Source organism: Physella acuta, unplaced genomic scaffold (assembly GCF_028476545.2).
Source record: "Physella acuta isolate Inbredline_101_S28 unplaced genomic scaffold, ASM2847654v3 ptg000117l, whole genome shotgun sequence".
NCBI classification, from domain to species: domain Eukaryota; kingdom Metazoa; phylum Mollusca; class Gastropoda; family Physidae; genus Physella; species Physella acuta.
In genome coordinates, this window is record NW_026731637.1 from 674,459 (window position 1) to 951,650 (window position 277,192).

Here is a 277,192-nt window from a genome sequence, read left to right on the forward strand (position 1 = left end):
TAATGCATGAGAGGTGAGTCTGGTAATAGGTGAGGTAAATACTCGATTCTTCATCCCCGCTATCAGTGCTTTTTTTTCAGGCATCTTTTCAAATGGAGATTGTGTGTGAGTGAGGGGCGGGGGTGGTATGGAGAGATGCATGAAAGAAACTCTAGAGCAGGCAATATCCACATAAGAGAGATCTTCGAGAGAGAGAGAGAGTAAGAGATCGAGAGTGAGAGAGTAGTTGAGCTAACTTTCCTTTTTCTGCAGCAAAAACATACTCTCGCTTCGGCTGATTTCTTTTCCACGACCCTAACCTCGATCTGAGCACCTGTTGGTTGACGTCATCACTTCTACTCCAGCCCCGTTTCTTTTCGACGCATGTCTGTCATAAAACTCGGGCTCGTGAGCCGGCAATTAGTAACGACCTTGTTTAGATTGGGCTCAATCGACCTTGTACAGCCATAAAACACAGGAGACTACGCACATCACCCAGTTTCTTAGTCCAGGTAGTGACCCCCCCACAGGAGACTACGCACATCACCCAGTTTCTTAGTCCAGGTAGTGACCCCCCCCCCACAGGAGACTACGCACATCACCCAGTTTCTTAGTCCAGGTAGTGAACCCCCCCCCCCCCCACAGGAGACTACGCACATCACCCAGTTTCTTAGTCCAGGTAGTGACCCCCCCACAGGAGACTACGCACATCACCCAGTTTCTTAGTCCAGGTAGTGACCCCCCCCCACAGGAGACTACGCACATCACCCAGTTTCTTAGTCCAGGTAGTGAACCCCCCCCCCCCCCACAGGAGACTACGCACATCACCCAGTTTCTTAGTCCAGGTAGTGAACCCCCCCCCCCACAGGAGACTACGCACATCACCCAGTTTCTTAGTCCAGGTAGTGACCCCCCCCCCCACAGGAGACTACGCACATCACCCAGTTTCTTAGTCCAGGTAGTGACCCCCCCCCCCACAGGAGACTACGCACATCACCCAGTTTCTTAGTCCAGGTAGTGAACCCCCCCCCCCCCACAGGAGACTACGCACATCACCCAGTTTCTTAGTCCAGGTAGTGAACCCCCCCCCCCACAGGAGACTACGCACATCACCCAGTTTCTTAGTCCAGATAGTGAACCCCCCCCCCACAGGAGACTACGCACATCACCCAGTTTCTTAGTCCAGGTAGTGAACCCCCCCCCCCCCCCACAGGAGACTACGCACATCACCCTGTTTCTTAGTCCAGGTAGTGAACCCCCCCCCCCCCCCACAGGAGACTACGCACATCACCTAGTTTCTTAGTCCAGGTAGTGAACCCCCACAGGAGACTACGCCCATCACCCAGTTTCTTAGTCCAGGTAGTGACCCCCCCCCACAGGAGACTACGCACATTACCCAGTTTCTTAGTCCAGGTAGTGAACCCCCCCCCCCCCCCACAGGAGACTACGCACATCACCCAGTTTCTTAGTCCAGGTAGTGACCCCCCCCCCCCACAGGAGACTACGCACATCACCCAGTTTCTTAGTCCAGGTAGTGAACCCCCCCCCCCCCACAGGAGACTACGCACATCGCCCAGTTTCTTAGTCCAGGATATGAAACCCCCCCCCCCCCACAGGAGACTACGCACATCACCCAGTTTCTTAGTCCAGGTAGTGATCCCCCCCCCCCCCCCACAGGAGACTACGCACATCACCCAGTTTCTTAGTCCAGGTAGTGAACCCCCCCCCCCCCACAGGAGACTACGCACATCACCCAGTTTCTTAGTCCAGGTAGTGAACCCCCCCCCCCCACAGGAGACTACGCACATCACCCAGTTTCTTAGTCCAGGTAGTGATCCCCCCACAGGAGACTACGCACATCACCCAGTTTCTTAGTCCAGGTAGTGAACCCCTCACAGGAGACTACGCACATCACACAGTTTCTTAGTCCAGGTAGTTACCCCCTCTCAGGAGACTACGCACATTACCCAGTTTCTTAGTCCAGGTAGTGACCCCCTCACAGGAGACTACGCACATCACCCAGTTTCTTAGTCCAGGTAGTGACCCCCTCACAGGAGACTACGCACATCACCCAGTTTCTTAGTCCAGGTAGTGAACCCCCCCCCCCCCACAGGAGACTACGCACATCACCTAGTTTCTTAGTCCAGGTAGTGACCCCCCCCCCCCCACAGGAGACTACGCACATCACCCAGTTTCTTAGTCCAGGTAGTGACCCCCCCCCACAGGAGACTACGCACATCACCTAGTTTCTTAGCCCAGGAAGTGATCACCCCCCCCTACCCACCCACCATCCGAGCACGTCCACCTACCCCTCCCCCTCCCAGAGAAATTTTAAAAAGTTTATATAGATAATAATACTTTAACAATTGCTCCCCCCCCCTCTCCCGAGGTTTCAAGTGCCACCTGGAAGTTTTAATTGCCCCCTACTCTCCCGAATACAAATGTCTGAAAGAAACCCTTGTCCAGAGGGGATGCTGAAAGTTTTGATATGGCCTCTACAGCTCAGGCCTAACATATACATATTCGGTTTACGATTGGAGGTAAGTACATAAACATAAAAGACAATAAAACCATATTTTCTCTACTATGCCATACAAGTAGGTTAAGAGGTGTGGTTAGGAAAGCTGATAAACATTTAGAAACGTGATGCGAAACAATCAGATGGGCTCCTTTTATTACAACATCCTTCTTGGTGTGGGCAAATATAAGCCCGGGTCTATGGTCAACCTAGACTAGAACATTCAACAGCACGGCAGTCACCATGAACGTTCTGCTAGTTTTTATTGGACTCGTGGGTAAGAAAAAATTCCGGTAAAAAAATCTGCTCAATGTTTCCTCTAAGGGGAAAAAGCTAGTGTGCAACGTATGTTTTGTGTGCGCGGTGCTTTAAATGTTTATACAGGCTATATGTATTTTATAAAATTACTGCGCGGACGCGCAACCGCGCAGCTTAAAAGGAACATTGATTCTGTTTCCATCCGGTGAGCGCGCAGGTATCTGGGTCATCTGATGGCGGAAATATAACTTTGAGAAACAGAGTTCAACAATACACAACATGTTATTTGTTGTTTAAGTTTAAAACAATGGCAATCACGATTAATATAGAACACTGTTTTTTTTTTTAAAAGTTCCCTTTTCGAACCTAACGGTTCAAGTGGGAGGCGCAGTAGAGTTCTCGTGTTTCTGTGACCTCGGTATATGAAGGAATAGTATTGTCAGCACTGTGCCCAGTCGCTTTTACTTTCCCTAACATGAGTTAGGTACCCATCAGAACTGGATGGACTTCAGGACGTATTATTTATTTTAACCTGGATTCGAACTCGAGACTTTCGGGATAGCAGCCTAACGTTCTACCCCGTGGCCAGTAGTTTAGAACTGTCCCATTCTCTGTAAGTTAATTTACAATTTAGTTTATTGCAATTAAATGGCTTTCTAAGCGGAAACTAAGAATAGTTTAAAAAAACAATAAGCTAAGAACCAAAAGTGCGAGAAAAATTAAAGTAGGCTAATACTTTTTTGTTTTGAAGTCCCAACCCTTGCGGCCCCGGAGAAGCGAATCGTGAACGGACAAGCAGCCAGCCTGTTCGAACATCCCCACCAAGTTTCACTGCAGGCTTATTCGGCCCCCTACGGCTGGTATCACACATGTGGAGGTGTACTCATTGCAGTCGACAAAGTAGGTTTTCTCCAGACTGTAAAATTACCTAAAAAAAAAAAACACGACAGTTAAATTTTTTTTTTGCGAACTTTATACAGTACTTTAATGGATTTTTTTCTACCTCCTATTCATTGTTTTGTTGACTAACCACGTGACCAGGTGCTGACCGCTGCCCACTGTGTGGACAAGTCCCAGGCCAGGAATCTCCGTGTCATCGTCGGCGCCCTGAACCTGAACAGCCCCAATGAGTACACCCAGACACTGGGCGTGGCCTCCTACGTCATGCACGAGCTCTACAACGCCAACGGCAACGGCTACCCCAATGACATCGCCGTCATCTACCTGCAGACTCCAGCAACACTGAACAGAAACGTTCAGGTAAGTAAATAAAACAAACGTAAGCACAACTTACAAAGCTTTTAAATGCACTGAAAATTTAAACAATACACATATGTTATCTTTAATAAAAGCATTGGTTGCTCAAGAAATCTCTTAAAACATTTTAGTAACTATCAAAAAACGCTGTATAATGGTAACACTATTTCTACCCAATCCTCTGTGAATGCATAAAAAGTAAAGTTTCCCTTTCAAACTTGACGGTCTATGGGACAAGTGAAGTAGAGTTCACTTGTTTCTTTGACCTCGGCATATGCAGAGATAATGTGGTCAGTACTATGCCCAGCCGCCTTTACTTTCCCTAACGTGAGTTAGGTACCCATTAGAGTTGGGTGGACTCAGGGAGGTCTACTGACTTGAACCCGGATTCGTACTTCGAGACTTACGGGTTAGTAGCCCAGCTCTCTACCGCTAGACCACTCCGTCCCTGTGAATGAATTACTCTTGACTTATTCCTTTGTGGTCCCTGTGGTGCAAAGAGCTGCAATCACACGTCTCCACCGGGGTCATTTTTGAGCAGCCTCTGGGAAGAGACAACATTATTTCTACCAAATCCTCTGTGAATAGATAACATTATTTCTACCAAATCCTCTGTGAATAGATAACATTATTTCTACCCAAGCCTCGGTGAATAGATAACATTATTTCTACCCAAGCCTCGGTGAATAGATAACATTATTTCTACCCAAGCCTCGGTGAATAGACAACATTATTTCTACCCAAGCCTCCATGAATAGATAACATTATTTCTACCCAAGCCTCTATAAATAGATAACATTATTTCTACCAAATCCTCTGTGAATAGATAACATTATTTCTACCCAAGCCTTGGTGAATAGATAACATTATTTCTACCCAAGCCTCGGTGAATAGATAACATTATTTCTACCAAATCCTCGGTGAATAGATAACATTATTTCTACCCAAGCCTCTATAAATAGATAACATTATTTTTACCCAAGCCTCCATGAATAGATAACATTATTTCTACCCAAGCCTCCATGAATAGATAACATTATTTCTACCCAAGCCTCTATAAATAGATAACATTATTTCTACTCAAGCCTCGGTGAATAGAAAACATTATTTCTACCCACCCTTCCTGTGCCCCCCAGCTCGCCTCATTGGCACCCAAGGGCTCATCGTTTGCTGACACGACTTGCGTCATCACTGGCTGGGGCAGAACTTCCGGTACCGGCAGTACCTCCACCATCCTGCTTGAGGCCCACATCACCAAGATCACCAGAGAGGCTTGTCACGCCATCTGGAGTCAGTACGGAGTCAGCATCACCGCCAAGCACATTTGTGTGTACGAGGAGTCAGGTAGGGGGAACTACCCGCTAAATTCATTCTGTCTTGTTCTGACTTGCTACACCAAGACGCTTTATTTCAGTGGAATGGTTTTTGGTTTTCGTTTATCTGAAGTGCTTCCTTTTATGGAACGTCCTTCAATTTATTAGACCCCCCCCCCCGCCCACCCGTCTCTATATTGACACTATAGATTTTAATCAAATTATTGTTAAATTGTTCAACAACAATTTAAAAAAAAAAAGAATTCGACATTTTTATTTACCCCCCCTCCCAGGGGCGTAGCGAGGGGGGGGGGGGTGCGGACCGCACCGGGTGACACCATTTAGGGGGGTGACACCAAGGCAAAAAATAGCAAAATATAGAGAGAAAAACTTGAGGGGGGGGGGTGCAAATCGAAAACTTGAGGGGGGGGGGTGCAAATCAAAAGTTTGAGGGGTGGGGGGGGGGGGGGGGTGCAAATCGAAAATTTGAAAGTTTGTCCCCGGGAAGGGTCGCAACGCCTCTGGGGGGGGGGGGGTGACACCATTAAGTGCCGCACCGGGTGACACCCGACCTTGCTACGCCACTGCCCCCTCCTAACTTTCAAAGCTTTTGGACCTTTTGTGTGCAAGACGTCATTTAAACCTTTGCACAGCCTGATATAATTATAATGGAAATAATATATATTTGTTTCGTTAAATCGCATTTGTTCCGTTCATTTCAACTAATCATTTTTAAAATGTTCTGTTCCAGGTTCCAGCGGGTCCCGCCCCAGTTCCTGTATGGGTGACAGCGGCGGCCCTATGATGTGTGGCAGGAACTACGAGTACCGCCTTGTGACGTCATGGGGAGCCAGCTCGTGCAGTGGTGAGTTGACCTGTTGTAGGCTCCGTGATTCATGTTTTTATATGTGATTCTGTGTTTTTATATGTGATTCATGTTTTTATATGTGATTCATGTTTTTATATGTGAATTCATGTTTTTTATATGTGATTCATGTTTTTATATGTGATTCATGTTTTTATATGTGATTCATGTTTTTATATGTGATTCATGTTTTTATATGTGATTCATGTATTTATATGTGATTCATGTTTTTAATATGTGATTCATGTTTTTATATGTGATTCATGTTTTTTATATATTGATTCATGTTTTTATATGTGATTCATGTTTTTAATATGTCAGTTTTATCAGGCCGGCATTATACACAGTTCATCAACCTAGACATAAACATAGTTTTGACCACTCCATATTATGTTATACCGTCTCTGTTTGTACTATATATTGTTATAAATTATATTATAAGAACGTATACAATCCCACCTCACCTGACCGATCAATGGACACGAGCGAGAAAAGTCTCAAAGGTATTTGAGAGGTGCATAAATTAATTTAAAATCTTGCACGGCGTAGTTACAATTAATATGGTTATAAAATCCTGTCTTTCTGGTTATTTTTGGACTTTACTAAAGATTGGACGTATTTGATGTTTTTAATATTTTCGGTAACTAAATAAAATTTAAAAAAAAAGCAAAAACAATTTGGTTTTCACGTGTAATGGCGACATAAACAATGGCATCCTGCAATGGATAGGCCGCCATTGATTTTATTGTACACATTGTAAGCTAAAAATAGAAAACTAGGTCATGGGGTTTTAAATTTGCATTGTAATTTAAAAACTGATCTGCAAAGTTTTGTAAACAAATAGTTATCGATCACTAAGTTACTGTACAGCCAATCAATATTTGTCTTACGAAAGGTGAAACATCCGGTTATAACTTAGGCTTGATAAAAATAAATAGAAATGTAGCCTTAAACTCAACAAATTATTTTCAAGTTCTCTGGATTTGCAACTTTTTATAGGCATTTATTCTAAAAATATAAAATTTCTAAATTAATTTTAGGCTTAAGTTTTTATTTTTTATTTTTTTTACGGTCTAAATCTAAAAAGCACGTTTTTACTCCATGTCAACAACATTATAGAAGGAATCTCGTTCAACTCGCTCGCCTCCATTGAACGCTACAACCTAGTTACCCACGTTCTTTACTAAATATAATAATCTAAAATAATTTATAATGCACAATTCATAATCACTTTAGGTTAATGATTTTTTCTATGATATTGTCAACGTAGATGCACTTATCTGCAAGGTTTGAAAGAAATCGTTCTATTAGAAATTGGTTAAAAATAGAGTTACAGGCTTTTTTTTCCCAAAACTCAGATATTTTGAAATAAGTAAAAACTTGTAATAAAATTACGTTTAGCATTATTTTTTTTATATTAATGTAACATAAAGACATATGGTCCAGAGGAAGTAAAGTTCATTTCAATAACCTCGGTATACAGGGGGTATTAAGTAGTCAGCACTATGGCAAGCTGTCTTTGTTTCCCTAACTTGAAGTCAGGCCACTCATCAGAACTAGATGTACTCAGGGGACGTTCTGCAACTTGAGCCGGGATACGAACTCGAGACTTTTCTGGTTAGCAGACTAGCGCTCAATCTCTCACCACGCCCCACCCTCTTCTATTATAAGATATAGGTCTATTATTGGATGAATTGTCTCCAGAGTTTCTTCCAGGCATCTCTTCGGGGGGGGGGGGGGGGGGGGGGGGGGCGAAGCCCCCCCCCCCCCCACCCGAACGAAATGAAATTATATAATTTATTTAGAAAATATATACTTTTAACAGTGTCCGACCCCCCCCCCCCCGAAGAGAAAGTTTACCGCCCCCCCCCCCTCCGAAAATTTCAAGTGCCCCCCACCCCCCCACCCGAGAAAAAAGTCTGGAAGAAACACTGATTGTCTCTTATTGTGTAGCTGTACCCACCATATTCTATTAGTGCAGTCGTCACGTTTACACTTATGGTCGGGTTAGGGCTAGTGTTTTAGCTTTAGAGTTAGGGCTAGTATTTTAAGCTTTAGAGTTAGGGCTAGTGTTTTAGCTTTAGAGTTAGGGGCTAGTATTTTAGCTTTAGAGTTAGGGCTAGTGTTTTAGCTTTAGAGTTAGGGCTAGTGTTTTAGCTTTAGAGTTAGGGCTAGTCATTTTAGCTTAGAGTTAGGGCTAGTGTTTTAGCTTTAGGAGTAGGGCTAAGTATTTTAGCTTTAGAGTTAGGGCTAGTTTTTTAGCTTTAGAGTTAGGGCTAGTGTTTTAGCTATAGAGTTAGGGCTAGTATTTTAGCTTTAGAGTTAGGGCTAGTGTTTTAGCTTTAGAGTTAGGGCCTAGTATTTTAGCTTTAGAGTTAGGGCTAGTATTTTAGCTTTAGAGTTAGGGCTAGTATTTTAGCTTTAGAGTTAGGGGCTAGTGTTTTAGCTTTAGAGTTAGGGCTAGTGTTTTAGCTTTAGAGTTAGGGCTAGTGTTTTAGCTTTAGAGTTAGGGCTAGTGTTTTAGCTTTAGAGTTATGGGCTAGTGTTTTAGCTTTAGAGTTAGGGCTAGTGGTTTTAGCTTTAGAGTTAGGGCTATGGCTGAACTTCATTATTAATGATATGATCAATGATATGATCTAGGCGATCATGCAAATTGAGTAGATCGTTCCGCAGAGTGTCAGCGTGACGCCATCTGCTTCCATTATCGCCCGAACGTTTATCTGTAACTTATCTAATTTTATTTCCAGGAGATTTCCCCAGTGTGTACACCAGAGTGTCTGAGTACGTGGACTGGGTCAACGCTCACCTATAAACACACTACACACGTCACTGGCGTCTATAAACACCAGTGTGTTAGACACTGTGTCTCTAGTATGACAACGTTCAATAAAAACTACCAATTGATATCAACAAACATGTTGTTTTTTATTTAGCGTAAACAAAATTTATGATGATGTAAGTAGTCCCCGTAATTGCGTAGGGATATATTTAGTTGCAAAAAGGTCCAGGAAGCCATACTACGATGATGAGACCACACTACGGGAGATAAGCTTACTCGTGTTCTAAATACGATAATACATTAATTAGCATTGTTTTAAGTATAATTCAATTGGCATTGAAAAAAAACCCATCAAGGTTTTATTTATTGGAAACAAAAAGCTAGCCGGTATTTTAAAGACTTCGAATTGAAGACCATAGGACAAGCATGTGACATCATGGAAAAGAATCTCTCTATCTAACCTTGCAGCCCGCACGGGACAGAAGCAGTAGAGTTTACATATACATATGGTCATAGGAGCCTTTCATCATAAGCAACTCTGTCGAATCACATTTGAAACAACTGTACCTTATTATATCCTCTGCTACAACAAAACAAATAGGTTGGAGCAATGTGGTCTGGGGGTAGAGCGCACGACTACTAGACCTAAATTCACAAGGTCGTAGTCCCGGGCTCGAGACCAACTAGGTTCATGTGCTAAGGTCACAAAAATAGGTGTACTCTACTTCACCTGTCCTATTGACCACCAAGTTCGTAAACAAATAAACACGAATGTTAAAAACTACCCAAAGAAAACAAAGAAACAAGTTCAGTAATGTATTCATTTATTGCTGTTCAAAAGTTAGACCAAAAAATCAATCAACTTGCATAGAGAAAACATATATCACTCGACATAACAAATTATCTATTTTTAGCAGCTTTTCGCGAACATTTCGCGATCAGCTGAGATGACAAAGACAGCGTGAGATGATGAAATTATACGAAAAATCAACATTGCATTCATTATAAATAATCAAAGTATATTTATAATTATATACAAAGAAAAAAATCCGATTTGAACCACTGTCTACTTGAGTCGTGATTTATTTGTCACGGATATCACGTGACGTTATACACATTGCTTTTCTGGAAACTTCTCGTGAAGTTGTGCGCATTTTTCGTTAGACATCTCGCATTTTTCAACAATGGGTAGACTTATAGACGTTTTTTGCCATAGGCCATTCAAATAATGCTATCAGACGTTGCTAACTCTAATCTATTCGCTATATATAAAAAAAGTTTTTCTGATAAAAATGGTACCTGTAGTGTTATAGAGACGTAGTCGCCATCTTGTTGCCTACACTCCCTCGTGGCCTTACCCCTGAGACAACCAATCATTTCAGCGAACGTACTTGCTATCCAACAGAACAATGGCTAACATTATCAGCCAATCAAATTATAGTTTAGTGAATCAGCAGGCCACAACTGAACTCCACCCCCAACCGAAGCAGACGATAGTTTTGTTCGGCCAAGGGTCAAATAATTTATATCACGTGGGTTGGTCAGTTTGTGTGGACACGGGTCAACGGGTCAACCCGTGTATACTACTGAGTTCAATACAATTAACTGGGTTCACTAACAAATGTAAGTTTTTAAAATATAAAGACAATAACAAAATGTAATCGATAACAATCATGTAACATTACCGTCTGAAAGAATGTAAACTTCAGCGTTAAGTACAATAGCTACACGTGAACAGAGTTTTATTTACATTACAAAACACACTTATTCATCGTAAACTGATGCTGTAAAATGTGTAGTCATACATACATGAGTCACCGTAGCATCTTTTAGGCTCCATGGCTCTGATATGCTAACCAACCGATGGTAAGAATACAAACTTCAACGGTTGATATAATAAGATATTATGTAGATACATGGTTTTGTCGAGTGGGACGGCGTGGCCAAGCGGTAGAGCGCTGTACTGCTAGCCCAAAAGTCTCGAGTTCGAAGCCGAGTTACAAGAAACGTCTCTGAGACCCACAGTTCTAATGGGTACCTAACTAACGTGAGGTGTATTAACGGGGGCTTGGTAAGTGCTGACCACGTTATCCCGTCAAATGCCCTAGGGCAAGAAATATATGAGTTCTACTACATCTTCCCAAATGGATCGTTATGTCTAAAGAGGAATCTTTACTTTTTACTTTATGTTTGCGTTGACGATTTAAAAAAAAAAAGACTTTAAAAACGTGAAATAGTGGCTAAAATTTAATTTCTAACATTACTTCTTAAAATTGATAAGTGTGTCGTCACAGTTTTTACCCCCTCCACCACGTCACACATCGCCCCCCGACCCCTTACAGATAATTTGTTTAACTCTTGGCCTGTTGTCATCAGTATACCAACAACCATCCATTTTTGTCGAAACCAGATACAACAACAGAGGCGTAGCGAGGGGGGGGGGGCGGGGGGGGGGGACATATGTCCCCGGGCGCCGACCTTAGGGGGGGGGGGGGCGCCAAATTGAAAGTTTGAGGGGGGGGGGGGTGCAAATGAAAAGTTCGAGGGGGGGGGTGTGCAAATCGAAAGTTTGAGGGGGGGGGGGGTGCAAATGAAAAGTTCGAGGGGGGGGGGGGTGGGTGCAAATCGAAAATTTGCTCCCGAGGGGGGCGCCAAATTGAAAGTATGTCCCCGGGCGCCGGGAAGGGTCGCTACGCCTCTGTACAACAATGCATCGTGTCGTGATACGAAGCAGTTGTTGTATGTCAAGCAATTTGTTTCAGATTTTTTTATATGGTAGGACCGTCACCCACTGGTCCCGTGGGGGTAGTGCTGCACTGGTAACTTTTTTTTCTGATCATTAAGTTCAAATATCTCTTTCCAAGTTAAAGTCTCTTTATGAGTTAATCTCTTTTTTAGTTAAAGTATCTAAAAAAAAATTAAAATTATTGTGAGAAAAATAAACTAAATAGTTTAAATGTTAAAAACTCGACGGTCGAAATGGCAGCCTCGTTCTAATCTACGGCAATGTCTAATTATGAGTTGGCTATTTCTGCGTTTTACTTCAAATCAGTCTTAATCATCTTGCAGTATACTGTACAGAGTACATGTCAAGTAGATAATCTATGTGTTATAAATGTAGCGAGTAGGCCTATACCCCACCTGTCTGTAACCTTAGCTTTAGTAGACTACTGTCCTAACCCCTTACCATAACCACACAGACCAAAAGTATCTTACCAAGTGACCATACACTCTGATCCTAACTAACTATGGACGGTCTTCAACACTGTAAACAATACTGCCATGCTAGGAATAAAAAAGAAAAAGTGCCGCGTATGGATACATTGTCCACCCAGGTCATAGATCACTCACAACAAACAAAACCATAACAACAAAGTAAATATACATATCTATTCTTTAGGTACAAAAGAGTAAAAAAAAATCTGCTTTAAACAAGAGTTATACAAGTAATGATAAAACATGATAGTATGATGTGCGTGTTAAATAATTTAATTTAGGGATAAACATAAAACCACACAACGGAGCTCAAATTGAATTAGTCTTTTGTAGAGGGAAAGAACCATTAGTAATAATTAGTTATTGGGCAATTTTACGACATACTTCAGTTTTATTGTCTATGTTTCTGCTATTTAATCCCATTCTTGTTTTTTTTAAACTGTTGGTGATTACATACATTCATCCCAGTATATCCGCGTTACTTGTGTGCAACTACGGGTAGATAACCCATACTTGTAGGCGTTTAAATGGACGGAATTGAGTTGTGGGACTTTGATACATGCTAAAGAGGTTTCGTATGTTCCGTAACAAAATACATAATTTTGTGTCGTGGCAGAAGAGTATTTTCCCGACGATCAAACGATGAAGTAGATGTAGACATGGTTGATGTTTTGTGGCATAGCAGATCACATAACGACATAATTGGTGGCAATTAGGCTTTGGTGCTGATCGCGTCATAAGGGATCACATAATGACATAGACATAATGGTGTCCAGGGTGGTATGGTGAGTATCTTGATGATTGAAGGGGTGTCTCATTTGGTGATAAGGGTGTTTTATTGGTGATAAGGGTGTCTCGATGTATTTATCCAGGCGGGTATATCCAGACACCGGACAGTAAAATGGTGTTGATGGTGTCATGACAAATTTATCCTGGCAGTTGTACGCTGGTGTGGATGGTACCGTGACGCCATATCCCAAAAAGATCATATCCCGAAGATCACAAGATCATGACGTCAGACCTCCTCTGGTTCACCCCCCATGCTCTGTCGGGTCAGGAAATCGATGGCCAAACTCAGGCGTCTGTTTTTTGCCATGACCTGTAACACAGTGGTTGTATTGTGTATACAGAGAGACACGTCGACATACACACTATTAGACATGAATATGGCGATTGTAGTTACTACACTACTTTATATTTGATCAATACAAACATGTTAGAAAAGTGAGTAAAAAATTTGAATAGAAATCTAAATATTGAGAAAAACAGCAGTGTATCAAAATGAAGGCCACCAATCATTTGAAGAGTCTACCTACATAAAACATTTCAAGTTTTAAATTATACATTTAAATTAAAAAAAGACATATGCCGATTTTAAGTTGTGACATTACGTCTTCTTTTAATTTTTTTTTAGAAAAGTTTTTAGTTAATACGTCGATTTGGTATGCCATCAACTCTACCTTTAAAGACTCGGCAAAATAAGAGACGGGGGTGGGGGGGGGGGGGGTGGGGGGGGGTGGGAAGGTAAAGGCGCGTTGTATTAATTAAGTAAAGAGCATCATGAATGAGTGGGGCCAGTCAAGATGACTGGGTGCCAGAGGCGTAGCGAGGGGGGGAGGGCGGGGGGTGCGGACCGCACCGGGTGACACCATTTAGGGGGGTGACACCAAGGCAAAAAAATAGCAAAATATATAGAGAAAAACTTGAGGGGGGGTGCAAATCGAAAGTTTGAGGGGGGGGGGGGTGCAAATAGAAAATTTGAAAGTTTGTCCCCGGGAAGGGTCGCTACGCCACTAAGTGCCGCACCGTGTGACACCCGACCTCGCTACGCCACTGCTGGGTGCTCACCTCCATCAGTCGACTCTCAAGGTCAATCTCAGACTTCCTCCAGAGGGTGAGTACGTCCTCTTTAGACAGCGCCTCCAGCGTGCACTCGTCGATAAAATCTGCCGGCAGGTGGCTCTGGTAGCCGGACATGGCGTGGCGGCGTAGGGTGGACTTGACACGGTTGTCCTGGAAGTAATTATCTCTTTAAGTTTAAGAAGACAACAGACCACACAATAGACCAAATGTTATAGGCTACAGACCAAAGACCCCAGACCAAAGTCCACAGGCCACATACACAGACCACATACCACAGACCATATGCTATAGGCCACAGACCACAAACCACATACTACAGGCTACAGACCACAGACCATAAGCCACATACCAGTAAACTCACACCATAAACCACAGACCATAGGCAAAGGTCGTTAGAAAATAAACCCCAACGATAATGAGATCTTAACTTAGAAATATTATTATGTATATATATATATATATATATATATATATATATATATATATATATATATATATATATATATATATATATATATATATATATATATATTCTACTTAATTTTGTACTAAATTGTTATGATTTAAATTAAAACTAATAACAAAATAATTTCTACCTAAAAGAATGTTACTCGGCAGAATGAATCCCCAAAATATTAGCCGTAGATAATAGACTGTACAATGCCCACCTTAAGCAGGCCATGAGATTTCTACTGCCGTGCTACTTAACACCCCCTCCCCCCCCCCCCCTCAATGTGTTATCAAACAAACCATTATAAAAACAGTAAGAGCAATGGACGGGCATGTTGCCAGCCATTCGCTTAAACACCCGTCAAGTAGAAATAGCTTGTCTAGACTTGTTTTTTTTATAGCTAACTTTTACCGTAATTACAGTAACAGTGAGTAACATCACATAGCCAAAACACCACATTAAAGTGGGGTGGTCTTTTTCTTCAAATCACACACTGAACTCTCGTTATATGTGCGTGGCAGTTTGTGATACGACGTAAACACATTATGTAAATGTCATGAGAAAAGATTTTTACTAATAAAACACTGATCACATTAATCTCAGCCTGAGTTTAAAAGCATGTAAAATATAATTAAGAAAACTTGAAGAAACAGTCATCAGATGGCGTGATACACGCTTGGTGATACTATTTTCGGCATTTGTTACTTGTTTTTTTCGGTTTATCGAATTGAAAGTTCGAATGACGAGTTAAAAAAAAAAAGATCGATTATTGGTCGAATTCCATCTGCACATCTTATATATGAGTTGCCGCACCGTAAAGTTTACCAGAGGCCATGACCTTGACCTTCAAAGTGCAACCGTTATTATTTATTTTGAAGGCAATCATCACCTGTCTCTTGAAGCAGAGGTCATTTCAAAGGGATGACTTCAATCGGAGACAATTTCCATCGGTCATTTGGAAGCGACTTAATTAACTAGGACTTCGTTAAGATCGGATGGCAAGTCAAGAAGCCGCGACTTACCTTCAGCTTGAGGTTTCGTTGGAAATAATCACTCTTGGGTTTATCAAAACTCGCGCGCTGTTTCGTGTTGTTGGGCAGGTCACGTGACACGCCATCAGCCATGTTGTCGTGAACTTTGCCCTGGTGCTTGTCGCCTGGCGCCCCATTGTGGCCTCGTCTGGCGCCCTCGTGGGGGCGGTAGCAGATGTCCGCGTCGGTGTAGCTGCCACCCTGGGGCCGGGGGGTGGGGGAATGTGCTTGGCGAGGCACGGAGTCAGACGAGGCTGAGCGGGGAATTTTCGTCCTTTGTTGGTTTTTCGTTTTAGGAATGAGTTTCGTCCCCAGCTCGCCCGAGGGGGGTCTGGTATCTCCAGGATCACCCGTAAGGCAGTTGACACAGTGAGGAGGGTCGGGCTCACCCGGGGGGTGCGTGTCGTCGCTGTGGACATGGACGGACACCCGCGGGACCAAGTTTTTGCTGCCGACGAGGGAGGGCGTGGAGGAGCTACACACGGAGTCAGTGCATTCTGGGAAATCTTCCGTGCTGGGGGAGGTGGGGGACGGAAGGGGGGAGAACTCCCGCTTCTCCTCGATGGGGGACTGGAGGGAAGAGGAGGTGGGGGAGTTGTAGTAGACGCTCCCCTTGCTGGGTGGGGGGATGACAAACGTTTCAGGCGTGTCTCCTGTGTCCCCCGGCCCGCGTTGGATTCGATCCTCTTCAGCACAAGACACAACCTGGCAGTTCATGTCGCTCTCTTTGAGTTGCGATTTGTTTGAAATATGCGAAACGCCGCTCAACATCCCACTATCTACGTAGTGTCTATGCCGACGAGGGTAGTACAGAAAAAACGAATCGGAAATTTTCCTGGAGCGGGCTTCAGGACTATGTGGAGGGTTGCATAGCGACCGCGACGACAACTTCCGTCCTGCGTTGCCGCTGGGTTCAACGTGTAAGGAGTTGCCGAGCCTCGTTTTGGAGAACACGTCCTCGTCCTCGTCACTCGAGCTGGCCGTCTGCCGGGGGTAGAGTTGACCCAGCGTCACCCCGGAGTTGTCGCCAGTGTAGGCGGCGTTGTTGACGCCCAAGGTATCGAAGTCGTATTCGTCCTTTATTTCGTTGCAGGTTTCGCGTAAGTTCTCGAAATCGATTTCTGCTTCTGAATTTTCCGCCGTTTCAGAGGCCGACTGCAGTTGTCTGTGGTAACTGGAAATAAAAATGGCGATTAAAACTGACAAACATACTCGAATATACATACCCATACAAATAAGACATTGACAAAATATCATTGTTACATACGATACTATAACAAAATATTATTGGTACACACTATATAATGACAATATGATAACAAAATATTATTGTTCCCACGTTACCTTAACATGTAAACCAGTAAAGTCTCTTAATTATCGGTTCTCAAAACATTTTTTAAAAAATAAATAAGTAGGTAGGCTAAAAATAGTTTAGTTTTTTTCACAGCTTCTAAAATGTTTACAAATTATTACACACACTTTTTTTCATCACCGCTCCCTCTTTTAAGATCTATTTTTAGCCAGTCGTCCATCCAATATGCCCCCCCCCCCTCCCCCACCATGTCATCCATCACGTGACCCATGTACGTTAAATCTATTAAAACGTTCTTGACCACGGGTAAGCCGTCAACGGTGAGAGGATAACCTTCTTACTAAACTAAACCCTGATTAATGCCCGTCTCCCCCCGTCACAATACACTTCCCCCGGGGGCCCCCCGAGGGGAGCTCCCTCTAATCTTCATAAATGGTGAGCCGGCAACACAGTCCGGACCAAGATGGCGGCCGGTGAGAAATGATTGGCTGGGTAAACAGTGAGGGATCTGACGGTACATGTAAGCCGGTAGGGGGATCGATGTCCATGTTGATGTGGGGAACTTGAGGCCAAGTGGGGAACTTGAGGCCATGTGGGGAACTTGAGGCCATGTGGGGAACTTGAGGCCAAGGGGGAACTTGAGGCCATGGGGGGAACTTGAGGCCAAGGGGGGAACTTGAGGTCATGTGGGGAACTTGAGGCCAAGGGGGGAAATTGAGGCCATGTGGGGAACTTGAGGCCAAGGGGGGAACTTGAGGCCATGGGGGAACTTGAGGCCAAGGGGGGAACTTGAGGCCATGGGGGGAACTTGAGGCTATGTGGGGAACTTGAGGCTATGTTGGCGTGGGGAACTTGATGCCAAGGGGGGAACTTGAGGCCATGGGGGGAACTTGAGGCCAAGGGGGGAACTTGAGGCCAAGGGGGGAACTTGAGGCCATGGGGGGAACTTGAGGCTATGTGGGGAACTTGAGGCTATGTTGGCGTGGGGAACTTGATGCCAAGGGGGGAACTTGAGGCCATGGGGGGAACTTGAGGCCAAGGGGGGAACTTGAGGCCATGGGGGGAACTTGAGGCTATGTGGGGAACTTGAGGCTATGTTGGCGTGGGGAACTTGATGCCAAGGGGGGAACTTGAGGCCATGGGGGGAACTTGAGGTCCTGGGGGGAACTTGAGGCAAAGGGGGAACTTGAGGTCAAGGGGGAAACTTGAGGCCATGGGGGGATTTTGAGGCCATGGGGGGAACTTGAGGTAATGTGGGGAACTTGAGGCCATGTGGGGACCTTGAGGTCATGGGGGGGGGGGGAACTTGAGGTCAAGGGGGGGAACCTGAGGCCAAGGGGGGAACTTGAGGCCATGTGGGGAACTTAAAGCCATGTTGCGTGGGGAACTTGAGGCCAAGGGGGGAACTTGAGGCCAAGGTGGGAACTTGAGGCCAAGGGGGGAACTTGAGGCCAAGGGGGGAACTTGAGGCCAAGGGGGGAACTTGAGGTCATGGGGGGGGGGGGGGAATTTGAGGCAAAGGGGGGAACTTGAGGCCATGTGGGGAACTTAAAGCCATGTTGCGTGGGGAACTTGAGGCCAAGGGGGGAACTTGAGGCCAAGGTGGGAACTTGAGGCCAAGGGGGGAACTTGAGGCCAGGGGGGGAACTTGAGGCCAAGGTGGGAACTTGAGGCCAAGGGGGGAACTTGAGGCCAAGGTGGGAACTTGAGGCCAGGGGGGGGGGAACTTGAGGCCATGTGGGGAACTTGAACCCATGTGGGGAACTTGAGGCCATGTGGGGAACTTGAACCCATGTGGGGAACTTGAACCCATGTGGGGAACTTGAGGCCATGGGGGGAACTTGAACCCATGTGGGGAACTTGAGGCCATGTGGGGAACTTGAACCCATGTGGGGAACTTGAGGCCATGAGGGGAACTTGAGGCCATTGGGGAACTTGAGGCCATGGGGGGAACTTGAGGCCATGGGAGAACTTGAGGTCATGTGGGGAACTTGAGGCCAAGGGGGGAAATTGAGGCCATGTGGGGAACTTGAGGCCAAGGGGGGAACTTGAGGCCATGGGGGAACTTGAGGCCAAGGGGGGAACTTGAGGCCATGGGGGGAACTTGAGGCTATGTGGGGAACTTGAGGCTATGTTGGCGTGGGGAACTTGATGCCAAGGGGGGAACTTGAGGCCATGGGGGGAACTTGAGGCCAAGGGGGGAACTTGAGGCCAAGGGGGGAACTTGAGGCCATGGGGGGAACTTGAGGCTATGTGGGGAACTTGAGGCTATGTTGGCGTGGGGAACTTGATGCCAAGGGGGGAACTTGAGGCCATGGGGGGAACTTGAGGCCAAGGGGGGAACTTGAGGCCATGGGGGGAACTTGAGGCTATGTGGGGAACTTGAGGCTATGTTGGCGTGGGGAACTTGATGCCAAGGGGGGAACTTGAGGCCATGGGGGGAACTTGAGGTCCTGGGGGGAACTTGAGGCAAAGGGGGAACTTGAGGTCAAGGGGGAAACTTGAGGCCATGGGGGGATTTTGAGGCCATGGGGGGAACTTGAGGTAATGTGGGGAACTTGAGGCCATGTGGGGACCTTGAGGTCATGGGGGGGGGAACTTGAGGTCAAGGGGGGGAACCTGAGGCCAAGGGGGGAACTTGAGGCCATGTGGGGAACTTAAAGCCATGTTGCGTGGGGAACTTGAGGCCAAGGGGGGAACTTGAGGCCAAGGGGGGAACTTGAGGCCAAGGTGGGAACTTGAGGCCAAGGGGGGAACTTGAGGCCAAGGGGGGAACTTGAGGCCAAGGGGGGAACTTGAGGCCAAGGTGGGAACTTGAGGCCAAGGGGGGAACTTGAGGCCAAGGGGGGAACTTGAGGCCAAGGGGGGAACTTGAGGTCATGGGGGGGGGGGGAATTTGAGGCAAAGGGGGGAACTTGAGGCCATGTGGGGAACTTAAAGCCATGTTGCGTGGGGAACTTGAGGCCAAGGGGGGAACTTGAGGCCAAGGTGGGAACTTGAGGCCAAGGGGGGAACTTGAGGCCAAGGGGGGAACTTGAGGCCAAGGGGGGAACTTGAGGTCATGGGGGGGGGGGAATTTGAGGCAAAGGGGGGAACTTGAGGTCAAGGGGGGGAACCTGAGGCCAAGGGGGGAACTTGAGGCCAAGGGGGGAACTTGAGGCCAAGGGGGGAACTTGAGGTCATGGGGGGGGGGGGGAACTTGAGGCCATGTGGGGAACTTAAAGCCATGTTGCGTGGGGAACTTGAGGCCAAGGGGGGAACTTGAGGCCAGGGTGGGAACTTGAGGCCAGGGGGGGGGGGGGAACTTGAGGCCATGTGGGGAACTTGAACCCATGTGGGGAACTTGAGGCCATGTGGGGAACTTGAACCCATGTGGGGAACTTGAACCCATGTGGGGAACTTGAGGCCATGGGGGGAACTTGAACCCATGTGGGGAACTTGAGGCCATGTGGGGAACTTGAACCCATGTGGGGAACTTGAACCCATGTGGGGAACTTGAGGCCATGTGGGGAACTTGAACCCATGTGGGGAACTTGAACCCATGTGGGGAACTTGAGGCCATGTGGGGAACTTGAACCCATGTGGGGAACTTGAACCCATGTGGGGAACTTGAGGCCATGTGGGGAACTTGAACCCATGTGGGGAACTTGAACCCATGTGGGGAACTTGAGGCCATGGGGGGAACTTGAACCCATGTGGGGAACTTGAGGCCATGTGGGGAACTTGAACCCATGTGGGGAACTTGAGGCCATGAGGGGAACTTGAGGCCATTGGGGAACTTGAGGCCATGGGGGGAACTTGAACCCATGTGGGGAACTTGAGGCCATGTTGTCGGGAGAGAATAGCCACGGAGACGAGTTAGGGGACGCAAATCAACACAGGGTTGTAATGTCAATAGTCGTTCTTGAAATTGGCTTACACACTGTTTGGGTTTTAATATTTTCATGATTTTCTTTCTTTTTAAGAATGAATTTCAGGTTTCTAATGTTAGCCTAAAATAACAATAATATTAAATCTTTTTTTATAATATGATGAAAACGGAAATAAGTAGAATTGTTTAAGCCATGCATGTTTTAAATGGGACTACTTTCATAGAACTCGCCGGCAGTGAACAGTCTAAAGAAGCGTGTTTAAATGGGGCCGTCATAATTTCGTATGGGTTGTCATATTCGGGCATTTTTCAAATAATTATTGACTTCTTGTTAAAAAAAAAAGGTATTGACTTTTTGTTTTACATTGCAATGAAACTTTACCATGACAAGTTAACTTTACCTGACAAAGAAACTTTACCTGACAATATTGGCCGTGATTTCTTGAAAGACTTCCGCTTTTGTTTTGATACGTTTCTGAGTGTTGGCGCGCTGAAGAAGAAAACGTGTAATCAACTTAATTAAGCATGGCTGATTAGGTACATCCAATCTACCTTCTTTACAACCCAACACACATTTTTCATCAACATTTCAGAAGTTATCAGCGAGTAAAAAAAATCTTGAGGTGGTTGTGTTACATGTTACACTGGAGCAAAGCTAATCAACATAGCAGCCATCCCAGGCAGTTGCAACTTTGGAATGAAATTCTGTACTTAATGGTGGGTAATGTCAATCATCAAAATTTATTCTGTCATTCAAAATCTCATCATTCTGTTCGCTTAACCATCAGACCACATGTTTTTTGTATTGTGTTCCGGGAAATTAGCCAAATACACAATAAAGAAATTTTTCGAAAAAAAAAATGGAAATTGGATACGGGCGCCGGAATCAGACGCTACTCTTTTGAGCCCCTCCTCCCAACACATTCCTCCCAACACATTCCTCCCAACACATTCCTCCCCAAAAAAAAAAAAACAAGAAAAAGAAACCAAAAAAACAACCAAAATAAAAACCAAACGCAGACATTTATTGATGAGATCTACAGCGACTATACCGTCGCAAACCAATGGACATCGAAAGTAAAACAAGCAAACAAACAAACAAACAAACAAACAAACACACACACAAACACACAAACAAACAAACAAACAAAGCAACAAAACCCACCCGTTTCTGTAGCTCGTTCTTCTGTATGAGCCTGGTGAAGTCCCTCTGTTTGACGATCTTGATCATCTCCTGGGCCGCTTGCTTCTGGCTGTACAACATCTCGCTCCGGACAACCCTAAACACTCGCTGGAGAAAAAAAACAGACTGCGTATAGCCAACATTCAGCTAAACAATATCAATAACAAACTGTATAGCCAACATACAGCTGTACAACAACAAACTGTCTATAGCCAACATTCAGCTAAACAACATCAACAACAAACTGTATAGCCAACATGTAGCTAGCTAGACAACAAAAAACTGTGAATAATATTTTACTGGACAAGAGAAACAGACTATTCCACGAACCAAGTGCTTATATTTAGTCTCAGCATATATGTGTGAATACTCGCGACACGATTAACTTCATTAGGTGTTACGTGATATTTAATACTTTAATGACCTCACATTTATTATACGAGATAGTGATCTCACTAATTGGTTCTAATTATTGAGCTCTTTGTTGAGAATAACAAAGTAACCTCCCCCACAATAGTAAGCCGGGGGTGGGGAGGGAGAGGGGTGGGTGCTATGGACATCAAGTTGGTTCGATTACTTAAGCACACACCAATATCACAAAACGAACTGTTTACAAATGCGTGGTATTTTATAAGATGGAAAGTGGGACAGTTACCTGACTGATGAAGTGGGCTGACTGATGAAGTGGGACAGTTACCTGACTGATGAAGTGGGCTGACTGATGAAGTGGGACAGTTACCTGAGTGATGAATTGGGACAGTTACCTGACTGATGAAGGCAAGGTTCTCTGTTTTCCAGAAAGATTCAGGCGGCTGTTTCCTGAGCCAGGGCACGAGGAAGTGGTAGGCCAGGTGCTCCAGCACCAGAAACAGCACAGACAGGAAGACAGCCGACAGCATTATGATGAACAGCCCACCTGGGGACAGGACATAGCACACCTGGGTTAAGTCATTACACGACAGCATTATGTCAGTCATTACACGACAGTCTTATGTCAGTCATTACACGACAGTCTTATGTCAGTCATTACACGACATCCTGATGTCAGTCATTACACGACAGTCTTATGTCAGTCATTACACGACAGTCTTATGTCAGTCATTACACGACAGTCTTATGTCAGTCATTACACGACAGACTTATGTCAATCATTACACGACAGTCTTATGTCAGTCATTACACGACAGCCTTATGTCAGTCATTACACGACAGTCTTATGTCAGTCATTACACGACAGTCTTATGTCAGTCATTACACGACAGCCTGATGTCAGTCATTACACGACAGCCTGATGTCAGTCATTACACGACAGCCTTATGTCAGTCATTACACGACAGCCTTATGTCAGTCATTACACGACAGTCTTATGTCAGTCATTACACGACAGCCTGATGTCAGTCATTACACGACAGCCTGATGTCAGTCATTACACGACAGTCTTATGTCAGTCATTACACGACAGTCTTATGTCAGTCATTACACGACAGTCTTATGTCAGTCATTACACGACAGTCTTATGTCAGTCATTACACGACAGCCTGATGTCAGTCATTACACGACAGCCTGATGTCAGTCATTACACGACAGTCTTATGTCAGTCATTACACGACAGTCTTATGTCAGTCATTACACGACAGTCTTATGTCAGTCATTACACGACAGCCTGATGTCAGTCATTACACGACAGCCTGATGTCAGTCATTACACGACAGCCTTATGTCAGTCATTACACGACAGTCTTATGTCAGTCATTACACGACAGTCTTATGTCAGTCATTACACGACAGCCTTATGTCAGTCATTACACGACAGCCTTATGTCAGTCATTACACGACAGACTTATGTCAGTCATTACACGACAGCCTGATGTCAGTCATTACACGACAGCCTTATGTCAGTCATTACACGACAGCCTTATGTCAGTCATTACACGACAGACTTATGTCAGTCATTACACGACAGCCTTATGTCAGTCATTACGTCATATCGTGAGAAAAGACAGGTTGCCGTCTGTCATTATCTCCCCCCCCCCCATATTACTCCTTAAGGATAGGCACCACGGATAAAAAAATTTTTTTTATTTAACACATGTCTGGTTTTTTAATAAGTTTATATAATTATAGTTGTTAAACTATCGACAAAAATAATATATAGCCGTCAATAGCAGTACTGGTTGCCATGGAAACCGCGAAAAGGTGTGAAAACTAACACCTTTTCAAATCGCTAAGGCTTTGTTCCCATAAGAGATTTTAAAAAGCGGATGAAAGATTTAGATTTCTCAAACCAAACTATACATTTCTACGTTTACTCATTGCGATAGCTTGTACTCAATTTTTAATACAAATTTTTACGTAAATTTATGTACAAAAATTAGGGGGTGGTGTTACATAAATATCAATATTTCCTAAAGTATTGTAGTAAACTTAATGTACAAACGTAGTTTTGTAGATGGTATCATGCTGAATGCACGTGGAATGTTTTATTCTTGTATGACAAAGGGTTCCAAAGCCTTAGCGATTTGAATGTTGAATTTTGAGTAAAAATGCAAAGTTGAGAAAACGTGAAAAGAAGAGCGGGAAAAGGCACTGTGCGTTTTCTCTTATAGAAAACAGAAAAAAACGTCTTGTTATATGTGGAAGAACCATTTGTCTAATAACATACGCTTTGATTTATGTTGTAAGTTTTAGACAGATTTTTTCTATGTAAGCAGAAAATATGTATACAGCAGGTAATGAATGTATGACTTTTAAGTATTACACATCCTATCAATCGAGCGGTATTCTCAGAACAGCTATCTTCAAACCAAATCAAGTTTTGTTTGTTAGCCGGTCTTCTCACTTCAAAATATTGTCTTTCTCTACTCAAATTGTAGCTTACACAAGTTTATTGCCTTATGATAATAGCCTACAACACAACACTGGGTACAACGCTTGAGGCTAGACACGCCCCCTCCACCCCACCCCACCGCTGGATAGTGCGTGAAGAACCGATGAGCCATAGATTACCAATGTTCATTCAACCGCGAATAACACATCTGTGTAGATAGGGTCAAGTACAGGGCCTAAGTGAATGCTTCTCAGCTATCCTATCTACTACTATCTAGTATTTACATTCGTTGCTAGCAAACCCTATACGGAGAGATGGGCATACACATTAACACATATGTGTCGTATACAGTCCGGTGTAAAGCCTGATGAACGCGTTCAAGCCTATCACAGCATGCCGTAACAAGATTATAAACCGGCCGTTGGTTGAATGGGGAGAAGGGAATGAAGGGGGTAAAGGGGATGGACAGTACATTCTTCAAACTGATAGTCATGTCCATGACGCATTGTTTCAGCTTAGTATAAAGCGTACGAAACAGTGTTTGATATTGTTCCAGTGATAATCAACAGTACATTTCTAGGCAAAGTTTCAATTATTAAACTTAATGTTGTTGTATAACTTTAAAACAACAAATAGAAGAGTATACGCAAATGAGGTAAACAAACAAGACAGGCGATTGTTTTGTTTATCTAGAAACAAGATGGCTGCCTAGCACACGTGGTTAGTTGCAGCCTATCTTGAACTATTTTGATTTACTGTACTATAATATGATTGGTCAAGCGTATCAATAAATCTCTTCCCATTCATAATTTTTACGCGCATGCCCTTATATGGAGTTTGATATAAAATTTTACTTTGTAGAAAACAACTTCTATCTCACTTATTTTTAGAACAAAAGAAAAGGTCACTACACCAGCGGGTACACGAGTGCTTGGCCCTTAGATTGCTGTAAAGTTTATGGTGCCTCGCGGGCCATAAATACATGTAATACCCGTTCGAAGATAGCCGCTGTCCGCGTAGTAGTGTTAAAACTTGCCGGGGGGTACCATGTTTCACATCGCAATAAACGGATAACCGTAAGCTGTAGAAGTCCGAAATGTTCGGGTTAGATAGATAAAAGGTACTAGTATCGAATTAAGAAATAAAAATTTTGGGGAGCAAAATTACAATTTTATCGAAAACATGGGTATCTTGTTCCCTTAACATTTACCCTGCAGTTACTTTTTACTACTACCCTTACAAACTGGGAGCGTGGCCTAAGAGGTAGAGCGCTAGACTACCCCGGGTTGGGGTGAGGGTCGAGGAACGGGGTCACTGACTGGTGTGTTACAGTCCATAGGAGTTTTGCTGTCAATGATCTGGGGTGTGGTGAGTGTGAGGTCGGGGTGGGGGGGGGGACTAACCTGTGTGTTCCAGGCCGTATGGGTTGGCTGGCGGGGGGGGGGGGGGCTAACCTGTGTGTTCCAGGCTATATGGGTTGGCTGTCGGGGGGTGGGGGGGACTAACCTGTGTGTTCCAGCCCGTATGGGTTGGCTGGCGGGGGTGGGTGGGGGTGGGGGGGGACTAATCTGTGTGTTCCAGGTCGTATGGGTTGGCTGTCGGGGGGGGGGTGAGGGGACTAACCTGTGTGTTCCAGGTCGTATGGGTTGGCTGTCGGGGGGGGGGGGGGGCTAACCTGTGTGTTCCAGGCCGTATGGGTTGGCTGGCGGGGGATGGGGACTAACCTGTGTGTTCCAGCCCATATGGGTTGGCTGGCGGGGGAGGTGGGGGGTGGGGTGGGGGGACTAACCTGTGTGTTCCAGGTCGTATGGGTTGGCTGTCGTGGGGGGGGGGGGCTAACCTGTGTGTTCCAGGCCGTATGGGTTGGCTGGCGGGGGATGGGGACTAACCTGTGTGTTCCAGCCCATATGGGTTGGCTGGCGGGGGAGGTGGGGGGTGGGGTGGGGGGACTAACCTGTGTGTTCCAGGTCGTATGGGTTGGCTGTCGGGGGTGGGTGGGGGTGGGGTGGGGGGACTAACCTGTGTGTTCCAGGTCGTATGGGTTGGCTGTCGTGGGGGGGGGGGGGGACTAACCTGTGTGTTCCAGGCCGTATGGGTTGGCTGGCGGGGGGTGGGGGGACTAACCTGTGTGTTCCAGGCCGTATGGGTTGGCTGGCGGGGGGTGGGGGGACTAACCTGTGTGTTCCAGGCCGTATGGGTTGGCCGAGGCGCTGAGGAAGTGCTCACACTGGGGTCGGGTCAGATATTTCTTGCCCAGCTCCTGGATAAAACCGCTCTCTGTATACCGGATAATCTGGTTGGACATGGGGATCTGGGGGAGAGGGGATGATTAATGGTAGAGAGTGATGGGAGAGGGGGAGGATTAATGGTAGAGAGTGTTGAGGGAGAGGATGAGTTTTAGAATGAGAGAAGATGAAGAGAGTGCTTGAATAAGTATAGGAGAGTTAGCGATGGGAGGAATAATGGGAATAAATGATAGGAAAATCGTTAAGGAGTGCGTGAGTGATTGAGTGAGTAAGTGAATGTAATCCAATAAGTGAGTGATCGAGCGAGTGAGTGATCGAGTGATCGTGTGAATGATCGAGTGTGTGGATGAGTGATCAAGTGAATGAGTAATCGAGTGAATGAATGAACGAGTGAATGAGTGGTCGAGTAAGTTAGTGAGTGAGTGATCGATCGAGTGATCGAGTAAGTGATCGAATAATGGAGTGAGTGATCGAGTGAGTGATTGAGTGATTGATCACCTCACCTTCAGCCACGAGTGACGTGGCAGACCAAACGCGTACCGCTCGGTGCTCGAACCTTTCCCCGCCAGCTTGATCTTGCAGTCCTTGTCGTACCTGACCAGGGCGAACTCCAGCAGGGGGGCGTCGTCCAGGTACACGTCGATGCTGCGGTCCCTGGTGCCAGAGAAATAGGGGGAAGTCCGGATATGACGTCACGTAATTTTAGTCTTCCATAAAAAAAATCCTGACCCTCCCCTCTTACATTCTCGGCCAAAATTATTGCACCAAGTTCCAATCCCCGCCACACACAAAAAAAAAACATTTTTTAAAATAAAAAACTACAAAGTTTTAAACATTATTATATATATATATAAATACTACCCCAACTTAGAACATCGTCACAGAATCCAGAGTCCCCTCCCCCCCTCCGCCCCCAACTGCTTTCTATGTGCATAGCGTCATCTATAGACGACCGGTTCTTTTAAAACACGGTAACCATGGAAACCATGGAAAACATGCCGTACACTGTGTTGGCCCCTATCTCTATTTGATGGCGTCTTACACTCTTCCTGCAAGCCATCTAGTTCCACCATGCCGCCCGACCCTCATGTTTTAGATCCTCCGATATCCCCCCCCCCCCCCCACCCCCACACACCCTCCGTACTTCCTTATGCTCTTATCCTAGACTTCGGAGCATTCAATCTAATGGCCATTAGGAAGATAACAGATGACTTCACTGTAAGAGTACCAGGCTATATTGCACAAGACTACAATGGTGGTACCAGGCTATATTGTAGTGCAAGACTACAATAAAGGCACCGGGGTATATTGTAATACAAGCCTACAGTGGAAGTACCAGGCTATATTGTAGTACAAGACTACAATGCAGGTACAAGGCTATATTGTAGTACAGGCCTACAATGGAGGAACCGTGCTACATTTTTACAAGCCTACAATAGAGGTACCAGGCTATATTGTAGTACAAGACTACAATTCAAGTACCAGGCTATATTGAAGTACAAGACTACAATACCAGACTATAGATGCCAAACTTCAAGCGGCCAAACACATTACTTAGAGAAGTAAGAAAGAAAATGTAGTTTTTCTTTATCCATTATGATTAGAAATATTTCTTTCTTATTTTTCTATTAATTATCAACAGAACTTCTTTAAAGAATAAAAGAAACGTAAAAAATAAGACATCTAAAAGGCATTAAACGAATCAAAGATTGCCATTTGGGAGTAATTGGCCAATAATTGTTTTATTTACCAGAAATTTATTCACTTATGCCAGACAATCTAGTTACAGCATCGAAACTGTATGCTGTTCATTCCTCTGTGGTCTACTCAAACTGCTTACATTTTAACATACAGATGACCACATAACTTACATTCTAGCATACAAATGACCACATAACTTACATTTTAAGATAAAATTGATCACATAACTTACATTTTAAGATAAAAAGGACCACATAACTTACATTCTAACATACAAATGACCACATAACTTACATTCTAACATACAAATGACCACATAACTTACATTATAACATACAAATGACCACATAACTTACATTCTAGCATACAAATGACCACATAACTTACATTCTAACATACAAATGACCACATAGCTTGTATTAAAAACAACAGATATCCACAAAGTACACTAGTACACCTACACACACACACATACATACGTGCACAATCACATTATGCAAATGAGTGGATGGGATTTCCCGCCCACTGCCCCACCCCGCCACGAATACATTACATCACTTCCGCCTTGCTGCATAGCGCTAGAGCAGTGGTCCCCAGGCTAGTTTGGACCGCCCCCCTCCAAGACGAATTTAGCGTCACAGACTAACACTATTAGCCTCGTTTGGCTACTTGAGAGAGAGAGAGAGAGCGAGAGTGAGAGAGAGAGGGGGGAGAGGGAGAGAGAGATAGAGAGAGGGGGAGAGAGATAGAGAAAGAGCCAGAGAGAGAGAGAGAGAGAGTGGGAAAGAGGGAGAAAGAAAGAAAGATAGGTGTCGAAATATTTTATTTGAACACAATTACAAAAAACCCCGGAAGAAATCATTGATTATCTCTCTCCCTGCTCGAATATATATATATATATATATATATATATATATATATATATATATATATATATATATATATATATATATATATATATATATATATATATATATATATATATATATATATATATATATATATATATATATATATATATATATATATAACACATAGTTTGACAAACATAGACTCCAGACACATATGACACAAAGAGGCAATAAACATATTTGAGATAAATAAAACTGCTTTTGCAAGGATCAATAATATCTTCATTTAAAAAGCTGCTTCATATTCTAAACGATCTTTCATACATGATTCAATACAATTCCAGAAAATGGCGAAAAAAAATTCAATTTTTGTTGTTGAATTTCTAGGAAAATGAATACTAAAGTCTAAAAATACTTGAAATAATTAATAATGAGTTACTGACCCTTCCTCCCTCCCCCCTCCGGTACATTAGCTAAGCGTTGTTGTTTCATTCAAGGCGACTTGAGATGTACGCTGTATGTTGTTGTTTGATGTCGCAGGAGTTTACCAGAAACAGTCCAACGATACAGTCGTATGGTCCAGAACCCCACATACACACCGCATATTACGTTTCGACATTACGTCTTCGTCAGACAAAATACAATAATATACCTCGTACAGTGCTAGAGACGGACTGAAGAAAAATTTACCTCCAAATTCAAAGAGTTCTATGAAGAAGTCATGTTTGGTAGTAGGAACTTCATTTATACACGCCTATCTATTCATTTAACTCGTTTTCTTAAATATAGACTCTTAGACATTTAACTTATAGAAACCAAATTTGAAGTCATAGACACAAATGTAAACCATATCTAAAACCGGAGTGAGAAATGTAAAGAAGATTGAGGAAAAAAAATACAATCCTTGCCCCTCATCTATTTTCCGAAAGCTAATAATAGACCACGGGGCAGTCGCGAGAATAGGTCAACATGGCGGATCACACGTGGTTATTGGGCGAGAACCAGACGGCAAATCAACACTCGGGTAGGTTGACTTAGAGAAGAGAATGAAAACAGAAAAAGTATTACCGGAAGTGACGCCAGCACTCTGGATGATGGGGGGAACAGCGACGGTAATGTTTCAAGATGTTTGCGCTACTCCTTGAGATGTTGGACATCCCGCTAAGGCTGAGTTGGCTGTGGGTAGGTTTGTTGGTAGTGTACACACTGTACCCGTGTGTTCAACTCACACACGAATGTTCTCGAACACACGGAGATCTGGCTACAGACCAGACTAGCAGAACTACAAATATCTACAGACCAGACTAGCAGAACTACAAATATCTACAGACCAGACTAGCAGAACTACAAATATCTACAGACCAGACTAGCAGAACTACAAATATCTACAGACCAGACTAGCAGAACTACAAATATCTACAGACCAGACTAGCAGAACTACAAATATCTACAGATCAGACTAGCAGAACTACAAATATCTACAGACCAGACTAGCAGAACTACAAATATCTACAGATCAGGCTAGCAGAACTACAAATATCTACAGACCAGACTAGCAGAACTACATATATCTACAGACCAGACTAGCAGAACTACAAATATCTACAGACCAGACTAGCAGAACTACAAATATCTGCAGACCAGACTAGCAGAACTACAAGTATCTACAGACCAGACTAGCAGAACTACAAATATCTACAGACCAGACTAGCAGAACTACAAATATCTACAGACCAGACTAGCAGAACTACAAATATCTACAGACCAGACTAGCAGAACTACAAATATCTACAGACCAGACTAGCAGAACTACAAATATCTACAGACCAGACTAGCAGAACTACAAATATCTACAGACCAGACTAGCAGAACTACAAATATCTACAGACCAGACTAGCAGAACTACAAATATCTACAGACCAGACTAGCAGAACTACAAATATCTACAGACCAGACTAGCAGAACTACAAATATCTACAGACCAGACTAGCAGAACTACAAATATCTACAGACCAGACTAGCAGAACTACAAATATCTACAGACCAGACTAGCAGAACTACAAATATCTACAGACCAGACTAGCAGAACTACAAATATCTGCAGACCAGACTAGCAGAACTACAAATATCTACAGACCAGACTAGCAGAACTACAAATATCTACAGACCAGACTAGCAGAACTACAAATATCTACAGACCAGACTAGCAGAACTACAAATATCAACAGACCAGACTAGCAGAACTACAAATATCTACAGACCAGACTAGCAGAACTACAAATATCTATAGATCAGACTAGCAGAACTACAAATATCTACAGATCAGACTAGCAGAACTACAAATATCTGCTGTACAATGTGGTCTAGGTGCCGTGTTAGATTTAGGGCTGAAGCTGACATCTAATGAAAAACTTGAGGCAAGCTCGATTGTAAAATTTAGGGCTAAGGTTGATATCTAGTGTAGAAGTTAGGCCTGGGTGCGTTATATTTGATGATGTAAAGAACAAAATATAGAGAACTGCACAGGGACGCACATCACAGCTATAAACGTCCTTTAAGTATATTGTATCTCTATCACAAACCACTTGATCTTGACCAATGTCAGGATCCATCGATGTTGACCAATGTCGAATCAATCCACCGATGTTGACCAATGTCCCCTCGATCCACCGATGTTGACCAATGTCCAATCAATCCACCGATGTTGACCAATGTCACATAGATCCACCGATGTTGACCAATGTCCAATCAATCCACCGATGTTGACCAATGTCACATAGATCCACCGATGTTGACCAATGTCCAATCAATCCACCGATGTTGACCAATGTCACATAGATTCACCGATGTTGACCAATGTCCAATCAATCCACCGATGTTGACCAATGTCACATAGATCCACCGATGTTGACCAATGTCGAATCAATCCACCGATGTTGACCAATGTCACATAGATCCACCGATGTTGACCAATGTCCAATCAATCCACCGATGTTGACCAATGTCACATAGATCCACCGATGTTGACCAATGTCGAATCAATCCACCGATGTTGACCAATGTCACATAGATCCACCGATGTTGACCAATGTCCAATCAATCCACCGATGTTGACCAATGTCGAATCAATCCACCGATGTTGACCAATGTCCCCTAGATCCACCGATGTTGACCAATGTCGAATCAATCCACCGATGTTGACCAATGTCCCCTGAATCCACCGATGTTGACCAATGTCCCCTGAATCCACCGATGTTGACCAATGACGATCCACCGATGGTGATCAATATACCTTGAATCTACCAGAAAAAAAATATCATTGACCGGATTATGATGGAATGTTCTTGTACATTCACCACGCCGCCATGACGTTCACGCATGCGCAGAGCCTATTACCGGTGACGTAGCAAAGATTAGCTGGAGTTGTCATCGATCTCCAAATGTAAACTCTGGTGTCTGCTGCCGGTCGTCTTTGTTGGCCGTGACGTCTATTTCAACCGGCAGATTCGTCTTTATTAGCCGGTTTATTTCAACCGGCAGATTCGTCTTTATTAGTCGTGTCGTCTATTTCAACCGGCAGATTCGTCTCTATTAGCCGTGTCATCTATTTCAACCGGCAGATTCGTCTCTATTAGCCGTGTCGTCTATTTCAACCGGCAGATTCGTCTTTATTAGCCGGTTTATTTTAAGCAGCAGATTCGTCTTTATTAGCCGTGTCGTCTATTTAAACCGACAGATTCGTCTTTATTAGCCGGTTTATTTCAACCGGCAGATTAGTCTTTATTAGCCGGTCTATTTTAAGCAGCAGATTCGCCTTTATTAGCCGGGTCGTCTACTTTAGCCGGCAGATTCGTCTTTTTTAGCCGTGTAACGTCTGATGTCTGTTTCACGTCTGCTAGAAATTGGGTTGATGGGACGTGTGATGGATGGCTGGTATCTCTAACACTGATGGGAAGGGGGGGGGGGCTGCCATCTTTGTCATGGATAGGGTCCCTTCTTTCTTTAGATAGGTTACCTACCATCTTTGTCATGGATGGCTGGTTTCTCTAACACTGATGGGGTGCCAACCATCTTTGTCATGGATAGTGTCCCTCCTTTCTTTAGATGGGTTACCTACCATCTTTAACATCGAAGGAGTGCCTAACGTGTTTAATGTGGATGTGTTACCTGCGAGTTTAGACGTGGATAGCATACCTACCATCTTAGAGTGAACGGAATACCCATCCTCTATAATGTAGATATGGTAACTACCATCATGATGGTGGTTTCCCCATTCTATAGACCCCACCAGCTCATACATATTCTCTAGGCATGTTACATTAAAACTTTTCTGATGCAAAAACCAAATCCTAATCCAAATAGACATGGGCAAGCCCATCCATCCCGAGAATGTATCTATGGGCACCCCTGGTGGTTGTATTGATTGCTAGACCCGGGGTGTGGGGGTGGGGGTGGGGGGGGGAGAGACAGCCCTGACATCCATCTTATCTCCCCCCGCGTCTCATTTCTGCCTTGTCATCAAAATGGCGTCAATCGCTCGAGTCACGTGATCAGGGCGAACTTTTTTCTCTTCTCTCTGTGAAACTTGTAGAAATTAGGGGGGTTAACTCCAATCAAGTTTTCTGCATGTGGGTCTTAGCCTCAATCCCAAGCTTCGGTAAGTGGGTCAGCGTCACGTGCTAGTTTTTTTTTGTTCTGCTTTAGCGCGAGCTTCATTAACATGCATGAAGCCTTTTTGTCATTTTTATCTGACGCGGAGAAATACAGAGTTCCTGTTGTTGTGGCGCTGAAGTCTTAACTCGCTCGTGTGATATTTGAACTTGGTGTGAATGTTGAGACACACTTTTACTCCATTTAAATTAGACACATCGAACCGGCCAGGTCGAGAAAGGGGTCATGGCGCATAGGCTACTCACATTCTTTTTTCTTTTGGCGTCCAGGTACACGCCCGGGAGAGGAAAAAATACAATCTTAACCCCCGCGCTCAAAGTTACATTGTCTCACGAGGCTAAAAGAGCCACACAGACCCAGACACACAGACATAAAGAGATACACAAACAGACAGACAGACAGACAGACAGACAGACAGACAGACAGACAGACAGACAGACAGACAGACAGACAGACAGACAGACAGACAGACAGACAGACAGACAGACAGACAGACAGACAGACAGACAGACAGACAGACAGACAGACAGACAGACAGACAGACAGACAGACAGACAGACAGACAGACAGACAGACAGACAGACAGACAGACAGACAGACAGACAGACAGAAATATATATATATATATATATATATATATATATATATATATATATATATATATATATAAATATATACCGTGTGTTTCTTTATTTTTTCATGCATAGACACATTTCACAGTAACACTTTTACACGCTAGCTAACAAGAAAACAAGCCCCCCCCCCTTTACAGTCGTTCACCCCACTTTCACCCTCATTTGACTTTTGGGGGTAGAAATACATAAACATCCGGGGTTAAAAATTGTGTTTTTTTTTAAAACACAAGACAAGAATAACACGTTTATTAAAACATGCATTGACCATGAGGAAGGTAAAAAAACTCCATGGCTATTTCATAATAATCTCACTGTAACAAACACTACACCAGCACCACCAGCACCACCACCACAATCAACAACAACAAAACGCACCAACCCGTCCCTCGTCAAAACTCCCGCGACACAACTTAAACCAACGACAACAACAGAGAGGTCAGCTGCCGGCAGTTCAGTCCTACTAATCATCACCTTACCTCATCACGATGTTAACCTAACGAGTTCAACGTCATGATGTTAACATCATAGCGTTTAACTAACGATGTTAAACTAACGACGTTAATCTGAACAATTCTAAAATCTTCAATTGATGGTCATTTACGAACGCTATCGACTGTAATTTTAAAAAAGAAAAACAGCAAATAAACTGAAAAACAAATTAGGGTTTTCGATCTTCAAATTGCAAATTTAATAATAAATAATGTAACCACACCAACTAAACAATCATTAAACTAAAACAAGAAAAAAACCACAACTACCACAGTTAAGTGAAAACTGTTGTGTGAAACATAAATCTCCTAATTATAAATAGACAGACTTTCTGTTTAGTTTTGCTTTTAAATATATGTTTCCCATGAAACTCGTAGAAGAAAGAATTGAGCACCACATTAACAGCAGTGTGTGTATACTAGTGCGGAAGATTAGTACTATCTAAAAAAAAAACTTAATTACTTTCCAATGAGTTAATTCGTCATCTAATTAAGTAGCATTTTAGGTCACGATACAATGTCTTCGATTCTTGACCTAACGGAAAATTTTAAAATAACTCGTTCAGGTAGAAGTGTACGATATTTTATTCGAAAGTTTTCCGACCGTGACGGACGATACATGGAAGAATAAAAAATAAATTCATCGGAAATAGCGTAAAGTACTACTTCCGTTTTCCGGAAATTACTCAAAATTTGACAGAAAACATAGCATTAGATACTTATGTGTGAAATTTCGTCTAACAGAAACTGTACTCAAATTAAAGGCTTTTAAAAAACCAAAAGTAGAATAAGTTATATTTGCCAGAGATGACACGTTTTTTTTCCGGGCATCCATGGGCATTGGTCTGTAACCTCACCAAGTGTGTGTGAGTGGGGATGGAGTTGGGGCGGGTGTCGTGGAGCAATTTTTTTTCGATATTTATAAGGCGCCGGTCAGTCGCTGTAACTTTGTAGCCCTCGGCGAGGACCTAGAGTCTGACTGATTTCCCCCCCCCCCCCCCCGTGTTCTATTCGCCGGAGGACAGCGCCTGACAATTTTAAATCGCCTGCGGCATCCGAACAATTTACTTTATAGATATATATATATAACAGGTAATAACAACTCACGGTCTTTTAACTTTGTATTTCGAAGAACATAATAATATTGATCTGAGCTTCTGGATAGCTGAAATGGTCTAGTAGTCTAGTTTAAACACTAACCTTAACTTGTGGATAGCTGAAATGGTCTAGTCTAAACACTAACCTTAACTTGTGTATAGCTGTAATAGTCTAGTCTAAACTAACCTTAGCTTGTGTATAGCTGAAATGGTCTAGTCTAAACACTAACCTTAACTTGTGTATTTCTGTAATGGTCTAGTCTAAACACTAACCTTAACTTGTGTATTTCTGTAATGGTCTAGTCTAAACACTAACCTTAACTTGTGTATTGCTAAAATGGTCTAGTCTAAATACTCACCTTAGATTGTGTATTGCTGAAATGGTCTAGTCTAAACACTAACCTTAACTTGTGTATAACTGAAATGGTCTAGTCTAAACACTAACCTTAACTTGTGTATTGCTAAAATGGTCTAGTCTAAATACTCACCTTAGATTGTGTATTGCTGAAATGGTCTAGTCTAAACACTAACCTTAACTTGTGTATTGCTAAAATGGTCTAGTCTAAATACTCACCTTAGATTGTGTATTGCTGAAATGGTCTAGTCTAAACACTAACCTTAACTTGTGTATAACTGAAATGGTCTAGTCTAAACACTAACCTTAGCTTGTGTATTGCTGAAATGGTCTAGTCTAAACACTAACCTTAGCTTGTGTATTGCTGAAATGGTCTAGTCTAAACACTAACCTTAACTTGTGTATTGCTGAAATGGTCTAGTCTAAACACTAACCTTAACTTGTGTATAACTGAAATGGTCTAGTCTAAACACTAACCTTAACTTGTGTATAACTGAAATGGTCTAGTCTAAACACTAACCTTAGCTTGTGTATTGCTGAAATGGTCTAGTCTAAACACTAACCTTAACTTGTGGATAACTGAAATGGTCTAGTCTAAACACTAACCTTAGCTTGTGTATTGCTGAAATGGTCTAGTCTAAACACTAACCTTAACTTGTGTATTGCTGAAATGGTCTAGTCTAAACACTAACCTTAGCTTGTGTATTGCTGAAATGGTCTAGTCTAAACACTAACCTTAGCTTGTGGATAACTAAAATGATCTAGTCTAAACACTAACCTTAGCTTGTGTATAGCTGAAATGGTCTAGTCTAAACACTAACCTTAACTTGTGTATTTCTGTAATGGTCTAGTCTAAACACTAACCTTAACTTGTGTATTGCTAAAATGGTCTAGTCTAAATACTCACCTTAGATTGTGTATTGCTGAAATGGTCTAGTCTAAACACTAACCTTAACTTGTGTATAGCTGAAATGGTCTAGTCTAAACACTAACCTTAGCTTGTGGATAACTAAAATGATCTAGTCTAAACACTAACCTTAGCTTGTGTATAGCTGAAATGGTTGAATCCACGTAGTAGAGCTTGGCCCTCATGCCTAGCTTTGGGTTAATCCTGCTCAGATACATCTCCACCGAGCTGGATTTCATGACAGCCACTCTCTTGGTCAACAACTGTAGACAAGATGGAGCCCGTAATTACATCAGCCGTCATTAGTAGTCCCACCCGTCTACCCCACCCCCGGGATATAAGCCTGTTAGTGTTTATTACCACCCTAATTCGGTACCCCGCTAATGGAATTGTTGTTATTATAGACATTATTTTGTGTATTGAGTAATTTTTTTTAAAAGAAGAGAATGATGGATATCAGAGAAGATTTGTGATGGCTGCGGCTATTCGTAGTTCACTACAAATAGCACTCGGAAGGCTATTCGTACTCTGACTAATCAGAACGAGGCAGTTCTTAAATTCCAATATATATGCAAAATGTAATATGATTTAGAACTAATGTTTTTAGATCCAACCTTATCACCAACCTTAAACCCTAACCTCTAATCAGTAGCGTACGCAGGGGGGGAGCAGGGGGAGCGGCGGCTCCCCCTCTGGCCATTTTTAGCAAAGTGGCGCCTTTTTGGAAACTTTTTAAACTCAAAGTTTTAAACATTGATATTTGTTAAAAACTTATCTTTGTTCGGCACATCTATGCAAATCGCAAGATTTATTTCATGCAGCAATTAATTATAACAGTAATAGACTAGTAGAGTCAACGTTTACAACACGTATTAGCAGCTGTATCAGTTTGTCATTCTAAAAATAACCATTACGATGCATTGCAATGTTTTAAAAAACCTCTACGGGTAGTACCACTTGGCAAGAGGGGTATTAAGTTTAAGGCAACTGTATAATATATTTGCTTACGAACAATTGAATTAGAAAATGTTACATATACAACTTCAAACCTAATTAGTTTATATATACAGTTTAAATCGTGTAATTTTTTTTCTCAATTACATTTCAGACACAAATACTAATGTGGCACCTCTATTTAAATTTTCTAATGGCGAACTTCGTAGCGGTGGGGAAATTTTGACAAGGTCAAAAACGTCATCACGATGAAATAGTAGTATTCTGACAGTTTTGGCGATACTGATTACGATTACAAATTATATGAAACAGTATCAACTTTCCATTAATCATTATTTTAGTTTACTGGGTCTAGATCTATATTATATTTGAATAATGCTATATTTTGTATTAAAAAACAAAAGAAGAACTCAATTTAAACTAACACTGATCGCACAGTTAATTATCCGCTACTTATTTAAATCTATTTTTGAATCAGTATACATGCGTAATTGAATATGTATGGGGGTCGTCCATAAATGACGTCACACTCGGAGGTGGGTCCGTAGTTTTGTGACGGTGTGTGATGAGGGGGAGGAGGGGTTCAGATGGTGTGACGTCACACTTTTGCATTATAAAAAAGCAATGTTAGAAAACGAAGTTTAGACGTTATTTTGCATTTTAGAAAACTGTTTTAATAAATTGTTCAGACAAGATTTTGGAAAATATAGCTGTTTAAAAAAATTCAATTTTAATTTTGAGGGGTGGGGGGGGGGGGGTTGTAGGATGAGGTGTTACGTCATTTTACAGGGGGGTCTGGCTTTTTGTGACGACGTGTGACAGAGAGGAGGGGGGGAGGTAAAAATCGTCAAAAAAAGCGTGACGTCATTTATGGATGACCCCTATGTTTAGAACAGTCATCTAAAACTGACGCTATGTTCATTCTGAGTTGGTTATCCCCCCCCCCCCCACCCCCACCTCACCACCACAATTGTGTAGAGCGACATTAATGTCACACCTAGGTATACGCTGGGTTGCATAATTGACCTAAAGTGACCGGACAGTGGTGAATGAAGTTGAACCCCCCCCCCCCCCCCAAACCCACCTAGAACTCATCTGTTAAGTAAATTTGGGAAAACGCGTAATGATGTACCAAAGTACCATGCCGAAACAGATTATGCTGCGTTCATTGTTTTTGGTTGAAGTATATATATATATATATATATATATATATATATATATATATATATATATATATATATATATATATATATATATATATATATATATATATATATATATAAGATATTACAAATTCGGCGCCTTTTTTTTGCTATTTTCGCTCCCCCTAATCCGAAAACCTGGACACGCCTCTGCCTCTAATCTTAATCATTTATCCCTACCCTAAACCCAACCTTAATGCCCAACCTTAAACCCTAAAGTAAAATTTGCACATGCGCAGGACAATAAATTTAGAAATAAATCAATTGGTCGGCTAAAAATAGCGGACTACGACTAGCCTTCTGAGAGCTATTTGACTATGAATAGACATTCTCTTTGTGATAGGGGAGTAGATGACAATTGTAAAAGTTGGATTGGAAAAGGTAAATGAATGTGAAGAAATAAAAATTAGTTAAAATTAAGATTTTGATGTGAAGAAAGAATTAAATGTAGAGATAGGCTTTCAGGTGAAGTAAGAATCGTCTGTAAAGCAAATAAATATTTCAGTGTAAAGAAAAATTTGCGCGTGTTGTAAGAATCGTCTGTAAAGCAAATAAATACTTCAGTGTAAAGAAAAATTTGCAAGTAATGCAAATTTTTCTTTACACTGAAGAATCGGCTAAAAATAGAGAATAAGCTGTAAATAAATTCACGAAAATAAAGAAAAAAAATGATGTGAAAATGGATGCAAAAATATGAAAAGAAAAAAAAAACCTAATCGAATGTAAACAAAGAAGCGCTCTCGAGGTGAGGAAGTGATCAGATTAGAAGAATCAATTTTTGTCACAAGATAAACAGATCGATGGGATACAGCGAAACCTGATGTTGGGATAGATATTTGATCTAAGCACCCTGAGATCTGTTTGAGAACCTCTCTCTGATCGCTGGTCGCGTTAGCTCGCAGCAAGAAATGAAGGTCAGTACATCGTGTTGGGAGAACTCATGTGTGTTGGGAGGACAGGACACATTGTGTTGGGAGGACACATTGTGTTGGGAGGACAGGACACATTGTGTTGGGAGGACACATTGTGTTGGGAGGACAGGACACATTGTGTTGGGAGGACACATTGTGTTGGGAGGACAGGACACATTGTGTTGGGAGGACACATTGTGTTGGGAGGACACATGTGTGTTGGGAGGACAGGACACATGTGTGTTGGGAGGACACATTGTGTTGGGAGGACACATGTGTGTTGGGAGGACAGGACACATGTGTTGGGAGGACAGGACACATGTGTGTTGGGAGGACAGGACACATGTGTGTTGGGAGGACAGGACACATTGTGTTGGGAGGACACATTGTGTTGGGAGGACACATGTGTGTTGGGAGGACAGGACACATGTGTGTTGGGAGGACAGGACACATTGTGTTGGGAGGACACATTGTGTTGGGAGGACAGGACACATGTGTGTTGGGAGGACAGGACACATTGTGTTGGGAGGACACATTGTGTTGGGAGGACACATTGTGTTGGGAGGACAGGACACATTGTGTTGGGAGGACACATTGTGTTGGGAGGACACATGTGTGTTGAGAGGACAGGACACATGTGTGTTGGGAGGACAGGACACATTGTGTTGGGAGGACACATTGTGTTGGGAGGACACATGTGTGTTGGGAGGACAGGACACATGTGTGTTGGGAGGACAGGACACATTGTGTTGGGAGGACACATTGTGTTGGGAGGACAGGACACATGTGTGTTGGGAGGACAGGACACATTGTGTTGGGAGGACACATTGTGTTGGGAGGACACATTGTGTTGGGAGGACAGGACACATTGTGTTGGGAGGACACATTGTGTTGGGAGGACACATTGTGTTGGGAGGACAGGACACATCTGTGTTGGGAGGACAGGACACATTGTGTTGGGAGGACACATGTGTGTTGGGAGGACAGGACACATTGTGTTGGGAGGACACATTGTGTTGGGAGGACAGGACACATGTGTGTTGGGAGGACAGGACACATTGTGTTGGGAGGACACATTGTGTTGGGAGGACAGGACACATGTGTGTTGGGAGGACAGGACACATTGTGTTGGGAGGACACATTGTGTTGGGAGGACAGGACACATGTGTGTTGGGAGGACAGGACACATTGTGTTGGGAGGACACATTGTGTTGGGAGGACAGGACACATTGTGTTGGGAGGATAGGAAACAATCTTGTAGCCCCACAATCAAAAGTCCAAAGATGGATGGAAGCCTCATCTAGCTCAGACAAATTTACATTTAGAACCAGTCACTGCCGGTCATTTTTCGTTTTTAACCGGAAGTCAGCCGTCCCCGAACGGCTATTACTGGCGGCTTAAAGTACTCACATCCGGGTCGTTGAAGCTTTTCACGGCGCTGACCGCTGATTGGCCAGCGAGATAAGCTGCCAGGTTGGCCGTGTAGCTGGTCATGATGAAGATGGCCAAACCGGCCCACACGTTTTGGATGACCTTCCCTGGCCAACTTTTCGGCGCCTTTGGAAGGAGAAAATAAATTACATTTATAAATTACATTTATAACACCTATATACACACAAACGAAATAAAAGTGTAAACTTCGCTGTAACATTATACATACAGGAAAAGACCATACGAAAAGTGTTAAAATACATTACTATACATTCAGGATAAAAATGTAAACCTACATTTATTAATAGGCAATGCAGAAAAGAACAGTATTAAAATACAATCATGACTGTAGGCCTACATTCAGAATAGTTTTTAAAAAATACACATAACAATACCTACACCAAGGAAAGAACCGTTATACAGTACATAGCTATACATACAGGCAAGAACTGTGTAAAACACATTACTTTGTAGGCCTAAGTACAGGAAAGAGTAGTCTAAACTATAGACTAATCTGTGTAAAACACATTACTATGTACATACAGGAAAGGATAGTCTAAAATACATTACAGAGCACACAGAAGATATATAAATGTAAAAATATGTCCAGATGTCGTCTATTCTGACCTTGATGTTAATGGTGTGGCCGGTCAAGAGCACCATGACCATCAGCAGCCCCGACCCCAGGCCGTAGTTCTTGGTCCGCTTCCTACCCTTGGGGTTGAGGCCGAAGGGACTGTGCCACTCCAGGAAGGCGGTGGCTATGCCGGCCACGATAGAGCTCAGGAAGATGCACAGCCAGACCTGAAATACGAGGCTTGGATGTGAGAGACGCTGCGTCATAGACTCCACTGTAGAGGAGTCAGCTGTTTATAACCAATGCATTAAGTAATGCCTGGGAATTATTTGTCATTGGTGTCAATGTTATACAAATCAGAATACTCTTATAGAACTCGCTACGTAAAATATACAAATATTTGCCAAATATACGTTGAGGTACGTAAAAAAATCAGTAATGAACAAATAATGAGTAGACAATGTAAAAAACAACAATTTTTTCCTTGTAAAATGCACAACTTTAACTGACCTGACCACATAAACTGAAATGACCCCCCCCCATTATCTATCATGATCCCATTTAATGACCTGATCCAATTGACTGACCTGACCCCATTGACTGACCTGACCCCATTGACTGACCTGACCCCATTGACCGACCTGACCCCATTGACTGACCTGACCCCATTGTCCGACCTGACCCCATTGACCGACCTGACCCCATTGACCGACCTGACCCCATTGACCGACCTGACCCCATTGACCGACCTGACCCCATTGACCGACCTGACCCCATTGACTGACCTGACCCCATTGACCCTTGACCCCAATTGACCGACCTGACCCTATTGACCGACCTGACCCCATTGACCGACCTGACCCCATTGACCGACCTGACCCCATTGACTGACCTCATTGTCCGACCTGACCCCATTGACCTACCTGACCCAATTGACCGACCTGACCCCATTGACCGACCTGACCCCATTGACCGACCTGACCCCATTGACCGACCTGACCCCATTGACCGACCTGACCCCATTGACCGACCTGACCCCATTGACCGACCTGACCCCATTGACCCTTGACCCCAATTGACCGACCTGACCCTATTGACTGACCTGAACCCATTGACTGACCTGAACCCATTGACTGACCTTACCACACCCCACTGACCGACCTGACCCCATTGACCGACCTGACCCCATTGACCCTTGACCCCATTGACCGACCTGACCCTATTGACTGACCTGAACCCATTGACTGACCTTACCACACCCCACTGACCGACCTGACCCCATTGACCAACCTGACCCCATTGACCGACCTGACCCCATTGACCAACCTGACCCCATTGACTGACCTGACCCCATTGACCGACCTGACCCCATTGACTGACCTGACCAGAGAAAGGACTCATGAAGGCCCAGATGGACACGTAGTGGCCCTCCTCTGCTGTGACCATCAGGAACTGGTTCTGGAAGAACGGCTCCGTGAAGTCGATGACGGACGAGCGCTCGGACGTGGCGCTGAAGGCTCCGGCAATGATATCTGCCGTGCCGTGCATGACGTCACCCACCATGCCCGTCCAGTTGACGTTATTCTTGCTCACGTTGGTGCCGTAGTCCGTGTCGTTGACAAAGTAAATGATGTACCTGTTGGTCAATACAAAGTAAATGTTGTACCTGTCGGTCAAATAAATGAAGTATCTGTCAGTGTCAGTCAATACAAAGTAAATGATGTACCTGCCAGTCAAGTAAATGATGAAAAATATATTTTGCAAGCAACAACCAACCAGCCCTTGAAGTTGATCAACCAACACTACTTTCAATGTAACAGCCAAACATCAACTTTGACACACCCAACCCTCTTCTGATATTCACCTACACCACCCCATAACGTACCAACAAACTTTCTGGCGTAAACCATCCAACCCTACTTGACAACCAGTAGCCAACCCCGCCTAAAGCTGACCCACCTTAAGTTCACACCCTGCCTACCTAAAGTTCACATCCGGCCTACCTAAAGTTCACATCCGGCCTACCTAAAGTTCACATCCGGCCTACCTAAAGTTCACATGCGGCCTACCTGAAGTTCACATCCGGCCTACCTAAAGTTCACATCCTGCCTACCTGAAGTTCAAGTCCCGCGCCAGGGCAGTCAGTATGTCCAGGGTCAGCCCCTTGCAGCAGTGGATGGTGTACTGGTCGTTGACCAGACGCATCTCGTTTGTCTGGAAGTCATCCACGGCGTAGGTCAGCATGACCTGGGACATGTTCTTTAGCTGTGGATGTCAGCGTGGATACAATGAGACGCAATATGTGAGAACAAGATAAAGCATCCACTAAATAGTGAGATTTGGTATTTCTGTTGTAACAGTGTCAAGTTCCAAAAAAAAAACAACAACAAAAAACAACCCGGGTGAGCTTATGTGTGTTTGTGTGTGTGTGTGTGTGTGTGTGTGTGTGTGTGTGTGTGTGTGTGTGTGTGTGTGACTGTGTATATGCTTGTGTATGAATTTGTGTATGTGTGTGTATGTGAGTGTGTTTGTGTGTGTACATGAGTAGGTGAGTGTACATGTCGTAAATATGTACGTGCCATTTGTATAACTGAGTGTGTGTGAGCGTGCATGCGTGTATTTATGTACATGTATGAGTGTATGCGTGTGTAAATATGTAAGCACACAATACAAATACACCATCACGGCACCTGTAGACACGGAACATCCACGAAACAATCCTCTTTCCTTGCAACACGGTTTGAGATGCTGACAAACGGCTCGGCCTGTCTCGTGACTACACGGTATGTCTTGACCGTGTTGGATGATGGACCATAAATATTGTGACCTAAAGATGGTAGAATATGGACCATAAATATTGTGACCTAAAGATGGTAGAATATGGACCATAAATATTGTGACCTTAAGATGGTAGAATATGGACCATAAATATTGTGACCTAAAGATGGTAGAATATGGACCATAAATATTGTGACCTAAAGATGGTAAAATATGGACCATAAATATTGTGACCTAAAGATGGTAGAATATGGACCATAAATATTGTGACCTTAAGATGGTAGAATATGGACCATAAATATTGTGACCTAAAGATGGTAGAATATGGACCATAAATATTGTGACCTAAAGATGGTAGAATAGGGACCATAAATATTGTGACCTTAAGATGGTAGAATATGGACCATAAATATTGTGGCCTAAAGATGGTAGAATATGGACCATAAATATTGTGACCTAAAGATGGTAGAATATGGACCATAAATATTGTGACCTTAAGGTGGTAGAATATGGACCATAAATATTGTGACCTAAAGATGGCAGAATATGGACCATAAATATTGTGACCCAAAGTGGTATAACATGGACCATAAATATTGTGACCTAAAGATGGTAGGAACATAGACCATAAATATTGTGACCTAAATATGGTAGAGATGGACCATAAATATTGTGACCTAAAGATGGTAGAATAGGGACCATAAATATTGTGACCTAAAGATGGTAGAGATGGACCATAAATATTGTGACCTAAAGATGGTAGAACATAGACCATAAATATTGTGACCTAAAGATGGTAGAGATGGACCATAAATATTGTGACCTAAAGGTGATAGAACAGGGACCGTAAATATTGTGACCTAAAGATGGTAGAATATGGACCAAAAATATTGTGACCTAAAATGGTATAACATAGACCATAAATATTCTGACCTAAATATTGTAGAATATGGACCATAAATATTGTGACCTAAAGATGGTAGAGATGGACCATAAATATTGTGACATAAACATGGCAGAGATGGACCACAAATATCCTAACCTAAAGATAACAAATTTGGACGATAAAAACTGGGACCTTATGATATTAGAGATGGACGATGGATATTGTGACATAGAAATGATAGAATATGGATCATTCTTCCTTAGAATGAGGTGTATTTACTTCAATACCGAAAAATATTCTGGTTGCAACAACTTTTCTACAGTGTTACCTGGCAATATAATCGACCACCGAGTTCTATAAAACTGTCGAACTAACTGGCAATACAATTGGACACCATTATAAACCATAAGATACAAAACACCGTGGACACTTACCTGGCCAGAGTACGGTCCTTAAGTCCCGCCGACCGCTGACCGTGATGTAACCAACCTTGGCCCATATCCTGGTCCTACCGCCATTGTTGACGGTGTTGAGCAGGTAGAAGGCGGGGCCCTGGAAGTAGTCTGCCCCTTCTACAGATTGCTCGTGTGTGTCTCCCTTGAAATAATCGCTGTCCAGAGCAGAGTTATCGGACATGCTGTTCACATCATCCCCATCGAGTGTATCGTCTACTGAAGTATTGTCGCTGTCAACGATGTAGTTTCTGAGGCATCTAGTACAAAAATATAATAGATTTTAGAATGTCGGTTTTGGTGATAAGCTTTCTGAGAAATTTTGAACAAAATATTGTGAATTTAAAAAAAGTATAATCAAGAATATTATTGTACACATAATTGCTAAACAGTTCTAGAAATGAAAATTCTGATATTGGACAAAACTGTAAATCAAATGTTTAGCTGAAACTTTTGTGTGTATGTGTAATAAAATGTAACACATTCGTTGTTTTCTTCTAAAAACACTACAAAACAATTAGTGATTAAACACAATTAATTCAGCTTAAATCACAGTAAAAGCATTTTCAATTTTGAAATACAGTGTGTTTATTGTGTCTGTTGTTAAAATGCGACGCACTGAAAGACGTAATTGAATTCAGTTATACGTCTAAAAACTGGTACATTATTCTGATCTATAATAAGAAACACTACAAAATCTGCATCTTTTTAATACTACATCAAACTGTTTTCACTGAAGCTCCAACTATAGAAAAGCCTGCAGTTTGGGGTAAACTATTTTAAATCAGTCACTTTTTTGTTTTTTAATTAAATCACTCTTTTATCTTAAATGAACCTTTTACCTTGAATCAGCCACCTACCTTAAAATCGACCACCTACCATAAAATCGACCACCTACCTTAAAATCGACCACCTACCTTTTAAACCCTGCAGGAAAGTCCGACACGTTCCTGAACTCTGTATAGAAAACTTTAGAGTTATTTCCCTTGACCAGGGTCTTCAGATCGTAAGGCACGGAGAAGTTGCTGCCCCTGTCGTCGTCACGGAGATAACAGGAAGTGGCCGTGATGACGTAGTCGAGCGCCTTGACCATCAGCTTGGGGATGCCGCCCAGCCAGAAGCTGTCGATAGCCAGGAGACCCTCGGGCAGTTGTTGGATGATGTCTTGGTCACGGCTGAAAGAGTGGGCGTGACGCGTGTCAGTCAAGTCACGTGGTTGGTGTGTGAACTGTGACGTCACGTGGTTGGTGTGTGAACTGTGATGTCACGTGGTTGGTGTGTGAATAGTGACGTCACGTGGTTGGTGTGTGAATAGTGACGTCACGTGGTTGGTGTGTGAACTGTGACGTCACGTGGTTGGTGTGTGAACTGTCAATATGTGACGTCACATGGTTGGTGTGTGAATAGTGACGTCACATGGTTGGTGTGTGAACTGTGACGTCACGTGGTTGGTGTGTGAACTGTCAATATGTGACGTCACATGGTTGGTGTGTGAATAGTGACGTCACGTGGTTGGTGTGTGAACTGTCAATATGTGACGTCACGTAGGAGATGTAACTGTCAGTTTTGTGGGGGTCACCGGGTGTGTGTGTAAAATATCAACAATGTGTCGTTCCGTCACATTTTTCTGACTTAACAAAACCTATACATGTAGAGCGAAAAATTATGTGCGATTGTACGTGTATGAGGGGGAGGGGTGAATGCGATAAACATTATTTTGTAATCGATCATTAATATGCACATGTATCAGTTATGAAATATGGATGTGACGTTCAATCCTGACAACACACATATTTGATTGACCAAGATGGCCAATATGTTCTATCATAACATGGCCAATATGTTCTATCATAACATGGCCAATATGTTCTATCATAACATGGCCAATATGTTCTATCATAACATGGCCAATATGTTCTATCATGAGATGGCCAATATGTTTTATCACCAATCCCTCAAAAAGACAACATCAAACCTTTAAATGACTACCAAGAAATAGGACTACTAGTTGTCATCTGTGTATATCACTTTCTCACTTTTGCTACCGAAACTATTTTCAAATCCTCCCCCCCCCCCACAGTTTTCCTGACACCTTACTCCTTCCCTCACCCCCAACCCACGTTCTGTGAAGCCTTTCTTCCCTTACCTTACCTTTCCTGCCCACATCCCTGCCACCACCTCTGCCCCCATCACTGCCCCCCCCCCCCCCGCCACATCACATCTAATTATACACTTAGAGCTGAAAATCACAGAAAGCTGTGGCGATGCCATTTCTCGAATGTAGATCTCGGACAAAAAAATAACACCAGACATCACTGAGATGAGCCGTCAATATGGGCCGCATATAATGGAGCCTTCAATGTGGGCAACATTTTTTTCTAAGCCGCATATGAGGACCACATATCGGCCACATTGAAAGAACGTAAAGAACGTTTTAGAGCTGCGTGATAGGAATATCAATTGTATGCAGGTATTGAGAAGGAATCAAGTAGCAAGCACTTACCAACACACCAAACGACCGAACAACCAACCTACCCACCCACCCACCCACCAACCACTGAACCACCCACCCATCCACCCACCAGTTAACTTACCCAACCACTCACCAACCACCCACCTACCTGAAAGCCAGCTCACTAAGAAACCAGGCATGCCCTGTATTGTACAGGTGTGTGGACAACCCACCCAATAACCAACCCACCGACTCACCCTGCCAATCATCCTCCAACCCACAACCCACCAACCTACCCACCCACCCACCCACCCACCCACCCACCCACCCACCCACCCACCCACCCACCCACCCACCAGCCAACCCACCCACCTGAAAGCCAGCTCACTAAGAAACCAGGCATGCCCCGTGTTGTACAGGTGTGTAGACAAGGCCGCGGTGACCACACGAACCATCAGACGGGGCGTGCAGTGAAGGGCGATAATCTTCCAGCCAGTGTCGGACAAGTTGGTCAGTTTCTGCAGGAGTAGCTCTCTCCTGAAACATAATTACTGGAGTAATCAGCTTAATAGGTGCTAACATCAGTCAAGGCAATTTATCTCATCTTTATAAAAATTATTGCCATAACTTTATTTATTTTGACAAGTAAATACACTTCAATACATGTTAAACGTGAGTGAAATAAATTAAAAAAATGGTTGCGGAGGCCAAAAAATTGTTCTGGCAATGAACGTCCTAGACTTGAAGGCAAGCGCAGGCTAAAAATAGTTTTGTGAGCATAACCCACAGCAAGACAGATATCTTAACTCCATGACGAGCTTCCCTCATCAACCACCACCTCCCTCCCCTGTCCCTCTCATTCCCACCCCCCAGGTAAGAAAACCCTAGTGAAGCCTCCAACACCCCAGACGTCACGTGGTATATTACATCAGATCGTCTGCTCCACATTCAGTTGCAGTAAAGTATTTCAGAGTTTTCCCGCCTTTCAGCGTTGGTCGTATTAAATTCACGCCCCAAATGACCTCCCTCTCCACCCCCTTAAACTTCGCCCGCCCCCTAAACAATTCTCCAAATGTAAATGAGTAATACCCCACTTCCCTCAACACTTCTAAATCATCCTAACCCTAACGAAACCACGTGGTTAACTCCGTCCGTTTTCAAGCACGGCCTAAACCTAACCAAGCAAGGTCGTGCTGGGGAATCCACAAACTCCTTTAAACCTCATCCCATTGGCTGACTCGCTCAATGGTTTCATTTCCGATGTAAGGACTGACTTGATTGGATGAAAGTATTCATGCCGGCCTCATCGATTGATAAAAGGTTTTGTAGGAGATGTTTGAGGAGGTCGCTTTAAAAAGTGCACTGCTGGGGGTTAATTCAATCAACCCGTATCACGTGACTGTCTCAGGCTTCACGGGTGTACGTCGAGCAGGGGTGAGTAATGCACGTTTCCGCTACCGTAGCAGGTGGAGTAGAGTTATTCATGTTTTAGAGCTAATTGGTCACGCACCTTTCGGCAAACAATGTAGGTAGAGTAGAGTAGAGCCAGTGTGTTGGTTTTTCTTTTTAACTCGGTTTAAATGGCATTTGTGACCATATGAAAGCCAATTCCAGTTTTGTGTATTTGGTCAAGTGCATTAAAAACTTTGAAGGAACACGGTATCTTAAACAAGTTAATCATCCCCATCCCTCAATTGATATTTTCCCTCTTTCCTACCGTATGCCACCGTATTATAAAGATTCCACTTTAGGCCTAGCGACCCATTTATTTGGAAAATAAAGTGGAGTTCATATATATTTTTTTAGCTCGGCAACACTATGCCCAGCCATTTTAAGTTTGCTTTAAGTATGTCAGGTAGCCTACCCATCAGAGCTGGTTGGACTAATGAATGTCTACAGTCTCAAGTCCGAAACGAGATTCGAACTCGAGACCTCCGGGCTAGCAGCCAAAAGCTCTACCATCCTACCACCCCGTCCCTATGCTACCGTGTTGTAACGTATGCTGTCATGTAACGATCTATGTAAACAACGCTAATCAGGTGAGCTAAATACATTGAATTATATTTTCATTGGTTTTGTGGGATGGCGTGGTCGAGCAGTAGAGCATTTGATTGCTAACCCGAAGGTGTTAGGTTCCCGAGCTCGAGAACCCTTCGTGTCTCTGAGTCCACCCAGCTCTAGCGGGTACCTGACTGGAATCGGGGAAAGACAGCTGGGCATTGTGTTGACCTCTCAACCATGTTTGGAAAGTCTGAACCAAAGGAACCGTTGATGCCTACTTCACTTACTCTATGTATTTCGAGATCTGGTAGCAAATTCTAAATTTATTTTAATATTAGAGGGTGAAGTATAATTTAAAAAAAAATTAAGTGTCGCTTGTATTTTTTTTTTTAAATAATTAGAATACGTTAATTACAATTTGACGTCATGTGCCTAGTGGCACTCAGATTTTGGACTCAAGGGACCTAATCCAGCATTAGGGGTCGGTAAAGCTCATGGTTGCTAAACCGAAAAGTCTCGAGTTCGAACCCTCGGGCAGATGAGGTTCGTTAGCTGGGGACAGCCACTCTTCTAGGAGAGACAACTCAAAAATCAAACAACTGCTGCCTTGTAGTTTGTTCTTGGTTGGACAAAGGCTATGGAGGCAAATCCAAAAAGAAAAGTCGGCTGAAATCGGATTCAGTGGCCTTAATGGCGCATAACCAGTTGACACGTATCCTTGTGATGGGGGCGTGGTCGAGTGGTCGCCAAAAAGCTCATGGTTGATAACTTCGAAAAAGTCTCGAGTTCAAACTCTCTGGCAGATAAGGCTCTATCCCTTCCAACACTAAAATTAAGAACGAAGAAGAAGAAAAACCCAGCATTGTTGTAACTAGAGCTGCCAATATTTACAGGAGAAAATATTTATTAAACAATAGAAAAACGAAATCTTGAACCCACACGTAAACAATTTGTGAGGTGAAAAAGAGGGGAAAATAAAGAGAAAACTAGCCCTTGAAATCCAGCAAAGTCTAGAGTTTTAAAATTGCGAGAATCAACCCAAAAAAAACAGAAAAGAAAAACTGAAATATTTTCACCTTTGTGTTGACTTAATCAAGCAGTTGAAATGATTATTTTTCAGCCAGTGTAATCAGCCGTTAGCGCCAGTTTTTAAATAGCAGACGACACGACAGACGACTTGGAAAAAAAAGCGTGGGGCCGGCTGTCTTTGAAACAAAAATACTTGGATCGGATGGGAAATTGTTTATTTTTTTTGTTTCGATGTTCTTGGCATGAAGACGGAATAACAGATCGTTGCCTGGGGATCTCGTTAAAAATAATTTACATGGAATTTTTTTTTACATCGAAACATGCATGTGTGACGTCACCGATCGTTGTGTAGGGATCGATTTGTTTACGATCACGGCTGGGATGAAGAGTAAATAACAGTTTTATCGTGTTTACAAATCTATAGGAGGATTTTTAAAAGGCTGGGGCTGTTGCGATTTGAAACAAAGCGGGTGTTTGTTGCATTGCGACAGAGCTAGGCCTAAGCATTTACCTCATAAAACATGTTGCAGTAAGACAAGCTTCGAGCTAAAACTGTTTGGAGATCAGCGCTAAGCACCTAACCTTTGTTATACTAAAGCTAACTCCGAGCTTAAAGTTCATGGAGCTAAGAGCTAAAGACCTACAATATAGTGTCTAGCCCCGAGTCTTGCTCCGAACTGAATTGTTCATAGAGCTAAGAGCTAAAGACCCCTATATTAGAGTTAATTGCCAGCTCATAGCATATGTCTTGTGTCATTAAATTAGTGTCTGGTTCTAAGAACTAAAGGACTACCCTTTATTAGAGTAAGTTTAGCTCCGAGCTAAAACTGCCATGGAGATAGCGCTAAAACCTAACCTTTGTTACTGTATATCTAGTTAGTCTAGCTCCGAGCTAAAAGTCCCTGGAGCTAAGAGCTAAAGACCCATCCTCTATTAGAATCCAGTTGATGTCTAGAGCTAAGAGCTAAGGACTTACCCCATGTTAAAGAGTCTAGCTCCGACCTAAAAGTCCCTAGAGCTAAGAGCTAAAGACCTATTCTATGTTAGAGTTCAGGTGATGTCTAGATCTAAGAGCTAAAGACCTACCCTATGTTAGAGTCCAGTTGATGTCTAGAGCTAAGAGCTAAAGACCTATCCCATGTTAGTCTAACTCCGAGCTAAAAGTCCATGGAGCTAAGAGCTAAAGACCTACCCTATATTAGAGTCCAGTTGATGTCTAGAGCTAAGAGCTAAAGACCTACCCTATGTTAGAGTCTAGTGCCAGCACGTAGAAGATGTCCTGTGTCCTGAAGTTGATGTCTAGAGCTAAGAGCTAAAGACCTACCCCATGTTAGTCTAGCTCCGAGCTAAAAGTCCATGGAGCTAAGAGCTAAAGACCCACCCTATGTTAGAGTCTAGTGCCAGCACGTAGAAGATGTCCTGTGTCCTGAAGTTGATGTCTAGAGCTAAGAGCTAAAGACCTACCCCATGTTAGTCTAGCTCCGAACTAAAAGTCCATAAGAGTTAAGTTGATGTCTAGAGCTAAAGACCTACCCTATGTTAGAGTCCAGTTGATGTCTAGAGCTAAGAGCTAAAGACCTACCCTATGTTAGAGTCCAGTTGATGTCTACATCTAAGAGCTAAAGACCTACCCCATGTTAGTCTAGCTCCGAACTAAAAGTCCATAAGAGTTAAGTTGATGTCTAGAGTTAAAGACCTACCCTATGTTAGAGTCCATTTGATGACTAGAGCTAAGAGCTAAAGACCTACCCTATGTTAGAGTCTAGTGCCAGCACGTAGAAGATGTCCTGTGTCCTGAAGTTGATGGCGTTCCTCACGCCGTGTAGGAAGCCGTCTGCCATCCGATTGTTCTCTACGATCATCACCGTCTGCTTGATGTTGAACTGTCCAATGATCTTGGTCAGCGCCTTCCCCTGAGCCTCAGGGGTGGGGTTCAGCTGGACGAACGTCCCGCCCTGGACAATCTGAAATAAATAAAAGGGTTGATGTTTTTTTTTTATAACGGGGTAGGGGAGATTTTTTTTATGTTTTGTTTATAGAAAAAGGTCATGATAAAGGTTTGATGTTCTTTCACAAAGTGGTGCTCTATTGCCTATGTATTATTAATATTTATTTTATTATATTAACACATTTTATTATTATAACACAATATTTGTCACTCTAACATAAAGAATACTCTATAGACCTAGCTATCCATTGGGCAGATGAAGTAGAGTTCATATATTTCTTGACCTAGGCATTTTAAGAGAAGGTGTGGTCATCACTTTGCCCAGCCGCCTTTACTTTCACTAACGTGAGTTAAGTACCCATCAGAGCTGAGTGGACAGGGACGCTTACTGACTTGGACCATGATTCAAACTCGAGACTTTCGTGCTCGAAGCCTAGCGCTCTAAACAGTTAGACAACGCTGTCCCACATTAACCTTACATGAACATATTACAATTTTTTTTTTAAATGTTGTGTCTAATGTTAATTTCTATAACGTGAACTAAAGCAAAAGTGATGTGGTGAAAGTACAAATTTAGATCATTTAAAAATTGTGTTTTATAGTTGGGTGAGGTTTGAGTAGATTGTGACAGGAGAAAAGACATAACTGGATGCTGGTAATGGAACAAGAATCCCCAAACAGTAGTAGCCAGAGATATTTTAGTCTGAGGAACTCAGTCAAGCCGTACGAGACAGAGGCGTAGCGACCCATTCCGGCACCCGGGGAAGACTATCAATTTTGTGCCCCCCTCCCATTTATATTATAGTAATTCATGTTGATAAATTGCCCCCTTCCCTCCCCTATTCGAAAAGGTTGGTGTCGCTTTTTAATAGTCACTACCCTAAAACAGCTTTTATTTTGGTACCATTTATTTGATGTAGACAACAGTGCAATCAGCGTGTTAAGTCTTGGAGAGGTTTATTTTCTGAGCGTTGACCGTGTCTATTTGAATACTTCAGCTTTTAGTTGTTTTTTTTACACCTTTTGGCGGCCGCCACACCCACCCCTCCCCCTAGGTATGCCACTGATAAGAGTTACTACCTTCCCTAATCTATTCAAAGCACTGATTACAGAAAAGTCACGTGCCTTACAGCGTATACGTAGCATAGACTGAAAAAAATCAAATAGAACAGAAACAGATGCAGTACAGGTGGAGTAGAGTTCACGTGATTGATTATTTACTCCAGGATTTTGTTGGTAGTTTATCCTGCGAAAGATTGGGTACAGGGATTTGGATTAAAAGATTAGATTATACCAACATTCCTTTCAATGGAGCTTGACTCTATTTCCAGGACATTTTTATTTTTCAGTTTATTTTTATTCACAGACCAGCCCTTACAGTGTAATCACAGACTGTAGGATTAGACCAGCCCTTACAGTGTAATCGTGTAATCACAGACAGTAGGATTAGACCAGCCCTCACAGACTGTAGGATTAGACCAGCCCTTACAGACTGTAGGATTAGACCAGCCCTTACAGACTGTAGGATTAGACCAGCCCTTACAGTGTAATCACAGACTGTAGGATTAGACCAGCCCTTACAGTGTAATCACAGACTGTAGGATTAGACCAACCCTTACAGTGTAATCACAGACTGTAGGATTAGACCAGCCCTTACAGTGTAATCACAGACTGTAGGATTACACCAGCCCTTACAGTGTAATCACATACTGTAGGATTAGACCGGCCCTTGACTCCTTACATCTGTAGGATTAGACCAACCCTTGACTCCTTACATCTGTGTTTGTCTGCCGGCGCCTGTGTCTCAGCAGACGTGATGTGGGATTAAACACGTGACGACCGGAAAGGCCGGAAACTCACGGCAAATTGACTGTCACTAGCCGGTATGGACTGCGTGGACAGTCAAGCGAGCTCTAGTGGATTATACCCTGTTGTTGTCGTGGGGGACGGGGGGGGGGGATGGGGACGAGACGGGACGGAGGGGGGGCGGGCATATGGAGGTGGATGTGTGAACAACAAATTTGTTTGAATAACGTTGGACTTTAAGAAATAGATCGGCTATCGGTGGTAAACATCTACAATGTGATCGTAGGCCTCCACAGTAACAACAAGTCAGAACAAATTAAACACAAAAAAAAAACCCCTCTAGAATTATAAGCTGTTAATTGCATAGAAAATATGAAAATAAAACTAATTTCCTTTCTTGAATAAAAACACTGGTCGCTTGTGAAATCTCCTACACATTTTGGCGACTAGTGCTTTTATTAAAGAAAGCAAATTATATATATATATATATATATATATATATATATATATATATATATATATATATATATATATATATATATATATATATATATATATAATATCGTATATCGACCAAATTATTCCTTAATTAATGTGTGTTAGAGTCTTGATTTTAAAAAAAAAATGTCAGTGCTATCAAAAATTAAAAATATAAAATCAAACGTGTTGCACTAAACAGATTTTATACACGATGGACGCGTACACAACTTCTAATGACGTCCTCGAACTTGGGGTTTTTGCGTGCAACGTTTTGATTGGCTGGAAGTCTAAGTGACGACATTTTTCCCGTCATTCAACACGACCACGGCGAAATTTAAAAAGTCAACGAAGCGTGAATTGATGGTTGAGCTTTAATCGGCACTAAACTGGGGGGGGGGGGGGGGGGGGGTGTTCGTGGGTGGGTGGGGGAGGGGAAGTATTCGATCGATATGGGAGAAATTAGTTCATACTTCCTAGTTGCCAGATACAGGCTTTTTATGAAGTTGCCAAGAAGGAATTTAAAAAAATGGACATTTTGTTTAAAATTATTGCCTTGTTTAAAAAGTAGACTCTTTGACTAAACTTTAAGCAACTTTATTTTTTCACGTACTTACCCCCCTCCCCCTCCACATATTTCATATCAATTAAAGCCAGTTTCGTAGCACATTAGCATCAATATGTTATAATGTATATTGTGGTGAAGACGTATTATCATAGATCATAATGAACAATTCTGTTAGGGCACTCAATGGAGCTGGGTCGGCTCAGGTATTAGCGATAGAGAACTGTGGTCTGAGCGGGATTTGAACCCGACAGTCATGAGTTATTGTATGTTGTATACAGCTCTTTATTGGGGCGTCGACAAAACTGTACAATAGACCAGTCTATAGATATTTGTTGGACACGTTAAACTGGTTAGCTAAAATAAACTGAAGTACTGTTAGATTAGTGATATATATTAGATAAAAAAATAGTACATTGATATATATTAGTTAAATAAACAGGTCATGTGATAGGAAATAGTTAAACAAACAGGTCTAGTATCAGACATTTGTACGTGTGAGCACCAAGTGGCCAAGAAAGTCATGGTGAGTAAACACAGCAAACGAAACCGCAAATAAACTTCCCTGACCTTGAGACTGCCCCAACGTCATATTTACTCAACGTCGTTGTCGCCATTTTTTTTTGCTCATCCACACATACCAAACCAGTGAATTACAAATCTGTCCATTCATTAGATGAAACACAGATACTTTAACTTCTCAAATAAACCCAGACAACAATATAATGAAATCAACCATCTCTTTCAGGCATATCTTCGGTGAGGGAGGGGGGACTCAGCCCCACACCGAAAAACGTCTACCTCCCCTCACAACGAAATAGAGTTTACCAGTGTCCGCCCCCCCCCCCCCACCCTGGAAATTTTAGTTCGCCCCTTCCCCGAAAATTTCAAGTCGTCCCCGTCCCCCCTCCCAGGAGAAAAAAGTCTGGAAGAAGTATTTTTCAAATCCCGTGTAAACTCGGAATAAACCAACAAAACGAATTAATTTATGCCCTAATTTGCAAGGCTAATTAATGACGAGATTAATTCTGTTTTGTCTAAATCAGCACAAGCATAAACCAACGAACCCGGCCCCACCCAACCCACTGAAATCATACATAAAGACACAACCCATCCTAATATACCGAACCAGGTTTGCGAGTGGGCTGATCAACCACAATGTTCATTAAGCTGCGAGTGGGCTGATCAACCACAATGTTCATTAAGCTGCGAGTGGGCTGATCAACCACAATGTTCATTAAGCTGCGAGTGGGCTGATCAGCCACAATGTTCATTAAGCTGAGAGATAGGCTAATCATGGACACAGACATTTTTTGTGACATCAAAAGAACAAACATTAATGCTTTCTTTTATACCGATAGATAAAAGAACATAAATATGTTTTTTTTGTAAACGTATATAGATCAAACACAAACACAAAGCAATTTTGTGTTTGAATTTTTTTTAAATGTGGATCTGACATATAATCAGATATGAATAAAAATGTTAATAAATGTGGTTGTGCTATACATTACAGTTGTGAATAAAATGTAAAAATGTGATTCTCCTTCACAAAGCACAGAAAGTAAAAGCTACCGTTTTTTCAGCTTCACAAACCATATGTGAATAAATGGCTAGGTCGTCAGTCTTCTGAAGGATAAAAAAACCCTCTATAATGTCGATGTAGCTATGGTTTTTTCCTAAAAGCCTGCACTAAAAGCCTTTATCATTCATCAAAGTTGCCCACTTACCCACCCCCGTCCACAGAAATAAACGCACAACTAACGGAACGTTGAAGCAATTATTTAAAGAGTTGAAAAAAATAATACTCACAGATGAACTCTACTTTATCTACATTATTGATCGGCAGGTCCGAAATAGTAACGTGCAGATGCGTAGCGAGGGGGGGGGGGGGCGGAGAGTGCGGAACGCACCGGGTGACACCATTTAGGGGGGTGACACCAAGGCAAAAAATAGTAAAATATACAGAGAAATATTTGAGGGGAGGGGTGCAAATCGAAAGTTCGAGAGGGGGGTGCAAATCGAAAATTGAGTCGCTACGCCTCTGGGGGGGGGGGGGGGGGTGACGCCATTAAGTGTCGCACCGGGTGACACCCGACCACGTTACGCCACTGGTAACGTGTGGATATAAGAGTTCAGTAAAAAAAAAACGGCTTTTTGTTGTTGTGAAACATTCTCTAAAATAAAAGTAAATTACGACAAAAGAAAAATGCCTGTCTCAAAACCAGGAACGGCTTTTAAAAATTGGCCAAAGATTTAATAAAATTAAAAGAAAAGAAATCACTTTTGCTGATGTCAATAAGTGTTGCATAAATTACGCTTGTTTTACGCGAGTTTTATCGAAGGTTTTTTTTTTTAAATAGAAAGCTGAAATTACAACCCGAAAAAAAAAATTAGTGCTAAAAATTGGATTGGCTTACGTATAAAATCTGGCAAGGGATTGTATAGCTTGTGGGACAAAGAAGGCTATCTTCAGCGTCCCTATTGCCAGGAAAGCTTACGAACGAGGAGCGTGTGGGAATTGGTCGATTATCTGGCCAGAAGACTGTTGACTATTTAGGGCTTATTTCTACAAAAAAGAAATGTTGTTCGAACTAGCAGGGGAGATAACCACGAAGCTAAGTTTATCTCGCTCAGAGTTATCTACGATAAAATAAAATAGTTTTTTTTCCATTATACAATCCCCCCCCCCCCCTTCTCACATTATTACTATTTTGGTCTGAAAAAAAATGATAGTAGGCACTTTTGTATACAATGGCTGAGGTCTATGAACACACATACAAGACACATAACTCTCAGTCGATGGCTTGTTTGTTTTCCCATGGGGGCTGAAGCGTGTTTAGAAAAAATACAACTAGACTACCTCCCTTGGTAAGATTTTGATTTTCAGCAGGTAACATCAACAAGACTAGTGTAAATATCCTTTAACTATCTGGCCACATTGCGCGAACAGCATAGCCATATTGGCTTGGTTACACGGAAACAATCGTATACAATCTGGCAACATTCACTAAAATACAGTGATAGACAACCTGGCAACATTCACTAAAATAAAGTGATAAACAATCTGGCAACATTCTCTAACATACAATGCAACATCCTCCAACAACCTGGCAACGTCCGATAGACAACATGGCAACATGCCTTAAACAACATGGTTGGACTATTTTAAAAAGTTCATCAATGACCAGATTTCATTAGTAAATTTACATCAAGTCGCTGAAACTTAATCGGGCTTAGAAAGCAGTTTACAAATCTCGTAAAATAAATAAACAAAAAGTCCCGTGCGACTAAAACAAAATGCTAAATTCAAAAAGTACTGCACAAGTTAAACATTCTTTGTCTTATGGCATTAAAAAACGTGAAGTTAAGGCAAACATTCCGTAGATTTAATAGGATTTTGTGATTTCTTCTGGAGGGGAGGTGGGAGACCTTTCTTTGGATAATTTCCCAGGGGGATCAAAAAGTCTTGACATTTGATGGCTAACTGGCCTCCCGTTAGGAAAAGTTTTGGTGTAATATGACCAAGTCTCCATATAATCTCAAATCTAATAATTTAAAAACAAGTTTTGGTGTATTTTGACCAAGTCTCCAGATAATCTTAAATCTAATAATTTAAAAACAAGTTTTGGTGTATTGACTAGGTCTCCAGATAATCTCAAATCAAATAATTTAAAAAACAAGTTTTGGTGTATTATAACCAAGTCTACAGATAATCTTAAATCTAATAATTTAAAAAAAAGTTTTGGTGTATTATGGCAAAGTCTCCAGATAATCTCAAATCTAATAATTTAAAAAAAAGTTTTGGTGTATTTTGACCAAGTCTACAGATAATCTTAAATCTAATAATTTTAAAAACAAGTTTTGGTGTAGTATGACCAAATCTCCAGATAATCTTAAATCTAATAATTTAAAAACAAGTTTTGGTGTATTATGACTAGGTCTCCAGATAATCTCAAATCTAATAATTTAAAAAACAAGTTTTGGTGTATTTTGACCAAGTCTCCAGATAATCTCAAATCTAATATTTTTAAAACTTTTCAAAAGTTTTTGAGATCGTAAGTACACACTACATGGTCTAAACAGTAATGTTTGATTGTGGGAGGGAATTATATATGGTTATTGAATGTCATTGACCTTTGAGGTGGTTGGTAACAAAAACCTTAGCGTCATTGAACTTTAAGATTGTTGGTACACAAAAAACCCACAATTTAAACCGGTGTTTTTTGCATATAAGTACATAGATAGACTGCTAACCCAAAGGTCAAGAGTTCGGATCTCGGTCCAGATGACTGCATGATGTCTCCCAACTCTAACAGGTACCTGACTCACGTTGAGGAAGTAAAGGCGGCTTGGCATCTTGCTGGTTACACCATTTCTTCATATGCCTTGGATTTGCCAAGAAACATATAAACTCTTCTTTATCTGCCTCATAGATCGTTAGGCCTGAAAGCGGCTTCTTACTATTTCTTTTACCAGGATGGGTAGGTAAAATCTCTGTAATAACGCCGGCCACAATTTTTGCAGCTATAACAAACATATCTTTAACCTTATTGCACACAGCCTAAACGTGTCCATAGGTTAAGCCAAACCTAAATCCTGAAAATCTTGACACCTGTCCTCTGACCATAACCCAAATTTTAACCCTGACCACTAGCCTATCTTACCTTATCCTTGACCCTAAACGTGACCCTGGAAACATCCTTGACCCTATTCCGGACAATAACCTTAAATCAACCTTACCTCAGACATAGATACTGACTTTTAAATCTCGATACAAAGCTGTGTTTTCTTTCCGTGGTTTTATAAATAAACAAAATTAATTTCCGATACATTGTTAACTTGTTATCAATACCCATATACATTGATCGATCTTATACAAATATTGATCTGTTACCTATTGCCAATCAATGACCGTGATTAAAAATATGGCCGAGATTAAAAGGGTTAGATAATTAAGGCGTGGTCCACCCCTCCCCCTCACACACAAAATCACCACATGAAATGTGAAATGTTTTCATGGTGCATGACTTAAATAAATATTTGTAAAGATTCAACACAAGATCTATAGACCAAACAATCGACGGCAAAGGTTTTAGTTTGTCGAATCAACGTTATTAATACAAATACAAATTCTTGCATTTATAACATTTGTTATAAAGCTTAAAATCTCACGACATTCACGTGTAAATTTTGTACCAGTCCGTAAAAAATAAGTTTTCCTACAACAAGACTGTCTCAACATTAGCAAAACAGATGGCGCCGCGAATAATCTCGTTGCCAGGCAACGGGGTTTAAACAAATTGCTTTCATCCTACACGGGTCATTGTTTTGCTATCATACAAATTGGTTTTAGGATCAGTAGAAGAAAGTTACTTTCACATTCAGATTAAGTTTCAAGGTGCTAAGGGAGTTATATAAATCTATATAATTATATATAGCCAATAGGCCTATATATATATATATATATATATATATATATATATATATATATATATATATATATATATATATATATATATATATATATATATAATTCTCTTCTTGGAGACGTTAGAAAACAAGCTGTAAGCGCGCCTTGAAGTCCCCTCTCTTCCTCTCCAGGAAATATGGTGAGCTGTGGTTCACGCTAAATGTTTACAATCGTATAGCCGGGTTTAGTGACGGCTATTAGGGGCTGATAATTTAGTTTGAAACGATTTTAAACTTAGGGGAGGTAGCTAAGATGTGGCTGCTTTCACGGGGGGGGGGGGGGGGGGGGGGAGGGGGGGGGAGGGTTAGGGGAAAGGAAAGGGGGGGGGGTTATCGTACTTAACGACTTACTGATAGTGTTTTAAAGCAAATATTTTCAGTGACAGCAGTGGTACTGTCGAATTCACAAATTATGAATTACTGAAAAGTAGAAAATAAAACAACTAAATAGCGGCGTATGATATGCCGCGGGTCGGCTCGTATATATATATTCTGTGTACGGAGTTCGGTCTATTCTAATTTCTCTTGTTTAAAAAGCGAGACATCCGTACAACAACCGACATAAACTGTCTTGTCTGTACACCAACAGACATAAATATGTCTCGCCTGTCTCGACTGTAGCGGGAACACCCGCATCACCAACTTCCACAGGGACGACGGTCAAGAACGGGTGCCAGCAGGAACCCGTTTGTCCATCACAGACCACCGGCACCGTGGTCCCCGGGGTACGGGGCGCCCCATTACGGGGGCACTCACCTTTACTCCCGGGTGTAGGCCGGGTAAGCCCGGGGGTGGGGAGAAGCGTGTCGGTGCTAGGGGCATGGTGTCGTACGTTGTATTCTCACGAGATTATCTTTGTGGTGTGTCTGGTTTCAAGTCTACTTTCATCTTGTAGGCGCGTGTGTTGAGGTCAAATATCCGTACCAGAAGTTGTAGTTTTGAGTTACTTTTGTGTCAATCCTAACAATGTCTGACCGGAGTCTAAACTTAACAAAGACAAACTGACCAGCATTATCTTATACGGATTAAATGACCCAAAAGAAAAGCAGGCTGCAATCGGAATCAACGTACTGTAGGGCGCAGAACAATCTGACAAGTAATAATTGATTGTGTTGGAGGGAATCTATTCCAACACAAAAATTAAGAAAGAAGAAGAAGAAGAGAAACAAATATTAATACAGTTAAAAGGAGGTAAAGTTTTTGTCACATTGTTGAGTTGTAATTTTTTAGCGTCGAGTCATAGAAATAACGCTACGAGTTCGAATGTCGAGTCATAGAAATGACGCTACGAGTTCGATTGTCGAGTCAAAGAAAAGGTGCGTCGTGTTGTATTGACAAAAGGTGATCGGCTCTTGGGGCGCTCGCATAAATACACCCCTGAATTTGGGGCGCTCGCATAAATACACCCCTGAATTTGGGGTGTTCTCAGTGTTTTCCCCCAGTCATTTCAAAGGGGGGGGGGGATGGGGCACTTTAACCAGTGTCCTCCCACCCCCGACGGAGTGGTCTAGCGGTAGAGAGCTGGAGTGCTAACCCGTAAGCCTCGAGTTCGAATCCGGGTTCAAGTCAGTATACCGTCCCTGAGTCCACCCAACTCTGATGGGTACCTAACTCACGTTAGGGAAAGTAAAGGCGGCTGGGCATAGTGCTGACCACACTATCTCTTCATATGCCGAGGTCACAGAAACAAGTGAACTCTACTTCACTTGCCCCATAGACCGCCAGGTTTGAAAGGGAAACTTTACTTTTTCCCACCCCCGAAAGATTCAAGTGAACCACCCCTCCCCCCCTCTAGGATAAAAATGTATGAAAGAAACTTTATATGCACCTGAACCTGCGCACATTTATTAAGTTGGCATGTGTAGTCTTATCCCTCTAACCCCCCCCCCCCCCCCTTCCTCCTTATCATAAAGTCAAAATACAAGATTTGAAAAAAAAATAGAAAAAGTTGATAAAGTCAAGATAAACACATGTTTCAGTTTTTCGATAAATTGAACAATTGTTTTTTTTTTAAAATTATCATTGCATCAACATGAACCAATTCCTTAAAGACAATTAGAATCCTTCATACGGTGAAATCTGCCACAGAAAGATTTCATCGAACTGTTTTTATTTCCTTTCGCCTGTGTTACGTAGAATTCTTTTTGGACTTGAGTTAATCATTTTCTTAAAATCATTTTTCAATCTGATGGTGAGAAAATCTTAAAACTTTATTTTAAAAAAAATTCTATTTCACTTTGATAACGATCTGCTGATGAAAGTGCCAAGTATGTGTCTAAAAAAGTCAAGCTCCTGTGATGCCGGTGAAACGTTTTTTAATGTGCATTCTACCTGAGAAACTCAGACTTCAAAAAAATGCATCAAAGTTTTATCTTCCATGAGCGTTAACCCTTGCCAACCTGTGAGTTTGCTGGTGAAACACGAGACGTAAGTTGTTAACGAGATTAACCCCTGCCAACCTTCAATCATTTTGTTTGCTTTTTATCTTTTCTTCTTCTAAATCAAATATCCCAAACGCACCACATGTGATGAAGTAGGCAATTTGCATGAAATGTGGGTGTACATTCGAACAGACACGCTGTGCCAATTAATCACGCACATGTACCTTTGGGTACCTACGACCAGGGGCGTAGCGAGGGAGGGGGGTGCGGACCGCACCGGGTGACACCATTTAGGGGGGTGACACCAAGGCAAAAAATAGCAAAATATATAGAGAAAAACTTGAGGGGGGGGGGGTGTGTGCAAATCGAAAGTTTGAGGGGGGGGGGGGATGCAAATCGAAAACTTGAGGGGGGGGGGGTGCAAATCTAAAACTTGAAAGTTTGTCCCCGGGAAGGGTCGCTACGCCTCTGGGGGGTGACACCATTAAGTGCCGCACCGGGTGACACCCGACCTCGCTACGCCACTGCCTACGACATTAAAGAGTGAATATAAACTAAAGAAAAATAACCTTTAAAAGGTTAGCGGACTGGTTAAAGTAGATATTTTTAGATGCCTGAAAGAAACTTATAGTACGGGAGTGCGTGGATGGGGTGAATGTTCGATGAGTGTGATTAGAACGTGGTGTGTGTATGTGTATTTGTGTGTGAGTGTGTGTGTGTTTGTGAACATGACGGGGGTTAGGGGTCAGAGAGGTAGTGGGGTTTTTCGTGTGAGCTTCCTGTGGACATAATGTTATCCATTGAATGATATGGCTTGTGGTGGATATAATGTTATCCAGTTTATGATACGACATCCGGTGGATATAATGTTATCCAGTTAATGATATGGCCTATGGTGGACATAATGTTATCCAGTGGATGAAACGGCTTCCTGTGGACAGAAGGTTATCCAGTGTAAGATGAAATCGTCAAAAAACGTTTTTATCCACGTGTCGTAATACTATTCTAGCATTTCAGCCTCTAAAATATCTCGCAACTTTTTGAATTTTTCACCAATCATCCGCAAGATTACATGATTCATCCAATCAAATTCATCGTTACAAGCACACACTGAATCTAAGCTAGCGTTAAACTGCCAGTGTAGAATTAAATCTGTCGATTAATTTTTTTTATCCACGAAGCAACGTTACACGACGCTGGTCTATGTTGTGAAAGAATGTTCTGGGGCTGATTTACCCCCATCCCCCAACCCTAACCCCCATCCAACCGCAACTCCTGGCCAATATTCAATCTCCCCCCCCCCACACAAGCACCATCTCCCCTAACCCATCCATACCCAGGCCGTAATCGAACTGTCCGGTCGATCAATCAATACCCGAAGGAAAGCGTTCGGGAAAAATCTATACGTCGTTTAGATTATCTGAAGCGAGAGGCCAGACGAGACGCCATATTTGCCGGCCATGGTGGTGAACACGTTACCTGAATACCAGATTAGCTGACCAGCAATATCCCAGACAGATTAGCTGACCAGCAATATCCTGGACAGATTAACTGACCAGCAATATCCTGGACAGATTAGCTGACCAGCAATATCCTGGACAGATTAGCTGACCAGCAATATCCTGGACAGATTAACTGATCAGCAATATCCTGGACAGATTAGCTGACCAGTAATATCCTGGACAGATTAGCTGACCAGCAATATCCTGGACAGATTAGCTGACCAGCAATATCCTGGACAGATTAGCTGACCAGCAATATCCTGGACAGATTAACTGATCAGCAATATCTTGGACAGATTAGCTGACCAGCAATATCCTGGACAGATTAGCTGACCAGCAATATCCTGGACGGATTAACTGGTCAGTATTATCCTTAGCAGATAACTGACCAGTAATATCCCAGACAGATGAACTGATCAATAATATCCCAGACAGATGAACTGATCAATAATATCCCAGACAGATGAACTGACCAGCATTAACCTAGAAAGATTAACTCATGCTCATTCTTGCTAAATCGAAAAGTCTGGAGTTCGAAACCCCGGGTAGATGAGGCTCGATAGCTGAGGACAGCAACTCATCTAAGAGAGACAATTCTCAAAATCAAACAAACTGATGCCTTGTAGTTTGTATTTGGTTGGACAAAGGCTATGGAAGCAACTCCAAAAAGAAAAGCAGGCTGAAATCAACATTCTATATGTTGACACGTAATACTTAACTGTATTTAAGGCAGTCCCGGCCATTATAATTAAGGACGAAGAAGAAGAAAAGAACTGACCAGCAATATCTTAGACAGATTAACTGACCAGCATTGTCACAGATGGATTAATTCACCAGTACTATCCTAGACAATTCAGTTATGTTATTGTCTTCTTGTATTATGAAAGGATAATCAGAAAATGAAAGCTGGCGATTAAAAAAAATAAAACGTTTTGTTGTTTCGATTGCGAACTTATAATACAGTGTTGGCGACTTTCAAATAAGTCTCTAGATGGCGAATCTTTTATACAAGATTGCCTCCTCCTTTACGGTTTTTTAAATCACCATGTTAGATTATGTTGACGTATTGTTCCATGACACATTCGATGTTTTGATGTCGAGTTTTTATGTCATCCCCCCGCGGTTATCCCGTGTGACGTCAGGTTATTCGGCGTTGAGCAGTATTAGCACGCGCGGCCACGATGGCGGAATTACCGACCGCTGTGATTGGCCACGATCGTGGCTTAATTTATACACCGCGTGCGTATGGTTAAATCATGGCCATAAGCCTAGCCAATCAGGGGCACCGATCTTGAATTCTATTTAGTCACATGACAGTCATGCGAGTCACATGATCCAAACAAACAAGCAAAAAAAAATATTAAAAAATAAAAAATAAATGAAAATAAAATAAAATAATTTTTTTAGAAAAAAAAAGAGAAAACAATAGAAAAATAATAAAAACACTGGTTAAAAAAGGTTTTGATCGTAAAAATAAATCATTATGGTTATTTCAATTAATTAGTTTCCCATCGTGACAGCTAAATGTTGTTCATTTATTTACTCTTAGTGTGGCAATTAAAAGTGATTCATTAGTATAGGTTGTTAGTGTCTTATCGTGCTAAATCATCCTTTCTTTTGTCCTCACAAGTCTTCGTGTCTCCGTGTGTCTAATTGTGTCTCCGTGTGTCTCTTTGTGTCTCCGTGTGTCTCTTTGTGTCTCTGTGTGTCTCTTTGTGTCTCCGTATGTCTCCGTGTGTCTCTTCGTGTCTTCGTGTGTCTCTCTGTTATGTGTTTGTTTACCCACTTCTGTCTTCTGTGGTGTGCCTGGATCTTTGTGTGTTTGTTTTCGTATGTCTTCGCCAGTCTCTTCCTGCCATATAGACGTACGTCTTCACGCTGTATAGACGTCCGTCTTCCTGCTGTATAGACGTACGTCTACCTGCCGTATAGACGTCCGTCTTCCTGCCGTATAGACGTACGTCTACACGCTGTATAGACGTCCGTCTTCCTGCCGTATAGACGTACGTCTTCCTGACGTATAGACCTCCGTCTTCACGCTGTATAGACGTACGTCTTCACGGTGTATAGACGTACGTCTTCCTGCCGTATAGACGTCCGTCTTCCTGACGTATAGACGTCCGTTTTCCTGAAGTATAGACGTACGTCTTCCTGCCGTATAGACGTACTCTACCTGCCGTATAGACGTATGTCTTCTTGAAGTATAGACGTACGTCTTCCTGCCGTATAGACGTCCGTCTTCCAGCCGTATAGACGTCCGTCTTCCTGAAGTATAGACTTCCGTCTTCCTGAAGTATAGACTTCCGTCTTCCTGAAGTATAGACGTCCGTCTTCCTGAAGTATAGACTTCCGTCTTCCTGAAGTATAGACGTATGTCTTCCTGTCCACTACTTATTCTTCTTATCGTACAGACGTCTTTTTACTGTGAATGTGTGTATGCGAGAAGTGAGGGTGAGTGTGTGTGTGCGGGGATGGGAAGTGGTGTAGAGAAGGATAGTTAGTCCTGGAACATTTGTTCCCATGACCGAACGTTTTGCTACCAACCAAAAAAAAAAAACACAACAAAAACAAACAGCAATAAACAAGAAAACAAATCCAAATAACAATAGATATTATGCATATCCTATTACCTAACGATGCGAATGTTTTTGAAAACTTTCAAAAACTCATTTATCTCCTAACAGAACTTGCCAGTTGAAAGTATCCTGCTATCTTAACGATGGCCATTAATCCTTTGATCTCTTAACAAATGCGAAACATTTTACACGCGGCCAATCTAAAATGCAATAAATTGAAACGCTGTTAATCTAAGGAGCAATGAATATCGCTGTTACATAAGCAGGCTGTTGGTTGTTGCTGTCGCTTGCAGATATGTACGAGTCTGTGATCAAGTGTCGGATGTTGATACAGCAGTTTGTGGAGTTTGGTATATTGGGGAGGGGGAGGGGGAGGGGGGAGGGGGGTAGGAGGCATATGAGGTAGATGAGGTAGATAAGAAAGGATGGGAGGGGATTGTGGGGAGATCGGAGGCAACGTGGAGAGACGGGAGGTGCATGTGGAGGAGTGTGAGGGGAATGGGGGGGGGGGGAGGGCATTACAGGTAGATGTAAAGGAAAGGGAGGTTGATGGATATTGCCGGTCAATTGCATGTGTCTTGTTACATGGGTGTTCTTTGGTACATTGATATGCATTAATACATAGTTCTGTCATCTCTAACAGTCGTCTCTAGCTAATTATTTGTTAATTGATATGCATTGATACATAGTTATGTCATCTCTCTAATTATTTGTTAATTGATATGCATTGATACATAGTTATGTCATCTCTCTAATTATTTGTTAATTGATATGCATTGATACATAGTTATGTCATCTCTCTAATTATTTGTTAATTGATATGCAATGATACATAGTTATGTCATCTCACTAATTATTTGTTAATTGATATGCATTGATACATAGTTATGTCATCTCTCTAATTATTTGTTAATTGATATGCATTGATACATAGTTATGTCATCTCTCTAATTATTTGTTAATTGATATGCATTGATACATAGTTATGTCATCTCTCTAATTATTTGTTAATTGATATGCATTGATACATAGTTATGCCATCTCTCTAATTATTTGTTAATTGATATGCAATGATACATAGTTATGTCATCTCACTAATTATTTGTTAATTGATATGCATTGATACATAGTTATGTCATCTCTCTAATTATTTGTTAATTGATATGCATTGATACATAGTTATGTCATCTCTCTAATTATTTGTTAATTGATATGCATTGATACATAGTTATGTCATCTCTCTAATTATTTGTTAATTGATATGCAATGATACATAGTTATGTCATCTCACTAATTATTTGTTAATTGATATGCATTGATACATAGTTATGTCATCTCTCTAATTATTTGTTAATTGATATGCATTGATACATAGTTATGTCATCTCTCTAATTATTTGTTAATTGATATGCATTGATACATAGTTATGTCATCTCTCTAATTATTTGTTAATTGATATGCAATGATACATAGTTATGTCATCTCACTAATTATTTGTTAATTGATATGCATTGATACATAGTTATGTCATCTCTCTAATTATTTGTTAATTGATATGCAATGATACATAGTTATGTCATCTCTCTAATTATTTGTTAATTGATATGCATTGATACATAGTTATGTCATCTCACTAATTATTTGTTAATTGATATGCATTGATACATAGTTATGTCATCTCACTAATTATTTGTTAATTGATATGCATTGATACATAGTTATGTCATCTCACTAATTATTTGTTAATTGATATGCATTGATACATAGTTATGTCATCTCTCTAATTATTTGTTAATTGATATGCAATGATACATAGTTATGTCATCTCTCTAATTATTTGTTAATTGATATGCATTGATACATAGTTATGTCATATCACTAATTATTTGTTAATTGATATGCATTGATACATAGTTATGTCATCTCACTAATTATTTGTTAATTGATATGCATTGATACATAGTTATGTCATCTCTCTAATTATTTGTTAATTGATATGCAATGATACATAGTTATGTCATCTCTCTAATTATTTGTTAATTGATATGCATTGATACATAGTTATGTCATCTCTCTAATTATTTGTTAATTGATATGCATTGATACATAGTTATGTCATCTCTCTAATTATTTGTTAATTGATATGCATTGATACATAGTTATGTCATCTCTCTAATTATTTGTTAATTGATATGCATTGATACATAGTTATGTCATCTCTCTAATTCTTTGTTAATTGATATGCATTGATACATAGTTATGTCATCTCTCTAATTATTTGTTAATTGATATGCATTGATACATAGTTATGTCATCTCTCTAATTATTTGTTAATTGATATGCATTGATACATAGTTATGTCATCTCTCTAATTATTTGTTAATTGATATGCATTGATACATAGTTATGTCATCTCTCTAATTATTTGTTAATTGATATGCATTGATACATAGTTATGTCATCTCTCTAATTATTTGTTAATTGATATGCATTGATACATAGTTATGTCATCTCTCTAATTATTTGTTAATTGATATGCATTGATACATAGTTATGTCATCTCTCTAATTCTTTGTTAATTGATATGCATTGATACATAGTTATGTCATCTCACTAATTATTTGTTAATTGATATGCAATGATACATAGTTATGTCATCTCTCTAATTATTTGTTAATTGATATGCATTGATACATAGTTATGTCATCTCTCTAATTATTTGTTAATTGATATGCATTGATACATAGTTATGTCATCTCTCTAATTATTTGTTAATTGATATGCATTGATACATAGTTATGTCATCTCTCTAATTATTTGTTAATTGATATGCATTGATACATAGTTATGTCATCTCTCTAATTCTTTGTTAATTGATATGCATTGATACATAGTTATGTCATCTCACTAATTATTTGTTAATTGATATGCAATGATACATAGTTATGTCATCTCTCTAATTATTTGTTAATTGATATGCATTGATACATAGTTATGTCATCTCTCTAATTCTTTGTTAATTGATATGCATTGATACATAGTTATGTCATCTCTCTAATTCTTTGTTAATTGATATGCATTGATACATAGTTATGTCATCTCTCTAATTATTTGTTAATTGATATGCATTGATACATAGTTATGTCATCTCACTAATTATTTGTTAATTGATATGCATTGATACATAGTTATGTCATCTCTCTAATTATTTGTTAATTGATATGCATTGATACATAGTTATGTCATCTCACTAATTATTTGTTAATTGATATGCATTGATACATAGTTATGTCATCTCACTAATTATTTGTTAATTGATATGCATTGATACATAGTTATGTCATCTCACTAATTATTTGTTAATTGATATGCATTGATACATAGTTATGTCATCTCTCTAATTATTTGTTAATTGATATGCATTGATACATAGTTATGTCATCTCTCTAATTCTTTGTTAATTGATATGCATTGATACATAGTTATGTCATCTCACTAATTATTTGTTAATTGATATGCATTGATACATAGTTATGTCATCTCACTAATTATTTGTTAATTGATATGCAATGATACATAGTTATGTCATCTCTCTAATTATTTGTTAATTGATATGCATTGATACATAGTTATGTCATCTCTCTAATTATTTGTTAATTGATATGCATTGATACATAGTTATGTCATCTCTCTAATTATTTGTTAATTGATATGCAATGATACATAGTTATGTCATCTCTCTAATTATTTGTTAATTGATATGCATTGATACATAGTTATGTCATCTCTCTAATTATTTGTTAATTGATATGCATTGATACATAGTTATGTCATCTCTCTAATTATTTGTTAATTGATATGCATTGATACATAGTTATGTCATCTCTCTAATTATTTGTTAATTGATATGCATTGATACATAGTTATGTCATCTCTAACAGTTGTCTCTCACTAATTATTTGTTAAATTAGAAGAAACTAGATCACGTGTCACGTGTCACATGATCTTGTTAAAAACATATTCCATAAAAAAAAAACCCATCAGAATAATTTCACATAATTGCTACAATTATGTTGCTCTTAAAGACACAGTTTAATAAAGAATATCTAAAAATAGTAATACAAAAGTTAAAAAACTCCCAATTCTCCATCCCCATAAAAGTTAGACAAAAGTAATCGATAAAAACAAAACCACCTACGACATCCTTACATATTTTTAAACAAAGGCTTTAATTTAATTACTGAACTCTTTTGTTAAATTCAAATTTCAACTTCTCTCATAAGTCGGCTAAAGTACAAAAAAAAAAAGCAATTTTCTCTCAATATTTAATTTGAACTTGATTTGATGTCCACACCTTGTCAAGTCTGAAAAGTCTTACAGTAACCTCCCTTTAAACCAAACTCTCCCTGAAAGAGTTAAGGAAGCCTCAAAAAGTAATTTATATTAAGATAAAAAGGTAATATGGTCTAGACATATTGGCCTGCGTCTGTCCTCATTAATTCTCCCACTCTCATGTTCCCCTACGAGAATTTAAAAAAAAAGTTTAAAAAATAAAATAAGAAAACAAGATGGAGAAAAATCTGGACACAAAAGTAATCACGATCGTCAATGTTGCCGAATAGGACGTTTAAATAAGGTACAATAAATGAATAAAGAAATAATTTTGAATGGTTAGGTAAAATAATCTTCTAACATTTAGTTTGCTTTAAAGTGATCTTAATTCTGTTAGATTTTAAAACCTTAAAAGCAGTCTAGATTTAAAAAAAAAATGAGAGTGAAATTGTATCAATTTAATAACGTAGATTTAAAAAAAAATCTTACAAACTGGTTAGGTTTAAAAAATTCTCGCTCAACGTTCAGTGCGGGGAAAAAAAATCCAAATTAAAAAGTAAAGAGTATCCGGCCAAAGCCGGAAGTAGACCGAACGCGACATCATACGCATGCGTGACCCGCGAGATTTCTAAATGTGGACGAGTTAACAAATATGGCGGCGGCGGTGACGTGTTAAAAAATAACCCTCCCAAATCTTGCACTATCGGAAGACTTCTTGCATCTATCGTGGTTTACAGGAATCGGAAATTCGAGTTGAAAACTCAAATCTCAAATAAAAACTCAATCTCAAAGTTGTCACGAACGTAATTACTGTCGTATGAACTTATCCCCTTGTGAACATTTCCTACGACATTCCAGTTATAGATGCATTCCGGCCGGAAAATATAGGGCAAATAAAGGGCAAATAACCGCCCAATGCAGGGAAATAACCCAGTAGGTGTTTTCAATGCACGGGTTATTTTTTAGCGTGAGACTAGTTGCCGAGACTCACGTGCCTTAAGGTGCGCGTGTGTCACGTTGATTAGCCAGGTCAGGGCTGGCAATCACTGCTCACACGGGGAGGGGGGGGGGGGGGGTGGTTTACACAGACATGCCGAGTTGGCCGTTTGGGAAGCCAAATAAAAATATTTTTTGGCCGCCTTTGTCTGGTGGATGCCTCGTGTCGATGATATCTTAACAAAATTTAATTAGCTCGAGTTGCAGAGCTGAACCTGGTAATGTGGGGCAGGGCAGAAGTTTTGTCGTATCTGACTTTTTTGTCTTGTTTGTCTTTGTCTTGTTTGTCTGTGTCTTAATTGTCTGTGTCTTAGATCAGGTCCTGTATATCTTAGATCAAGTCTCAAGCCTGGGATCCGACCTCGTGACATTCGTGTTAGCAGTCGTAAGCTCTACCACCCAACCCCGCAGCTCCCGGTATACCACATGAACAAGAACATGGTAGGCAATTCAGTTGGAACAAGACAATTTTAGGCAATTCAGTTGGAACAAGACAATTTTAGGCAATTCAGTTGGAACAAGACAATTTTAGGCAATTCAGTTGGAACAAGACAATTTTAGGCAATTCAGTTGGAACAAGACAATTTTAGGCAATTCAGTTGGAACAAGACAATTTTAGGCAATTCAGTTGGAACAAGACAATTTTAGGCAATTCAGTTGGAACAAGACAATTTTAGGCAATTTAGTTGGAACAAGACAATTTTAGGCAATTCAGTTGGAACAAGACAATTTTAGGCAATTCAGTTGGAACAAGACAATTTTAGGCAATTCAGTTGGAACAAGACAATTTTAGGCAATTCAGTTGGAACAAGAACATGGTAGGCAATTCAGTTTGGAACAAGACAATTTTAGGCAATTCAGTTGGAACAAGAACATGGTAGGCAATTCAGTTGGATCAAGAAATTTGTAGACACATCAATTTGAACAAGACAACGGTAGGCAGCTTATTTCTAACTACAAAATTGTAGGCAAATAATTCTTAGCAACAGAGTTTCTTCCAGGCATCTCTGTGGGGGAAGTCTACCGCCCCCCCCCCCCCGAACGAAATGGAATTTATATAGAAAATATATTCTTATAACAGTGTCCGCCCCCACAGAACATTTTAGTCCGACCCCCCCTCCCCGAAAATGTCAAGTGCAACCCCCCCCCCCCCCCCCGGAAAAAAAGTCTGGAAGAAACACTGCTTAGCAAGAAAATCGTAGGCAACTGAACCTAAACATGAACATTTGTGTTACCACCTAATCTGAACAAGAAAAAAAAAGTTGACCTCTTTAAGTGAACAAAACAAAGGGAAGCAACTCAACTTGGCCAAGAGAAAGGGAGATAACTCACTCAAAAAAAAAGTAGACAACCCAACGAAGGATAAAAGATTGGTCACCAGCACTACAAGTGCAGTAGAACGAGACGTGTCGGCCATGTTGGAGTGCAGGCGCCGCGCCAGAACGAGGCCAGGCAAGTTCTGCCTCCACTCCAGGAAACCACGCAGGGGCCGGTACTCCGGCGACGAGACCTTAGGAAGACAAAAGTTGTTTCCCTTCTCTGAAGCCTCAGACAGTATCAGTACGGCTCAATGGATGAAGGGAAAAAAATCTTTTCGACGTCACTGGCTAATACTGTTACTCATGAAAAGGTTGAAACATGTCAATTTGAAGATTTAGTTAGCTGTTTTTTTCCTGGCTGATTTTCGTGTTTTAAAAAAAATGGACAATTTTTGTTTTGTTTTGTTATTTATGTAACATTTAACAAGTAAACATTTAAACTGAATTTCGTCTGTTGTACGTAAACATTTTGTTCAGAGATAAATAAACCGGGAGTGATCTCCCCTAAACTTTCTCGAATATTCTTATATAAAATAACAGGGGATGGGAACTCGGGCTATAGACATGATTTTTAATCCATTTTAAATACTTAAAGTTTTAAAAATAGAATAAAATCTCGTAGACAAATTAATTGCACACCAAGTGAACGCGAAATAAAAAAGCGCATAATAGTGCGCAATATTATTATTACTTTAAAAATTTACATTAGTTTTTTGAGAAATCGGAAGTAGCGTAAATTACTACTTCCGGTCAACGGAAATTACTCAAAATTTAACAGAAGGTAGAGAATTAGATCTTTTACTTACATGTGAAATTTCATTTATCTATCTGAAATAGTACTCAAGTTATAGGCTTTTGAAAAATTCAAAGTAGAAAAAGTACCACTTCCGGTTGTCAGAAATCGCTCAAAAGTTGATACGGATCTACGATTTTGATAAAATACTTATATATGAAATTTCATCAACCTAGCTGTAACGGTACTCAAGTTATCGTGTTTACACACGGACACACACACACACAGACACACACACAGACACACAGACATACGGACAAGATTGCAAAATTATGTTTTTCCGTATCAGTGAGATGCAAAACGTCGAGATTTGCAAAAATCTCGATTTTTTTTTTTTGCACGATTACAAGACTTTCTCTATACTTCGTATATACGAGAAAGTAAAAAGGCTCGTAGGTTAAAGCGAAGGCAAATAAACAATTTGTTTAGAGATTAATGGAAAGAGTTTAATTATATTAAACGAGCCGGCCCGCGACGTAACATACGCCGCTATTTAGTTGTTGTTTTTTCTACTTTTCAGTAATTCATAATTTGTGAATTCGACAGTACCAACGCTGACACTGAAAATATTTCTTTAAAACACTATAAGTAGCTTGTTAAGGACCATAACCCACCCCCCTTCCTCCCCCCCCCCCACGTTTAAAATCGTTTCAAACTAAATTATCTGCCCCTAATAGCCGTCACTAAACCCGACTCCACGAAGGTAAACATAGCGTGAACCACAGCTCACTAAGACCATGTTGGGGTGGGGATGGTAGGGAGCGCGTTTACAGAAGAGAATTATATATATGGATAGATGCTTAAGATATTGAACTCTTTGTTCTTTTAACAGGGGGCATTGATTAGAATATCAGTCGGATTTTAAAACCTAGGACTATGTAGAGATTGTGTAGCCAGTAAAATATTCAACTGCCTCTGCTTTCCTCTATCCGAGTCAAATGTTCAGCAGAGCTGGGTGGACTCAGGGACAATTTTAAAAACTTGGGTCAGGAATTAAAGGGGAGACTATTACTCAACCTGTCAAGGAACTTTTTCTTCCTCGTGATTTTAAGAGTGCAACTGTACTTCTGGTACACACTGACACACAAACAACCACAATCAGATATAACCAGAGACAGACAACCATAACTAGACACAACCACGGACAACCACAGTCAACCACACCCAGAGACAGGGATAACCACAGATAAACACAACAGATACAGGTACAACCCCAGACAACCACAACAGAGACAGGGACAATCATGGACAACCAGAGACAGACAACCACAGCTAGAGACAACAGTGGACAACCACAGTCAACCACACCCAGAGACAGGGACAGCCATGGACAACCAGAGATAGACAACCACAGCTAGAGACAACCACGGACAACCCCAGTCAACCACAGCCAGAGACAGGGACAACCCCTTACTTACCTCGTTGAACCACAAAACCCATCCAGGTTACATTGTGTTCAAGCAAGAGATACAAACAATGCCCCCCCCCCCCCCCCCCCGTACAGATTCAGGTAAACATATATCAGGCGGCAACAGATGGGCAGGAAGAGAGGATAGCGCATGCGCCAACACAAAAAAACCCAAACTACCCATAGCCTAGAATGACCGGTACACAGAGAAGTCTAACTATAGAGAATACACACATAGTGAATACTCACGAGAGCTGAGAGTGTATGTATATGGGAGGGGGAGGGCTGGGAAAACCTTACAACTAGTGATAGAAGTGTTCAGGGGAGAATTTGTAATCTTGAATTGATGAACATAGATCTAGATCTATAGAACTCTGGGGAAAACCCCAATGCCTGAAGCGATGCTGTAATCACCAAATTACTGCAGATGTTGCACCATTCATCGATAGGCCAGTAACAACGACGTACGGTTGTTTGTTCCCTTTACCTTTGTTACCTCTACATATGTTTCTTAATCCATGTTCTCTCTATTCATGTTCCCTTTATTCATGTTATCTTTATTCATATCTCCCCCACATTCGTTCCTTCTATCCCTTTTCCCTCTAGCCTTGTTCCCCTACCCCTATTAACCCCTGTTCCCTGCCCCCTACCCCTATTAACCCCTGTTCTCTGTCTCCCTACCCCTATTAACCCCTGTTCCGTGTCTCCCTATCCCTATTAACCCCTGTTCCATGTCTCCCTACCCCTGTTTACTTTACCACTTTTCCCCAACCCCTGTTCCCCTACTTATGTTCCCTTTACCAATACCCCTCAACCCTTGTTCCCTATACCAATGTTCCCTCTACTCTTATAACCTACACACATGTTCCCTTCAGTTGAATGAACGCCGACAGGATTTTCCCATTAGGGAACTGCAGACATCTCGCTGATACTTTACGTCTAACAAGATACCACTATACGTAAACACGGCTCTGTTTTGTTTAGTTAAGGGTGGGGGGGGGGGGGGGGAAGGGGTGTCCTTGACATTTGGCCCAGGTAAGACAGGTTCAATGATTGGACGTTAAAACAGCCAATAGATGAAGAGATAACAATACAGCCTGGCGCTGCTAATGGCCTAGATAAGAAAGTAATCCCACATTTTCAGGGCTGAGGCTGGGTCTACAATTTGGCTGAGTCGTGGCTCAGACTCCAGATGGGTAAAAGGGATAGAAATCTCCTGGGGTTTAGGAGGTAAGGCCTTGTCTTAACACGCTAAAAGCTGTTGATAAATGGATGTAGATTAGCTGCCTATGGTGTTTTGTAAAGGGTTATGTTGGGATGATTTTATGGCTACATAGCTGAAAGAGATTGATCAATAATTAGGGTGTTAATGTGTTGGGTGTGATGGTGTTAGAGGTGATTGTTTTTAGGTGTGATGGTGTGATGATGTTGGGTGTGATGATGTGATGATGTTGGGTGTGATGATGTTGGGTGTGATGATGTGATGATGTTGGGTGTGATGATGTTGGGTGTGATGATGTGATGATGTTGGGTGTGATGATGTGATGATGTTGGGTGTGATGATGTGATGATGTTGGGTGTGATGATGTTGGGTGTGATGATGTGATGATGTTGGGTGTGATGATGTTGGGTGTGATGATGTGATGATGTTGGGTGTGATGATGTGATGATGTTGGGTGTGATGATGTGATGATGTTGGGTGTGATGATGTGATGATGTTGGGTGTGATGATGTGATGATGTTGGGTGTGATGATGTGATGATGTTGGGTGTGATGATGTTGGGTGTGATGGTGTTGGGTGTTATGGTGTTGGGTGTGATGGTGTGATGGTGGTGGGTGGGATGGTGGTGGGTGTGATGATGTTGGGTGGGATTGTGTTAGGTGTGATGGTGGTGGGTGTGATGGTGTTGATTGTGATGACGTTGGTGTGATAGTTTTGGGCGTGTTGGTGTTAGGTGTTATGGTGTTGGATGTTATGGTGTTGGGTGTGATGGTGTTACGTATGATGGGTGTTAGGTATAATGGTGTGATGGTATTAGGTGTGATGGTGGTGGGTGTTACGTATGATGGGTGTTGGGTGTGATGGTGTTAGCTGTGATAATGTTAGCTCAGATGGTGTAAGGTGTAATGGTATCAGGTGTGTCGGTGCTAGACGTGATGGTGTTAGGTGTAAGGGTGTAAGTGTAAGGTCTCATGTTGTCGCGTATATTAAAACATTGGTGAATCAGTGATGAGTTTATAAAATCACTTCATGGACGTATAGCAAATTTTGTGGCACAATAATTAACCCCAATCAATTAGCTACCGATTTCTCTGAACTCTTTGAACCTCCACATTGGAATAATCAGAAAAAAACCCACCTAGTTTGGTATTCGAGGTCGATACCATCCTGATTAACAAAATAAATTCCTACGAGCATTGTATCAATTTGATGAAGTTATTACAAAAAACAAACACATCGCACCAGAACACACACGATGCTAATGTTTAGGAACTCTCCAAGTTTTGAAGATAAAATGTTTACCTAGTCAATATTCTACACGAGCTAAGGCCATTTTCCCCCACATCGAGATATCGTTTTGTGAGGGGAAATGCATCAAAAACATCGCCCCCAAAAAGTGGCACCGGGCAAATAGAACGGCCGTTAAGACACAATTAGGTCGAATGGTTTTTCAAGAAGCCATGGACGGCCGTTGTCCCCGCGACATCCCTATTCCCACAGCCGCTTGCCCGCCCGGGGGGTGCTCGTTAAGTGAGATTTATCGCAGGCGATAGGCCGTGTTTTCTAATAGGAGTCAGCTCCTCGACGCCAAGTTAGTGGCTTGTCAATGCGAGATGCTGGACACTGGCCGTCTAGTTAGAGGTGAGTTTTGGCCGTCTAGTTAGAGGCTGGTTTGGTTCTTTTAGCTAGAGGCGAATTTTGGCCGTCTATCTAGAAGTAAGTTTTTTTGTGCCAACTAGCTAAAGCAGTTATTTGGCAGTCAAGCTGAGGCGGCTAGGTCTTTTACTTTCTATTAATAATTATTGTCGACCTTTAAAGGCTACCACCATCAAGATGCTACTGGCCGTCAAGAGACTACTGGCCGTCTAAAGACTACTGGCCATCTAAATGCTACTGGCCGTCAAGAGACTACTGGCCGTCAAGAGACTACTGGCCGTCTAAAGACTACTGGCCATCTAAATGCTACTGGCCGTCAAGAGACTACTGGCCGTCTAAAGACTACTGGCCGTCTAAAGGCTATTGGCCGTCAAGAGACTACTGGCCGTCAAGAGACTACTGGCCGTCTAAAGACTACTGGCCGTCTAAAGGCTATTGGCCGTCAAGAGACTACTGGCCGTCAAGAGACTACTGGCCGTCTAAAGACTACTGGCCGTCTAAAGGCTACTGGCCGTCAAAAGGTTACTGACCATCAAGAGGCTTATGGCCGTCAAGAGACTAGTGGCCGTCTAAAGGCTACTGGCCGTCTAAAGGCTACTGACCATCAAGAAACTACTGGCCGTCAAGAGACTACTGGCCGTCTAAAGGCTATTGGCGGTCAAGAGGCTACTAACTGTCTAGAGACTACTGGCCGTCTAGAGGCTACTGGCCGTCAATTATGGACACTTTATAGCCCTAAACATCACAGAGGTGACGAGGCTAGAGATGTTCCTTGGCCGTCCAGTTTCCCCCAAACGGTCAAGCTACAGCCATGTAGACGGCCAAAATTACTCGCGTTTTCAAGCCGTCACCCCTAGATCAGGGGCTTTCAAACTCATTGAATTGTTGGCGTGTCAAAGCAGGGGTTCTCTCGGAGATGAGTTATCTACCCACATCTCTAGAGTGCTTTCCCCTTTGCCCAGCCAATCACTGCATCGAGCGAGCCTCCCGCTTTTATCGATACATTTTTCTCACATTAAGTCATGAATATTCAGAGTTTACTCGATGTAAAAAGTGTAAAAAAAAATTTTTTTTAGGTTTTTCTTTTGAATGATAATGTGCGTGGAGGCTTTGTCATGCGCAAACATGTGAGTCACGTGATAGGGTCGACCAATGGGTGGTTTATGTTCATTTCATCTGGGTGAATTGGCATGACCTTGACATTGGGGGGGGGGGGGGGGGGTAAATCTGCAGTTTGTTTTGCTCATGAAATGTTGTTGTTTGTTGGTTGGAGCTAACGAGGATGTGCTGCGTATTTGGGTAGTGTTGTTGTACTAGGTCGTGTTGTTGTACTGGGTCGTGTTGTTGTACTAGGTCGTGTTGTTGTACTGTTGTACTAGGTTGTGTTGTTGTACTGGGTCGTGTTGTTGTACTAGGTCGTGTTGTTGTACTAGGTCGTGTTGTTGTACTAGGTCGTGTTGTTGTACTGTTGTACTAGGTCGTGTTGTTGTACTGGGTCGTGTTGTTGTACTGGGTCGTGTTGTTGTACTGTTGTACTAGGTCGTGTTGTTGTACTAGGTCGTGTTGTTGTACTGTTGTACTAGGTCGTGTTGTTGTACTGGGTCGTGTTGTTGTACTAGGTCGTGTTGTTGTACTGTTGTACTAGGTCGTGTTGTTGTACTGGGTCGTGTTGTTGTACTAGGTCGTGTTGTTGTACTAGGTCGTGTTGTTGTACTGTTGTACTAGGTCGTGTTGTTGTACTGGGTCGTGTTGTTGTACTAGGTCGTGTTGTTGTACTGGGTCGTGTTGTTGTACTAGGTCGTGTTGTTGTACTGTTGTACTAGGTCGTGTTGTTGTACTAGGTCGTGTTGTTGTACTGTTGTACTAGGTCGTGTTGTTGTACTGGGTCGTGTTGTTGTACTAGGTCGTGTTGTTGTACTGGGTCGTGTTGTTGTACTAGGTCGTGTTGTTGTACTGGGTCGTGTTGTTGTACTGTTTTGCATCACGCAGGTATAACATGGATTGTATTGTATCATGTTGTTCCATGAATTACTATGTTGTAGAGAGCCGTACCAACCTATACCATGTTGTACCGTGTTGTACCAAGTTGTACCAAGCTGTTCCGTATTGTACCATGTTGAACAAAGCTGTACCAAGTTGTACCATGTTGTACCGTATTGTACAAAGTTGTACCAAGCTATACCATGTTGTAAAAAGTTGTACCAAGCTGTACCGTGTTGTACCGTGTTGTACCGTGTCGTACATGTCACAGGACTGGGCATCGCTTAACCGGGATCGCTGCACCAAAACATCCCATCCTCCACCTTTTAAAAGCTTGGCTAATTATACTAACGCTAGCGAAAGCAAACTGCCCTCGAATAAATGGCTTCCGATAACAATCCCATATACACTATCTCCTTCCCAGTCAAGGCAGATGGGCTTTTGAATTCCAGACAGTTGTTTGTTTATTTCATTAGGCGCATTCAAACAAAACAGTTTGGCGAGTTTATTATATGTTTGTTTATTTCATTAGGCGCATTCAAACAAAACAGTTTCGCGAGGTTATTGTCAAAAAAAGATCAGAGGCCCTTTAGATGAAGATGGGAAGTGGGAGGGGATAACCAGTCCCAAAACCCACCCGCCCCCTTTAAAATTATATTTTTTATTATTTCCCTTTCCGGTTGGTCTAAATGTCCGAATTTGACCGAATGTCCCAAAAAGCGGTGACGTCACACGGGTCAGATATAACAGACAGAAACCCGCGTACAACGACCCGATGACCCGTCTCTGTGGGGCATACACCACGTGATAGAATACAAATCAGATGTACACTGGGGCCACAGGGGACTTCATATCGCCCTAATGGACGTATTAAAATTTCTAGATTATTTTTACATGAAAAATAAAAGGAAAAAAAATATCTGTCTAGCTTTTTATTAGCTGATAAGTAGGCCTATCTATGGGGCTAGTAAGTAGGTCAATAAAAAGTTCTATCGCTCATGCTGGTTTTATTGAGCCGTAGAACTGGTTGGTGACCTACTTACCAGCCCTATAGTCTAAAGTAAATTTCTTGACAAAATGCAAGCTGTAATTTCTCGTACTTTTAACAACAGCAAAGTAGTAATTAATTACATTAGTTCTAATTTTGTTACTGAATTTAGAAAATCCAATTATAATTAATTTAATAAAATTCATTTTTTTTCCCGTACTGTGGCCGAGATGTGTAATGTGTATGTAGCACGTCAGTTTTTGTATGGGATTATAGTTGGACGCATGGACAACATCAGCTGAGATATTTATCGATTACTATTTCAGGCGGAAAAATGTGCACGCGATCGTGAGGAAAAACTTGCTAGAGAATAGTGTCAGGGGATATCAGGACAGGTATGGGCATAGCACACCATCACACCACACACCACACACCGCCACACTATACATCACTACCCCACACCAACACCTCACATCACCGTTACACCAATATACAAGACACAACCATCACACACCCGCATTATACACTACAGTCTACACACCACAAGCAGACACCACCATGGTACACCACTACACCACATCACCATCTCACACCACCACTAATCACCACCATACATCACCAACACATCCCATAATTTTGCACCACAACTACACATCACTATCACTCACCACCAGACGCTACCATAATACACCTCAATCACACAGCATTACCACACAGCATCACCACACGCCACCATCACACACCAACAACACAATCAGTAACGTCCCGTTAACAGCCGGTTAAAACAAGCTACAATATTCTAAAAAATACCTCACTCAGCTGCCGGCTAATCAGACACTACTATTGAAAAAAGCCGGTTCCACCCACACAACTGCCGGTTCCCCTCCCCCCCCCACACAGAACTGCCGGCTATATCTACACAACTGCCGGTCGTCCCCCCCCTCCCCCACAGAACTGCCGGCTCACATCTTCACAACTGCCGGTTAATCAGGCTCCCTGAGCAGGCGTGAGCCAAATATTTGAGAGAATCACTGGAGCGTGACGTGACGTGGACAAACTTTCCAACATGGCGGTACACGCTTGATCAACTTGTCCATTTGACGACTGTGTTATACGAGGGATTAGGGGGGCTAAACGTTGGATTTTGGGGGAATAGTGGGGGGGGGGGGGGATTGCATGAGGGAATAGTGTGTGTGTGTGTGTGTGTGTAGGGGGGGGGGTTTACACGAGGGGTTAGAGGGAGTTAAACTTGAGATTAGGGGGTGTTTCGCGGGGGATTAGGGGTTTTTACACTAAGGATTAGGGGGTGTTACACTAGGGATTAGGGGGTGTTACAATAGGGATTAGGGGTGTTAAACGAGGGATTAGGGGTGTTACACTAGGGATTAAGGGGGTGTTACACGAGGAATAAGGGGGTGCTATACTAGCTAAACGTGAGATTAGGGGCTGTTAAACTAAGGATTAGGGCGTGTTACGCGAGGGATTAGGGTGAGCTAAACGTGGGACTAGGGGGTTAAACGATGGAATGGGGGGGTATTATACGAGGGATTATGTGGAGGTACCCGTGGGACTAGGGGGTGTGTTAAACGATGGATTAGGGGGAGCTAACTTGGGACTAGGGTAGTGTTAAACGATGGATTAGGTGGAGCTAACGTGGGACCAGTAGAGTCACCTGTAGTCTGGAACCCAAACTAACATTGGCGAGCAGACGGCTTGTCGTTTGCTTCAAATGTCTTCGGCAGTTGACGACTCAATAGGCTGTTAAATAGATTGGCAATCTAGACTGCATTTAAATAGATTGGCAATGTAACCTTTTGTTAAATAGATTGGCAATCTAAACTGTTGTTAAATAGATTGGCAATCTAACCTGTTGTTAAATAGATTGGCAATCTAAACTGTTGTTAAATAGATTGGCAATCTAAACTGTTGTTAAGTAGACTGATAATCTAAACTGTTGTTAAATAGATTGGCAATCTAAACTGCTGTTAAATAGATTGGAAATCTAACCTGTTTTTAAATAGATTGGCAATCTAATCTGTTTTTAAATAGATTGGCAATCTAAACTGCTGTTAAATAGATTGGCAATCTAACCTGTTTTTAAATAGATTAGCAATCTAAACTGTTGTTAAATAGACAGACAATCTAAACTGCTGTTAAATAGATTGGCAATCTAAACTGTTGTTAAATAGACAGACAATCTAAACTGCTGTTAAATAGATTGGCAATCTAAACTGCTGTTAAATAGACAGGCAATCTAATCTGCTATTAAATAGATTGGCAATCTAAACTGTTGTTAAATAGATTGGCAATCTAAACTGCTGTTAAATAGATTGGCAATCTAACCTGTTGTTAAATAGATTGGCAATCTAATGTTACGAAGGCGCCGATGTCTCAAGAATCTTAAATAAAAACATTTCATCGTAAAAAACAAATAATTCTGTGATAAAGTTCTTAAAAAAACGATGTGACATAATTGAAAAAGGGGAGATAATCAAACCGATGTTGGGTTACGTGTGGAGTTACCCCCTCTTTAACAATGTTTTCACTAGGGATAAAAAAAAAGTTGGTCTAAAATATGGACTGTTGAGATAGTCGTCTTGGTGCCAGAATCAATAACAGCCCAGATTTTAAGAGAGGGCAGCAGGCAATTCGATGATAACAGCGTTTGAGATAAGCGATTGAAAAAGTTGTTAAAACTGGAAGATCGGGGTAGAACAGCTGCTGGGCAGGGGGTGGGGGAATGGGGGTGGGGGCAGGAGGGAGGTGAGAAGATTGGAATCGATATAGTTATGACGTGGTGCATTGTACAATCGGCCTGGAATTTCAAATAAGAAGAAATATTGATGATAAGATGTTTATATTAAGACCACTTGGCAACATACTTATTCATATATACATAGGCCCACATGATACATTATAATGTACGAGCCGACCCGCGGCGTATCATACGCCGCTATTTAGTTGTTTTCTACTTTTCAGTAATTCATAATTTGTGAATTCGACAGTACCAATGCTGCCACTGAAAATATTTGCTTTAAAACACTAACCCCCCACTTCCTTCCCCTAACCCCGACCCTACACCCCCCCTCCCCCGTGAAAGCAGCCTCCTCTTAGTTACCTCCTGTAAGTTTAAAATCGTTTAAAACTAAATTATCTGCCCCTAATAGTCGTCACCAAACCCGGCTCTACGATTTGTAAACATTTAACGTGACCACAGCTCACCAGACCATGTGGGGGTGGGGGTGGTGGTGATAGTGATTGAGAGAAAGAGAGGGGACTGCAAGGATGCGCTTGCAGCTTTTTTTCTAGCTCTCCCAGAAGAGAATTATATATATATATATATATATATATATATAGATATTTATACATATACATACTTATATACATGTATATATATATGTGTTATATATATATATATATATATATATATATATATATATATATATATATATATATATATATATATATATATATATATATATATATATATATATATACAGATACATAAATATATATATATATATATATATTTCTATATATTTTATATACATATCTGTATGTGTACGTGTGCTTCCCATATAAGCATTAGCTCATGTTGTTAAACCTCCTACTGAAGAACATCCTGTTGTTTAATCCCCCATGATCACGGGCGTACAAGCCGGCTCTTTAGAACAAATGAATGCTAATGGTGTGATCACACGCGGACCACTGGTCAGGCTAATGAAGGGGCGTGGTCTCTGTACTCTTTTTTGGGGGGATGGAGAGGATGGGGTGGTGTACATGTTCGGGGGAGGCCATTCCATTCCCCCGAAGAGATGCCTGAAACTCTACACACGGTGTTTGTTAATAGAACCGCAATGCCGTATGTACGAATACCTAACATAAGATCAGTTTCAGTGTCTTCGTATATGGTGCAATATTTGATTCTAGATTATTTTACCCGAAATAAAGAAATCATTATCATCTTTTCCGTTTGTGCCCAAGACACACAAGGCAGATGAAGTAGAGTTCACCTGTTTCAATGACCTCGGTATAATAATGATAGTGTGGCTAGCACTATGCCAAACTGCCAATGTCTTCTTAACGTGAGTCAGGTACGCATCAGAGCTGAGTGGACTCAGGGACGTCCTACAGACTCAGGCGCGGGATCCGAATACGAGATAAAGAAATGTCGAACACAGTTCGATTACTCGATAAGGCTCAAACGATTTTTACCCTATACTGAACCCTCGGCTATCAGCAGGTTCAAGGTTGAACTCTCAGCTATCAGCAGGTTCAAGGTCGAACCCTCATCTATCAGCAAGTTCAAGGTCGAACTATCAGCTATCAGCAAACTCAAAGTCGAACTCTCAGCTATCAGTAAGTTCAAGGTCGAACTGAGTTCAAGGTAGAAGTATCAGCTATCAGCAAGTTCAAGGTCGAACTCGCAGCTATTTTACAAAGAAGTTCAAAGTCCAATTCAAGCGTTTAAGAAGTTCAAGGTCGAATTTACATCCGTCAGCGAGTTCAAGGTGAGACAGACAGCTATCAGTGGGTTCAAGGTCGGGTCAATTTGTAGCACACAGCTATCAACACATAAGACGAGGGTAGAAAGCGTAAAGGGTTTTGTGTATTTGGTGGCGGGTGGGGGGGGGGGGAAAGAGTGGCTACCCAGGGAAACGGCTCAACGCTAACCTAATGTGTCGCATTTGTTGGATCTAGCGCGGTCACAAGGCCGGCGGTCAGACGAGATTTGATCTGCGCCCAGGACTGGACAGGCGAAAGGTCAAGGGCGAGCGCGCCGCTAACCTGATTAGAGGAATTGAATTGATCTGATTGGTCGATCCGGGCCGAGAATAGAAGGCTCGAGTTTTTTGATTGGATGACTTAAGATAAATGATTTATTAACGATCTTTACGGTAGTGGTGTCGTGGATAGTGGGGGAAGGGGTGGGGTGCGGGGGGGGGGGGGGGGTGTTTTCTTTTTTTTTTGGGGCAATGTCCGTTCGATGGTACATGATGTTCTGACTTTTTACCTGGAGAAATTTTTATCTCAAGTAGCAACTTGTCTACGTCGACTTGAAAAACGTGAACACAGCCGGACCGAAGATAAGATCTGAAACCGGAAACCGGAAGCCGTACGGATGCACGGCGTAGGGGTTGCATGGCCATGCGTCAAACTTTAAAAAAAATATCGATACATATATCAGGTGAGGAAATAGTCGATTCCAACTTGAAGCTACGCCGCTGGTTCCTAAAGCTACGCCGCTGTGTCCTAAAGCTGGGTCGAAACGTCCATAGTATTTGTAACTGTTTTTGTGTGCTTGGGTCGAAACGTCCAACTTAATTGTCTTTAACTTGTGAGGTAACTAACACAATCTGTTTTATTACTAACGAGCCGACCCGCAGCGTATCATACGCCGCTATTTAGTTGTTTTATTTTCTACTTTTCAGTAATTCATAATTTGTAAATTCGACAGTACCAATGCTGCCACTGAAAATATTTGCTTTAAAACACTAACCCCCCCCCCCCACTTTCCCCTAACCCCGACCCTACACCCCCCCCCCCCGTGAAAGTAGCCTCCTCTTAGTTATTTCTTAGTTACCTCCTGTAAGTTTAAAATCGAACTAAATTATCTGCCCCTAATAGAAACCCGGCTGTACGGCTCTTCGATTTGTAAACATTTAGCTTTGTAAAAATTTAGAGTGAACACCGCTCACCAGACAATGTGGGGGTGGGGTGGGGGGTGGTAGTGAAAGTTATAGAGAGAAAGAGAGGGGACTGCAAGGAGGCGCTTGCAGCTTGTTTTCTAACTGATTCCAGAAGAGAATTATATATATAGATTGGATCCTAAAGCTACGCCACCGTATCCTAAAGCTACACCGCTGGGTCCTAAAGCTACTCCGCTGGGTCCTAAAGCTACACCACTGGGTCCTAAAGCTACACCGCTGGGTCCTAAAGCTACTCCGCTGGGTCCTAAAGCTACACCACTGGGTCCTAAAGCTACACCGCTGGGTCCTAAAGCTACGCCTATGCCTACACTAATCTGACCAAACCCCTCAGTAACATGCAGGAGACAATATTACCATTCTCTATCAATTCCTCTTTGACAAACGCGACGGTAGTTTTATTTCGGTTCCCTACCCTCGTAAACTTTCTGTTCCTCTCTCAGTTCCCCTTCTGTAAACTTTCAGTTCCTGTCCGTTACACGTCAGTTGTTTGTTCCCTACCCTGGTAAACTTTCAGTTCCCTTTCTGTAAACCTTCATTTTCCTTTCTCTAAACTTTCAATTCCTGTCCGCTGCACGTCAGTTGTTTATTCCCTGTACAGTAAGTTTTCAGTTCCCTGTCTTTAAACTTTCAGTTCCCTATCTGTACATTTTCAGTTCCTTGTCTCGGTTCCCTGTCTGTAAACGTCAGGCTCCCTCAGGTAAATATAGACGCACCCCCGGGGGAACTCGAAGCAAAGCCCAGGGAACCCGGAGCAAAGAACAGACGGGCACCAGGGGTCGAATTTCTGTAGCTCGTGATAACAAGACGTGGATTCTAGTGGGGCTGTTCGATACGGGCATCACGTGATGAGACGGCCATCTCGGAGATAGAAGGCTGGGGTTGGGTGACTATGTAAACCAAAGGTTGGTTTTATCCCAGAAACTTGGGATAAATCGCCGGCCGGGATAATACAGTAATTGCTTCATTACTCTAAAAAATAAAATATTACGAGCTTTGATGAGGTGGGGGGGGGGGGGGGGGGGAGGGGAGGAGGTGAATGATTAATTAGTTAAATCACGTTTTCTTAAGCGTTGGTTTAAAATTCGGGTTCGATTAATATACTTTCATCATCTTTTCACATGAGTGCCCAAGAAACATAGGGTAGATCAAGTAGAGTGCATCTGCTAAAGATGACCTCGGCATATGAAGGAATAGTATGGTAAGCATTATGCCCATCCGCCTTTTAGGCCTAAACAGCCGGAATTTTTTTTTAATGAAACAGAATCTCTTCTCTCTAGCTTCTTCTTGCTCCTCGAGGTTTATTTATCACAGCTTCCGGTTATCTGAGGTAGGACTTCCGGTGTCGGTATTTGATCTATAGAGGGTTGATAGTGCCCGACCGGAAGGGGTCGTTATGACGTCACGTCGGCGGGTTGCCGTTAGAGGTATCGGACACGAGAGAGTTCTGACGTAAGGAGGAAGTGGAGTAGAGGGTAGGGTTTGATGGGAATAGATACATGGGCACAGGGCATTAGTACATGGGCACAGGGCATTAGTACATGGGCACAGGGCATTAGTACATGGGCACAGGGCATTGGTACATGGGCATAGGGCATGGGTACATGGGCATAGGGCATTAGTACATGGGCATAGGGCATTAGTACATGGGCACAGGGCATTAGTACATGGGCACAGGGCATTAGTACATGGGCACAGGGCATTAGTACATGGGCACAGGGCATTAGTACATGGGCACAGGGCATTAGTACATGGGCACAGGGCATTAGTACATGGGCACAGGGCATTAGTACATGGGCATAGGGCATTAGTACACGGGCATAGGGCATTAGTACATGGGCACAGGGCATTAGTACATGGGCATAGGGCATGGGTACATGGGCATAGGGCATTAGTACATGGGCACAGGGCATTGGTACATGGGCATAGGGCATTAGTACATGGGCACAGGGCATTGGTACATGGGCATAGGGTATTGGTACATGGGCATAGTGCATTGGTACATGGGCATAGGGTATTAATACATGGGCATAGGGCATTAGTACATGGGCATAGGGTATTGGTACATGGGCATAGGGCATTAGTACATGGGCACACGGCATTGGTACATGGGCATAGGGCATTAGTACACAGGCATAGGGCAATAATACATGGGCATAACGCGATAAGCACGTGGGCATAACATCATAAGTACATGGGCATAACGTCACTAGTACATGGGTATGAACGTCACGGTATTACTTGCATAGCTTAGCTCAAATTATTTTACCCCCCCCCTCCCCTTTCTACATGAACTCATTATGTTTTTGTATTCCTAAGCACTTACTTCGTTTGATATCAATGTATGGACGTGGCTTAAATCTCATGGAATAGATGTATGGGCGTGGCTTAAATCTCATGAAATCGATGTATGGGCGTGGCTTAAATCTCATGAAATCGATGTATGGGCGTGGCTTAAATCTCACGAAATAGATGTATGGGCGTGGCTTAAATCTCATGAAATAGATGTATGGGCATGGCTTAAAAATGTGTAAAATCCTCGTATGGACGTGACTAACACCGCATGAAATCGATTTATATAAACCGATGAATGGGCATGGCTTAGATTAGAAACTAACTAAAACAAAAACCTCCATTCACACAAACCCATTCAGAATTCCAAATAATAATCAGATTTATTTTTAAAAAAAACCTCAGCATTAATGACAAATTGTTGAGTTAATGCACACACCATACACGTGAAGTCCTGCAAATTTAAACATTTTTTTTTCTTTGTTAAAAAAATGTTTATTTTTCACGTGAACTTTTTGTTTTGAGGAGTGTAAATATTTTTAAACTACGTTTTTTGTATGAGCATCATGCACGTACTGGAGAGGATTTTTTCCCCTCTGTGTTGGCGAGATGTCTGCTACGTCATATGGCAGAGAGCAGGGAGAGGATGGGAAACTGTTGCTGTCATAGTGGATTGTGCCACATCACACCACTACACCACATCACACCACTACACCACATCACACCACTACACCACTACACCACATCACACCACTACACCACATCACACCACTACACCGCATCACACCACTACACCATTACACCACATCACACCACATCACACCACTACACATCACACCACTACACATCACACCACTACACCATTACACCACTACACCACTACACCGCATCACACCACTACACCATTACACCACATCACACCACTACACCACATCACACCACTACACCATTACACCACACCACACCACACCACATCACACCACATCACACCACTACACCACATCACACCACTACACCATCACACCACTACACCATTACACCACTACACCGCATCACACCACTTCGCAACATCACACCACTACACCACATCACACCACTACACCACATCACACCACTACATCACATCACACCACTGCATCACATCACACCACTTCACTACACCACATCACACCACAACACCACACCACATCACACCACTACACCACACCACATCACACCACTACACCACATCACACCACTACACCACATCACACCACTACACCACATCACACCACTACACCACATCACACCACTACACCACATCACAATACCACATCACATAACACCACTATACCACATCACACCACTACATCACATCACACCACTACACCACATCACACCATCACACAACATCACACAACTATACCACATCACACCACTACACCACATCACACCACTACACCACATCACACAACTACACCACATCACAACACATCACCACATCACACCACTACACCACATCACACATCTACACCACATCACACATCTACACCACATCACATCACACCACACCACATCAAATCACACCACTACACCACATCACACCCCTACACCACATCACACCACTACACCACATCACACCACATTACCACATCACACCACTACACCACATCACACATCTACACCACATCACACATCTACACCACATCACATCACACCACACCACATCAAATCACACCACTACACCACATCACACCACTACACCACATCACACCACTACACCACATCACACCACTACACCATATCACACCACTACACCACATCACACCACATCACACCACTTCACCACATCACACCACTACACCACATCACACCATTACACCACACCACACCATTACACCACACCACACCACACCGCCACATCACACCACTACACCACATCACACCACTACACCACATCACACCACATCACACCACTACACCACATCACACCACTACATCACATCACACCACCACACCACATCACACCATAACGCCACATCACACCACTACACCACATCACACCATTACACCACACCACACCATAACGCCACATCACACCACTACACCACATCACACCACTACACCACATCACACCACATCACACCACTACACCACATCACACCACATCACACCACTACACCACATCACACCACTACATCACATCACACCACTACACCACATCACAATACCACATCACATAACACCACTATACCACATCACACCACTACATCACATCACACCACTACACCACATCACACCATCACACAACATCACACAACTATACCACATCACACCACTACACCACATCACACCACTACACCACATCACACAACTACACCACATCACAACACATCACCACATCACACCATAACGCCACATCACACCACTACACCACATCACACCACTATACCACATCACACCACTATACCACATCACACCACTACACCACATCACACCACTACACCACATCACACCACTACACCACATCACACCACTACACCACATCACACCACTTCACCACATCACACCACTACACCACATCACACCACTTCACCACATCACACCACTACACCACATCACACCACTACACCACATCACACCACTACACCACATCACACCATTACACCACATCACACCACTACACCACATCACACCATTACACCACATCACACCACTACACCACATCACACCACTACACCACATCAAACATCTACACTACATCACACCACTACACCACTACACCACATCCCATTTACCAATAGGACGGTAGGATAACTGTAAAGAGGTGTGAAGCTTGCATCCCATGCACACGACTATATTTGATTCCTAGCATAAACTAAATAGCTAAATGCCTTTATTCATCCACCTCTATTTAACGTTGCTGGATAAAAACTAAAAAAATAATTGCGTTAAAAAAATGTAGGCCTTTTCCGCAACCTGGGCACATTTATATCTAAGCGATCTTTAATTCCTTCATTCCCCCTCCCCCTCCCATTCCCTTCTCCCCTTTTGGGGCAACAAAATAAAATTGTGGATTCCGTGAACTAAAAAAAAAAAATTCCAACGCACGAACGCACAAAAATACATTCTAATTGTTTTTATGTCTACGTTCCAAAACTTGCAATTTATATAAATTTGATTTTTTAAAAGATCGTAAATTATCACCCTTATCGCTTCATCGTTTATCTTCATAGAGCGGAATTGTGAAAAGAAAAATCTTAAGAGAAATAAGTGTTGATAAACTTGTGGGGGAAAAATCTTCTGTAGAAGTTTGTTGATAAATAGAAATTAAAAATACTTTTTATTTATACATTGATAAGAATTGATAACAAGATTGTAAATACTTAGACGTGCATTGATAAACTAGTGTTGAAAACTCGTCTTTAAGACGTTTGTTGATAAACTAGTATTGAAAACTCGTCTTTAAGACGTTTGTTGATAAACTAGTGTTGAAAACTCGTCTTTAAGACGTTTGTTGTCTAAACAGATTTAGTGGAATTTAGACAAGACGAGTTTTAGCTAAGTCCAAAATGATGTTACTGTCTTTTTTGGGGTGGGAAGGTTAAAGTACGAGTTACGGCACTTTAGCTAGCTGGGGATTTGGGGTGGGTGGGGGTTTAATTATTTTATAGCGGCATATGACGCTGATGAAGTTTTGGGAAGGGAGGGGGGGGGGGTTAAAAGAAAAACAAAAGTCAATTATGTACGACCTTAGCAGTAATAAGAGAGCTGGACTGCTAACCCGTAAGTCTCGAGTTCGAATCCGGGTTCAAGTCAGTAGACCGTCCCTGAGTCCACCCAACTCTGATGGGTACCTAACTCCTGTTAGGGAAAGTAAAGGCAGCTGGGCATAGTGTTGACCACACTATCTCTCCACATGCCGAGGTCAAAGAAACAAATGAACTCTACTTCACTTGCCCCATAGACCGTCAGTTTTGAAAGGGAAAACTTTAGCAGTAATAGCAGTCTTAAAAAATAAAATAAAAGTATAAACGCAAACAAAAGAAAATTTGAAGAGTAAAACAAAAGTTAGACAAATCAAAACAATTTTTTTGACAGTAAATCGGCTAACAGCTGTAGCGTCGACCCCAGGTTATGCCCCCTTCTTTCTCGTACGTTGAAATCTTTAAAAAATTCCGATTCCTCATTGGCCACCTAGCACTTACGTTACTTTTCGTATGGGCCGCATTACTTTTTGTATGTTGTCACATTACTTTTTGTATGTTGTCGCGTTACTTTTTGTATGTTGTCGCATTACTTTCGTATGGGGAAGTATTACTTTTCGTATGTGGTCACATTACTTTTTGTATGTTGTGACATAGATTTTTGTATTATTCACACGTAACTTTTTGTGTAATTGTCGCATTACGTTTGTATTCTATTCACATTACATTTAGTATTATAGACATAACATTTTTGTATACTTGACACACCACAGTTTTCTGTATTCCTGCCACTTGTCATAACATTTACCTTTATGTAAGTCCAGAGTCCTATACATGTCTAGAACCGGATTCTGTTACGGACCTAATTCGGTTTCTGGGTATCATCTATCTCCCCCATGTCCCCGTCACCCCTAGTTGTCTGTCCCCCCCCCCTTGTTGTCTGTGCCCCCCCCCCCCCCCTTGTTGCCTGCGTCCCCTCTCCATGCCGTCTGTCCCAACTGTCGGTAGCAATAAAAGAAGTTCCATGTTAGTGCTAGAGTGGATAAAATACTACACGGGCTTGCCTGGAGTGGGGAATGGGAGGGCGGGGGGGGGGGGGGGGGGGGGGTGGTGGGGGGTAGGAGTGTGGCGACAAAAAGGCCACTCACGTAGCTTGAAATTTGAATACAACAAATATAAAAATCTTTATCATATCAAACTTTTGACTGCACTACGCTAGATGGCTACATTCTACGCTAGTTGGCTAGATCCTACGCTAGTTGGCTAGATCCTACGCTAGTTGGCTAGATCCTACGTTAGTTGGCTAGATTCTACGCTAGTTGGCTAGATCCTACGCTAGTTGGCTAGATCCTACGCTAGTTGGCTAGATCCTACGCTAGTTGGCTAGATCCTACGCTAGTTGGCTAGATTTTACGCTAGTTGGCTAGATTCTACGCTAGCTAGCTAGATTCTACGCTAGTTGGCTAGATCCTACGCTAGTTGGCTAGATTCTACGCTAGTTGGCTAGATTCTACGCTAGCAGGCTAGATCCTATGCTAGTTGGCTAGATTCTACGCTAGCTAGCTAGATTCTACGCTAGTTGGCTAGATCCTACGCTAGTTGGCTAGATCCTACGCTAGTTGGCTAGATCCTACGCTAGTTGGCTAGATCCTACGCTAGTTGGCTAGATTCTACGCTAGCAGGCTAGATTCTACGTTAGTTGGCTAGATCCTACGCTAGTTGGCTAGATCCTACGCTAGTTGGCTAGATTCTACGCTAGTTAGCTAGATTCTACGCTAGCTAGCTAGATTCTACGCTAGTTGGCTAGATCCTACGCTAGTTGGCTAGATTCTACGCTCGTTGGCTAGATTCTACGCTAGCAGGCTAGATCCTACGCTTGTTGGCTAGATCCTACGCTAGCTAGCTAGATTCTACGCTAGTTGGCTAGATCCTACGCTAGTTGGCTAGATCCTACGCTAGTTGGCTAGATCCTACGCTAGTTGGCTCGTTTACCCTAACCTAACTGGCTAGCTTAATCCTACGCTCGATCGGTATTGCAATCTTAAAGATGTTCATGTCTTATCCACCATAGATTTTTTCCAGAAATAAACTCTCTGAATTTTGCTCTGGAATTCCGCTAACATACCTTGTCCTCTCCGCCTGTATGTGTACCACGTGGTAACCATAGTTACAGAGACGGGGAAATCCCACAAGGCTTAGAGATCTATATATCACAGGGAGAAGTGAATGCATTCTCTAAATGTGGTGCTTTAGAGTATAAGCCCAGACTAGCTTATCCCAGTATGTCGACTTGCACAGCTTTTTATTTGCACATACACGCTTTTACACAAAACATTGTAACAAGCTTACGGTCACAATATATATGCACATGCGAAACACAACCATACAAACAAGTCGCACATATACATACCAACAACCACACACAACCAAACAGCTCACCCCACAACATTATCTCACCAACAGCCACACACAATACACACACTAACAACCACACACACATTTCAAACACACACAATTACAAAAACACCAACAGCCACACACAATACATACACAACCACACACACACACACTTCACACATACGCAATAAAAGAACACCCAACAAACAAATAAACACACCCCCTTACACACACACACAAACCACACATTAACACGCAACACAACCACGCGAATACATTCACATACACACACCAATAAAACACAAACAACAGCCAACAACCACACACATCCAACCACACAATCTCTCCCTTGAAGTTGAATACCAAAAACTCCAAAACGTTTTAAGCTAATACGATCCCTCAACAAACTCACACACCACCCCTCCCCCACAAGCCCACACACCACCTCACTCTCTAGCTCTTACTTGACATGGACAAGGCTACTGATGTTTGGAGAGACATTGTGATGTTTCAAGTGACATCGTGATGTTTCAAGTGACATCGTGATGTTTCAAGTGACATCGTGATGTTTCGAGTGACATCGTGATGTTTCAAGTGACATCGTGATGTTTCAAGTGACATCGTGATGTTTCAAGTGACATCGTGATGTTTCAAGTGACATCGTGATGTTTCGAGTGACATCGTGATGTTTCAAGTGACATCGTGATGTTTCAAGTGACATCGTGATGTTTCAAGTGACATCGTGATGTTTCGAGTAACATCGTGATGTTTTGAGTGATATTCCTGTCAGCGTAAGGCTAACAGAGTTCAGGAAATTGACCCATATCTTTCTTTAAGTTTAAACATGGGAGGTAAATCTCGCTGGCTTAGAGAAACTGTTTGTGAGTTATTCGGCTTTAATCTACAGGAAGTCCGGGTTTCTTGTAGCTGTACTACAGCACAGCAATGATCTCAAGGCTTTCATTCCATAGCCGTAAGGGTATCTTGTACAGCCGTGAAACTGTATCGCACAGCCGTGTAGCTGTATGCACAGCCGTGAAGATATATATCACAGCTATGAAACTATATGACACAACCGTGAAACTATATAGCACAGCTGTAAAGCTGTATAGCAAAGCCAAAAAAGTTGTTTAGCACAGCCATATAGATGTATGCACAACTGTTAAGCTATATGACACAGCCATGATACCATATGACAGCTGTGAAGCTATATAACACAGGCGTGAAGCTGTATAACACAGCTGTGAAGCTGTATAACACAGACATATAGCTGTATCACACAGCCGTGTAGCTGTTGTCCCAGCCTTGTAGCTGTACAAGAAGCCGTGAATCACACAATGGAGCTGTCTCTACAGTTGAAACGTTACTTGTGTAGCAAACACCCAATAGATCACTCCCCCTCCCCCTCCCCCCTAATCCATCAGACAATCCAAAAAAAAATATCGATCAGCGATGTTAATCGATAAAGTTGACATAGATGACCAGAGTAATTTTTTTTACACCAACTTGATGACGTAGTGCACAATTTTTCCCCCTCGCCAGTGGCCGCCATTAATTTTTTAAAGTTATCAAAGTTTTCAAGTTTTAAAAATCTGGCATAGATCAATGCACACGGAAAGAATGGTTTATTTTTCACGTGATATTTTGTTCAGTTTAGACACCACTAAATAGTTTACTAATCAAGGTTCGTAGATATAATTAAATTATTATCTTTGAATGGTTGATAGTTATTTTTCTGGCAAATGTCTCTCTCGCAGAAATCCTCCTGGCAAATTTCTTTCAAGAAAAGTTTTTTTAAAAAAAATGTCTTTCTGAATAACTTATTTTTCAAAGAATTATTTCACTTGTCCTATTACATTTGTCCTACAGCACTTGTCCTATAACATTTGTCCTACATCACTTGTCCTATGACATTTGTCCTACAGCACTTGTCCTATGACGTTTGTCCTACATCACTTGTTCTATGACATTTGTCCTACATCACTTGTCCTATGACATTTGTCATACATCACTTGTCCTATGACATTCGTCCTACATCACTTGTCCTATGACATTTGTCCTACATTACTTGTCCTATGACATTTGTCCTACATTACTTGTCCTATGACATTTGTCCTACATCACTTGTCCTATGACATTTGTCCTACATCACTTGTCCTATGACATTTGTCCTACATCACTTGTCCTATGACTTTTGTCCTACATTACTTGTCCTATGACATTTGTCCTACATTACATGTCCTATGACATTTGTCCTACAGCACTTGTCCCAGTGAATCATAGCAATCGTCGTAAGCTCGGCAACGTCAGAGTTGCCGCTGAGTGATGGCATTAAGAACTGGATCACGTGATACCCGCCTATCAATCTCACAGAGCGGGATGACAAGCAAAAATCTAATAACGGAACTCGGCTTCACAACTCTGGCAAAAGTGGGCCAATGTTCGCTGTACAAAAATGTTTAGGGCAAAGGAGTGTTTGGGGCATAAGAATGTTTGGGGCACCAGAATGTGTGGGGCATAAGAATGTTTGGGCACCAGAATGTTTTGGGCATAAAAATGGGGCATAAGATTGTGGGACAAGAATGTTTGGGGCATACGAATGTTTGGGGCATACATATGTTTGGGGCATACGAATGTTTGGGGCATACATATGTTTGGGGCATACGAATGTTTGGGGCATACGAATGTTTGGGGCATACGAATGTTTGGGGCATAAGAATGTTTGGGGCATAAGAGCGTTTTGGACATAAGAAAATTTGGGGCACCAGAATTTTTAGGGCAAAAAATTTTTTAGGGCATAAAATAGTTTGGGGGCATAAGGCTATTTGGAGCACTATAGTGTTTGTGGCATAATAATATTTGGGGCATAAGGGTGTTTGTGACTTAAGAGCAGGGGCGTAGCGAGGGGGGTGCGGGGGGTGCGGACCGCACCGGGTGACACCATTTAGGGGGGTGACACCAAGGCAAAAAATAGCAAAATATATACAGAAAAACTTGAGGGGGGGTGCAAATCGAAAGTTTGAGGGAGGGGGGTGCAAATCGAAAACTTGAGGGGGGGGGTGCAAATCGAAAGTTTGAGGGGGGGGGGGTGCAAATCGAAAACTTGAAAGTTTGTCCCGGGAAGGGTCGCTACGCCTCTGGGGGGTGACACCATTAAGTGCCGCACCGGGTGACACCCGACCTCGCTACGCCACTGCTTAAGAGTATTGGGGAATAAGAATTTTGTCGCACAAGAATGTTTGGGATTCAAGAATGCGGAATACAATAATGTTTGGGGCATATTAAAGTTTGAAGCATAAAAAATCTTGGGCACAATTATATTTGGGCGCAATGTTTGGGTTATAACAATGTTTGGGGCACAATAGTTTATGTGATAAAAAGGACAACCAAGAAATAGATACCTTTTTTGGAGATAAAATGTTGAGCTATATGAGTGAGCTTTAACATGGAGCTTAATTGAATGAGCATTATCAGGCATTGTACGGGAGCTAAATTGTTGGGTAAAGTGAATGAGCTAAAGCGTAAGAGCTAAATTTGCCAGAAATATTTTGTTGGTGAATGAAAGAGGGTCACGTGCGTCTGTTTACTTCTAATGCGTTTATTTACGTTCGTGCAGGATTGCCACATTGGCAATATGTTGCCGAAATTAATTAAGCTTGACACCGTTTTTTTTTTCTTGTTCACATTTTCATCTTATAAATCAGCCTGCGTCTAGCTAAAGGCAGGCGACAAAAAAGTGTAGTAGAGAGATATTAAAAGATGATTTATTCCAGAGAAATACATTCTGTAGACTTCGCAAAAATATTTCTTAAACTGGCTTTGGGCTATTTATTCGCATTGATTTGAAATAACTTGGTTTGGATTTTATTAATTTTATCAGCTTGCGTCAGAGTGTGATATTTTGATATTTTTAGTGCATGCTGCAGTTATTTGTTTTTAGCATTTTTCTATATGTGATACCAAGAGTGAGTAGATTTGTAGCTTTCAGTGTTTCAGTAGTGTAGTTTCAGTATGTGTAACATTAATTTCAACTTTCTAAATTGACAGATATAATATACCATTACTTCAACTTTCTAAATTGACAGATATAATATACCATTAGTTTCGCCTTCTAATACAGCCAGATATAATGTAACCCCAATTTCACTTTTCCGTTATAGTTACAGAATAGCACATTACTTTCGTCCTTCCCATGAGAGCCGGTCAAAAATAAATGGAACTGTTGTAGCAAACATGTGACGAAAATGGACAACAATTTTTAAATTAACTCCCCCCCTCCCCCCCCCCCGGCCGTTAAATAAATAAATAAATAAAAACAAACAATGTTTTGAAATTTATTTTTAGACTTAAAGAATATCCTTGTACCAATTAGCCTTGACCTTAACTATCGAGCCGGACATAGTGTCACACTCAACAGAAGAATTCTTATAAGGTTTTCAGGTCAGTATTTTAAGAATTATGAAAAAAAAAAAAACTACAACAGAACAAAATATATCCACTTTTTTTTACCAAATAAAAAAAAATAATTAAATATGGGTCAGTATCCCACACCAGTTGACCTCAGGGTCACCCCACCGCCCCATTATTCCACTCCACCCCATTACCATTTCCTGTTAACGGACGTGGCATAGAAACGTTATAAATGTAGTCTCATATTGATGATACATATTTAAAAAAACCGTGTCCAACCCTTTCACTCTATGCCCATGCTCTATCTCCCACCACTTATGTAAATTTAAAAAAAACAAACTGTGAATTATTTTTCCCCCTAAATCTAAAAACAGAACGCGCGAAACCTAAGCCTATCTTTTGTCACAGCACTTAGTTATTTTGAGCTCGAGGGAAACGCATTTGTCCCCCTTTAAAAATATTATAGCGCGATCAATCCCGCGGAAAGAAGACATAGCTTGTTGAAACAAGCGGAAGTTCCGGCAGCCATTAACCACGAGCTGTCCCGCGCTGCGCTTTTCCCCCGGCTATTGATGGCCCGTTTAAACATATGAGCAATCGTCTGTCTGTCTGTGTGTCTGTGTGTGTGTGTGTGTGTGTGTGGTCATTCTGATGGCCCGTTTAAACATATGAGCAATCGTCTGTCTGTGTGTGTGTCTGTGTGTCTGTGTGTGTATGTGGTCATACTGATGGCCCGTTTAAACATATGAGCAATCGTCTGTCTGTCTGTATGAGTGTGTGTGTGAGTGTGTGTGTGTGTGGTTATACTGATGGCCCGTTTAAACATATGAGCAATCGTCTGTCTGTCTGTGTGAGTGTGTGTGTGTGTGTGTGGTTATACTGATGGCCCGTTTAAATATATGAGCAATCGTCTGTGTCTGTGTGTGTGTGTGTGTGTGTGGTCATTCTGATGGCCCGTTTAAATATATGAGCAATCATATGTCTGTGTGTGTGTGTGTGTGTTCATACCGATGGCCCGTTTAAATATATGAGCAATCATTTGTCTGTCCGTCTGTCTCTGTGTGTGTGGTCATACTTATGGCCCGTTTAAACATATGAGCAATCGTCTGTCTCTGTGTGTGTGTGTGTGGTCATACTGATGGGCCGTTTAAATATATGAGCAATCGTCTGTCTGTCCGTCTGTCTGTCCGTCTGTCTGTCCGTCTGTCTGTCTGTCCGTCTGTCTGTCTGTGTGTCTGTGTGTGTGTGTGTGGTCATATTAATGGCCCGTTTAAACATATGAGCAATCTTCTGTGTGTGTGTGTGTGTGTGTGTGTGTGGTCATACTGATAGCCAAATAAACATAAAAGCAATCGTCTGTCTTTCTATCTGTAAGTGCGTATGTGTGTGAGTGGTTTTACTAATGGCCGGATTAAACATAAGAGCAATAGTCAGTATGTGTGTGAGTGTGTGTGTGTGTGTGTTTATATGTGTGTGTGGTTGTACTGTTTATGCACGTGTGCACTTTCTCCTCTATCAGCAGTCTTTATGTGTGTTCAGTATCCGCTCTCCTGATTATATGTGTGATCAGTATGTCCTCTCTCCACTGGTTATATATGTAAGTTTAAAATGCGTATTCTTCTCTGGTCATATATGTGTTAATTCAGGCCGCGGCCAATATATCCATCCTCTCTGGTGGCATGCGTGTCCAGTGCCCTATTTGAAGCGTCGATTTGTCCCATGGGAATCATATTTGTGCTCAACTTCTCCCCCAATCTCCAAAAATAACGGCAAAACTAGACGAGAACTACAAGGACAATACATAGGACATTACAATCAGGATTGTAGGTCTGGTGGTTTGATTGTAGATTGTAGGTCTGGTGGTTTGATTGTAGATTTTGTGCAAAGGATAGTACAAGCAGGTTTGTTGGTACGGTGGTATGATTGTATATTGTAGTGATGGATGGCTGATTGTACATGGTACATAGGAAAGTTCAAGCAGGATTGTAGGTAAGGTGGTTTGATTGTAGATTGTAGGTCTGGTGGTTTGATTGTAGATTGTAGGTCTGGTGGTTTGATTGTAGATTATAGTGATGGATGGCTGCGATGGATATTTGAGAAATTGACACATGACTGGATTAATTGACATACGACTGGAGACATAGGAATTTAACTGCAGGATTAACCATTTGAGTGCAGGAACAAACAGAGTGAAATGACCTACTGATATGCTGTATTTAAACTTCCAACCTGAAACTCATTAAAACTGATTTGATTGGCTTATCCGTGTCTCTGTTTAAACCAGACGAACATTTAGATAAACAAAAAGTTTTCATTCCAAAACATTCCGCATCGGGAAATTCTGAATAGGATTCTACTGAATTAAAAGGAAAACGGAAGGCACTTTTTGCTTGGAATTTTTGTTTCTTCATTTTTAAACATTTGTTTTTAAGATCTGTGCCCGATTTTAAATTCTAAAATTAACTAGTCACAAAAGAAATGAACTATTTCCGGCAAATGGAAATACTATTTCCGGCAAATGGAAATACTATTTCCGGAGTATAAAAAAGTGATTATGGTGATGAGTTCTAGAAAAACGAAGTCTTTTTCCCTCCCCAGTGATATTGTAACTCCATTCTTGCCACAACAAATTACTATATTTCGGAGATATTTGCAACCCTCAGCTTACCACAAAAAAAAAAAAAAAAAAAAAATTCAACTATTTGTGGGAAATATTTTAACCCCCCTCTTGCCATACAAATTTTCAATATTATTTCGGAGATATTTTAACCTCTGACTTGCCACAAACATTGCTCTCTGTATTTCACAGATATTTTAACCCCCTACACGCCACAAAAATTGTCATCTGTATTTCACAGATATTTTAACCCCCACCCCACCAGGACACTAACTCTCAGTGATAAATAAACCTTTAGCCTCCCCCCCCCCGCCACCAGGACACGCTTAAACCGTTACCCGTGGCGACAGGGGAGAAAACCCATTTGAATCAGTTAAGTAATCTCGGCGCAAAGTTCAAAGTTGAAAGATAAATCTCGGTAGGCGACGATAGCTGAATTCGCCGTCAGAAGAAGTGGGCAGAAAGTATTTCTACAAACCAGGTGGTACCGCATCACTGAATATGTTGAAGTTTTATATTTCAACTTACTTTTTGATATAATGTCGGATTTTTGCAATACCGTTCAAACAAGAGTTAATTTGACATGTATAAAACTGTTATATAAGGCGTTAAGCTATTAAGATGGTTGGTCGTTTAAGGCTGAACTTCGAAATGGTGATCCAATTTAATCTGAAATGTAAGAATGTAGTCCGCTTTAATCTTAACTATAAGATGGTCGATCGGTTTTAAATGCCCTGGGTGGACTCAGGGACGTTCTACTGACATGAACCTGGATTCGAACTCGAGAGTTTCGGGTTAGCAGTCTAGCGCTCTACCGCTGGGCCACTCCGTCCCATATCACATATAGAGGTCCACAGAAATGCCCACAGCTAATATAGAGTTCCACAGAAATGCTCACAGCTAATATAGAAACCAACGGAAATGCCCACAGCTAATATAGAGGTCCAAAGAAATGTGCCAACAACAAATATAGAGGTCCACAGACATGCCCACAGCTAATATAGAGGTCCACAGAAATATACCCACAGCTAATATAGAGGTCCACAGAAATATACCCACAGCTAATATAGAGGTCCACAGAAATGCCCACAGCTAATATAGAGGTCCACACAGCCAATATAGAGGTCCACACAGCTAATATAGAGGTCCACAGAAATGCCCACAGCTAATATAGAGGTCCACACAGCCAATATAGAGGTCCACACAGCTAGTATAGAGGTCCACAGAAATATACTCACAACCAATATAGAGGTCCACGGAGAAAAAACAGATAGTTGGTTACCAGCGTATGATGGGGATCAATACCATCTTGCAAGGGGTCGATAACCCCCATGTGTATAGGATATGTCCATTTCCGGTCATGCAGGAAATGATTTCTGCTGCGAGGCCTCATCAATAATAGCCATTTGGACTGTGGCGTGGATAGGATCACTGGTCAATAGAACAGTTTTTTTTCGGATAATTTGAAGCTTTAGGAAGAGATGGGCGCGATGTGGGATAGTTGACGATTTGATCTTCACGCTTGTTTCAAATGGGGTCATACAACATTCAAACTTCTACTAGGACATAGAACATTCGGATTTTGAATAGTGAGGACATACACCATCCAAATTTCCATTATCCAGGACATACAACATCCAAACTTCTTCTATTTAGGACATACACCATCCAAGTTTGCACTATTTAGGACGTACAAAATCCAAACGTCTACTTTTTAGGACACACAACATCCAAACTTCCACTACTTAGGACATACAACATCCAAACTTCCAGCCCACAGACAGTAGTGATACCGCCCCCCCCCCCCCCCCCACCATTAAAGTGTCAACAGTTTATGAAAACCCCGCCAAACTGGAGGCCATTAAAGAGAAAATTCGCTACGAGTTTCTTGTGTCCCCCCCCCATGGTCCCCCCACCCCAGTTTTGGGTGTCGATGGATGAGGTCGAGTGACGTGAAATCAATCATCGCAATTTTACAGCGGGCACGGGGGGAGGGGGGCAGGGGGTGGGAGGGCAGTGGAAACGTTAGAGATAGTTTAGTGAGAGGTTTGGCTGAAAAACGTTGGAAATCGTTTAGTAGCGGTTTGGCTGAAAAACGTTTGAAATCGTTTAGTAGCGGTTTGGCTGAAAAACGTTTGAAATCGTTTAGTAGCGGTTTCGCTGAAAAACGTTGAGTTTGTGTATTGAATTATTTGAGGTCCTTTCCTTCCACACTGCAACACGCTCAACGTACAAGAACGTGCAAAAAAAGGAAAGATAACCTTACGAACGGGACAAATGAAGTAGAGTCCATCTGTTTCTATAACTTCGGCACTTGAAGAGATGGTGCAGTCAGCACTATGCCCAGCCGCCTTTACATTCCCTAAAGTGAGTCTGGTACCCATCAGAGCTGGATGGACCTCCTACGAACTCGAGACTTTTGGGTTAGCAGCTGTTTGCTCTACCATCCGACCAGGCCGTCTCATACATGGGTGTCTACATTGGTTTTCATTGATCTTAGTTTTTACCTGAATTGAGTCCATTATTTTATTTAGCATTTTAAAAAATCTCAATTTAGTACACAGAGACGAATGAGAGAACGAATCAATTAGGCTATGTAGATAGATCGGACTGGAGCAAGGAAATCTGTACTAACAGATGAATTCAGTGTAAGTGTGCTAGAGGGAAGTGTGTTCTATCTAGCATCTAGCAATCTCACAGCGTCATATTCTGGGAAACACCGGTAAAACTTACTTTAAAAGAATGGCGAAAATTGAATGGTACACTTCTTCATGCATTGATGCTGCAAGTTATGAATGGATCATAAGCCTATTATACGGATAATGTTTCTTTAAATAAACCATCATATTTTTCACATGTAAAGGTTCTCAGGCCTTTGCAATATAAACTCCACACAAGAAATCACTTTAAAAACAACACAACAAAAACATTACAAATCGCAACACGACGAAATAAAACACAACACACAATAACAGAACATCAAGAAATTTTTTTTAAAATACATAAAAAACCCAACACAATACAAACACAGTACAATAGACCCTAACTTTAACAATAACCTTCAATCCTAAACCGCCCCAGCTAACACCATAGAATCTACTCAGGCCTGATTTATCTTTCACCTACCATCAAGATTTCCAAGACCGTCTTCTGTATACAAATACAATCAACGAAACAATAATTAAAAGAAAATGAATGAAAACGAAATAAACACATCTTTTTAAAAATACACAGTGCCTGTCTTCTGTGTTAAATCGAAACAATACAATAAAAAATTAACATGACGGAAACGAAACAAAACACAAATAAAAAGAAATACACAGCGCCATAAAAACAAATCATAAAAAGACAACGGAATCACAACAAAACTCGATACAGCGTGAAACAGCTCAATGCCAAACAATTCGATTTAATTTGATTCTAACTAATAATACAAATTTTGTACGTGAACATTGTGCTGATGCAAAGAAATTGTTATGTAAGTGAATTTAAAATACAATCCTACAACTACGATTCAATACAATTTAAAAATTCAAAGTTTCAAGACCTATTCAAAATGTAGCTTTATATATATATATATATATATATATATATATATATATATATATATATATATATATATATATATGTAACTAGGTGTAGTTACCAGAGACGATAACAACGCAATAGTGCAGGTGTTAGGCTGATAACGATCACAAAGCCGCTGCGCAGTTCACAGGCTGACGTAACAGTGCAGATGGCTTATTAATCGGACTGTATGACAGAAGCGGCGTAATTAACATTCTGATGCAACGATTAGAATACGAGTACGAATCCGATTACGAATCCGATTACGAATCCGATTACGAATACGAAGGGATATATAGGAAGGCGACAGCTGAGAACGAGTCAGTCAGTCAGTCAGTCAGTCAGTCAGTCAGTCAGTCGGTCAGTCAGTCAGTAGGAGTAGAAGTGTGGCAGTATCAAGTTGGTTACTGAACGTTGTAGACGTATTGTGTTAATAGGGACGATAGACATGTGCATTCGGTTATGTGAAGACTGGTGAGGACGGTTGGGGGTCAGTTGATTCATTATATTATTGTGAAGCATTTCTTTTTGATTCATGTAATAAAAGGATCAATGGTAAACCTGCATCTTCGAGTATCTATATTGTGGTCGATGTTGTGTAGACTGAGTAAATACACTCGTTAACATTTGGCACTACAAGCAAATAGACTGGTTACATTTGGCGTTGTCGAGCAGAAGATGCAACTAGACTCGGTCACATTTGGCGCTGCTGGCAGGATGATTCAATTAGACTTGCCGCTTTAGGCACCCATAGTCAACCTAGTTCATAACTGTGTTTCGTGTGTGTGAATTCGGACATTCAGGAACAGTGAAAATTGAGGAACGAGGAAAATTATTCACACATACACGGTAGGAAAGGTCTTTTTTTTTCTACTCAAAGTAAAATTAGAATGTCTACTCTGGACGAGAAGCAGACCCATATTGTGGTCCTGCCCAGAGAGTCCCACATTAACAAATTTTACGGGGACGGTGATCCAACTTTAACCAACAGGTTCAGTGAAGAGGTCAAAGCGGCCTGGGCCTCGAGAGACATGTCACCAGAGGAAAGATTAAGACTGCTGATGGGCAGTATAGGAGAGACGGTTAGGGCAGAGGTCAAATGCCACGATAAAACCATCCAATCAGATCCAGATAAGGTGCTGGATCTAATTATGGAGACCTTTGGGGAGAGACGGTCGGGATCGCAACTGCTATCGGGTTTCGTAGGATTAAAGCAGAGAATGGCGGAGAGTGTGATGGAATATTCACACCGAATGAACAGGGCCTTTGATGCGGTAAAGGGCAAAATACCCGACATTGAAGTACGCCTACTGAGGGACCATTTCATCGAGGGGCTAGCAACCCCCATCTTAAGGAGAGATTTGAGAGAAGAGGTCTACAAAGACCCACAGTTGACCTTCCTTCAGGTCAGGAACTCAGCGATCCGTAGGTCCGAGGATGAGGACCAATCGAACTGTTCGGTAGACAAAGTCTCTGTGCCGGAACAGAAACAATCCCCACCCACAGGGACCGGCACGATGGAAACCATGATGGCTCAACTGTTGGCCCACCTGGATACGGTTGACCAACGATTGGAGAGGTTAGAAAGCAGGTCAACAGCTGAGAATCAGGGCAAAAACGGGACAAAACAGAGACAGGTTGGACAGCCGCGACCTGCCGGTCCATCGCTCCGGTGGACGGCTGACGGTAGACCAATTTGCTTGTCCTGCTCACAACCCGGACATATGGCACGGTACTGTCCGGTGAAACGATCGCACTCTGTAAGGCAGGTCAAGGCTACAGAGCGGCGAGGTTATGGCCCAAGAAACAAAATGATGGGAGTCTGTCCCGAAATGATGATTACGATCGGGGACATCGCGGTGAAGGCAATTGTGGATACAGGCTCCCAGGTGACGACAATTACGGAACAATTTTACACCAAATGGATGAAAGGAAAAGACAATAGGTTAAGGTGTGACACAAGCATGCGCCTGACGGCAGCTAATGGATTAACCATTCCATACTGTGGTTATTTTCTGGCGGATGTCGTGGTTGCGGGACATAGGTTGAAGCAGGTTGGGGTGTTCGTGACGAAACACAACCTAGAGACAAATGTGTCAAAGATACCTTGCCTGTTGGGCATGAATATTCTTGGCCACTTGCCAGAATTTCTTACAAATATTGTCGGATCGACCACACCAGGTCGGGGATCCAAGTTGGCCAGGTTTGCCAAGACCAGGGGAAGGACATCAGTCCCGGCAAACACGGTCAAGGCAATCACATTACAAATTGGTGACAGAAGCGTGAATGGTGATGTGATGATAGAACCATGTGGCGCCGCACTGAGGGCAGGCGTCGTGTTACTGAGGACATACACATCAGCGGAAAATGGACTGGTTCTAGGGTTAGTGGCAAATGTATTGGATGAGGAAATTTTTATACCGCCTAACACTCTGGTAGGAGTACCACAGAACGTCGAGGTACAAAGTTCGGCACAGTGCATCGAACTGATCAATACCAGTAGTAATGAAGTAACAATTAGGTCGGTCAATGTGACGGCCGAGGTGAAGAAAGAGGATGGCCGATCATATACATTCCCGGAAACTGAGGACCCAAAATTAAATGAATTACTGAATAAGTACAGGGATATATTTGCCTCGTACGAGGGTGATTTGGGTTACACGGAAGTAATAAAACACCAGATACCCTTACTACAAGACAAGCCTGTGGCGCAACCTTATCGAAGATTACCACCAAGTCACTACTCTGCGGTGAAAACACACCTGCACGATCTACTAAAAAAGGGAATTATTACAACCAGCACGAACCCGTATGCGGCACCGATAGTAGTGGTAAAAAAGAAGTCAGGGGAGATAAGACTGTGTTGTGATTACCGGAAATTGAACAATATCACAAGAAGGGATGCATTCCCCTTGCCTCGTATTGATGAATGTCTTGATGCGTTGGGGGGAGCAAGATTTTTTTCTACCTTGGATTTGGCTAGCGGCTACCACCAAGTGGCCATGCACCCCAACGATCAACATAAGACTGCATTTATTTCTCCACTAGGACTGTACGAGTGGACCCGTATGCCGTTTGGTCTAACTAATGCACCTGCTACATTCCAGCGAGTAATGCAGAGTGCTATGAGTGGCTTTCTATTTCAAATAATGTTGGTGTACTTGGATGATATACTAGTTTACTAAAAAACTTGGGAGGACCATCTAGAAAGATTAGAACAAGTGTTTCTCCGTCTTAGAGACATAGGAGTAAAGCTGAACCCAGACAAATGCTGCTTCGGTCTGATATCGGTACGTTTTTTGGGTTATGTGATTTCGTCGGATGGCATCGCCACTGACCCAGATAAAATTGCAGCTGTTAAAGAATGGAAACAGCCAACAACCACAGTAGAGGTCAGATCATTCTTGGGCTTTGCTTCCTATTATAGAAAATTTGTACCTGGTTTTGCAAAAATTGCCGCACCGTTGCATGACTTGGTAAACAAAATGACAAAGAAACACAGTAAGGAGAAAAAGAAAGGCAAAACACAACTGATAGGTGAATTATGGACTGAGGAATGCCTGAACTCGTTTAAGCTACTGAAAAAGGCTTTGACAGAGGCGCCGATATTAGGATACGCAGACTTTGACAAGCCATTTCGGCTAGAAATTGACGCCAGCTCTAAAGGTCTGGGAGCTGTGCTATCACAACAACAAGAGCAAAGTTTCAGGGTTATTGCGTATGCCAGTCGAGCTCTGAAGGAATCAGAGAAGAACATGACAAATTATAGCGCCATGAAACTAGAACTTTTGACATTAAAATGGGCTGTGACTGAAAAATTCAGGGACTATCTATTAGGTGCTAAATGTGTGGTATACACTGACAATAACCCCCTCAGTCACCTAAAGACAGCAAAGTTGGGATCCATCGAACAGCGATGGGCAGCAGAATTGGCACTCTTTGACCTGGAGATAAAATATCGCCCGGGGCGGTCCAATGGCAATGCGGACGCCTTATCAAGGAATCCTTACGAGAGACCGGGCGATGAGGAAGAAACGCTGACAGGAATATGTGAGGTCAGAGCGTCAACAGATATCCCTCACGGGGTGCAAGTGATGCAAAACGGGCAGACCGGGGTGGAGCACATATCCACAGAGCCCGGACATATGGACATTAGTGATTTTAATTGCCTTAATCACAAAGAGATAAGAGATGCCCAGAGAACGGATAGTGGCTTACAGCCGCTGTTGAAACACGTCCAGGAACAAAAATTCCCAAGAAGAAGGGAAAGAGAACAGTTTGGTCGGGAAACAAAGAAACTACTGAGTCAGTGGGACCGTCTCAGTATAAAGGATGGTGTTCTCATGCGGAGAATTCATGACCAAATAGACGGGACAATACACCAGGTGGTGGTGCCTGGACAGTTACGAGAAGAAGTGCTAAGGTTGGCACATGACAGGGCAGGACACCAGGGTCAGGACAGGACGCACAAAATATTACGACGGAGGTGTTACTGGCCCAATATGGAGATGGAGGTCAAACGCCATTGTGAGGCTTGTGTGAGGTGTCAGCATGCGAAAATGCCAGTTGTTAAAATGAGACAGCCATCAGGACACCTACTGGTGACAAAACCACTAGAGATTGTGGCTATGGACTTTACGTCGTTGGAGCAATCATCGGATGGGACGGAACATGTGTTGGTAATGACTGATGTATTCACCAAATGGACTGTTGCGGTGCCCACACGAGATCAGACGGCCAAAACAGTGGCAAAGGTCTTAATAGAACATTGGTTCACCAAATATGGCATACCAAGACAATTACACTCTGACCAAGGAAGGGCCTTCGAGTCAGAAGTAATTAACCAACTGTGCAGCCACTACGGGATCAACAAATCTAGAACAACCACATTTAATCCGAAAGGAAACGGACAGTGCGAGCGGTTCAACCGCAGCATGCATGATTTGCTGCGTACGCTAGAACCTGAACAGAAAAAACGTTGGCCTGATTTTCTCCCAGAGTTGGTATATCTATACAACTGCACCCCCCATGCCACAACCGGCTTTTCGCCACACATGTTACTGTTCGGACGGGAGGCTCGACTCCCTCTTGACTTGTTCCTAGGAAAAAAAGGAGAGTATGACTGGCTCATACACCACACTAGAATATGTGAATGAACATATGAGACGAATTAGAGAAATGTACAAGGTGGTACAGGAAAGACTAGAACATGAAGCACGGCGAAGGGAACCGCCGGTACAGACAAAGGACCCGCCACTCAAACTGAACGACAGGGTATTACTGCATAGCCACCCGTTAGGCAGAAACAAAATCCACGACCTCTGGGGACAGGAGATATGGCAAGTCGTGGAGATGCCTAAAATAGCCGGTGGCCCCTTTAAGATAAGACCCACCAATCACACCAAACCGGATCGGTGGGCGAATATTGCTCAATTAAAGAAATATTGGCATCGGCAAGAGGAGCATTTACACACAAAGAAACCTAAGACAATTAGGGAACCGGAAACTACAACGGAAATTCTCATACCCATCCCGGAACCATGTCACCATCAACAGAACAACAGCGATACACATGTGGAGGATAACGGCAACAATGAGAATCCCGATCCTCCCAGAAGCAGAGAGACAATAGACCATCAGATAAGTGGTCCGCGGAGAAGTTTGAGAAACAGAAAGAATACGAAATTTTTCGTCAGCAACCATCAATTCTTTCATGGTCGCGCTGGTATGAGAACAGACTGTTCAAAAAGTTATAAAAGTGAACTGGTGAAGGCACCAAACGAAAAAAGGTGGATGTGAATTCTAGAACTGCCTTGTGTCTGAGGAATATGATGTAGACACATTTGATATGTGAAATAGGGATAACTGTCAATCTTTTACGAATGTGACGACATTGACAGTGAATGGAACAATAAATTTTTTTACGATGGTGCGATTGACATTTAAGAAGTGCACCTACCAAGCGTTGTTTGTGGTTGAAAACACACAAAAAAAAGGCGGCGGTGGATGTAACTAGGTGTAGTTACCAGAGACGATAACAACGCAATAGTGCAGGTGTTAGGCTGATAACGATCACAAAGCCGCTGCGCAGTTCACAGGCTGACGTAACAGTGCAGATGGCTTATTAATCGGACTGTATGACAGAAGCGGCGTAATTAACATTCTGATGCAACGATTAGAATACGAGTACGAATCCGATTACGAATCCGATTACGAATCCGATTACGAATACGAAGGGATATATAGGAAGGCGACAGCTGAGAACGAGTCAGTCAGTCAGTCAGTCAGTCAGTCAGTCGGTCAGTCAGTCAGTAGGAGTAGAAGTGTGGCAGTATCAAGTTGGTTACTAAACGTTGTAGACGTATTGTGTTAATAGGGACGATAGACATGTGCATTCGGTTATGTGAAGACTGGTGAGGACGGTTGGGGGTCAGTTGATTCATTATATTATTGTGAAGCATTTCTTTTTGATTCATGTAATAAAAGGATCAATGGTAAACCTGCATCTTCGAGTATCTATATTGTGGTCGATGTTGTGTAGACTGAGTAAATACACTCGTTAACATTTGGCACTACAAGCAAATAGACTGGTTACATTTGGCGTTGTCGAGCAGAAGATGCAACTAGACTCGGTCACATTTATATATATATATATATATATATATATATATATATATATATATAACTGTTTCGCGAGCATTGGGAACCATTAGCTTATGTAGGGGGAAGTGGAAGAAAAACAAAATTTGAAACGTTGCACTGCAAAGCCTGATTTAAATATATATTTCAAAACAATTTTACAAGGCATACAGATTTAAAATGGCCTTGAACCTTCCTCAGAATACGTTATCTATTTATACGAAATAGGCACACATTCGGTTCCGACGTTTAGATTGCTGTTAAGATTTTACATGTTCACTGTCTTTGTGCTAGCAGTAAAAAAATTTACTCTACACATCATCACTCTATTTTTGAGTAAATTGCCGTGCGTCAACACCTAATGGCCGTTGGTTTTCGTCCGTAAAAAGATTGCGTGTTGGACGCTCAACTCCACAAACTAAAAATCCCTCGGTTTCAGCAAATGTGGAAAAAAATAAATTCTGGGTTTAATGGAGCCCGTCCGCTAATCAGTTGAAAAATTGAATTCTCATTACCCGCTTTCTTGTGAGCGATTGGCAAGTTGAACATTTTGTAAGGGTTGAATCTCGCTGCCGCGATAGCAATTCTGTTGGGTGATAGGTCTCGCAGCTGTCTGCACGATATATATATATATATATATATATATATATATATATATATATATATATATATATATATATATATATATATATATATATATATATATATATAAATTGACAACATAATCCGAAGAAAACGTCTTAGGACTTCAACTCTCAGAGCTAGTGGAGATGTGCCGGTTAAAGAGGGTTACTCTACTTTTGGTCTAAGAATGTTGGATGGTCTAGAAAGTTGTTTGTTTAAACCGTTGGCTGGCTAAGTTTGTTGGTAAATCAAACATAAAATTTAGTGAACTTTCAGTGTTTATCTTTTTATTTATTTTTTTACGGCACTTCAAGGTATACAAAACAAAACAGACAGATCAGAAGAGCACAGACCTTGCAGTATGTATTGCAGTATGTATTGCAGTATGTATTGCAGTATGTATTGCAGTATGTATTGCAGTATGTATTGCAGTATGTATTGCAGTATGTATTGCAGTATGTATTGCAGTATGTATTGCAGTACGTATTGCAGTATGTATTGACGTATGTATTGACGTATGTATTGCAGTATGTATTGACGTATGTATTGCAGTATGTATTGTAGTATGTATTGACGTGTGTGAAACCATTGAAGGTCCTCCAATGTTCTTAAGTAGCGACTTCGTATTTTAATAAATTCGTGGTTTATTCTTGTCACTTGTCTGTCAACTCAGGCATGGAGATTTAATTAATATCCTGGAATTGATTACAAATTTAATTATGTCAACAATATGCGTACAGGTGCTTGAGGTATGTGTACCCAAACCTGCGGTACAACCAGTCTGGGTACAACCCAACATTGCAACCCGTCCAAGTTAGGCTGGTACGTCTATGACTGCAGCACATATAAAAAAATTACAATCAATTGAACTGACGCCCGGGTATTGATTAACTGACACGATCAAGTCAGGCAGCTAATGCGGGACGAAAATGTCTTCCTGTTTGATCGTATGGAGAGTTTCAGTTAGGGGGGGGGGTGTTGAGACGCAGGGGACTTGTTCCTGCTTGGGATACGGGGTGGGGGGTATGGGTGGTTTTGGTAACACCCCATGCACTGTCAATATTGTCAATATGTATTACATTTTTTATAAACAGTGTATTGTATTAACATTGACAGTGTATTACGCTAATACTGCCAGGGAATTCTGGGCATGATAGCAAGAGGTATTGTATATCTTCTGTACAGTTTCAAGAAGTTTAGTCTCAGAAACTTCCGGTCAGCTGAGCCAGGTAAAACATCCGCCAAAAGGCGGTGTAGATCTGTGCTGTGATTGGTCAAAACGGGTCGACTCTGTTGGTTTTCTGACACCTTGTTGCACTGGTAACCTTGACCTTTGGTTCAAGGTCACATTACCGAGACACAAGGACACACGTTTGGACGTCCTCATTAACGCAGACTTAGGTGATCTCTGATTTGTTAAAATTTAATTACGTGACCATAGATACCCCACACTCCAATATTAATGAATTAAAGGGCGCCAACCATGTATGAATTACCTCCCCTCTCAAACCTCTCCTTGTATGTTTGTATTGGACCCGCTGCCCCCTAACTCAAATCAATGTTCAAATCATTTTCATAGCTTAATTTTTAAAATATGCATGTCAATTTTTTAAATGTCAAATTTCAAGTTAACTTAAAATTTAATTAGAATAAAGGGATTTAATCTTATCACGCCGGTACAAGTGTAACTGTCAATCAATATGATTTACTCATTCATGCGTAACATTTGGTTTTAAGGTGATTAAATATCTATACGTTGCAGCAATATCAACTCGCACTAATCAACCCAAGGCGACCAACGACATTCTCTTCTTCTTCTTCGTTTTTAATGGTAGGGGTATCTTCAACACAATTAAGTATTACGTGTCAACATGTTATGCGCCTTATAGCCTGTCGACTCAGACTACAGTTTGGTTTTCTTTCCAGCCAAGATAAATCTACGAGGCAGCAGTTGCGTGGTTTTGGAATATTTTTTTTTAGATGGGTTGCTGTCTCAAGGTAACTGGTCACATCTATCCGGGACTCGAACTCACGACCTTCTGGAGTGAGCAGTCATACGCTATCCGACCTACCACGTCGTCCGGCGTCTGATTAAAATGTCACCCACTAAAAAAATAAGGTCATTTGCTCACGTTTCATCAAATGTCATCTACGCAATGTTTCAAGTGTCATCTTGTTCACCTGTCATCAAGGATCCTCCACACAACCAGCTCACTCTGAAGAGCAGGTCACGGATGACTGAACGCCGATGACCACTATGTCAGATCATTGGAACAGCGTCACTCCCATCAGGGGCGGGGCACTCACATACCCCGGGGGCACAGACGGTAATAGAACCACCGTCAAGTACCTGACAAAGCCTAGGCATATTGGATGGAGGATAAACATTACATCATCCCTTCACTCCGTCACGCTTCACGCTGTATTGAGTTGAACTGACGAGCAATTGAGATGTGCATTACATTGTTACACAGGAGGTCCACTTGTAACCACTCACCTTGCTGGATTAGTTCGACCGTTTGACTATATGGATTAGTTCTACCGTTTGACTATATGGATCAGTTCGACCGTTTGACTACATGGATCAGTTCGACCGTTTGACTACATGGATTAGTTCGACCGTTTGACTACATTGATTAGTTCGACCGTTTGACTACATTGATTAGTTCGACCGTTTGACTACATGGATCAGTTCGACCGTTTGACTACATGGATCAGTTCGACCGTTTGACTACATGGATCAGTTCGACCGTTTGACTACATGGATTAGTTCGACCGTTTGACTACATTGATTAGTTCGACCGTTTGACTACATGGATTAGTTCGACCGTTTGACTACATTGATTAGTTCGACCGTTTGACTACATGGATTAGTTCGACCGTTTGACTATATGGATTAGTTCTACCGTTTGACTACATGAATCAGTTCGACCGTTTGACTACATGGATCAGCTCGACCGTTTGACTATATGGATTAGTTCGACCGTTGGACTACATGGATTAGTTCGACCGTTGGACTACATGGATTAGTTCGACCGTTGGACTACATGGATTATTTCGACCGTTTTAAGGCCTGAATCAATCGGCAATTCAGACACCCGAATCTAACCCTTACAACACCTCACCTGAATTTATTCGACCGTTTGACTCCGTGGAACAAATCGACACGACCATTGCACCACCAGAATCTACTCGACCGTTGATCACCACTCGACCAATGGACGGCGACTACCACCATCCCATCGACCGTTTCACCACGGGAAACCCTAAATCACGCCGACATCTTGATAGCCACTCTACCCAACCTTTATTGACCTTTGACATGACAAGTGGACTTTGAACTTCTGCATGTCCACCCACGCAGACCGGCCACGACCGGCGGTCATGACGTCAGCAAACAGCGATATAACCCCGGCGGTCCACGGGCCCAGCCCACAAGATTGAGTTTATTAGATGTAACGAGGTTTGTTTAGGCCGTCTGCGTTTCCTCGCTTCCCGCGCTCAAGGAGACGTTTTGCAGCTTGGCGAGTAGAAAGGTGAAGGTCGGGAAGGGGTTAAAGGCTGTGTGATGAGTTTGTTTTTAATGCACGTGAGGTTGAGTGCCCTGCGTGAGTCGGATTATGTAAATGTGAGGTCCCATGACCGAGGCAGTCAAACTTTAAGCCGATCGTTAAAGCGGATGTGATTTAATGACGTCATAGAGCAAGTAACGGTGGCTAGAGAAGACTTGTGGGGATAGATTAGGGCATCTGTTCGTCTGGTCGTTTCTGGGTATTGTTACCTTTAGTTGATCACCTTTAGGTCTCGTCACCTTTAGGTCTGGTAATTTCTTGGTATGGTCACCTAGTTGGTATTGTCACCTCTCTGGTCAAGATTAGGTCAATTCTTGGTGTGGTCACTCTAGGTCTGGTCAAGACTAAGTCAATTCTTGGTGTGGTCAACGCTAGGTCTGGTCAAGATTAGGTCAATTCCTGGTGTGTCACCTTTAGTTCTGGTCAAGATTAGGTCAATTCTTGGTGTGGTCACCTTTAGTTCTGGTCACTATTAGGTCAATTCTTGGTGTGGTCACCTCTAGGTCTCTATCTCAGCAAATCTCACCATTTTTTGCCACCTTTATCTAACACCCACTATACAAACCTGTCAAATTCAGACACCTCTTAACGCTAACCCTAACCTGATCCGAGCGTGTTTGCACTAAATATTTTCCCTCTACCTGTCCCATATTTGTTTATGATTACTATTACGAAACACCACTCTATCAGCCAGATAGTTGGCGAACGTACCCGGGTTCTTTTAGATGATTATACACAAATGGCTTAAAGCCCTATAAATGGTAGCTAGAACAACAGTTAAAGAGGACACGTACTTAACGTCTAGGGGATACACTCGATGAACTCCTGATACCAACAACACATTTAATCCATATATAACTTTTAATATGTGTACAAATTCTTGATAAGACTCTAGCTTTATACAGAATAAAATGAATGAGTAGAATATCAAAAACCCAACTTACAATTTGAGGAAAAAACACTATTTAACACTATCACAGGATATGGCACTTAGGAAAATCACCACATCTTATACGACACTACTTAAAGCACAAAATATTACTTAAAATCACAAGTAATAAAGGGAAAATTCTGCTTAAAACTATAGGCTACAGAATAGCGACACTCAAGGCTTTCTCTCTCAAAGATGTCTGGTCTGACTTGCTGCTATGGACTGCTGCGGTGGACTGCTTGCAGAAATCTCTGTGTGCAGACCATTTGACACCTGAGGCAACATGGGAGGTCACCTTCAAAACATGAGACTATTGGTTGGGACAACTCTGATGAATCAACCAATCGAAAGTATAAAAGTATTGCACCACCACTCGTGATTGAAAAGTACTGGGGATATGTCTTTCTTAGAACTATGGAAAATTACCGGTGGTTGCACCACAGGTCACTCATGGTTGAGGAATAAAAGTCAAACTAAAAAAATACAAGACCTAAGTAGGTCACATTACACAACCCATGCATCAATGCCACGTCATGTGTCAAATGTCAAATCTTATGTCAAATGACACATTCTAAACCACAACCTCTGACCTTATATGTAATCAAATGAAACCTTTATGAACTAATTAGGTTAATTAAACACTACAGAGCTTCAGAGATACATTCAGATCTCTTAATTTTTCAAACTCAATTTACGTCTGCGAGGTTTTACAAAAAATATCTAATCTTGTAGCTCTAACACCCATTCTATAACCGTCTCTCCCAAGTTTACCCGACCCTAAAGAATCACATGATGATGTTGCACACGTCTGCAAGCAGCCCAAAGTAAATACCGGAAGTACAGACAAAAACAAACATGGCGGCGATACAAAGCGCCTCCAACTGTTGAACAACTGCCGATGTTTATCAACACAGCGCACACAAATCAACAGGGGGTTGATTTGATGGAAACGTTTACAATCCACCGCGATAAAATAAAACAAAGTTGGATGGAATTAAAATATTGACGGAAAGAAAGGTGTGAAAAAAAAATGGAGCCAATTGTTTTGTGAAGTCTGGGTCGAGTCGGGGTCTGGGTAATGCCGGGAAACGCAATGAAAATAGATAGCAGGACTGTCTCGGAGTCTGGTAGCGCGGATATCCTGTCGAGTTGCAGGGAGAACCAATCACCGTCCTTATCGGTAGGGGAGGTTTCTTTGTTTTAAATGAGGATCGAAGGGAATGAAATCTTGGGTGAAGTGGGTTGCTGGGCTAGCACTTGGGTAAATAGAATAATGTTACAAGGCTTGTTGGGGTGGGGGAGGTGGGGGCGGACTTTTATTTTCCTGGAGGAGACGAAGAACACGAAAAGAGGAGTTTTTTTTTGTGGGGTGGGGGAGGGGGAGGGTTGTCTGGTTAAATAGAACAGTGTAGCGACGAGGTCTGGAGATTTGGCAGAGTGAACTCGATGTAAGGGGAATACATTCAGAGAGATTCCCGTTCTCGCGAGATGTTTAAATAGCTAATTAACGTCCCCCGACTGAAGGTTTTCGTTAATGAGGAAGTAAAAAAAAAAGATAACGAAATTTCTAATGCAAAGATTTTTTTAGAACCTATTTATGAGAACTTATCCATCCGACATGTATACGAACTTGTTTTTGGAATTTGTATCAGTACTACTAAATGCTCTTGTGATAGATCTTCATTGTTACCATAACTTAATGACTGCATGTGCTAAGCTGAATAAGTGCAAGTGCTAACATTAATGACTGTAGGTGCTAAGTTTAATGACTGCCGGTTCTAAGCTTAATGAGTTGAGGTTCTTAGTTTCATTACTTCAGGTGCTAAGCTTAATGACACCAGGTGCTAAGATTAATGACTGCAGGTGCTAAGCTTCTTAATATAATTTCTTAATTCTTCAGGTGCTAAGCTTAATGTCTACAGGTGCTAAGATTAATGTCTTAAGTGCTAAGCTTAATGTCTACAGGTGCCAAGGATAATTTGTGAAGTCTGTCAGTATAGTAGGGATGAAAATGTATTTCTATTGGTTCATACAGCTCAAGCACGTGATCAAAACACGTGACCTAAACACGTGACTTATTTAATCAAAGATAAACAACAAAACACTGACCTCGGAAGCCGAGGTTTAAATTAACGACCGCTTGATGAGTCCACTGGCTTACGTCACGTAAAACTTGATGAACGTTGCTTTGAAGTAACCAATGCCGGTGATTTTAAGTTGCCAGATAATTAATTATACAATACGGCGTTGATGAAGGCCAAAAAAAACAACCAAAAAAAAAAACAACAGACTAACACAAATATAAGTCATCTCTCTGATGAGTTTTTTTTTCTTCGTCTTAAGTCCTTGGACAACGACCCACAAAGGATTGCTGTGTGTATACAAAAAATCCTTTTAGTCCCTGACGCCCCCTAAATTTCCCCCCTCCCCCCATCCCCGGTGAATTATAAACAGTTCCCTCATGAGCTAATTTTCTCTCCCTGTCAGGGCGGGGCCATTTTATTGAAATATGATTTTTTATACAACTCGTTGGCCCGGAGATTTCTTACACTCGCGTGTCCTTCATTCCAGTCAATTTATCATGTACTTTATGTGAGTGAATATCCCATTTACTTTGTGTGAATCTATATCCCAAGTACTTTGTGAGTCAATATCCCATGTACTTTTGTGTGAGTCAATGAATTGGCCGACTTCGGCTTTGACTGTAACATACACACACACACATATATATATATATATATATATAATATATATATATATATATATATATATATATATATATATATATATATATATATATATATATATATATATATACGAGAAAAATGGCCCGTTGAGGAAGGATACACCGGGCGCTAGGCTGATAGTGCTGTCTCTTTTCTCTAAACTAACCCCCCCCCCCACCCCTCACACCCCCCACCCCCACACACACCACCCCCACCCACACACACACCACCCCCCAGCCCCCCCCCCCCCCCCCCCACACCCCCCACACCCAACAAAACATGTATATCGTCCCATTCAACGAAATATAATTATATACTTTTTCCAGTGTCCGCCCCCTCCCCGAAAATTCTACCCCCGCCCCTGAAAATTTCAAGTACCCCCACCCCTCTCCGGGGAGGAAAAAGTCTAAACTAAAACCACCCCACACACACACCACCCCCCCTCACCCCCACCCCCCCCCCACCCACCCACACACACACCACCCACCCCCCCCCCCCCCCCACCCCCAAAAAAAAAACATGTCTACCGTCCCATTCAACGAAATATAATTTATATACTTTTTCCAGTGTCCGCCCCCTCCCCGAAAATTCTACCCCCGCCACCGAAAATTTCAAGTACCACCACCCCTCTCCGGGGAGGAAAAAGTCTAAACTAAAACCACCCCACACACACACCACCCCCCCTCACCCCCACCCCCCCCCACCCACCCACACACACACCACCCCCCCCCCCCCACCCCCCAAAAAAAAACATGTCTACCGTCCCATTCAACGAAATATAATTTATATACTTTTTCCAGTGTCCGCCCCCTCCCCGAAAATTCTACCCCCGCCACCGAAAATTTCAAGTACCACCACCCCTCTCCGGGGAGGAAAAAGTCTAAATTAAAACCACCCCCCACCCCCCTAAAAAAATGTCTACCGTCCCATTCAACGAAATATAATTATATTCTTTTTCCAGGGTCCGCCCCCTCCCCGAGAGGGGGGGGGGGGGCTCAGACGTTCTTACGCGGGGGTGGGGCTTCGCCCCTACCCGAAGAATTGTATGAAAGAAACTCTTCACGCAAACCACTTAGATTAGACCAAATTGCCTTTGTATTGAATGTTTACACGATAATCAATGACGTCATATAAATGTGTGCACTATCCGGCTTGAGATTATTTTCTACTCTGTGCGCTAAATGTGTCGACGTCATACTTCGTTTTTCGAATTACTATGCATGTTTTTATTTTCCTTGTGTTTTCTCTAGAGCGTTCTTGTCAGACAGATAGATAGATAGATAGATAGATAGACAGACAGCGAAACTATTATTATATATATATATATATATATATATATATATATATATATATATATATAATATGTATATGTATGTGAGTGCGTGTTGTGTACACTCAATTAACCAGCCCGCAACCATTCAACAGGCTAATATTACCATGGTGGGTATTTAGCGCTGCTTCGATGATATTTGTGTAGACCGTAGATTTGACATCGATATTATATGTGTAAAACAATGTTTATAAACCACATCTTCCTTATTTGTGTAAATCCAGTGTTATAAAGCACATATCTGAAGCCCCAACAGACCAACACAACAGACTCTAGCTAGCTGATCGCTGTGTTATTTATTTTTTCTATTCCTAGCGATAAAGAGCGGGGAGGTAATCCGATTAGCTTCTCGGCGTCTTTGAGTGACATTTACCTGGTCCAACAACCTTTTCAAGATGGCGGCCATGACGTGATAGGAAGCTCATGTCGTCTGTCATGCGTCACGCGGCATTAAAATTATGTTTCACGTGAGCGCTGGACGCTGTCTGCGTGTAGTGTGTAGTAGACCGACACGAACAGTTTGTTTTATCAAATGTAGCGGTTACTGCCCTTTAATTATAGAATTACTCCACTGAACTTTACACGGCAATAGGGCTTGTAAGTCGACGGTCTCGAAATCTACTAGCTGGCAAGTACGAGAACGAGAAGTTGTGACCTACTTACAAGCCCTATTGATAGGGCAGATGTCTCTGTGACCTCGACATGTGAAGGGATAGCGTGGTCAGCACTATGTCCAGTTAAGTTTACTTTCCTTATCATGAGTCAGGTACCTATTAGAGCTGGGTGAACTCAGGAATGTCCGACGGTCTCGAGCCGGGGTCCGAAAAGTGATCACTTGTACGCCCTACCGTCCGACCATACAGACTCCAGTTAGCTGGGTGGGAAAGAGATTATCTATGGGCGGTGGCCACAGCATATCCAATTTAAAAAAAAAATGCAATAGTTTCCTGCTCATTACACAGTCGCATTAAGATGCTTTTACAGAAACGTTTCCGGGGTTCGGAAAATCTGATGAAAACAGTTGTGAAAACAAACCCTAAATGTGCAGGTTCGAATATTGACTACTCCAAGGCTACAGCATGTATCCCTAGTCAAAACATAACTCTAAAATTATCCCAAGCCATAACCCTAATCCAGTGGTGCCTTACTTTTTCAGACGTACCGAACCCCACCAGTTTCGTATGCGCATTCATCGAACCCTTCATAGTAGTTCTATCGTCCGCACTAACAAAGTCCGATAGTGAATTCATACGAGTCTTGTGTGCGTCTTGACCTTCGCCGAACCCCTTGAGACTGATTCACCAAACCCCTGGGGTTCGATCGAACCCAGGTTGAGAACCACTGCCCTAATCAATGTTTTAGCTATCTTTCTGGGGAGGGGGGCTAGCCCTCCCCCCTTCCGGAGAACATTCATCCATCCCCCCCCCCCTACCCCCCCCACCCCACCCCCATCCTGGGACGATATAGAAAAGAAATAAAATTCAAATATAAAATAGAATTTGACTATTGTCCGCCTCCCCACTATCGAAATTTCAAGTATCTCCTCATTTAGAACTCCCCCCCCCCGAAAGCAAAATGTCAAAAAGAAATCATAACTTAATCACTCAAGTTTGCGTTGTTCTAGCCCCACAGTAACATTTAAATCCATTGTTATAAGACCAGGTGGACTCTACTACCATGTGGTATTTATTTTTACACTAACTGTGTTATTTGACCAATTATAGGCAAACCAGAACAGGGTCGTTGAATAATTGATGATCAGCGAGACAGGCGCCATAACTCTGCTACCAATTATAAAAGACCGATAACTCTAGAGCAGCTCGTATTATTCTGACTATAAGATTTTATTGATGCTGACAAGAGTTCCTTCCCATTAATCATTGTTGGTCTGAGAACTGTTGCCGTCTCTGATTGCTTCCCTTGGTTTAACTAATTGGGAGCATGGGAGATCACCGATGTAAGCCAGTCATATTAGGTTACTGTGGGCCATCATATGGGGTTACTTCGGGCCATCATATGGGGTTACTTAGGGCCATCATATGGGGTTACTGTGGGCCATCATATGGGGTTACTGTGGGCCATCGTATAGGGTTACTTCGGGCCATCATATGAGATTATTCTGGGCCATCAGATGGGGTTACTATAGAGTTGCTGCGGATCATATGGGATTACTAAGGGCAATCATATGAGGTTATTGTGGGCCATCAAATGTGATTACTGTGGGCCATCATATGGGGCTTATATGGGCCATGCTTTAGGGTTACCGTGGGCTATCCTATGAGTCAGTGTTGGCCATTTGTATGGGGGTCACTGTGGGTCAGTCTTGTGACGGAAACTGGACGAGCCAAGAAGTGTGTGTGTGTGTGGGGGGGGGGGGTGTTTTTTACCAGGTATGGGCGGGGGAGAGGTGTAAATTTGGGGTGTTACATAGAGTACGCGACAAATGATCTGCAGATGAGCTGAGTGCTGGAGCGTCTTATGTCCTCTCGTTAACTTCTGACAGTGACAGTAACGTCACTGCTGTCAATGTCAGTCACGTGACTGTCCTCTCGTTAACTGCTGACCATGACAATACCCTAACACCTGACTGTCATGTAAGACATTCCGACGTTGTTAATCACCACGGCTACCACCACAGCTACCACCACAGCCACCACCACCACAGCTACCACCACCACCACCACCACCACCACCACTACGACCACCACCACCACCACAACCACCACCACCACCACCACAGCCACCACCACCACAGCCACCACCACCACAGCCACCACCACCACAGCCACCACCACAGCTACCACCACAGCTACCACCACCACCACCACCACCACCACCACTACGACCACCACCACCACCACAACCACCACCACCACCACCACAGCCACCACCACAGCCACCACAGTAGTATATTAGGTCCCTTTTGGGTCGCAGGCGCAGGCGCAGGGTGAGGGGAGCAGGAGCAGGAGCAGGAGCAGGAGCAATGGTTATATAGGAAAATACTCCCTGCCTGGGTGAGCCGCAGGAACAATGACATATAGCAAAATACTCACCCACCAGGCGCAGCCTGCCGCAGCCGCAGGAACAACGAGATATAGTAAAATACTCCCTGGGTGAGGTGGAGGTACACCGACATATAGTAAAATACTCACCCACCTGGGTGAGGGTGGGTGAGCCGCAGGAACAATGAGATATAGTAAAATACTCACCCACCTGGGTGAGCAGGTGGGTGAGGGTGGGTGAGCCGCAGGAACAACGACATATAGTAAAATACTCACCCACCCTAGGGTGGGTGAGCAGGAGGGGGAGTAGGTCAGTAGGTCACCACCGGTGACCTTGTGACGTAATCAGTGACCTAGTTACGTAATCATTGACCTAGTTACGTAATTAGTGACTTTGTGACGTCATCACTGACCTTGTTACGTAATTTTAATGTGTTTTTTAATTAGTTTGAATTTAATTTTTTAAATTTTTAATTAATTTTATTAACGAGTTACGTAATTTAATGCGTTTTTTAATGAGTTTGAATTTAATTTTTAAATTTTAATTAATTTTTATTATCGAGTTACGTAATTTAATTACGTTGATTGTATTTTTAATTGTTTAATTTGTTGTTTACTTGTTGTTTAATTTAATTACTTTGTTTATATTGTGTAATTTTTATTGAGTAGTTACGTAATTGGATTTTAATTTTTTTAATTTTTAAATTTTAAATTTTATTTTATTAACTAGTTACGTAATTTGATTATTTGTTTGAAATTCATTTTATTTCTTTGATTTTAATTACTTTGTTTAATTAATTTATTTGATATATTTCTTTTCTTTGTTGTTTAATGTTGTTTATTTGTTTGAATGTATGTATGTTTTTAAATTCTCCCCTACAATGAGCGTGTACTAGAACAGTCTTTGTATACCAGCCTTTAACCAGACATGTAACACCTGTTACGTATCGACCGCCCGCGAAGTTTTCTAGGCGCTGCGCGTTTTAATGGGAATGTATTGATCGCACCCACGGGGCCATCACACCTAATTAAATCTTGTTATACTTCACCGATTTTATGTATTGTTCGCCGAAACGAACACAGCAGGGGGTATGATAATTAATTGAAAGAGCTAAGTGCCTCTCCACAAAGCCAGCGTTAAGTGTGGGAACACCTGTTACCATGACACGCGCCTCGTAGTGATTAATGGGTTTTATATTGATCCCACCCACGGGCCATCACAGCATGATGTCCCACCTAATTAAATTTTGTTATGCTTCACCGAGTTTCCCCGATCGATTTGACGGGTCATGATAATTAACGCAAAACCAGCGTTAAGTGTGGCGACAGATGTTACCAAGCGGGTGGTGGTGGTGGTGGTGGTGGTGGTGGTGGTGGTGGTGGTAAATTTGCTTAAGATTATAAACTTCAAGTTTTAAAAATCTAATTTTTTAAATTTTTAAATTTTTTAAATTATTATTTTTAAATTTTATTTTTAATTGTTGTTTACTTGTTGGTTAATTTAATTACTTTGTATAATTTATTTGTTTGAAATTCATTTTAATTAGTTTGCTTTTAATTTCTTTGTTGTACGCCGTTTAAAATAAAAGACTAACACTAGCGTGTACTAGAAAGTGTCATTGTGTATAACAGCCATTTAACCACAGCTGTTACTTATTAGTGACAGCTTGTACTTATCGATCCGCCCGGGATCCTCCCCGGCGCTCCCCGTGGTTGCTTAATAGCGGGCTCACTGAAGCGATCACAACAGGTAATTAATCGAAGCCATTAAGTCCCTCTCCGCGTTAAGTGTGGCGACAGCTGGTGCTGTAATTAGTCACGGCTCTCGGTTTTTTTCATTAGACTACAGCTGTACATGAACTATGTTCACATTTCGTACGCCCGGTCATTCTTTGATCAAATTAAAAAATTTTGTTTCCACATGTCCTGCGAACCGTCCCTTGCTATGTATGAAAGATTAATGGTTGTAACTATTCGCTTATAGCGAGGGTCAGCGAAAACAAAAATATATTTAAGGGTCGGAATTTTCTTTCAACCACCGTTAAGTCAGGTTTTGAGACGAAACGAAGTCTCGGTAGGTTCGTGTTTTTTAATGGGCGACAGGGCGACTTGGTGCGTTGGTACGTAGGTATGCGTGGGTAGACATGTTTTTTACAAGTCTGGAAAAGTAATTAAGTTTTTTATGACCGTTCCGATTTTCTTTTGATCTGACCACCATTTGACCACACTGAGCCAGATAAATTTAACAATTGTCGCAGCGGGGTTTATTTTAAGTGCACCCCGTGCACGCTTGTTTACATTTTAAAAGACGTGTCGCGTGTCTTCCCCTTACGGCTTCCCTAATAGAGAAACGAGAGGAAAGACAACTGTTCTAAAATTAGAACAGCCTTGTCTACAGACACGAGTATCGTCCCTTGTGAAAAAATTCGCGTCAGAATCCTTAACTAAACAGTCAATTTCTTTAAAAAGTTAAAAAATAATTTAGGAAGACAAGGGTTAACAAAATATATATCTTAGTCTTGCAGCAGATTACCTTCCCATGTTCGCTTTAGTATTACAGTTTTCATCAATCTTCTTTTTGACTTGAACTTCTTTAATTTTTAAGAAAGTTTACTTATACATAATACATTACGTCTAATGACAATTTTTTTTTTTTTTTTTTTTTTTTATTTTTACCACTCAATGTATTTTCTTTTTCTATATCTTACATTGTCATCTTAATTTTTTGATCACCTTAGGTGGTGGTAAGGTGGTAAGGTGGTGGTAAGGTGGTGGTAAGGTGGTGGTAAATTTGCTTAAGATTATAAACTTCAAGTTTTAAAAATCAACAACGTTATAGTACGTCGTCAAAAAAGACAATGAACCTAGAAGGAAGACGAATATATATCTTAGTCTTGCAGCAGCTTACCTTCCCATGTTCACTTTAGTATTACAGTTTTCATCAAACTTCTTTTTGACTTGAACTTCGTTAATTTTTAAGAAAGTTTACTTATACATAATACATTACGTCTAAGGACAATTTTTTATTTTTACCACTCAATGTATTTTCTTTTTCTATATCTTACATTGTCATCTTAATTTTTGATCACCTTAGTAAAAATTTGCTTAAGATTATAAACTTTAAGTTTTAAAAAACAACAACGTTATAGTACGTCGTGTCAAATGACACACCGTTTAAAATGTCTACATTTAAAGTTCACCAAAATAATGACGTAAAAACTAAATATGATATGACGTTAGCATACATATCATTCAATCTAATCACTCTAAAGTACAAATCAATAATTTTTATTGATTAAGGGGCTGGGTGAGTTATTTTTATCACTATTCGCCCTTCCCCTTCCCTTTGTCCGCAACCCCGTTCCCCTTCTCCCATCCAACCTTGCGTCATCACACTAACCTCAATACCAACCGTTAGATAAACAGACCGTACTACTACTACTACCCGCACTATACCTATTCCATTTAAGAGACAAAGGCTGTATGACAATCCTACAGACAAATATTTATTCAACTAATATCACAACCCCCTAGAAACCACTCCAACAGACTGGGATACATAACTTGTAGACACCACTCCTCGTTGAATATCTCTTGCACCCTACCTACATCGACAATTTTGTCCGCCGCCCTCGCCCCCGTCCCTAGTATGAACTCGGTTACCAACAATTTCAAAACATGCATGTTCCGAGTTCAAAACCAACCTTCACCGACACTACTATGAACTCGGCTACCAACAATTCCAAAAACATGCATGTTCCGAGTTCAAAACCAACCTTCACCGACACTACTATGAACTCGGCCCCTAACACTTCCAAAACATGCCTGTACTAACTTTGAAACCACCATCGGTGAAAACTTCACCGACCTTAGTATGGACTCTACACCTACCGATTCCAAAACATGCATGTTCCGAGTTCAAAACCAACCTTCACCGACACTAGTATGAACTCGGCTACCAACAATTCCCAAACATGCATGTAACAACTTTCCAACCTGCCTCAGTGCTAACAAAATTCCCCGACCCTAGTATGAACTCGACTGCCATCAATTCCTAAACATCCATGTACCAACTTTGTAACCTACCTCGGTGAAAACTTCACCGACCTTAGTTTAACTCTACCTAACAATTCCAATGATGCATATACGAACTTTGTAACCTGCCTCGGTGAAAACACCCCCGTCCCTAGTCTGAACTCGGTTACCAACAATTTCAAAACATGCATGCTCCGAGTTCAAAACCAACCTTCACCGACACTAGTATGAACTCGGCTACCAACAATTCCTAAACATGCATGTACCAACTTTGCAACCTGCCTCGGTGTTAACAAAAACTCCCCTGACCCTAGTATGAACTCGGTTACCAACAATTTCAAAACATACATGTTCCGAGATCAAAACCAACCTTCACCGACACTAGTATGAACTCGGCTACCATCAATTCCTAAACATACATGTGCCAACTTTGCAACCTGGCTCAGTGTTAGCAAAACTCCCCGACCCTAGTATGGACTCTACACCTACCGATTCCAAAACATGCATGTTCCGAGTTCAAAACCAACCTCGGTGAAAACTTCACCGTTCTTAGTTTAACTCTCCCTAACAATTCCAAAACATGCATGGTCTAGATTCGAACCCTGCCTCGGTGAAAACGTCACCGACTCGTGTATAAAATCTGTCCCAACCAACTCCAAACCTTCCCTGGGCACCCGAATAAAAATAACTCACCCAGCCCCTTAATCAATAAAAATTATTGATTTGTACTTTAGAGTGATTAGATTGAATGATATGTATGCTAACGTCATATCATATTTAGTTTTTACGTCATTATTTTGGTGAACTTTAAATGTAGACATTTTAAACGGTGTGTCATTTGACACGACGTACTATAACGTTGTTGTTTTTTAAAACTTAAAGTTTATAATCTTAAGCAAATTTTTACTAAGGTGATCAAAAATTAAGATGACAATGTAAGATATAGAAAAAGAAAATACATTGAGTGGTAAAAATAAAAAATTGTCCTTAGACGTAATGTATTATGTATAAGTAAACTTTCTTAAAAATTAACGAAGTTCAAGTCAAAAAGAAGTTTGATGAAAACTGTAATACTAAAGTGAACATGGGAAGGTAAGCTGCTGCAAGACTAAGATATATATTCGTCTTCCTTCTAGGTTCATTGTCTTTTTTGACGACGTACTATAACGTTGTTGATTTTTAAAACTTGAAGTTTATAATCTTAAGCAAATTTACCACCACCTTACCACCACCTTACCACCACCTTACCACCTTACCACCACCTAAGGTGATCAAAAAATTAAGATGACAATGTAAGATATAGAAAAAGAAAATACATTGAGTGGTAAAAATAAAAAAAAAAAAAAAAAAAAAAATTGTCATTAGACGTAATGTATTATGTATAAGTAAACTTTCTTAAAAATTAAAGAAGTTCAAGTCAAAAAGAAGATTGATGAAAACTGTAATACTAAAGCGAACATGGGAAGGTAATCTGCTGCAAGACTAAGATATATATTTTGTTAACCCTTGTCTTCCTAAATTATTTTTTAACTTTTTAAAGAAATTGACTGTTTAGTTAAGGATTCTGACGCGAATTTTTTCACAAGGGACGATACTCGTGTCTGTAGACAAGGCTGTTCTAATTTTAGAACAGTTGTCTTTCCTCTCGTTTCTCTATTAGGGAAGCCGTAAGGGGAAGACACGCGACACGTCTTTTAAAATGTAAACAAGCGTGCACGGGGTGCACTTAAAATAAACCCCGCTGCGACAATTGTTAAATTTATCTGGCTCAGTGTGGTCAAATGGTGGTCAGATCAAAAGAAAATCGGAACGGTCATAAAAAACTTAATTACTTTTCCAGACTTGTAAAAAACATGTCTACCCACGCATACCTACGTACCAACGCACCAAGTCGCCCTGTCGCCCATTAAAAAACACGAACCTACCGAGACTTCGTTTCGTCTCAAAACCTGACTTAACGGTGGTTGAAAGAAAATTCCGACCCTTAAATATATTTTTGTTTTCGCTGACCCTCGCTATAAGCGAATAGTTACAACCATTAATCTTTCATACATAGCAAGGGACGGTTCGCAGGACATGTGGAAACAAAATTTTTTAATTTGATCAAAGAATGACCGGGCGTACGAAATGTGAACATAGTTCATGTACAGCTGTAGTCTAATGAAAAAAACCGAGAGCCGTGACTAATTACAGCACCAGCTGTCGCCACACTTAACGCGGAGAGGGACTTAATGGCTTCGATTAATTACCTGTTGTGATCGCTTCAGTGAGCCCGCTATTAAGCAACCACGGGGAGCGCCGGGGAGGATCCCGGGCGGATCGATAAGTACAAGCTGTCACTAATAAGTAACAGCTGTGGTTAAATGGCTGTTATACACAATGACACTTTCTAGTACACGCTAGTGTTAGTCTTTTATTTTAAACGGCGTACAACAAAGAAATTAAAAGCAAACTAATTAAAATGAATTTCAAACAAATAAATTATACAAAGTAATTAAATTAACCAACAAGTAAACAACAATTAAAAATAAAATTTAAAAATAATAATTTAAAAAATTTAAAAATTTAAAAAATTAGATTTTTAAAACTTGAAGTTTATAATCTTAAGCAAATTTACCACCACCACCACCACCACCACCACCACCACCACCACCACCCGCTTGGTAACATCTGTCGCCACACTTAACGCTGGTTTTGCGTTAATTATCATGACCCGTCAAATCGATCGGGGAAACTCGGTGAAGCATAACAAAATTTAATTAGGTGGGACATCATGCTGTGATGGCCCGTGGGTGGGATCAATATAAAACCCATTAATCACTACGAGGCGCGTGTCATGGTAACAGGTGTTCCCACACTTAACGCTGGCTTTGTGGAGAGGCACTTAGCTCTTTCAATTAATTATCATACCCCCTGCTGTGTTCGTTTCGGCGAACAATACATAAAATCGGTGAAGTATAACAAGATTTAATTAGGTGTGATGGCCCCGTGGGTGCGATCAATACATTCCCATTAAAACGCGCAGCGCCTAGAAAACTTCGCGGGCGGTCGATACGTAACAGGTGTTACATGTCTGGTTAAAGGCTGGTATACAAAGACTGTTCTAGTACACGCTCATTGTAGGGGAGAATTTAAAAACATACATACATTCAAACAAATAAACAACATTAAACAACAAAGAAAAGAAATATATCAAATAAATTAATTAAACAAAGTAATTAAAATCAAAGAAATAAAATGAATTTCAAACAAATAATCAAATTACGTAACTAGTTAATAAAATAAAATTTAAAATTTAAAAATTAAAAAAATTAAAATCCAATTACGTAACTACTCAATAAAAATTACACAATATAAACAAAGTAATTAAATTAAACAACAAGTAAACAACAAATTAAACAATTAAAAATACAATCAACGTAATTAAATTACGTAACTCGATAATAAAAATTAATTAAAATTTAAAAATTAAATTCAAACTCATTAAAAAACGCATTAAATTACGTAACTCGTTAATAAAATTAATTAAAAATTTAAAAAATTAAATTCAAACTAATTAAAAAACACATTAAAATTACGTAACAAGGTCAGTGATGACGTCACAAAGTCACTAATTACGTAACTAGGTCAATGATTACGTAACTAGGTCACTGATTACGTCACAAGGTCACCGGTGGTGACCTACTGACCTACTCCCCCTCCTGCTCACCCACCCTAGGGTGGGTGAGTATTTTACTATATGTCGTTGTTCCTGCGGCTCACCCACCCTCACCCACCTGCTCACCCAGGTGGGTGAGTATTTTACTATATCTCATTGTTCCTGCGGCTCACCCACCCTCACCCAGGTGGGTGAGTATTTTACTATATGTCGGTGTACCTCCACCTCACCCAGGGAGTATTTTACTATATCTCGTTGTTCCTGCGGCTGCGGCAGGCTGCGCCTGGTGGGTGAGTATTTTGCTATATGTCATTGTTCCTGCGGCTCACCCAGGCAGGGAGTATTTTCCTATATAACCATTGCTCCTGCTCCTGCTCCTGCTCCTGCTCCCCTCACCCTGCGCCTGCGCCTGCGACCCAAAAGGGACCTAATATACTACTCACCACCACAACAGCCACCACCACCACAGCCACCACCACAGCTACCACCACCACAGCCACGACCACCACAGCCACCACCACCACAGCCACCACCACAGCCACCACCACCACAGCTACCACCACCACCACCACAGCTACCACCACCACCACCACAGCTACCACCACCACCACCACAGCCACCACCACCACAGCCACCACCACAGCTACCACCACCACAGCCACCACCACCACAGCCACCACCACCACCACAGCCACCACCACAGCTACCACCACCACCACAGCCACCACCACCACCACAGCCACCACCACCACAGCCACCACCACCACCACAGCCACCACCACAGCTACCACCACCACCACAGCCACCACCACAGCTACCACCACCACAGCCACCACCACAGCCACCACCACAGCCACCACCACAGCCACCACCACCACCACAGCCACCACCACCACCACAGCCACCACCACCACAGCCACCACCACCACCACAGCCACCACCACAGCTACCACCACCACCACAGCCACCACCACCACAGCCACCACCACCACCACAGCCACCACCACAGCCACCACCACCACCACAGCCACCACCACAGCTACCACCACCACCACAGCCACCACCACCACCACAGCCACCACCACCACAGCCACCACCACCACCACAGCCACCACCACCACCACAGCCACCACCACAGCTACCACCACCACCACAGCCACCACCACCACCACAGCTACCACCACCACCACCACAGCCACCACCACAGCTACCACCACCACCACAGCCACCACCACCACCACAGCCACCACCACCACAGCCACCACCACAGCTACCACCACCACAGCCACCACCACCACAGCCACCACCACCACCACAGCCACCACCACAGCTACCACCACCACCACAGCCACCACCACAGCTACCACCACCACAGCCACCACCACCACAGCCACCACCACAGCTACCACCACCACAGCCACCACCACCACCACAGCCACCACCACCGCCACAGCCACCACCACAGCTACCACCACCACCACCACAGCTACCACCACCACCACCACAGCCACCACCACAGCCACCACCACAGCTACCACCACCACCACCACAGCTACCACCACCACCACCACAGCCACCACCACAGCTACCACCACCACCACAGCCACCACCACCACCACAGCCACCACCACCACAGCCACCACCACAGCCACCACCACCACAGCCACCACCACAGCTACCACCACCACCACCACAGCTACCACCACTACTACACGAACATCTACAAGACTGGAGGCCATACACGGAGGTGAACCACCTCACGATAGAAGATGTAACAGTTTAATAAAGTGCGACTTATGTTATAAAATAACATGTACCTTTTTAACTACGTTGTGACATTTAACATTTTATTAATTAATATAATATTTTTTGTTATATAATCTTATTCGTAACTTTACAATATATATATATATATATATATATATATATATATATATATATCATTAGAATCACGTGTCTACATCAGGGATATCTCAACAAAGACAAACACGTGTTCAAATACCCCCCCCCCGGCTCAATGAAACAGATGAATAATTAAACACACCCTGGGTCCTGTTAAGGTTCACCCTAACCCTGAGCGACATAACCCTTAGCCAGGTACACAAATTAATCACACATCTACAGACAGGAGATCGATGTTATCGATTTTTATGACGGTGTCCATTTGATGAGCGGTGAGAAGAAAAACAAGCAGGTCATTATCGTTAGATCTGGTCGCTATCATTTCAGTAGTGTCACTTAGTGATCCGGTCTAGCCGGCAATGTTGTCTTGATCCGGTCTAGCCGGCAATGTTGTCTTGATCCGGTTAGCCGGCAATGTTGTCTTGATCCGGTCTAGCCGGGAATGTAGCCTTGATCCGGTCTAGCCGGTGCTATTGTCTTGATCCGGTCTAGCCGGCAATGTAGCCTTGATCCGGTCTAGCCGGCAATGTAGCCTTGATCCGGTCTAGCCGGCAATGTTGTCTTGATCTGGTCTAGCCGGCAATGTAGCCTTGATCCGGTCTAGCCGGCGCTGTTGTCTTGGTCTGTGCGTCTGTTTGTATTTGCGTCTATCTCTACGCATATCAGCGTTTGTAAGTCTGTGTCCAAAACAGTTTGTAGGTCAGTAGTTTGTATGTTTGTTTGCAAGACACGTTGTGTGTTCTTGAGTCTGTAGCCTGTCTCTTTGTCTGTATTTTTCAATGTGTAAGTCTGTTTGTGAATTCGCTTGGACGGTAGTAATTTGGTAAGACTGTATGTCGCTCCGCAGTCTGTCTGTTATTCAGTTTGCATGTCTGTCTCTACGTACATCTGTATGTCTATGTCCCGAAGGCATCTATCTGTACAAGATTGTACGTCTGTATGTAATATCGGTACACCTAATTAATGTACGTTTACATGCAGGCTTATTTATTCATCAGTCTATAAGTTTGTTTAGTATGTATATAGGTCTGTCTGTTTGTCTGTCTGCAAGGCTGTCTATATTCTTGTCAGTCTATAATGATGTCCACACGATGCTTTTAGCGATAGGCAGGGTACCAAATACCTTAATGAATGTAATCTAATATTATGGTATAGGTCAGCCCCTAAGGATTTGTAATGGTGTATGAGCTAGTCCTACTGGACATAGTCACAATATAGTAACTGTATGTGTATGTGGCTGAAGATATTGTCACATACGTCATATGGTGGTAAGATACATTCTTTTTATGAGATGGGTGTTATAAAAATAATAATGTGCTGTTAGGGTGGTGTTAGAGTGGTGGTGTTAGAGTGGTGGTGTTAGAGTGGTGGTGTTAGAGTGGTGGTGTTAGGGTGTAAATGATGTTAGGGTGCTGATGGTTAGGTTATTGATGGTTTTAGGGTGCTTATGGTGTTAAGGTACTGAAAGTTAGGGTGTTGATGGCTTTAGGGTGTTAATGGTGTTAGGGTGTTAGGGTGTTAATGGTGTTAGGGTGTTAGGGTGTCAATGGTGTTAGGGTGTTAATGGTGTTAGGGTGTTAATGGTGTTAGGGTGTTAATGGTGTAAGGGTGTTAATGGTGTTAGGGTGTTAATGGTGTTTGGGTGTTAATGGTGTTGGGGTGTTAATGGTGTTGGGGTGTTGATGGTGTTGGGGTGTTAATGGTGTTGGGGTGTTAATGGTGTTAGGGTGTTAATGGTGTTAGGGTGTTAATAGTGTTAGGGTGTTAATGGTGTTAGGGTGTTAATGGTGTTAGGGTGTTAATGGTGTTTGGGTGTTAATTGTGTTAGGGTGTTAATAGTGTTAGGGTGTTAATGGTGTTAGGGTGTTATTGGTGTTATGGTGTTAATGGTGTTAATGGTGTTAGGGTGTTAATGGTGTTAGGATGGTGGTGTTAGGGTGCTGATGGTGTTAGGATGGTGGTGTTAGGGTGCTGATGGTGTTAGGATGGTGGTGTTAGGGTGACGTGTTAGGGTGCTGATAGTGTTATGGTACGGATGGTGTTAGAGTGTCGATGGTGTTAGAGTGTCGATGGTGTTAGAGTGTCGATGGTGTTGGAGTGCTGGTGTTAGATCCAATATTAAAGTAAGGGAACTCAATTACCGAACAGGGAGAGAAATCGGTTAAAGGGAAGTAACCGAGCCACCCGCTAATATTCTTGTTAGCCTCCGTGCCAGACAGCTACGTCACTCAACTTTTTCTGGCCATCGATTCGGTTTTCCCTTCTTTGTCAACTGTTTAAAGCGCTGGCTGGCAAAATATTGGAAGGTAAGTATAAAACTAGCATTGATTATACTGTCTTGTAAATACTACAAGATTGTGGGTTATGGGTCTTTAATTACTTGTAGTATATGGGTCATGGGTCTTGTAATGAGTGGGTTATGATTAACACAAGAGCTAGGGTCATGGGTTTTGTAATTAGGATATAACTAAGGGTTACGGGTCTTGTAAATGTAATGTAGCTGATACGTTTTGTTTATATAATACGATGTAAACGTGATTTAGTTCCGATATAAAAGTCACAAATAGTAATTTCTTGACACCCAATAGCCATATAGTACCGCTCCACCCCAACCTCCACCGCAACCTACACCACAACCACAACCTCCACCACAACGTCCACCACAACCTCCACCACAACCTACCAGTACCGCCCCACCACAACCTCCACCACAACCTCCGCCACAACCACCCAGTACCACTCCACCACAACTTACCAGTACCGCTCCACCACAACGTCCACCAAAACCTCCACCACGACCTACCAGTACCGCCCCACCACAACCTCCACCGCAACCTCCACTACAACCTACCAGTACCGCTCCACCACAACTCCACCACAACCTCCACCACAACCTCCACCACAACCACCCAGTACCCCCACCCCCACACATACACCACCACCACTCGACAACACCGACCCACCAGCTTTCATTAACCCCCGAGCCACTCAGCCACCACTCACCGAGGGCCACAAGAGCCAAACTCTGACGACGAGCCGTCAAGTGCGTCTCCGCCCGCACACGTCCGAGGGCTGACACGCCTTTGTCCGGCTGGCCGTGAGCCGGTCATTTCCAGTGCCAGACAACCGGTTGAGGAAAGACAAACTTGGACCACAATGGCCGCGAAATCAGGTGGAGTAGAGCGGTACATTGAACGGGAAAAAAGTCACAGAAAAAAAACAACAACACAGCAAACATTAGACCTGGTTTTAATATTCGAATCCACAGTGAACTAAATTAGACCAAGAATATACGCGTTGACTACAGACTGACCAGAAATATACGCGTTGACTACAGACTGACCAGACATATACGCGTTGACTACAGACTGACCAGAAATATACGCGTTGACTACAGACTGACCAGACATATACGCGCTGACTACAGACTGACCAGAAATATACGCGTTGACTACAGACTGACCAGAAATATACGCGTTGACTACAGACTGACCAGAAATATACGCGTTGACTACAGACTGACCAGACTTATCGCCGTGTAGACCAAAAAAAGATCAGAAGTTAAAATAAAGAGAAGAATGATCAAAGAACTGGCTGCAATAACAGACCGATGATACGTAAAAAAAATTAACACAGGTTTAATGAAGAACGCACCTGTCTATAGAAGAAAGCAAAAAATGCAAGATATAAAGGTGTAAAATTCATTAAAAACGAAACTTCACCAGAAATGTTTTCATTTGAAAATCATCCAAAACACGAGGCGTCGTTATATTGTTAAAAAAATTTATAACTCCAGGAGTGATATTATAAAAATAGAAATCAATTAAAAGATGCACCAAAAGCTTGTTTTTTTTTATCTCTTATCTTTGTGTTTCTTGAAGTTTCTTAACTCCGTTCAAAATATCAGACAATCCTGTTTACCAGAATAACGACAACTATCCTCGCCTTGAGTTGCTAATGTAACGACCTCTAACTCAACAGTGTATCACCCTGACTACCGCCCATACCCTGCTCGTGTCTAGAAGTGAAATAATAAACAACAAACCTAATCTCTCAACCCAGTCCTTTAACCCTAATCGATAACTTGAATTCATCGATATGCTAGATCAGACTCTAAAGACAACTTTTATAGCCGAAAGACAAATCAATAAACACTACGCTATTATTTCCTAAAGTTGCAAAATTTAATTTTAAAACGTTAAGTCGAACAAAGCCAATTAACGCTAATCTAAACCGCGATTAAAAATCCGAACAAAGCGCCACCTCTAACTTCTAAACTGTCCCAGCTATCGAAAAGTGTTTCAGCACCGGAAGTCAAAGCCCATAATTCCGCTTCCGGAAGAAATAAAATGCTAATGGCTTTTGCCTGTATAGCCCGCTCGCCTCCGCCGACTAATAACGTCCTTGAATAATGGCTTTTGTACAGATGTAGGTGACAGGGGTCAGTAGTACACTAGGGTAGGGTGGGGTGGGGGTGCTACAGGGGTCAGTAGTACACTGGGGTAGTGTGGGGTGGGGGGTAGGGTGGGGTGGGGGTGCTAGCCTTGATGTAGAGTCCAGGGTTACGTAAGTCGTGAAATGAATGAACTGGTACTGGATGACCGGCGATATACTTTTGTGAAATGGTGGGAGGGGTGGGGTGCAAGGGGTCATCAGGGACTGGTCACGTGATGTGGTGGTGTGGGTCATCGGGGACTGGTCACGTGATATGGTGTTGTGGGTCATAAGGGACTGGTCACGTGATGTGGTGGTGTGGGTCATCGGGGACTGGTCACGTGATATGGTGTTGTGGGTCATAAGGGACTGGTCACGTGATGTGGTGGTGTGGGTCATCGGGGATGGTCACGTGATGTGGTGGTGTGGGTCATCGGGGATGGTCACGTGATGTGGCGCAATGGGTCATCTAGTGTTAGGGTCATAAGGCACTGGTCACGTGATGTGGTGTTATGGATCATCGGGAACTGGTCACGTGATATGGTGTTGTAGGTCATAAGGGACTGGTCACGTGATGTGGTGGTGTGGGTCATCGGGAACTGGTCACGTGATGTGGTGTTGTGGGTCATCGGGAACTGGTCACGTGATGTGGTGGTGTGGGTCACGAGGGACTGGTCACGTGATGACCACTAAATGACCAGTGGTATACATCTGCTAAAGGGTGAGTTGAATGTGGTGCTGTTTGTCGTGTCGAACTGATCACGTGACCAGCACGTGAGTAGATTTTAAGCTAATATAAAGTACTCACTCTTAGCCACGTATCATACAATCTCTAGCGTAGAACCTCTTAACTCACAGAAACTAAGTACCAAATTATGCAGAAGGTTACAAAAAATACACGCTAGGTATGGGAAGATGATGTAGAGCACTATATTTACTTCTACCATTGTATTTTCTCCCAGATCTAGGGCGATGCTTTAAAACCCAGCAGACGGTGCCAGAAAGTAGACACGAGGGTTCTCACACCCCACACTCCAGGGTGCCAAGATAATTTTGTTGCTTTTCTTCCCCCCCCTTTCCCACTACACCACTAACACCATAGGGGCCAACAGAGTTCACTCTAGCGCTTGACCACGCCATTCCCCCGCTACTAAACTTAGTCTTGCCAAGGTTTAGTCAGTCCGCAGAAAGAAACACAATAAATCACCAGTCTCCAAACTTTTCTCACTCTGGGAAACCACATACATGTTAGTAACACCCCCCCCCCATCCCCCCTTCCCCCCACATCTCCACATATAGCACACATTTATTCATCACAATTTTGAAAGATTTGAACGCGGACCTTATGGAATGGAGCCGGTCATAATAGAAATTTTTTAAAAGGCAGCAGCGAAGATATTCGAACGATGGTAACAGATACATTCAACTGTCATTTTGGGACGGGAATCCATAATGTTTCTTTAGAAGAAGTTACAAATTGTTTATAAATAAATATTGTACATCTCGATTAAACTTTTCTAGCCAACAATAGCTATAGTTTGCCCTATCCCGTGTCGAAGCATCCCCCCCCCACCCTCTGTTTGGAAACAGCTGGACAAGATAGCATTTGCTGAGAGAAAGGGGGGGGAGGGGTGAGAGAGAGGGGTAGAGAGAGAGAGAGGGAGAGAGAGAGAGGGAGGTATAAAACGTGTTGCCTACCTTAGGGTCTTCTCCGTACTCCATAATGTATCCAAGGGCCGGTAGACCTTGACCTTCAGCGACCAAGGCCGACGTCTGCACGGTTAGGGCGTCTCCCAGAGCGACGATGACGTCAGCAGACTGTGACGTGGCGATGTCGTCAATGTCCACGAGCCGCTGCCGGAAGTTGCCGCTGACGATGTGGTACGTCACGTTCAGCACCAGAGACGTGTTCTGGCCCAGTCGTTTGCTCAGGATCACGTGATCCCCGCACCGGAAGACCTGAGACCTGGTCTCGTTGGCAGGGCCGGTTCCAGAGTCGCCGCATGTGACGTTGGTGCCGCACGCCTCGCAGAGCTCGGGATCGAGCCCATGTGACGCCTGGAAATAATGCGTGACGTTCGGGCCGGTTTTGTTGGCCGCGCAATACTCCGATGAACTCTCGTCACAGATATAAATAACCCGCAGGCTAAAAATAGACATGGGGATCGGATTTTCCTGTTGGGATTTCCCGAAAAGGGTTTCCGTTTTGTTGACAGGCACAGAAAGGACGAAGCTGCAAACAACGGCCATCGTCAGACAAAGTGCGAAGGATCTTGCGCTGAGCGTTCGGATGACGTCATCCGTGACAGCCAGCATGTCTGGGGTTCAGACCGGAAGTTGGTAGAGAGCAAGCATTACATAACATCGTTGGAGGATTGTAACCAATGGGAGGAGAGATGACATAAACACGTGACCTGGCGAGGCTATCTAACGATGGGGGTCAACTTGACCTAAGCTCTGGTAATGTTGGGGCTCTCCCGTGACAGCGTGATCATTGTTTATCTAGACGACACACATCATCGTGACAACGTGAACATTGTTTAACTAGACGACACTCATCATTGTGAAAACGTGATCATTGTTCAACTAGACGACACACATCATCGTGACAACGTGATCATTGTTTAACTAGACGACACACATCATCGTGAAAACGTGATCATTGTTTAAATAAAAAAACACACTTCATTATGACAGCGTGCGAATTGTTGATCTAGAACACACATATCAATGCCCAGGGTGTAAATATCTTGAATATACATCGACACAAGAATGGATTATTGCTTGTTTTTATAGTGAGGCGTTCATCCATTATATTTCATCAACGTATGACGAGTGTATATCTCACATCTGAATACATCAAGGAAAGATAAAAACATCGTTATTAACATTCAAATATGTCGGACACAAAACAACTTCTACATAATCGTGTCTTTAAGCGTGATTAAACCAGCATTTGAAAATACCACCTTCAAGCTCCGTAGAACTGATTAAACTGAAGTTCACCTGTTTCTGTGACCTCGGCATATGATATGAAGCGGTAGTTTGGTCATTTCTATAACCAATCGCCTTCACTTTCCCTTACATGAGTGAACTAGCACTCACAGAATTTTAAATCAACCTTGGTGTTATTAAAAGGTAAACACAATTTTTTAAAAGGTTTGAAAAGTTTCATTTTATTTTTGTTAGTTTGTCAGACGAAGGCCTATAGCCGAAACGTCATTTGTTTATTTTACACACGTTCTAAGCTGTAACTACATTAGTATTAAAATAAAATACTTAAAAAAAACTTTTTAAAAAACCACGTTTTTCTTGTGGACTAAAAAGTAGAAAATAACTATTTACATACATTTGATGACAAAAAACGTGGGTACGTTCACCATCAAATTTCCCGACCCATCTGCCCGACCCACGTTTTTTGTCATCAAATGTATGTAAATAGTTATTTTCTACTTTTTAGTCCACAAGAAAAACGTGGTTTTTTAAAAAGTTTTTTTTAAGTATTTTATTTTCTCCTTTTTAGTCCGTTGCTACACATGAAAAACGTGGTTTTTAAAAAAGTTTTTTATATAGTTTATTTTCTACTTTATCTAATGACTTGATTAAGTATGAATTGACTAAGTGTTTATAAATACACGGACTAAAAAAATCTTGAGCGACCAGGATTCGAACCTGGGTTGTCGCGGCCACAACGAGAAGTACTAACCACTATACGATCACGGCCAGCGCGCTCACATCGATTGGGGCCGAAGTAACTGTGTCGATAAGCCTCCAGTCTTGTCGGTATCTTTAGAAATCATGTCCTCAATTTTATGGTCCTTGGGGCGTAATTAAATTAAGCTAATTACGGTCTCTAATTGCTAGTTTTTATGATTGCATCTGAAATTGTTAGGCGAAAGTAGCATGCATGCCAAATTTCAGGTCTATAGAGCAATCAGAAGTGGGCTAATTTTCGATGTCAATTTTAACAACAAACACACGCGAAGCTGAGTTAATAAAAACGTGTTAATAATTGCCTGACAACAGTCAGGTCAGGTAACGAAACTGACATTGACAGCGACGACTTTTTAAAGCTAGTTACGAACCTAGGGTGGGTGTATGTGTGTGTGTGTGTGTGGGGGGGGGGGGGTTGTTAAAGAAGAGGTTTAAAGGTGAGGGGGAGGGGGTAGAGGAGGAAGTAATAAAACGCCGTTGTCGTACCTTCTGGTCGATTTATGGGACAGATTAAATTTAATTGAAAGTCGCGTGGTGGAGGTGAGGTTAAAATAATAACTGATCGTGTAATTAAGTTTAAATTAGGTTAATTAAGAAGCCAAGATGGTTAATGGAGTTAATCGTGTTTTTTTATAATTCGGCTGTATGCCAGTTTTTTATAACTAGTGGGAAGACTATTTGGTTTAACAGGGGCAGACAATAAGGTTAAACAAGGGCAGACAATAAGGTTAAACAGAGGCAGACAATAAGGTTAAACAGGGCATACAATAAGGTTAAACAAGGGCAGACAATAAGGTTAAACAGGGGCAGACAATAAGGTTAAACAGGGGCAGACAATAAGGTTAAACAGGGGCAGACAATAAGGTTAAACAGGGGCAGACAATAAGGTTAAACAGGGGCAGACAATAAAGTTGAACAGGGACAAATTTGGTTTATAGGGTAGATAATGCGGATTAAGTCACAAGTTTCAATGAAGCAGAGAATCAGGGGCGAAAAAAAATCTCGGGAATTGAGATCAGCCATTCACATCAGCACTGTTGTGTGGTCAGCCACATCATCAGTACTGTGTTCGTGTGGTTAGCCACATTACCCATCATATAGCCGAGAAATTAGCGTCTAAAATCCTTAACACGGCCTCGTGGGGATGTCACACCATCTCACGTAATGTCACACTAGGTCACGTTTTGTCACAATATGTCACGTTTTGTCACAATATGTCACATAATGTCACACCATGTCACGTTGTGTCACAATATGTCACATAGTGTAACACTATGTCACATAATGTCACACTAGGTCACGTTTTGTCACACCATGTCACGTCTTGTCACACTATGTCACGCAATGCCACACTATGTCACGTTGTGTCACATTATGTCACATAATGTCACACTAGGTCACGTAATTCCACAGTATGTCACGTTTTGTCACACTTTGTCACGTAATGCCACACTATGTCACGCGGTGTCACACTATGTCACACTATGTCACGTTGTGTCACACTATGTCACATAATGTCACACTATGTCACATAATGTCACATTAGGTCACGCTGTGTCACACCATGTCACGCTGTGTCACACTATGTCACATAATGTCATACTAGGTCACGTTACCCAACGGTAAACACAATAGCCGTACACACCAAAACGAAAACATCCGAAGAATGTCAACAAAATCAATTGATGAGTATCAAATGACAATTTTGATCGCCCCCACCCCCTCCCCCTCCCGCCCCCATACCCCATCCCCGAGATTAAGCTGATAATTGCACGAGGCTTAATTTCTCGTGAAAAAACACACGAGGGGAGACAAACGTGAGTACACAGAATTATTCTCTGGCATTACAGCAGCTCTATGGGTCATTACAGCATACGACCTCAGGGTGCCAAGGAGCTTAGCTCCATCGCGCCAGGGAGTTTAGTCCAGGGTGGCAGGGAGCTTAGAACCAAACGGCAAGGGTACATATTGTCCAGGGATAAGGGATTCTCTGGGCATTGACTGGGGTCAGTATTTCACTGGGGTCAATATTTCACTGGGGTCAATATTTCACTGGGGTCAATATTTCACTGGGGTCAATATTTCACTGGGGTCAGTATTTCACTGGGGTCAATATTTCAATGGGGTCAATATTTCACTGAGGTCAATATTTCAATGGGGTCAATATTTCACTGGGGTCAATATTTCACTGGGGTCAATATTTCACTATTGCCAATTTTCACTGGCGTCAATATTTCCCTGTGATCAATATTTCCCTGGGTCAAATTTTTCTTATCTCAATCCTTAGTAATTATTGTAGTACAATTTACGTTACTAGTCTTAGAAAATAACGGCATTGAAAATGACAGCTGTACCGTTCCATCCCACTTTTGTGCCGTTAGCGTCAGAACAAACTCAGGCAAGCAGGAAATAGTCAGAAAAGTGGTTCTAAATCTTTTTGGAGTACCGAACCCCACCAGTTTCATATGCGCATTCACCGAAACTTTCTTAACAATTCCATCGTACGCATTTACAAAATCCGATCGTGAGTAATAAGAGTCGGGTGTGTATCTTGACCTCCGCCGAACCCCTGAGACTGACTCAACGAACCCCTGGGGTTCGGTCAAACCAGAACCACTGGACTAACAGAAGTTATAAGGACCAGTTGTGGTCCAACTCGTAAATATGGCAGCATATTCCAAGTTCGGCAGGTCTCGAAACTTCTTCAAATGATAGATTGTAGAGATCAGAATACAACATATTATATTACAGTGTATCACACACATACCCTATTTATCTTGCATACTATACCGTTAATAAAAGCAGCGGGGTCACAATGCGGTGCAGAAGGGGGGGGGGGGGGGGATTAGGTGCGCACCTGATGACATCACCATTTAGGGGATGACACCATAACGAACAATCGTAAAATGTAGCATCCCGTCAGAAGGATGTTTTGTCTCGTTGAAATAATGAAATAGTAGGGAGAAGGGTGGCACAATACCAAAAGTCAGATTAGTAGTAGGGGGTTGGTGACACCCTCGGTTACTAGGTGACACCATCAGTTACCCCACAAGGTGACACCATCAGTTACCACACAAGGTAACACCATCAGTTACCACACAAGGTGACACCATCAGTTACCCCACAAGGTGACACCATCAGTTACACCACAAGATGACACCCTCGGTTACAGCATCGGCTGGCACCATTTGTTACCACACCGGGTGACACCCTCAGTTACCCCACAAGGTGACACCCTCAGTTACACCACAAGGTAACACCCGACCTAGAAACGCAACTAACTTATATAACACTGATTTATACGATTACAAAAAGTTTATTTCTTTGTATAACACTTTAATTATAAATAAGGCATTAAAATTATCGACTGAATGTACTTTGAAATTACACACGCACACACACACACACACACACAGAAACACACATAAAAGAGAGATAAATAGTGGGAGAGATATAGAAGAGAGAGAGAGAGAGAGAAGAGAGAGAGAATATCATATGCTGTCTTAAAACGTATCAAATGGTTTTATTTAAATACCGTCTGCTCAAGACTTTAATCGCCACCAAACAAGAAAATCGTGAGCCAGCAGTCTAAAAACCTGCCTATACTACTGTCAGTAATGGCTAACACATTTGCCACAATCTATGAACGAAACCTAAGCCTAAATTATTAAAATAATATTTCAATTTCATTTGAAATTTTTATGGAACAAAAAGCTCGAATCAGTTTTAATTTTAGCTTAGTAACAAATTGATTATATATATATGTATATATATATATATATATATATATATATATATATATATATATATATATATATATATATATATACGATTGTTGTATTTTGAGTATATCTTTTAAGAAGACATGTTTAACAGTCAATTTGGACAGATATTTTAGGCAGATATTTTGAGCAGATATCTTGGGCAATAGTAAAGAAAATATCCAGCGAGCTAATTTTAGGTTGTGTGTGATGCGACCCCCAAACGCTCCATTCAATTTAGCTCTACTTATGTAATGTCTTGCGAAGGTAGATAACCCCTAGACAAGGCCAGCTCAAGAAAAGATAACTCATACGTAAGTTGGAGCAAGGGAGATTAGCCATTTATCACTAGCACACTGGGTGGAACACCATTTCGATTGTGTCGTGTGATTGGGTCACGCACCCAAGCTAGTTGTTTTCAATACTGTCTATTTATGGGTGGATTGTGTTTCATTGTCAATGTAATAAAACTTGTATTGTTTCATTATTTCAGTGTAATAAAACTTGTATTGTTTCATTATTTCAGTGTATTAAAACTTGTATTGTTTCATTATTTCAGTGTATTAAAACTTGTATTGTTTCATTATTTCAGTGTATTAAAACTTTCATTGTTTCATTATTTTAATGTATTAAAACTTCATGTTTCATTATTTCAGTGTATTAAAACTTTCATTGTTTCATTATTTCAGTGTATTAAAACTTTCATTGTTTCATTATTTCAGTGTATTAAAACTTTCATTGTTTCATTATTTCAGTGTATTAAAACATTGTTTCATTATTTCAGTGTATTAAAACTTTATTTCCTTATTTTAATGTATTAAAACTTAATGTTTCGTTAAAACTTAATGGAGTTAGGAAAATGTACACAATCTAAGACTGCATTACCCACCCGTCAAAAGGTTGTGAAATGCTGTTTCCCTACAGACTTATCAGGATAAAAAAGATATCAACAACACGAAATAGCTTTATATCGCTAAACGACTTTACTGGTTAGAGTTAAAAATCTGTGTTTGCCCCAAGCCCTTTTGCAAAAGTATGGGGTGGGTGGGGAGTGGGTGGGTGGGTGTGGGTAGTGGTAGCTAGTGGTCAAAATTTGTGTTGAGTGGGGAAGGAGGCGGTTAGTGGTCAAAATATGTGGGGAGTGGGTGGGGAAGGAGGCGGCTAATGGTCAAAATATGTGGGGAGTGGGTGGGGAAGGAGGTGGTTAGTGGTCAAAATATGTGGGGAGTGGGTGGGGAAGGAGGCGGCTAATGGTCAAAATATGTGGGGAGTGGGTGGGGAAGGAGGCGGCTAATGGTCAAAATATGTGGGGAGTGGGTGGGGAAGGAGACGGCTAATGGTCAAAATATGTGGGGAGTGGGTGGGGAAGGAGGCGGCTAATGGTCAAAATATGTGGGGAGTGGGTGGGGAAGGAGGTGGCTAATGGTCAAAATATGTGGGGAGTGGGTGAGGAAGGAGGTGGTTAGTGGTCAAAATATGTGGGGAGTGGGTGGGGAAGGAGGTGGTTAGTGGTCAAAATATGTGGGGAGTGGGTGGGGAAGGAGGTGGTTAGTGGTCAAAATATGTGGGGAGTGGGTGGGGAAGGAGGTGGTTAGTGGTCAAAACATGTGGGGAGTGGGTGGGGAAGGAGGTGGCTAGTGGTCAAAATATGTGGGGAGTGGGTGGGGAAGGAGGTGGCTAGTGGTCAAAATATGTGGGGAGTGGGTGGGGAAGGAGGTGGCTAGTGGTCAAAATTTGTGTTGAGTGAGTGGGGAAGGAGGTGGCTAGTGGTCAAAGTTTATGTCAGCTTGACCTAACTACGTCATCAACTAGAGAAGGTGCGGATGGATGGTCAGGTGCTAATAATGAGAGCCCACACCTTGGCTTAGACAGCACATAGACACTACAGGGCTTGAGATAACGAGGGTGGCCAACAGAAACATGGAGAAGATTATTGGAGAAATTGTTGAGGGAGAGAAGCCAAACATTCCAACCGGCAGAGGTTCTAGCTAGATCAAATGACGCTCACTTGTTGATGTCTTGTGCGACAATGGGTGTTGAGAAGTAATGTTGATGTGCTCACTACGACATATCTTTACATATATTTGTACAAACGGCTAGTGACGTCACAAAGAGGAAATGATTTGAGGGGATATGAGCATGTACGGTATAGAAACATGTGAGTGGGTAACAGAAGGGTTGAGTGTTAGAGCACATGTTCACCAGCCTGAAGACGTGGGTTCGAGACCACTTGTTCAGATGATAGTGTTCCTATAATGTTCGGAGAATTAAGGCAGTAGAATAGATAGAATAAAGGACAGCAAAGCGGAGAAACATTTCTTTTCGATTAAGTTTTTTTTCTGCTGTTTTTTTTGGGGGGGGGGGGGATTAACTATGACGCCATTTTAAGGCTGGCATGTTTTTGTGACGAAATGTGACAATTTGGGAGTGGGGTGTGAAGTGAGTAAAAATCGAATTTAAAATTAACATTATTTTTATTATATAGATGGCCTCTTTAACTAATGTAATACAATAATCCCCTCTGCGTTTAGTTCTCAAACTATGCATGTCTTTGTAAGTAATCGGGAACTCTGGCGAACTTAAATGTGCTTTGGGTGCATGCACCGCACGGAACCGTTCAATCACAAGAGTCGAGTCGTTCACCTCATTCGGCACAGAGACGCGCATTTCTAATTTTAGATCGGCTCAGCGATAGACACAATTTATCAAACCATAAGCTTTACCATTGATCTTCTGTACGTAGGATTTGTATGTTCCCAGAGGTAGCTCCCTGCACTCCACGAGGGGTGGCTTCTTGCAAATGGGGTGTTCCGCTCTACTCCGAAATGTGGTGACTCGCCCCACACAAGATAGACTGGCGCCCCATTCCGAAGGGGTGTCAGACCCCCTCACAACATGTGATGACTCGCCCCACTCCAGATTGAGGAAGTACCCATTTCGAAGGGGTGTCAGACCCATCCCTCCAGATTAGGTGACGCCCCTTTCCGAAGGGTTGTTATACCTCCCCCCCCCCAACACACAAACTGTAGTGAACTGCCCTACTTAAGTGTGAGTTATAAACCTCTCCACTTTAAGAAATCCTATTAAACTCTAAGTTTATTCTACAATAACACACTCTTTCTAAAATAATTTCATTTAATGTTGAACTAATTAATATATTTTAAAATGTGTTCAAGTTTCTAATCGAGACAACATTTCTCCAAGGCATTAGGCGTTAAAAATAATCAAAACCAGTTTTTGGATAATTTCTCGTCTGCTGTTGTAGATTATATAGGTTGCCAAGCAACAAATGGTTGCCTAGTTGGTGTCCGCTTACCTCATTCACCAATAATTTTTTTTTTTAAACTAAGCGTACTTGATCTTTTAAAATTGGGAAAGTAACGTTAATTCACGGTAGTAAAGAGATAATATAAAAACAGGTAAGATAAATTTAAAACCCAACACACGCTTCAGCGACTAAATTATTCCTGGATAGAATTCTAAATAAAGAATCAAATTACGGAGATATCTGGAGTTGTCGGCCTTGTTGGTACCCCCATACCTTTAGAATGTCGGTTCTATGTCTACCTGGTACCAGACACCACACCTGTCAAAGCTTCTCGCAGACCTTGGCCGGACTTAAGCTTTCCAGTCGGCCATAAAACCGTCAGGTGAACCGGTCTGGCCGGTGACGAGACCGGCAGGTTTACCCGGCAGTACACAATGCCGGTTAACTGCGGTGAAAGAATCCAAGTAGAGTGATAGTGTTTGGGTTGATAGATTGAATCAATCTCCGCTCAATTTGCCAAACTGAATTTTTTTAACCAGAATTCTAAGATACTTTTTTTTATACGGGCTAAATTTTAATTAAAAGATAACCAATTGTTAAGATTGTTAGGTTAGATAACTCTGGCCAAGTTCCACAACTCTTCTTTAAATTAAAAATAACGTTTTTCCCCCTTTATTTCTGTGGCCTGGAATTACGAACAACACTAATACCACGGTAGGAGTGGGGTGGGGGGGGGGGTGAGAAGGCATTTACCATTTTTTCCATGTATTTAGGGAGGGTAAAATCTCGAATTTGCCGCATATATAACGATATATTTAATAACTAAACCCGAGAACACTTCACAATAGCATTTTTATCTGAAAGCCTACCGGCAATAAAGTAAATAAGTAGCTCCAAAACTGAAGAAATATGTGTACAACATAAAGATAATGAGGAGATGTTGAAACTAAATCTCGAACCCATGTTTTCACTAACCATTATTGAGCCGTAAGGATCCTAGTTTTTATCAAAACGAGATTTTACCTTCTTATAAACTGTGTAAGTTTTTCAGCTAAACACAGGTGCACACTTTTAAACCTTGCAATTCCGCCAATCCCCTCCTCAAACAAACATAGATATTAAATGTATTAGGTTTCAGATTTTTAAAAATTTGATCACGTTTAAGCTAATTAAGCTGATATATTTGTACATATTGACCGTAATCTGGGCAGGATTAAAATTTATGATCAGTCAGGAACGGTAACTCAGGTGCATCGTGTAAACCTGGCTGTTTTATGTGGATTGAATAGATCGGAATTACAGGCAAAGCTAGTTAAATTCTAGTTTTACAGGTAAAAGTCGATCATTTCGTCAAGTTTTGTAATTAATAGGTTAAGGGTGATCGTTTTGACTAGTTTTACAGGTGACAGTCGATAGTTTCGTCTAGTTTAACAGTTAAAGTTGGATGAAATAAATAATTCGACTCATTACCCTCACGGTGTTGTATTTGATATTTCTTACAACGGCACATCCTTCCATAATCTCATCGTTAAATCCACCAAAAGTCAGTAGCGTAGCGAGGGGGGGGGGCGCGGGGGGGGGGACATATGTCCCCGGGCGCCGACCTTAGGGGGCGCCAAAGTGGGTTAGAAAAATAAATTGAAAGGTTGAGGGGGGTGCAAATCGAAAGTTTGAGGGGGGTGAAAATCGAAATCTCGAGGGGGGGGGGGAGTGCAAATCGAAATCTCGAGGGGGGTGCAAATCGAAAAGTTTGTCCCCGGGCGCCGGGAAGGGTCGCTACGCCTCTGCCAAAAGTCAGCTCCCCCACCCCACCTCCTGCCCTCCACCCCACACCCTCCTCCGCCCCCCCCCCCCCTCCCCCGAGTCGCGAAACTCATCTGAAATCTTTGCGATAGAAAACGTTTTACATCCTCATAAAAATCAAAACAATAATAAATCCGTGCTTAGACTTAGCATACACTCAAAACAATAATAAATCCGTGCTTAGACTTAGCATACACTCAAAACAATAATAAATCCGTGCTTAGACTTAGCATACACTCAAAACAATAATAAATCCGTGCTTAGACTTAGCATACACTCAAAACAATAATAAATCCGTGCTTAGACTTAGCATACACTCAAAACAATAATAAATCCGTGCTTAGACTTAGCATACACTCAAAACATTAATAAATCCGTGCTTAGACTTAGCATACACTCAAAACATTAATAAATCCGTGCTTAGACTTAGCATACACTCAAAACATTAATAAATCCGTGCTTAGACTTAGCATACACTCAAAACAATAATAAATCCGTGCTTAGACTTAGCATACACTCAAAACATTAATAAATCCGTGCTTAGACTTAGCATACACTCAAAACAATAATAAATCCGTGCTTAGACTTAGCATACACTCAAAACAATAATAAATCCGTGCTTAGACTTAGCATACACTCAAAACAAACTGTGTGGTTTCATATCACATCTTGTAGTAAACTTTAGACAGAGGTTCCACATATACACCTCGTGTTATATCACATGTTATAACATAAGGGAGACGTTATACTCCAGGCAGTACGACATTCCGCTATTATCCCGACACTCCGCTGAAAGGTATAATTCAGCACGACATTGCGATGTATGTTACACTTCACACGACACTCCGAGATATGTTACACGACACTCCGATATAAGTAACACTTCAGCCTGACACTCCGATATAATGGTCACATTAACACGACACTCTATAGACTTTCCCCCATATAGCAAGTAAAAAAAAAACCGCTCACCATTTGGTATCTACTCCATGTCCGCTCACGTCAGGAGGTCATCACACAGGTAACCACACCACGCTCGCGGGGTTATAGTAGCCGGGCAACTGGGGGCGGGGGTGGGCGTGGGTGTGGGGGTGCACGTTATGTTTACACGACCCACGGACCTTCTAGTGCGGTGTGACGTCATAGGCTTTGTCAAAACAACATTGGATGGGAACGTGAATGAGGGACGCGGTCACCCTATATAGATCTCAATCTACTCAAGAGCAGGTCACTCGTGTGAACCACTCAAGGTGAATAACTTAAGAGGCTTTCTGCGTGAGAAATTAATCAGGAATGTGGTCACTAAGCCACAGTTTAATATGGGGAAAACCACAGCGTACTTAATATTGCAGGCAGTGGCGGAACTAGGAAAAAAGGGCCACCCCGCAAAATATTTTTTGAGGCCCCCTATATATATATATAAACACAAAATACGAACGTAGGATACTCATTTCGGGCCTAATCTAGTTTTTAAACAACACATTGTCTTAAAAATACATAATACTTTTATTTTCAATTCTAACAAATTACAACAACATGTCATGTGTTTAAGTGCATTAGTCTTTTTTGAAAATCTGTGTGTCACTTTTGATGTCGGCCGTATAGCTTCCCATGAGCAAGCCGGTCAAAAGTATATGAAACATGAAAGCTTTGTAAGTGTAATGGTTTCTCGTGTTATGTATATTTTTATGGTTTTTTTTTTAAATTTAAATTATTTTTTTTTAAATTCCTTTTTATACTATGCCATTCTTTAGTATGTATTTTATAAAAAAAATTATAATTAAGAGAAGTAATTGCTTTTCAATTTGTGTAGTACAAAACTATTAAAAGGGGTATGGGCACTTCTATTTGACTATTTAAAAAAGGGAAATAAGTCATTGAAGTGGTTTGAATGTTTATCTTGCACACTAAAGCTTATGTAGATTTTTTTTTCTTTTATGCAACAGCGTGTGTTAGCTACTGTAGAACATCACTACAGAAGTAGTTTTTTTTTTTTACAAAACCATAATTAAGGTGCACGAAAACGTAAATTTGGGATACAAAGTCATTGCTTTTTGGTCGGATTTTGGGCCCCTAAACGGCCTGGCCCCCCCCCCCCCCCCCGCATTGCGGGGTCTGGCGGTATGGTAGTTCCGCCCCTGGATCTATGTACGTCAGCATCGCCCATTGTAAAACTTACTCAGGGGAGATTATTCCAAGTATAGACTTTAAAAGTTTACTATGATATTTCTTGTAAAAGCAAAAACAAGTAACCGTATATAAAACTGAAGTTTCTAGTATAGTATTATATTATTTTTTATTATTTGTAGGATGCAAGATACAAATTCAACCACTATCACAAACACATTAACATTGAAAAATGTACAAAGGATTTCGGGTCCCTTACCAATGCCGCAAAGACGAAAGCCCACTTCATATGTAGCGGCTTTTCGTGCTATGGACTTTGTTGTTTTTTAAAAAGAATTTTGCCGACGACAGCGTGTGTTTGATTGTAGGGAAATAGAACTCGGCCTTGACAATGGTTAAAAAATACAACTATAAATAAGTGTTTAAAATATGTAAAAAAAATTCGACAATTTTTGAACCCCCTTTTTGGTCCACATCCCCTGCCTAATCCGCGACAGTACACTTTGGAGGATCGGTCAAACAGTTACGTGTCTTCTATTTAGCTATTAAAGAGGTGGGGGGCAACGAGTCAAAGAAGTCATTCAAATTTGAAGAGTTGCCTATATTTTACACTGTAGTTTGTGTAATGGATTTTATCTGTTGCGGAAGAGCGTGGTATAGTGACTGTAAAATAAAGATAATCGTACCGCAGCTATTGTTTTTCTTTTACAAACCAAATATTAAGGCAAAAATACACGAAAATTTAATTCAAAATTTTAAAAAATATTAATTTTGGTCAGCCGTGGGCCCCTAAACGGCCTGCCCCCCCCCCCCCCCCCCCTCGCGCATTGCGGGGTCTGGCGGGACTGTAGTTTCGCCCCTGTTCATCAGGTAAATGAACAACTACTGACTAGTGTCTTTAACAAAATGTGCAGGAGTGGTCAGTTTACAGTTCAGTAGTTCATAGACGGTTCGTTAATCTATGCATTACATCTTATTGTAAGATTAAGGGTGTGGTGAGGGGTAGAGGCAGTAGCGTACGCAGGGGGGGAGCAGGGGGAGCGGCCGCTCCCCCTCTGGCCATTTTCAGCAAAGTGGCGCCTTTTTGGAAACTTTTTAAACTCAAAGTTTTAAACAATGATATTTGTTAAAAAAATATTTTTGAATGTATTTTTTTCTATGTAAATCACAAGATTTCTTTTCATGCAGTAATTAAGCATTATTGTACTAGTCTAGTAGTGTCTACGTTTACAACACGTATTAACAGCTGCATCAGTTTGACATTCTAAAAATAACCATTACGATGCATTGCAATGTTTAAAAACCTATACGGTAGTACCACGGTAGTACCACTTGGCAAGAGGGGTGTTAAGTTTAAGGCAATTGTATAATGTATTTGCTTACGAATAATCGAATTAGAAAATGTTATACATAAAACTTCACACATAATTACTTTATATATACAGTTTGAATCGTGTGATTAATTAAAAAATAATTACAATACAGACACAAATACAACTAATGTGGCACCTCTATTTAAATTTACTTATGAGCAAACTGCGTAGTGGTGGGGAAATTTTGACAAGAACGTCATCACGATGAAGTAGTAGTATTCTTACAGTTTGGGCGATAGTGATTACGATTACAAATAATACAAATTATATTAAACAGTTACAACCCCCCTCCCCATGGACCCCTCTGTAAAAAATATTGTCATAATACCACTGCTACTTATTTAAATCCATTTCCGTAATATATATTTGTGTAATATATATTTGTGTAATATATATGTATGTTTAGAACAGTCATCTAAAAACTGACGCTATGTTCACTCTGAGTTGGTTCTCTCTCCCCCCCCCCCCCTACACATACATCACCACCTGATCTGTTAAGTACATGTAGAAAAACGCGTAATGATGTACCAAATTACCATGTCGCCAGAAAATTAGCTTTTTAAACGTAAAACTGTGAATATTGTTTTTGCAATTACCAGTAAAAAGGTGTGTGATCAATACAGTAATCTAACCCATACCTATCACTATGTTAAAAAATGATCTTTAAAGAACACAAAGAAGCAGTAGTTAATTAAAATATATTATCTGAACTAAAAAAACAATATTTAGTTAAATGTTATCTCGTAATGATTACAATTAAATCGAAAAGCGTGCTTTTATATCAACTCTGATTTTAAAAACTTGCATTATGCTGTAATACTTTAGCATTTATGATGACGATATATTAAATTCTGATTATAGACAAAAACATTTTGTAAACACGAATAGCGTTAAACAATTTCATTATATTCTAAAGTAATTGTTTATTTGTTTTGACATTTATAATTAAATGTGTAGATATATACATATTTATATTAAGAGAGTGATTATTTCCTCTATTTCACTTGTCTTAAATCATTTCCCAGGAATTATTATGTAAGAATTTTTTTTTTCCAAGAATTACAAAACAGATTGTGTTACGTTCATCGTTTTTGGTTGTAGTGTGTGTATATATATTTTTTTCTGTTTTAGATTGATACAATTTTTGTTGTGTCGGCCTACATTGTGTGTTTTTTCTTATTTCTTCAGAGTGCTACTTTCAATTTATTTTACATCATAGCGAAGTAATGACATACAGCTAGTAATTATATATATATATATATATATATATATATATATATATATATATATATATATATATATATATATATATATATATATATAAAATACATGTATATAGAACGTGTTAAAAATTCGGCGCCTTTTTTGCTCTTTTCGCTCTCCCTACAACGAAAACATGGATACGCCTCTGGGTAGAGGTGAGGGGTAGGGGTGAGAGGGGGCAGGGGAGAGAGTTGGGAAGGTTCATTGGAAGGGGACAAGAAAGCGCCGATGAACATCTACATCAATAGTGCCGACTTTTTCCGGTCGTCTAGAAGACCAGGATAGTCGCCGCAACATTTCCCCAGCCCGATTTCAAAGTGTACCGGCACAGTCAAATTTCAGATGCTTCGCTGAAGGGAGATAACTTAAACTTTTACAAGTTTATTGATACAGTTGTTAAAGTAAAAATGAACGCAATTATAAATGTACGAGATCGAAATAAATAATTATATTTTTTGTAGAATTCAGGCCAGTAGTTTAAACACACAATCATAGATATGTATTTTAATAATGTAAACAATATAACAATGCTTTTTTGTTCTCCTAGTCGACGCCACTAAAAAGAACGGTAGGCTGCGTCTTTGAAGTTGACTTTATGTCTGGCGGTCTCTCGAGCTATATAGTCTGTGCATTTTTATCAAAGACGTTTGCCGACTATCGTGTTTGTTTGTAACTGTAGAAGAAAGATAACTCGACCCCCACCTAATTTTTAAAAAAAAAATTTTTAAAAATAATTTAGCCAGGATTTTTGGGCCCCCAATCTGTGTGGGCCCCCCCCCCCCCGCATTGCGGGGTCTGGCGGCACTGTAGTTCCGCCCCTGATTGCAGGAGACATTAGTAAAATAGCTGATATTAATAACGTGAGTTGTTTTTTTTTAAATTGATGTAAATTGTATGTTTTGATAGAAATATGTTTTCAAGTTAAGAAATCGTGCGATGATTGGGATAATTTTCTAGAGAGGAAAAACTTTTTGTTTACCTGAACTAATCACAATAACGCCGTTATTTGAAATCACTTGACAACCACCCAACTTCACAACCACCCAACCTGACAAACATTCAACGCGTCCAACTTGATCGCACCCAACTCCACAACCACCCTATGTGACAACCACCCTACTTGAGCACCAATAAACTAGACAACCACCCAATATCACAACCACTCAACGCGTCAACCACCCAACTTGACAACCACTCAACGCGTCCAACTTGATCGCACCCAACTCCACAACCACCCTATGTGACAACCACCCTACTTGAGCACCAATAAACTAGACAACCACCCAATATCACAACCACTCAACGTGACAACCACCCAACGTGACAACCACCCAACGTGACAACCACCCAACTTGACAACCACCCAAGTCATAAAAACAACAGCTAACAATGCTATCAACGCTCAACTAAAACAATCACATACAAGCTTTAATTTTTTTCCATCACATGTTAACGAAGATTTTAAAAGTAAAAAACTCTAAAAGTTTTCGAAAACGTAAGAAACAAAATAAAATCCTGATCGGAATATCTGATAAAAGCTAGATGTCGTCTATGTTGTTTATTTAAAGACACACTATGTATTGAAGGGGACATAACTCTTGTTAAAGCCAGCACATTGTTATTTGCGAAAACTGGGAAGTTTTTTGTTGTTTTTGCTGTGGGCGTCAAATCAATTCTGTTGATGATTGGAACTCTGATCGAAATAACACTGGAATCACAAGGAAGTTCTCACGATATTTAGCTGATTTTTTTGGAAGGGGGGGGGGGAATGTGCATTCACACGTACGTTCAAGTACGGATATGACGTTTACTTAAAGCGTGTATGATGTGTATGACGTAAATGACGTGTATGAGTAAAAGATATGGACGGAACGTGTACATGACGTCTTTATGACGAGTATTTAATGTCCACATGACATATGTATGTCATCTGGTACATTCACACTCAACATGGATTAGTGGGGTGCATGGATTAACGTGATACGTGGATTAAAACAATAGAAACGTCGATAGAAAAGATGTTTGCGTGCTTTAAATAATTTGAATAATTTGTCTTTTATTTTAGGCAAAGTTAATGCCACAAAGTCCATGTCAAGTAAGTATACAGTTAATGTCCAGTTAGCACAAAGCCGATGTCATGTAAGCACAAAGTTTAGACAAAGTTAATACAAACAATTTTTCAAGAAAACCCTTGCACATTCCCACCCGTCTAATTCCCACCAAACCGAACAACGAATAAACTAACTCACGATATTTGATATAAAATGTGATGCACGTATTCTCAAAAGTCAATAGTTAAAAGTTCAACAAGTTCGGATGTTATCTCTTATCATAACCATCGTACAAATCATTCTCTAAATACACACAGCAAACATCACTTTTGTGAGCCAAATAGTGACTAAAACAGGCACGACAACAAAGCAATCTAGAACAATGTTTACAGCCCTATAGTGCTCATGTGTCCAGCGTTTGGGAACTCCCAATATTTGATCACTGATGCTAAAATAAACGGTTCGATAAAACTAGCAGTTTTGTCCACCTAAGCCCGTATAAATGATTTTATAGGTGAAGCAATTGTGTCCCCTTAAAAACGTCAAATCGATTCATTAAATGAAGCAGTTGTGTCTGCTTAAGACATTATGAACGATCAAATAAATGAAGCAGTTGTGTCCTTAAGACCATATGAAGTGATCATTAAATGAAGCAGTTATGTCCCCTTAAGACCGTATGGACGAATCAATAAATGAGTGAGTTGCGTCCCTTAAAGCTCGTCAAATCGATACATTAAATGAGTGAGTTGCGTCCCTTATAGGTCGTCAAATCGATACATTAAATGAGTGAGTTGTGTCCCTTGAAGCTCATCAAATCGATTCATTAAATGAGTGAGTTGCGTCCCTTAAAGCACGTCAAATCGATACATTAAATGAGTGAGTTGTGTCCCTTAAAGCTCGTCAAATCGATACATTAAATGACTGAGTTGCGTCCCTTAAAGCTCGTCAAATCGATACATTAAATGAGTGAGTTGCGTCCCTTAAAGCTCGTCAAATCGATACATTAAATGAGTGAGTTGCGTCCCTTAAAGCTCGTCAAATCGATACATTAGATGAGTGAGTTGCGTCCCTTAAAGCTCGTCCGCAGCATGCACTAGGTGACCCGGCCGATAAAATATCTCCTGCAATGACGTGGCAGAGGTGCGCCAGGTGAGTGGTCTGATAACCCGGCACCACGCAGGTAAGGCTGACGATGGTTCACGTGCACCATTTGATACCAGAGTTGGCACCACTTTACATATGTCTGCGTCCGTGTGTGTGTGTGTGTGTGTGTGTGTGTGTGTCTGTGCCCGTGTATATATATATATATATATATATATATATATATATATATATATATATATGTGTGTGTGTGTGTGTGTGTGTGTGTGTGGCATCAGTGTGGGAAGACAGAAAAGGTTGAGGGAAACTGTGGTATTGAATAAGTATACAAAAAAAAAGCTACATCCTTAATGAGTTTAGCCATCCAATCTAAACACGATTATTTATATCAGTTTACTGTTACAAACATTTTACAAACATATTACAGTTAGATACATGTTGTATACGTAGGTGTGCATATGGTAACCATTACACCCTACACCCTGCACGCTAACCTAAAGCAAACGTGAAAGGCGAAGTTTGAAGTAGAAGGTAATGTGCACTATAATTCGTCCCGTAGGGTTAGGTTTTTTTTTTTAAATTTTATTTGGAGAAGCAATATTTTTATCTATAAAAAAACACACTTTAGTATAATAAACCGGGAGTGATCTCCCCTAAACTTTCTCGAATATTCTTATATAAAATAACAGGGGATGGGAACTCGGGCTACAGACATGATTTTTAATCCATTTTAAATACTTAAAGTTTTAAAAATATAATAAAATCTCGTAGACAAATTAATTGCACACCAAGTGAACGCCAAATAAAAAAGCGCATAATAGTGCGCAATATTATTAGTACTTTTAAAATTTACATTAGTTTTTTGAGAAATCGGAAGTAGCGTAAATTACTACTTCCGTTCAACGGAAATGACTCAAAATTTAACAGATGGTAGAGAATTAGATCTTTTACTTACATGTGAAATTTTGTTTATCTATCTGAAATAGTACTCAAGTTATAGGCTTTTGAAAATTTCAAAGTAGAAAAAGTACCACTTCCGGTTATCGGAAATCGCTCAAAAGTTGATACGGATCTACGATTTTGATAAAATACTTATATATGAAATTTCATCAACCTAGCTGTAACGGTACTCAAGTTATCGTGTTTACACACACACAGACAGACAGACACACAGACAGACACACAGACATACGGACAAGATTGCAAAATTATGTTTTTCCGTATCAGTGAGGTGTAAAACGTCGAGGTTTGTAAAAATCTCTTTTTTTTTGCACGATTACAATACTTTCTCTATACTTCGTATATAGGCCTACGAGAAAGTAAAAAGGGAGAAAATTTGCAATATTTCGAAAATTATGTTCAAATATATATAAAAAAAAATGTTTAAAGCGGTTAATAAAGCGTGATTCGATCGTATTTTCTATTCTGCTGCTGAAGACGGATATGTCGATGCTGACTTGAAGAATCCTTGTAAATAACATACGTCTTGCCGTGAATGGGGGGACGCGACACTCTCTTGACTGGCTTAATCGACCAACACAGGCCGGAGGAAAGAGCATTAGCCGGCCCACTTGTCTCCCCTAGTTAGCCGAGGTTATTGTTGGGGGATGTTTTCAAGATGTTTTAGGGATGACGTTTTTGTTTGTTTTGTGAACGCTGTTTTTATGTTTTATTAATTACTTTTCGTGTAGTTTTTAAGTGATTTTTATGGATGCTGTGTTTTATAGTGTTGTGCTTGCTTAGTTTAGGCATGTGATGTTTTCATAAGGTTTTGAGGGTGATGTTTTTAAAAAAAATATTTATGAGGTTTTGTGTGTGATGTTTTATGAGCTTTGTGGTTGATATTGTATGTTGTTTTGCGTGATGTTTTTGATGATGTTTTGAGGTTTGTGGGCGATCTTGTTGTGTTCTAAAGATAGTGACAGGGATGTTGGCTGTTCCTGTAGACAAGGTAGATAATTTAGGTAAGGTAGATCTAAGCAAGGTAGGGGATCTAGGCAAGGTAGATCTAGGCAAGGTAGGGGATCTAGGCAAGGTAGGGGATCTAGGCAAGGTAGATCTAGGCAAGGTAGGGGATCTAGGCAAGGTAGGGGATCTAGGCAAGGTAGATCTAGGCAAGGTAGGGGATCTAGGCAAGGTAGGGGATCTAGGCAAGGTAGGGGATCTAGGCAAGGTAGGGGATCTAGGAAAGGTAGATCTAGGCAAGGTAGGGGATCTAGGCAAGGTAGGGGATCTAGGCAAGGTAGATCTAGGAAAGGTAGGGGATCTAGGCAAGGTAGGGGATCTAGGCAAGGTAGATCTAGGCAAGGTAGGGGATCTAAGCAAGGTAGGGGATCTAGGCAAGGTAGATCTAGGCAAGGTAGGAGATCTAGGCAAGGTAGGGGATCTAGGCAAGGTAGGAGATCTAGGCAAGGTAGGGATCTAGGAAAGGTAGGGGTTCTAGGCAAGGTAGGGGATCTAGGCAAGGTAGGGGATCTAGGCAAGGTAGGAGATCTAGACAAGGTATGTGATCTAGGAAAGGTATGGGATCTAGGAAAGGTAGGGGATCTAGGCAAGGTAGGAGATCTAGGCAAGGTAGGGGATCTAGGCAAGGTAGATCTAGGCAAGGTAGGGGATCTAGGCAAGGTAGGGGATCTAAGCAAGTTAAGGGATCTAGGTAAGGTAGATCTAGGCAAGGTAGGGAACTAAGCAAGGTAGGGGATCTAGGCAAGGTAGGGGATCTAGGCAAGGTAGGGGATCTAGGCAAGGTAGGAGATCTAGGCAAGGTAGGGGATCTAGGAAAGGTAGGGGATCTAGACAAGGTAGATCTAGGCAAGGTAAGGGATCTAGGCAAGGTAGATCTAGGAAAGGTAGGGGATCTAGGCAAGGTAGGGGATCTAGGAAAGGTAGGGGATCTAGGAAAGGTAGGGGATCTAGGAAAGGTAGGAGATCTAGGCAAGGTAGATCTAGGCAAGGTAGGGGATCTAGGAAAGGTAGGAGATCTAGACAAGATATGTGATCTAGGAAAGGTAGGGGATCTAGGCAAGGTAGGAGATCTAGGCAAGGTAGATCTAGGCAAGGTAGGGGATCTAGGAAAGGTAGGGGATCTAGGCAAGGTAGATCTAGGCAAGGTAGGGGATCTAGTAAAGGTAGGGGATCTAGGCAAGGTAGGGGATCTAAGCAAGTTAGGGGATCTAGGCAAGTTAGGGGATCTAGGTAAGGTAGATCTAGGCAAGGTAGGGAACTAAGCAAGGTAGGGGATCTAGGCAAGGTAGGGGATCTAGGCAAGGTAGTGGATCTAGGCAAGGTAGGAGATCTAGGCAAGGTAGGGGATCTAGGAAAGGTAGGGGATCTAGGAAAGGTAGGGGATCTAGGAAAGGTAGGGGATCTAGGCAAGGTAGGAGATCTAGGCAAGGTAGGGGATCTAGGAAAGGTAGGGGATCTAGGCAAGGTAGATCTAGGCAAGGTAGGGGATCTAGGCAAGGTAGGGGATCTAAGCAAGTTAGGGGATCTAGGTAAGGTAGATCTAGGCAAGGTAGGGAACTAAGCAAGGTAGGGGATCTAGGCAAGGTAGGGGATCTAGGCAAGGTAGGGGATCTAGGCAAGGTAGGAGATCTAGGCAAGGTAGGGGATCTAGGAAAGGTAGGGGATCTAGGCAAGGTAGGGGATCTAGGCAAGAGAGAAGATCTAGATTAGGCAAAATATCGAGACAAGGCAAACGTTGTAAGCAATAGAAGATCTAGAACAGCAGATCTAAATGGCAGAAGATCTAATGTAGAAAATGTATACTAGACAGAAATAATAGGTTAGATAAAATCCCTATGCTAAGCAGAAGAACTAGACTAGACAGAATACCTAGACTAGACAAAAAAACTAGAATAGACAGAAGAACTAGACTAGACAGAAGACCTAGACTAGACAGAAAAACTAGACTAGACAGAAAAACTAGACTAGACAGAAGACCTAGACTAGACAGAAAAACTAGACTAGACAGAAGAACTAGACTAGACAGAAAAAAAAGATTAGACAGAAGAACTAAATTAAACTGTTCACTAACTGATGCCTTTAAGTTATAGATGTTTGAAATTGCGTAGAAAAATAAACCGGGAGTGATCTCCCCTAAACTTTCTCGAATATTCTTATATAAAATAACAGGGGATGGGAACTCGGGCTATAGACATGATTTTTAATCCATTTTAAATACTTAAAGTTTTAAAAATAGAATAAAATCTCGTAGACAAATTAATTGCACACCAAGTGAACGCGAAATAAAAAAGCGCGTAATAGTGCGCAATATTATTATTACTTTTAAAATTTACATTAGTTTTTTGAGAAATCGGAAGTAGCGTAAAGTACTACTTCCAGTCAACGGAAATTACTCAAAATTTAATAGAAGGTAGAGAATTAGATCTTTTACTTACGTATGAAATTTCATTTATCTATCTGAAATAGTACTCAAGTTATAGGCTTTTGAAAAATTCAAAGTAGGAAAAGTACCACTTCCGGTTATTGGAAATCGCTCAAAAGTTGATACGGATCTACGATTTTGATTAAATACTTATATATGAAATTTCATCAACCTAGCTGTAACGGTACTCAAGTTATCGTGTTTACACACGGACACACACACACACACACACACACACACACACACACAGACACACAGACATACGGACAAGATTGCAAAAATATGTTTTTCCGTATCAGTGAGATGCAAAACGTCGAGATTTGCAAAAATCTCGATTTTTTTTTTTTGCACGATTACAAGACTTTCTCTATACTTCGTATATACGAGAAAGTAAAAAATGTATTAACACGAGGGTGGGAGGCGATAGGGTGGGAACAATTTCCGGTGGAGTCGGAAAATGGCTGACAGTTGTCTGGCATGCGGCGTAACTCTTGCAGACGTGATCTGATACTGGGGTCATTCCTTGAATCTCGCCTGGGGACACGTCGCGTGGTATCTCTCGTGCGGCTATTTTGGTGAAGTGTCACGTGGTCTATCTGCTGTGGTCAAGCGACATGTGGACTATATCGTGCGGCTAAGTGTCGCGTGGTATGTCTATTTTAGGCGTGTGACACGTGGTCTGTTGTGTTCGTGGTCAATCTCACGGTGAAGTTCTAGGTGGTCTCACGAAGTTCTAGGTGGTCTCACGAAGTTCTAGGTGGTCTCACGAAGTTCTAGGTGGTCTCACGAAGTTCTAGGTGGTCTCACGAAGTTCTAGGTGGTCTCACGAAGTTCTAGATGGTCTCACGAAGTTCTAGGTTGTCTCACGAAGTTCTAGGTGGTCTCACTAAGTTCTATGTGGTCTCACGAAGTTCTAGGTGGTCTCACGAAGTTCTAGATGGTCTCACGAAGTTCTAGGTGGTCTCACGAAGTTCTAGGTGGTCTCACGAAGTTCTAGGTGGTCTCACGAAGTTCTATGTGGTCTCACGAAGTTCTTTGTGGTCTCACGAAGTTCTAGGTGGTCTCACGAAGTTCTAGGTGGTCTCACAGTGAAGTTCTAGGTGGTCTCACGAAGTTCTAGGTGGTTTCACGAAGTTCTAGGTGGTCTCACAAAGTTCTAGGTGGTCTCACGGTGAAGTTCTAGGTGGTCTCACGAAGTTCTATGTGGTCTCACAAAGTTCTAGGTGGTCTCACGAAGTTCTAGATGGTCTCACGAAGTTCTAGGTGGTTTCACGAAGTTCTAGGTGGTCTCACAAAGTTCTAGGTGGTCTCACGGTGAAGTTCTAGGTGGTCTCACGAAGTTCTAGGTGGTCTCACGAAGTTCTAGGTGGTCTCACGAAGTTCTATGTGGTCTCACGAAGTTCTAGGTGGTCTCACGAAGTTCTAGGTGGTCTCACGAAGTTCTTGGTGGTCTCACGAAGTTCTAGATGGTCTCACGAAGTTCTAGGTGGTTTCACGAAGTTCTAGGTGGTCTCACAAAGTTCTAGGTGGTCTCACGGTGAAGTTCTAGGTGGTCTCACGAAGTTCTATGTGGTCTCACAAAGTTCTAGGTGGTCTCACGAAGTTCTAGATGGTCTCACGAAGTTCTCGGTGGTTTCACGAAGTTCTAGGTGGTCTAACGAAGTTCTAGGTGGTCTCACGAAGTTCTAGGTGGTCTCACGGTGAAGTTCTAGGTGGTCTCACGAAGTTCTAGGTGGTCTCACAAAGTTCTAGATGGTCTCACGGTGAAGTTCTATGTGGTCTTAAGAAGTTCTAGGTGGTCTCACGGTGACGTTCTAGGTGGTCTTACGAAGTTCTAGGTGGTCTCACGGTGTAGTTCTAGGTGGTCTCACATTGAAGTTCTAGGTGGTCTCACGAAGTTCTAGGTGGTCTCACGAAGTTCTAGGTGGTCTCATGAAGTTCTAGGTGGTCTCACGAAGTTCTAGGTGGTCTCACGAAGTTCTAGGTGGTCTCACAAAGTTCTAGATGGTCTCACGGTGAAGTTCTAGGTGGTCTTACGAAGTTCTAGGTGGTCTCACGGTGTAGTTCTAGGTGGTCTCACATTGAAGTTCTAGGTGGTCTCACGTAGTTCTAGGTGGTCTCACGAAGTTCTAGATGGTCTCACAAAGTTCTAGGTGGTCTTAAGAAGTTCTAGGTGGTCTCACGAAGTTCTAGATGGTCTCACAAAGTTCTAGGTGGTCTCACGAAGTTCTAGGTGGTCTCACGAAGTTCTAAGTATACTAGGTGTAACCTCATTACTCTTTTTTTCTGAGGGCACGATGTCTGTTGATTGGTGCGTCTGTGTGTGGGTCGGCTTCTGGTGACATTTTATAACTCAATTTGGACACATTTCTAATGCAACGATTCACGTCTTTCTTTATAAATTTATTTCTGATGACAACGCAAGGATATCTAACTTTCAATGTGCCTTTACTTAGATCTTAAATTACTAATCAACAACTAAATTAACGATTTCGCAATAACAAAAAGGGGAGATAACGGACTTATTTTCTAGTGATCACTCACTCGATCAGACGAAGGTGAGTTGTGTTCACTGAAGATTATTGGCAATCAGAATTGAGATCACAAACTCGTGATCGTGGCTTATAGAAAATATCTTTTTATTTCTTTTGGGTATCCAATTAATTAACAAAAAAAGGGAGTGAATAAGTATCTAATTAATGAATTTCAAAATTTAAATATTGACCTACCCATAAATCTCAACGAATTTAATTTTTACGATTGTACAACTGATGACAATTTATGATTATTTTCTAATTTCTAGTGCTTTTAAAGGTTGTTTTTTTTTATTATAAAGATTTTTATTCTTTTTTTTTTTTCTATAAAGGGAATATATTTTTTCCGAAATTATCTTAATTTAAACCTAGCCCGGGGGTGGGGGAGCGACGTCTTAGGCCACGGGCGTCGTCCAGAAAATAATTTGTAGCCCCGTAAACCACTCGGCTTAGTTTGGCTGACCCTTACACGCATGACTTGCTCAATAATTAATTTGATTGGGGTCAGAAGGGTGCATCCAAGTGTCCAGTCTACTCACCATTGGCATGACATTCATTGAAAGTAAGTGGGGAAAAATACACATTAAATCTAAATATAGCACAGCCTTGACCTCTATTCATGCTTAGTGTGCAGTAAGGTGGGTGGGCGGCGGAAGTTTTTTTAAACGCTTTCTTATTGAATGAGTTTAAAGAATAATAGGCATCGCTGTCGTAGAGACTGGCTTCTACTGAGGAATATATTCGAGTTTAAGGGGGCAGTATCACCCAGACATTTGAAAATTGACGAAAAAATTTGCCAAAAAAAAACTATTACACATACACACATAATTTTTTTACCATAATAGTAATTAATAAGGAGCTATAAAACAGCACATAAAAGAAAGTTAACGTATGATGCAAACATTTTTTTAAAATAATATAACCAAAAATTTTTCACTAAGTAATTTGTGGCTGCGGTTTTCCAACATTTAGGCCCTTCCTGCTGAAAATACACTGGGAGATGCATAACAGGATAGCCTATCGCTGGAACTAGAAGATATCCATTGTGACAAATTTTGAAATTTTTAGAATTTTTCAAAGTCAGACAAAAAAAAATTGAACTTAGAAATTTTCTAAAAAATTTTTTTTTTTTTTTTTTTTTTTTAATACTTTTATTTGCAATTAAAACAAGTACATCAACATCACATTTTTTACATAGTTTCAAATGAAAACGAAAGGTTTTGAACATGTACATAATGAATATTTGCGTGATGTCATGTATATGATTATAACAAAAATTACAAAAGATGGCAGTAAAAGGGGTGAAGGTCAAATAAACGTGTCAGAAGTCTGGGTGGGGAGTGGAAAGGATATTTTTCCGAGAATGACAAAGGGCCAGTGGAGCATTTTCAATGTAGGGAAACAAATTAAGTTGACTAGTTAAAAGAGTGTTTATTTATGTACTGGTCGCATTGAGTTTTCGAAAGGTTGCTGTGTAAAACATGAGGGGAAAGAAACAAGATTTAGAACTTTAAAAAGTAAATGAATAGATAATCGAAATTGATGTTGGGGTGGGTGGTGGGGTCGTTGGAACAGTTAAAGGGAAAGTGGTGTTTTCATGTCTGAGGGTAAGTGGATAGAGGGGGAGAGGGGGGAGTGGGTAGCTGTGTCTGACGAGGCGTGGAGAGGGTGACTGCGTGTTTTAAGGCTAGCCAAGCGTCAAATTTTGTGCTGTGTTATCTGACTGCTGATGTGTTACCATTTGTAGTGTGTGTGGGTGGGGGGGGGGAGGGTTTGACGAACAGATTGCTGTGTGAGCGAATTAGTGGGAGGGTGAAAGGTTGGTATGTTCAAGTCGGTGTTTATGTTTAGATGAATGTTAAGTACCGACAGGTTAGGGGTGGGTAGGCGTGTAGCTATCACGTGTAGGGATGCAGTGGAGTTTTATAGATAAAAAAATTGGTGTTCACATAAAGGGGTTAGTAAAGTTAACGAAACAACTGTAAGTGTTAATTTGGTGATAATACAATGAATACAAAAGGAGTACGGGTCATTGGGGTCATTTGTACGTTGTGGACCAAAGTACCTTACATATATGATAATAGTAATATAGTAACAAATGATAGCTTTACAATGTTTGTAAGCTTTATAAATTTAACAATACACAAAAAGCAACAATAGGAAAATGAAATGCCAAATGATAAATGATGCGACACAGAGTGGGGACATGGGGGTTGAGGGGTGGGAGTTACATTGATGTTGTTAGAAATGTATTTGGATAATACATCATTGTCACTGTTTAACATAGTACTTCATCACAGGGGTGGTGGTGATGGGGACGAGGGGATGCAGTTTTGAGGGGAAATTTGATATTGGGATCATGAGGTTTAGGGGCGGGGGGGGGGGGGGCGGAGAGGGTGTGATGAAAGGGGGATGTGTCAGTTCGATTAGGCGTTCCAGGTGGCAAAAGCAGTGTAATATGTTCTTTACGTTTTGGTGTTGTTAATTATGGTATATGTGTTTGAGTGCTGTCATTGTCGAGTCGTCTACGATAAATCAAGTCTAGTACGTGTCCCGTGAACTGTACCTTGTCGTGTTTTGCTTTTATTCTGCTGTTCCAAATAGTCTGTCTATATATAGCTACCGTCCTTGCTTTTTGCTCTAGGTCCGTCCTATCTCTTTGTATTGGGATTTTGTTTAGAGTTATGACTATATCGATATTGTAGGTCTCGTTTTTTATTATTTTGTTTTCTAGCGTCTTTTTCATGTTTTGTATGGTGGGGCATTCTAAATAGATGTGCGTTTCGGTTTCGGGTGTGTTTTGTCTGCATAGTGGGCAAAATGGTTTCTGTTGTTTTGCTAGGGGGGTTGAATTGTAGATGAGTCTGTAAGTTATTTCCCTGGCTTTGGGTGTGATGGTTTTGAGGTGTAGGTTTCTGAAGGTGTCCATTGTGTCTGTTAGAGCGTATTTCCTACACCATTGAATTCTGTTGTATAGTGGAGTTGAGAGCTTTTGCACTAACTTTTTGTAAATGTTTTGTGACTTTTTGCTAACAAGTTTTTCGTTTTTTTTTAATATTTGTAAACATTCTGTGTAAAAGGGACTGAGTTTTCCTCCTATGTAATGTGGAGTTGTATTATTGATTTTTGTAAGTTTGTTTAGCTGAATGCCTATATAGTAGTGAGCTAGAGGGTGAAAGTTTGGTTGGCTAATTATTCTGCTAATGTGTGTTAGTCTGAATGTATTGATTTTGGTCTGTATATCGTGCAAGTTTATTCCTCCATGAAGTTTGTTTTGTACTAAAGTGTTGTGGCTAATGTTTGAAATTGTGGTCTGAAATATGTACTCTCTAATGATTTTATTCAGATGTTTAATTGTTGGCTTTGGGATTGTTTTTGCCGTGGCTATATAGGTGATTTTTGGGATGACATACCTATTAATTATAGATGACCTAGCAAAAATTGTTGTTGAGCTAAATTTATAAAGTGCTATGGTGTTTTGGATTTTGCTTAAGACTTGTTTCCATTCATCATCGTTGTTGGTGTGTGGGTTACTATAGTGGGTTATGCCGTAAAGTTTTAGTTTGTTGGTACCTAGCATGTTTAGTGGGTAATTGGGTTTGTTGATCCACCGTCCAAGTCCCATAATTTTGGTTTTCATTAGGTTAATTTTTGACCCGCTACCCAGCCCAAAGTCAAGGAACATGTCTGTTATTAGTATGATAGATTTTTCGGTTTGGAGCGTAAAAGCTGTATCATCAGCGTACGCTAGAATTTTTTTGTTTAATTGATTTGGGATGTCGATTCCTCTAATGTCTCTAGTGTTTCTAATGCATTCTAAAAGGGGTTCGAGTGTTAGTATATAAAGGATTGGAGATAGGGGACAGCCTTGTCTGACTGATTTATTTATTCTAAAGGGTTGGGAAATATTATGGTTTATCAGTAAGTGACTATGTGCATTAAAATAGATTATTTTTATCCATGTCGTAAAGTATTGTCCTAAATTGTTTGCTTCTAAGATTTTGTGAAGGTATTTGTGAGCTACCCGGTCGAAGGCTTTTTCTTGATCTAAACTGAGTATGCATGCTTGTGTGTTTTTCTCGTGTGTGTAGTGGATAATGTCTCTAATTAAGTGATTGTGATTTTGTATGTTCCTACCTGTGATGTTGCATTGTTGGTCTACATTTATAATTTTATGCAAGTGCGGTTCAATTTTGGAGACTAGAGCTTTGGATAGGATTTTGTAATCAGTGTTTAGGAGAGAAATAGGTCTATAGTTTTGGGTTTGTTTAGGATCGGTTTTGGGTTTGCGTATTAATGTTATGTATGATCTGTTGAAATTTTCGTGGCATTGTTCTAGCAGAAACATTTCTCTAAAGGTAGCTAAAAGGAGAGAAATTAGGTCGGTTGAAAAGGCTTTAAAAAATTCGCTTGTCAGGCCGTCCGGCCCTGGCGATTTATTTGAATTTAATTTCAGTATGGCTTTGGTTATGTCGACTGGCTGAAAGGGGGTGTCAATATTAGTTTTGTCGCTGTCACGTAATGGTTTAATAAACTTAAGGTATTTGTCTTGTATGTCTGTGTTTGTCTCTTCGAACTTATACAGTTGCGTATAATAGTCTCTAAATATTGATTGAATTTTTTCAGGGTCAGTCGTCTCTTGGTTGTTGTTATCTATGAGATGTGTGATTTGTTTTGCCCTCTGAAAGCTTTGTTCTAAAATTAAGGTGTGGTGTGTGGGATTTTCCGAGCCTATTTATCCCTCATTAGAATCCTATGATTTTAGTTCAGACGATCGCCATTAACGCAAGGAAGGTTTATAGCAAATTTTAAGTACTTTACTTATGGTTTCGGAAAAATGTTTACAAAAAAATTCAAAATGTAATAAAATATGAACAAAATAAATTTTTGCAAATATGTTGCTATACATATACCCTACAATTTATATACTGTATTATAGCAGAAGAACCGTTACTACTGCTGTACAATTTTGACATGTGTATGTCGAATAGTTTTTTTTTTGGTGAATATTTTTGTTTTCCTCCCTTAGTCTGGGTGATACTGCCCCCTTAAACATTATGGAGAGTTCGACATGTATTTCACTGTAACTATTTGTCTCAAAGCTATCTATCGAGATAGTTATAGATTATCTGTTTATTCAACTATTTACTATCAATGTAACCATAATTAGTTATCTATAGATAGATTATAGATTATCTGTTTATTCAACTATAAACTATCAATGTAACCATAATTAGTTATCTATCCATTTAGCTATGATCTGTCAAGTCAATTCATTCAGGAGCTGTCTATTCGCCTATAAGACATTTACCTATTTAGCTATAAGGTTTCTATTCAGCATTTAGTTATGTAAATACTCAGCCATAAGCTATAACCAGCTATAAGCTATCTATCCAGCAATAAGCTATAACCAGCCATAAGCTATATATCTAGCAATAAGCTATCAATCCAGCCATGAGGTATCTATTCAGCCAAAAGCTATAATCAGCCATAAACTATATCCAACCATAATCTATATCGAGCCATAAGCTATATCCAACCATAAGCTATATCCAACCATAAGCTATATCGAGCCATAAACTATATATCCAGCCATAAGCTATATCCAGCCATAAGCTATATCGAGCCATAAACTATATATCCAGCCATAAGCTATATCCAACCATAAGCTATATCGAGCCATAAACTATATATCCAGCCATAAGCTATATCCAACCATAAGCTATATCCAACCATAAGCTATATCGAGCCATAAACTATATATCCAGCCATAAGCTATATCCAGCCATAAGCTATATCCAACCATAAGCTATATCGAGCCATAAACTATATCCAGCCATAAGCTATATCCAACCATAAGCTATATCGAGCCATAAACTATATATCCAGCCATAAGCTATATCCAGCCATAAGCTATATCCAACCATAAGCTATATCCAACCATGAGCTATATCGAGCCATAAACTATATCCAGCCATAAGCTATATCCAACCATAAGCTATATCGAGCCATAAACTATCTATCCAGCCATATGCTATACCCAGCCATAGACTTTGTATTATAACTATAAGGCCCCTCTAATAATGAGAGCACTTGAGTGACGTCAGATACCCAGCCATAGACTTTGTATTATAACTATACCGCCCCTCTAATACCGAGAGCACTTGAGTGCCGTCAGATACCCAGCCATAGACTATATCCAGCAATAAACTATATATCCAGCCATAGACTTTGTATTATAACTATAACGCCCCTCTAATACCGCGAGCACTTGAGTGCCGTCAGATACCCAGCCATAGACTATATCCAGCCATAAACTATATATCCAGCCATAGACTTTGTATTATAACTATAACGCCCCTCTAATACTGAGAGCACTTGAGTGACGTCAGATACCCAGCCATAGACTTTGTATTATAACTATAACGCCCCTCTAATACTGAGAGCACTTGAATGACGTCAGATACCCAGCCATAGACTTTGTATTATAACTATAACGCCCCTCTAATACCGAGAGCACTTGAGTGACGTCAGATACCGAGAGCACTTGAGTGCCGTCAGATACCCAGCCATAGACTTTGTATTATAACTATAACGCCCCTCTAATACCGCGAGCACTTGAGTGACGTCAGATACCCAGCCATAGACTTTGTATTATAACTATACCGCCCCTCTAATACTGAGAGCACTTGAGTGACGTCAGATACCCAGCCATAGACTTTGTATTATAACTATACCGCCCCTCTAATACTGAGAGCACTTGAGTGACGTCAGATACCCAGCCATAGACTTTGTATTATAACTATACCGCCCCTCTAATACTGAGAGCACTTGAGTGACGTCAGATACCCAGCCATAGACTTTGTATTATAACTATACCACCCCTCTAATACCGAGAGCACTTGAGTGAAGTCAGATACCCAGCCATAGACTTTGTATTATAACTATACCGCCCCTCTAATACTGAGAGCACTTGAGTGACGTCAGATACCCAGCCATAGACTTTGTATTATAACTATACCACCCCTCTAATACCGAGAGCACTTGAGTGAAGTCAGATACCCAGCCATAGACTTTGTATTATAACTATACCGCCCCTCTAATACTGAGAGCACTTGAGTGACGTCAGATACCCAGCCATAGACTTTGTATTATAACTATACCACCCCTCTAATACCGAGAGCACTTGAGTGAAGTCAGATACCCAGCCATAGACTTTGTATTATAACTATACCGCCCCTCTAATACTGAGAGCACTTGAGTGACGTCAGATACCCAGCCATAGACTTTGTATTATAACTATACCACCCCTCTAATACCGAGAGCACTTGAGTGAAGTCAGATACCCAGCCATAGACTTTGTATTATAACTATACCGCCCCTCTAATACTGAGAGCACTTGAGTGACGTCAGATACCCAGCCATAGACTTTGTATTATAACTATACCACCCCTCTAATACCGAGAGCACTTGAGTGAAGTCAGATACCCAGCCATAGACTTTGTATTATAACTATACCGCCCCTCTAATACTGAGAGCACTTGAGTGACGTCAGATACCCAGCCATAGACTTTGTATTATAACTATACCACCCCTCTAATACCGAGAGCACTTGAGTGAAGTCAGATACCCAGCCATAGACTTTGTATTATAACTATACCGCCCCTCTAATACTGAGAGCACTTGAGTGACGTCAGATACCCAGCCATAGACTTTGTATTATAACTATACCACCCCTCTAATACCGAGAGCACTTGAGTGACGTCAGATATCCAGCCATAGACTTTGTATTATAACTATACCGCCCCTCTAATACCGAGAGCACTTGAGTGACGTCAGATATCCAGCCATAGACTTTGTATTATAACTATACCACCCCTCTAATACTGAGAGCACTTGAGTGACGTCAGATATCCAGCCATAGACTTTGTATTATAACTATACCACCCCTCTAATACTGAGAGCACTTGAGTGACGTCAGATATCCCAGGATCCAATCTCAGTGTCGGAGATATCAGGCAGATCTAGAGAAGTCCCGCGAGAGTTCCACTTGAAGTCTCGCTCACACCATCCCCCCCCCTCCCCACTGCTGTAAGGAACCCGACCCCCGGGGTTAGGGTCTGGACCGTGAGTGATCTGTAGCCGAGCAGTCCCCAACCCCTGCAGGGGAATCTTAGAAACCCACGGGGGCATGACGGTGAGGTGGGTCAGGGGTTGGGTTTCTAGTTGGTCAGGGGTTGGGTTTTTCGTTGGTCAGGGGTTGGGTTTCTAGTTGGTCAGGGGTTGGGTTTCTAGTTGGTCAGTGGTTGGGTTTCTAGTTGGTCAGTGGTTAAGTTTCTAGTTGGTCAGGGGTTGGGTTTCTAGTTGGTCAGGGGTTGGGTTTCTAGTTGGTCAGGGGTTGGGTTTCTAGTTGGTCAGGGGTTGGGTTTCTAGTTGGTCAGGGGTTGGGTTTCTAGTTGGTCAGGGGTTGGGTTTCTTGTTGGTCAAGGGTTGGGTTTCTTGTTGGTCAGGGGTTGGGTTTCTTGTTGGTCAGGGGTTGGGTTTCTTGTTGGTCAAGGGTTGGGTTTCTTGTTGGTCAGGGGTTGGGTTTCTAGTTGGTCAGGGGTTGGGTTTCTAGTTGGTCATGGGTTGGGTTTCTAGTGGGTCAGGGGTTGGGTTTCTAGTTGGTCGGGGGTTGGGTTTCTTGTTGGTCAGGGGTTGGGTTTCTAGTTGGTCAGGGTTTGGGTTTCTAGTTGGTCGGGGGTTGGGTTTCTAGTTGGTCGGGGGTTGGGTTTCTAGTTGGTCGGGGATTGGGTTTCTAGTTGGTCAGGGGTTTAGTTGCAGGGTTTCTTTCAAACCTTTTTCTCCCGAGGGAGGGGGGTGCACTTAAAACTTTCGCTGGAGAAAGACGGTAAACGTTACCGCCCCCCCCCCCCCCCATCCCACCCCACCCTCAAAGATGCCTAAGAGAAACTCTGATTCTTGTTTAGGCTTGGTTCAATGACGGAAATTGGTAAGTTTTGATTTGTCACTAGAAGGTCTATTTTTACGTCACTGGACGGGTTCATAACGTCACTGAAAGGTCACAAAAAAGGTAACCGGAAGGTTGTATAACATCACTGGCAGGTCACATAACGTCAGTGTAAGGTCATATGTAACCGGAAGGTCCACTAGCATTACTGGAACATCACATAATTTAAACTCCAACCGTTTCTAACCGTTTCAGCGTTACTGGAAGGTCACATAATTTAAAGTCCATCTGTTTCTAAACGTTTCCCAAATAAGTACCAGGGGAGGTTAGAAATGTTTTTAAAAAATCATTTCGGTAACGTGCCGTCTGGGTAGACTATTCAAAAAGATGTTTGTGGTGAATCGGGTAGTTCCTATAGTAGGATTTGATCAACCCTTTCATCTGACGGCTTGTTCCCAGAGTTCCAGAGTTTTGTCGTTTTCCTATAAGTTTCAAACCGCAGGAGTTTAAAAAATAATCAGACACGCTTTCATTGCCGTTATTATCTACTTTTTTATCGTCGTCTTTTCTCTACTTTTTGTTTTTGTTATCGTTGTCCAAGTTTTACTCGTCCCCATTGCCTGAATTTCATTTGTCGTCATTAGTAAAGTTTTCTTCGTCCCTAAGAGCGCATTAGTAAAGTTTCATCATCGTGAATGATCACATTAGTGAAGTTTTCATCGTCCCTCTGATCACATTAGTAAAGTTTTCATCGTTCCTCTGATCACATTAGTAAAGTTTTCATCGTTCCTCTGATCACATTAGTAAAGTTTTCATCGTTCCTATGATCACATTAGTAAAGTTTCCATCATCCATAAGAGCGCATTAGTAAAGTTTCATCGTCGTGAATGATCGCATTAGTAAAGTTTTCATCGTCGTGAATGATTGCATCAGTAAAGTTTCATCGTCGTGAGTGATCGCAGTAGTAAAGTTTTCATCGTCGCAATGAGCGCATTAGTAAAGTTTTCATCGTCGCAATGATCGCAATAGTAAAGTTTTCATCGTCGTGAATGATCGCATTAGTAAAGTTTTTATCGTTCCTATAAGCGCATTAGTAAAGATTTGATTATCGCCATTGATCGCATTAGTAAAGTTTTCATCGTCCATATGATCGCATTAGTAAAGTTTTCATCGTCCCTAAGATCGCATTAGTAAAGTTTTCATCGTCGCCATTGATCGCATTAGTAAAGTTTTTATCGTGTATTATCGCATTAGTAAAGTTTCATCGTCGCAATGAGCGCAGTAGTAAAGTTTTCATCGTCGCAATGATCGCATTAGTAAAGTTTTCATCGTCCCTCTGATCGCATTAGTAAAGTATTTATCGTTCCTATAAGCGCATTAGTAAAGATTTGATTATCGTCATTGATCGCATTAGTAAAGTTTTCATCGTCGCCAATGAGCGATAAAAATCTTTCTCTCATCTATTTTGTTGACGGACATGCGGACGACGAAACAAGTCTAGCACATGACTAATGTCCGGCATTTATCAGCCGGAAAATTCGGCTCTAAGAGCCACGTCGCCGGCTACTGACCGGCCGGCGAGCAAAAGCAAACGGCTGACCGGAAGTGGTAATAAATGGGTGTATAACGGCTAAGGTGATTTATAGGGAGTGCTCACAAATTGGTGTCTGTTTCTTAGGAGTGCTATGGCGACCGATGGGGAAATGGTTGCTGCTTGTGGTTGTGGTTTTTTATCCGTCGTGTTTTGGGCTTGGTGTGTCTTGTGGAAATAGAAAGTATGTTTGTTCGAGTTTATTGGAGTTTTCTGGGGCTGAGGTAAGTTTTGAGGGCTGTGGGTGTAGGGTTTCTATAGTGGTGTGTTACATCGTAGGATAAAGTTACCAATAGGGATATGCTAAATGTGGTGGGGGGGGGTGATAATCTGATGTTCGTGATAATAGGCTCATCCAAATGGCATAAGGGTCGGCGTGGTCGCGTCGGTAAAGCTCATGGTTGCTAAACCGATAAGTCTCGAGTTCGAACCCTCGGGCAGATGAGACTGGATAGCCGGGGATAGCTAGGAGAGACAACTCAAAAATCAAACAACTGCTGCCTTGTAGTTTGTTCTTGGTTGTACAAAGGTTATGGACGCAAATCCAAAAAAAAAAAAACGGCTGAAATCGGAGTCAACGGCCTATATGGCGCATAACTATGACTAAAATTAAGAACGAAGAAGAAGACATAAGGAGATAGCATACTTGTACTTCTGCGTAGGTAATACGGGCAGGTGCCTAGGTAAAACAGACAAATACGTAGGTAAAACAGACAAATGCCTAAGTAAAACAGACAAATGCCTAAGTAAAACAGACAATTTACATCGACCAACACTCTTGTTATCAAAAAACTGTTTACGTGTCTCACACCAGGCAATCAATAACATTTGTTGCGCAATTCTAATCGAGCTAACTACATTCATTTATTGGATGCTACTTTGCGAATTAAAAAAAAATTTCAATCACTGAAATGTAGATTCCCCCCCCCCCCCCCATAGTACAATAGGCTGATGTGTTTCAATAAACCTCGCTACACTGCCGCTTCTGTAACCATGGTAACGTTCGTTTACAACGTTGTTCCTTCTGTGCATCGGACGGGGGAGTAATGGAGGCTGGAGAAGAATCTGCCTGCGATTAACACGTGGTTCGAGAGTAGGTTGTGACGTCAGAAACACGTGCCGCACAAAAATGGCAATTTTTAGAGTTTTACAAAATGTTTATTCAAGTTGATTAAATATTTAATATAAAAATAAATCGAATTCCTTAATGGTGGCAGAGAATGAAATATTCTATTAAAATAGGTTGAATGCCCTTTGAAACAGGTAGTTAGGATATGTTGTCCAAAATCTATGTCGATGACGATATAATATAGTCTGCTTTCTACTTCCTTGTATTGAGAGAAGTAGTGTAATCGTTCAAAATATCGTCGAAAAAACTTGGCTTTGCTATTTAACCTGTATGGTTGTGTGTCTTTGTGTGTGTATGTGTGTGTGTGTCTGTCTGTCTGTCTTTGTGTGTGTGTGTGTGTGTGTTTGTCTGTGTTTGTCTGTCTGTCTGTAAACACCGTAAGTTGAGTACCGTTACAGTTATGTTGACCAACTTTCATATATAAATATTATATCAAATTTTTAGTTTTCTTTCAACTTCTGAGCGATTGGGCGTCCTACACGGGACGGCAGTGATACAACTTGAATCAATCAACACCTGGGGCGTCCTCCAAACCCTTGTCAATCGTCTCCCACAGTTGGAGCTTCGGCGCCTACATTCGTTTTAAAAAGCGCCATACAATAGGCTAAGGATGGGCTACTACAATCGAATTCTAATTTAAATATGTGAATCACCAGGCTCCCCTGCGGTAGAATACGGTGGCTCCCAAGAACATCCGCAAAGCCACCGACAACTGTGCAGTGGCTGAGGGTTGTTCTACTCCATAATAACGGATGGTGTTCAATGTACACTCAAGATTTACCAAGCATTGGGCATCTGGGCGGAAAGTAAACAAACCTACGCCACAAAAACTAAGATCCAAAAAATATAGCTCCGAAGTTGTTTAATTTAAGTAACTCAATTATAGAGGGAAAAATATAGCACGCATTGAAAAATAACGATTGGTAAAACGTTGATGAAACCGTTATAATAAGTTGCGTAAGTGTGGTATGTAAAACTAGATCGCAGCAACGAGTGACGGGTACGCTTGTTGTGAATAAATAATCCAGGACACAGACTGAAAGTGTACAGAGGAGATCAATCCTTTACTCACGACGTAGATACGGTAGGTACATCTGGTTTGTGGTTTACAGACTTGAAAGCGAGTTCATTAACTCATCTAAAATTTATCAGATATAATTACGAGCTTCAATTTCAATGTACAGGAATGTTTTTTCAATACCAATTAGGAGTCCATTAATTAATAGAGAGGAGCAAGCGAACGCCTCATTTAATATGTATAGCACGTGTGTGTGTGTGAGTGTGTGTGTGTGTGTGTTGGTAGTATGAGGGGAAGGAGTGGGAGTATGAACGTCAACATTTGTTACACATGTTAAGTTGGCCGTGAGGTCGATTCTACGTTAAGTTAAAAGTATTTACATTTCTATCTTTTATGTAATAGTAGTCAGATGCAATAGCATGTGTGTGGTGTGGGTGTTTGTGTGTGTGGGTATGTGTGTGTATGTGGCGTGTGTGTGTGCCGTGTGGGCGTGTGTATCTATGTGGTGTGTGAGTGAGTGATGTGTGTGTGTGGCGTGTGTGAGTGTGTGGTGTTTGTGTGTGGTGTTTGTGTTTGAGTGTGTGGATGTGGTGTGTGTGAGTGTATGTATATGGTGTGTGAGTGTGTGGTATATGAGTGTAAGTGTGTGTCTGTGGACGATGGTGTGTGTGTGTGGTATGTGAGTGTGTGTGTGTCTGTGGACGATGGTGTGTGTGTGTGTCTGTGGACGGTGGTGTGTGTGTGGTATATGAGTGTGTGTGTGTGTCTGTGGACGGTGGTGTGTGTGTGGTATATGAGTGTGTGTGTCTGTGGACGGTGGTGTGTGTGTGGTATATGAGTGTGTGTGTCTGTGGACGGTGGTGTGTGTGTGGTATATGAGTGTGAGTGTGTGTCTGTAGACGGTGGTGTGTGTGTGGTATAAGAGTGTGTGTGTCTGTGGACGGTGGTGTGTGTGTGGTATATGAGTGTGTGTGTGAGTCTGTGGACGGTGGTGTGTGTGTGGTATATGAGTGTGAGTGTGTGTGGTATATGAGTGTGAGTGTGTGTCTGTGGACGGTGGTGTATGTGTGTGGTATAAGAGTGTGTGAGTCTGTGGACGGTGGTGTGTGTGTGGTATATGAGTGTGTGTGTCTGTGGACGGTGGTGTGTGTGGTATATGAGTATGAGTGTGTGTCTGTAGACGGTGGTGTGTGTGTGGTATAAGAGTGTGTGAGTCTGTGGACGGTGGTGTGTGTGTGGTATGTGAGTGTGAGTGTGTGTGTCTGTGGACGGTGGTGTGTGTGTGGTATATGAGTGTGAGTGTGTGTCTGTGGACGGTGGTGTGTGTGTGTGGTATGTGAGTGTGAGTGTGTGTGTCTGTGGACGGTGGTGTGTGTGTGGTATATGAGTGTGAGTGTGTGTCTGTGGACGGTGGTGTGTGTGTGGTATGTGAGTGTGAGTGTGTGTGTCGGTGGACGGTGGTTCCTACACCGATCCCAGGTAACGGTCGCGTCAATAGAATTTAATTTCACGTGCTCGTCACGCTTGGTTGACCATCGATTCCAGCACCAGCAGACCTGAGTGGAGACGGACAAACCGGCTGATGACGTAATGTCTATACTGCCGGTACCAATTAAGCCGTTTATTTTAACCAATCTTCACAGCTGACTTAGTAAACACCTGGGAGTTTAAAGGTCAGAGAATTAAATCAATACATCTGAGAAATTAAATCAGTCAATTAAAAAGGAGATTATCGATGTGTTCGTGCATAAGATCATCGATCAAAACAGAAGTATTGATGTATTGGTAATTGATCCTTACGTAACAGAACAGGGAGATCGAACGGTTGATAAATCAGGCAAGCTAATTATTGATTGGTTAAATCAGATCTTCAACTTGATACAGTTATCGTGGTCACTCTGATCTTTAAGTGGAAATAATGTATCGATCATTTATCAATCAGAGAGCGCCGAAAAATCAGACGACGAAATTGAGAAACGTGAAGCAATCTACCAACCAACTCATCAAGTGAAGCGATCTACCAACCAACTCATCAAGTGAAGCGATCTACCAATCAACTCATCAAGTGAAGCGATCTACCAATAAACTCATCAAGTGAAGAGATCTACCAATCAACTCATCAAGCGATCTACCAATCAACTCATCAAGCGATCTACCAATCAACTCATCAAGCGATCTACCAACCAACTCATCAAGTGATCTACCAATCAACTCATCAAGTGAAGCGATCTACCAATCAACTCATCAAGCGATCTACCAATCAACTCATCAAGAGATCTACCAATCAACTCATTAAGTGAAGCGATCTACCAATCAACTCATCAAGCGATCTACCAATCAACTCATCAAGCGATCTACCAATCAACTTATCAAGCGATCTACCAATCAACTCATCAAGCGATCTACCAATCAACTCATCAAGTGAAGCGATCTACCAATCAACTCATCAAGTGAAGCGATCTACCAATCAACTCATCAAGTGATCTACCAATCAACTCATCAAGTGAAGCGATCTACCAATCAACTCATCAAGTGATCTACCAATCAACTCATCAAGTGAAGCGATCTACCAATCAACTCATCAAGTGAAGCGATCTACCAATCAACTCATCAAGTGATCTACCAATCAACTCATCAAGCGATCTACCAATCAACTCATCAAGCGATCTACCAATCAACTCATCAAGCGATCTACCAATCAACTCATCAAGTGAAGCGATCTACCAATCAACTCATCAAGTGAAGCGATCTACCAATCAACTCATCAAGTGAAGTGATCTACCAACCAACTCATCAAGTGATCTACCAATCAACTCATCAAGTGATCTACCAATCAACTCATCAAGCGATCTACCAGTCAACTCATCAAGTGAAGCGATCTACCAATCAACTCATCAAGTGAAGTGATCTACCAACCAACTCATCAAGTGATCTACCAATCAACTCATCAAGCGATCTACCAATCAACGCATCAAGTGAAGCGATCTACCAATCAACTTATCAAGCGATCTACCAATCAACTCATCAAGTGATCTACCAATCAACTCATCAAGCTATCTACCAATCAACTCATCAAGTGAAGTGATCTACCAACCAACTCATCAAGTGATCTACCAATCAACTCATCAAGTGATCTACCAATCAACTCATCAAGCGATCTACCAATCAACTCATCAAGTGAAGCGATCTACCAATCAACTCATCAAGTGAAGTGATCTACCAACCAACTCATCAAGTGATCTACCAATCAACTCATCAAGTGATCTACCAATCAACTCATCAAGCGATCTACCAATCAACTCATCAAGTGAAGCGATCAATAAATCAACTCATCAAGTGATCTACCAATCAACTCATCAAGTGAAGCGATCTACCAATCAACTCATCAAGTGAAGCGACCTACCAATCAACTCATCAAGTGATCTACCAATCAACTCATCAAGTGATCTACCAATCAAATCATCAAGTGAAGCGATCTACCAATCAACTCATCAAGCGATCTACCAATCAACTCATCAAGTTAGGCGATCTACCAATCAACTCATCAAGTGAAGCGATCTACCAATCAACTCATCAAGTTAGGCGATCTACCAATCAACTCATCAAGCGATCTACCAATCAACGCATCAAGTGAAGCGATCTACCAATCAACTTATCAAGCGATCTACCAATCAACTCATCAAGTGATCTACCAATCAACTCATCAAGCGATCTACCAATCAACGCATCAAGTGAAGCGATCTACCAATCAACTCATCAAGCGATCTACCAATCAACTCATCAAGTGAAGTGATCTACCAATCAACTCATCAAGTGAAGCGATCTACCAATCAACTCATCAAGCGATCTACCAATCAACTCATCAAGCGATCTACCAATCAACTCATCAAGTGAAGTGATCTACCAATCAACTCATCAAGCGATCTACCAATCAACTCATCAAGTGAAGCGATCTACCAATCAACTCATCAAGTGAAGCGATCTACCAATCAACTCATCAAGTAGCGGCGAGTTGATTAAAGGGACGTCACGTGAATAGTTGATGAGGCTGATTTCATGCCTGGCTAGCTTCAAGATGGCGGCTGTTGGCTGGCCAGGTAAACATTTGCAACGTCTGATGAACTGGCAGGTCAGTTGGTCAGGTAATGTAACAGGTGAGATTTGATCAACAGGCAGGTCAGTTGGTCAGGTAATGTAACAGGTGAGATTTAGAAATGTATGCAGTGATATCAATGCAATTGAAATTTTGATATGGGGACAGGCGAGGTTATGACTTTAGAAATGTAGACAAGTGAGATTTAGACGTTTTGAGATTTATGAATTTAGACATATGAGATTTAGACGTTTTGAGAATTTTAAAATGTAGACTGGTGAGATTTAGACGATTTGAGATTTTAAAATGTAGACGTGAGATTTAGACGATTTGAGATTTATAAATGTAGACAGGTGAGATATAGACGTTTTGAGATTTATAAATTTAGACGTGAGATTTAGACGTTTTGAGATTTAGAAATGTAGACAGGTGAGATTTAGACGTTTTGAGATTTATAAATGTAGACGTGTGAGATTTAGACGATTTGAGATTTATAAATGTAGACTGGTGAGATTTAGACGTTTTGAGATTTATAAATGTAGACGTGTGAGATTTAGACGTTTTGAGATTTATGAATTTAGACAGGTGGGATCTAAACATTTGAGGTTAGGATTTGTGAACAGGTAAGATTTTGACATTTAGACGTTGACACACCAGTGTTTCAATGAAAGAGTATCACGCATGAAGCCTACTCGTGCGTAATGTAAGAATGTTTACAGTAATTTCTAGAAAAAGTTAAAATAAACAAGTCTAAACATGCATGTTAAGTAAAGTTGAACGCTCTAAAATTTGCTTCAACAGACTGGAAAGTTTACCAAATGTTAAACCAAGCACGGAAATCTGGTACTAGTGTTGCCCTTAGGGAAATAACATGGAGGTCTCTCACAGACACAAACACTAATTGTGTCTTTAACTTAACACAAAGCTCTACACACCAAAAACTTCCATTTGTGTTTAATATTTACACAAAGGTTCATACACTCTAAACCTGCCGTTACGTTAAACCTAAATGCAAACCTCCACTGGTCCTCCACACACAACTGTGTAAACTCTAAACCTTTACTAACGTTACACATACACACAAACCGACAGATAAACATACACACTAACCTTCACACTAACCTAAAAAAAAGCTACATACAAACCTAAACACAAACCTACACACAAACCTACACACAAACCTACACACAAACCTACACACAAACCTACACACAAACCTACACACAAACCTACACATACCCTATCACTTTATACTCTCAAACATCCAAGCTAGACTTTCATTTAAAAAAAAAACGCCATCTACCCTAAGATCACTCCAGGCGAACTAAAAAAAAAAAATTCAATTTTCTCTATCTCTAGTAGGCCTTCAATACTGACACGTCTATCTCTAGTAGGCCTTTAAAACGTACGTCTATCTAGTAGATGCTCAATACTGATTCACGTCTAACTCTAGTAGGCCTTCAATTCTTACGTCTAACTCTAGTAGGCCTTCAATTCTTACGTCTAACTCTAGTAGGCCTTCAATTCTTACGTCTAACTCTAGTAGGCCTTCAATTCTTACGTCTAACTCTAGTAGGCCTTCAATTCTTACGTCTAACTCTAGTAGGCCTTCAATTCTTACGTCTAACTCTAGTAGGCCTTCAATTCTTACGTCTAACTCTAGTAGGCCTTCAATTCTTACGTCTAACTCTAGTAGGCCTTCAATTCTTACGTCTAACTCTAGTAGGCCTTCAATTCTTACGTCTAACTCTAGTAGGCCTTCAATTCTTACGTCTAACTCTAGTAGGCCTTCAATTCTTACGTCTAACTCTAGTAGGCCTTCAATTCTTACGTCTAACTCTAGTAGGCCTTCAATTCTTACGTCTAACTCTAGTAGGCCTTCAATTCTTACGTCTAACTCTAGTAGGCCTTCAATTCTTACGTCTAACTCTAGTAGGCCTTCAATTCTTACGTCTAACTCTAGTAGGCCTTCAATTCTTACGTCTAACTCTAGTAGGCCTTCAATTCTTACGTCTAACTCTAGTAGGCCTTCAATTCTTACGTCTAACTCTAGTAGGCCTTCAATTCTTACGTCTAACTCTAGTAGGCCTTCAATTCTTACGTCTAACTCTAGTAGGCCTTCAATTCTTACGTCTAACTCTAGTAGGCCTTCAATTCTTACGTCTAACTCTAGTAGGCCTTCAATTCTTACGTCTAACTCTAGTAGGCCTTCAATTCTTACGTCTAACTCTAGTACAGAGTTTCTTCCAGGCATCTCTTCGGGGGGGCGAAGCCCCCCCGAAAATTTTTTACCGCCCCCCCGAACGAAATGAAATTTATATAATTTATATAGAAAATATATACTTTTAACAGTGTCCGCCCCCCCGAAGAAAGTTTACCGCCCCCCCGAAGATTTCAAGTGCCCCCCCGGAGAAAAAAGTCTGGAAGAAACACTGCTCTAGTAGGCCTTCAATTCTTACGTCTAACTCTAGTAGGCCTTCAATTCTTACGTCTAACTCTAGTAGGCCTTCAATTCTTACGTCTAACTCTAGTAGGCCTTCAATTCTTACGTCTAACTCTAGTAGGCCTTCAATTCTTGCGTCTAACTCTAGTAGGCCTTCAATTCTTGCGTCTAACTCTAGTAGGCCTTCAATTCTTACGTCTAACTCTAGTAGGCCTTCAATTCTTACGTCTAACTCTAGTAGGCCTTCAATTCTTACGTCTAACTCTAGTAGGCCTTCAATTCTTACGTCTAACTCTAGTAGGCCTTCAATTCTTACGTCTAACTCTAGTAGGCCTTCAATTCTTACGTCTAACTCTAGTAGGCCTTCAATTCTTACGTCTAACTCTAGTAGGCCTTCAATTCTTACGTCTAACTCTAGTAGGCCTTCAATTCTTACGTCTAACTCTAGTAGGCCTTCAATTCTTACGTCTAACTCTAGTAGGCCTTCAATTCTTACGTCTAACTCTAGTAGGCCTTCAATTCTTACGTCTAACTCTAGTAGGCCTTCAATTCTTACGTCTAACTCTAGTAGGCCTTCAATTCTTACGTCTAACTCTAGTAGGCCTTCAATTCTTACGTCTAACTCTAGTAGGCCTTCAATTCTTACGTCTAACTCTAGTAGGCCTTCAATTCTTACGTCTAACTCTAGTAGGCCTTCAATTCTTACGTCTAACTCTAGTAGGCCTTCAATTCTTACGTCTAACTCTAGTAGGCCTTCAATTCTTACGTCTAACTCTAGTAGGCCTTCAATTCTTACGTCTAACTCTAGTAGGCCTTCAATTCTTACGTCTAACTCTAGTAGGCCTTCAATTCTTACGTCTAACTCTAGTAGGCCTTCAATTCTTACGTCTAACTCTAGTAGGCCTTCAATTCTTACGTCTAACTCTAGTAGGCCTTCAATTCTTACGTCTAACTCTAGTAGGCCTTCAATTCTTACGTCTAACTCTAGTAGGCCTTCAATTCTTACGTCTAACTCTAGTAGGCCTTCAATTCTTACGTCTAACTCTAGTAGGCCTTCAATTCTTACGTCTAACTCTAGTAGGCCTTCAATTCTTACGTCTAACTCTAGTAGGCCTTCAATTCTTACGTCTAACTCTAGTAGGCCTTCAATTCTTACGTCTAACTCTAGTAGGCCTTCAATTCTTACGTCTAACTCTAGTAGGCCTTCAATTCTTACGTCTAACTCTAGTAGGCCTTCAATTCTTACGTCTAACTCTAGTAGGCCTTCAATTCTTACGTCTAACTCTAGTAGGCCTTCAATTCTTACGTCTAACTCTAGTAGGCCTTCAATTCTTACGTCTAACTCTAGTAGGCCTTCAATTCTTACGTCTAACTCTAGTAGGCCTTCAATTCTTACGTCTAACTCTAGTAGGCCTTCAATTCTTACGTCTAACTCTAGTAGGCCTTCAATTCTTACGTCTAACTCTAGTAGGCCTTCAATTCTTACGTCTAACTCTAGTAGGCCTTCAATTCTTACGTCTAACTCTAGTAGGCCTTCAATTCTTACGTCTAACTCTAGTAGGCCTTCAATTCTTGCGTCTAACTCTAGTAGGCCTTCAATTCTTGCGTCTAACTCTAGTAGGCCTTCAATTCTTACGTCTAACTCTAGTAGGCCTTCAATTCTTACGTCTAACTCTAGTAGGCCTTCAATTCTTACGTCTAACTCTAGTAGGCCTTCAATTCTTACGTCTAACTCTAGTAGGCCTTCAATTCTTACGTCTAACTCTAGTAGGCCTTCAATTCTTACGTCTAACTCTACTAGGCCTTCAATTCTTACGTCTAACTCTAGTAGGCCTTCAATTCTTACGTCTAACTCTAGTAGGCCTTCAATTCTTACGTCTAACTCTAGTAGGCCTTCAATTCTTACGTCTAACTCTAGTAGGCCTTCAATTCTTACGTCTAACTCTAGTAGGCCTTCAATTCTTACGTCTAACTCTAGTAGGCCTTCAATTCTTACGTCTAACTCTAGTAGGCCTTCAATTCTTACGTCTAACTCTAGTAGGCCTTCAATTCTTACGTCTAACTCTAGTAGGCCTTCAATTCTTGCGTCTAACTCTAGTAGGCCTTCAATTCTTGCGTCTAACTCTAGTAGGCCTTCAATTCTTACGTCTAACTCTAGTAGGCCTTCAATTCTTACGTCTAACTCTAGTAGGCCTTCAATTCTTACGTCTAACTCTAGTAGGCCTTCAATTCTTACGTCTAACTCTAGTAGGCCTTCAATTCTTACGTCTAACTCTAGTAGGCCTTCAATTCTTACGTCTAACTCTAGTAGGCCTTCAATTCTTACGTCTAACTCTAGTAGGCCTTCAATTCTTACGTCTAACTCTAGTAGGCCTTCAATTCTTACGTCTAACTCTAGTAGGCCTTCAATTCTTACGTCTAACTCTAGTAGGCCTTCAATTCTTACGTCTAACTCTAGTAGGCCTTCAATTCTTACGTCTAACTCTAGTAGGCCTTCAATTCTTACGTCTAACTCTAGTAGGCCTTCAATTCTTACGTCTAACTCTAGTAGGCCTTCAATTCTTACGTCTAACTCTAGTAGGCCTTCAATTCTTACGTCTAACTCTAGTAGGCCTTCAATTCTTACGTCTAACTCTAGTAGGCCTTCAATTCTTACGTCTAACTCTAGTAGGCCTTCAATTCTTACGTCTAACTCTAGTAGGCCTTCAATTCTTACGTCTAACTCTAGTAGGCCTTCAATTCTTACGTCTAACTCTAGTAGGCCTTCAATTCTTACGTCTAACTCTAGTAGGCCTTCAATTCTTACGTCTAACTCTAGTAGGCCTTCAATTCTTACGTCTAACTCTAGTAGGCCTTCAATTCTTACGTCTAACTCTAGTAGGCCTTCAATTCTTACGTCTAACTCTAGTAGGCCTTCAATTCTTACGTCTAACTCTAGTAGGCCTTCAATTCTTACGTCTAACTCTAGTAGGCCTTCAATTCTTACGTCTAACTCTAGTAGGCCTTCAATTCTTGCGTCTAACTCTAGTAGGCCTTCAATTCTTGCGTCTAACTCTAGTAGGCCTTCAATTCTTACGTCTAACTCTAGTAGGCCTTCAATTCTTACGTCTAACTCTAGTAGGCCTTCAATTCTTACGTCTAACTCTAGTAGGCCTTCAATTCTTACGTCTAACTCTAGTAGGCCTTCAATTCTTACGTCTAACTCTAGTAGGCCTTCAATTCTTACGTCTAACTCTAGTAGGCCTTCAATTCTTACGTCTAACTCTAGTAGGCCTTCAATTCTTACGTCTAACTCTAGTAGGCCTTCAATTCTTACGTCTAACTCTAGTAGGCCTTCAATTCTTACGTCTAACTCTAGTAGGCCTTCAATTCTTACGTCTAACTCTAGTAGGCCTTCAATTCTTACGTCTAACTCTAGTAGGCCTTCAATTCTTACGTCTAACTCTAGTAGGCCTTCAATTCTTACGTCTAACTCTAGTAGGCCTTCAATTCTTGCGTCTAACTCTAGTAGGCCTTCAATTCTTGCGTCTAACTCTAGTAGGCCTTCAATTCTTACGTCTAACTCTAGTAGGCCTTCAATTCTTACGTCTAACTCTAGTAGGCCTTCAATTCTTACGTCTAACTCTAGTAGGCCTTCAATTCTTACGTCTAACTCTAGTAGGCCTTCAATTCTTACGTCTAACTCTAGTAGGCCTTCAATTCTTACGTCTAACTCTAGTAGGCCTTCAATTCTTACGTCTAACTCTAGTAGGCCTTCAATTCTTACGTCTAACTCTAGTAGGCCTTCAATTCTTACGTCTAACTCTAGTAGGCCTTCAATTCTTACGTCTAACTCTAGTAGGCCTTCAATTCTTACGTCTAACTCTAGTAGGCCTTCAATTCTTACGTCTAACTCTAGTAGGCCTTCAATTCTTACGTCTAACTCTAGTAGGCCTTCAATTCTTACGTCTAACTCTAGTAGGCCTTCAATTCTTACGTCTAACTCTAGTAGGCCTTCAGTACTGACTCACGTTTGAAACTAAACATCTTCTGTACACAATTCCCCGTGTACATTTACATGTCGCTGTACATCAGCATGTGCATCTTTACAGTTAAAACTAAGTGTCTATTACCTAAGTATCAAAAATTAAGTTTTTAAATAAACTTTCTCGAATATTCTTATATAAAATAACAGGGGATGGGAACTTGGGCTATAGACATGATTTTTAATCCATTTTAAATACTTAAAGTTTTAAAAATAGAATAAAATCTCGTAGACAAATTAATTGCACACCAAGTAAACGCCAAATAAAAAAGTGCATTATAGTGCGCAATATTATTAGTACGTTAACAATTTACATTAGATTTTTGAGAAATCGGAAGTAGCGTAAATTACTACTTCCGGTCAACGGAAATTACTCAAAATTTAACAGAAGGTATAGAATTAGATCTATTACTTACATGTGAAATTTCATTAATCTATCTGAAATAGTACTCAAGTTATAGGCTTTTGAAAATTTCAAAGTAGGAAAAGTACCACTTCCGGTTATTGGAAATCGCTCAAAAGTTGATACGGATCTACGATTTTGATAAAATACTTATATATGAAATTTCATCAACCTAGCTGTAACGGTACTCAAGTTATTGTGTTTACACACGGACACACCAGTGTTTCTTCCAGACTTTTTTCTCCGGGGGGGGGGGGGGGGGCACTTGAAATCTTCGGGGGGGCGGTAAACTTTCTTCGGGTGGGCGGACACTGTTAAAAGTATATATTTTCTATATAAATTATATAAATTTCATTTCGTTCGGGGGGGGGGGGGGCGGTAAAAAAATTTCGGGGGGGGGGGGGGGGGCTTCGCCCCCCCCCCCCCGAAGAGATGCCTGGAAGAAACTCTGGGACACACACACACACACACACACACACACACACACACACACACACACACACACACACACACACACACACACACACACACACACACACACACACACACACACACACACACACACACACACACACACACACACACACACACACACACACACACACACACACACACACACACACACACACATACGGACAAGATTGCAAAATTATGTTTTTCCGTATCAGTGAGGTGTAAAACGTCGAGATTAGTAAAAATCTCGATTATTTTTTTTTTTGCACGATTACAAGACTTTCTCTATACTTCGTATATACGAGAAAGTAAAAATCAAAAACTTTATGTTTATTTAAGTCTTGGTACCCTGATGTTTATTATTCTATTTTTATAATTGTATTATTTTAGTAAACTTATCCTTTTGTATGTATATAAAATAATCACAAATACAATCTTAACCAAAATGCCCTACATTGTGTAGTCCATACAAGTCTTTTATAACAACAATCAAATCGAAGTCCTGCGTTTATGAAGTAATGACTTTAGTAGACAACACATAAATATATGTTGTCCTATTTCGCGATTTTAAAAATAATACAAGAAAGAAAAAAATAACATATATAAACATTTAATCTAAAACATTTTCACACATAAAAAGTTGATTATTAGATTATTTACCTTTTTGTTTGAATTTTTAATCCATGAATTTATTTGACCCACAACATAATTAAACTGTACACAGACAAATCAAGCGTTTTTATCTTATCAACGCGGCGTTTCCTGGAGCTCTTGTGGGTCTGAAGTTCACAAATCTTGTGGCGGGCTGTCGCTGTGTTGGTGAGCAGTTCTTCAAATCTTCTGGACACGATGGCGAGAAGTGAGATCGATCTCAATATCGACGGAGTAGCTGCCCCTGGGTGCGGAGCGATTGGTCGAACGTGTGAGGGCTGGAGGGAGGGGGGGGGGGCAGGATCAGGGGGAATAAATCACGACGACGAGGAATTCGGCATTCGCTGGGCATTTTAAACCGAGTTATGCCCTGGCTAAGGAGGCAGCATATGCCCTGGATTAGGAAGAAGCTAATGCCCAGGGAAAAAAGAATTCCCCAGATATTTTCTTTGCTTGTAGAAAGATTTTTGTACCAGGTTAAAAAGAAACCTAGCCTTACCAGAAAGTTAAAGTACAAAGTACAACATAGGTATTTCTTTCATCTGTTTTATGGGTACTGTCAAGTGTTCAATACACAAGTTTATTCATCGTAACCATGATCTTTCTATTTACTTCACACGTTAATGTATCGATACCATGATCTTTCTATTTACTACACACGTTAATGTATCGATACCATGATCTTTTTATTCAATACATCAGTTAATGTATCGATACCATGGTCTTTCTATTCAATACACCAGTTAATGTATCGATATCATGATCTTTCTATTCAATACACCAGTTAATGTATCGATATCATGATCTTTCTATTCAATACACTAGTTAATGTATCGATATCATGATCATTTTATTCAATACACCAGTTAATGTATCGATATCATGATCTTTTTATTCAATACACCAGTAATTATCGATATCATGATCTTTTTATTCAATACACCAGTTAATGTATCGATACCAAGATCTTTCTATTTAATACACCAGGTAATGTATCGATACCATGATCTTTCTATTCAATACATCAGTTAATGTATCGATATCATGATTTTTCTATTCAATACACCAGTTAATGTATCGATATCATGATCTTTCTATTCAATACACCAGTTAATGTATCGATATCATGATCTTTCTATTCAATACACTAGTTAATGTATCGATATCATGATCATTTTATTCAATACACCAGTTAATGTATCGATATCATGATCTTTTTATTCAATACACCAGTAATTATCGATATCATGATCTTTTTATTCAATACACCAGTTAATGTATCGATACCAAGATCTTTCTATTTAATACACCAGGTAATGTATCGATATCATGATCTTTCTATTCAATACATCAGTTAATGTATCGATATCATGATTTTTCTATTCAATACACCAGTTAATGTATCGATATCATGATCTTTCTATTCAATACACCAGTTAATGTATCGATATCATGATCTTTCTATTCAATACACCAGTTAATGTATCGATATCATGATCTTTCTATTCAATACACTAGTTAATGTATCGAAATCATAATCTTTCTATTCAATACTCCAGTTAATGTATCGATACCATGATCTTTCTATTCAATATACCTGTTACCTCAAATAGGCTTGTTTTAACTGCTTTGTTTCTTCACTAAAGCTCACAAAGTTCCTCAATTTGATACATTTAATTTACCCATTATTGTCTGACCCTCTTTCTAAAAATAGTTCTTTAATTGATGCACCTTATTAAAACATGTGTAATTAGCGAGGAAAAAATAAAAGAAAATTAGAAAATTATCGAAACCTGGAACTAATTATAAAAAGTTAATTTTAAAAAAATAATTCTCAAGGAAATAAAATCAAGTCGTTTAGAGACTTGGTTTCTTGATGAATAATTTAAACAAAGAAAATCATTAGCAATCAATGAAGCTAGCGGGCTGTAGGCTTGATGAAGTTTTTAATTGCTGATCGAAAAGGTTGTTGTGATTTTTGGTTGGTGTGTGGGGTTGCAGGTGTGTGGTGTGTGTGTGTGTGGGGGGAGGGCTGGGTGTGTATGTGAGGGGAATAAGGTGGTGTGGTTTTTGTGCGTCGGGTGACGAGTAGGTGATGTGTGTGAGTAAAAGTGGTGTGTGGGGGTGAGGGTGGATATGGAGTAGTGTGTGTGGGTGTATGTGGTGTGGGTGTGTGTGGTGTGTGTGGGGTGGGGGTGGCGATGGAGTAGTGTGTGTGGGTGTATGTGGTGGGGTGTGTGTGGTGTGTGTGGGGTGGGGGTGGAGATGGAGATGGAGTAGTGTGTGTGGGTGTAGGTGGTGTGGTGTGTGTGGGGTGTGGGTGAAGATGGTGTGGTGGGTGTGTGTGTGTGGTGTGTGTGGTGTGTGTGGGGTGGGGGTGGAGATGGAGTAGTGTGTGTGGGTGTATGTGGTGTGGTGTGTGTGGGGTGTGGGTGAAGATGGTGTAGTGTGTGTGGGTGTGTGTGGTGGGGTGGGGTGTGTGTGGGGTGGGGGTGGAGATGGAGATGGAGTAGTGTGTGTGGGTGTATGTGGTGTGGTGTGTGTGGGGTGTGGGTGAAGATGGTGTAGTGGGTGTGGGTGTATGTGGTGTGGTGTGGTGTGTGTGGGGTGTGGGTGAAGATGGTGTAGTGGGTGTGGGTGTGTGTGGTGTGGTGTGTGTGGTGTGTGTGGTGTGTGTGGGGTGGGGGTGGAGATGGAGTAGTGTGGGTGGGTGTAGGTGGTGTGGTTGTGCGGTTGTGGAAGTTGGGTGATATGTGCGTGTGAGGGGGGGGGGTAAACGTGGGATGGTGTGTGTAGTGAAGATGTGGTGGTGTGGTGTGTGGGAGAAGGTGGTGAGATAAAAGTGTGGTGGTGTATGTAAGTGGGGGGGTGTTGTAATTGAGACCCGGAAGTATATTTTGTGAAGGATTTCAGTTTTGTTAACTAAGCTTTAAGTAGCCTGGCTAGAGAAAGTAGAGGAAGTGAAATACAGGCAAGACTTGCTGTGTTGAGCTAAGGAACATTTTCAATTGAGAAATCACTAAGGAACATCGGGTTAAGTTCAAGTCTCTGTATAAACTACTTGGATCAATGCTACACAAAATGTTTTTGTCGAAATTTTTGCATAATTATCTGATTTATTTATTTTTTTATAAATCTACGCATGAATTCAAGAAAAAAATGTATTCACTGTTACAATGAAAAAAAATCAAATCATGATTTTAATAAAGCGGTAGTAACCCCCCCCCCCTCCCCCGTACACTTTCTAGTACATTCGTATAGAACAGTACGTGTTGGGAGAGTACTTCCGGTGGAATCGTTAAGTCATTAATCCAGTGTGGTTAAAAAAAATCTAAAGTTGGTCCACAGTAAGGACAGATGGAACCGATAAAATAGCCGTCTGCTTCTGATTCAGTGGCCCAGACCTCACTAGCAGAAGTGTGGGGGGAGGGGGGGGAGAGCACGTGACAGCGACACCGCCGCCCGACAGCGGCGATAATTCTTGCGGCGATATATGGCTCGTCGCTTCCGGTTTAGTCAAAGACTAGTCAGGCGATAGGACGGTGCCAGACTAGGCGAAAGTTGGTCAGTCACAGATGTTGGTCAGTCACAGATTCATATTGGTCAGTCACAGCTTTATGTTGGTAAGTCACAGTTTTATGTTGGTCAGTCAAAGATGGCCGAGGAATAAATAACTACACATACACACATACTAACACATACACACATAAAGTACCGCAAGTAGTGGATTTATTTTTAGATGGCCGAGGAATAAATAACTACACATACACACATACTAACCCATACACACATAAAGTACCGCAAGTATATACACACAGACATACTCATACATAAAACATGTGTAGCGTGGTAGATTTCTCCCCGTGACGACTTTAAAGCTGAATTTCTTTTATTGCAGAGCTTTTACTTTAGTTCCTATGTGAGCAGTGATGAAATGGTGTTGGTAGTGATGGGATAATGATGGTAGTGTTCATGTAGTGTTGGTAGTGATGAGATGGTGCTGGTAGTGTTGGGATGGTGCTAGTAATGATGAGGTAGTGTTAGTAGTGGTGAGGTAGTGTTGGTAGTGGTGAGGTAGTGTTGTTAGTGGTGAGGTAGTGTTGGTAGTGGTGAGGTAATGTTGGTAGTGGTGAGGTAGTGTTGGTTGTGGTGAGGTAGTGTTGGTAGTGGTGAGGTAGTGTTGGTAGTGGTGAGGTAGTGTTGGTAGTGGTAGGATGGTGTTGTTAGTGGTGAGGTAGTGTTGGTAGTGGTGAGGTAGTGTTGGTAGTGGTGAGGTAGTGTTGGTAGTGGTGAGGTAGTGTTGGTAGTGGTGAGGTAGTGTTGGTAGTGGTGAGGTAGTGTTGGTAGTGGTGAGGTAGTGTTGGTAGTGGTGAGGTAGTGTTGTTAGTGGTGAGGTAGTGTTGTTAGTGGTGAGGTAGTGTTGGTAGTGGTGAGGTAGTGGTAGGATGGTGTTGTTAGTGGTGAGGTAGTGTTGGTAGTGGTGAGGTAATGTTGGTAGTGGTGAGGTAGTGTTGGTAGTGGTGAGGTAGTGTTGGTAGTGGTGAGGTAGTGTTGGTAGTGGTGAGGTAGTGTTGGTAGTGGTAGGATGGTGTTGTTAGTGGTGAGGTAGTGTTGGTAGTGGTGAGGTAGTGTTGGTAGTGGTGAGGTAGTGAGGTAGTGTTGGTAGTGGTGAGGTAGTGTTGGTAGTGGTGAGGTAGTGTTGGTAGTGGTGAGGTAGTGTTGGTAGTGATAGGATGGTGTTGTTAGTGGTGAGGTAGTGTTGTTAGTGGTGAGGTAGTGTTGGTAGTGGTGAGGTAGTGTTGGTAGTGGTGAGGTAGTGTTGTTAGTGGTGAGGTAGTGTTGGTAGTGGTGAGATAGTGTTGGTAGTGGTGAGGTAGTGTTGGTAGTGGTGAGGTAGTGTTGGTAGTGGTGAGGTAGTGTTGGTAGTGGTGAGGTAGTGTTGGTAGTGGTGAGGTAGTGTTGGTAGTGGTGAGGTAGTGTTGGTAGTGGTGAGGTAGTGTTGGTAGTGGTAGGATGGTGTTGTTAGTGGTGAGGTAGTTTTGGTAGTGGTGAGGTAGTGTTGGTAGTGGTGAGGTAGTGTTGGTAGTGGTGAGGTAGTGTTGGTAGTGGTGAGGTAGTGTTGGTAGTGGTGAGGTAGTGTTGGTAGTGATAGGATGGTGTTGGTAGTGGTGAGGTAGTGTTGGTAGAGGTGAGGTAGTGTTGGTAGTGATGGGATGGTGTTGGTAGTGGTGAGGTAGTGTTGGTAGTTGTGAGGTAGTGTTGGTAGTGGTGAGGTAGTGTTGGTAGTGGTGAGGTAGTGTTGGTAGTGTTGGTAGTGATCACTCTATCAGATGAGATGGTATTCACTAATTATAAAAAAAAATTAGTTCGTGTTCATCACTAAAGATGACAGAGAGTAGTCATTTCGAGTGAAATTTATCGAAAGCTGCGTATTTTGGGTTTTAAACTATTTGTAGGATACTAAACTTGTCTTGATAAAATTTTTAGCTATGGAAGGAAGAAATAGATTCCTAATATTTTTTTTGGAGGCGTGGTCAAGCGTTAGAGCGCGCGACTGCTAAACCGAATGGCTCGAGTTCGAATCCCGGACCCGAGTGTTTAGGACGTCCCTGACTCCACCTAGTTTTTAAGCATACCTGACCTAACTTCAGATAAACCAAAATTGATGGGCATATTATCCCTTTATATTCCGAGGTCACTCAAACAGGAACTCTACTTCATTTGAGATTTGTGTCTTAACACTCCATTTTTATTATTTTAACTTGTTTTAAGAACTTAACTATCGGCTGACCATTATATTTTAGTTCCCAAATACTAAAGAGTTGAAAATAAATATTTACAAAAACATTTTTAATAACAAGCGTTTGAATTTAAACATTAACTTATATTATCTTCTTTAGCTATTATTGGAGAACTTGGGTCTCTAAAGTGTATCAAAACAAATATCCTGTGCGACCAACACCTTAGAACAGCTGTGAAAGACTAAAGAAAATGTATTCAATTATTTTAGCTTATTTTAAAGGTTGTTATTATTAGAAAGGTTTCTATTACGTTTTAATAAAATGTCGAATTTAAAAAAACTGCTCGCGAAGGGACAAAACCGACTAAATGTTATTAAAATATCGATTGTGAAAGTTACCTCCCTTTAAATAAAACATTTCTTTTTTAATAAACATTTTTTCCCCTAACCAGCTATCATATTTTCTGTTTTAAAATACTTGCTAAAATTTTAACTAAACTAATTATTTACTTTATTTACTAATTTATTTAATTTGCATCGACCTTAATGCACACCCATGTCATTAAATAAAAACATGCATCTATGAGCTCTAAACGTTACCGCAGTACTCAAACTAAACAATTCTTTTAACGCGAAACTCGAGTTTAAGATTTCAACAAACTTTATTGAAGCAACAGAGTTTATTTTTATTCTGGTACAATCCGATATCGACGCAGTCCTGACGCAAGTTGCGTCACAGGGGTTGTGACTCATCTGCTGCGTCACTAGGGCTGTGACTGGTACCAGTCCACGTACTCAGACACGCGGGTGTACACGCTAGGCATGTCACCTGTCACAAAATTTGTCACTTTTAGAATATAAGACTTTACACATTTATTACAGTCACCTGTCACAAGGTTTGTCACTTTTACGTCACAAGGTTTGTCACTTTTACAATATAAGACTTCACACACGTTAATTATACAGAACATGTCCTGTATTATATCACAAACTTTGTCACATAATACAGGACTTTACATTTAAGTTGATCGGTTCAAGAATAAAATGAAAAAAAGGGAATTTGAAAGAGTGAACGTAAAGTAAATTGGTTTGGTATTTGTCAATTACAGTTTCCGTTATCGTTATTTAAAACGCATGTCTTTCTTTGAGTTGAGAATATGTGTTTTTAATATTTGTGTAAGTTAAGAATTTGTTTTTTAATGTTTGTGAGATTTTAGTATATGTGTTTTTAATTTCTGTCTGAGTTTAGAATATGTGTTTTTAATGTTTGTGTGAGTCTGAACGCATATGTGTATGTGTTTGTATGAGTCTAGAACCTGTGTATGTGTGCGTCATGACGCCTGTAAGCAACTCACCACTGCAGGTACTGACTCCCCAGGAGGTGATACCTGCCAGGTACTCTAGCTGGGGGCCACACAACATGGGGCCGCCACTGTCACCGTTACAGGCACTGGGCCGACTTCCGGATGGCTCTGGGGGTCAAAGGTGACAATAACTTCACTTTTCATTTTTCAATGTTTACTTTTTTAACGTGAATACATACTTATATAGGGCTGGTAAGTAGGTAACCAACCAGTTCTTCGGCTCAATAAAACCTGCATGAGCCATAGAACTGGTTGGTGACCTACTTACCAGCCCTATTACGGTAAAGACATTATAATGTTGGACTGGAATAAAAATTGGACTAAAAATATTGCATTAGTGGACAGAAAAGTAAATTGGACGAACAGCTTGTTAGTTACATTAATTAGACAGTTTGAAAATTAAGTTAATATAAGTAAATAATTTTTCGAATATGTATTTGGGAATCTACCCCATCTCCTTCCCATTATTCTCACCTTACTAGTTACGGACCTTCAGAGTTGAGGACCCCTCTCCCACCACCCCCCCCCCCCCCCAAACAGGTTTCCCGCACCAGATATTTAGCCCACACCATTGCTAGCTCCTCCCAACCTCTTTAACTCTCCCTACACGACAGCCCAATATACTTTTTTAAAGAGACGACGTGACCTTTCTTAACTACAAAGACCAGTGCCAGACAGATGAAAAATGGGAAGGGGAGGTGGAACCAACAGGGCATGGTTAGTCTGAAACTGGGATAGGCACTGGAGATGGCGGGACAGGTCGTAGAATATACAGAAATAATCAATAGTGGCACATCAATGGCCCGCCTAGACTACGGGACAGAAGAAGAAGAAGACGATGAAGAAGACGATGAAGAAGACGATGAAGAAGACGATAAAGAAGACGATGAAGAAGACGATGAAGCAGACGATGAAGAAGACGATGAAGAAGACGATGAAGAAGACGATGAAGCAGACGATGAAGAAGACGATGAAGAAGACGATGAAGAAGACGATGAAGAAGACGATGAAGAAGACGATGAAGAAGACGATGAAGAAGACGATGAAGAAGACGATGAAGAAGACGATGAAGAGGACGGTGAAGAAGACGATGAAGAAGACGATGAAGAAGACGATAAAGAAGACGATGAAGAAGACAATGAAGCGAACTTTACTTGAGGCCTCGTAGACACAGATGTGTTTGTCTGTGATGATCTGGCCAGACAGGATCCACTTAGACAGGCACTCGGAGCGGCTGATCTTGGTCATGTTGGCCTCCTTCAAGACCTCGGCCACTCGGCCACCGCCCACCACACGGCCCCAGCCGGTGATGACGCACATGGTGTTGGCGAAGGAGGAGCCCTTGGGGGCCAGGGTGGCGGGCTGGGGAAGATGACGTCATCGTTTAATTACATGAACACTTTATTGTAGTCCAATGAGTAGCCTACAATGAATCGCTTTATTTGTTGTCTTATTGCTTCTTAACTGCTCGTGCAAGTTTTACGTTAATATCCCTAAAATTTACTTAACTTCTCGTTCAAGTTTTACGCCTGATATCCCTAAAATTTACTTAACTGCTCGTTCAAGTTTTACGCTAATATCCCTAAAATTTACTTAACTTCTCGTTGAAATAATGACCCAAGTGCTTTTCTTAATGAACTTTCAATTTTACACCAATGTCGCTTAAGATTTCTTACCTGGACTTTCATTTGTACGTCTTTGTGTCCTATTTTTCTTACCTGGACGTTCAATGTTTTCTACCTGGACGGTTAGGTTGTACGTTACGGTGTCCAATTTGTTCTGACCTGGACGTTCAAATAGTACGTCATAGCCTCTAAAGTAAACCCACCTGGACGTACAAATTGTACGTCAGTCTCTAAAATTCACCTACCTGGACGTTCAGGTTGTACGTCATAGCCTCTAGACGTATTTGGACGTATACATTGTACGTTATAGCATCTAAACATATCTGGACGTCCAAATTGTACGTCATAGCCTCTAAAATTGACCTACCTGGACGTACAAATTGTACGTCATAGCCTCTAAAATTGACCTACCTGGACGTACAAATTGTACGTCATCTATATACTACTAAAACTCAACTTTGTTTACATGTTTGAATATTTATTTGTTTGCCTGATCGAAAATTGTGATATGTTCGACTCTATCTGGAAAGCTGTAAAATGGTATGCAGGTAGAGAATAATTTTTTAATGCAGACAGACTGTTGATCACAAATTTATTTAAAGACGTTAATTAATTTATTGATTTATTCATAGTTAAATTAACCGTATTTTTTTTAAAATGTTAATACTTTGAATAAACTTTGTGGGGATAGTGACGTCCCTTGATAGTGACGTCAGAGTTTTTTGTTGACTCTTTCGTACAATAAAATGGCGGCGTCTATCGAAGAAAATTGTGTTCCCATTCCAAAGTTTAACGCGTTCTAAATCTAATTTTCTGTCGGTCATAACTTTAACAATACGTCCGTTTGCTGTATTTATTACGTTCCAACACTTATATCAATTTTCAACTGTCTTTTTTCATTTAGTTTTACAATAAATTTCTCTAGATCTAAAGATCAGCTGTCGAAGGAAATTTATGAATCTAGCCTAGATCTAGATCTAGGTCACTAAACTCAATGTAAATTCTAAATCTAGACTTAATGTAAATTCTACATCTAGAATCTATTTCAGGCCTTAATACATCTAGAATCTATTTCAGGCCTTAATTATTTTATATAAATCTTTGTTTGGCTAATTTAAGATAAAATTTAATTTGAAAGTTACTACTTCTAGACTAGACGCTCGAAATCAAGTTGCATCAAAGTATAGTATAAAAATTCATTTGTGACGTCACGAGTAAATAGCTAAGTTTGTAGCGTAGTCCGCTCTCATGCGAGTGGTACAGGTTCTAGACCAATATGTCAATGATATTTTTTTTCAATTTTTTTTTTTAGATGTTAATGATAAAAAATGATATTTTTTTTCAATTTTTATCTGAACTTGGCAGGATACAGGGCAGGTGAAGTAGAGTTCATCTGTTTCTTTGTCCTAACCATATGAAAGGATAGTGTGGTCAGAGACATGCTCGGCTGGAATCGTTTTTTAAACGATAAAAACATGTTGTCTGAGACTTGGAGGGACACTGGGCAGGTGAAGTAGAGTTGAGTAGGTCACATGTGACGTCAGTATATGAAGGGATAGTCCGAAATCGGTGTTTTCGGTGTTTTTAAAAGATAAGAAACATATTTTTGAATGTGGGCTCTGTTTTTGTGACGATAAGTGACACTGCAGTAGCGTAGCGAGGAGGGGGGGGGGGGGCGGGTGGGGAGGAGGGGGGGGGGGGGGGGAAGGGGAGGCGGGGGGGGGGGGAAGGGGAGGCGGGGGGGGGGGGAAGGGGAGGCGTGGGGGGGGATGGGGGGGGGCGGGGGGACGTATGTTGGGGCGCCAAAATGGTTTGGAAAAATAAATTGAAAGGTTGAGGGGGGTTCAAATCGAAAGTTTGAGTGGGGGGGGGGGAGGGGGTGCACATCAAAAGTTTGAGGGGGGGGGGTTGAAAATCGAAATCTTGGGGGGGGGGGGGGGGTTAAAATCGAAAAGTTTGTCCCCGGGCGCCGGGAAGGCTCGCTATGCCTCTGAGTGACAGACGTGATGTTTTTTGATGGATGACCCCCGAAACCCACAGTTATCCAAGGGATGACGGGTATTCTAGTAGCCTCTAAAATTGACCTACCTGGACGTACAAATTGTACGTCATAGCCTCTAAAATTGACCTACCTGGACGTACAAATTGTAAGTCATAGCCTCTAAAATTGACCTACCTGGACGTACAAATTGTACGTCATAGCCTCTAAAATTGACCTACCTGAACGTTCAGGTTGTACGTCATGGTGCCGTAGATGTAGATGACAGCGATGTCGTTGGGGATGCCGTTGCCGTTGGGGTTGTACCCGGAGTGGATGACGAACGAGGCGACCTCTAGCGTCTGCTCGTAGGGTGTGGTGTCGCTGATGTTGTAGGACCCGACCTTGACCCTCAGGTTACGGGCTTGCTGACCGTCGACACAGTGGGCAGCGGTCAAGATCTAGACAACCAATAGAATAATCTTTTACAAATATTACAGTGGGCAGGGGTCAAGATCTGGACAACCAACAGAATAATCTTTTACAGGTCGTGCAGTGAGCAGCGGTCAAGATCTGGACAACCAACAGAATAATCTTTTACAGGTCGTACAGTGAGCAGCGGTCAAGATCTGGACAACCAACAGAATAATCTTTTACAGGTCGTACAGTGAGCAGCGGTCAAGATCTAGACAACCAATAGAACGATCTTTTACAAATCTTATGATGGGCAGCGGTCAAGATCTGGACAACCAACAGAATAAACTTTTACAGGCCGTACAGTGGGCAGCGGTCAAGATCTAGACAACCAATAGAACGATCTTTTACAAATCTTATGATGGGCAGCGGTCAAGATCTGGACAACCAACAGAATAAACTTTTACAGGCCGTACAGTGGGCAGCGGTCAAGATCTGGATAACCAACAAAACGATATTTTACAAGTCTTGTTTTTAATATTCTAGTTTGTAGCCAATCCTACATTATCACTGAAGATCTGTATAGACAAAATGTTTACACAAATGTTTGTTTTAAGTAGCTATTGAATAAGGATTTGTAACTATAGGACGCATTCGTCCAAACTGTCATTAAGATACAGAAAAGTATTGTCCATTTGCTCATGTCAGGCGTATATAAGTGTACACAACCGCGTTCCGTAATTAGAAAAGTAAACAGAATGTAAAGAGGGAAAGAATTATGGAAATTACTGGCCATAATATACTGGGATGAAAAGTCTGAAATTATATTTTATTAATCATTTAGGGTTTATTATATAAATATTAATTACATTTTTGGATCTCTGTTCGTTGTTTAAAGGTAATTTCCATTTTAAAAAATCAGTTAATAACTTGTAAATCATTCACGGTGTAATTAATGCAAGCTAAAGAGTTAATAATTAATTAAAGCCAGATAATTACAATTAAAAGGTTTTAAAGTTGATTAAGTTATTTGATTTGGTCTATGACAGACTACATGAAAAACTTTGAAAATTAAATTTTTTTGTGGAACTGCGAAGTTTTCGGTAACTAGACGGATCACCTTGTTGGGGGCGACAATGACACAGCCGCAGATGTGGTACCAGCCGTAGGGGGCGTTGTACAGCTGGAGCGAGCCCTGGTGGGGGTAGGCGTACAAGGCAGCCATACCGCCGTTGACAATTCGCTTCTCCATCTCCTCATCCTGGGCCGTGCTGAGGGCTGAAAGTTCCAGAACACGAGAGATTATGTTGGAAAAATATTTAAAGAACAAGGGGCTGGGGGGGGGGGGATGTTGGGGTGCAAGTGAGTGGGGGGTGGGGCATGGGTGAGAAATGAAGATTATATGATTACTAGCTTATACCCGTGCTTCGCCACGGTATGGATATGGATATTATCTCAGAGTCCCCGAATTGGGGCGGATATTTTTTTTAGTGCGCTGCGCGGGTGTCGATATCCTCGGAGTGTACTGCGCTTCGCTACGGATATTACGTCATTGTGCTGATATTCCTTCAGCGCATCGCAGCTGCGCGCGGGTGTCGGTAGCCCTTTGGTGCGATTATGGATATTCGCAGAAATTAAATTACGGTAAAAAAAAAATTGAGAGCTAATGCTCTCACGTACGTCCGCCCAGACATCTCTCCTCCCCGAGCCCAAGGCGTAATTTAAACCGCCGCCGAACAACACGTTTTCCCGGCCGTCCGCGCCCATGGAGAGACTTCCAAAATCTATAGCGATGACGGAATGACTGACACACTATCACCAGCGTTATTTTATAGATTGACACCAATAGTTATGTGAAAGTACCACTGCTTATTCCGGGAAAAAAAATAATAATATTGACATGATTTGTTTTTAGAAAGTTTAGCCACGTTCTTCCCCCACCCACCCCCTGGAAAAACTGTCTGAAAGAAACCCGGAATGGCACAGTGCCAGTACCTAACTATGACGTCACTCACCCAGCAGTGAGAGAACAACAGCGAGGAACATCATCCTGATGGTAGCGGTGCTTCTATCAGACCGCTGGACCATAATCATTTGGTCGTTTTTATACAGGAGGCCATCATAAAACAATCAAACACTAGACCATCGGGAACACGACATCTTGTCATGACGTCATAGGTGCTCGTGGGCATTCGGCGTTTAATGTTTGTAAACATGTCGTGTTTATGTTTGTTTACCCTTTTGTGTTTAATGTGAACAATGTGTTTAGTTGTGTAAACACACTGCGTTTAATGAATGCGGACATAAATTTTGTGTACATGTAAAATCATTCCAACATCGTGATGTTTCTTCTACAGCTGCATGCCCCCCCCCCCCCCCCCCCCCCCCCACATACACACACACAACCTCCGCGTCGTACAACATCCGGTCAAAAACTACCAACAGCCGGCATGTGCTACAGATCACATCCGTCAAAAAACTGGGCGTGGCCTGTGTCACGGAATAAAAATGGCGACCGCCCATGAGCACACAAAAGCTCAACACAGTGTAAATACTTGCATTTGAACCAGAACAAGACTTTTAAGAGTAAGAATAAGACGATGTACGAAGTGAAAAAATAGCCTGCTTGGTGACTGAATTTACAAGCTTTATTTGTTTTTCGACTACCGGATTTATGTTGTCCAGAGTATACAATTGTTGCATTTGGCTTGCCAGGCTTTGTTTTAATCATCTAGTAATTGCCATATTAGTTCAACAATAAATAATTATAGTTACGTAATTAAATTAAATTATAACCACAAATAAGTAATTAAACAAATTATGAGTTCTTTATCTGAATCGTTCGTAGCCTGAATCCACCCAACATTCTCATTGTTTACTTGTTTTTAGTAGTGTATGAGCGAGTCAGCATGTCGATTCGCGTTGGGGTCGGGGTTCACACAAGTTGAGAATCCTTGATGTCTAATTAACCCTTGGGAGGCTGCCCGGTGTTTTGTACACCAGCAGCAATAAAAACATCAGCCACTTGCGTGATCTCAGGGTTAAGGGCTGTTCAACAAGATATGGGGGGGGGGGGGGGGGAGATGACTTACGTGAGCCCACACCCTCATATATTATGTTATTATGGTGGTCAATTTAACTTGACTTTCTTTCCCCCCTGATTTAAAGCCTTTTTAAAAAAAAATATCATTTCCAGCTTATTTAAAGCTAATTTTTATTTTATTTTTTTATTTTTTTAAATTTTTATTCTTACACAGCAGCTGTTGATTTTGGTCCACCCCGGGTATTTTATTTCCCCGGTACCCACCTACTTGACGGGCGTTCCCTTATCCACCGCCCGGGGGAGGCGCTCGGTGGAAAATCAACACAAACTCCACACGAGATCATATTTATATAGGCCTGTAATTTATTTACTTCTTTTTAGTGCATTACTATATAAAAGCTTTTCTATTTAAACTTTTTTTTTATGAAAGTTTTAAAAATTCGATCAACACGCGGCCCCTAATCATTGAAAATTGGGTGTCGCGGTCAGCCCTATGTACAGTTGATCTAGACATCGACTAGGCTGAGTTCATAATTTGCGTTTTGCCAAGGATACTGTCCCACCCTTTTTTAACAGTGAGCGATAGCATATCCTAACTTGTAAGGGGTCTCCCTGACATATTATTCATTTCACAAGACAGGGTAAAACCCTGAATGGAGACGTGAACTTCTATCTCCTGGGATTTCCTCTTATATAGACCTTCCGCAGCCACAAGTAACAACTAAAGAAACCCTCGATATTTACCGACAGATCTGTAGTAGCCTTTGTGGAATTGGAGAATCTGTTCTTGTAAGAATTCCTGCCTGGCCAGATCTCAGACGTGATGCCTGGACTGGCCATGGCAGGACGCCTTACCAGGATATTAATAACCAATCGAAGTCACAGGTGAACTAACGACCCAAGGCACTGATCTAACAGGAAAACGCCGAAATTCTTCTGCTCGCTGGCCTAGAAAAGATGTATCACTTCCGGTGAATCTCTACAGCAGGTTGGAGCAGAGTCAAATACCTGTAGCTGTTATTGGTAGGCCACTGGACGTCGACTTTTAACATGTCTTGCTTGATACTTGTAGCCTAGGCTAGCTAATAGCAAGTGAGATAATTAAAAACGCGTCATAAAATGATAAATTGACCACAATTTATACTAATTGGATATTGGACAAGAAGCCTTAGGTTAACTAGGCTACACCTATTTAGAGACTAGCAGATTTACGTTTGAATTCGCTATAAGACCTTATGGCTCGAACTTACGAGAAGACATTGTCCTTGGCATTCGTGTACATTATTTTTATTTCCTGTTTTATTTTTACAATCAGAAGATCAAGAACAACTTTCCCAAACAATAACATTCGATCTATTAAGTCCAAACAAGCCTACTACAATAATGTACACAATTTGCGGCTTGCCTACAGTCCCGTTGTTTTCTTTGAAAACAAGTGTCAAAACATTTTAGCATAAATTCATCGATATTAGTGTTAGGACTAGAGCTAGGGCTAGTGTCAGGGATAGGGTTATGGTTAGGGTTAGTCAGGGAATATAATAGTAATAATGTTTATCAGATTTCGAAATTGAAATGAATGGAGAATAGTCTCAACATTATTCGAAAGGCCCACTAAATACTGTGATAATCCTGAACGATTTTAATTTAAAAAAATATGGTTATAAAAATCTGTTTGATTTTTGTTGGACTTAACTAAAGACAAAAATATTAATCACGAGGAAGCAAGTTAAATAAAAGCTTGTAAAAATATGATGTTATATCACTTTTTGTGCGCTATTCTTTTTTTCTACACAATTTTATTCTATTTAAAGTGTTAAATAGTGCGGAAAATTAGTGCAAACAACGCAGTATTTAACTTCCGTTTTCGAAAAACCTTCCAGAAAACTGTGTATTCCCGATGTTTTCAACAAAACATTCTAAAATTGTTTTCTTTTAACTGGAAACGTAAGTGATTTGTTTCCCCTATCTCTTGTTCATTTCAGCAAATATTAAATTAGAATCATCTTGGAATTTTCTTCATACACAAGAAAGTTGTCTCCAAGATTTTGATGATGAAAATTTGTATATCGGTTTCTAGGGTATTGGAAGTAGAGTTCGTCTATCTCAGTGACCACGGCAAACGTAGTAGATCTAGTACTCACTGTAAACTAGCACTCCAGCACAAGAAAATACTAGATCTAGAAATGTGCATTGAATCCCTCTCCACCCCTCCTCAGCCCCCATTCCAATCCCTCTCCGCCCCTCCCCACCCCCATTCCAATCCCTCTCCGCCACTCCCCACCCATCCATTCCAATCCCTCTCCGCCCCTCCCCACCCCCATTCCAATCCCTCTCCACCACTCCCCACCCATCCATTCCAATCCCTCTCCGCCCCTCCCCACCCCCATTCCAATCCCTCTCCACCACTCCCCACCCCCCCCCCCCATTCCAATCCCTCTCCACCCCTCCCCACGCCCATTCCAATCCCTCTCCACCCCTCCCCACCCCCCATTCCAATCCCTCTCCACCCGTCACCACCCACCAAGCCGAGCCGATACGATGAAGGTTAATCTAGTTGGCTGCCTAGGCCTACTAACTCATTTTAATTGATCGGACGTATCAAATCTTTACTTTATAATACATCGGCTGGACGATTTTGATATTTTTGCTAGAATCACAGTCCTAATCCTAGCCCTTACCATACCCATTAAGCCTCTACGGCGGTGGATACTGGGAAAAATCCCGGTTGACCGCCAAGAATGGTGTGGTAATACAAGAAAAAAGATGGCGTTTACTAGTCATAATTGAACACCCTAGTTCACCCACGGGCGCCTACCGTAATCCTGACCCTGACTGTGATACTGTCAGGGGAAAAAACCCTCGAGATAAATACTGTGTTGTCCAGGACTAGGGGTGTGTGGATGGTATGTGGATGTGTGTGGATGTGTGTGGATGTGTGTGGATGGTATGTGGATGTGTGTGGAAGTGTGTGGATGTGTGGGGATGGTATGTGGATGCGTGTGGATGATGTGGGGATGGTATGTGGATGATGTGTGGATGGTATGTGGATGTGTGTGGATTGTATGTGGATGTGTGTGGATGGTATGTGGTTGTGTGTGGCTGATATAAGGCTGATATGTGGATGTGTGTGGATGGTATGTGGATGTGTGTGGATGGTATGTGATGTGTGTGGATGGTATGTGGATATGTGTGGATGGTATGTGGATGTGTGTGTATTGTATGTGGATGTGTGTGGATGTGTTTGGGTGTGTGGGGATGTGTGTGGATGGTATGTGGATGTGAGTGGATGGTATTTTAATGTGTGTGGATGATTTGTGGATGTGTGTGGATGGTATGTGGATGTGTGTGGATGGTATGTGGATGTGTGTGGATGGTATGTGGATGTGTGTGGATGGTATGTGGATGTTTGTGGATGATATGTAAATGTGTGTGTCCGGCATGGGAATGTTTGTGGATGATATATGGATTTGTATGGCTGATATGTGGATGTGTGGCTTTATTTGAAACATTGTTGAGCCTCCAATGAAACTTGTGATGGGGTAGCATGTACTGCTAACCTTGAAGTCTGCTGGCCCACTGAACCTGAACTCCATGTTTCATATGTTGATAATGTGATACCAAGATATACATTTGAAGTAAAAAAGGGATTTATACCTATCGTGACAAGAATTCAAAACCAAGCTTGAATATAGGCGAATGATAGAGAGAGCTCTCAATTAGGGATTTAAAAAGTAAAATTCCCTTTACTCTCTTTACGGTCCATAAGGCAAGTGAAGTAGAGTTAACTTGTTACCTCGGCATATGAAGAGATAGTGAGGTCAGCACTATGCCCAGCCGCCTTTACTTTCCCTAGAGCTGGGTGGATTGAGGGACTTGAACCCGGATGCAAACTCGACTAACGGGTTAGCAGTCCAGCTCTCTACCGCTAGACCAATCCGTCCCTAACTATGGATTACATTAAAGAAATATCACCTCAAGACGTGGTCGTAGAGACAAGGTGTTCACTTCAACCTCACAACCTGAACACAAGTTGATGAATCAAAGGAAGAAAAACAAAGGATTTATGCACAATGTGCAAGAGAAGGGAATTCGCATTATGTGAAATGTCTGTCATATTCGCGTATGTTACATAACATCACGTAAATGCTTCTAGAAGCTCAATTCATAGATGATTATACACTCATAAAGTACATATGTGTGTTCTCGTTACTGATATTTTCAACTTCTAAGGTACCAGAACAACAAACAAACTTTTGATCAGTTTTGGAATAAACACATTCATATAACTCACAACGCAACCTATTTTCGATAACTTTCCCTACCGCACCACAAATTATGTCCCGTGCTCAAAAAATGTTAACGATTTAGGAAAAATGTTAACATTTTTAAAATCTACGTGTCAGTTTACTACCAAATGCGTGCACAGATATTTGATATTATGCATACAATCCGTGTACAATCCTTGTACAATCCTTGTGGTCCTGAAAGGGTTTAAGTAAGATTAGATGCTGGACTTTTTGCCAGAGGCTATTTGCGAGGCATGCCATTTAGGAGCATTTTATTGGCAGTGGGAGCATATTCCCATTGACACTACCTCCTGTAACAACCTTGATAACAAGGTTTACTTAAAGAATATATGATTGTTCGATTAAAAAATAATCAAATAAAATAGATGCAGTTTTAATGGACATGGTTAAAGTTTGGATATGTTTGTGCTAACAAAGTATTTCAAGTTCTCTTGATGTATAAACTATTTTATTACAAGCGTTCATTTTATTTATAATGACTGTCCTTCTGTTTCTCGAATGCAGCAATTTCGTTCAACCTTCCAGATAGATTGGTCTCCGAAAATAATGCTAGGATATCCTAGATATTGAGTTGGTCATTAATAATGAATTAATTACTAATTCAATATTACAGTGTGGAGATAACAGGATAAAACTTGACCAGATGTGTTACAAAGGTAACATGTTCCTCAGGAATAGGTCGTTGAAAGTCGACCATTGACGGTTGAGAGACAGATGATTGTCGTTAGATTTTAGCGACCAATGTTTTATTCAAGAAAGCAAGTTGGTTATATTTTTTTCAGTGTATTTAAAAGCTTTTTATTAAAAGTGTCAGCTTTTATAAGAATTAATACCAAGTCTAAAGTAATGAAAGATTTTAAAAATATTTTGTTGAGAGTTTAAAATATTTTATTTGGAATAAAGACAGAAAACAATCTTGCATCTTGAACCCATGGCTTCTTGCACCAAGGTCAGGGTCATCTAAGGGTAGGATGCGTACCAGTCCAGGTACTCGGACACACGTGTGTACACACTGGGCAGGTCACCTGTACAGGGGAAAGGTGAGACAAGGAGTTTAGTACAATAAAAAGGTGAGACAAGGAGTTTAGTACAATAAAAAGGTGAGACAAGGAGTTTAGTACAATAAAAAGGTGAGACAAGGAGTTTAGTACAATAAAAAGATGAGACAAGGAGTTTAGTACAATAAAAAGATGAGAACAAGGAGATTATTACAAGAAAAAGGTGATACCAAGAATTCATTACAAAAGGAGGATAACGTTCACATTTGCGGGAATTTGCATAAGCCATAAATAAACAGCAAAGTTGATGATTGTCCTTGCTACCTAAATGCTTATCAGATATTTTACACGACAGCAGCATTTGCTAAAGACTAATTAAATTTTTTTTTTATAGTTTGGTTTTGTTGATGATCATAGCCCCACAGAGAAGGTTAAACTCAGAGCAAAGAGAAAATATTAGAGTGCACTCACCACTGCAGGTGCTGACTCCCCAGGAGGTGATACCTGCCAGTAGACCATAGCCAGAGCCGCACATCATGGGGCCGCCACTGTCACCGTTACAGGCGCTGGGGCGGGTACCGGCGGGGTCTGGCAGAGAAACAAAAACGGTTGGGATTGAGAAGGATACCGTAAACACTTGCAAAAACTAATTTTATCAATTGTTCGGAAAACACACAATTATGTTAATGACAGTGTTGTTATCAAAAGTTACACAATGTAGTGTTTCAGGATAAAAATTGAAGAAAAAAATTAAAATATTTTTTTAAAATTGCGTTTTCGTTGCAATTTTGTATTAAAATTAAAAAAAAAAAGAAATTAATTTAAAACAGTATAACATTTCTGTATTGGCGAAATTGAATAGTTGAAAATAAAAGTTAAACGTTCTCACCTGAGGCCTCGTAGACACAGATGTGCCTGTCTGTGATGGTCTGGCCGTATCTGCTCCACAGGTTGTTGCAGGTAGCACGGGTGATCTTGGTGATGTAAGCTTCCTTCAGTGTCTGGGCAGTGGCGCCCCCTCCAACAGTACGACCCCAGCCGGTGATGACGCATTGGGTGTTGGCAAAAGATGAACCTTTAGGAGCCAGGGCGGCGGGCTGGAAGATTTACATTGTATGAGGTCATAGAAACACAAAGGCTGGGAGATTTACATGAGGTTATATAAACACAGGACTGGAAGATTTACATTGTATGAGGTCATATGTACACAGGGATGGAAGATTTACATTGTATGAGAGCATATAAACACAGGACTGGAAGATTTACATTGTATGAGGTCATATGAACACAGGACTGGAAGATTTACATTGTATGAGGTCATAGAAACACAGGGATGGAAGATTTACATTGTATGAGGTCATAGAAACACAGGGATGGAAGATTTACATTGTATGAGATCATATGAACACAGGACTGGAAGATTTACATTGTATGAGGTCATAGAAACACAGGGATGGAAGATTTACCTCACATCATATAAACACATGACTGGAAGATTTACATGAGGTCATACGAAGTAAGAGGTGGTTCAAAGCTAGTCTAGAAATTGAGAAAAGCTTTAACCAGCTCTGGAAGAGGGAGACAACCTTTGACCAGCTCTTGGAACTGTGGCAACCTTTGACCAGCTCTGGGAGCTGTGGAAGCTGTGGGAGCTGTGGGAGCTGTGGCACCTACCTGCACGTTCTTGTTGTAGGTGACGGAGCTGGACAGGTAGATGATGCCGATGTCGTTGGGGATGCCGTTGCCGTTACCGTTGTACTGGGCGTGGATGACGAAGGAGGCCACATTGACCACCTGCTCGTAGGCGTTGGGTGGGTCGTACAGGTTGAGGGCGCCGACCTCGACACGGAGGTTTCTGGCCTGCTGACCTTCCAGACAGTGGGCAGCGGTCAAGAGCTGTCAAGACAAAAGGCATTACAAACGTCACAGCATCAGACCTTTACTGGCAATGTCAGAGTGTTAAGCTACAGCTGTAGAAATAAAGATTTTATAATCTCATAAAGTTTGGCCAAACTATGGAAATATATTTTTAGCAGTATATTTCAAAAAGTTTGGCTAAAAAATAGAGATATATTTTATGCAGTGTATTTTTGTGATATTATTTTAAGTTTGATTTGTGCCAATTACGCACGGTGTAATTTTATCTTTCCTAAATCTCTTTTTAAAAAAAAATTGTCTTCAATTTACAGGCTTCTAGCTTTTCAAGTGATCAAATATAACTAGTGACCGGATGTCTTTGACCGGATGTCTTTGACCGGATGTCTTTGACCGGATGACCGGATGACCGGATGACCGGATGACCGGATGACCGGATGACCTACCTTGTTGGGAGCGACCAGCACAGCGCCACAGATGTGGTACCAGCCGTAGGGTGCCTGGTAGAGCTGGAGCGAGGCCTGGTGGGGGTGGGAGTACAGGGTGGCCTTGTCACCGTTGACAATACGCCTGTAGAGCTCCTCATCCTCCTCAGCCAACACCACAGCTGCAACAAAGAGAGTGTCAAAGTCATAACCATGTAACAAAGAGAGTGTCAAAGTCATAACCATGTAACAAAGAGCAAGTCAAAGTCATAACCACAGCTGCAACAAAGAGAACGTCAGAGTCATGTAACAAAGAGACAAACAGAGTCAACACGTCAGATGTAACAAAGTCACCACAACAAAGGTAACAGCTACCACAAAGAGAACGTCAGATTCTCTTCTAATATTAACAGTATCAATTTTTCTTCAACACAATATCGTAATGTGTACGCAGGGACTAACCAAACAAGCAAACAACGACGGCCAGAAGCTTCATGATTGTTAGTCTAAGCTAAGTCTTCACTCACATTCAAATTCAAACTGTTATATACAGTGGACCTACAGGTCGTAAACTCATTAGTCAGCTAATGAGCATCACGAGCCAGGCTTAAAATTACGTCTCATAAAACTATTTTATTGATCACGATCTCTGGCTAAGCTCTACATCCCAGTGAAAGTTGGTCGGCCATATGGCAAGTCACAGACAATAACCTGACATGGTCCACAACATTTACGTGAGTCTGGTAGGACAACACCATACTTTCATAACAACCCCACATACAAGGACAACACCATACTTCCATAACAACCCCACATACAAGGACAACACCATACTTCCATAACAACCCCACATACAACAGATGATCTAGGTAGGTAGGATAACACCATACTTTCATAACAACCCCACATACAAGAGATGATCTAGGTAGGTAGGATAACACCATACTTTCATAACAACCCCACATACAAGAGATGATCTACGTAAGTAGAACAACACCATACTTCCATAACAACCCCACATAGAAGGACAACACCATACTTCCATAACAACCCCACATACAAGGACAACACCATACTTCCATAACAACCCCACATACAACAGATGATCTAGGTAGGTAGGATAACACCATACTTTCATAACAACCCCACATACAAGAGATGATCTAGGTAGGTAGGATAACACCATACTTTCATAACAACCCCACATACAAGAGATGATCTACGTAAGTAGAACAACACCATACTTCCATAACAACCCCACATAGAAGGACAACACCATACTTCCATAACAACCCCACATACAAGAGATGATCTATGTAGGTTCCTAGTAGAACAACAACAATGTAAAAACATACAAATCAATAATGAAACATTAACAAAACAAAGGTATGCCAAAAAAGTAGTTAGCCTCCTTATAAAGTGACCTTTTCACAAACTGACCTGATCTCTCCACTAATTAACCTCCTCCTCCTCCTTACAAACTGACCTCACCACTAATTAACCTCCACACTTATTTACCTCCCCACTAATTAACCACCATAAAAGTCAACCTCCTTACAAAATTTCCCTTGAACCCCTCAGGTTGAAAATAGAAAAGTTCGCAGGTTCTAACCCTTTGTGTTCCAACCTTTGACCCTAGTGTGAACCTCACTGAATCCACCCCGTACAGACACGTCACAGGTAAATCCATAGAACTGGGACGACGTGGTCAAGAGGTGGAGTAGACGATGGCAGCCTGTATTGTCTCGAGTTCTATACACTGTCACATGACGTGTCATCTGATGTCTAACAGTCTCGGGCTAGAGAAACTAACGACTTTTGGGTACAGAATTTACCCCAATACCCAGCATATAATACGGTCATAGAATTACATGAACTCTACTTCATTAGCCCAGTTAAACAGTCAATACCAAATAAATAGTTTTAAAATTTATGTAGCTTTTACTTGATATTAGATATTGACATTAGACTTAAAGTTAAAGCGTTTAACTTTTCTTGTGTATTATAAATCGTAGTTTTTACAAAGTAATATACGTTTTTTAAACGGGAAAATTCTTATACTCAATAAATAATGAACTAGATAGTTAACTAAAATATCCTTTGAAATTCAAGACAGTCTACATAAGTTTGAATATAATTTAACACGATAATCAAGCAGAGTTTCTTCCAGACATCTCTTCGGGGGGGGGGGGGGGGCAAAGCCCCACCCCAGAATTTTTTTTACCGCCCCCCCCCCCCCGAACGGAATGAAATTTATATAATTTATAAAGAAAATATATACTTTTAACAGTGTCCGCCCCTCCCAAAGAAAGTTCACCGCCCCCCGAAAATTTCAAGTGCCCCCCCCCCCACGGAGAAAAAAGTCTGGAAGAAACACTGTAATCAAGTTATCAACTTTCATAAAACTTGCTCAAATGCAACATTAAAATATTAAATGATTTATTGAATAATTAAAACAATTCCAAACTTACTTCATCTACAAACTACTGGGGTTAATTAGGGCGTTAAAAGATATTTTTCATTTCATCATTATTTCACAAGACTGATTTAATTAAAAACAATAATTGTTTTCTCCATGAAACAAAGTTGAATACACCACGACAATGGGTGGGATATGGTGGTTTGTTTTGTTCTGGGGTTGGTTTCAAATGTTAGTTTATCTTAAGCGATGTTTGTCCTCCATCTTGAAGGCAGATCAGCTTCATGACTCCTGCTCGATATTCCATTCTAATACAGCACTACAATAATTTCAGTTAATTTTCTTTTTCATTTAGACATATATTAATTCATAGTAAAGATTCTTCTTTAGACATAGCGATCCATTGAGCAGATGGAGTAGAGTTCGTATGTTTTTTGACCTCGGCATATGATGGGATAATTTGGTCAGTACTATGCCCAGTTACATTTACTTTCCCTGACGTGAGTTAGGTACCCATCTGAGCTGGGAGGACTCAGGGACGTTCCACTGACTTCAACCCGGATTTAATCTCGAGGTTTTCGGGTCAGCAGTTTAGCGCTCTACCTCTAGGCCACGCCGTCCCATCATCAATTCATAAAAGGACCTTAATTTTGTACCAATAATAAAATTAATTCTCCGCTTAAGGAAGAGTGGTTTGGCTCAAATAAAATAAAATTGGACCTTCGCTTAGTACCTCTAGTTTACAAACACGGCGTCTAGATTGTTGAAAGAGTTAAAAAATAGCATTATTAAAAATTGCATTTATGTGGATATTAAGTAAAATATCCTCCTTTTTTACAAATGAGGTAGATTATCGGTTTCTTTATTCTTCTCGCGAAATGAGATTGCCAACTAAGTGTAGGTTTTGTCGTACACGTATACCTAAGGGTTATTTCTTTCTTGGGCCTTTTACATAACCTTAATATTTTATTAGTTGCGAATTTTGGTACCTTTTACTGTAAAGACCCATTTGACGAAGGCCGTACTGTATAAATAATTTTGTTGGAAGCTAAAATGTCGGGGTTTGTTTTTCGAGTGTCTGTGTCTTCTTGTCGGGAGCCTTTTAATCGATGGTTAACAACTGGGGTTGCTTTTGTCGGGGGCTGATTTGTTGTTGTCGTTTTCACGTCGTGGGTATTTACTTTTAACTTTTCACGCCTTGAGTCGGTGACACGAACACTACATCGGCCAGTTTTTGTGCATAAAAACATCATCTTGTTAAAACTGTCTGGTCCATAATTTAGAGATCGAGTGTCGGGAAATGGCCGAGCTCTTCTGATTATTATACGTTGCAAATTCGCTACTCTGCGGACCTAATAGACATCATGTTTGATGACTTTGGTGTAGATTATCGTAAAGTTAAAACAACGATAATCGGAGGTACCAATTACAGAAAACTAGCCCAGTGAAACAAAATTTCTAAATGAAAATTGTAGCAAAGCGTAGCATTATTAAGAAACGGGCAATGTTTTAGACATAAATGTTGTAAATGGCCACCGACAATTTGGCTTCAGATAATGTGGGAACTTGCACGTGACTTAATAGCCTCAGTATTGAGATCTGTGTATACTACTTAATTAACTTACAGGCTCTTGAGACGATTGTTATATGTTCACGATTGTTGCTAAATTTAGAGTAAATCGAGACGTGTGACGTTTATGGCTGGCCAGCAAAGAGTATATAACCAGGCTCAGCTATGTTGGTAGGTACGGTATCACTTTGTTGTGTGCGGCTCACCAAGATGAAGATCATTGCAGTTTTTGTCTGTCTATTTGGTGGGTAACGTACGACTGTAGATCAGGAAGTCTTGAAAGCATTGTTCTTCTGGCAAAAGTCTTAATTTATTAAAAAATAATACTTGTTTTTTTATAGTTTTAAATTATGTTATGTATAATCTTATAAACATAGTCGTTTTATATATATTTTAAATTGTAAGTATACTAAAGAGGAGCTAACTGTCAATAAATTGATTGTTGTTGCAGCTGTGGTGTTGGCTGAGGAGGATGAGGAGCTCTACAGGCGTATTGTCAACGGTGACAAGGCCACCCTGTACTCCCACCCCCACCAGGCCTCGCTCCAGCTCTACCAGGCACCCTACGGCTGGTACCACATCTGTGGCGCTGTGCTGGTCGCCCCAAACAAGGTAGGTCATCCGGTCATCCGGTCATCCGGTAATCCGGTCTAAGACATCCGGTCAAAGACATCCGGTCACTAGTTATATTTGATCACTTGAAAAGCTTGAAGCCTGTACATTTAAAAAAAAGTTTTTTAAAAGAGATTTAGAAAAGATAAAATTACACCTTGCGTAATTGGCACAAATCAAATTTAAAACAATATCACAAAAATACACTGCATAAAATATATCTCCAAATATAGCCAAACTTTTTGAAATATAGTGCTCAAAATATATTTCCATAGTTTAGCCAAACTTTATGAGATTATAAAAATCTTTATTTCTACAGCTGTAGCTTAACACTCTGACATTGCCAGTAAAGGTCTGATGCTGTGACGTTTGTAATGCCTTTTGTCTTGACAGCTCTTGACCGCTGCCCACTGTCTGGAAGGTCAGCAGGCCAGAAACCTCCGTGTCGAGGTCGGCGCCCTCAACCTGTACGACCCACCCAACGCCTACGAGCAGGTGGTCAATGTGGCGTCCTTCGTCATCCACGCCCAGTACAACGGTAACGGCAACGGCATCCCCAACGACATCGGCATCATCTACCTGTCCAGCTCCGTCACCTACAACAAGAACGTGCAGGTAGGTGCCACAGCTCCCACAGCTTCCACAGCTCCCACAGCTGCTCAAAGCTTGTCACAGCTTGTCTCAATCTTTAGCCTCGCTGTCGACTTTCTTTGTGTTTATATGACCTCATGTAAATCTTCCATCCATGTGTTCATATTACCTCATGTAAATCTTCCAATCCTGTGTTCATATGATCTGATGTAAATCTTCCATTCCTGTGTTTATATGACCTCATACAATGTAAATCTTCCAGTCCTGTGTTTCTATGACCTCATGTAAATCTTCCAGTCCTAAGTTTATATGACCTCATACAATGTAAATCTTCCAGTCCTGTGTTCATATGATCTCATACAATGTAAATCTTCCATCCCTGTGTTTATATAACCTCATGTAAATCTTCCAGTCCTGTGTTCATATGACCTCGTACAATGTAAATCTTCCAGCCCTGTGTTTCTATGATCTCATACAATGTAAATCTTCCATCCCTGTGTTTATATAACCTCATGTAAATCTTCCAGTCCTGTGTTTCTATGATCTCATACAATGTAAATCTTCCAGTCCTGTGTTTATATGATATCATGTAAATCTTCCAGTCCTGTGTTCATATGATCTCATACAATGTAAATCTTCCAGTCCTGTGTTTATATGATATCATGTAAATCTTCCAGTCCTGTGTTCATATGATCTCATACAATGTAAATCTTCCAGTCCTGTGTTTATATGATATCATGTAAATCTTCCAGTCATATGTTTCTATGACCTCATACAATGTAAATCTTCCAGTCCATTGTTTATATGACCTCATACAATGTAAATCTTCCATCCCTGTGTTTCTATGATCTCATACAATGTAAATCTTCCATCCCTGTGTTTATATAACCTCATGTAAATCTTCCAGTCCTGTGTTTCTATGATCTCATACAATGTAAATCTTCCAGTCCTGTGTTTATATGATATCATGTAAATCTTCCAGTCCTGTGTTCATATGATCTCATACAATGTAAATCTTCCAGTCCTGTGTTTATATGATATCATGTAAATCTTCCAGTCCTGTGTTCATATGATCTCATACAATGTAAATCTTCCAGTCCTGTGTTTATATGATATCATGTAAATCTTCCAGTCCTGTGTTCATATGATCTCATACAATGTAAATCTTCCAGTCCTGTGTTTCTATGACCTCATGTAAATCTTCCAGTCCTGTGTTTATATGACCTCATACAATGTAAATCTTCCAGTCCTAAGTTTCTATGACCTCATACAATGTAAATCTTCCAGTCCTAAGTTTCTATGACCTCATACAATGTAAATCTTCCAGCCCGCCGCCCTGGCTCCTAAAGGTTCATCTTTTGCCAACACCCAATGCGTCATCACCGGCTGGGGTCGTACTGTTGGAGGGGGCGCCACTGCCCAGACACTGAAGGAAGCTTACATCACCAAGATCACCCGTGCTACCTGCAACAACCTGTGGAGCAGATACGGCCAGACCATCACAGACAAGCACATCTGTGTCTACGAGGCCTCAGGTGAGAAAGCTTCATTTCTTTTAATCAACAATTCAATTTCTCCGTACAGAAATGTTTTACTGTTTACACTTAAAGTTTCTTTTTTAAAATTTTAATTCAAAATGTACAATTAAGACGTAAGTCTTTTATATTTTTTCTTCGATATTGCTAATTATAATAAATTGTTATTTTCTTTTTGTCATGAAAGACTTATATAACATTTGCTATAACAGTACCATTACAAACATATTTGTGTTCCGAAAAATTTATGAAAGTAGTTTTTGCAAACGTTTACGGTATCCTTCTCAATCCCAACTGTTTTTGTTTCTCTGCCAGACCCCGCCGGTACCCGCCCCAGCGCCTGTAACGGTGACAGTGGCGGCCCCATGATGTGCGGCTCTGGCTTTGGTCTACTGGCAGGTATCACCTCCTGGGGAGTCAGCACCTGCAGTGGTGAGTTACCTCATTTCATTTGATCAAAACTTTTTGACACAATGTTAGGCAGATGAGGCTAGCAGTTAGCCAGCAATTAAGCACATATTTTAGTTGTTGACCTAAGACACCTCAAAACAAATGGGACAGTATTTAGCTAAGACACCATGACACACACCGGTGACACTATGACACACCTGTGACAATATTTAGCTAAAACACCACTACACACATGTGACAGTATTTAGCTAAGACACCATGACACCTGTGACACCATGACACCTGTGACACCACGACTCACCTGTGACACCATGACTCACATGTGACACCATGACTCATCTGTGACACCATGTTTCCCCACAGGTGACCTGCCCAGTGTATACACACGTGTGTCCGAGTACCTGGACTGGTACGCCACCTACCCCTAAACAACACACCCATCACTGGAGCGTCATCTGACAACTGAATGGACTATGTGTTGTTGTTTCAGAGTTAGAGACTAAATTAATAAAGTCTTCATAAATTTCAGTCGCTGTGTTGTTTTTTTATAGTGTTTTATGTTTAAAAATTTAGACGGCATTTAATAATATGCAATAAGACGAGATACGCAAGTTTTTGTGATAGTCTTAGCAACAAATGCAGCGTGTTTAATCTTTGGTGAATTGCGAGATATACAAGCTTTAGTAGTAGACTTAGCGACACATTTAGCATGTTCTACCTTTGGTGAATCGCGAGATAAACAAGCATTAATGAAAAACTTGACTCCATGTTTAGCATACAGATTCCGAGTTTTACAAGATTTGTCCACACGAATAATTTGTTCCTAGCGAAGTTATTGCGAAAAACGTTAACACAACATTTAGGTAGGTAAAATTGTGTTTACTGCTAGATAAATAAGTTTTTTAGACTAGTCTGGTTTGGTCAATCATTTCTTATGTTTCGTTTGAAGCTATGGAAATAATACATACAAGTTTATGTCCATATATTGTCCTTTAAAACTTTGAAGTTACAGATTCTGTTTAAACTGTAAAATATTGAAGGCTGCGAATAAATTGTCAATAAACAAATTAAAGTAACTACACGAATTCATTAAGTAAAACAAAAATTGCAATAATTCTTTAACAACTGCTATTATTTTCGATTAACGTTTAGTTTGTGTATTTTCTAGGTCTATTATATTTCAATTACAAGTAAATTCATTTATCTCATATGAATCTTCTAGGCCAATTTAATTCGACAACCGGCATAATTAAAACAAACACTTGTCAATAAAAAAATTTATATTTTTATACCCTAGTACTGAACATTAGTATGTACATTATTTTTATTTTCGTGTCGGAGTAAATTGTTCATAAAAACTGTTGTTAAATGTTCAGTTTTACATGAACTCATGGCCTAGCATTATAGAAGAGAGCTAGTTCCGACATTAAAGTTTAATTTAGCACGGATTTAGCCGAGAAAATTACTTATACAGTTTATTGTTTACTGGGGCATTTCAAGAAAATGTTTAAATAATTATCAATTCTACAAAACGGTAAAGTATTTCTTTCTCTTAACTAACTGGGTTGATAAGGATTTAAACTTTATCCACCCAACAAGGAAATTTACACACGAAGTATACATTTAAGTCTAGTCTTCGCTGATAAAAATTAACAAAGAAAATTGCATTTATTTTTTAAAAGAAATATTGTAATAATAACAATAATATAAATTCGGGTTTTTTAAAAATATTATGATCAATAAATATAGTGCATATAATATATCTCGGTTTTTTTTTAAAATACTGCATTTTCTTTGAAGAATATTATAGGCAGTATGGCAGAAGCCAATCAAAACAATTCATCATTCAACACCGTCGTACAAGACTTCTCCACTGTCCTACAGGACAACATCACCACCGTCCTACAAGACAACATCAGCACCGTCCTCCAAAACAACATCACCACCGTCCTACACGACAACATCACCACCGTCCTACAGGACAACATCACCACCGTCCTACAAGACAACATCAGCACCGTCCTCCAAAACAACATCACCACCGTCCTACACGACAACATCACCACCGTCCTACACGACAACATCACCACCGTCCTACAGGACAACATCACCACCGTCCTACAAGACAACATCTCGCTAGAGACAACAACAACGTCTGCTATAGAAGCTTTCTTCTCCCTCATCGGCATCATGGGAAACTGCCTGACCATCCGGGCATTCCTCTCTATGGGACTCAAAGATGGCGCCACTCTCTCTCTCCTGTGCCTCTCTGTCTCCGACCTCTTCTACCTCATCTGTATACTCTCCTCCTCCGTCTCCTACATATTTCTAACCGTTGAACTCGTCCCTCACTTCCGCGTGCGATTTCCGGTGGATCCGTACGGCGTACACGTCTACTTCGCCTACTGTGGTGGGCTACTCTACTACAACACCATGCTCAACATCACCTTCATATCCGTGGTTCGGTGTCTGAGTGTGGCCAAGCCCGTGTGGTTTAGTGAAAGATTCGCAACCAAACAAATCTACATCATCTTCATCACGGCCATAGCGGTGTTTACTTTCCTCGACGCTATTCCGTTGTTGGCTTTGATGGGAATAATACAACAAGATGACGTCAGGTCTCACGTGACCCGGCCGACGCTGTGGGTGTCTCCGTATTTTGAAAAAGCTCTAGCGGTCATCTGGCCAGCCGTTGGTTTTTTTCTACCAATAGCCATTCAGATAACGGTCGTGGTGTGTGCTTTCTTAATGAGGAGTTTTCTGAAGGAGGCGTTGGCATTTCGTCAAAAACACACTGGAGCTAATACGACTAGGGAATGTTTGAATACAACCGAACACGGTAATGGTGAAGTTAAATTAGCTCATTCGGCTAGAGAAACTTCGAATTCATTGAGAAACGATAATGGTGAAGTTAAGTTAGCACATCCGGCTAGAGAAGGTTCGAATACAACGGAACACGGCAATGATGAGGTTAAGTTAGCTCCTTCAGCTAGAGAAACTTTGAATACAACGGATCACGGCAATGATGAGGTTAAGTTAGCTCCTTCAGCTAGAGAAACTTTGAATACAACGGATCACGGCAATGATGAGGTTAAGTTAACTCCTTCGGCTAGAGAAACTTTGAATACAACGGATCACGGCAATGATGAGGTTAAGTTAGCTCCTTCAGCTTGAGAAACTTTGAATACAACGGAACACGGCAATGATGAGGTTAAGTTAGCTCCTTCAGCTAGAGAAACTTTGAATACAAAGGATCACGGTAAAACTTTGAATACAACGGAACACGGCAATGATGAGGTTAAGTTAGCTCCTTCAGCTAGAGAAACTTTGAATACAACGGATCACGGCAATGATGAGGTTAAGTTAGCTCCTTCAGCTAGAGAAACTTTGAATACAACGGATCACGGTAAAACTTTGAATACAACAGAACACGGCAATGATGAAGTCAAGAACACCAAACTAAGTGGGAGGGAGCTTAAAATCACCCAACAGATGTTCGTACTGTCTCTTCTCTTCATCATCAGCAACATCCCAAAGGTCGGCTACTGTATGGCCTACATCATCAGCAACATCCCAAAGGTCGGCTACTGTATGGCCTACATCATCAGCAACATCCCAAAGGTCGGCTACTGTATGGCTTACATCATCAGCAACATCCCAAAGGTCGGCTACTGTATGGCCTACATCATCAGCAACATCCCAAAGGTCGGCTACTGTATGGCCTACATCATCTTCCCCGAGTTCTCCATCAGCGGCAAGTATGGCAAGTTGTATGAGGTGGTGGATGCCGCAGCACATACATTTCAAATTTTATTTTGTTGTTGCAACATTTTGGTTTACTTCAAATACAACTCCAAGTTTCGAGCCTACATTCGGAAATAGTTTCTCAATCGTAGCTGCTATTTTAAGACTTCATACGTAAAGTACTTAATTTTAAATCTGCTTTTGTGAAATAGTTAAACAAATGTCGCTCTAATTTTAACACTTTATATGTTAAATATTAAATTATAACTTTAAATTTTCATTTGGAAATGGTAATTAACTATGATTCTAATTACATCATTGTATTTCAAAATGGTTATTTAAATGTAACTCTAAGGAGCAGCGTAACTAAAATCAGACATCTGAAATATTAGTTTATAATTATTTGTGTTCCTTCTCCCTTTATCGCTTTTGGTTTGTCCGTGTAATTTTCGTTAGCTTTCTGCGTCAATGTATTAGGTTTGTTTTACACAATGCGAAAATAACGTTGCTTACATCGCACCCCGCTTTAACCAAATAAATAAATTTTATTGTGTTCTACTGTGTCTGTTTGGTTTTTTTATGTTGAAATAAAAAGATTTCTTTAACTGATCATTTGCGGAAAATTGCAAAACCATGTCGACCAAAAAGAACATATCTGCGTCTACTCAGTTCTAATGGGTACCTGACTCACGTTAGGGTTACTTGTTCTGACCACACAATCCCCCTGCATTCAGAGGTCACTGAAACATATGAACTCTACTTCATCTGTTCTTGGGTTTAAAACCATTCATACACAATTCCGAAGTTTGTGAGCTGTTGAGCATGAACAAGCAAGATTCTCGTCCAATTTTTACAAAAAAAATGTTATCCAACCCGAAGTTTTGTTTGGTTCAACTCAACATTTTGTTTGGTTCAACTCAACATTTTGTTTGGTTCAACTCAACATTTTGTTTGGTTCAACTCAACATTTTGTTTGGTTCAACTCAACATTTTGTTAGGTTCAACTCAACATTTTGTTTGGTTCAACTCAACATTTTGTTTGGTTCAACTCAACATTTTGTTTGGTTCAACTCAACATTTTGTTTGGTTCAACTCAACATTTTGTTTGGTTCAACTCAACATTTTGTTTGGTTCAACTCAACATTTTGTTTGGTTCAACTCAACATTTTGTTTGGTTCAACTCAACATTTTGTTTGGTTCAACTCAACATTTTGTTTGGTTCAACTCAACATTTTGTTAAAACCACAAACACTGGATGTGATATTTATTTAATGTTTATTTTCTCGCTCGAATCAGTCCATGAGTCAATGGTAGAATCAGTCCATGAGTCAGTGGTAGAATCAGTCCATGAGTCAGTAGTAGAATCAGTCCATGAGTCAGTGGTAGAATCAGTCCATGAGTCAGTGGTAGAATCAGTCCATGAGTCAGTGGTAGAATCAGTCCATGAGTCAGTGGTAGAATCAGTCCATGAGTCAGTGGTAGAATCAGTCCATGAGTCAGTGGTAGAATCAGTCCATGAGTCAGTGGTAGAATCAGTCCATGAGTCAGTGGTAGAATCAGTCCATGAGTCAGTGGTAGAATCAGTCCATGAGTCAGTGGTAGAATCAGTCCATGAGTCAGTGGTAGAATCAGTCCATGAGTCAGTGGTAGAATCAGTCCATGAGTCAGTGGTAGAATCAGTCCATGAGTCAGTGGTAGAATCAGTCCATGAGTCAGTGGTAGAATCAGTTCTCTGGTCCGTGGTACTTGCGGTGTATCCAGGAGTTGTAGAAGGGAACATTCGAGTACACAGACGGGAAATATCCTGTAATATAGCACACGTGTTGGTATAGTGGTATGGGGAATATAATAAAAGTTGGAACATATGTTGGTATAGTGGTATGGGGAATATAATAAAAGTTGGAACATATGTTGGTATAGTGGTATGGGGAATAAAATAAAAGTTGGAACATATGTTGGTAAAGTTTTAGGCCCTCAATGGGGAATAAACTAAAAGATATGCCCTAATTAGGAAATAAAATAAAAATTAGAACTTATATGGTAAAATGGTATGGGGAATAAACTAAAAGCTACCACATTTTATGTTATTATCCCAAATATTTTTTTGTAAACAAATCCTCTGAGCTTAAAACAGCTTAATAGAGGGGTCAAATCATCAGCATAGGCGAGAGTACGTGAAATTATTGAAATTATCAATAGTGAGATTAAAGTTTTGTGACAATATCAACACATTGGGGTCAAGGTCAAATCTCACCTCCGCAATCGGACAGCCCGAATGACGTCACACCAACCAGGTATTTCTTGTGCTGGTGACCACACACCATGGGACCCCCGCTGACCCCCATGCAAGAAGAGGGGTTCTGGCCAGGGGGGTCTGTGGACGGGAAATTAAGAGGTTAATGGCGGTGAATTAATTTAATTAATGATAGATTACGCAACAAAACAGCACCAGGAGTCTGGGGTTAATCAACTAGTCACTAGCCTGACTTAAGTCACTTTAAATGTTAGTCGTTGTTGGACTTAAGTCACTTGAAACGTTAATCGTTGTTGGACTTCGCCGAACCAACTATATATATATATATATATATATATATATATATATATATATATATATATATATATATATATATATATATATATATATATATATATATATATATATATATATGTATATATATGTAGTGTTTGAGCAGTTATATGAGTATTCTGTTGATATTTTTTGTCAAGAGCCTGTGAGGTAACTGACCAGATGGTGTAGGTATGGGGGGCGACAGTTGACCAGTTGACTCCACTACTTTATGGAGAGGTAACTGACCAGATGGTGTAGGTATGGGAGGCCACAGTTGACCAGTTGACCAGTTGACCAGTTGACTCCACTACTGCTCTACTTTATGGAGAGGTAACTGACCAGATGGTGTAGGTATGGGAGGCCACAGTTGACCAGTTGACCAGTTGACCAGTTGACTCCACTACTGCTCTACTTTATGGGGAGGTAACTGACCAGATGGTGTAGGTATGGGAGGCGACAGTTGACCAGTTGACCAGTTGACTCCACTACTGCTCTACTTTATGGTGAGGTAACTGACCAGATGGTGTAGGTATGGGAGACGACAGTTGACCAGTTGACTCCACTACTTTATGGGGAGGTAACTGACCAGATGGTGTAGGTATGGGAGACGACAGTTGACCAGTTGACTCCACTACTTTATGGAGAGGTAACTGACCAGATGGTGTAGGTATGGGAGGCCCCAGTTGACCAGTTGACCAGTTGACCAGTTGACTCCACTACTGCTCTACTTTATGGGGAGGTAACTGACCAGATGGTGTAGGTATGGGAGGCGACAGTTGACCAGTTGACCAGTTGACCAGTAGACTCCACTACTGCTCTACTTTATGGGGAGGTAACTGACCAGATGGTGTAGGTATGGGAGGCCACAGTTGACCAGTTGACTCCACTACTTTATGGGGAGGTAACTGACCAGATGGTGTAGGTATGGGAGGCGACAGTTGACCAGTTGACTCCACTACTTTATGGAGAGGTAACTGACCAGATGGTGTAGGTATGGGAGGCCACAGTTGACCAGTTGACCAGTTGACCAGTTGACTCCACTACAGCTCTACTTTATGGTGAGGTAACTGACCAGATGGTGTAGGTATGGGAGGCCACAGTTGACCAGTTGACCAGTTGACCAGTTGACTCCACTACAGCTCTACTTTATGGTGAGGTAACTGACCAGATGGTGTAGGTATGGGAGGCCACAGTTGACCAGTTGACCAGTTGACCAGTTGACTCCACTACTGCTCTACTTTATGGGGAGGTAACTGACCAGATGGTGTAGGTATGGGAGGCCACAGTTGACCAGTTGACCAGTTGACCAGTTGACTCCACTACTTTATGGAGAGGTAACTGACCAGATGGTGTAGGTATGGGAGGCCACAGTTGACCAGTTGACCAGTTGACCAGTTGACTCCACTACAGCTCTACTTTATGGTGAGGTAACTGACCAGATGGTGTAGGTATGGGAGGCCACAGTTGACCAGTTGACCAGTTGACTCCACTACTGCTCTACTTTATGGGGAGGTAACTGACCAGATGGTGTAGGTATGGGAGGCCACAGTTGACCAGTTGACTCCACTACTTTATGGGGAGGTAACTGACCAGATGGTGTAGGTATGGGAGGCGACAGTTGACCAGTTGACCAGTTGACTCCACTACAGCTCTACTTTATGGGGAGGTAACTGACCAGATGGTGTAGGTATGGGAGGCCACAGTTGACCAGTTGACCAGTTGACCAGTTGACTCCACTACAGCTCTACTTTATGGGGAGGTAACTGACCAGATGGTGTAGGTATGGGAGACGACAGTTGACCAGTTGACTCCACTACTTTATGGGGAGGTAACTGACCAGATGGTGTAGGTATGGGAGGCCACAGTTGACCAGTTGACCAGTTGACCAGTTGACTCCACTACTGCTCTACTTTATGGGGAGGTAACTGACCAGATGGTGTAGGTATGGGAGGCGACAGTTGACCAGTTGACCAGTTGACTCCACTACTGCTCTACTATGTCTGATGGCCGCCATAAATGTGTCATTTCAAAGATAACCTGCCAATGAGGAGAGTCCTTGAACTCTGTTTATCTAACTACCAAAACACTAACATATACTTTTGGCTAATGTTTTTCTTACCGATACATTATTTTTCTCTTGTGCACGATTGTTGCATCAGTTTTTATTACAAAACTTCTCTCTATTTTGTTTTACAATTATCGTGATAATTCATTATTAACAATTAACAACATTGAATCGTATAATAATAATTGTATCGCATATTTTAACATATTTAGTTTTAAACAAAAGTGTATAGATATTACACATGTATAGATATTTTTTTCTGAATTTATTTACATATTTTCTTTTTTAGGAAAGGATTTTGAAGTTACTTCTGGAAAAACATGTCATATATCTCAATAACGCCCACGGGTAGAGAAATTATGGGTTGGAATCTCACAAAAGTTAATAGGTTATATTTATATTTTAAATATAATAAAACAAACACAAAACTTAACGTAACCTGCTCACAGTATATATTTTGTTTTAAGTTTTCATTTTTAAAGATTATATTTTTTACTTTTAATAATATAAGAGCATTTGCAAAAATAATAAATCATTATATATTTTATTAGAACTTTAAAATACACTTATGCTATACATGTTATTGAATCAATAAACTTATATAAGAAGTTTTAACAGAACAATTATAATTGTTTTTTTGCACCTAGATAGGGATCAGAATTTTTAAATTATTTTTGTTAACGTAACAAATGGATAACCCCTGTAAATAGTAAACCTATAATAGTATATAATAGTACACCTATAATCTCCACGTAAAACAACAGACACGTCACCGTCGCGTGATTAGACGGCCTGTTGTAAAACCCTGACAGCGCAGGATCGAAACCATTTATTGCCGTGAGAACAGAGCCCATGTTCCACGCCATGAATGGCTTTGTTTATGCCAAACATTTTATACCGCCATTTTGTTTCCCACTTTCGGAATACGTATTAGTTACCTAAAATAGATATTTTTTTAGACCATCAAACATCACGAAATAAATATTCAGAGGTAGATTCTTTTTCCAATTGTATATAGTCCTACTCTTACTACTGAATACAGTGTTAAAATATCCTTAAAAGACATAAACAATAGTGTGTAAACTGGTAGAAGAACTCTGTTTAGGGATACATTTGTGGATGTTAAATTTGTTGGGTTTTTTCCCAGCTATCAAAGCATTGCAATACATTCAGTTATTGCTACGTTTTTTAAAAGCTTATATAGATACAGACGCATACTGGTGTGTAGACATACATTTCAATAACTTAATAAATCAATCTATTTTCTGTCACCCATCCATACAGTTAGTATCGGAAACACCTCTAAACGCACTAAACACTGACACGTGGCACTGAGGGCGTATATTACTGGTGTTGTACAAGGAAACCTGGTTTTTACTGTTTGGTCCCCACTGTCAACATCTGAAAGCGAGACTGTACATGGTATACACGACAACAGCCTTCAACATGTTAGAGGCGCTTTGTTTTATAAGTCTGCTGGGATTGTGTGTTCCACTCTATGGTGAGTAGTTGTAAACTGTTTGTGTGTGTTTAATGGTGAGTAGTGTTAAACTGTTTGTGTGTGCTTAATGGTGAGTAGTTTTAAACTGTTTGTGTGTGCTTAATGGTGAGTAGTTTTAAACTGTTTGTGTGTGTTTAATGGTGAGTAGTGTTAAACTGTTTGTGTATGCTTAACGGTGAGTAGTTTTAAACTGTTTGTGTATTCTATTGTATGATGAGTAGTTTTTTAAGCCTGTTTGTGTGTGCTTAATGTTGAGTAGTTTTATTATTTAAGTTTTAAGCCTGCTTGGCTGTGCGTTCTATATGATGGTAAGTTTTATAACTATTGCAGTTTGACTAGCTAATGTGATAAATAGGCGGCCCATAGTTTAACCTAGGGTGTCACTAGACTTACCGTTTTATGGTTGCCATGGTAAAGATATCCATCGTAAAAGTTTCGTTTATTTATTAAGCTTCGTGGTCATTAAAACAAACTTGTAATTGAAATCAATTAGTTTTATTTCGATAAATCTGACCATGTACTGATATTATAACAAATGAAGTTTAGTGTGTGTTGAATCATTGTTGTTTGTAGTTTATTTGTTCGATATGATGGGTATACGGGATTAGTTTATACGGTAAGAATTGCACATTAAATGTAATATTGCATCCTATCCTTAATTTGTGCCACATAAACATTGTTAATGTCAAAGAAATTCAAAATGTAATGTTCCTTCGTAGGCCTACCTAACAATCTTTCTACAATAACATACATATTTACATACATACATACACACACACACACACACACATATATATATATATATATATATATATATATATATATATATATATATATATATATATATATATATATACCGAGATTACGACCAACTAAGCTTTTATTTAGTTTACAATGTATGTAGTTACTGGGTTTGTGGCAATTCTTGTAACTCACTTTTAATGCAGCTTTTTTCCACATACATTCGTCTCAGATTCAACCGTATAGGCTATTTAAGATATAGATTTTTAAATCTTGCCATTATATGTATATGATATATGTAAATACTTCCTCTTCAGATGCCAGCCCTGTGTTCCAGCGTCAGACGCCATCATTGACGCCATACCAGGCTGCCCTACAACTTTTCTCAGACGACAATGGATGGACAAACCACTGCACTGCCGTCATCGTTGGACTTAAAACCGTAAGTTGTAAGCCTCTGGTGGTGTACTATAAACCCATCCGGACAATGACCACTCATTATTCCCACCTCGGCATTCCCATCCATAATATTTAACCCCCCCCCCTCCCCTTCCCCTGTATTTTAACTTCCCCCGCCTAAATAACTGCAGTGGATCATAATCCCATGTCGATTACAAATTGACCCTAATCCTACTTTTAACATGAAACATAATCGAAAGGTAATGTTAATGCATGTTCTGTGGGAAAAATACTTTCTCTGCAATTAGCAGCTTGTTGTTTTGTTCTCTTTAACATTAACATGCCTAGCGGAAGTACAAAATACACATTTTTCTAGCACTTAATCAGCCGATTTCAGGCATTCCATTTCCATATAGAACTACAATGCCGATCCCCCCCCCCCCTCACCTTCCCCGCTATGCTTCTAGGGGAGGTGTGTGAAAGTTGTATACACTGAAGACGTTTAGAACAGTGGTGTTGAAATTAAAATGATCTCTGTAGGCACTGAAGACGTTGTAAACAGTTTTGTTGAAATGTGAAGACGTTGTAAACAGTGGTGTTGAAATGTGAAGACGTTGTAAACAGTGGTGTTGAAATGTGAAGACGTTGTAAACAGTGGTGTTGAAATGTGAAGACGTTGTAAACAGTGGTGTTGAAATGTGAAGACGTTGTAAACAGTGGTGTTGAAATGTGAAGACGTTGTAAACAGTGGTGTTGAAATGTGAAGACGTTGTAAACAGTGGTGTTGAAATGTGAAGACGTTGTAAACAGTGGTGTTGAAATGTGAAGACGTTGTAAACAGTGGTGTTGAAATGATCTCTGTAGGCACTGACCGCCGCACACTGTGTGGACAAAATGTTGAGCGAAGATGTGCGCATCGTAGCAGGTGGTGATGGCGTGTCTCCCAACCAGCAGATCATCAACATCGTGGGCTACCACCCCCACGAGCTGTGGGACTCGAACTCTGGCGACTCTTTTAACGATATCGCTATTGTGTATCTGGACAAGAAAATCACCGTCACTGACTTTGTGAGGGTAAGTCAATATTTATTTTAGGACTATACATTGAGGGTTATAAAAAGGAATCATGGTCAAACTTTGAACTATGATATGTAGGACTGTAATAACTAGCTAGCACTTTGAAACTTAGCGGTTGTGAGATTCCCTTTTGGTTCTCAAATACTGTTTGAGACAAATTTTGTGAACGCCCCCTTTAACTACACCTATCAACACAACTATGGGAGGGTTAGGCTGAAGTAAGAGAGCTCTCACTCGTTTATTGACTTGAGCAAATTACAATAAGGGCCATATCTATAAATGGAGTCACACTCCTGAGAGGTGGGGGGGGGGGGGGGTAGGAATAAGGCTTGTGACCTTTAACGAGAGGAGGGGTGGTTATAAAATGTTTTCAACTTAAAGGTTTTGAAGCATTTTTAAAACTAATTGTTTTTAAAAAGAATTTAGTTAAAAGTTATTTATAAAATTTGATTACGTTTTTGTGAATTGGTGGAACGAGGGGGGGGGGGGGGGTGATCATCAATGGAAGACTCCGAAATGGACCTGCTCAACAGATGAATCTCTTTTGAGATTCGAATTATAATGTAAATGAGTGAAGTTGTTAAATCTTGAAGTTGAAGCTTATATTGATAATAGCAGATATAAATAGTAACAAGTAGATTACTGCATTACACTACGACTGTTTCGAGAAGCAGGTTGGATGATTGTAGAATACATCTGAGAATGAATTGCTTCTCACCTGAAATTTGCTAGGTATAGAGGTGCTTGTCTAATGTCTAAATATTCCCAGCCCATAGACCTGGCTGTTGATGATGACGTCAGCTCGCCTTGTGTCGTCACAAGTTGGCCAGTCATGCTATCAACCCACCCCGTCAAGGCGACCGTTACCAACTGTCAGAACGCCAGCTTGTCCACACCTCCAACAGAAAATCAAGTATGTGTTCATGTTGATTACGGTATGTTCAGTTTCTTTATTAACTGTTGTTTTATTTAAGTTGTGTATGAAAATTACTCAGTCATTCTGGGGGCGGTACTTAAAACTTCCGCTGGGACTGGCATTGCTTAAAGTATACATTATGTATTAAAATTTTGAAGTAACAGTCTAAACAGAATGAATCCCAAGTATGCCATTATTTAATCTTAAATCTCATGTTTATTAAAGCGTTTTTATTTTCTTAATTTTTTTTTAACTCCTTATGGAACTTGGTGAATTTTCGAGCGTACGTAAACTTTTGTGTGTTAGTGTAACATCGTGTCAGGCTAGAGGAAAGTCTTATTCTTTGTGTATTGTACGAATTGAGTTAAAGCCTAAACGACAACATAAAATAGGCTTCGCACTACTGCACCTATTCATTTGATAAGCATGGTGATTGCAGGTTCTCCTTTCAGAACCAAACAGATGCAGTCACTTAAAAACATCTTCATTTAGACCTGAACTCTCTATGTAATTTATAGTTAATTTAACTCTAACGACCGATTTGAACTTTGTGTCAATTCCCAGAGGGCAGCGAACAAACAGTGAACGGTTGCCATGGCGACCGCGTCGCCCCTTTAGTATGTGGAGACACTCAGAAATTTCTGGTAGGATTCAACACATGGGATGGGGCTGCGTGTAATGGTAAATTATGTTTCTTAATTTAAACTACACATAAAGAACATACATTAAGTTTAACATTTCTTTAAGAATATATTGGTCTATAATCTATAGCTATTTCTCTCTACAGAAATGTGGATTGTGTATTTATTTTGAATGTTTACTCTGAATTTATTCCCTGCAGGGGCGGGTACCGTCGTGTACAATCGTGTGGCTCCTCACGCTGACTGGGTTTCTGTACACTTAAACGTGCGTGCTACAGACAGCACACAAGTACACACAGCAGAGATTTCGATTGATATGGGCACATTGGATTTTGATAATCTACCCATTCCACCCCTACCTGAAAACAAAAATATTATCACTAATCCAGTTCATCCAATCACACCTGAAAATGAAATGGGCCCATTGGATTTTGATAATCTACCCATTCCACCCCTACCTGAAAACAAAAATATTATCACTAATCCAGTTCATCCAATCACACCTGAAAATGAAATGGGCCCATTGGATTTTGATAATCTACCCATTCCACCCCTACCTGAAAACAAAAATATTATCACTAATCCAGTTCATCCAATCACACCTGAAAATGTCAAGAACACTTTTGATTACAACAAATCAAAACTGCCACCACAACCTTTAAATGGCAAGTTGGTCATACCAATCAAATATAATGTGATTCCAATCTTTCCCCTTCCTAATTACAAACCAGAATTTAGATTCAACTTCCAAATTCCTGCACTGCCTGAAAATAAAAATGTTGTTATAAATCCAGTTCATCCTATTTTACATGAAAATGATATGGGTACATTGGATTTTGATAATCTACCCATTCCACCCCTACCTGAAAACAAAAATATTATCACTAATCCAGTTCATCCAATCACACCCGAAAATGATATGGGCCCATTGGATTTTGATAATCTACCCATTCCACCCCTACCTGAAAACAAAAATATTATCACTAATCCAGTTCATCCAATCACACCTGAAAATGATATGGGCCCATTGGATTTTGATAATCTACCCATTCCACCCCTACCTGAAAACAAAAATATTATCACTAATCCAGTTCATCCAATCACACCTGAAAATAATATGGGCCCATTGGATTTTGATAATCTACCCATTCCACCCCTACCTGAAAACAAAAATATTATAACTAATCCAGTTCATCCAATCACACCTGAAAATGATATGGGCCCATTGGATTTTGATAATCTACCCATTCCACCCCTACCTGAAAACAAAAATATTATCACTAATCCAGTTCATCCAATCACACCTGAAAATGTCAAGAACACTTTTGATTACAACAAATCAAAACTATCACCACAACCTTTAAATGGCAAGTTGGTCATACCAATCAAATATAATGTGATTCCAATCTTTCCCCTTCCTAATTACAAACCAGAATTTAGATTCAACTTCCAAATTCCTGCACTACCTGAAAATAAAAATGTTGTTATAAATCCAGTTCATCCTATTTTACATGAAAATGATATGGGCCCATTGGATTTTGATAATCTACCCATTCCGCCCCTACCTGAAAATAAAAATATTATCACTAATCCAGTTCATCCAATCACACCTGAAAATGAAATGGGCCCATTGGATTTTGATAATCTACCCATTCCACCCCTACCTGAAAACAAAAATATTATCACTAATCCAGTTCATCCAATCACACCTGAAAATGATATGGGCCCATTGGATTTTGATAATCTACCCATTCCACCCCTACCTGAAAACAAAAATATTATCACTAATCCAGTTCATCCAATCACACCTGAAAATGATATGGGCCCATTGGATTTTGATAATCTACCCATTCCACCCCTACCTGAAAACAAAAATATTATCACTAATCCAGTTCATCCAATCACACCTGAAAATGATATGGGCCCATTGGATTTTGATAATCTACCCATTCCACCCCTACCTGAAAACAAAAATATTATCACTAATCCAGTTCATCCAATCACACCTGAAAATGATATGGGCCCATTGGATTTTGATAATCTACCCATTCCACCCCTACCTGAAAACAAAAATATTATCACTAATCCAGTTCATCCAATCACACCTGAAAATGATATGGGCCCATTGGATTTTGATAATCTACCCATTCCACCCCTACCTGAAAACAAAAATATTATCACTAATCCAGTTCATCCAATCACACCTGAAAATGTCAAGAACACTTTTGATTACAACAAATCAAAACTGCCACCACAACCTTTAAATGGCAAGTTGGTCATACCAATCAAATATAATGTGATTCCAATCTTTCCCCTTCCTAATTACAAACCAGAATTTAGATTCAACTTCCAAATTCCTGCACTACCTGAAAATAAAAATGTTGTTATAAATCCAGTTCATCCTATTTTACATGAAAATGATATGGGTACATTGGATTTTGATAATCTACCCATTCAACCCCTACCTGAAAACAAAAATATTATCACTAATCCAGTTCATCCAATCACACCTGAAAATGATATGGGCCCATTGGATTTTGATAATCTCCCCATTCCACCCCTACCTGAAAACAAAAATATTATCACAAATCCAGTTCATCCAATCACACCTGAAAATGATATGGGCACATTGGATTTTGATAATCTACCCATTCCACCCCTACCTGAAAACAAAAATATTATCACTAATCCAGTTCATCCAATCACACCTGAAAATGTCAAGAACACTTTTGATTACAACAAATCAAAACTGCCACCACAACCTTTAAATGGCAAGTTGGTCATACCAATCAAATATAATGTGATTCCAATCTCTCCCCTTCCTAATTACAAACCAGAATTTAGATTCAACTTCCAAATTCCTGCACTGCCTGAAAATAAAAATGTTGTTATAAATCCAGTTCATCCTATTGTACATGAAAATGATATGGGTACATTGGATTTTGATAATCTACCCATTCCACCCCTACCTGAAAACAAAAATATTATCACTAATCCATTTCATCCAATCACATCTGAAAATGATATGGGCCCATTGGATTTTGATAATCTACCCATTCCACCCCTACCTGAAAACAAAAATATTATCACTAATCCAGTTCATCCAATCACACCTGAAAATAATATGGGCCCATTGGATTTTGATAATCTACCCATTCCACCCCTACCTGAAAACAAAAATATTATCACTAATCCAGTTCATCCAATCACACCTGAAAATGAAATGGGCCCATTGGATTTTGATAATCTACCCATTCCACCCCTACCTGAAAACAAAAATATTATCACTAATCCAGTTCATCCAATCACACCTGAAAATGAAATGGGCCCATTGGATTTTGATAATCTACCCATTCCACCCCTACCTGAAAACAAAAATATTATCACTAATCCAGTTCATCCAATCACACCTGAAAATGTCAAGAACACTTTTGATTACAACAAATCACAACTGCCACCACAACCTTTAAATGGCAAGTTGGTCATACCAATCAAATATAATGTGATTCCAATCTTTCCCCTTCCTAATTACAAACCAGAATTTAGATTCAACTTCCAAATTCCTGCACTGCCTGAAAATAAAAATGTTGTTATAAATCCAGTTCATCCTATTGTACATGAAAATGATATGGGTACATTGGATTTTGATAATCTACCCATTCCACCCCTACCTGAAAACAAAAATATTATCACTAATCCAGTTCATCCAATCACACCTGAAAATGATATGGGCCCATTGGATTTTGATAATCTACCCATTCCACCCCTACCTGAAAACAAAAATATTATCACTAATCCAGTTCATCCAATCACACCTGAAAATGAAATGGGCCCATTGGATTTTGATAATCTACCCATTCCACCCCTACCTGAAAACAAAAATATTATCACTAATCCAGTTCATCCAATCACACCTGAAAATGAAATGGGCCCATTGGATTTTGATAATCTACCCATTCCACCCCTACCTGAAAACAAAAATATTCTCACTAATCCAGTTCACCCTGTTGTACCTGAAAATGATATGGGCCCATTGGATTTTGATAATCTACCCATTCCACCCCTACCTGAAAACAAAAATATTATCACTAATCCTGTTCATCCAATCACACCTGAAAATGATATGGGCCCATTGGATTTTGATAATCTACCCATTCCACCCCTACCTGAAAACAAAAATATTATCACTAATCCTGTTCATCCAATCACACCTGAAAATGATATGGGTACATTGGATTTTGATAATCTACCCATTCCACCCCTACCTGAAAACAAAAATATTATCACTAATCCTGTTCATCCAATCACACCTGAAAATGATATGGGCCCATTGGATTTTGATAATCTACCCATTCCACCCCTACCTGAAAACAAAAATATTATCACTAATCCAGTTAATCCAATCACACCTGAAAATGATATGGGCCCATTGGATTTTGATAATCTACCCATTCCACCCCTACCTGAAAATAAAAATATTAACACTAATCCAGTTCATCCAATCACACCTGAAAATAATATGGGCCCATTGGATTTTGATAATCTACCCATTCCACCCCTACCTGAAAACAAAAATATTATCACTAATCCAGTTCATCCAATCACACCTGAAAATGATATGGGCCCATTGGATTTTGATAATCTACCCATTCCACCCCTACCTGAAAACAAAAATATTATCACTAATCCAGTTCATCCAATCACACCTGAAAATGATATGGGCCCATTGGATTTTGATAATCTACCCATTCCACCCCTACCTGAAAACAAAAATATTATCACCTGAAAATTAGCAATTTCTTTCTATCAGTAAAATAATCTTTTAAGTTTCATCTCTTATTGATTAAAGAAATTTTTTAGAATACTTGGTTTTGAACTTGGTTAAAGAGTTAACTTATTCATTTAATGTTTTAGAGTTTTAAGTATTCAAAAGTATTCAAAAGAATTGATTTTATTATCTTATCCTAAACTTTTAAACTATGAAATCAAACTTTTATGTTGATTATCAATTTTTAATTAATCTTTTAGCTTATCACATGGCACTTAAGGTTCTTGAAAAAAAATTAATAAATTTTTTTTCCTGAGAATATGATTTGTGTTTCTTTCATGTTTACTATCCCTTATGTTTTCATCATTATAAAGGCACTATAGCCAGTGAATGCCACAATGATAGAGTAACCATGAAAAAAAGAATTGTTAGGTGTACTAATATTTATTGAAATCTTCTGGTGTTTTAGTGGTATTTTAAAAAATCACTTTGTATTTTTTGGTGTAAAATAGTTTTAATATACCGGTATAAAATAATATTAGGAATATAAATAATATTAGTTTAGGACCTATATTTTTTAAAATAATATTAATTAGCCTATTATAATTAATTATAAATCAATGCAGACCCAATACCTGTTTAGTGAAGTGTTTAGTGAAGTGTTTAGTGAAGTGTTTAGTGAAGTGTTTAGTGAAGTGTTTAGTGAAGTGTTTAGTGAAGTGTTTAGTGAAGTGTTTAGTGAAGTGTTTAGTGAAGTGTTTAGTGAAGTGTTTAGTGAAGTGTTTAGTAAAGTGTTTAGTGAAGTGTTTAGTGAAGTGTTTAGTAAAGTACTGAGTGAAGTGTTACTATAGGTTTCACCCTTGCTCTGACCCTAACACATCAGTACAGTAACAAGTTACCAACACCTGAACAGGAGTAAAAGATTTAGAGTCTAAATTTGAATAGTTTAAAAGTTTGAAGTTAAATAATTATTGATTAAAATTATAGACGAAAGTAAAAGAAAATGACATAAATATTAATCAATAGATGTTGGCCTATTGAACTAAGTTCTAGGTTATTCTAAACAATAATATTTAACTATTTAGATTTATAACAAAAAAGAAGCTTGTTTTTTTTAATCAAAGGGTGAGAATAAGAGGTAGAAGTCTAGTATTCGGCTTTGAAATTAAAAATTTTCATTTCTGTGTGCACGTTTTAAAGTTTAATAATTATCTACCCAAATCGATAGGGCAAAAAAAACTCTCACTACTTGAATATGTAGACCTTGATCAAGTCTTGTTTTATCGTGGCAAATTTTACAATTAACAATGAGTCTGCTGTTTGAATATTTTCTATGTTTGCCTGCTGCGTTGTACGAAGGGAGTGTACTGTAGGTAGTAATAATGTCGATGTTTTCTTTTTTCTTGTTAACTCCCCTTGATCAACTCGAATGCTGAACTTATTAAAAATTGTTATAAACTGCCTAATCGTTTATCGGTATGTTGTATCCAATTATGGTGTATTCTTATTCTATTATTTAATATTCTTATATAGATCTACCATAAACATATATTTTAAACATATTTTAACTATTTTTAACCTGCCCAGTAAAAAGTGTTTAAATGCACAAAAAATAATTTAAAAAAAAACTTTCCATCTTGACTCCTTGAGTAAAACTGACATTTAAAAACGCTTTGACCTAACGATGATTTCTTTTACTTTTCAACTTTTAGAGCTTTAAAAAGCTTATCATCAGAGTTTCTTCCAGGCATCTCTTCGAAAAAATTTTACCGCCACCCTGAACGAAATGAAATGTATATAATTTATATAGAAAATATATACTTTTAACAGTGTCCGCCCCCTTCGAAGAAAGTCTACCGCCCCCCCCCCCCCCTGAAAATTTCAAGTGCCCCCCCCCCCCCCCCCCGGAGAAAAAAGTCTGGAAGAAACACTGCTTATCATTATAAGGTTTTACATCAGTTGTATTTACCTCTCAATTGTAACTAGCCATTTAGTTAGTAATCTAAAATCGTACATCGATATTTATTTATTTTAAACACTTAGAGTACGCCATTGTTTTTCTTCACGTAAACATAGACGAGTTACGTGTTATTATATGATAAGTGACACGGAGCTACGGGCGGGTGTGTTGAGGTGTGTGTCTGACTAAAGTGTTGTTCCCGCAGTAACCAAACAACGGTTGAAAACAAAACACGTCTGCACTGACACGTCAACACGTTTGTTGATGTCGTTTGCACGCCAGTCAACAACGGGGAGGGGAGAGGGGTGGGTGGCGTTACGTAAGCATGACGACATAGAACACTTTGAATAGAGATAGAGAGCGGGGTTTAAATTGTGACTTTTATCAGGGGTAAATGCAGTTTCTTTCAGGCATTCTTTGGGAGGAAGGTGCGCTACTTTGTGCACGTCTACTCTCTCTCCCCTACCCCACTCTCACCCCCTTTTCCAGGACAAGATTATTAAAATATAAAATTTATTTTAAATATATATATATATATATATATATATATATATATATATATATATATATATATATATATATATATATATATATATATATATATAGGCCTACTTTAACCAGCGTCCGCGCACTCCCAAAAGTTTCAAGTGCTCCACCCCCACCACCCACCCCATGAGAAAAATGTCAGAAAGAAACACCGTGTAGATGCTAACGACATTTCATACATCTGTTTCATTATCAACCTCTAAAGTTAAGGTATAGGCCCCAGTGGCGTAGTGAGGTCGGGTGTCACCCGGTGCGGTCCTCACCCCCGCCCCCCCCCCCCTCGCTACGCCTCTGATAGGCCCTACTGAACAAGGGTTTGAGAGTAAAATATTACACCCGCGATAAGGGGTCTTTCATCCAGACAGGTGGTAATTTTGTGACGATGTGTGGGAAGGGGAGAGGGGGGGAAGGCCCCCAGACAGTGTGACGTCACACTTTTACATTTTTTTAAAAAGTTATGTCCGAAACTGTTTTGTAATCGTGATTTCGCGTTTTTGAAAACAATTTTTGGAAATATTAATAGAAATGGATTAATATAGTCTATGTTGACAGGGCTCAGATAATATTTTAGAGCAAAATCGATATTTTAAGAAAAATTAAACTGCAATATTGAACGTCATTTTTCGGGGGGGGGGGGGGGGGGTCTGGCTTTTTGTGACGATATGTGACAGGGGGAGGGGGGGGGGGGGGGGTAATTGTCCAAAAAAAGTGTGACGTCATTTATATGTTACCGAGTCTATTTACTTGTAGTGCCAAATGTTACCGATTTCACTGCTGACAGCGCCAAATGTTACCAAGTGTATTTACTCGTGCTACCTTTGACCAGCACACAACATCGACCACAATATAGATACTCGGAAATGCAGGTTTACATTGATCTCTTTATTACATGAATCAATAGAAATGCTCCACATAACAATGCATCAATGTTCCACAAGAATACAATGAACCAACTGACCCCCACTGTCCTCACTAGTCCTCACATAACAGAATGCACGTGTCCATTGTTCCTATTCTCACATAACACAATACGTCTACACCGTTCAGCCTCCTACTTGGTACTGCCGTCTCCAATACCAGTCGCCTTCCCATCATCCCCTCGTATACGTAATACTTTCCATACGTTGCATCAGACTATGAACTGCGCAGCGGCTTATCGTATCCTTCCCAAAATACGCCGTGGCTTATCAGTCCACCACCTGCACTATTGCGTCAGACTGTAATGCGTTCTTACCATAGTCTTTAGTTGACAGACTGTCTTACGTTCTTATCGTCCCTGGTAACTACACTAGTTACATATAGATGACCCCTAATCACTAACACCGTCTGGTTGTAAATATCCCTGAGCAGGATAAAATCTTTTTTTTTTTTAGAAAAACTATTTACAAAAAGTCTTTAGCCAAAAGAACAACTTCTCTCACTCGAAAGTTGTGTAAGTTACGGGGTTCGATTCAACTGTTGAACGGGTGGTCGGGTGGGAAGGGCGCACGACCACTTACACGTATGTTTTGAGTTCGGATCTGGATCTGGACTAAAGTCTGCAGGTCGTTTGTGAGTCCACTCAGCTCTGATAGGTACCTGACTTACTTTTAGGGGACACTCCATCCCTTCATATGCCAAGGTCAAGGAACATGAACTCTACTTCATCTGCCCGATGGATGGTTAAGCCTGAAAAGGGAAATTTACTTGACTTATTCGGAAAGAACATGTTTAAAGGAAATGTAATTTTCTCTCCCATCCCCCCCACCCTCCCCCCCCCCCCCCCCCGACCCCCTCCTCCAATCCCTCAAGCTAATAAAATGTAACTACGGCATATTTTTTTAATGTATAAGCCACTGATGTATAGATTATTTTAGATTTTAGCTAAACATAAAAGAATACAAAATAATAGCAAGTTAATAGATCATGCTTTTGAAACAACACAAAATAATAGTACGTTAGATCATGCTTTTAAAACAACATAAAATAAAAGTACGTTAGTACATCATGCTTTTAAAACAGTACAAAATAATAGCACGTTAGTAGATCATGCTTTTGAAACAAAAACAACCGTCGGATCCCCCAAGGAATAATATTTTTCTCCTATGCCGTCATATTTCGAGCAAACAAAAATTTGAACCGTTGCTGTTGACGGATTTACATGTTTTTAGTGTAACCAGCAATGCGTGATTCTGTTTTTTTACAAACCAAGGTTTCTTCGTTTGTCGGCCATCTTGATCCCAGGGGCGTGGCTGGTATTGATTTTAATCTAGGTCGTAATGGTCGCCACTCAGATTTTCAAACTTAGAATCCATTGCGTGCTCCATTGGGTGATCCGCCGCTGTTTGTTTTTCATTTAAGAATCCACATCAATGCTACTTTAAAAGAATCTACAGTTTTCCCACTAAAGAATTAATTGCACGCTCCATTGAAAGATCCACCGCTCTCTCCATTGAAAGATCCACCGCTCTCTCCATTGAAAGATCCACCGCTCTCTCCATTGAAAGATCCACCGCTCTCTCCATTGAAAGATCCACCCATCTCTCCATTGAAAGATCCACCCATCTCTCCATTGAAAGATCCACCCATCTCTCCATTGAAAGATCCACCGCTCTCTCCATTGAAAGATCCACCGCTCTCTCCATTGAAAGGTCCATCTCTCCCTCCATTGAAAGATCCACCGTTCTCTCCATTGAAAAGATCCACCCATCTCTCCATTGAAAGATCCATCTCTCCCTCCATTGAAAGATCCACCGCTCTCCATTGAAAAGATCCACCCATCTCTCCATTAAAAGATCCACCCATCTCTCCATTGAAAGATCCACCGCTCTCTCCATTGAAAGATCCACCCATCTCTCCATTAAAAGATCCACCCATCTCTCCATTGAAAGATCCACACATCTCTCCATTGAAAGATCCACCGCTCTCTCCATTGAAAGATCCATCTCTCCCTCCATTGAAAGATCCACCGCTCTCTCCATTAAAAGATCCACCCATCTCTCCATTGAAAGATCCACCGTTTTCTCCATTGAAAGATCCACCGCTCTCTCCATTGAAAGATCCACCCATCTCTCCATTAAAAGATCCACCCATCTCTCCATTGAAAGATCCACCCATCTGTCCATTGAAAGATCCACCGCTCTCTCCATTAAAAATCCATCTCTCCCTCCATTGAAAGATCCAACGTCTCCCTCGACTAAACAATCCACTGCATGTTTCATTCGGGGATGGGTGGAGACTGATGCTGAAATTATCAGGTTGTACTTTAGCAATTCTATCAAAGGGGGGTTCATATTTTTCTAGCTGTAAATTATGCTGGGGCCGCTGTAGTTGACTGCAGCCCAATCAACCTCCACCATAATCATATACTGAAGGGGGCCTTGACTGCAGCCCCCCCCCAACACACACACACACAAACAGCCTCCCCCATTATCCTCTAGTGAAGTGGGCCTTGACTGAAGCCCCCCCCCCCCCCACTCATCCTCCCATAATCCTCTTGTGAAGGGGACCTTGACTGAAGCCCAATCAGCCCCCACCATAATCCTCTACCGATACCACTTCATGCACACCTCACTCCCCTCGCAGCGGATTAACTGGCGTATATGAAAAGCGTGTAGAGAATCAAAAACAGCACATACAACTGAACGGATAATCTATATCGAACGTTTTTGTTATTTTATCATTCAGTGACAATTTTCACATATAAGTGGTAATAGGTGTGGGGGTGGACAGGGGTGGAGGCCTAGTATTCCTAGAAATGTTATATAATTTGGTGTTATATGTAAATGGTGCTTAACATCAGATAGATTTGAGGTTGAATAATAAAAATGACACACTTATGTGTTATATGTGTACGAACACTTATGTCTAATTATCAAGCTCATAAATATTTCAAAAAAAAGTTCTAAAAATAAATGACAATCATAAGCAGACGTAACCCAACCATCAGCGCCGCCTATGCCCGCCATTTTTCCCCCAAGCAATTAGCGGAAATTTCTAGAATCAATTTACATGCCCTACACTGTAATGAATATTCAATTTATAACTCCCCGGACACCCAACAAAGCTTTTATTTGATTACTGGCCAGACGGTTAACTTTTTTTTTAAAAAAAGGACAAATTGTTAACTTTATAAATGCGTGTTTGCTCGACAGTTAACTTCTTAAAAAGTACAAATTGTTAACTTTATAACCGCATGTTTGTTAAATGGCGAACGTGGCTAGCGGCATTGAGCTGATGTTTACTCAAAAAAATTGGACCAAATTTTTTTTTTAATGTATCGCTTGCCCTAGCGTGACCTAGTTCTGTTACTAATCTCATGTTTGCTGACCAATTCACAATTAGGTCACTGAGCTAACCACGTGACATAGATTTTATTTTTTTCACTGCGGGATGTGCAGGGTTTAATGGCGGTGGGACACGTCCTACATAACCACGTTGCCAAACGTAATTTTTTTTTGTACTTCTATGGCTGCAAAGCCGGAAACCGGCACTGCCGGCACGGAGAAGTGATAGATCTGGCTTCAGCCATCGCTGGCTGCAGCTAAACAAATATCAGTGACAGTTTTAAAACTCAAATATCAAGAGTATTGTTATTGTAATGCTAGTTCTTGGCCATTTTATCTCTTGACTTTTTCTGAGATAAAACGGAAGTGGATATCGAAAAAAATCCAAATAATGCAATAAATCCCACCTACCAATCCACCAACCGCATACAACTCCACCTACAAATACACCAACTACATGAAATTTCACCTACCAATCCACCAACCAAAAAAAAACACCATCGAATCCATCAACCAAATAAAACTCCGCCCACCTCCACCAACCAAATAAAACTCCACCCATCAATCCACCAACCAAATAAAACTCCACCCACCAATCCACCAACCAAATAAAGCTCCACCAATCAAACATAAAATAAAATTTTGATTATCATACCTAACATATGCGTACAAACAAGCCTAATTTGTAGACGCTGAGATTAAGAATGACAAGCGCTAAAATATTTTAAAGTGCTTTAAACTAGCACTCTCTACATCTATTACTTGCAAAAGATTTTTACAACCTGTTCTACCTTCATCTTATTACTTATATTGTAAACAAAAAAAGATAATTTAACAAAACATGCAGTTGATCATGTTTTCTGAGATTTTACGCTTGCTAGACAACAATGGAGGCGAATTGACCTTGTAACAATTCCCGTGAGCAACCTCGTTAGACGGACTTAAAACAACATGACCAACCGATGGACTTAACCCTTGTATCACCAACAACTATCAACTAGGTCAGAGTTCTCCGGTCACCTCAAGGTCCACCTCACCAAACCAGTCACCAAACAGCTGTTGTTTGGGAATATTTTCACCGATGTTTTAAGTCCAGTTGTTTTTTTTAAACCTCAGTGGCCTGCATATCTGATGATGTATTGCTAACCAATGAAATCACAGGCCAACTTCACCTCAGGGTCGAAGATTAGCTGCAATGAGATAAAAGATATGAGCAAATACGATACCACATTGTTCAGGTGCGAAAGAATATCAATAAGGGCTGTGCGCATTAGTAAACTATATAAGGGCTGTGCGCATTAGTAAATTATATAGGGGCTGTGCGCATTAGTAAACTATATAAGAGATGTGCGCATTAGTAAACTATATAATAGATGTGCGCATTAGTAAACTATATAATAGATGTGCGCATTAGTAAATTATATAAGGGCTGTGCGCATTAGTAAAATATATAAGAGATGTGCGCATTAGTAAACTATATAAGAGATGTGCGCATTAGTAAACTATATAAGAGATGTGCGCATTAGTAAACTATATAAGAGATGTGCGCATTAGTAAACTATATAAGGGATGTGCGCATTAGTAAACTATATAAGAGATGTGCGCATTAGTAAACTATATAAGAGATGTGCGCATTAGTAAACTATATAAGAGATGTGCGCATTAGTAAACTATATAAGAGATGTGCGCATTAGTAAACTATATAAGAGATGTGCGCATTAGTAAACTATATAAGAGATGTGCGCATTAGTAAACTATATAAGAGATGTGCGCATTAGTAAACTATATAAGAGATGTGCGCATTAGTAAACTATATAAGAGATGTGCGCATTAGTAAACTATATGAGGGCTGTGCGCTTTAAAAATATCTAAACATAATGGGTGCGCATTAAAAAGACTAGCATAATAGCTGTGCGCATTAGTAAACTATATAAGGGTTGTGCGCATTAAAAATACCTAAACATTATGGGTGCGCATTAAAGAAAGTCCCAACACAGAATAGGTGATTTTTTTTATTTAAAAAAAATCTCTACAGGTGCTGCGAGTATTTTAAAAATTTACTTTCTTACCTTAACAATATACAAAAAACAATTGTGAAGTGCACAGATTTTTTTATAGAGAAAGTAAAATTATTAACGCCAGGCTAGTTCGTTTTGAAAAATTGAAAAAATAATAATAACGGTAGTTAAAATTTTCAGTAATGCTTATTAATATACGGTAATTGATTTGTCTTTGAATTCACCTTTGAATTGGCTTAAAACTCAACCAAAAATGTGTGGGGTATTTTTTGTGTTACGTCTCGCTTTGTTTACTTTAGTAATATTTTTAATACTTTCCCTATAGGGACTGAGTGGTCGGGTTGCTAGTGCACCGCTGCAACTCTCTTACTGAAACATGTTAACTCTACTTCACCTAATCTTGAAGGCGTTGTTTATATTTCGATTCCAATTACCTATATTTTCTATGGTATATTGTCTTCCTTTTAAATACCTACTCATTTAACTAAGTGTTTAAAATACGAATCACCTACTTATAATGTAATTTTATATTATATTTTCGATTGAACACAATGCATGTATGTGTTTAAAGCTCATTATTTTCATTACAGCAGTAATTTGTTTTAAGTGAAAATGATGATACAGCATTATCGCTTCCGGCCTAATGTAGCCAGTTGAAATGATATTGTAACTTGATTATCTCCCCTATTTAACATGACTGGATTGCCTCGCCTTGTTGTTAAAGGGACACCACTCGTGTGAGTTGGACAAGTGGCTGTTACATGAACGGATGATCGTCAGCGGAGTGATAAGTGGTCAGTGTATGACCAGATGAGATGTTTGTCCGCGGTAACCGACACAATCTTGGCAACAAATGCCCCACATAAATTAGACCTCATGATCAATTCATCTCACACCATGTGGTATGTGCAATTTAATAATAATAAAGCAGTTTGAGTATTAAGCTGTTTAGTTTCGAATTGTTGATCTTCAGTGATGTTCACTATTTCGTTCATGTAATGATAATTTTTGTCAATGTTTGAACTAAGTTAGTCTAAATACTAATCACACACACACATTTGTATATAGTATATGTTGATGTAATTATTTCTATTTGAAAATAAAGCTTAAAAAAAAACAAGAAAAAAAAATCATTTTTTTGCAAAAATATCTTTTTTTTTTGGCAATAAAAAATTTAAAACTAGTTTTATTGATGTAACTCCCATAAAAGTTCACAAATATACTAAGAGAGACAACTAGCGAGACATTCCCGTTTTTTTGTGTCATTGATCCCTTCAAAAAAAAAATCCCTTTTATTTTACTAATTTGTTAGTAAAATAAAAGGGATTTTGTTAAAATTATAGCAACTTTAATTTGGTTTTTAAAGTTGATTTAATGTATGGATAGTTTACAATGCTATTTTTGTATGTACATGTTAAAATCATGCAATCAAATCGGATTAACAAATGTTTTATTGTTTTTAATCGTTTTTAAAACTTTATTTTACGTATTTATGGTTTTTAATATTTCTCAAGTGTTTGCTTTGCTTTTTGTATTAACTATTACTCAAAAAAAATATTTAAAAATTAAAAAACAACCACAGAACACAGAATGACCATTTAATTAAATATTTACATGTTTAGGTTAAAAATTGAATAGGAATTAGACGTTGTTTTATTATATATATATATATATATATATATATATATATATATATATATATATATATATATATATATATATATATATATATATATATATGAATAAACCATCTTCAATGAATGGAAGTATCCTACATGTCAAAATGAAGTATTACTAAATATTGTAAATCTGTATCACTTATCAGTCCCAGTGGGGGTAGGGGGGAGGGGGCGGGGGTGCGGATCGCACCGGATGACACCATATAGGGGGTGACACCAAGGCAAAAAATAGCAAAATTTATAGAGAAAAATGGTAATTCCACTAAATTAAGTGTTTAACTTGAGTGTTAAATAGTCTTTTAAGAGGTTGCAAATCGAAAGTTGAAAGTTTGTCGCTACGCCTCTGGGGGTGACACCATTAAGTTCCGCACCGGATGACACCCGACCTCGCTACACCACTGATCAGTCCTCACAAGCCGATGATAAAAACTGTAATACTAAAGCGAACATGCAAGGCTAACTGGCGCTGTAAATTACATGTCTGAGGCTAAAAAAATGCAGAATTTGATTTAGATATAAGAAAAATTAAATAGAAATCTAGTAATTTAATTTCTAGTTGCCTTTAAAATCTTCGAGTTAAATTTATTTTTTCATAATTTGTTGGTAAAAACAAAAAAGCGATCTTTTTTTTTAAGTAGCTTTAATTTTAACATGTCTGAGAGGTAGCAGGGACGTAGCGGCCACTGGTGTAGCCTAATGTGTGGTTTCTTTCTACGCTCCAACAGCAGCATATCCTGTTCTAAGTGTTATTTGAGCTTTTTATTTGTTCCGTACAATCAAACACATCCATATTTTTATTCTTAAAGATTATTCGCTTCCTCCATTTGCAGCTCCCTTTACCATAATATGCCCTGTTGTTCTATGCCCGGGCACATGCAGACATGCACTGATCCCTGGGTACTTGGGGGGCGCCCGATCCCAGTGGGGTGACACGGGGACAACTGCCGTCAATGCGGTGACCTTTGGCTCACCCAGCCGCTGCGTCGGTGGCCCCTGACCCGCGGGGTCAGTTAATTGGCCGCGGTGTCCAGATTCCCACAGCCGATGCAGGCGGCGGTGACGTGGGCGCTTGTCGTCTGATGGAGGGAGCAAAGTTCGGACAAGACATGAAGAAATACGCGCCGTGTGATAGAGTTGTCGGTGCTGTTTGTCTTTTACAGAGTTGTCGGTGCTGTTTGTCTTTAACAGAGATGTCGGTGCTGTTTGTCTTTAAGAGAGTTGTCGGTGCTGTTCGTCCTTTGCTGAGCTGTCTTATATTTTTGTATTTTTTTTAATTTTACGCTTGCTTGGGGAAAAAACACAAACTTTTACGACAAGCACATTAACCCAAAACCAAACACAAACTTTTACGACAAGCACATTAACCCAAAACTAAGCACTAACTTTTACGACAAGCACATTAACCCAAAACCAAACACTAACTTTTACGACAAGCACATTAACCCAAAACTAAGCACTAACTTTTACGACAAGCACATTAACCCAAAACTAAGCACTAACTTTTACGACAAGCACATTAACCCAAAACTAAGCACTAACTTTCACGACAAGCACATTAACCCAAAACTAGACCCTCTGTTCCCCATGATAGCCACACCATACCTTAAGATAAACAAGTTACCCCAAAACATAGCCACGCCAGCAGCTTCACAAGATGGGGGTGGAGAGGACAGACACGGTCCAATCCGCAAGAAGTGGCACCGTTCATGGGGTGACACCAATTTTTTTTTAACAATAAAATAGTAAGAGGAGTGGTGACACCAAAACAAAAATTCAGAACAATTGGAGGGGGCTGCGGTGACACCCTCGGTTACTTCACCTCTGTACACCCAACCTTGGGACGCCACTGAGCCACACTAACCCACACGATAACCACAGTAAGGTAATCTTTCAATCCTAGCAATCCACAGGGCATACACAGGGCATACACAGGGCATACACAGGGCATACACAGGGATGCCCTCTTCTTGTTCGCCATTGAAAGGATATTCTTATACTCTGCAGCCTATACTTTGTAGGTTTTATTTAGGACAGTGTAGACGCGGTGAAATCTCACAGACTCGAACCCTACGGTAAAATAGTCGGACTTGAGATTTTCGAGTTAATATCCGTGTGCTCTACCACTCAACCACCTCCGCCTCCCCCCCACCCCCCCCCCCCAATAAAATCCTGTCAGTTAATCAACTACTCATACCATATTTCTGTCTTTCAGAGTTCGTGGTGGGTTTTTTTAAACCACTAGTTTCTTGTATGAAATAATTTTAAAATTATTTTTGCCAACTAAACAGCCAACTATTTATTTATGATGTGCGGAAAGCCAGTGGATTACGCAATGTTCCCTCTAAGTTGAGCGGTTGCGCGGCCGCGCAGTAGTTTTGAACTGCCGCGCTGAAATTTTGTAAATACATATATACTTATATAAGACTTTAGAACACTGCGCTCACAACATACACGCTACATACCAGTTTTTTACCCCTAGAGCAAAGTTTTGTCACTAGATCCAAAATTATTATATTTTGTTTGTGTATATCAGCGAACGATCGGTCCAAGTTTATCTTTATATTAAACTATGATATCACTCTGTTATACAGCCGTCTGCCTACACCGTCGTGACGATAACCGTGCCTCACACCACGGTCTAACAAATCTCTCTGCTCCTCATTCAACCCATGATGGAGCCTTTTGAAAAAACCCTCAAAGAATTCCCAAAACCACTCCACTATCCCCCCCCTCCTCCTTCCACATCCCACCTCCCTAGCACCTTGCCCCCACCCTTCTACTAAATCTTGACATCTTTTATAAAAGACACCATGGTGAAAAAGATGCGTCTTTTTTTTTCCTGAAATAAAACTTATTTGACAAATTCTTCAGAGTAGACGATGACGTTGACATATAGGCCTACTCTCTCTGCCCGTATTTGTTCAAAAAAAAATCGCCTTCTATATGAACACGAATGCCAACCATCATAACGAGCGGCCATTTGTTGGGGTTTTCTGAACCCAAAGGTCACCAATTTCAAGGGACTGAACTCTCTTACACCGGGAGGGATGACGGGACACAAAGGGAGGCCATCACACACAGAGGCAGGTAAATGTCAAGATAATCTCGACAGGTAAAAAAAAAAATTCCAGGCATTCTCCGCTGACCAATCAACATAATATGACCATTTGTATGTGGTCCACTGTGGTCCGCTGTGGTCCGCTATCCCCCACCACTGAATAGCTGGACCGGTATTGAACCCAATTAAAACTAAGCCTCGTTTGGACTGGCGATCTAGTGGAGGGTGTGGGGGGGGGGCTCCTATGACAGGGCGACCAGTTTATGTGAAGTTTCTAAATGTCTAATAATGTGTCTCATGATGTGTCTCGTTTAAAATTCACTATTCTTCACAAATAGCCTACCTAGTCTAAATGGTAATGAAGTTTACAAACAAGGGGGGGGGGGAGATATGGTACTAGTACAAGTACTTTAGCTAGGTGTTGTTGGTGTTGTTTTAAAGTGCCAGATGTGTGCAAGATGGTGGGTTCACGTCTGCTGAATATTGGGCTGGCAAAAAAAAAAGGCAGGAAAACATCAGATGTATGATTGTATTTGTTAGCAACGCTGGGAATATTTCTTATGAGTTCCGCTAGGATCCGAACCCTGATCACCTATATGGTGCGTTTCCAGGCTTCAGTTCGATCACCATGTGGACGGCTAAAGGAAACTACCACCCCCATTCCCCCGTCAAATACCCTTGCCCCGGACATCCCCCCCCCGTAATATAACCCTAGGAGGAATTACCCCCTATCAATTTACCCCCCCCCCCCCTCGAGGAATTAATCCCCCCCCCCCCCCATCTCTCAAGTTAGAATCCGAACTCTATAACAAATTCTATACCTATATATTACCTTAATCCTAACCTTAAGACTTAAGAAAAAGATCAAAACCTAAGCATTCAACTCACCCTAAAACTTAACACAAATCCAAAGCTGGACATTGGTTTAAGCCGAACCTTGACCATAACACCAACCCCAATCTTAGCACTGACGCTAACCCTAACCTGACCATAACACTAACCCTACTCCTAACCCTATATCTAGTCCTAACCCTAACTAACCCTAAACCTAACCCTAACCCTAGCTCAAACCCTAACTATAACCCTAGCCCTAACTCTAACTCTAACTCTAACCCTAACCCTAACCCTAACCCTAACCCTAACCCTAACCCTAACCCTAACCCTAGCCCTAGCCCTAGCCCTAACCATAACCCTAGCCCTAGCCCTAGCCCTAGCCCTAGCCCTAACTCTAACTCTAACTCTAACTCTGACTCTAACTCTAACTCTAACCCTAACCCTAACCCTAACCCTAACCCTAACCCTAACCCTAGCCCTAACCATAACCTTAGCCCTAACTCTAACTCTAACCCTAACCCTATATGTACCTAGCTATGTCCGGGGGGGGGGGGGGGTAATGTCTTACTGGGCCGGGGTAATTGACAAGGGGGGGGGGCAATTGACAGGGGGGTAATTACTCCGTGGGGTAATGCCCTGTTCCCCATGTGAAAACTAGTGACCAGTGAAAAAGCAATAGGTTTAAAAAAAAAAAACGACGTACAAAGCATGCGCGAGTTGCCTGAAACTGATGTTGTAAACAAAACTTATCTCCCCTAGTAATCTCCACCACTTTTTGTTGCACTTTACTCTGCAACAGGTGTGGGACTTCCATTGCACTTTTCAAGGTGAGAGTCACTTGACTCTCAGCAGAGTCGAGCATGCCATGCATAAAGACACAGTTTTAAAAGGCATGTTATCTACTTTTCAAGGTGACAATCATTTCGCTCACAACAAAGTATAGCATGCCATACATAAAGGCACAGTTACAAATTTAAATGGCATGTTATCTGATTAGGAATAGTCCACTATAAAATAATACGTTTGCGTTCTTTCGGACTAACTTGGATAATACAATCTCACCATTGCAACACCTATACTACTAGTACCTAGTACGAGTACTAGTAAAAACCCAGCATGTGTTTTCTACTAGCCCGTACAAAAGACCTCCCAAGTACTTTTCATAATAAAGACTTTTAAAAGGCGTACTTGGTATTTTAATATGCCTGGCAAAGATTATTTGTACTCCTGATATGCCCTATAAAATACAAATGTTTTTCTTTTAATATATCATCTAAAATATTTTTCCTTGCATTTTTAAAATACCTTTTCAAATACTCACTAAAATATAGTTGAATACATTCTCTAAAATGCGTGATTTGCACTTTTAATATAACCTCTAAACTACCAACTTAACGCTTTGTTGCATACTATAAAGACCTTCTTTGCCCATTGTAAAGCTTAAGTAACACTTTAAGTAAGCCCTATTCAAAATCCATCACGCACTTTTAATATTCCCATGACAAGACCTACTATACACTACGCCGACTATGACCTATCCACGTCACCACACCCAAAAGTCTACCGTCACGGGTCAGTGAGTTGACCTACCTGAAACAAAACACCTGTTGTTCTGGGCTTACAGATGTGATTGGGGTGGGTGAGCAGACACACGGGGGTGACGTAGCAGCCACTGAAAGAATTTTTTTGATGCTATTAGTTTTGTTCAGCGGCCCGTAACATTAAAGTAATCAACACGGGAATATTTTCCTAGCCAGTGTCAGAACGAGGCATGGGAGAATTCAGTGTCTACATTTCCTGGTGTGTTTTTGTTGATGTGTTCAATTTCGTTTACAAGCTAATGGCTCAAAGACTTACAAAGTTATTAACTAAAACGTGTTCAATTTTATTTTAAATAATCAATATGTTGTAAAAACATCGTGTTATAAAATAACATAAGCGTATGGTAAAAGTGTATGTATGGGAGGGGGCGGGACAGGGGAGGGGAGGGGGGAGTATGTTAGGACAGCAACCTGAGGGCCCCTATCTTTAAGGGGGAGTCAAATGTTGGAGTCGAGAACTGTTGGATTCAATAAATGTTGGAGTCAAGAAATGTTGAAGTTAAGAAATGTTGGAGTCAAGAAATGTTGGAGTCAAGAAATGTTGAAGTTAAGAAATGTTGGAGTCAAGAAATGTTGGAGTCAAGAAATGTTGGAGTCAAGAAATGTTGGAGTCAAGAAATGTTGGAGTCAAGAAATGTTGGAGTCAAGAAATGTTGAAGTCAAGAAATGTTGGAGTCAAGAAATGTTGGAGTCAAGAAATGTTGGAGACGGGAGAATTTGGAGTCAAAAAATGTTGAAGTCAAGAAATGTTGGAGTCGGGAGAATTTGGAGTCAAGAAATCTTGGAGTAAAGAAATCTTGGAGTCGAGAAATGTTGGAGTCGGGAGAATTCGGAGACAAAAAATATCGGAAGCAATAAATATTGGAGTCACGAATTGTCGGAGTCACCGGTAAGAAGCCCGATGTCCTCAGATGCCCGGCTGACCCCCCCCCCCCCTCCTTCCCCCCCCCCTTAAACCAGGTTCTCACAGCGCGCTACGGGACCACGTGACCCAGGGTCAAGACACTTTGACCTTTCCTATTGCAACAAGACACTCCGGCTAGCAGGTTAGTTAACACGGGGTCAAGTTTGGGGTCAACCCTGGGACCTGTAAAGTCAACCGCGTCGACGTCAGACCTGCGGTTAGGGTTGCTTTGTGGGGGGGGGGGGGTTGAGAGGTCTAATCCTCTAGGGGCGGGGCGACGAGTCTTTGATTCCAGGGATTAGTGGGGTGAGAGGGGGATAACAGCACAGATCGTTAACCAACGATACAGTTCGCCTGGGTCTTGAGATGTCTTCACCAGTTACAGGAACTAGCCGTCTAGACATGCGCACTGAAGCACGAGTAACAACGGCTTTTCAAGCATACCTTCCGTTTGATTTGTCAATTTTAATGCTAGTATAGTGTGTTTTTAATCAATTAAATTAGATTGGGATAGTTTTATCCATAATAAACATCGGGAAATTTGTAATGACCTAAGCACGCGTTTCCCTAAACATAGTCTTAAATACACCTCCCCAACAATTTACCTGCATCCCAAACCTCCCCAACAACTTACCTGCATCCCAAACCTCCACAACAATTTACCTGCATCCCAAACCTCCCCAAAAACTTACCTGCATCCCAAACCTCCCCAAAAACTTACCTGCATCCCAAACCTCCCCAACAACTTACCTGCATCCCAAACCTCCACAACAATTTACCTGCATCCCAAACTTCCCCAACAACTTACCTGCATCCCAAACCTCCACAACAATTTACCTGCATCCCAAACCTCCCCAACAATCTACCTCTGCATCCCAAACTTCCCCAACAACTTACTTGCATCCCAAACCTCCACAACAACTTACCTGCATCCTAAACCTCCCCAACAACTTACTTGCATCCTAAACTTTCCCAAAACTTACCATAACTAAGTCTAAACACACCTTCTAAATAACTAATCGACAGAAACACAATACGTATTAATGCGTTTCATCAGAATTTATGTGACTTAACTTCATTGTACATGTATTATTTATGTCCATGGTGAATGGTATATCAAGCGTCGAATGGGTGGGGGGGGGGGGGGGGGTGAGCGTCATCTGCGACCCGTCAATGTTTGAAAGAAGTTCAGTGTCGGGGGACCAAGAGCCGTTCATAATGGATCTGTCTACCATGTTGTATAGTGGGTTGGTGGGGTGGGGTGGGGGGGGGATTTGTGTGGCTGTTTGGTTAAATCTGACGAGTTCTTTCTTCAAGGTGTACTGTGATTATTACTCACACGCACACATTCACTTACACATAGATACCCCTCCCCCCCCCCCTCCTCACACATACGCGCGCACACAATAATAGGGATAGACACATGTATATACATTTATTTATTAATTTGTATCTATATCTAATTACACGTATATATATATATATATATACATATTATATATATATATATATATATATATATATATATATATATATATATATATATATATATATATATATATATATATATATATATATATATATATATCTAATATATAAAGCTCAATTCTGTAACGCATATGTTTGTCGTTGGCATTTCTACGGATTTAAGTGTTAGATCAATTTTCGTGCGCATTTGTCTAAATTTATGAGTTAAAAAATTATTATTAAAAGTGTTGGGAAATCATTTTCATTTTTCAAATTACAGTAATAATTGTCGGCATGTTCATTAAACACAAGTTTTAAAAAAAATATCATCTTTTACAAAAATTCTAATTATGTCTTTATTTAGTCCTATAGCACTTACTTCCCTTTGATAAATTAGGAAAAACACAATTACTTCCCTTTATAAAACAATTGCATTTTGTGGAAAAGTATTTACTTTTTAATTACTTTGTTTTGGTGTTGGGAAAAAAATAATTACATAATTAGCGGGGATTGATCAAGTGCAAATGTTGTAGGTATTTTACGGATAAGCTTGGAGTATTATAATTGTTCATTAAATTGAAACAGGCGCGTTCGTTTAAGTGAGTGCAAAAACTATGAATAAGTTGGGGTACTATAGTCGTTTATTAAGCTAAAACAGGCGATTCTGCCCCGGGCGTTTATGTTCGCGTTAGTGTTTTCTTTGTGTTTAGGTGGGTTTGCGTTAGTGGTTGCGTTTTGATTTGGTTCGTTTTTGTTCTTTCTTTTTTCGTTTTTGTTTGTGTTTTTTTTTTGTTTGGGTTTGTATTTGTGTTTTTGGTTGGTTTTGCGTTTGGATTTGGTTTGTTTTCGTTCTTTCTTTTTTCGTTTTTGTTTGTGTTTTTTTGTTTGGGTTTGTATTTGTGTTTTTGGTTGGTTTTGCGTTTGGATTTGGTTTGTTTTCGTTTGCTTTTTCGTTTTTTTTTTTTTTTTTTTGTTGGTATTGGTGTTTGTGGTTGGGTTTGTTGTTAGGTTTTTGTTTTCGTTTGCTTTTTTGTTTGTTTTTTCTTTGTGTTTGTATTGGTGTTTGTGGTTGTGGTTGGGTTTGTTGCTAGGTTTTTGTTTTCGTTTGTATTTGTAATTGTGTTAGCGTTATGTTTGCGTTTTGTTGTTTTGGTTTTGGTTGGTCGTGGTTTGGGTGAGCAATGCCGGGTTTATGATGATTACTAAACACACAGGTAATGGTCTTTAACAGAAAGGTTTTTCACAGAAGCCAGAGCAGGGCCTGGCCGGGGCGGCTAGTATATATATATATCTAATATATAAAGCTCAATTCTGTAACGCATATGTTTGTCGTTGGCATTTCTACGGATTTAAGTGTTAGATCAATTTTCGTGCGCAGTTGTCTAAATTTATGAGTTAAAAAATTACTATTAAAAGTGTTGGGAAATCATTTTCATTTTTCAAATTACAGTAATAATTGTCGGCATGTTCATTAAACACAAGTTTTAAAAAAATATCATCTTTTACAAAAATTCTAATTATGTTTTTATTTAGTCCTATAGCGCTTACTTCCCTTTGATAAATTAGGCAAAACACAATTACTTCCCTTTATGAAACCATTGCATTAGTTGAAAAGCATTTACTTTTTAATTACTTTGTTTTGGTGTTGGGAAAAAAATAATTACATAATTAGCGGGGATTGATCAAGTGCAAATGTTTTAGGTATTTTACGGATAAGCTTGGAGTATTATAATTGTTCATTAAATTGAAACAGGCGCGTTCGTTTAAGTGAGTGCAAAAACTATGAATAAGTTGGGGTACTATAGTCGTTTATTAAGCTAAAACAGGCGATTCTGCCCCGGGCGTTTATGTTCGCGTTAGTGTTTTCTTTGTGTTTAGGTGGGTTTGCGTTAGTGGTTGCGTTTTGATTTGGTTCGTTTTTGTTCTTTCTTTTTTCGTTTTTGTTTTTTTTTGTTTGGGTTTGTATTTGTGTTTTTGGTTGGTTTTGCGTTTGGATTTGGTTTGTTTTCGTTTGCTTTTTCGTTTGTTTTTTTTTTGGTATTGGTGTTTGTGGTTGGGTTTGTTGTTAGGTTTTTGTTTTCGTTTGTTTTTTCTTTGTGTTTGTATTGGTGTTTGTGGTTGTGGTTGGGTTTGTTGTTAGGTTTTTGTTTTCGTTTGTATTTCTAATTGTGTTAGCGTTATGTTTGCGTTTTGTTGTTTTGGTTGGTTGTGGTTTGGGTGGGCAATGCCGGGTTTATGATGATTTCTAAACACACAGGTAATGGTCTTTAACGGAAAGGTTTTTCACAGAAGCCAGAGCAGGGCCTGGCCGGGACGGCTAGTATATATATATATATATATATATATATATATATACATATTATATAGGCTAGTGCTAGTGGACTTGTAAACCTTGACCTATGGGCGGGCTCAACCTCTCAGTAACCTCGTCGGGGTTTGAACTCTAGGCCACCATACACCAAGCTATTTGCTTCAACCACTACATCCCCACTCTTTGATGTGGCATGACATGTACAGATGACAAAACGTAGTTGGAATACATATTTGGATGACGCTTGGATGACATGATTCATTGACATGTACATAATGCGATAAGTCCATTAGATCAGTATTTTTGCTTAGGGTAAGTATAACTAATCAATAACTTTGTATTACGTCATAGCATTTCTGGAAAAAAGGCTGCAACATAAATATTTAGAACGCGTGACTACATCAGTAAAATAAACATAGGATGAAACAAAAAATGAGCCTTTACTGTGATTTTGGATATCAGTCTTTTTTCTCGACATTTTTTAATATACCTAATTATTTTGTTTAACAAAGTATTAAATTTATAACAAATATTCATTTAACTAACGTATATAACTGTCGCTGATAATATTTTAAAATACACTGGTACTTGGTTTATATTATTTTTCTAATATAAAGAAATGAATGTAAAAAAAATGTCGACAAAAAATAACGAGTAAAAAAAAAATTTCTGGCATAATAAGAAATACAAAAGCAACGGATAAAAAACGATTCAGTATTGTCCAGGATAGCCCTCGCCCCCTCCCCCTCCTCCCCATTACTGTAATCTTTATCCCCATCCACCTCCCCCCTCTTACCTTTGTGGTCACTTTTCTTTTGTCCGACGCCCAACGCCCGCCACGTCTGACCCTACAGCCTTAGTCCTGTAACAATATACATCAGCTTTGATTTTTTTCACCTCCCCTCCCCCCTCATCTCCACCCCCTCCTTACTGGTAGAGTATTGAAATGATAAAGTGGGGTCAAACAAAAAAAAACCTAAGGCAGCTGCAGCCTCGTCCGGCGATGACCTTCATGCCGGGCAGGTTCATGACGATTCACATAACCGGTTCACCTGCTTGAACAATCGGGGGATGACCTCTGGTTGTCTGGTCAGTTCACGGCAATTACCTCAGGCCCAAAGGTGGGCTTTTTTTTTTCTTAGCGTCTGTCAAAGGCGGCTAGTAAATAGGGAATTTTTTGCGCCTTTACATTAAAGACTTTACAGATCTCTTTGATGACTTTACAGACCTCTTTACAGTAATGACTTTACAGGCCTCTTTAATGACTTTACAGGCCTCTTTAATGACTTTACAGGCCTCTTTAATGACTTTACAGACCTCTTTAATGACCTTACAGACCTCTTTAATGACTTAACAGACCTCTTTAATGACCTTACAGACCTCTTTAATAACCTTACAGACCTCTTTAATGACTTAACAGACCTCTTTAATGACCTTACAGACCTCTTTAATGACCTTACAGACCTCTTTAATGACTTAACAGACCTCTTTAATGACTTTACAGACTTCTGTAATGACTTTACAGACCTCTTTAATGACATTACAGACCTCTTTAATGACCTTACAGACCTCTTTAATGACTTAACAGACCTCTTTAATGACCTTACAGACCTCTTTAATGACCTTACAGACCTCTTTAATGACTTAACAGACCTCTTTAATGACCATACAGACCTCTTTAATGACCTTACAGACCTCTTTAATGACTTAACAGACCTCTTTAATGACCTTACAGACCTCTTTAATGACTTAACAGACCTCTTTAATGACCTTACAGACCTCTTTAATGACTTAACAGACCTCTTTAATGACTGTGCAGGCCTTTATTTACATCACGGATCTGGTTTAATGCGTTGTCTCGTTGTGGCCCTGTAGCTCCATTATAGGCTGATGTACACAGATACATGTATATGAGAAGGATATATATATATATATATATATATATATATATATATATATATATATATATATATATATATATATATATATATAATTTATTTATTTATTTATTTATATATGATAGGCAAATGATCAAGACAATAGTTAACAATTTGAACAATAAAATCACTGACCTAAGGACTAAAGTCGATTTTACAAAGTTTCTATAAAGACATCATTAGTGACCTTCAGTGAAATATTTAAAGTTTGACGTGACAAAAATAAACTCCCAAAAAACTAGACACGACAACTTGAATCAGGTCAGATGAGCAAGAAATTTTGTTGTTGTGATAAACTTTTCAACAGTCCGGCCTCCCACCCCCCCCCCCCCCCCCCCCCAGCGCCGGTTTTTTTCAAACTACGCCGACACCGGCCTCTAAAACTGTTGTTGTTGGACCAAGTATTTGTCTGGCGGCATCCATCAACTGTCAGATGACCGCTGCCAGTCTGACCACTGCCACACCCGTTCCCAGCATCCCTTCCCCACCCGTCAGGACAATGTCCACCACGTGTGAAAGATGACCGGCACGGCCGGCATGATCAATGGTCGTGTAACCGTTGTGCCGGTCACTGTAAGCCGGCGGGTAACCGGATCACGTGGTTTGCGGACACTGGTCAGCTGGTCAAGGTGAAATGGTCGACTGCTGGGGGTGGGGGAAATGTTGGCATTTTACGTTTGTGACTGTCAGACATGGCGACGGTGGTTAGACGTACCCTATCAGCCATTATGTGTTTAAAGAGGGGTCAGAAGATTAAGCGATAAACGGGGAAAACGCGCATGAGCGCGCGCAGAAATTGTACCGAAATAGATACCCGTCCGCTCTGACAAAGCGAACTTTCAAAACGATATTGTGAGCGCATATTTTTTCTGTCTGCAGTCTGCTATTGATATGTGTATGTCTGCTATTGATATGTGTATGTCTGCAGTATGCTAATGATATATGAGTGTGCTAAACCTAAAGTATGCTCGTCTATTAAGCTCATTCATATGTTACTCCGCATCAGTGTTAACTATACTTCAACCTCAACCTCAGCTATAACACGAAATATAACGTGAACACATAAGCTTAATCCAACCCTAGTCATAAACCTTAAACCATCCCTTGTCCTAAACCTAAATCCTACACTAAACGAACCTTAGCCCGAATCTAATCTTTAAACCAACCCTAGACCCTGTAAACGTATAAGGGGTCGTCTATAAATGATGTCACATTCACAGGGGGAGCGGGGGTCCGTAATTTTGTGACGATGTGTGACGAGGGGGAGGGGGGGGGGGGGGTTTCAGATGGTGAGACGTCACACTTTTGCATTATAAAAAAGCAATGTTAGAAAACGAATTTTAGACTTTATTTCGCGTTTTAGAAAACTGATTTAACAAATTGCAATGGGAATCGATTAAAATACTCTATTTTGACAGAGTTCAGATACGATTTTGGAAAAATATCGATGGTTATGAAAAATTCAACTGCAATTGTGTGACGTCGTTTTAGGGGGGGGGGGGGGGGGGGGGGTGTGGCGTCATTTTAGGGGGGGGGGTCTGGCTTTTTGTGACGATGTGTGACGGAGGGGAGGGGGGAGGTAAAAATCGTCCAAAAAAGCGTGACGTCATTTATGGATGACCCCTAACCGATAAATACTTTTTTTTTTTAAACTACATGATTTTCCTCATAAAAACGATACATTTATTTATATTGGTTTTTTTTTATTTAATTTACAATTAATTACTGTATGTTTCTTTAAATGATAACACAATTTCCCAGATTTAATTATAATGTAGTAAATCTTCGTTGCTGACAGCATTGTAGAAAAAAAAGCTTCATCCACAAATAACCGGAAACGAAACAAATACGTATCTATATTTTTTTATTTCTTTCGTCGAGACTGTATAATCCAACTTTTTGTTTTGACCAAATCCATTGGGCTATTGACGCGACGAGTCTGTCTTACCATCTGCCCAACGAGCACAATAGACAGACCGCCTCAACCCACCGTTGATTGGCCAGTCGGCCGGCCGGTCGGCCGTAGGTCGAAACTAGTCCCCCGTTCAAATTATGCACAGTAAAAAACATAACCCAGTACAATGGGAAAATGATATGTGCTGACACCCCCTACCCCTCACGGAAGAAAAAAAGGAAGTTGGTAGATGAATAGGTTTCCTATACTGCAGACCGTAACAATGGAGGGAAAAGCGATTTAGGTCGGAACAATAGAGATGCAGTGAGGGCGGTGAAGGACAGCAAAAAAAATAAAAGTACCACCGGTCCGCGACGCCGGGATATTTTTTTTTTTACTGTTTGCGCCGGGGTACAGTTTGACCCCCCCCCCCTTTCACCCCACCCCCAGCATGCGTGCAGTATGACCCCCAGCGTTTGATAGATGGTTCTAGATAATGCTGGTTAATTGTGCAGCCGGTCAATGATGAAAGAGAGTGCAGATGTACGATGACACGTAGGGTGGGTGTGAAAGGGGGGGGGGGGGGGGGTGATGGTAAGATGGAGGACAAAGAAGAAGAAAAAAAAGGCGATGGTCGATAATATAGTGGACGTAGGTTGTGTGGGGTGAATCGGTCACCCCGGGGTGGGGGGGGGGGCTTGATTGCTGCCCTTGATCACGGAGCGAGGCGTTGGATGCAAGTGCCGGGCACAATGCCCCGCTGAAGTTGACGTCAATCAAGCTGATGCCCGGTGATAGAAATTACACTTCCTCCCGGCATCATAAACAGTTTTCATATTCTCGAGATACGGAAGTTTATTCTCGAGGTATGGTAGTTTAAATTATAAACCTGATAAAGTACTTGATGCAGCTGTGACGACGCGGGGGTGTGAGGTCGTTGGCTGCAGATGATGATGGACACAAACGAGAATAGGCTCCAAATAAGTAGAAAGACCCTGTCAATATTTCTAAAATCATGTGGGGTGGTTTAAAAATAAATATGGTTATTAAAATCTGAGTGGTTTTGTCGGACTTTACTAAAAATTGTGATGTATTTGAAGTTTTGAGTATTTTCGGTAACTAAACGAAAGTAAAAAACAAAACAACAAAAACAGTTTGGCTGTTTACATTTTGTCACTGAAAACGTACATAAACATGAAATAACTAGTCTATGTGGGTTGCTTTTTTTTTTTTTTAAGTTTAATTTTTTTTTTAAATAAAGTTTTGAGTGCAACTTTCTAGAATGTGAGATTTTCAGAAGATCGAACATGCTTTTCTGAACAGCCAATCAACGCTTTTCTTACGAAAGTGAAACACAGTTTATAATTTAGGCTTGATGAAAATAAATATTAGCATTAAAAACAATAAGAAAGTATGCTCAAGTTCTCTATATTTGCAACTTTAAAATAATTTATTTTAATAAATGAGCACTTTATTAATTGGATTAGAAGAGAAAGTAGGCTCAAATAAGAAAAGAAAATGATGTGTTATAGAAACTTCTAGAAAATACTATAGGAAATGTCGGTAGTACAATAGGCCTTCGCCAGACGTAAGTAATGAAAGCGTTGATGTAGAACTTCATATGTAACTTCACTGAAACCAGAACAATGTAAAACACTTTCTTTTAAAAAAATATTGTTGTTTAGTTTGGTCTGATGAAGACATGTGGGCGAAACGTCAGAGAAAAAGTGCCCGCCAAATACGCTTAAAACTGCACACACAAAAAATTCAATCAAATTTACATCCAGATTTTTTTTTCGCACGAGCTTGTGATGTCAGGTCATGTGATGGCCGGCACAACTTGGGGTCACCCGCTGTAGACAAAGCCTCCCCCTTCTCCTTGGGGGCGGGGAGGGGGGGGGGGGGGGGGCATGCATGTGCAGTCATCAACCGGAAGACAAAGGCAGGTAGACGCATGCGTAGAATGTCGAACGTCCATCTGTCTATGCCCCGTATGATGTAGACATCCAATCGGCGTTTTCTTTTTCTTGCATGTACTTTGTGCCCCGCAGGGTAAAAAACGTGGGCGTGGAGTGGTGGGGGCGGGGTGGGGTCGAGGGGGTCGGGGTGGGGTCGGGGTGGATGTGATTGAGCATGGACGTGGTCGTACTGCGGGGGGGGGGGGGGGGGTGAAGGTTCATTTACCACGTACAAATGTCAGCCAGAGTGTGGAGTAGATGACCGTTGGCCTTATTTAATATTTATCCCGCGCAAGTTGCAGCTGGGTGTAATGGGAATTAGGGAGGGGGAGGGGTGGGGTGGGGGTGGGGGTGGGGTCGGGTTGGGTTAAGTAGTTGAGATGCTGTTTTAATGTGCCAGGTTTAAATCAGGCAAAAATATTTCGGCTTGTCAAATGATAATGGAAATATGAGGCAGGCAAATCATTTTCGTGATTAGCTCTCATTTTTAAAAGTAGTTCGCTATAGTCACATCAAAATTAACGCTATGGTCAATGCTAGAAGAAAATTAATTCGCAATGGCCACTTAACTAAAAGAAAATGTCGCTATGTACATAACTCTAAAGAAAATAGTTTACTCTAGTCACTTAGTAAGGATCATTGCCCTGGCTAATCCGGCGATGACAAAAACAAAACAGGACCGACAACCTATATGAAATTGATGCGTGCTTGATGCTGTGTCCTGGTGGACAGAGTTTCTTCCAGGCATCTCTTCGGAAAAAATTTTACCGCTCCCCCGAACGAAATGAAATTTATATAATTTATATAGAAAATATATACTTTTAACAGTGTCCGCCCCCCCCCCCCGAAGAAAGTCTACCGCCCCCCCCCCCCCGAAAATTTCAAGTGCCCCCCCCCCCCCCCCCCGGAGAAAAAAGTCTGGAAGAAACACTGCTGGTGGACACGTCAGCAGCAGCCAAAGGGTACTGGCTTACATTTCTTTTCACGACTATTGGTACCCACCTCCTCCCCCAACCTATGTCTTCATATGTTTCTTGTTGTTGTCGTCGTCGTCCGTCCGTCCCCCCCCCCCCCTCCCCCCATTAACGAGTAAGGTTTTCGAGTGTGCTTGTGTAAAAAAAATTCCGATGATTCAACAATTTGATGATACAGTTTTCTACAACAATTCTTTGATATTGTGCTCTACAACAATTTTATTATATAGTTTTCCACAACAATTTGATGATATCGTTTGTGGAGGGCAATGTCTTGTCCTCTTGTAGGATGTAAGTGTGAGAAAATAAACTACACAGCGAGTGTACAAACACTCAACATGGGAAGTAACTGAGAACAAACACTCATCATGGGAAGTAACTGATAACTCTCACAATAATAGATGACTCAAACTTTCTTATATCGCGATAGGTGGGTTCAACTTTAAATAAACGAACTTAACTTTACCCGATCGGGATATTATTACAATTTTTACATTCGTATCATAGGGGGTGGGGGGGGGGTGGGGGTTACTGGGGCGTCGCTTTACATTTTTTTAAAAAGCGACTTGTAACAGAAGAACATTGACGTTCATGTTGCACTTCTAATAAACAAATTATGGTTCTGAATCTGTGTCGCCACGTTAAAATTTAACATTTAAAATACATGTACATGATTAAGAACACTATTTAACTCAGTCATCGTCATCATATACACGTAATATCTCTTAGAAATAAACCGGGAGTGATCTCCCCTAAACTTTCTCGAATATTCTTATATAAAATAACAGGGGATGGGAACTCGGGCTATAGACATGATTTTTAATCCATTTTAAATACTTAAAGTTTTAAAAATAGAATAAAATCTCGTAGACAAATTAATTGCACACCAAGTGAACGCCAAATAAAAAAGCGCATAATGGTGCGCAATATTATTATTACTTTTAAAATTTACATTAGTTTTTTGAGAAATCAGAAGTAGCGTAAAGTACTACTTCCAGTCAACGGAAATGACTCAAAATTTGATAGAAGGTAGAGAATTAGATCTTTTACTTACATATGAAATTTCATTTATCTATCTGAAATAGTACTCAAGTTATAGGCTTTTGAAAAATTCAAAGTAGAAAAAGTACCACTTCCGGTTATCGGAAATCGCTCAAAAGTTGATACGGATCTACGATTTTGATAAAATACTTATATATGAAATTTCATCAACCTAGCTGTAACGGTTCTCAAGTTATCGTGTTTACACACGGACAGACAGACACACAGACACACAGACACACAGACAGACACACAGACATACGGACAAGATTGCAAAATTATGTTTTTCCGTATCAGTTAGGTGTGAAACGTCGAGATTTGTAAAAATCTCGATTTTTTTTTTTTTGCACGATTACAAGACTTTCTCTATACTTCGTATATACGAGAAAGTAAAAACAAAAGCTATTGTTCACAAAAGCAGGAAAATGTTTCGAACTAAATGTGTGATAATTTACCCAAATCGACCCAACCCAACCGAATACACAAATAGGGTTTGACGACAACCCACCAATTAGCTCCGGCCCTGCTTGGGTCGCCGGCCCCAGGCCCCTGTGGATAGTCGTATCCCTACCGCCGCCTCTGTCGACTGACGTCACAGCATACGTCATCATGAAGAAGTCCGGTACACAGTTATCACGTGATGAGGTGGGGGGGAGGTGAGTGAGACAGGAAGATGACACTCAGGCTTCTGCTCATCGTGTCCTGGGTCGTAGAGTTGACGTGCACAACATGACGTACACAGGGGCAGGTGAAGTAGAGTTCATCACCGTTTTCCTGCAGTTAGGTCAAATGATTGGCAAGTATTGCCTTGTAATAAATCGCCCCGTACATAGCTATAGAATCCGGGTGCAAGTCAGTAGAACGTCCCTGAGTCCACCCAGCTCTGATGGGTACCTAGCACATGTTAGGGAAAGTGAAGGCGGCAGGTAAGTTCCTCGTTCAATAAAAGGCGGGGGCGGGTTGCACCAGGTGTCGACATATTCGTGGGGGGGGGGGGGGGGGCACCAAAATTAGAGTCTTTTTTTTTACCGGTGAAAATATTGACTTTCTCCCACCTATGGTTATAATTAATTCTAATCAAATATATGTTAAAGCTCATGGTGTCACATGGTCACCAGTCGTGATGTTGGTGGGGGGGGGGGGGAATACCACACTGAGTTACCGCCCCGGGTGCCACCCGACCTAGTGACGCCATTTTCCCAATAATCACGTGGTCCCTAATTGACTGAACTTGATTGGACAATTTATTTCTTCAGAACTGATACCCAACCTGTCTATCTCCTGGATAATTTATTCTGTTACAAACCTAAACTTTATTTATGTAAAAATGTCTGTCTGTATTTAATAATATAAACACTTCGACGGGGAATTAAATCCGTGTTTTTAACGAGATGTAAACTACGCTTATAAAAATCTGTACACGGCTAGTTAACGTTAGGGCCGCGGGTTAAGACGGGCGGATGAAGGTAATGATTAGATTTTGTAAGTTTCAAACTTGGGTCGAGCCAAATAAGTCTGGCTCGGCCCTGTCCAGCGTATAATTACTGGAGATACATATTCTCCAACAGTGGCCCGCGGCCCTTAGACGGCCCGCTTAACACTAATTTGCTCCTCATAACTTGGCCCTCTCCAGAGGTCTGATGGCCCGCAGGAAGTGGAACGTCTTAGCCAATCAGATTCGACCACTCACAGACACTTCCTATCACGTGGGGCCTGGGGCGGCGGCCATCTTGTTGGTGGAAGATTTTTCACTAATTACGGACAACTTGGTGTGGTCAGTGCGTTGGTCATCATCGCGTGGACACGGCATGATATTCCGTTACTCGCCCCCCTCCACGGGTCTGCTGTAGCATGATGAAAGTAGCCGACGTCAGACGGTGCTCGCTGTTCAAACTTTATTAGACGGTCCTGACTTGACCACTGGCTACCACTTGACCGACACGTTATTAACGCCAGTTTTTTAACCCGCTTGTCTGACCAGATTTTTTATATTACAACCTGGCCAGTTACAAAAGGGAAAATCCCTCTCGGCATTGATGTCGACATACCCCCAGGACATAATTACTTTATCAAGCTAAAAAATGGTCGGAACTTTTCCGTTATACGGTACCAGAATAGGGGTTCTACTGTTTTATTTTGTAGACTAGTTGATTCATTTTTTTAATTGTGACTGCTAACACTTTTATTTTACGGTTAGTTTTAGAGTTAGACCGGTGGGCGGTATATAGGCTGTAGTGTATGAGATGCTGATGACAATAGACTTGATCTAATATTCCGGCAACAGCTGATCGGAATCGCATGATAGGAAACTACCAAAAAATTAAGTCACGGTATTAGGTTTTTATCGTGTTGAATCTTAACGCAATTATTTAAATTATATCGAGTGACACATGACATAGAGGGTAAATTTTTAAAACAATGTTTTTAATGTCTGGTTAGCTTTCAAACTACCTCTAAATGTACACAATTCAATTCTAAATGTACACAACCCAAATCTAAATGTACACAACACAGCTATAAATGTACACAATACAACTATAAATGTATACAACTTAAAATATAAACAATCCACCTCTAAACGTACACAATACAACTCTAAATGCACACAATACAACTCTAAATGTACACAATATAACTCTAAATGTACACAATACAACTCTAAATATTTAGACAATACAACTCTAAATGTACACAATATAACTCTAAATATACACAATACAACTCTAAATGTACACAATATAACTCTAAATGTACACAATACAACTCTAAATGTACACAATACAACTCTAAATGTACACAATCCACCTCTAAATGTACATAATACAACTCTAAATGTACACAACCTACATCTAAAAATACACAATCCACCTCTAAATGTACACAATTCAACTCTAAATGTACACAATCTACATCTAAATGTACACAATTCAACTCTAAATGTACACAATACAACTCTAAATGCACACAATACAACTCTAAATGTACACAATATAACTCTAAATGTACACAATACAACTCTAAATATTTAGACAATACAACTCTAAATGTACACAATATAACTCTAAATATACACAATACAACTCTAAATGTACACAATATAACTCTAAATGTACACAATACAACTCTAAATGTACACAATACAACTCTAAATGTACACAATCCACCTCTAAATGTACATAATACAACTCTAAATGTACACAATTCAACTCTAAATGTACACAATCTACATCTAAATGTACACAATTCAACTCTAAATGTACACAATACAACTCTAAATGCACACAATACAACTCTAAATGTACACAATACAACTCTAAACCTACACAATCCAACTCTAAATGTACACAATACAACTCTAAACTTACACAATACAACTCTAAATGTACACAATTCAACTCTAAATGTACACAATCTACATCTAAATGTACACAATTCAACTCTAAATGTACACAATACAACTCTAAATGCACACAATATCAACTCTAAATGTACACAATACAACTCTAAACTTACACAATACAACTCTAAATGTACACAATACAACTCTAAACTTACACAATCCAACTCTAAATGTACACAATACAACTCTAAACTTACACAATACAACTCTAAATGTACACACCTGTCACAATCCTCCTGTACACAAACATGACGAAACAGCCGGCGTCACTTAACTTAATGAAACACAAGTAAACAACAACAAAAAACATGTGATACATCTTCCTGGTGTAGGTTATGTTGAAATATTGTGATCATATTCCCACCAAAAATAAATTCTATCACAACTTCATAAAGTGTAGACTCATGTCTTTCTTTCTGATTTCAAGCATACATGGTAACTTTTTAAGCTTTCATTTAAATTTTTTTTTTCCTAACATTACTGTTAATTACCCTTCAGTTATTAATACCCGATGTTGGTAAATTAAAATTAGATGTGAAATCATTAATGAATGCCCAGCGTCCCTTAAGTTACCTGTTACCCACCATAAAAGCAATTACGTACCTACCTATGCGGCAATTAGCCAGCGGTGTGACTGTTGGTTCATTTGAATATTGAAATGTTTCGACCAAATGGCTTCGTCAGCTGTTGCGTGTTTTAATCAGCTCAACATATCAACGTTCAATGGCGCCACTCATGACTGAAGTCATTTGAATTTTAGTCACTTGAGTTAAGTCATTTAAGTTATTTTTATTTTAGGTATTTGTTTTTCAGTCATTCTTGATTAAGTCATTTGAAGTTAACTCATTATTTTGTGTGTTTCGAAGTCCTTTTTATTTCACGTATATATTTTTCAGTCATTCTTGATTAAGTCATTTGTTTTACAGTCATTTGTGATAAAGTCATGTGTATTAAAGTCATCTGTGATCTGCGTTAAAGTCACCTGTGTTCCAGTCATCTTTATTTCAGTCAGTTGTATCAATCTCACATCAAGTCAGACTTGACTTGCCAGATGTGTAACATGTTTATCTGTCTTCAGTGTGTAGTTTAGGTATATTTCTAAAGACAGTATAGCCTACACAACCCGTTTATCTAAAATACTTTTCCCAAGACTACCATAACTTATACCGCCGATACTGTAAGTCATACACCAGCCCTAAGCCTAGCCTAACTTATACTGCCGATCAGGGGCGGTTTAAGCTTCTGCGGGGCCCCTGGCTGAAACCCTTTCCAGGGCCCCCTAAACTATATATATATATATACACACACACACACATATATATATATATATATATATATATATATATATATATATATATATATATATATATATATATATATATATATATATATATATATATATATATATATATATATATAAAGTAATAAAATATGTAATAAAGCAATTTTTTGACATATAGGCCTGATGAACGAGCCTTTAGGATTACTTTGTCTATCTGAAAAGTCTGAAGCCTGGATAATGGTGGAGGGTTGGAAATAAAAAAAATGTTGAACTCTTGAGTAGACTCCTTGCGAATAAATCCAAAAGAATGACTGACTCAACAAATGTAATTCCGAATGGGATTTCGGGGAGGAAGATATAGTTTGGGGACATGCCGGAAGTGGGGGGGGGGGCTATATGCCAAGCTCAACAAAAGAGGTTCCAGTTTCCATTACCCTAACGGGTCGGACAGAGTTCACAGTTTAATTAAATTGGAAAAAAACTTAAAGGTCAAAGTTCGCCATTGTTTATTGTTACAACTGAGGCCACGGTTGATGTTAGGCCTAGTGAGTTACCCCCCCCCCCCTCCCTCCCCATCTGAACTTGAACAATACTGTATTTTATAGGAAGACATTAGTGTCAGACCTAGTTGTTATATGCAGGGAAGAGAACTACGGTCGCCTGGAGATTGTTTTACCTGAGGTGGATGGCGATGGGTCGATTAAGTGAGCCCTCCCCCCTCCCCTCCCTCCGCCTCCATCCCCTTTTACCTGGTATGTAAATTTGGGAAAAAAACGTAATGTGATACCCTATTGTTTTCTGACCAATGTAGATTTTTTTTTTTTAGTTTTTTTTTATGCCTGTACTAGTTACAATTAGGTGGTAAATTTGGGGGCCCCTAAAAATCGGGGGCCCCTAGCTGCAGCCCCTTCAGCACCCCCCTTAATCCGCCACTGCTGCCGATAACCTAAACCAAACACTGGTCCTAAATCTAGCCCTAACTTTAACCGCCGATACTTTAAACCAAATCCTAGCCCTAATGTTTGAGCCTGGTCCTAACCATGATCCCTAACCGTTAGAGTTAAAACACATTTACCTGCCATTAACGATGTAAGTTAGGGTATGTCTGATCAACAACAAAAAGTCCCCCCCACCCACACCAACAACGTCATAACTAATTAACGTGAGACATTCCACGAGCTACCTGCGGTCAGATCAATGTATTGTTTCTAAAATTAACTCACAACATGGCCTAATTAGTCGTCGGCCTGTCATGACGCGTTGAAGGGGGTGGGGGCGGGAGGGGGGCACGCGGTCAACCCCAGCATGTAAGTAGCCGCTCGGCTGTACGGTAGGGGCCTCCGTTCGCGGCCTACGACCTAACGTAGGTTGGGACCGGCTATTGACCGGCGAACCGGCTTCTACATAAGTTGGCTGTTGTGCTGGGGGGGGGGGGGGGGGGGGAAGGGGGTGAGAGGGGGGAAAAACTCGAGGGCGGGGTGGTGGGGGGTGGTACAGTACAGGTTCAACCACGCCACGGCCAGCGAATCGGACCGGGCTGGCCTCATTTCGAGGTCACCGGAGTTCAGCGTAGTTAAGTTTCCAACCACGTGACGCCCGCAGGTTTTGACCGGGCGATGTTTCGCCCGACCCAGACAGCCGTGCCACCGCCGACCAGCGCTGTTGCCGGACCTTCTCGCCCTCGTTTCGAAGTGGACACTTACGTCACTGGTCAGCCGTTTTGGATTAGCCGTCCCGTTGCGTGAAGCAGATCAAGAGCAAGGCCGTTGACCCGTTCGTTTATCAGCAGTGTTGCACCCCCCACCCCCTGTGGGAGATAGATCTAGACAGCCTGAAGTTTTTTTTTGACCGTGGAGCAGATGACGTATGACGTCCCGAGTCACATGATCAGGCGAACAACAGTCTGGTAAGTCAAGATTACCTTACATTCAAGTAGCCGGTCGCCCTAACTACCGTAAGTTGCCATCATAGATTGATTTAACACAAAAGCAACGCAACGATTTTCATTGATTGCAAGCAACCGTTGATATTAAGCCCATTGATATGAACGCAACAATAAAATCAAGGATCCTATAAATATATTAATTTAATATAGGATATGAAAATATGCGGAATAATTGTAGTCATTAACTACAAAGGTCATAAAATTTCGTTTATTTTAAGTCGAAGTTTTATAATGAATGATGAAAGTATTCGGAAACTCTTTGTGGTTTTAATACGTTTTAGCCTAAGCTTTTAAATAAAGCTAAAATAAGGCTTGTCTCGGTATTATAAAATACTAGGCATGCTGCCCAGCTTCGCTTAGGCTTTCGAAAACATTGAGAATTTGAATGCTTAATTAATTCGCCCGAAGGTCGGTCTACGACCTCAGGAGCTATGAAGAGGTTCCTCCGTGGACATTTTTTTTCGATTTATAGCTCATATAAGGTACCGGTCAGTCGAGGTCAGTTTTGACCCCCACATCGTAGACTTTTCGGCCAACCGGCCCCCGTGTTCTGTCGCACCAAGGCAAGATCATGCCAAATTTGAAGCGCCTGCGGCGCCGGGAAGTGCCCTATCGGACACCCGACAATCTAGATCTAGATCTAGATTCCTAAAAGAATTTTTTTTTTTAAGTTTAGCCCGAGCATAATAAAAAAGAATACATTAACCAAGTTGACTTGCTGTGTCTCGAACCCGCACCACCTGCGTGGTTTAATGTACACTAACATCTCAGCTATTTAGGCACCTTATAAAATACGGAGAATGAAACACGTATTTTAAAATCTTAACTTACGCGAATATGCCTATTCTTTCAAATTAATTTTTTATCCCAAATTAGCCAGTTCCAAACAAAGATTTTGTATAAAATAAATAAGTCTTGAAATAGTTTAGTCCTAATATAGAAATTTATTTTTGGAATTGATTTTAGAGAAGTTAGAGTCTAAATCTAGATCTTAGCGTCTACGTCTAGATCTAGTTATTGCGTAGATTTAGATTTAGATTTAGTCTAGATCTAGAATCTCTAGATCTAGAATCCAAATACATAAAATAAATGTTATGAGTTTAGGCCGGAAAAATTGTATTGTATACATTTCATAGTGTACGTAGATCTAAATCAAATTTGAATGAAATAGTTCATTTCTTTTCATTCTAAACACGGCAGATGACGTCATTAGTTAATGTATAAGCAATAGTGACGTCACAGTTTTATGCGTTCTTTTTCACATATATTAATGCTTTTCCGGTTGCATAAATAATACTGTTTCCCTACATTCGAATACGCCTTTAATTTTTATTTTTCTTCTTTAACTAAAATTGT

The 277,192-nt window shown here is 40.9% G+C and overlaps 6 protein-coding genes across 6 annotated transcripts; 3 read left to right on the forward strand and 3 right to left on the reverse strand.

Moving 5' to 3' along the window:
- The first annotated feature begins 2,650 nt into the window (after positions 1-2,650).
- LOC131934739 (fibrinolytic enzyme, isozyme C) lies at positions 2,651-9,093 on the forward strand. The gene is made up of 6 exons (XM_059290847.1): positions 2,651-2,774; positions 3,507-3,655; positions 3,797-4,015; positions 5,149-5,356; positions 6,077-6,190; positions 8,938-9,093. Exons 1-6 carry the CDS (start codon positions 2,741-2,743, stop codon positions 9,000-9,002), a joined length of 789 nt encoding a protein of 262 aa, XP_059146830.1. The 5' UTR covers positions 2,651-2,740; the 3' UTR covers positions 9,003-9,093.
- Positions 9,094-12,155: 3,062 nt separating this feature from the next.
- Positions 12,156-143,724, reverse strand: LOC131934758 (uncharacterized). The gene is made up of 19 exons (XM_059290872.1): positions 142,996-143,724; positions 54,096-54,310; positions 49,689-49,853; positions 47,782-48,039; positions 46,847-47,124; positions 45,439-45,575; positions 44,862-45,013; positions 44,129-44,384; positions 42,799-42,975; positions 42,151-42,297; positions 37,803-37,936; positions 27,472-27,622; positions 26,898-27,033; positions 22,661-22,812; positions 21,879-22,004; positions 21,133-21,203; positions 15,522-16,704; positions 14,034-14,198; positions 12,156-13,284 (listed from the first exon to the last, which is right to left on the reverse strand). The coding sequence occupies exons 1-19, from the start codon at positions 143,611-143,613 to the stop codon at positions 13,201-13,203; spliced, it is 4,605 nt and encodes a 1,534-aa protein (XP_059146855.1). The 5' UTR covers positions 143,614-143,724; the 3' UTR covers positions 12,156-13,200.
- Positions 143,725-199,824: 56,100 nt separating this feature from the next.
- On the reverse strand, positions 199,825-206,647 carry LOC131934771 (chymotrypsin-like serine proteinase). The gene is made up of 6 exons (XM_059290894.1): positions 206,571-206,647; positions 205,676-205,833; positions 204,384-204,602; positions 201,693-201,900; positions 200,530-200,646; positions 199,825-200,003 (listed from the first exon to the last, which is right to left on the reverse strand). Exons 1-6 carry the CDS (start codon positions 206,641-206,643, stop codon positions 199,939-199,941), a joined length of 840 nt encoding a protein of 279 aa, XP_059146877.1. The 5' UTR covers positions 206,644-206,647; the 3' UTR covers positions 199,825-199,938.
- Positions 206,648-212,779: 6,132 nt separating this feature from the next.
- LOC131934773 (fibrinolytic enzyme, isozyme C) lies at positions 212,780-215,743 on the reverse strand. Its single transcript, XM_059290895.1, has 6 exons — positions 215,666-215,743; positions 215,225-215,385; positions 214,578-214,799; positions 213,793-214,000; positions 213,375-213,491; positions 212,780-212,930 (listed from the first exon to the last, which is right to left on the reverse strand). Exons 1-6 carry the CDS (start codon positions 215,697-215,699, stop codon positions 212,866-212,868), a joined length of 807 nt encoding a protein of 268 aa, XP_059146878.1. The 5' UTR covers positions 215,700-215,743; the 3' UTR covers positions 212,780-212,865.
- A 3,588-nt stretch (positions 215,744-219,331) lies between these two features.
- Positions 219,332-222,869, forward strand: LOC131934787 (fibrinolytic enzyme, isozyme C-like). Its single transcript, XM_059290919.1, has 6 exons — positions 219,332-219,436; positions 219,644-219,804; positions 220,198-220,419; positions 221,723-221,930; positions 222,246-222,362; positions 222,705-222,869. The coding sequence occupies exons 1-6, from the start codon at positions 219,358-219,360 to the stop codon at positions 222,767-222,769; spliced, it is 852 nt and encodes a 283-aa protein (XP_059146902.1). The 5' UTR covers positions 219,332-219,357; the 3' UTR covers positions 222,770-222,869.
- Positions 222,870-232,078: 9,209 nt separating this feature from the next.
- On the forward strand, positions 232,079-241,051 carry LOC131934768 (uncharacterized). Its single transcript, XM_059290888.1, has 7 exons — positions 232,079-232,220; positions 233,279-233,403; positions 234,225-234,434; positions 235,207-235,372; positions 235,918-236,034; positions 236,195-240,457; positions 240,777-241,051. Exons 1-7 carry the CDS (start codon positions 232,139-232,141, stop codon positions 240,785-240,787), a joined length of 4,974 nt encoding a protein of 1,657 aa, XP_059146871.1. The 5' UTR covers positions 232,079-232,138; the 3' UTR covers positions 240,788-241,051.
- The last annotated feature ends 36,141 nt before the right edge of the window (positions 241,052-277,192 follow it).

What these genes read in the sequence shown, in the direction of transcription:
- LOC131934739 (XM_059290847.1), top strand. Translation starts at nt 2,741, where the DNA reads ATGAACGTTCTGCTAGTTTTTATTGGACTCGTGG. An exon ending in TACTCATTGCAGTCGACAAA is followed by an intron (nt 3,656 to 3,796) that starts GTAGGTTTTCTC and finishes CCACGTGACCAG; the next exon opens with GTGCTGACCGCTGCCCACTG. An exon ending in TTGTGTGTACGAGGAGTCAG is followed by an intron (nt 5,357 to 6,076) that starts GTAGGGGGAACT and finishes GTTCTGTTCCAG; the next exon opens with GTTCCAGCGGGTCCCGCCCC.
- LOC131934758 (XM_059290872.1), bottom strand. Translation starts at nt 143,613, where the DNA reads ATGCTGGCTGTCACGGATGACGTCATCCGAACGCTCAGCGCAAGATCC. An exon ending in AGTACGGAGAAGACCCTAAG is followed by an intron (nt 54,311 to 142,995) that starts GTAGGCAACACG and finishes TATTTATTTCAG; the next exon opens with ATTGTCCAGGGCGGGACGTT. An exon ending in AAGGACCGTACTCTGGCCAG is followed by an intron (nt 45,576 to 46,846) that starts GTAAGTGTCCAC and finishes TACCATCTTTAG; the next exon opens with GTCACAATATTTATGGTCCA.
- LOC131934771 (XM_059290894.1), bottom strand. Translation starts at nt 206,643, where the DNA reads ATGGTCCAGCGGTCTGATAGAAGCACCGCTACCATCAGGATGATGTTC. An exon ending in CGTACAACCTGAACGTTCAG is followed by an intron (nt 201,901 to 204,383) that starts GTAGGTCAATTT and finishes CATCTTCCCCAG; the next exon opens with CCCGCCACCCTGGCCCCCAA. An exon ending in CTGTGTCTACGAGGCCTCAA is followed by an intron (nt 200,647 to 201,692) that starts GTAAAGTTCGCT and finishes TTTGACCCCCAG; the next exon opens with AGCCATCCGGAAGTCGGCCC.
- LOC131934773 (XM_059290895.1), bottom strand. Translation starts at nt 215,699, where the DNA reads ATGAAGCTTCTGGCCGTCGTTGTTTGCTTGTTTG. An exon ending in TGCTGGTCGCTCCCAACAAG is followed by an intron (nt 214,800 to 215,224) that starts GTAGGTCATCCG and finishes TTGTCTTGACAG; the next exon opens with CTCTTGACCGCTGCCCACTG. An exon ending in GGGAGTCAGCACCTGCAGTG is followed by an intron (nt 212,931 to 213,374) that starts GTGAGTGCACTC and finishes TCCCCTGTACAG; the next exon opens with GTGACCTGCCCAGTGTGTAC.
- LOC131934787 (XM_059290919.1), top strand. Translation starts at nt 219,358, where the DNA reads ATGTTGGTAGGTACGGTATCACTTTGTTGTGTGCGGCTCACCAAGATG. An exon ending in CTGTGTCTACGAGGCCTCAG is followed by an intron (nt 221,931 to 222,245) that starts GTGAGAAAGCTT and finishes TTTCTCTGCCAG; the next exon opens with ACCCCGCCGGTACCCGCCCC. An exon ending in GGGAGTCAGCACCTGCAGTG is followed by an intron (nt 222,363 to 222,704) that starts GTGAGTTACCTC and finishes GTTTCCCCACAG; the next exon opens with GTGACCTGCCCAGTGTATAC.
- LOC131934768 (XM_059290888.1), top strand. Translation starts at nt 232,139, where the DNA reads ATGGTATACACGACAACAGCCTTCAACATGTTAGAGGCGCTTTGTTTT. An exon ending in TCATCGTTGGACTTAAAACC is followed by an intron (nt 233,404 to 234,224) that starts GTAAGTTGTAAG and finishes TGATCTCTGTAG; the next exon opens with GCACTGACCGCCGCACACTG. An exon ending in CCGTCACTGACTTTGTGAGG is followed by an intron (nt 234,435 to 235,206) that starts GTAAGTCAATAT and finishes AAATATTCCCAG; the next exon opens with CCCATAGACCTGGCTGTTGA.